The sequence below is a fragment of the Haliotis rufescens genome, unplaced genomic scaffold (genome assembly GCF_023055435.1).
Source record: "Haliotis rufescens isolate VD_foot unplaced genomic scaffold, xgHalRufe1.0.p SCAF_7, whole genome shotgun sequence".
In the NCBI taxonomy this organism is placed as follows: Eukaryota; Metazoa; Mollusca; class Gastropoda; order Lepetellida; family Haliotidae; genus Haliotis; species Haliotis rufescens.
In genome coordinates, this window is record NW_025964361.1 from 46,439,592 (window position 1) to 46,727,949 (window position 288,358).

The window sequence follows — 288,358 nt, forward strand, 5'->3', positions numbered from 1 at the left end:
TTACAGAATCAAACGCTTTTTTGAAATCAACAAAAATTGCATAAAATTTTCCACCTTTTCTCTGCATGTATTTGTGAATAATCGCATTAAGTACGAAAATATTATCCGTGGTTGATTACCCTTGTCTAAAACCTGCTTGTTCTTCCGAAATTTTATCTGATGAATCTGACCAAAAAGTGAGCCTTTTATTAATAATAGAAATAAATATTTTGCTAAAAACACTCAGAAGGGTAATTCCTCGATAATTGTTGGTATCGGTATGTGATCCTGATTTATGTAGTGGAACAATCACACCGATAGTCCACTCTTTTGGGAAATAAGACGTTTCTAAAATCATATTAAACAGTAATTCAAGGTATGGGAGTAGAATATTTACAGAATGTTTAAAAAATTCTGGAATTAAACCATCTATGCCGGAACTCTTGCTGTTTTTCAAATCGTAGATAGCTTTTTGAATTTCCTCTCTTGTGATTGGGGAGTCAAGAATTGTAGCAGTTATGTCATTATCACATGTTTCCTATCTGATATGGTATCATCCCCAACACCATTACCACTAAACATATTTTTGAAATAATCATACCATTTATCAATTTCAATATTATTTTTAAACTCATAATGTGGATTTAGCTTGTGGAGGGCTGTCCAAAATTCTTTCGACGACTTAATGTTATCTTCCAAATATTGTTTTTTCTTTTCAAGAAATATAATCTTCTTTTCCCTGCACGTGGTTTTGTAAAGATTTCTAATTCTTGTATATTCCCTTAATGACTGTAAATCTTTATCTCTTCTGAATTTGTTGAGGCATGTACATCTCTCTTTTTTTAGTAACTGACATTCCCAATCAAACCATTTTTGTGTTTTCTTGTCCACGTGAACCACTTTCTTCATTTCGTTCCCAGCATAGGAGAGTGCTTCTCTAATAAACTCAATACTTTCATCAATATTTGTGAATACGGTATCTACTGCTTTTTCAACCAGTGATACAAACTTGTCCGAAGCTAAGTTACAAAGAAATATTTCTTCTTTATCAATTCTCCACGTAAATCTAAATGTACTTGCATAATTAATATCATCATGACCCTCGATGACTGAGTGAAGCCTACACGTACGTAAAGCCATTGTTAATGGAAAATGTTGCGACTCGTACCGTGTGTCTATGTCGAATGTTTTACAGAGTTCAAACATATGTACGGTGGAGATAATATAGTCATTTACGCTTGCCCCTGTACTACTGATGAATGTATAGTCCCCAATACCAGCGTCACTGCCACAACGACCATTCATAATTTGAATATTTAAGACAGAGCATAGGTTCAACAAACATTTACCAAACTTATTCAAAATAGTGTCAGCAGAGTATCTCTGCAAATCAAAATGGTCTATCAAGAAATCCCAAGACGAGTTATCACGCCCTTCAAGATAATCCAAAATGTCGTCTTCCACAAAGTCGGGTTCTGTCCCTGTTCTGGAGTTAAAATCTCCCCCCAAAAAATACATGAAACGTCATCGATCTGATTTAAAATATCCAGGAGCTCGTCTTGAAACATCAGTACACCATTTCTAGAAGTAGCACATTTATCATAATAGGTTGAGCCTTCTGGGGTGTATATATACACAACAGTATAACACATCTGTTACAGTACCAAACAGTAATTTATCTAATAGAATGTAAATACCACTTTCTTTCACCCAATTCCGCTTAATATATTTTTTCAGCTGTTTTCTAACCATAACTATGATACCACCAGAGAGTCTCCCTGCTTTTGCTAACTTATCACCGGGTCTATTATAATATAAATAATCAGCAAACTTGTTCTGGAAGTCAAACTTCTGAATCCACGTCTCTGTGAGGCCTACAATGTCAAATGAATGTAAATATGAAACAAAGTCACAGTCATCTAGTTTAGATTTCAATCCAGATATATTCCAATATAAGAGTTTTATTGTAGGAGAGTCATCACTTTTTAAATCCTCTGAGTCTTGGTATGGGCCCCGGCCACACCCCTAGGTAGTGCGGTCCTGCTGGCTGCCCCTAGAGCTAGTAGCCTGACTGCGGGTAGTGGGCCCCGGCCACACCCCTAGGTAGTGCGGTCCTGCTGGCTGCCCCTAGAGCTGGTAGCCTGACTGCGGGTAGTGGGCCCCGGCCACACCCCTAGGTAGTGCGGTCCTGCTGGCTGCCCCTAGAGCTAGTAGCCTGACTGCGGGTAGTGGGGCCCGGCCACACCCCTAGGTAGTGAGGTCCTGCTGGCTGCCCCTAGAGCTGGTAGCCTGACTGCGGGTAGTGGGCCCCGGCCACACCCCTAGGTAATGCAGTCCTGCTGGCTGCCCCTAGAGCTAGTAGCCTGACTGCGGGTAGTGGGGCGCGAGCTCCCCTCGTTCCTGGGTGAATTGTTGATTCTGTCAGAGACCCCACATCTTCTCCCATCCGAGACATTGATTGAAGCATCCGTAACCTGTTTGGGTGCTGACACAATTTTACCACCTTTATAAAAATAATGTTTAGATTGGTCTTCATCTTTACATTTCTTTAATTCTTGTCTCTGTTTTAAAGTTAAGTCATTGGAAATTCCATATCCCTTTGACCGAAGGGAATCTCTCAAACTTAGAGACTTCATCTTATCCTCCCAGTGCACAAGTTTAGCGATCACAGGGCGTGGTCTATCAGTGTTACGTTGTCCTATTCTATGTGCCCTCTCAATGTTTCTTGGAACAAGCAGATCTATGTTATTGGCTTCCCTGGCATTGTTCAACACTTCCAAAGTTTTGTTTTTGCAGATTGCATAGGATTCGCTCGGTCCCTCTGGAACACCATACAAAATGATATTATTTCTTCGACCCCTTCTCTCTAGATTCTCTAGACGTGTATCAACATTGTCAAAGTCATAATATACATCGTCTAGTTTTTGACAGACCGCATCCACATCAAGCCGAATGATATCTTGTTCTCCCTTGTTCGTACTCACTTGATTTCGTAAATCTGTGACGTCACACCGTAATGTTTGTAGTTCTTCTTTCACTGAACCAATGTCCTTTAATAGTTTGTCTACGGATGCCTTGATTTGTTGAATAATTGCCGATTTCATATCATCCAGATCCTTACTAAATGGGCCAGGGTTCGATTCAACATCACCTGACAGGTGTATTAGCAATGATACACAAGGACAAAACAGTCGCACCCCACCTCGGTCCGGAATTCGATATGTAAACAAAGACAATGTGTTACAATCAGTGGGACAAAAGTTCGCATCCATCATACTGAGTGGTGGATTGGTCAGTATATCACATGTATACTTCATCTTATCTGCGATGATCGTACCTGAGGTATATATTGAGAGAAGAAGTACTGTGCACAAGAGTAGTCGATAGGCCATGTCAGTCCCGGCTGTCCATTCCGATGTCGTCGAATAGGGTCTGATTTTCTCTATCTCCCTGTGTCCTCGGGGCGGTACAAAACATCCGATCCTGGCTCTCCAGACATCTATAGAGACTCCCATTTTGTCCCAAAGTGCTTAATTAGATTGGCCTAGGCTCCGATGTCAATATTTTTCAATTTTTTTACGAGAGACAAAGCGGAATGAAACCACTCCCCAAGGGAGCTAACTATGTAATCACTTCATATATATCTGGCATTATTTATGGCCTGGTGACCGCATATGTGGCCTAGTATATACGTGTAGCGGCAATAAAATTTCCGAGTCCCGTGATGGGATTCGAACCACGGACCTTCTGATCAGAGGTCGGACGCCTTGTCCACATGACCAAAGAGGTTAACCCCGTCAGCAAGCTGACAAGGTAAGGGTGTCATCTGTGGGATAACTCCACGCCCTGCTACATACTCCCCCGTCAACAGAAGGCACGTCCCGGGCCGCATAGTAGGGTAATGAGGCTTATTTTGCTCAAATTTAATATGAACGTGCTCAGCCCCACGTTGGGCGCCAATGTAGCGGCCATAACATTTCCGAGTCCCGTGATGGGATTCGAACCACGGACCTTCTGATCAGAGGTCGGACGCCTTGTCCACATGACCAAAGAGGTTAACCGCGTCAGGAAACTGACAAGGTAAGGATGTCATCTGTGGGATAACTCCACGCCCTGCTACATACGGAGAGTAGAAGATCGGACGTCTGACCCCATGGTTGCATCGTAGTAAACGATGCGAAACGATGGTACTTGTTGTTACCCTGCATTACTCTCGACATTCAAGGGTTAACCAAGGACCGGTCTGCTCCGAGTCAGTATACTTATAGTACAGTTGATTTTGTACGTAGGAGCAGTCTATGTCGTTGGTGGCATTTACATAGTCGTATATTCATTACTACCTGTCATTCGACCGCTGTATAGTCTGGAAGGTAATTTAAGGTACCGACGTTTACTACAATATCTGAAAAACTATTGGACCTACTCCAGTCAAAGTTGGTATGAGATTATTAAACAGTCATACATAACTGGATATTACATTTAAAGACAATCGGTGCATGAATAAAAAATCCGTCTATTTAGCTATCACTATATTTCATCAACAACCACACCACGGGTGGAACGAGCATTCATTGAAACAGCCATCTGCATAATGCTACCCCTGCGTCACAGGGCCATATGACACAGTTGAACCAATCAACTCAACTCGAAAGGGTGCACGGGAATCACGCACGTTGAGACGCCCCACGCTAACACCGTATTCGTACGTGCGTGATTCCCGTGCCTTAACCTTAAATTACCTTCCAGACTTTTTATAGTAATAACTAGAAAAAATAACGAAAAATGTGTGTTCTGAATCATGAACCTAAAACATATCCTGTCTCTAAAACAATTCTAAGGCCCCCAGCACATTATTAGTGGGTCCCTTAGCAACAAGAGGATCAGCCGGCCCTGAGTGACATCTTTGGTGTGTCAGCTCTTGGGCTTTATCACAGTGTTAGGCTTCTAGTGATGGTCAGTGACCGCCTCCGTGGTCTAGTGGTAGGGCGTCCTCCGGGAGAGCGGAAGGTCCGGGTTCGTTCCCCAGCCGCGTCATACCAAAAGACGTTAAAAGATGGTACTTATTGTGACCCGGTCTGGCGCTCGGCATTAAGGGGCTAAACCAAGGACCGGTCGGCTCGGAGTCAGTATACTGTGTCCGAGTGAGATATCCACGTTAAACTGCGGCATGGTATCTCAGCAAGAACTGCATTCCAACTAGGATCTAACTATGATGTAGCAACCTTGCACGAGCTCGTTACTGTATGTTAGTCATGCTGAGAACTATTGTAGTTGTTTAGATATTAGAGTTTTTGTTTGAAGAAGCACAACCAATTATCATTAAAAAAAACTTTTCTATCCATTATAAGGTTCAAGAAATAGTCAAGAAAATCTGTTATTTCCAGTCGGCCCGTAAGTGATAAATCTATGAGTATGTCATCTCTCTTCATCTACAATACTGCAGAATTACCAAATGTAAATTAAATTATTTTGAAATAGCTTCTTGACAACTTAAAGCCTGTTATCAAAATCCATATTTTTTTATATTCCACTGATGTGCATAACGCAGAAACCGAACCGTACATTCCATTCGGGTCCACTCGGCTTACTCCGTTACTTTCATAATACCTCGGGCAGCCATGGCGGGGTGATATTAAAAACATTCTCTGTGGACAGCGCACGGACTATCACTCCGCATATAATTCATACAATACGAATTGGTGTTTTTAGAAATTAAGTTTGCAATTTTCACGGGTTCTGCGACAAAGCGTGTTTTGAATTAACTCAATCAAATTTGCTGGGACTGACAGCTTACCCGAGGGTTGTCTCCCTTTAACCAAAACAACCACTTGTGGTGAAGGTTTTGAAAAGTTCAAAAAGTTCAAAAGTCTGCCTCTAGCATCACTCATGACATGACACGGACGGATAAAACAGGACATTGTCACATAAAGGTGGCAACGTATTTATAATTACAAAAGTATTTGTATTTGTGATTAAAAAGCATACAGTTGTATTGCTTAAAAGGCAGAGGTTAGACTGGCGTATTGAATTTATGTTAAAAAACAGGGAACGTATTGCTACAACTGATTTATTAAGTGAGGTTACAGCAACGTCCACAATGCAATTAAGTCATGCATACACTGTGAACGCAATTGTCCCTAGGACAAGATATAACGTTATATGTATTTATAAAACTTGTCCTGACACCATGTGGAGCATCATCTGGAAAGATACAGGACAAGTCGAGCAACATGTGCAAAAGGTGAGTGAATTGAGTTTAACGCCGCTTTTAACATTATTCAAGTTATATCACGGCGTGTCAGCTTAATATGGGAGGAAAGCCCGAAGTGATGCAGGTCTCAGACGTTTACCACTTCGGTGAAACCCACGAGCACGGGTATGGTGCTGACAAACCTAGAAAGATAATCGGGGTGAACCGGGATTCGAACCCACACTCATAGGTTTCTGGCGTGTCCAGGGGATGCAACTCTGCACAGCGAATCGCGGCGCCTTAGACGACTGGGCCACCCGTGCCCCCAAGTGCAAAAGGACTCAGAAAGCCGTATAGAATAGCATGTGCATATGTACAGGCTTAATGTGAGGTGGGGTTTAGCGTCGCTTTGAAGATTACTGCGCGTTTATAGCGACGAGTGTGCGTGCGTGCGTGCGTGCGTGCGTGCGTGCGTGTGTGGTTGTTTCTACTAGTCCGGACTGATGCCGATTTTATAGCGTTAACCCACTGAGGTACCATACCGCAGCTTAACATGAATACAACACTCAGACACAGTATACTGACTCCGAGCTGACCAGTCCTTGTTTTAGTCGATTAATGTCGAGCGCAGGCATGGTAAAAACAGGTACCATATTTTAACGTCTTTTGGTATGACGCGGTCGGGGATTTACCCAAGACCTTCCGCTCTCTTGGCGGTCGCTCTAATTTAATAGCTGGTGTAATTGAAATGAAGTTTTCTTGCGTATTAATGCGTTGTCATTGTGTATAAATATGTAGCGTGCCATGTGTTCGAACCCTTCCCCATTGGCAATATTACCAAACAGTAAGATGTACGTACAATGTCGTGTGTAAAACTTGTTAATCAGATACATCACTCTGCAAAGACATAGCTTGTCATCGTTAGTGAGTGAGTGAGTTAAGATTTAACGTCACATCGGCAGTATTTCAGCCATATGGTGACGATTGTCATCGTTAAGGAGTGAGTGAGTGAGTATGGTTTTACGCCGCTTTTAGCAATATTCCAGCAATATCACGGCGGGGGACACCAGAAATGGGCTTCACACATTGTACCCATGTCGGGAATCGAACCCGGGTCTTCGGCGTGACGAGCGAACGCTTTAACCACTAGGCTACCCGACCGCCCCTCATCGTTAAGGAAGGTGTTGAAATATTGGTAATCATGTTAGCGTTTCATGTGAAAATGTACCTCCCGATTTGGATGTCGATAGCCACGTGTCGATAGAGATGCCATCTGTGAGTGAGGAAATGTCGTTTAAAGCCACAGTCAGCAATATTACCCTATCTCATGTAGGCTGTAAAACGGCGTTATATAACCTAATCCTGCACTTGGCATCTGCAAATTTTCAATGAACTTACAATGACATTCCAAAGGCATCATTACCGCATGTTGTCGCTAACTTGCAAATAGTCACCTCCCTTGAACGAGACAGCAGTATTTTCCGTATTTTATTAACTTCATCATTTCGGTTCTGTATTCCTTGGTTGGGGAACTAAAATTTCATAAATTTGAAGATGATAAATATTATATTGAGGGTATTTTCACTTCTCGTCCAGTCTGTTGATAGTAATACAAATCTCCAAAAGAATATCAATATGGGAAGGGAAGTAACTCTTGTCATCCTTTAAAACAATCCTAGATGCAACAATTCTTTCATTTCTTTTTAGTTCGCCCTAAGGACCATATTTCTCAGAGATCACTAGATGTAATAGGTGTGCTGGGGTATATAATCTTAAGTTATGACTTGTTTATTGTAGCTTTTAGCAGCCAGGAACATAGGACAGTGTCCCACGAAGGGCAATGTAACGATCCATTGCTACATGCTAGATATATTCCAAACCCAAGAACCCAAGACACTCCAAAGTCTCACCTCGAGGCAAGAGCGACCACTAGCCTTTTTATCAAAGACTTGTTTCCAGCATAGAAAGCTGGTGGATACACTTGTCTCGGGAAGATGCGTTCTCACTGACTACAAAGTGTTTTGCAAGCTTTCGGAGTAAAAGCCATTTGTACATTAGATTGATGGAAAAGCAACTACGGTATGAGTGTTCTTGAGTATAAATCTGCTTTTCAACAGGTTGAAGTCTTTTCGTTGGAATGTTCTGAACCAAACAACTAAGCAACTACGGTATGAGTGTTCTTGAGTATAAATCTGCTTTTCAACAGGTTGAAGTCTTTTCGTTGGAATGTTCTGAACCAATGACACTCCACTGGTCCTTCAGAAGATTCAGTTTCCTGGACTCTGCAGCCCGGAGTCTTCTCTTGTTGAGAATGTGTCTGTACAAATAGTGAATTCGTTCCGCCTCTCGCTCGGGAAAAAAGAACGCCACCATTTTGTGTCTTAGTCTCAGCCCATAAGCTTGAAGGAGGACGAAGACCAACACCAGGGAATAAAGGGAGATAATCAAGTAGAGAATCTTCCTCGGCTGCTCAGTGGGAGAAGGTAGACATCTTTTAAAGTTCAGAACATCCTCAAAGGATTTCGAAACACTGATCCCTTCAACAACAGTTCGAAAGATGTCAGCGAAAGGCCCGGACCCGCTAACATTAACCTGTAACCACACTCCACCCGTGACGAGAAAATCCACATCTCCGTTTCTCTGAAGGATTGTGAGGACATAATACAAGCCATAATCAACAAGAATCACCATAGCGGATAAAAAGATGTGCAGGATCACCTGGGTAAATCCCATCATCCATGTTAGAGATTCAGATCGGGAAAGTTTCATGGAAGTCGAATCAATGTATTTCTTCTTCTCTACATCTTTCAGTGGGAAAAGAGCTTTACTTTTGTCCTCAGCCCGAATATGCTTGTCCAGATATTTAATTTGATCTCGAAGATAGATGTTGTCAAATTTCAGGTAGCGAAGATAGCGCCTGACATAGAGGCATGCTTTGATGAAGGTCGAGAGGAGGAAGATGGCGAGGATCCGGTTGAGGATTTTGAAGATGAAGACAACAAGGTCTAGCTGTTCTTGTAGTCTCTTCTTCAGCTCCCGGACTCTTTGGATAGGGTCGCTGGAGATGTTGCCCCTGACGTCAATGACGCTTGAGCTGTTGATGCTGAAACTCAGGAGCTCGTCCATCTCGTCATACCGTTCTGTGACTGTCCTGGCACTAGACTTGATCACGGTGTCATTAGCCCACTTGCAGATACTGGATTCCTTTAGTGGGTCACAGATGGGCTTTGACTTCACAGAGTCACACAGTGAAGCGTCGCTGAAGATTCAAACAAATATTTATGTTACCAGACCATGGGACGGAAAAAGATATGCAGGTCTTGGAATAGAAGCATTTACAACTATGGAAACTTTTATACTTGAGACAAAATATATTTTCGATCTGATTGGTCCAGACTGATTTCTTTCTTGGAAAGAGTGAGTGAGTGAGTGAGTATGGTTTTACGCCGCTTTTAGCAATATTCCAGCAATATCACGGCGGGGGACACTAGAAATGGGCTTCACACATTGTACCCATGTCGGGAATCGAACCCGGGTCTTCGGCGTGACGAGCGAACTTTCTTGGAAAGAAGGATCCAAACAGTTTGTGGTTTGTTTGTTGTTTTGTTCTTTAACGCCGCACTCAGCAATATGCCACCTGTATGAGGGCGGTCTGTAAAAAAATCGAGTCTGGACCAGATAATCCTGTGACTGATATCATGAGCATCAATTTACGCAATTGGGATCGATGAAATGCATCAACCAAGTCGATCCAAATAGTAATTGGACCCACACAACATTATTTTTCACAACATTAAATATGTCTAGTGAACGAATTTTTTGTCTAGTGAACGTCGGTTCCTTATTGTCAGGCATGAAGTCTTTGTTTACCTGTAAAATCACTAATGTTTATTGACTTTGGACCTTTTTTCAGTTACACTCTGACATTAATAACGGTATATTATAGTCCAGATGTGTAACATTTATGCTCATAGGTTTTATATGTATGTACGGACATACGCGGACAGAGCGAATAAAATCAAATCACACCCTACTCCATGTATGTGAACATTTATTTAACGTGACATTAATGTATCCCAGTTGACATAAGTCACTGAAACGGACATAAAATATTCACAAAACGACAAATGTAAAATATAGAGTTTCGAAATGTTTCTTCAACATGATCTGCAAGTAAGCTGCATTGTTTATCAACTATATATCGAGTTTAACTTCGTAGACTGTGAATTAGTGTTCGTGGCTGCCATTTTTTTTCATATGAGAGAGAGAGAGAGAGAGAGAGAGAGAGAGAGACTTCCGAAGCCTAAAGCCGGTTCAGTTTGAGGAGATTTATATTTTCCTGCAAAAGTGTGTTAACTGTGCTAAACGCCACACTCACCAATATTCACGCTATGCAATATGGCGGCACAATGTAGATCATCGAACCAGTGAGTGATAATATGCGCAACGTCCCACGCCGTTGGGTACGATGACACGCCATCATCCAAGCGACAGCGTCATACCACACTCATGAATTTAGGTTGCAGGTTCCTCGGACCTATTCTAACCCGTAATAGCCAACATAACTCCTACGACTGCTGGGTTGCTGGGTGCCTATAACCCGGATTCCAAACATGCATTGTATCTTATGTCAGGGGGGCGGTCGGGTAGCCTAGTGGTTAAAAAGCGTTAGCTCGTCACGCCGAAGACCCGGGTTCGATTCCCGACATGGGTACAATGTGTGAAGCCCATTTCTGGTGTCCCCCGCCGTGATATTGCTGGAATATTGCTAAAAGTGGCATAAAACCTCACTCACTCACTCACTCACTCTTATGTCAGGAACAGGTTGTTGGGGATCTATTCTAACCCTGAATCTAAACATCGATCGCCTATTGCGAGAAATACAGGTTGTTGAGGGCCTACTCTCCAAACATGGATCCCCTTTAACGACAAGCACAGGTTGCAGGGGTGGGGGGGGGGGGGGGGGGGGGTGGTGGTGGAGGGGGGGTGGGGGGGGGGGTGGGGGGGGGTGGGGGGCTGTCTCACGGAACCACATTACCCAGCAGACAAGTTAAACTCATAATATCGTGATATCGCATCTCACCATTTTCTTCTCCCGAAGCTCAATGGCAATGGCTTGGGCTGCCCCTGGCCGTAGTTGGGGTCGTTGTAGGGCCCCGTTGGTGTGCCGCTGTTGCGTCGAGCCCGCGTTCCTGCCGAGGCCTTGCACACCTCGATGGAGTCCTGTACCGCGCTCTCACAGTCTGTGTGCATGAACTGCAGTTGACCAGCACAGCCCTGGGGACAGAGACCAATGTTGACATGGGATGTTGGGTGCACATACATGAAATCGGGTACCAAATGAAAAAATATTTTTTGTAGGGTCAGATACCACGCATGACCTATATCTTGATTCAACTATTTATATATACTCACACGCAAAAGAAACGCAAGTGGTTTTAAGCAAATAGGTAACAAACACGGAACCATAAATTGATACGAGTTTTAGCATGCAATGAAGCCTGATGGATTTATCAATATTTTTGGTTATATTTTGGAAGCCCCGAGTGAAAACGCAACATAAAAAACGAATCGCCAAAACGCACCATTTCAATGAATATGTGGGTATCATCGAACACTTGTGGGATTAGGTTCAAAGGCGTCTGTACAATGTGCGCCCAGTCCCTACAACTGCCGATGAACTACGCACAGCTGCTCTGGATGTGTGCAGGAGGATCCCTAGGCCCTTCATCAATCGTCTTATCCACTCAATGTACAGGAGATGTGTGGCAGTGATCAATGCTAATGGTGGTCACACCAGGTATTGACTGACATTTTGGGTATTAACCCGAAACTGTGTAAGCCCTTAACATTTGAAAAAAATATTATGTCATCTGCCTTTTAACCATTAAACTGTCTTCAGTAAAATTGTTGTCAATCTTGCCCTATTAGTATTTCTTGTCTTTACTGTTGAAAATAAATAACATGTATACTGCATACTCGACTTGCGTTTCTTTTGCGTGTGAGTATATATTATGGGATACAATAATACTGCACTCGGTGAGTGAACGAATGTTATTGAAGGCCGCTGACAGCTATATTCCAACTATATAACTGCGGCCTAATCCACGTGAGTGGGCGGCCTCGCCATTTGTTGAGTCGTCGTGCCAAAATCCTAGTTATTTGAAATAATTCTTGCCTTTGACGAGTTTGGATCGACTACAGTCTCTTCAATATCCTTGATTTCCGACCTGAAAGATGTCAAGGCCAATCTGACAGCGGATGTTTTCCTCTCAACCACTTCCGCCGCTTCATCTAGGCTCCTCTGTTGCTTAGCAATTGGTTCAAGTAGCTGATGATGAAGAGCTAGACTTTGATTGAGGACCACTTCCGCTATACATGCTACAGATGTTGCTGCCTGTAAATGTGAGAAATATCAATGTTTGTTTGTTATTTAACGCCGCACTCAGCAATATGAGAAATATTAAGGAAAATTCATGGACAAGAATACAAATATATACCATAAACATATTTCAAACCTACTGAAATAATGTTTGACATTTATTTGACCCCTTGATTGAAAATAGACCTCCATTCTCGTGGGAATTATGTTGGCCAAGCTGTGCTACTTGGCTGTTTGTGTGTCATCGTGCAACGACCGCATTGGGTATCATTGATCATGCCATCGACAAGTGGTTTGCCGGGTCAAGGCTTCATTTCCTCATCGCCGTGATATAGCTTGAATATTGCCGAAAGCGGTGTTAAACTTCCACCAATGGAATGCTGGGGACCAACTCCCAACAGAGTTTCAGATCCGTGTAGATCCCGATTAGAATTGATCTTCAGCAACCAATGGATCATTTGGATTATATTTAAAAGCGCACGTTGCAATTTTTGTCATTACTGTTAGTTATATTCCTGGCTTGTTTTCACTTTATAAGTATTAGCACAGTATATATCTTCATTAATTAATCGACCCGTGAAGATCCGGGTAGAATAGATCTTCGGCAACCAATGCTTACCGTAAAAGGCAACTATGCTTGTCATAAGAGGCGACTAAGGGTGTGGAGTGGTCAGGCTCGCTGACTTGGTTGATGCATGTCATCGTATCCCAATCACTAAGAGATCGATTCTCATGATGTCAATCTCTAGATTTATAGACACGATGGTTTATAGACCGCTGTCATATAGCTGTAATATTGTTGAGTGCGGCGTAAAACTACAAACACACTTTAGATCATCGAGCACAGCTCCAAAGAGAGTGAGTCAATTAGTTGGATTTTACGCCACTTTGGGCAGTATTCCATCAATATCGCAGTGGGAGTCACGAGCAATTGGCGTCACATATGGTGCCCATATGGGGAATCGGACGCTTTAACAGCTACGCAACCCAACCGCTCTTATCAACATTGAAATGACACTGGAGTGTAAAGTTATTATGGACCTCATTGAAGTTCCTGTGCATGTTCGTCACTGGTCCGGCGAGGAGAAGCCCTGGTATCAGAGAAAGGAAGGCAGTGCGACCTTGACCTGTAAACACGCTCACTGACATCAGTGCTGCCACGCAGCGGGCATGAGGGGAGATAACCAGGAAGACGCACATCACCAGAGTTATACCCCCTGATATTGCTGCACTTTCTACAAAGGAGTAGCGATAGGCAAGAGAAAGAGCTGCAAACATCACGCATCCAAGAAACAAGCCCACCAATATACCAATTACTGCTCGAGTGCACTTTTGACCATGGGTGTGGGTGTTAGGCAAGATATAGTTTTTAGAATTCGTCTTGGAGTCTTCTTTTGTGTTTTCTGGTGAAAGGACATCTGTAGGAGGCGGAGGAATGTGAAAATCGTAACTTCCTGAAGCATTTTGCTGTGTCAAGTTCACGTAGATAGTCGATACTCTACAATAAAGGAAATTATGCAATAATAATGTATGTAAAATTGAATAAACAAGAAGTACAGTTAGACAAAGACAACTGCCGGTGTCACGAAATATATTCGCCCCCAGAATAAAGTCTCCCCCCGGCGAATTTATACCGGTACAGTTCCGCCCCTCTCGAAATAAACTCTCCCCCACCCTACGAAATAAAGTCTCCCCCCAGAATATTTCCTCCCCCGGTCGTTTTATAAATACTTGCCATGCAGTTCAATTGTTGATGTTATTTTGGGTCAGGTAATGTTGTAATCTATTTTTAGCCATTGATTCCATTACTTTGCATAAGTTTGAAGTTGAGATTTTGGTCGATATGAGTTAGCTTGATTAGCTGGTTTATTAGGTTTAGGGATTGGTATGACTAGGGCCTGTTTCCAGGGAGTAGGATATAGTTTTAGGTTGTTGTTTTTAATTATTTGTTCAGAAGTTAGGTCTAATCCTGGGGCTGTGCCCTTTTTCCTGTTTTGGATTACGTAGAGGAGCTCCTCCATTTTGTAGGGTTGGTTTATTTCTAGATTGTTATTGTTTGGTTCTTTTGTGGGTTTGTTTTTTGTTTTAAGTTTATCTTGGAATTTTTGGCTGAAGTTGGTGCTACTGCTAACGGCCGAAAAGTGGTTGGCGAGATTATTTGCTTTTTGGGCGGGGTTGGTTGAGTTGTTAATGTTAGTTTTTTATGTCGTTTTAAGCCTCTAATGGCGTGGATTTTGCGCCAGACCGTTCTGGCATCTGTACGGTTATTTTTACATGCGCAGAATTTTTTCCAGTCTCTACTTTTGGCTATTTGGACTAGTTTTTGAACCTGGTGGTTTAGTTCGTGGGCTAAGTTTAGATGTGTGTAGTCACGTTTTGCTTTATTGAAGGCTGATTTACGTTTTCGTCTAGTCTGTTCTATTTCCTCATTCCACCATGGTACCGTGGGTTTGCCTGATGTTTTGAAGGGGATGGAGGTTTTGGCTGCCTTTATTATATATTAGTCTGTTAGGTTTTTACAATAGGTTTCTGGGTCATTATTTTCTATTTCGTTTCAGTTAGCTTCGTTGCAGATATCTTGATACAGGCTGGGGTGGGTTTTTTTTAAAATCTATTCTACATGCTTATCATTTCGGGAAGATGATACACATTTCTCTATATTTTGGGTTGCTTTGCTTATCTAAATTCCGATTATCATTCTTAGTTTTACTTTTTCTCTTCGGCTGCGGTGATATCCATCCGAATCCAGGACCTTTGCATAGTCCAGATTTAAAGATTATATATCTAAACGTACGCAGTCTTAAAGACAAAGTAGATTTTATCAGTGCTGAATTAGATAGTTATGATGTTGTATGTTTAACAGAAACCTGCTTGCACCATGATATTCTAGCCACTGATATTACACTGATACCATTTTCAAATCGTAGCCTGTATTAAGGAATATATTTTAGATCTTAAATCAGAGTATAACGGACAGCCTGAGCTGGAGGCGCGCGTGGATATGTTGACAGTTTTTACGTAGTTAGTGGTAAAACCGAATGTTTGCGAGGATTAATAAGATTTCTGAATTCTGTTACAACAGTAAGCGTACATGTATTTGTTACATTAAGTCATTTCATTCAAATTTGTTTGGTATGATTATGTCTTATAATTATTTTAGGATGGAAGGTACAGTTACCAAATAAAATATGCTGAAATATCAATTCATTATGACCATATTTCATAATCTATTTTTTAAAGTAACCCTCCTTACATTAAAGATAACTATTTAAAGAATATAGTACTGAAAGACATTGCAACAAACCGAATAATCAGGGGGGAGACTTTATACTGAGGGGGGCGCGAAACATATCCGCCCGGGGGAGATTTTATTTCAGAACAGATTCTCCGGGGGAAGCCGGAAGTACGTAGCTAGGTTTACAGTTATACAGTCTAAACTGAAGCCGGTAATACGTAGCTAGGTTTACAGTTATACAGTCTAAACTGAAGCCGGAAGTATGTAGCTAGGTTTACAGCTATACAGTCTAAACTGAAGCCGGAAGTATGTAGCTAGGTTTACAGTTATACAGTCTAAACTGAAGCCGGTAATACGTAGCTAGGTTTACAGTTATACAGTCTAAACTGAAGCCGGTAATACGCAGCTAGGTTTACAGTTATACAGTCTAAACTGAAGCCGGAAATACGTAGCTAGGTTTACAGTTATACAGTCTAAACTGAAGCCGGAAGAACGTAGCTAGTTTTACAGCTATACAGTCTAAACTGAAGCCGGAAATACGTACCTAGGTTTACAGTTATACAGTCTAAACTGAAGCCGGTAATACGTAGCTAGGTTTAGAGTTATACAGTCTTAACTGAAGCCGGAAGTACGTAGCTAGGTTAACAGTTATACAGTCTAAACTGAAGCCGGTAATACGTAGCTAGGTTTACAGTTATTCAGTCTAGACTTAGACCGGAAGTACGAAGCTAGGTTTACAGTTATACAGTCTAAACTGAAGCCGGGAGAACGTACCTAGGTTTACAGTTATACAGTCTAAACTGAAGCCGGAAGTACGTAGCTAGGTTTACAGTTATACAGTCTAAACTGAAGCCGGTAATACGTAGCTAGGTTTACAGTTATACAGTCTAAACTGAAGCCGGAAGAACGTACCTAGGTTTACAATTATACAGCCTAAACTGAAGCCGGTAATACGTAGCTAGTTTTACAGTTATACAGTCTAAACTGAAGCCGGTAATACGCAGCTAGGTTTACAGTTATACAGTCTAAACTGAAGCCGGAAATACGAAGCTAGGTTTACAGTTATACAGTCTAAACTGAAGCCGGAAGAACGTACCTAGGTTTACAGTTATACAGTCTAAACTGAAGCCGGTAATACGTAGCTAGGTTTACAGCTATACAGTCTAAACTGAAGCCGGAAGAACGTACCTAGGTTTACAGTTATACAGTCTAAACTGAAGCCGGAAGAACGTACCTAGGTTTACAGTTATACAGTCTAAACTGAAGCCGGTAATACGTAGCTAGGTTTACAGCTATACAGACTAAACTGAAGCCGGAAATACGTAGCTAGGTGTACAGCTATACAGTCTAAACTGAAGCCGGAAGAACGTACCTAGGTTTACAGTTATACAGTCCAGACTAAAACTGGAAACTGGCTGGAAACCGTGGATCATTGTCAGCCTTTAAAGGAAGCCATCGAGCGATACCAATATGGTGACACCTACAGTAACACGTGACCTGAATACGTCACATTGAAATTCTCTATCTGTATCCGACCCTAACTACCAGTAAGGCGTTCTGTTTCCGAAAAAAATGTTTTAAAAAGCAATATGATAAATAAGCAATATAATGTATGCCTCTTTGTTGGAATAAGCAGCGTTTGGAATAGACTCTCGATGACAACCTTTAATGCTACATCAGCCGACGCCCAAAGACATTGTATCTGCACAATCCGACAGGGAATAATCAAGGATAAAATAGGATAGGTTGTTGGAGAGGACCTCTCCACATCTACATGAATCACCTCACCTATTTCTGAATCGGTCAACTCTACTCTGGCCTCTTCCGGCGATTCCTTTCTGCAGGTAATCTTTCGGACATAGTCCAGTGTTCCCCGTGGTCTTGTTGTATCCGACCACCCAGCCGTTCCCGACGTCTTTGATGTCGGTGATCTCATCTCCGATTCCCAGTCGGAGCTCATCTTGGTTCGTGGGATTGTACTGGTGCTTCACTCGATACACGACCGCCCTTCCTGAATACAACAACAGTGCGCTTTTAGTGTTTGCCTTGTTTGTTGCACTCGGCAATATTTCAGCTATATGATATCAGTCTTCAGCTGTCAGATATGTAAATAATCAAGTTTTTGATGAGACAATCCAGTGATGGACATCATGAGCATCGATCTACGTAATTGGGATATGATGACATGAATCAACCAAATCAGCGAGCCTGACCAACCGATCCTGTTTGTCACATCTTTTGACAAGCATTGGTTGCTGCAAACCAATTTTAACCAGGATCTTTACGGGGGCAGTTGTAGTGAGTTAGTCAGTAAGTCGCATTGAACAATATTTTAGTTATATCACGGTGTGTGAGCTTGATGTGGGAGGAAAGACCGAAGTGACGCAGGTTTGATTGCAGACGTTTACCGCGTTGGGAAACCCATGAGCACGGGCATGGTGCTGACATACCTAGGAACGTAATCTGGGTGACTGTGAAATGTGAACCCACGATCATAGATTCTGAGAGTCTAAAGGGACGCAACTCTGTACAGGAAACTTTGCACCTTCGATCACACTGAGCAACCCGTAGTCATCTCAGTTTCCCCTTCAGTACTTTTGGGCATCAAAAGTTAAAATCATGTTATACGTATCCGGATATGGTTATATTTGGTTACAGCAACATGTAGATATGCCACAGCATTTCTTCTCCCGTTTGACACAGGCCTTAAAAGATATGTACATCCAAAAATGGCATGGTTCTTTGTCCAGTTCTAGAAAAGGAAATAACTACACTACATTTAAGACTACTATTATACTAGAAACTTATCTGTTAAGTGCAAATTTACATAAGTTAAGAACTGCTCTTTCTCGATTTCGTTGTGCCTCACATGATCTATTTCTTGAAAAAGGCAGATATGAAGGTATTGCAAGAGAACATAGACTTTGTAGGATTTGTAAAACTGATTGTATTGAAGATGAATATCACTTTTAATGTGTATGTCCAGTGTATAAAGATTTATAAGCAAAATATCTAAATAACTATTTCTACTGCAGCCCAAACGGTAACACATTTTGTAAAGTAATGACTTGTGATTGGACAGAAACTATTAGAAATTTATCCATGTTCATTTATCATGCTATGAAACTAAGAAAATGTATGAATTTGTAACACGCCCCACACAATGTACTGCAGGCCTTTGTCCCCATAAGAGGGGCGGTCGGGTAGCCTAGTGGTTAAAGCGTTCGCTCGTCACGCTGAAGACCCGGGTTCGATTCCCGACATGGGTACAATGTGTGAAGCCCATTTTCTGGTGTCCCCCGCCGTGATATTGCTGGAATATTGCTAAAAGCGGCGTAAAACCATACTCACTCACTCACGGTACTCATAAGTACCATGAATAAAGATTGATTGAATGAGTACTACAGTAAATAATTATATATTTTCAGCAAAAGCAATGAATGGACATACGAAACAACCACATGAGTGTCTTTTTACATTGATGGAAGCGAGGACATACTTGGTTAAGACCACATTAATTAATAATACCGTATTTGAGTTAATGATAGAATGAGTGAGTGAGTATGGTTTTACGCCGCTTTTAGCAATATTCCAGCAACATCACGGCGGGGACGCCAGAAATAGGCTTCACGCATTATACCCTTGTCGGGAATCGAACTCGGGTCTTCGGTGTCACAAGCGAACGCTTTAACCACTAGGCTACCCGGCCGTCCCGTAAACAATAGAAAAAAACACATGTCGCGATAGTGTAATATATATGTGCAAATGCACAGTAACATGACTCCTGAAATCGTATACTTGTATATGCCATCTTTCGCTGTTCGTACACATCTGGACACAGCTACAGTGTTTTGACGAAATCAAACCTTCAGAATTTGTTCGAACCGTCAAAAATAAATTTGTCATCTTTCCTGGGAACTCATCATAACGACTGCATTTGCAAAACATACTCATTATGTAAACATCAGATAGTATAAATTTTAGATATAATTCGTTTAAAAACATACTGAAACTGGTTAATATTTTGGCTTATCCTTATTTTGTTATCTATTTAAATATATGTAAATATCTACGATTTGGTACCTTCAGTTTTGCGACTAAATCTTCTCAGCCCGTTCATGGTGTCTCCTCTGCTGCCCTCGTTGGAGTGAGACTGGATACATGCGGTTGTCTTGTCTTACAGTGACAAGCTTTCCTTCCCCCGAGAGGATGCGCTGAGTTGATAACAACAGGGTCAATTGTGCTATACTGCTGACGCTTTGTCGGTGGGAAATGCGACATATCCATTTGCAGTGTTAGCAATAATTATTAAAATCTTTGAGCATTGTTCACTACAGTCCGCTTGACTCCAAATGAGAACGATGAATTGCAAAAAAAATCGAAATCCAGAAAAGTGTATGAAACATCAATACGGTACTTGACCATGAATACCCTGTACCCAACAAAATCTGAATTTGGTTATTTTAAGACCCATGACGGATGAAGTTCTTGAAGAAACTATCATGTACTTTTGTATAGAAATGTGTACATGACACGTAGGGGGACAAACCGTGGAAGCAACAGCGCAAGCACGGTCTGCACGTGCTACACAGTGACCGTGTTCATTCAATGACAAGATGCGCTACTCAGCAGATGTTAAACAGTTGATGTTGAATGTGTATGATTTCTTTAGAAGTGAAGCAGAAAGAGCAAAGCCTTTTTATGCAATTAATAAATGGTCAAGTACCGTATTGATGTTTCATACACTTTTCTGGATTTCGAGTTATTTTGCAATTCATCGTTCTCATTTGGAGTCAAACGGACTGTACATGCGACGCCCTGTTATTTATGCAGCATCAGTGATTGTGTTTAGTGAGTGAGTGGGTGTGTATGTACTGTACGCCGCAATATATATATATATATATGTGTGCGTGTGTGTGTGTGTGTGTGTGTGTGTGTGTGTGTGTGTGTGTGTGTGTGTGTGTGTGTGTGATGGTGGTCTATCAAAAATATTATCTGGACCAGACAATCCAGTGACTGACACGCGCATCATGTGCAACCACCCGATCCCGTTTGTCGCCTCTTACGGCAAGCATGGGCTGCTGAAGACCTATTCTACCCCGGATCTTCACGGGTCGGTACATCAAATAGCTTGAATATTGCGGCGTAAAACCCTAAACGAACAAAAGCATATTGTACCTATGTCGGGAATCGAACCCGGGTATTTGGTGTACACAAACTATCGCTTTAACCACTGGGCTAGCGCATCGACCCACGAACAAAGACAAACGAATTTTGATACTTTTATTTGTAGGAGATCCAGAAACAGCCAGACCCGTGTTCACAACATTACGAAAATGAAATATTATATGAAAATACATGAAAACATTTGTACATTGTCACACACATATCACATGAAGAAGTTTAAATGAAGTAGTCACGGTTTTCACGTTACATCGAGTGAGTACGGCTTACTGCCGCTTAGAACCGGATTTAGGTTGCATCACGTCGTCATCGTAATGTGGGGAGAAAGTGACGAACGTTTGGTTTCAAACAAAAGCATCCGTTCGGTGCTGCCAACCACTGATGATAATCTGTGCGAATATAGGATTGATTCAACGACCAGCCGATGCTGGCACCACCAAATGGCGCAACTCTGCACACTAGCTACATCGCCTCGATTATTTACAGACCGCCGAAAACTGCTGAGTGCGGCGTTACACAACAAACGATAAATCAATATTTCTATGAAAGAAGGTACTAAAAACACACAAAAATATTGAACAACATACAACTTAACATCATCAGTGTCGAGCTTACAACACAACAAATTGAGGCCAAAATTGTATATATATTAAATATAAACAGTAAAACGCCGTACATCATGGTACCAAAATGGTTAAGCTATTAAATCACTTCCGACTTAACCAATGACGCCATTCCTTGAGACTGGTTGTATTTCTCTCTGCCGATCTCATTTTTCTTTTCAGCAAGATATGGCGGCACAGAAAACTGACCCTTTCCATCTCACGTTCGGGAAAGAAGAAGGCGGCGATCTTGCGTCTCAGTCGAAGCCCATAGGACTGCAGCAGAACGAACAGGATGACCAGGGTGTAGAGTGTTAATATCATATACAGATTGCTCCTTGGAGCCTGTGAAGCTTCTGGCAGGCATTGTTCAAAGCTGAAAGTATTATTGAAAGTGTTTGAGGTGCTCAAGCTCTCTAGTATGGTCTTAAAGAAGACCGCAATAGGCTGCGAGCCCTCCACTTCAACCGCTAATGTTGCACCGCCAGAATAGGCAATATCAACACCACCGTTCTCCTTCACAAGTATTAGGATGTAGAAGATTCCGTAATCCAGAAGGATGATGATGGTGGCAATGATGATGTGAAGAACAACTTGAGACATGCCAACCTTCCACGCGAAAGATTCAGAGTCGACCAATCTCGGTGACGTTGAATTAATATACTTCCTCTTCTCCCGTTTCAGAAGAGGAAGGGCAGCATTCTCTTTGCCCGTTGCTCTCAGCTGCTTATCAAGGCTCTTGAGCTCGGAGGTGATATAAATGTTATCAAACTTAATCTTCCGGAGGAATCGTCTCAGGTACATCCCCGCACTGATAAAGGCAAGAAGGACAAAGATGATGAGGAGTTTGTTGATGATGCCGAATACGTGCACCACCTGGTCCATCTTCCTCTGCACTTCCTTCTTGATGTCTTCAATCTTTTGGACCAAGCTGAAGGAAGTGTTTCCTCTGACGTCTACGAGCTTGGTACTATTCAGTCTGACATTAAACATGTCAGAAAAGCCTTTAAACCTGTTCCTAATTGGTGAGATGCTTCTTCTGGGTCGGCTTGATGGGTAGCAGAGTTCCTCTATTCCTGTCAGAGATGCGCAGAGTGTGTTGGTCTTTAATGTTCCCGTCTCCACTTCTTTGCTGCCAACATAGAAGGATGGATTGAGTGTTTTGTTTCATAGGCATTACTTAGAAGTTGACGGATGACAAAGTAGACACAGTTAATGGATAACAACTACTTTAATACTGTATAGGCGACGTTTCGGTATCTATGCAGCATTAAAGAAGTTGTTATCCAGAAACTGTGTTTACTTTGGATTGAGAGTTGCTTTGGCTGAATACTTAATACAAACTAATTCTATTGTCACTAAGTTTTATTTTGTTTGTTTGTTTGTTTGTTTATTGTTAAAGGCCGCATTTAGCAAAATTCCAGCTATATGACGGCAGCCTATAAATAATCGAATCTGGACCACACAGTCCAATGATCGATATTGTGAGCAAAGACACACGACGTCGGGATACGAAGACACGATATTAACTGAGTCACCGAGCCTGGCCACCCGATCAGTTTGGTGGCTTCTTACGACCAGCATACGTTGCAGAACAATTCTAACCCGGAATCCCCGCGGGAGGCGTGGACTATTATTCTAAGACATACATTCAACTGCCTTTCTACTGCATTTCAATGAGTAATTGCGTCTAAATAAATCCAAAGATAATATTTACAGTATACAACTAATTCACTGTACCATTTCTTTCCTGGAAATTTGTGACATGGTAATTTGATGGCTGTTATATTTGGCTCTTTCTGCATCTTCGTCAGATTGGTGCATCTTTCTTTCATCTGTTCGATGCGGCTAAGGCACTCCTGCAAGAGAGACAAGTTGCTTTATGTGTCATGTCAGCGGGCTTTAAAATAAATTAGACTATCGATGATATAGACGTCAATAGAATTACTATGACTTTTGATGACTAACTCATAGCATTTAGCTGAATACATGCACTTATCTTGTACAAAGAAAAGAATGTGTAAAATGTGAGCATTAATAGTGTAAATTAATTCAAATTTAATTAAATGGACAAGGGACATGGAAGGTCATTTGGACCTAGGCACTTCAGTTCGCTTTGCATCGTTGCGTTCTTGAGCTTTAGTGGTTGGTTGGTTGTTTAACGCCACACTCAGCAATATTCCAGCTATATGACGGCGGCCTGTAAATAATCGAGTCTGGACCAGACAATCCAGTTATTGATATCATGGGCATCAATTCACGTAATTGGGATCGATGGCATGCATCAACCAAGTCACCGAGCCAGACCACCCGATCCCGTTAGTCGCCTCTTACGACAAGCATAGTCACCTTTTACGGTAAGCATGGGTTGCTGAAGACCTATGCTACCCTGGATCTTCACGGGTCTTGCGCTTTAGTGAGGATCGGCTCACAGATGGTTCGAATCCTATATCGTCATGAATATGAATTTTGAATATTATTCTGTCCTCACATACACGTGTTCTTGAGCTCCATCAAAGTGGTAAACGTCAAATATCACTAAGGAATGTCCCTCTTCGTTAAACAAATACTCTTGATTCAAAAAGAAAAGGTCTTAGCCGCCAAAACGCATTCACTCACGCAACTAGATAATATTACACTTACGACAACACTTTCGTTGCTGTGCGTGGGTGTGCTTTGGCCATCCGTAGTATTCAGATCTGGACCAGTCGAGGTGAAGGTCAGGTTCTCGGCTTCTTTGACGGCATTCTCCAAGTTTTCCCGTTGCAAAGTTACGGAGTCTAGGATTTGGTTATGGAGAGCTAGTGTTTGGTTCATAACAACCTCTGCTACACAGCCAATAGATGCTGAACCCTGAAGAAAATACCATCATGTTATAGTAGTAATAGAGCAATATATCCAACAAGCTTGCCGTAAAAGGCGAATATGCTTGTCGTCAAAGGCAAGAAACGGAATCGGGTGGTCAGGCTCGTTGACTTGGTTGATGCATGTCATCGTATCCCAATTGTGTAGATCGATGCTCATGATATCATTCACTGAATTGTCTGGCCCAGATTAGATTATTTACAGACCGCCGTCAAATAACTGGAATATTGCTGAGTGCGGCGTTAAACAAAAAACAAACAAACAAACAAAACCTAGTATATTTACCTCATTGATGTTTCTCTGCATGTTCATTATTGGTCCTGTAAGAAGAAGGCCTGGGATGAGAGTTAAGATGGCCGCTCGTCCTTGACTTGTGAAGACGCTTACTGACATCAGTGCTGCCACACAGCGGACGTAAGGGGAGAAAATCAGGAACATGCCCATGAGAAGGGTTATCCCCCCTGCTATTGCTCCAGACTGAATGAGTGTGAAGCTGTATATGTACAGCAGTGCTGCAAATATCAGGCATCCGAGGAACAGACTCGAGAGGATTCCACACATAACCCGGAAGAATACTTGAACGACAGACATTTTCTTTTCGGGTACATTGTTGCTGGACATTTCGATGTCAAGAGTGTCACTGCTTCCTCCAAGTGTCGTCAGTGTCATCTGGTCGCTTCTCTTTGGTGTCATGACGTTTTGTGTCATGTGCGTGTAAATGCTCGACACTCTGGAATAAAAAGGCGGACATTGATCACAATTTTGAAGGAGTTCCATTTTTTAAGAATATGTTTATTATGTTATGGCTTGTCAGCTTGGGGAGTTAATCTTTTAATGATTGTTGTAGTTATGATTTGCGGAGCATATTCGATTGATATCGTGGCAACATATTTGAGTACAGTAAACTACGGTTATAACGAACACGCTTATAACGAAATGACGGATATAACGAACTTACTTTTTGGTTCCGACTACTTGCTGTAGTTATGCTGTATATGTGCATATAACGAACTACGGTTATAACGAACTAAAAGTAGAAGTCCCTTTGAGTTCGTTATAACCGTAGTCTACTGTAATTGAATCTTGAACAGGCAAGACAAAATGAGAAACGATCCATGCTGTGGAAGTACGATTACATATCCTCAGGAAGGTGACACATCTCAGATATTAACTCTAGTGACGCTGTGAAACCCACAAGCCATGGAAGAATACAGAAACAAAACCAGGACGAATATAGGAATTGAACCCGATCAACGAATCCTCACACAACCAAGGGATTCAACTCTCGTCCACGAAAGCCATTTTTGACACAACAAAAGCTTCAAACATGAATTGATTAATAGAGCAGTCTTAGTATGTTATTGATGATTGTAAAAAAGCAATTCATAACCGTCAAAAAGAATACGAAAATATTTATTACCTATATCAGAATATATTTGTCATTTGTCATATGTATAGTATCTCTCACAGGAAGTGTATATCATCGTGAGGTCAAATTCATACAGTTTTGACGATCACAGAATAAGTAATATAAACGTCAAAATGTATGAAATGGAATAAACAATATTCATTGTCTTCTTAGTAGCAGATTTAATTATTCATAAATGATTGATCGATGCAGCGTACCCTTGACTTTAAACCGTATTGGGAAAAATATGTAAATAAATGCTATCGCTAATCGAGAATGGGAGCTCTAATCGTTAATGCGTCTATTTCAAACGAACATATCCTATCGACGTTGGTTTGTTTTAAGTTGGCTGCACCTCTCGTTTAGCATCGTTTGCCGACAATAATTATCTGTGTAACTAATATAAGGTTATTACGTTTTATTTGCCCAACCAAAGTCAGGATAATACAACAGTGATAACATAGAGTCCGCATGATACATTCAGATTACTTCATCACGATTCCGACGACCCAAAATTTCGAAACTGTGCAATGATAGAAATAGCCAAAAGTTTAAAAAATCGAAATATGAAACAAAGTAACCCTATTTCATTACAAAAAATACTTGTCATCCTTACTTCGAAGATTCGTTAAATAATTAAACATTCACTTGTTGTAAAATTTCTTTTTATTATTTATTGGCCACCGATCATACTTTCCTTTTATAATTCTCGGTAAACAAACTAACCTATGCATAATCTTGACCATCGTGCTCCTCCTGCAAGGGCTGTGAAGGTACTCTCTTGGACACAGTCCAGTATTCCCCGTGGTGTTGTTGTGGCCGACCACCCAGCCGTTACCGACGTCCTTGATATCGGTGATCTCATCGCCCACTGTCAGCGCCAGCTCGTCATGGTAACGGGGATTGTACGAGTGCTTCGCTCGTAATGCGCCCGAGTCTGGGGAGGGAATAGATAGGTTCGTTCAGTTCATGCTCGCTGCGCTTTATCATGGCGACTGGCAAACTACGTAGACAATGATGCATACTAATTTAAAATCTTTACACATTTTTTTTTTGTCTAACGCCGCACTAAACAATATTCAAGCTTTATGACGGCGGTCTGTAAATAATCGAGTCTGGACCAGACAATTCAGTGATTGACATCATGAGCATCGATCCACGCAATTGGGATTCGATGACTTGCATCATGAACCAAGTCACCGAGCCTGACCACCCGATCCCGTTAGTCGCCTCTTACGACAAGCATAGTCACCTTATACGGCAAGCAAGGGTTGCTGAAGACCTATTCTACCCTGGATCTTCACGGGTCTACACACTTGTACATGTACGTACATGACATATTGGACACTGGATGGCAGGATGTTAAGTGCGAGTATTGCTGGGAACCACAGATACAAAAAGAGGTGAAGTGAAAAGAGGTTTAACGTCCCGCAGTGCCAGCCCACTGAGATACCAAGCCTTAGTTTAACATGGATACCCCACTCAGACACCGTGTACTGACTCCGAGCCGACCAGTCCCCGTTTTATCCCCTTAATGCCAGGGTAATGCCACCGACGCTCCGCACTCCGGCCAGACACACTATCCACGATTAAACGGGAGCGCTAACGTACATAGAAATAAGTATATCGTAATGGTGGTATTATGAAAAGAAAATATCCATGGCTGGCATGAGGAAAACATGTGTAGAATTAAGTGAGTGAGTGAGTGAGTTTTACGCCGCTTTTAGCAATATTCCAGCAATATCACGGCGGGAGACACCAGAAATGGGCTTCACACATTGTACCCATGTCGGGAATCGAACCCGGGGCTTCGGCGTGACGAGCGAACGCTTTAACCACAAGGCTAATATGTTTCACGTGTTGGAAACAGTGCGCTGAAACATCTCACCATAGAGCCTTATTCAAATGACTCGAAATAACAGTTTTGTAATCTTTTTAATTTAGGATAACCAACAGATTTACTTTCGTTTCATTCGGAAGCGAAGCGTTAACAGAGAGTAGGTCACCACAACACAACATCCGTAGCTACTTCTCCAAATACGAAATTCTAAGAGGAAACACATGCACTTGTGTACACAATGCTAGGCTGCAAACATATGCCATACACCCCAAAGGTTTCATCTTCCTTTCCCAATCTGCATTCTCTAATTATGTAAGTCAAGTCGACCAAGTACATGTACTTTTAAGTAATATAAAGAATCACCACTGAAACAACCCATTTAAAGCTAGTCCCATGCATTCGAGTTTCACCAAACATTTAAAATAAAGCTTTTAACAGTATTCCAGTTATTTCACGGCTTGTCAGTTTGATGTGGAAGGAAAGCCTGAAGCGATGCAGGTCTCAGACGTTTACCACCTAGGTGAAACCCACGAGCACGGGTATGGTGCTGACAAACATAATCGGGATTCGAACCCATGACCATAGGTTTTTAGCGTGCCAACAGTACGCAACTGCACAGCGAATTGCGGCGCCTGAGACGACTCTGCCACCCGTTCCCCCTATTTCCAGTAAGGTAGTTGAAAAAGTCTTTCAGTAATTGATATTAAAGTGAATATTATGCCAGCTACATTTCCTAAATGTAGATTATTCATAAACTATTCACCATGGTTTCACTAATGCAAAGGAATATTTTTTTTATTTTTTTTTCAGAAAGGCAGTAGCACAAAACAGAAAAAAACATTGTTTAATTAAAGCATATATGAAAAGGATTATTCTAACCAGCTTATATTTCATAACATATTGTCATCATCGACATGAAATGAGTGTTTGAAGAAAACAGTCTTACCTTCGTTTTTAGTGATGGTTTCCATAGCGATGTCCTAATGACACGGTGACCCACTGATGTGATTCTAACTGTTCCTTACTTTGCAGCTGTTTATATAGCGGCTACTTAGGCCTGTCGCCGATTGGTCATCTGTTGCATGTCCGATGGGGTCATGAATATATTCCGGTACTGTACATGACTTATTAGGAATTATCATCACACAACAGCGTTTTGTAAACACAACCAGGACATATTTCATGAATCATTTAAATAATATATGGCCTGATATGTATGGAATAAAATTGATGAAAATATTAATGTACTTACTGGTTTAATTGTTATTATATTCCTATAGTAAACCTAAGATTTGATCTTTACCCTGATATAAACCTGTCATATTTTTTAGATAAAATCCCGATTTTCTCATGTAATTCTAATTTTCCTAAGGGATTTGTCCTCCTTAAAGGAAAGAATCCAAAGCCCCATTTTGACCCATGCGGTCTGCATGATGGGCATGAGAAGTCGTACGACTCCAACTATATGTTTATCATAAGCATGTGTTGATGAATCACAGTTGCAGTTCGCAAAACCTTTAGAATCATTATTCATATGGATGAGAATTAGATATCTCTTCATTTTAAAACTTGTGTACTTAGATTTATACCAGTAGTGTATGTGTAATTAGGCTGAATGTCTTCAAAAGCCGATTTATTTAGGTTTGAAGAAGAGAATATTTGGGATTTTGGCCTAGATATATTGTTTAAATAGTAATTTATTCCAGAGAAAAATATTTTTAAAATATATTGCTTGGTGGATATGATAGATGTCATGTAAAAAATGTGTTGTGAATTTTATTTTAATTTCTCGGCTACTCCTTCACAGAACAAAATGCGAGTTTCGAAGCAGTGACCAAAAATACTCTGTCTCTCATAAACAATATCTTAAAAATAAAACAAATTCAGAACACCACTTTATGTCCAATAAAGAAATATAATTCAGATACATTTAAATGGTAAAGCGTAGTATCTGTATTTTTAGACTATACTTCAGTGTGACATTGTTCAAAGAAGGAATCCATATATCCATACTGATTGAATATTGATGTAAAAAGCAGTAAAACTATATATTTTTGCCATAAGTCGACGAGAAAGTAATGTTATTTGGATAGAGATGCCTCAATGCCCCGCTCCATGTATGATATCAAGGTACTGTCATTTGTGTGAAAATACATATCTTTGTGGTTGTTCATTTGTTGAATATTTTCTCATAATAAATAAATATTTAATCACATAAACACGGGCAAAACGTTGGTTTTTTATTAACAAAAATTGGGGCTTTCAAACGAGGCATGTATATTCTTTTAAGTCGTTACGTAAACAGCAAATAAACTTGATGATTATTTTTTCTATCACGTAACGTATGGTATAATAAAGCGCTTAGTGCCTAGTGAAAAACCCACCCAAAACTTGTCGGAGTATGTGAAGACTACCCAACACTGCAGCCTTCTGCATTACCTAGATAGAGTGTGTGTGTGTGTGTGTGTGTGTGTGTGTGTGTGTGTGTGTGTGTGTGTGTGTGTGTGTGTGTGTGTGTGTGTGTGTGTGTGTGTGTGTGTGTGTGTGTGTGTTGGGGGGAGGGGGGGGGGGGGGGGGGTGGTGGTAATGAGAACAATGGTCGGACAACTTGGTACTTGGGATGCAAGCGTGACATTTCATAAGCGAGGTCCGCTTGCAATGTTTTTCCTGAATCTTGTCAATCACATTAGTGTCAAAGGGGACTGAAAATTCAATGATGTAAATGATTTCATTGGATTTATAAATAAGGACTAGATCAGGTTTGTTGGCCTGGATACGTCTGAGGCTGTAAACGGGCCTATTTCGAAGAATTCTATATTTATTACTTTCCATGCATGACGCCCTCTACATATGCTGGGTCGTAGCAGGGATGGACCTCTGTGTCAAAACCACAAGCATGACGAAGGCGGTAACCGTGACGCGCCATCATGTCACGTACTGTGTTTGTGGGGTTTTGTTTGTTTGTTTGATGCAGTGGTCCTTCAGATAGCCTCTCCTTGAAAAACCGAGTCTGCATATTATTGTTAGTAGTTTCAAGGCACTGGGCCAGACTTGTCAACACGCCAAACAGGAGAGTCACTAAGAAGATATTTTTATGGGCCAGTAAGTTCAAGTAAAACTGGAACTCCAGGGTGACGTCGTGTCTTGAGAGAATAGACCTTGGGCACTTAACATCTACTAGCTCACACATTGAGCCGAGGCCCCTTGCCGCGGCAGTAAGAGAAAGACTGATGTCAGTGTATAAAACAAAGTGGTGGGACAAGCTACAGTCAATACAAGGGGCGAGGGGAAGAAATAAACTGAGAACCTACAGGCGTGTCAAACACCATTACGATACGGAAGAATACGTGAAGAAACCACTGAGTCGTTGCCACAGAAGTGCGCTCGCTAAATTTAGATGCGGGGTAGCCCCATTAAAGTTAGAAACTGGCCGCTATTCTAATATTCCAGCAGAAGAGCGATTTTGTTTTAACTGTAGAGACTGTGTGGAGGACGAGATACACGTCTTACTTTTATGCCCATTATATAATGATGTGAGAACAGATCTTCTTAAACGATGTACTTTTACCGATCCGTATCTCCAAGGCTATTCCTACTGTGAGCAATTTACACTACTTTTATCCAGCTCCGATCTCACCTTTTACGTGGCCAAAACCTGCTATGATATTTTATTGAAGCGCCGATCTATTTTATATTCATGATGTATATATTGTATGTATACTCATTTTAGTATATAAGTTGGTTTTATGATCATATCGTCTCTCATCAGTCGTTTTACGACTGGCCGTAAGTTTTAAACATGTTTTGATTTATATGTATACTGTACAATGTACCTTATGGGTGAGACGCAAATAAATTATTGTCTTGTCTTGTCTTGTCTAGTAGTAGTAGTAGTAGTAGTAGTAGTAGTAGTAGTAGTAGTAGTAGTAGTAGTAGTAGTAGTAGTAGTAGTAGTAGTAGTAGCAGCAGCAGCAGTAGTAGTATTCAACTCGTTGTTGTGACCATCTCCACGTTATTTAATTAATAGCAAGAAACAAATATGTCTCATATATCTCAACGACTAATAATCCTACACACGTAGACAGGGACTCGGCACCTACACCGGCACCTACACCGGCACCTACAGCGGCACCTACACCGGCACCTACACCGACTTGGAATCCCAGGGTCTTAAGTAAGCTAACATTAACATACTTTTTCCTATCAGTAAACACGTGATTTGTTCATGTCATTATTTCATCCCGTCATACAAAATAGTGACTTTCCCGAAAATCGGTGACAGGTTTTATCCGTTATGCAGATGTATGAAGTCAGGAACATCCGCTCCAAACGGAACAACGGTCACTTAAGTTCCTTATATGGTACTGACCTAAATTCTCAAAACCAATAATGAAATAATCAAAAATACAGTCACGCTGATGAATCGTAAAGTAGGTTTATATAAATCAGAATGCAAGATGTGAATCACTTCTGCCCATTGGTATGAGTCATCGTGGAGACCACGCCCCTTCCCTCTCTCCGTCGGAGGTCATTGGCTAGAACGTTGTGTACGAGGAAGTGTTCTGTGACATACGTTATCTTCGCTCAAGTACAGTTGAACGGAAATAGATGCTTTTGTTCTAATACTTCCTATCGTAACGGTATGCTATGCAGTAATTGTATAACTCCGGTTATCAAGGATAGACTTGACGACGATGTTTAAATATCATGAAAATGTGTCGGATGGGAAAATATTCAAACTATATTTTATATAATATTTAAGTCTTTTCAGTTACAGTAAAGTACGGTTATAACGAACTCAAGGGGACTACTAATTTTAGTTCGCTATAACCATAGTTCGTTATAAGCATATATACAGCATAACTACAGCAAATAGTCGGGACCAAAAAGGTAAGTTCGTTATATCCGTCAGTTCGTTATATCCGTCAGTTCGTTACAACATTTTAATACAAATGAAATTTTCATCGACAGCAATAATGGGTTTCTGGAAGGATGAAAACAATTGGAGTGAAGTGAATGGGGTTTAACATCCCAGTCAAGGTTATTGCACTTATATAGCGAGGTGTGTGTGTGTGTGTGTGTGTGTGTGTGTGTGTGTGTGTGTGTGTGTGTGTGTGTGTGTGTGTGTGTGTGTGTGTGTGTGTGTGTGTGTGTGTGTGTGTGTGTGTGTGTGTGTGCACGCGCGCGCGTGCAGGTGTGTGCGTGCGTGCAAATGTGTGTCTGCGATGTGTGTGTGTGTGTGTGTGTGTGGTGTGTCTACTGTCTTGTGTGATGATGATGAATAAATATGTGTCCTCTACTGTTTTATGTCCCCTACCGTCGAACCCTCATCCTCACTTGCGAATGTATTATCTTTCTACATAAATGACAACAAACTCCACTTGAAATTTATATCAAATTTTATCGTGTCGAACATGTTGTGTCATTTTGTTCTGTGGTATGAAGGGAGGTTATTCAGCAGCCAGATGTCCTCATGATCATCAGACAACCTACACGTATCATCTACCCGTGAAGATCCGGGGTAGAATAGGTCTTCAGCAACCCATGCTTGCCGTGAAGATCCGGGATAGAATAGGTGTTCAGCAACCCATGCTTGCCGTAAAAGGCGATTATGCTTGTCGTTAAAGGCGACTAATGGGATCGGGTGGTCAGGCTCGCTGACTTGGTTGATGCATGTCATCGTATCCCAATTTGCATGGGTCGATACTCATGATGTCAATCACTGGATTGTCTTGTCCAGACTCGATTATTTATAGACCGCCATTATATAGCTGGAATATTGCTGAGTGTGGCGTTAAACAACAAACAAACAAATAAACATGTATCATCACCAGACCACCAAACTGAATGAGTGACCAAAGTAAAAAATACCTCATTATATCTATACACCTAAAAAGTTCATAAAATATATCTAGACCTACAGCAAAAAGCAACCAATGGCGTGAAAAGCATGATATCAATAAACAGACTCAAAATTAATTACGCATATATGTGGATGACAAATTCTCCCCTGATTATTGGTGGGTGTTGAGTTCACCGCTCTGGCGATGACTTAAATATTTCCAGCCTTGTCATTACATCTCAAAATGTAACTGAATGCATGTTGGTCTAGAACACACATTAAAACACCATATGGTATTAGGTGAGGTAAAGTGAAATGGGGTTTAACGTCGCGTCCAAGATTATTGCTTTTATATAGCGACGTGTATGTACGTGTGTGTGTTTGTGTGGCTGCTTGTACTAGTCCGGACTGATGCCGATTTATAGTGCTAGCTCACTGATATACCATGCCGCAGTTTAACATGAATACCCAACTCAGACACAGTATACTGACTCCGAGCCGACCAGTCCTTGTTTTAGCCCCTTAATGCCGAGCGCCAGACAGGGTAACAACAAGTACCATCTTTTAACGTCTTTTGGTATGACGTGGTCGGGGATCGAACCCCGGACCTTCCGCTCTCCGGGCAGACGCTCTACCACTAGACCACGGAGGCGGTCCCATATGGTATTAAGGTGGGGAAGACCATAGAAGGATATAATGATATGTATGCTACCCAGGGGGGGGGGGGGGGGGGGGGGGGGGGGGGGCAAATATTGCTGACGTTGGCATTATTTGGTTGCCACGTTCCTCACACTGTAAACATGTGTTCAGAATGTAAACACAAACATCCAAACACGTTTTGGGTCTAAACACGTGAAATGAGCTATCGTTTCACAGTCTAAACACAAGCTTACACAACACCCCATAATTTAGACAAAGTTAAACATGTTTATCATAGTGTATTATCCTCATGATTTATACAAATTAATGATCTTTAAACAAATAATGTTTAGAATTTAAACATGTTTAAAAAAGTGCATGTCATTGGGTATTAAGTCAAATATAGATACGGTGTATAAGGAATATTGAAATAGTCCACCAGGACTTACAAAAGACTTGGTACAATATTAACATAATAACGCACACATATACTAAGGTACAATGATTTAAAAACTAGAAACATCGACATGTGTGACTTCAACAGTCTGTAGCACAGGTGGATCGTAAATGACAACAATTCGTATCCCATGGAGGTATAAAAAGTGTTGTGTTTATAAATGCTCTATGACTAACATTATTTCATTCATATTTGAGACGGAAGCTGAAAATGATAGACCACCAACTTTTTAAAGTTCCCTCCATTAAACGCTAAAAACGCCGTTTTTATATTACCTAAATTAATTTTAAGGAAGGAACGCGCTAAGGTTTGTGTTTAGGACCTAAATACATTTTTCGGTGCTGAAATATCCATACTTAACAAGTACATTTACAACTGAGGTGTCAGCGACTATTCTAGAGGAGGAGCGACCTGGGATTTGTTAAATACAGATTATGTTTGCGGTCACTTCTTACATCTTCCAAAGACAATTTTGTAAAACCGAATATTTTAACCAGTAAGCAATAACAGTTTGAGATAGCTGTTTGCTATACATCACCTTAGTTTGATTATTAAACCTTCCCCAGGGTACAGTTCTAACTGATATAGATCTTTTTTATCACCAATGTGATATTTTCCGGATTTAAAGTTTTCTGTAGTGAGAGTTATCTCCCCAAGACGCACGCCGTTCAACGCGTTAGCGAAATTATCGATCGACACGTCATGTCCAAAATTGATCGTGACAAGATAGCTCTCTCCTGCTGGCGTGGAACGAGTGTACGAAAATATGTTGTCGTTAACGATGCCATATTCAAGTCCGCCATATTGAAAACACGGTTCGTTTCTGAGGACTGCCAATTTCCGATACAGATTCAGGGGAGACGACTGTGACGAAACTGTCTGATGCTGAAATAAGAATTAGAGAAATGATATTAAATATAAAACGTCAAAGTCAGAGAATAACCAGTCTCGATTATCCATCGAAACAGATTCATTCGGCGTAAACGGCAAAATAGCGATAAGATTCTCGCTAAAAATGGTTAGCATGTTCTGCCCTACCAAACACAAAAGATAAGATAAGATATAACTTTATTAACCGATTTAGGAATTCGGTTTACATTTACGAAAAGCTCGTAGATACATGTAACATAAATACAGACACAAAAAAGGAAAACATGAAATGTAACAACATATGAATGAACATACAACGACGATAGCACCACGCATTAAAAACGTATTATTTGAGCAATAAAAGATGAAAGTTACTTGTGGGTAATTGTATATGGCTTCTTTTGAAAATAGCGGGCCTGTGTACAAGATTTAAAGGTTAATACTAAGTTAACATGGCAATAAACCAATAGAAGATTGAAAGACATTTGATGGATAAAAGTGTATGACTCAAAAACGTAACCTCATGTAACAGAAGCATGCTTAAGATATTAACATGGCTTGTTTAAGAGACAAATACTGGTGGGAATAAAACATGGACGAGACCTTTTTGTTTTGAATTTTGGCACCGGAATCTGCGACCCGAATGGAGAAATGTGAAGTGATGGTTGAGATGGTCCTGGGTAAAATGTATTCTGCCGTCATTCCTATCAAGCTGGCCTAGATTAGATATGTGGCTTTATTTAATTGATGCGACATAATCATCTGAATATTTTTGACTATTATACGAAAATTGCGATATTACGGTAACCTTATCTCTTTTGCCGTCCTTTGACGACTGCTGGTCACAAAGTGGGTATTGTTGTAGGTCGCTTTTAGCAATATTCCAGCAATATCACGACGGGGAACACACCAGAAATGGGCTTCACACATTGTATGTGTGGGGAACCGAACCCGCGACGACCCCTTTGTCGACAGATTTTGATCATGAATCGCAGTATTTAATGTTAAAAGTGGCGGAGGCAGGTTTAAAAATTGGGTCAAATGGAGTAACAAACATCCATTACGTCAATATCTAATTTGGAATATATATATATATATATATATATATATATATATATATATATATATATATATATATATTGGCTATCCGTCCACAGATGTTCCTAGTGTCATTCCAAGTTCTTGCTCGACGAGCATCTTCTTAATGGTTAAATTTTGAAATAAATTGTAATATTTCAACCAAATTTATTGTCTTTAAATGAATGTCATCAAGTTATGTTCAGTTATGTTCTTTTGTACATGATTTGCCATTGAAAAAATCACATTTGCATGTTGATATGTATTGAAAATTATTTCCAATGAAATGAATGCCCTTCATATGTTGATGCAAGCTGGCGTACGTGAATCTAAAGGGGTGTTTTGTCCTCTCATCTGGTGCTTATGTCAAGTGGAGATCCACACTGGGTAGTGAAACCCCGTGTTATGTGCGAAACTGAGCCATACTATCTGTGTATTTTAGGTAATCAATAGCAGCTGGTCTGGTTGAAATATAACTAACAATATGAATTTAGAAACGAATGAAACTTGACAGGACCTGGATCTAGCGCCCCTTTAATACTCAGGATTTGAGTAAATTTCCAGGACTGCGTTTATAACATCACAAGCTCTCTCCTGAATAGATCATTTTACACATTGTACCCTGTGCCAATGTTTTTGTTTATCAGACATGCTACTGTTAGAGAGGTAAACTCAAGTGTCGAAGGTTATCAACAAACGTGTACACCAGTTTTTACAGTAAGTGATATTAGCTTCATCCACTGAGTCACACAGGCATCGGACTGACCTCGACATTCTCATATGATGACGTCTCGCTGACAGGTAGCCAGGGCACGCGACCGGATGTGAACCCGCCGTGTTTCTCTCCATTCCACTGCATAGGTGTCCGCGAGGGGTCGCGGCTGTACTTCCGGAAATACTCCTATGTTGAAAACAAACAAAACATCAAAAGTTTTGTTCGTTCACTTCACAACCATAGACCTTTAGGCAGTGTTTACATTTGAACAAGGCTAACAGTTGTATTAAATTAGCATTGATGTTTTACAAACTTCTGGTGAAGAACAGTCATCCTTCTCAAAGAAATATTCATTGACCTTCATGGTCGGTGATTGTTTATGGCACTGGTCTCAACACATTTTTGTTAATGTGGTAACAGGAAGACCTACAATGAAATGCATGTATGGCAGGGTGGTGGGTTCACCTACGGACATACATAACCCTTACTTAGGTCCGTGGTACGCCCCATTATGATACACGATATATCAACACCATGCCCATGTGGGTGCGTTGATGACCTTGGAACATTCCTCTTTATTTAGCTAACGCCCTGTGATATAATATAAATACTGCTTAAAGATGTGAGAAAATAGAACTTAAATAATGCATAAAGCTGTGAGTAAATAGAACTGCAATACTGCATATAGCTGTGAGTAAATAGAACTTAATTAATGCATAAAGCTGTGAGTAAATAGAACTTAACTGCTGCATAAAGCTGTAAGCAAACAGAACTTAATTAATGCATAAAGCTGTGAGTAAAAAGAACTTAACTGCATAAAGCTGTGAGTAAATAGAACTTAAATAATGCATAAAGCTGTAAGTAAATAGAACTTAAATAATGCATAAAGCTGTGAGTAAATAGAACTTAAATAATGCATAAAGCTGTGAGTAAATAGAACTTAAATACTGCATAAAGATGTAAGTAAATAGAAGTTAAATAATGCATAAAGCTGTGAGTAAATAGAACTTAAATACTGCATAAAGCTGTAAGTAAAAAGAACCTAAATAATGCATAAAGCTGTGAGTAAATAGAACTTAACTACTGCATAAAGCTTTGAGTAAATAGAACTTAAATACTGCATAAAGCTGAGAATAAATAGAAATAAATAGAGGCATAAAACGCCTGAATCGGTTACTTGACCACAAATGACAGCAAGCAAGACTTAATTGTCATATGGGCAAGATTTGGGAATGCACCATTCTGTCACCAAAGACATTAGCATTGGAGTGAGTCAGTGGTACTTGACAGTGCATACTGTAAGGTTCCTCGCATATCCATGGTGCTAACCTCGCCCTGGCCTTTAGCTTGAAGATCTTGACCCTGGTCAAAGGATACGTGGACATCCGACATCCCTAACTCTTCCCCATAGTATGTTGTGGGTGTTCCCGGCAACGTCAGTAACAACATGTTGACAGCGTTCACAAAGTCTTTACCCATCTTGCTGGCGACACGAGGGTTGTCATGGTTACCAACCTTGATGAAGATATTAAAGCACAAATTACACATATCATGATCGGATTTGATTCTTTGTACGCGACCGCCTTTCATAAACACACGCTTGTTTGAATGTGTTTGTTTGAATTTGACTGAAGCCGCCACCGTTTTGTCAACTACAATTTCAATTCCCATAAAATGATACTTTTCTTACACTGGCTAATCTTATTGGCATATGATTGGCTGATATTGAAGATCAAGTTCACAGTCTCTGCCTGTAAACACGATGTAAGTTGGATATGCTGCTGGAGAAGTTGAAGTGTAAATAAAAGAGATAAAAACCATATCATAAGCATGTGTTTATGAATCCTTTTCAAATAGTAATGACACCAGGTGTTCGCGAAATGTAAACCTATCAAGATTTACCGGTGGCACCCGTCACAAACACATGCAAAGGCAAGTCAACTGTTCACCTGAATAAACATTGGAACACATCGTACAAGTCAAAATAGAGAATTGCATCGAACATATATTTTATCATTGATGCGTCAAATGCCCTCTACATGTCTACCATAAACCCTTTTGAAAGCTCTACTTAGGCCTTAAATACTGTAACCCTGATCAACAACTTTTGAGTAAGTGTCGTATGATTCCCTAGGACATCTTCGGAAAAAACAAGCTTCATTGTACCTCAAAAGTTGTGAAATGTAGACACCTAAGACTGGAGCAGCTGTGTGCTCAATTTAAATCGAAAGTTGACTATTGGAAAGTCTTCCCTCTAGTAACATAGTCTTGTGGATACTTTTGTCACTCTATGCATAGATGCAAATAACAAAAGGATCAGGGCCCCGTTCCACAAAGTGATCTTAGCGCTACGATTGTCGTAAGTCAGTGTTAAGGAATGGGAGTTATGATCGAATTAGCGTTAAGATCACTTTGTGGAACGGGGCCCAGGCCGTTTCACTGGTCTCTGTCATTTCAAGTACAAATTACCGTGTGGGTAAATCAGAGGGAGGTTATTTCTGACCATTACCAAACGATATCAGATGATCGATTTACCTGAAACTTACGTTAACACGCTGCTCAAAATAGATAGAAATATAGAGCGTTTTAGTTAAATACTCAGTAGACACGTGAAGTCATTAATCTGGAATGACCTAGTAAGCAAACAGAAAGCTTTCTTAATAAGTTAGCTAGATGATCACTGATTGAAGTTGTAGTTGTGTGATCAAAAACATCATGATGCCGGAATTGCATTACAGTGAGTGAGTGAGTTGGGTTTAACGCTGCTTTTAACAGTATTCCAGTTGTATCGCGGCGTTTAGACGTTTACCACTTCGGTGAAACCCACGGGCACGGGTATGGTGCTGACAAACCTAGAAACATAATCGGGCAAACCGGGATTCGAACCCACAATAACAGGTTTCTGGCGTGCCCAAGGGACGCAACTCTGCACAGCGAATCGCGGCGCCTTAGACGACTGGGCCTCCCGTTGACATTGTCCTCGCGAGGATCTAATGGCGGGGAGTGTCGTTATAATATAAAACGTCAACGACAGAGGATAACCAGGATCGATTTTCGGACGAAACCAATTCCGTTGAGCGTAAAATGCCAAAACAGCAACGATAATCATATGAGTGAGTGAGTGAGTTGGGGTTAACGCCGTTTTTAACATTATTCCAGTTATATCACGGCGTGACAGCTTAATGTGGGAGGAAAGCCCAAAGAGATGCAGGTCTCAGACGTTTACAACTTCGGTGAAACCCACGGGTCTGGTGCTGGCAAACCTAGAAAGATAATTGGGGTTAACCGGGATTCGAACCCACAATCATAGGTTTCTGGCGTGTCCAAGGGACGCAGCTCTGCACAGCGAATCGCGGCGCATTAACGACTGGGCCACCCGTGCCCCCGATAATCATTTGAATGGACTATAAAAAAATTCATAGTTTCCGCACTGGGAGAAACACTTTATTGGTCATATTTCTATTCGTCACCACTGTTCCTGTCGCCTACTGGATTGTTGCTAATTGTAGGACCATGTGGATGTTAGATGTAAATGTGCACGTTCACTTGCATTAACATTTAGCTTACTGTCACATCATTACATCGAGTTATGACTAGGCTTGCCTTTCCAAAACTAGATTCAGTTTCAAATCCATTTTGATCATATACCAAGGGATGGTAATAAAAGTAATCAACAAATTTCAAAAGAATAATAACGTAAATATAAACCCGAATTATATGATATATGATATGTGTTGGGGACATTTAATTTCATTTGCGATTTTTTTTAAATCTATTTGCAACAGACCAAAATAGCTATTCTTTCATTAAAGATAAAAAAAAACCATGAAGTTATTTCCTATTCATTATTCAAATAAATGTTTACTGAAATATTAGAATGTGTAAGGTGGACGTGTATCTATTGAAAGAAGGAGTTGGCTAAATCTACTCAGGTTATTCATATATTTTCATGGTACTCGTGGATCAGATCACATTGCACAAGATGTTTGTCAGCTGAGCTTAGTTAAGATTTGTGTACCAAACGAGAGAATTTATTTATATTTTTAAAAGAGATATGAATCTGGCATGGGGTATTAATGTAATGTGTAGCATCAGTCACGACAATTGACACTGGCATATATAGAGAAAATCCACTTTTCCATAACAATGACTTTAACTGGTGATTTATTAGCGGGCGGCTTTGTGTGAGTGGACAAAAAATATCAAAATTAGGACAGTGTAGGTAAAATATACTTTATGTGGATTTAGTTGCTTCTCAGTGGGCTAGCACTATAAAATCGGCATTAGTCCGGACTAGTACAGCCAAACACACACACACACACGCACGCACGCACGCACGCACGCACGCACACACACACACACACATACATACACACGCCTCTGTGTTTTGTCAGACCTGTGTCTGATACCTTCATTACATTAACAAGTGACGACTGAACCAAAAATACAGATTGTTGAAAACAATTGATTACTCGATGAATATTCAGAACTATATGATGGTTGGTAGACCTCATTCAAGTATAAAAATTATGAAACTTAAAGTAATTCTTTCGAAATTTGTGAAATGAAAACTCTGACTCTAACATATATTACAATAAAAGAAAGCTGTTATATAAAGATAACCATTAAATACTTACTGAAACTTAATGTGATAAATATTAGGGGTTTCAAATGGCCTACCTGGGTGACGTACACATTGTCTTGCTTATTAGAACCTACAGTCCTCCTTGGGTATAATGCCACCCTGTATATAATGCCACCCTGGATATAATGCCACCCTGGTTATAATGCCACCTGTATATAATGCCACTCTGGTTATAATGCCACCCTGGTTATAATGCCACCCGGTTTATAATGCCACCCTAGTTATAATGCCATATTTTTCTCAGAACAGATTTCCGCAGTGCAAAATTCCCTGGTTAAAATACCAGCCACGTTATAATGCCAATGACGTTTTAGAACAAACGTTCCAATTCGCTGGTCATAATGCCATTTGTTTATTTAAATTTGACCAAAACTTGGCTATGTAGTTACAATGGAGATAATTCCCTCTTTCGAATTAAAAAATACTGATCTCAGTTGTTTTCACAGCTCACTAAGAGAATTATTCACCTTCTTAAAATAACAAACAAATTAGTATGATGATGATGATACTACCTATTAAAAAGCTTAAATAAATTGGCATTTAATCTTCCGGCAGAATACATACTTGAAATGATGGTAAGGGAGGGAGGGATGTTATGGAGTGATGCATGTAAATATTCCGCAGGTAAATATAAGCTTGTCACAACGATTCCCCTAGGACTAAATCCTTGACCAAACAACGATTCACGGAAGTCCCCATCTTCCCGGGGCAAGGGAGTTAACTGACTCCAGTTTCCACCCTTGCCGAACTAGGCTGGAATTTCTGAGCTCGATCGTCGAGCGTCACCGGTGGATATTCAGAGTTATGTCCCTTCCATATCCCTTCTATTGACCAATGAAATTCCACTTCTCATATCCCTTGTATTTGCTTCAAACGAAATGGCGGCGCCAAGTGAAGACGGTCTGATCGATAATCAAGATCAATATTGTAATAAAACGGGTTTTACTTCGCGAAGTGCATCAAATTACGTGACCACCTTGATTAAAAACATCTGGAAAATATCTGTTAATGCTAAGTTGAAGGTACACATGCTTTGCAAATCCTGCACAGTAGTTTACGAACCTGATTCCGTTACGCGATTTTGATTGGACTACGTATAGACTCGTAAGTCCAAACAAAATATAACTTCATAATTCCAGCCCAGTTCGGCAAGGGTGGAAACTGGACTGTTATCGTCAGGTAACTCCCTTGCCTCAGGAAGATGGGAAGTCCGACAAACTCACGACCGACATTTACTGAGACATGCCTACTGTAATGACGTCACATCTTGAGTTCTGCCAGTCTCTGTCGTAAAAGAATTTGTCACGCGTTAAGAGTCATTCTAAAGTCTTCTTCATGTTGTTTTGTTTCCAGCAATAAATTTATGACATATAGAGAAGGATTACATAAGCAGGGATTCATTTAAGATGGGGTTTGGAAAGGCATTTTGTTAAACGCCTCATGCATTGAACATTTTAGTAAAATAATTTATTATTGTGGCATTTCTTCGTGTGGTTAGCATATGAGACCAGACATCTTTTTATGTCATTGTTTCCCGATGGCGTTGACAGTCCTTCATGCACTCATCCAATGGATGGCTTGTCCGAAATTTGATTATTCACTGCTGTGATAAAGTTTGAATATTGATGAGTGAGTGAGTGAGTGAGTTGGGTTTAACGCCGCTTTTAACAGTATTCCAGTTATAACGCGGCGTGGGAGGAATGCCCCAAGTGATGCAGGTCTCAGACGTTTACCACTTGGGTGAAACCCACGAGCACCGCGGGTATGGTGCTGACAAACCTAGAAACATAATCGGGGCGAACCAGGATCCGACCACACAATCATAGGTTTCTGGCGTGCCCAAGGGACGCAACTCTGCACAGCGAATCGCGGCGCCTTAGACAACTGGGCCACCCGTGCCCCCTGAATATTGATGGGTGATTGTGGTGTTACATAATCTCATTCAGTCCACATCGTATAGAGCTAGGATAAAATATGTTTTAAATCGTGAACATTTTATCGTGTATCTTTAAAAGGTCGTGGATAATTATTGACATCGTCCATTTTTTTGGAAACAGAATTAAGGCATCAAGATGCATTACTAACCACAAAGTTCGGCCACTGGCCTTGCGAAAGATGGCCAAGCTCCCTGTTCACGTAATGCTGAATACAGTGACCTCCACATGATCTATTGACCCGCAAAAAGTCAAAGTTGAAGGGCATATCGGCACCGTAGTCGTAGTATTGGTTCCTTATTGATACGTCATTGTCGAAGAGTGTCTCCACAACCAGGTACCTGGAAGACACAGGACTAGATTAGCCTTTCCTTAAGGAATCTGTGTGACGACAAGTTCAGTTGCACATGGTAAATGTCTTACCATCACACTTAACGCTGCGTAATGGGCGTAAAGTTTTCTTCCCGAGGCAAGCGTGTCCACTAGCCCAAATCAAAGCCTAGTTTCTACTTTGTCACATCAAGGCCACTTTTCTTGCCTTGACCCTGGCACCACCTCGCGTTGATCACGAGTTGTGCCCCTTGTAATGGAAACGCGATATCCAATCAGATCACTGTTATCTCGTACAGCTTCTCAGATAACGAAAACATTCGCGATTTCATCACTGACACAAAAAACACAGGCAATGATTGGGGGGTTTAAAAGATAAATAAGACATATTCATGTCAACAAAGATAGGAAGCGGTAAATCACTTTCACACGAAGGTGTACCAGTCGTGGATGTTCTTTGATATGAGCGACAGTCCAATCATATTTAGCACAGGAAAGTGGGCTTGACGTGGCAAGGGTGGAAACAAGAAAAAGACCAGTGGACGCTCTTGCCTTGGTAAGATGGTGTAAAGTAAGTAACTCAAAATAGTTTTCAATTTATTATTACGTAAAAGAGAGCATGTTTTGAACAATGAAACCATTATGATGACGTCACGCCATTGATCTTGCATTTGCTTCTGAGCCAGGAATTCACTCGCTGTTGTGAACGTACATTTTAGCAAGAAACACTGACGGACCTATGGGCCATGATACAAATTTATAGAGAAATCATATATCAAACATAACACAGATAGTCGGAGAAAGCAATCAAAACTATTGATTTCGGAAATCAAGAATCAACAGATTCTACAGATTTCTCCCTTACGGTATTGGATGAGCGAGTGATTGGGTTTGGTTTAAAATCTCTTTTAACTCTCTGAATGCCGAGTTATTTTTCTCACGCACATTTTCATAGGATCTGAAAAGTAATAGTTGTGCGAGAGTTGCGCTCGCGCGGCACTTGATCTACCTCCAGCTATAAAATTACTGATGGTGTAAATCAAACTGTAAATATTAAAAAGGTTTTAAAAAGACACTGCTAAGTGCTATCCGAGATTTTGTTCTGTGTTGATAACCAGCAACTTTCTCCGCTATTTATCGTTCACCGATAAAAGTACTGTGCCACAATTTGTTTTATTTAGCAACTTTACGGAAACTGTGAGCGAACAAAATACTGCCTAATATCTGAACGACATAAATTTATATCAAATGGATACTTATGGATAACATTATATATTCTATACAAAACACAGCTGATTTTACTCAATGATATCAAAAGACGACAGAGAGGTTACACGCGTACAAAGAACAGGGGGCATAACTCCGCAATGCTTAGCACTAGTTGTAACACAGCTCACATGGTGAGAGTTTGCTGCGGATAAGGACAATATTTAGTCTCATTATATAGGAATCAAACTGTTCGAACACAAATATCGATATTTAACATGAAAAATGGTGAAATCGTTCTTCATTTAAAAAAGGAAGTAATAGCGAACTGGATAGCCTTATCTAACATTTAAATTAGTCCTTAGATTCCAACATTCTCCTGATTGAGCAAGTGAGATTGGACTAAAGTTGCACTATTAATAATGGAACACTTGCTTTATCATCAAATATACTCACACGCAAAAGCAACGCAAGTGGTTTTAAGCAAATAGGTAACAAACACGGAACCATAAATAGAAAAGAGTTGTAGCATGTAGTGAAGCCTGATGGTGTTATCAATATTTTTGGTTGCATTTTGGAAGCCCCGAGTAAAAACGCAACATAAAAAACGAATCGCCAAAACGCACCATTTCAATGAATATGTGGGTATCATGCACCCATTTCTCGCGAAATCGAAAATGCACGAACTGTCACGAACTGTAGTGGGTATAAAACTATGGCCGATTCTTGGACCTACCACTCCTTGGTCAAGAATGCCTCGCCTAACTCAAATTCAGAGAAACTAGGCTATCGGACGTTTGGAAGCTGGAGAGTCTGTCCAAGATGTTCCCCGTCATTTCAACGTTAACATAACCACAATTTACCGTCTCCTGCATCGATACAATGCTACACAGACCACAGATGACCTTCCTCGGAGCGGTCGTCCTAGGGTCACCACACCTCGACAAGATCGGCAGATTACCTGTCAACACCAGCGACATCCATTCCTAACTGCAAGTGAAAGTGCTCGACAGACCATAGGAACACATAATCGACACATTAGCCGGGAAAACTGTGACCCGACGTCTCCGTTCCAACAACCTCAGATGTCGTCGAAAAGCACGTCGTCCTGTTCTCCAACCACGGCATCGACAAGCACGACTTCAGTGGGCACAGGGTCATCACAATTGGCGTCATCTTGAGTGGAGGCAGGTCATCTTCTCTGCATCTTCCCGAGGCCAAGAGAGTTAACTGACTTTAAAAAGTCCAGTTTCCACCCTTGCCGAACTAGGCTGGACTTCCTGGGCTCGATCGTAGCGCCACCAGTGGCTAATGCGAGTTTTGTCCCGTCTAAGCCTCTCCTATGGACCAATCAGATTCCACCTCTCATATCACCTGCATTTGTTTCAAACAAAATGGCGGCGCCCAGTCAAGACGATCTTGTCGATAATCATTATCTATATTGTGATAAAACGGGTCTTACATCGCGAAGTGCACCAAATCACGTGAGCACCTTGATTAAAAACATGAAAAGACTTGGAAAATATCTGCTGACAACGAGTTTGCGGTGCACATGCTTTGCAAATCCTGCAATCGACCGAAATCTGCACGACAGTTTACGAACCGGATTTCGATTTCGGTACACGATTTTGATTGGACTATGCATAGCCTCGTTAGTCCAGCCAAATTCTAACTCCATAATACCAGCCAAGTTCGGCAAGGGTGGAAACTGGACTTTTATAGTCAGTTAACTCTCTTGCCTCGGGAAGATGTCTTCTCTGATGAAAGTCGCTTTTGTGTCTCACATGCAGACGGAAGAGTCAGAATTCGGCGGCGTCGAGGTGATCGTTTCGCTGACAGAAAGGGATCCATGGGGTGGACCTAGCGTCATGATATGGACAGGGATTGGACTTAATGCGAGACTTGGACCCATGTGCTTTCTGAATGTTGGTCAAGGTCGGGGACAAGGCGTCACTGCTCAGCGGTATATCGACCAAGTGATCAGACCCCACGTTGTTTCATTTTTTGCACGACATCAACAACACATTTTCCATCAGGACAAATCCCTAGGGCCTTCACAAATCGTCTGATCCACTCAATGTACAGGAGATGTGTGGCAGTGATCAATGCTTATGGTGGTCACACCAGGTATTGACTGACATTTTGGGTATTGACCCGAAACTGTGTAAGCCCTTAACATTTGAAAAAAACAATTATGCCTTTTAATCAATTAAACTGTCTTCAGTCAAATCTTTGTCAATCTTGCCTTATTAGTATTTCTTGTCTTTACTGTTAAAAATAAATAACGTGTATACTGCATACTCGACTTCCGTTTCTTTTGCGTGTGAGTATACATTGGATAGAAGTTCATGCGGGGAAACCCACAGGTACGGTTGTTGTAATGATAGACCAAGAATCACAATCGGAATTCTTGGATTTGAACCCTGGATATGTGTAATCTTGCATGGCACAACACATGGACCACTGGGCCACCCTTCCTTCAGTAACCGGATCTACATTGATTGAGTATCACATGCAGAGTACATGTGTTGCCCTGCATTTTGATGCGCCCTAATTCCCTGTGCAGAGTAGTGTCCCTTTGCCGCGCCAAGATCCGTTTATTATGGCTTCGAATCCCAGATTCTGACAGATTATGATCCTAGCTCCGTCGGAACCCTATCTAAGCTGATGGGTAAAGGCAGTGTGTCACTTTGGGCATTCCTTTCACAGTTGCCACGCCATGATAATACTAAAACATTGTTCAATAAGACTTTAAACCAAACTCACCCACTCGCCAACCAGAACAAATTAAAAAATATATTCCAGGGTATTCCATCTACACGAACATTGCACCAAACCTAAATTATACTCTTAAAATTTGTTCCTAAACACAAACCTAATCGCGCTCCTTGTTCCATCATTTTGACGTGTTTAGGGTCTAAACATGTTTAGGATTCTGTTTAACAGCTAAACATGTTAAGACCTGTGTCAACCCATATGTTTAGATTGAACACATCAAATTAAATCCGTTTAGGATTTAAAAACGTTCCCTAGCATGTTAGATCTAAACGTGTCTTTCTTAACATTCTAAATTTATTTTTACAGTGTAGAGTAGGACACTTATCATGACTGACCAACAAGAATGGCCACACATTACCTTGCTTTTCCATCCCGAGCCTCGTATTCATTCAAAACATCCCGCCATCGTCTCACAGCGCCACCTATTTCCGGCAAGTCAAATGTATAGTCGTGTCGCAATGAGTACCAGTTATCCTAAAACATGTATCACATACAAATTCACGCTCTAATCTAATGAAAATATCTGCATATATTATAATTGTTTATTAAAATAGAGAGGGGGAAAAGTTTACTATTTTGTTCTTTGTGTAATTGCAAATTGAAAGTTTTGTTAAATTTGATTATGTCTATTTAACCATCATTCAATCTGCAACAATTTGTAAAAAGTAATGTGTGGCTCGGTAATTTTGTATAAAAGTAACATTTTTTCAATGAAGACGAGGGGAAGAAATGAATTTGCAACCACATAATCCCTACTTCAGTAAACTACGATTATAACGGACTCAAAGGGATCACGAATTTTAGTTCGTTATAAGCATATATGCAGCATATATACAGCAAATGGTCCCGACAAACAAATAGGTTCGTTATATCCGTCAGTTCGTTATAAGCGTGATCGTTATAAACGTAGTTTACTGTATGTTTGAAATGTTGTAAAGTATTCTTTGAGTCCTGACTAAGCGCCAATACAGCTAATTGTTTGAATATAATAACGCTATTTTAAGATATGTTAAATTTAAAACCAAACATATGATAAAAACAACTGAGAGGTAAATGGTTTTTCCCTCCTCAATTTATATCAATTGTTCAAAGTTGCGTTAAGTAGACGTATTAAAGAAGCGCCAGTAAGTAGTCTGGGTCAAGCATCATGAAAATTGGGAACATGAACAACGTCAGGGCGGTCAAAGACCCGTGGGTAATCCGGTTAAGGATAATTGTCAGAATCAGTTTATTCTCAAAAACCACAAAAGGTGGTAAAAGACCATATTACATGTCCCCAGCAACCTTTGCTGGTAGTTGGAGACGCCTAATGGATCAGGTGGTCAGGCAAGGTAACTTGGTTGATTGCATATCATCCTGTCTCAGTTGCATAGATCGATGCTCATAATATTTATCACTAGAATGTCAGGGTGATACTCGATTAATAACAGACCGCCGTCGTACAGCTGGAATGTTGCTGCGTGCGGCCTTAAACAACAAACAGTCACGTCAAAAGGCCTGACCCCCCTATTCATTTTAGTCGTAATTGATTATTATCAATGATGCCAATGGCAAATCCAAAATATATCGCATAAACTCTGACACACCAAATTGTCTCATAATCAAGTGATAATGTCTTTTCTCGAGCTCCTTATTGACAGCACATCGTTGCACGAGAGAACCCTCGACTAGACGATATGATCTGATATGTCCACAGACTGAAGGCACGAACTAGGGTATGATGTGTTTGAGGTATTATATAATAAGCTTTTATCTGCCACCAGAGTTAATGGAGCTAAGCGTCTTTCAGATTGTATTTCTAGATCAATAATTAGGACCAGACGCCCACAAAGTATGGATCATATAAAAGATACCGAGGATAGATGAAGTATCAACTGTTTGACCGTGCTGAATAAAAAATCCATCATATCTCGATAACTCTTGATCATCAGCGGGAAACTCGTTCGGTAAGAAGTCTTTTGTCTCAAATATTCTGTATGTCTCTCACTTTATCACCTTTTCCGCGTCATTATTTCCGAAGGAGATTTGCTCATAAGGTCTCCACGTCTGAGTCTCCAGAACGAGCGTCATTTAAGTTGGGATTCCCAGTCTCATGTATGTTCTGCACGACATCCACCCACTTACCTCCTCTTAACCAGTATCTCCAGAACGAGGTCCCTTCAAGGGGAGATCGTCAGTCTCAAAGAAGTGTTGTATGACATCAACTCACCCACCTTCTCTACGTCAGAATCTCCAGAAGGAGGTTCGTTCAGAGAGAGAATCTCAGTCTCAAACATGTTCTGTATGGCATCAACTCACCCACCTTCTCTACGTAAGTATCTCAAGGAGGAGGTTCGTTCAGAGACAGATTCTCAGTCTCAAACAAGTTCTGCATGACATCAACTCACTCTCCTTCTCTACGTCAGTATCTCCAGAAAGGAGGTTCGTTCAGAGACAGATTCTCAGTCTCAAACAAGTTCTGCATGACATCAACTCACTCACCTTCTCTACGTCAGAATCTCCAGAAGGAGGTTCGTTCAGAGACAGATTCTCAGTCTCAAACAAGTTCTGCATGACATCAACTCACTCTCCTTCTCTATGTAAGTATCTCCAGAGGGAGGTTCGTTCAGAGAGAGAATCTCAGTCTCAAACATGTTCTGTATGGCATCAACTCACCCACCTTCTCTACGTAAGTATCTCAAGGAGGAGGTTCGTTCAGAGACAGATTCTCAGTCTCAAACAAGTTCTGCATGACATCAACTCACTCTCCTTCTCTACGTCAGTATCTCCAGAAAGGAGGATCGTTCAGAGACAGATTCTCAGTCTCAAACAAGTTCTGCATGACATCAACTCACCCACCTTCTCAACGTCAGTATCTCCAGAAGGAGGTTCGTTCAGAGAGAGATTCTCAGTCTCAAACAAGTTCTGTATGGCATCAACTCGGAACCCATCCACGCCTCGACTCATCCAGAACCTCAGCACATTCTGAAAGCATACCAAGCGAAGAAGGTATAGCATACCTTGATTTAACTACACCACTAATACATCTATTGCCCCTATCGAAATGTACAGGAACTGTTTCTTTCAAGAAATGGGAAATGAATTATTCACCTTCGTTACTGTATATCTAGACAATGACAGACAGTGGGGTTCAGTGTGATCACGCCTGAATATTTTTATCTTCCAAGAATGAAGGACCACCTCGTCTCTTTGTCTGAGTAATCCGTCGATCTCCTATCAAATGAACAGGCTAAGCGCCACTTTGAACAGTATTTCATACATCACGGCGTTTAAGCATGATTTAGAAGGAAAAACTTGTGATTTGACTAGTAAAACCATGACAATTTTGCAAATCGAAATGCGGAGGAAATTACAAAAAGGGCACCTTAGCTACGGTATGGTACGGGTGAGTGAGTGAGTGAGGTAGAACCCCGCTTTGAACAGTATCTCATTTATGTCACGCCGTGTCAGGTTTATGTGGGAGGAAAGCCCGACGTGATGCAGATCCTAGGTGTGTACGACTTTCGTGAATCCCGAAAGCATGGATATGGTACTGACAAACCAAGGAACAGAATAAGCCCGTACAGAAGTTGGAATTCGAACCCATGATCACAAGTTTCTGGGACTCTGAGACTTCACATTGAAATAAGTCATCGACCATTTCGCCAGCAGTTTCGATATAACATAAGGAGTGAGTGAGTGAGTATGGTTTTACGCCGCTTTTAGCAATATTCCAGCAATATCTAGGCGGGGGACACCAGACATGGGCTTCACACATTGTACCCATGTCGGGAATCAACCCGGGTCTTCGGCGTGACGAGCGAACGCTTTAACCACTAGACTACCCCACCGCCCCTATGACATAAGGACGTGAAAGGTTGATGATGATTGGATTAAGGGTCCTGTCATACATCCATCTCCTCCACCAGTTGAGCACATCTCCAGTTGAGGTCCGGCTGCTGCACCATGAAGGCGTGGTAGTACAGCTCACCTCGGACACTGTCCAGCGCCCATGCCGGACCACGGAATAGGCTCAACTGGAATAACCAAATGAATCTGATGTTTTTCATAACACAAAGGATGAAGTGGTGAGTGAGCGAGTGAGTGAGTGAGTGAGTGAGTGAGTGAGTGAGTGAGTGAGTGAGTGAGTGAGTGAGTGATATCACGGCGGGGCACACCAGATATGGGCTTCACTCATTGTCCCCAAGTGGGGAATAGAACCCGGGTCTTCGGGTTGACCAGCTAACGCTTTATACATTAGGCTACCTCACCGCCCGTATTACTGAAATAAGGTTGTATTATAAGATGATGTTGGTTGTTAAAAATACAGGCGAAAATAACAACAATCATTAAAAAACATAATATTTTACTTGAATGTGAAAAGAAGCATTGTCAAGTTGGAGCCATGGGAAGCGGTTAGAAAAAAATGCATAAAAGCATATGCAAAAATGACTCCATAAAAAAGATCACAGTAGTAATTGTTTGTTTGGTTGTTTGGTTGTTGTACGCATCAGTAAGAATATTCCAGGTACATGACGACGGACTTCATAATCGAATCTGGCCCAGGCAATCCAGTGATTGACATCATCCAAATGGAATCCGATGACAAGCATCAACCAAGTCAGCGAGCCTAACTACCCGATTCCGTTAGTCGCCTCTTATGGTGATCAATATTCTTACCCCGATTCCCACGCCTTCGGATGGCAGCTCAGCAGAAATTATGGGAACTGATCAGAAATTAATGAATATTTATCACTCGTTTTAATATGTTTGTATGAATATGGTTCAAAGATCAAACATCCACACAATATGGATAGATTTAAAAATTGTCTCTTACTTTTAACTCCCAATACAAACTCAATTATCAATACATTTGAATGGGGGGCACGGGTGGCCCAGTCATCTAAGGCGCCGCGATTCGCTGTTCAGAGTTGCGTCCCTTGGGCAAGCCAGAAACCTATGATTGTGGGTTTCACCGAACTGGTACACGTCTGATACCTGCATCACTTTCCTCCCACATTCAGCTGACACGCCGTGATATAACTGGAATACTGTATTTAAGTCTGTTAAAAGCGGCGTTAAACCCAACTCACTCACTCACTACACTCGAATGTTATTCTTCACGAGGATTTATAACGTTTTGTCTGTACCGTGTTTAATGCCGCTCAGTGCTAGCAGCAGTGATTAATATTATCATGCGGTGGGGTACCATGCCAGGCAGTCAAACAAGTCACCGAATCTGACCACCCAATCCATTCAGTCGTCTCTTTCGACAAGCACATGTTTCTGTGTGCCAGTTTGACCAGGAGTCACCATGGGGTATTATTATCAGCAACATGTTAGAGCTATCTTCCCGAGGCAAGGGCGTTAAGTGACTATAAGAGGTTCACCCTTGCTGAACTAGGCTGGAATTTCGGAGCTGGGCTAACGAGCCTGTGCATAGTCCAATCAAAATCGTGTTACGAACTAGACACCCGGTTCGTAAACAACGTGGATTTCGACGTGCAGATTTCGGTCGACTGAAGGATTTGCAAATCATGTGTACCGTCAACTCGGCGTCGAAAGATATTTGGCAAATCTTTTCAGGATTTTAATCAAGGTGCTCATGTTGTTTGATGCATTTCGCGAGGTGAGGCCCGTTTTATTATGATAAAGATTAGCCTAGGAGGGCAAGGGTGGAAACAGGACTTTTATAGTCAGTTAACGCTCTTGCGTTGGGAAGATGGTTAGAGCAGACAGTAAGAATGTGTACGTTTATATCCCGCTTTAAGCAATATTCGAGCTAAATCACGACGGGGACACGTGCCAAACTTCCTACATAGTACCCATGTGGATCGTGAATCGAACGAGGAGTTCCTGTCTGACGAGCTAACGCTTGTCCACTAGGCTACCCAACCCCCTTATGAATAGTGAGTGAGTGAGTATGGTTTTACGCCGCTTTTAGCAATATTCCAACAATATCACGGCGGGGGACACCAGAAATGGGCTTCACACACTGTACCCATGTCGGGAATCGAACCCGGGTCTTCGGCGTGACGAGCGAACGCTTTAACCACTAGGCTACCCGACCGCCCCCTTTATGAATAGTAACGTATATAGCACTATATATAACCACCTACCCAGTTGTTGGGCGGTTCTCCAGGGATTGTCCAAACGTAGTAGTCTTTGTATGGTGCCACGCCCTGTCGGCTCAGTTGAAACCATGGGTGAAGGACACTGGAGTGGTTTGGCACAAAATCCAAAATTACTTTGATCCCTACAACGTGAAACATTTAATTAATCTAATTTTTTTAAAAAGCAGCCGGCGAAAATAATTATAATAATTTTAAATAATTAATTTTGACTGTGATACGATTATGTTTGTTTGTGTCTTTGTTTAATTGGTGTCGACTGAAATAAGCAATATTTCAGCTATAGTGGCGGCCTGTAAATAATTGAGTCTGGGCCAGACAATCCGGTGATTGATATTGCGTGCGAGCAAAGTCGAGCGCAGTTGGGGTACGATGACGTTCAATCAACCAAGTCACCGAGTCTGGCCACCCGATCCATCTGGTCACCTCTTACGACCAGCATGGTTGCTGGGACCTGTTCCTACACGGAATCCCCACGAGGGTGATACGAATTTGAACACATTGATGTATTCACAACATGTAAAACATATTTACCCTTGAACTACTTTCGAGATAAAACTATGTTTAAGTTTGTTTGGGTCATTTTTCGTTTTGTTTGTTGTTTAACGCCGCACTCAGTAATATTCCAGCTATATGACGGCGGTCTGTAAAATAATTGAGTCTGGACCAGACAATCCAGTGATTGACATCGTGAGCATCGATCTACGAAATTGGGATACGATGACATGCATCAACCAAGTCAGCGAGTCTGACAACCCGATCCCGTCAGTCGCCTCTTACGACATGGATGGTCACGTTTTACGTCAAGCATGGATTGCTGAAGACCTTTTCTAACCCGGATCTTCACGGGTGAACTGTGTTAAAGTTTGCTCAGCCAACGGTTTATGTATTATTTCATAAAGTATCTTAGTGCTTGAACTTGCGATTTACGTTGGATTTGTGATGTTTATGCGAGTCGTATATTTTTTCAGAAATGACTTAATCTGTGATTTGGACACATGGCACCATTTACGATGGAAGTGAGCTTCAACTTTTGCAGTAATATTTGTTCTACATAATGACAAGGTTTATCCTTGTCCTGCTAGGTAATTGTAGCTAGGTGAGCTACAACAATTTCGCCTTTTCATTCGATGTAATCGGACACTGTGCATCCACGGCTGCACACAGTGTGTGCGTGGTTTCATCGCGTATTCCACCCCACCCCCACGATCAGTGATCTATGGTGACATTCTTGAAATATTAGCTGAGAAAACATACGTTAGGCCGATGTGAAATATATACCTTGTATATAGTGATTGTCACCAGACGACGTGAACATATAGTAGGACACCTGCCTTTGCATTTGACGAGAGGAGTGACACATTTCACCTGCACTCACTCATCATTTGAAATGAGTTAGGGGGGTTGGTTTTACAAATAACATCGTTCATGCTGGATGCCCTGAAAAAATAGGTGTTGTGGTTCGCAAATAAATGTGTTGGTTCCTACTTAGATGATAATTTGTCTCTTGATACATATAACACACTCAGACACTTACACTTGTAGATTCCGGGGTTGAATAGGTCTTCAGCAACCCCATCTCTCCATAAAAGACGACTAACGGGATCGGTGGTCAGGCTCGCTGACTTGGTTAAAGCATGTCATTGTATCCCAGTTGTGTGGATCGATGTTCGTGATGTCAATCACTGGATTGTCTGGTCCAGACTCGATTATTTACAGACCGCCGTCATATAGCTGGAATATTGCTGAGTGCGGCGTTAAACCACAAACAAACAAAACAAAACAAAGATGGTCGAACCTTAAGTATTTATGAACATTACATCGAGGATCAGTGAATGAGAACGATAGTGGTGACACTTTGGTGGCATAACTCTATTTTTCTTAAGTCGATTTTTGTATTTCAATTAGTTGCTAATGTTTTCGAAACTTCGAGTTGTTTGTCGTTATTTCAACAACAATATCTGACCGTAATAGTTCTTTGTAAACTGTACACTCATAATAATACATTTCTCATATTTATCTTTCAGTGTGGGTTAAGTCAGTGCTTGGTGGTGTCATTGGTAGAATGCACAAACTGAAAACGAGGACACAAATTTGGAATAAACCCAATCTGTCCAAGTCAGCTTTCCTCCCAGATCTGGCTGCCCTACATGGAATGTTTGTTGTTGTTCCCACTGACAAGAGTGAGTGAGTGTCTTGTGTTTAACGCCGCTTTGAACAGTATTCCAGTAACATCGCGACGTGTCAGCTTAATGTGGAAGGAAAGCTCGAAGTGAAAACCACGAGCACGGGTATGGTGCTGACAAACCTAGAAACACATCGGGGCGAACCGGGATTCGAACCCACAAACAAAGGTTTCTGGCGTGCCCAAGGGACGCAACTGTGCACAGCGAATTGCGGCGCCATAGACTGGGCCACCTGTGACTCTAAAAGTCCTTTCCTCCTGTGGACTGGATTCCAAAGTTCCATAAAGCAATACCCACAAACACAGATATAATGCTGGTTCAAGCAAATATAACACCAAAGCTATGTCTCGAATATAAACCATGATCCTGAATATAATCAATTAAATGTAAGTAATGTATATATGTTCACACAAGTTTTTGAGACAAGAGGAAATAATACCATGTGGAGTGTCAGAATCTCAAATGATTCAAATTTGCTTGAATTTTTGCAATCTCAGAAAAGAACCTAGTTCAATTATATCAAAAAAATTGATTTTTCAATTTTCGACAAACTCACGGAAAAACGTCATTCCTTGGTCTGTGGGGCATTTGTAACTAATCGTGGTGACTTAGGGTATTGATTCTCCTCTATCGTCAAAGGTTCCGGACAATTGGTCAAAAATAAAAGCAAATGAAATATGAACTCAATAAAGAAAACAATATGTGAAAAGCTGGAATTCCGCATAGATAACAGTGGCGGTGGGGTAGCCTAGTGGTTAAAGTGTTCGCTCGTCACGCCGAAGACCCGTGATCGATTCTCCACATGCGTCCAATGTGTGAAGCTCATTTCTGGTGTCCCCCGCCGTGATATTGCTGGAATATTGGTAAAAGCTGCGTAAAATCAAACTTACTCACTTATATTGTATGACATTTGTGCGAAATATCTCATACACGATAGCGCGTGTTATAAATCGATACACTATGGGACGAGGTGTCTAGTAATTAATGATAACAAGCGTGTCCTACAAGCGAGCAAACGAGGAACGAAATATCTACGCCATGATGATAAACACTGCTGCACTCGGGGATGATGATAAGATAAATATAGGTGGAGATATTAGATATTTACATACATGTCTTACAACTGGTGCAATGATATATGACTAAGTACATACTTGTGAGATTGGCCCAGGATGTTTAAATAAGGGGTGAGTGCACTTTACTTGAAATGTTTTTAGCACACGTGACTGCAAGACACTTCAGGTGCCTGGTTCGCCAGTGCACTGGGCGAAGGTGAGACGCTGAAGCAACGTATTGTATTCAATGTTTGCCTTCTGTATTCCTGGATCAGTCACACTGACCTCGGCTCCCTGAACGGCTCGAAGTACAACGATTACTGACAGTGGTATCCCTATCGGGGGAGGCAACGCAATTCGCTGTCCCACGGGCGGGCCAGAATTCACTCGTGTATTCCCCGATGTCTCAAAGGCCTGACAGGGTGCCATCGTACAGCAGTTGTTTATTCTATCAACCACATGATTTGTCGGGTTCAGACGCGATTTAATAATCGCGTCTGAACCCGACAAATCACGTGGTTATCAGAATGAGCAACGATTGTACGATTGCAACATGTCAGCCAGGTAGTACATAACCTACCGAGCCTATTTCTGGTCAACTGAAGTTTTGGTACTTGGATCTAACTGTACCCGGACATTGAAACGAAATTGTCCAAAGTGATGTAAATGTTTGTTGGTTTTCGTCGTAGTCAATGTTCCAGCATGTATCCAAGCGGCTTAGTAGAGTCAATGTGAGTCAAGTTGGTTGATATTGTGAGCACCGCCTCACGCCATAGTGCCTGACACGCAATCTACCAAGTCACTGGGTCTGACCACCCGATCCACAAAGTCGCGTCTTATGAGTGGAATGGGTTATTGGAACCTACCTATTCTAATTCCGGAATCCCATGGGGCTTTGCAGTCAGAGAAGTCTATAATGAGACATATTGGTTACACGTGGTCCAGCGTACAGCGTACAGGCAACACAATAAGGAACGTTTGTTGCGGAGAGTAGTTGGATGGATGACCGCGTGCAAGCCTCGCTTCTTAGAGGGCTCCGGTCTTGTTCCACACTAAAACACAGATTGCATGCTGTGTCTACGTAGGAAAGTGACTTATGTCCAACATATGCCTCTGTTCACCGAGCAGTGAAAGGGTACCCGGTAGGATGAGAGGAATATTCCTGTTTACCTTCTAGCGCCTGACAGACAGCTTGGATACTCCCCAGGAGCTGAGAATAAATTCAATTGCACCCAGATCCACTGACCATGGTAATGATGTGTAGTGTTTTGAGCATTCTTACATTGATGGGTTTGGCGCATATATATTATATTTATATTATATTATTGTGAGTGAGTGAGTTGGGTTTAACGCCGCATTTAACAGTATTCTAGTTATATCGCGGCGTGTGGGAGGAAAGCCCGAAGTAATGCAGGTCTCAGGGATTTACCACTTCGGGGAAACCCACGAGCACGGGTATGGTGCTGACAAACCTAGAAACATTATTGGGGCGAACCGGGATTCGAACCCATAATCATAGGTTTCTGGTGTGCCCAAGGGACGCAACACTGCACAGCGAATAGCGGCGCCTTAGACGGTTGGGCCACCCGTGCCCCCTTATATTATTGTGAACAGCACCAATGTTATCTGTTATAACATGTTATCATTTGGGTTGATTTGATAAGTTTTTGTTGGAGAGGATGAATGTCGTTCAACGCCAGCCAATCATTTCAATGACTGGCTTCACTGTGGAAGAAAAATAAAAAAAACATTGTTATCAAGATTGTATTCGCTCAGCTTATCCTACCCCTACAAGGGACGCAATTGGGATTATTGCACGTTACAAAGCCGCACATATCGTATAACCACGAGTGAGACTGGGTGACTTGCGGTCTAACATCGCGTTTACCATTGGTACATAGCAAGGTACTATTTCTATGTCAGTTCATGGACATTGATAGACTGGGTTCCTGTCTACACTAGCGAGTAAGATAGGTTGTGGCCGATTTCTTGTTGGCTGCGCTTGGAGGAATTTTAGGCACCATCCATTCTGACCTGCTTCTGAATTTATCTCTCTTGTTTGCCCAACTGATTTCTTTACTTTATATGCAACCGAGATTTTGTCTGGGAACTTCTCAGGTGTAAACAGACCTCTTTGAATTCTGCAATTCTTAATAGCAATGGAAAAGCACAATGGGAAATGGTCTTGATTTGTACCACTTATTTTGGTCGCCGCCAGTTGGCCAAACGCGCCAAGCTTGGTGCGCGATCCAAATGTGGAACCAGTTAAGGAAGTTTACCAACGTTGTGTGATGCACCAAGGTCATAATCGGTTTCGATTATGTTAAATCTATCCCTACCAACTACAGTGAGTGAGTGAGTTTGGTCTTACGCCGCTTTGTTTAATATCATGGCGTAGATATTTCGTTCCTCGTTTGCTCGCTTGTAGGACACGCTTGTTATCGTTGAATACTAGACACCTCGCCCCCGTTGTGTATCGATGCATAATGAACACGCTATCGTGTATGTCGCACAAATGTAATACAATATGAGTAAGTAAGTTTAATTTTACCACGCTTTTAGCAATATTCCAGCAATATCACGGCGGGGGACACCAGAAATGGGCTTCACACATTGTACCCATGTCGGGAATCGAACCCGGGTCTTCGGCATGACGGGCGAACACTTTAACCACTAGGCTACCCGACCGCCCCCTACCAACTACAGACATAATCCGTTCAATCCGTTACATCCGTACCATAGCTTATAATATGTGTGAACTGATGAGACGTCGGTGGCTCTTACTTATATAGATATTTCCTAATCCAACCACCGACCACCCCACCCAGAAGAAAGGAGAAATACAGTGGGTTGGTTGGCGGATTAGTGTCACGAGCATTGGTCAAGCTTTGGGGCCGATGGATTTATTATAAGGAAGAGTGAGTGAGGTTGATTAACATTGCTTTCAACAGTATTTCACTTTGATGTAGGGGGAAGCCCATTGTGATCCAGGGCGTTAACCGTTTTGGTGAAACCCACGTCACATTGATTGTAACATAGTCAGGGTTAACATGAATTATAACCTACGATCACAGGTTTAAGGCATGCTTAAGTGTACAGGTGCCTTAGACGACTGGGCCACCCTCATTATAAGGAATATTATACATCAAGTCTCGGATGACGAAGTGTCCAACGTTTACCTCTATCATGTGCTGCTGAAATCAGATTGTCGAAATCTTCCAGGTTTCCGAAAGTCGGGTCAATATCAGTGTAGTTTGAAATATCGTAGCCGAAGTCACGCATTGGAGACCGGAAGATAGGACTCAGCCATATTGCTCGTACGCTAAGAGACCGGATGTAGTCCAAACGTTGTATGATGCCTGTGGAGATAACAGTTGAAAGCTTACCTGTGACATTTAGGAAATATCACTCATTATATATAAAGGAAATGACATTCGTGGTGCAATACATGTGTGAGGTGAGGTGAAATGGGGTTTAACGTCGCGTCCAAGAATAGTGCACTTATATAGCGACGTGCATGCGACGTGTGTGTGGCTGCTTGTACTAGTCCGGACTGATGCCGATTTATAGTGCTAGCTCATTGAGATACCATGCCGCAGTTTAACATGAATACCCCACTCAGACACAGTATACTGACTCCGAGCCGACCAGTCCTTGTTTTAACCCCTTAATGCCGAGCGCCAGACAGGGTAACAACAAGTACCATCTTTTAACGTCTTTTGGTATGACGCGGCCGGGGATCGAACCACTAGACCACGGAGGCGGTCCCTGCAATACATGTAATAGGCTTACATTATCGTGTTATTTTTGGATACACGGGGGGGGGGGGGGGGGGGGGGCTTCTATGCACAAGTCTTAACAATAAGTTGTAACATTGGGGTACTGATAAGAATCTTAACACTAGTGTGGCGTAATTAGGTCACACGGGGGACACCACAAATGGGCTTCACACATTGTACCCACGTCGGGAATCGAACCCGCTTTAACCACTAGGCTACCCGACCGCCCCCTATGTAACGTGATGGGAGATGAAATAGGGTTAAACGCTGGGTTCAAGATTACTGCACTTACGTTGCGACCTATATTCTGACCGGGCTAGGCAAGTTCACCATATTGACATTCCAGATCAGTGGAAGGTCCTTGTGCAGCATGCTTAAGAGCCGGTGTATAAATGCACACCCATGAACTCCAGCCCTGGTGAATCGGGCCGGTACAGTGTCTTTACTTACAGTTGATAAAAAACATTATCAAAATCTATGTAAAACTAACTGACTTTATTTACCTCAAAAGATTAACATAAACATAGGGATTGCGGGACGCAATGGTAAATGTAAATAGGCTTTTGATCTCAACACTGATCTGGTTGTGTGATGTTGTCCCAAAGTTTGTTGCTTCTTGATTTCGCTTTATTGAGCCTCATGAAGAAGGAATTGCGTAATAGTCCAATGAGCAACAAATGAGTCAAAAGAGGCAATAAATAAGCCAGGTCTGCGACCTTTGGAAAATAGACAAAATTGGGAAGGATGACCCTTCCTACACCACTTTGTGGTGACCTTCAGAATTGAAGCGTGGCAGGGCGATCCTTGAAGACGACCGTTCTCGAAGACCAGTCACGTCAGCAACACCAGGATGATCCAGAGAATTCACAAGATGGTTATGACCGACCGGGCAATGACTGAGCGTCATATTGCTTCTTTAGTAGTTCAGCCAACAACGCTAAACTCATCAAGAGGTTCCACTGTATGGTGATGACCAGCCGGACAATGACTGGGCGTCATATTGCTAGTTCCCAAGACAGAGTACACTCCATTACCACAGAAACTTTGGCAACGAAGAAAGTATCAGCTCATAGGGCTCCAAATCTTCTGACATCTCATGAAAACGCACCATTCAAAACATCTTGTGATAATCTAGCTCTGTTTGAAGCTGGTCGCCTTTTGCATCAACGTGTAACTGTTCGTCACTTCCCGAAAAATCCAAACAGGGGAAGCACTTGGAATCACCACAACCAAAGAAGGAAAAGACTTCCCTCGAACTCGAACGCTTATAGCATCCTTGTTCTGGGAAGCCGAGGGTGTCACCATGGTGGGCTATCTTCCAAAAGGCTTGACAATAAACGGAACATATGTATGCTGCACTTTTTGAGTGGATTATTGAATGAAATTAAGAATACGAGACGTGACAAACTGGGAAACTTGCTACTCATCAGGGCAATGCACAAGTGCACAAATCAGTCGTTATGGTGGATACAATCCACCAATGTGGCTTTGAATTCCATAGGTACCCGCTTTATACTCCTGATCTGGCTTCGGTAGATTTTTATCTGTTCCCAACCATGAAAAAAACACAAGCCGGAACCCATTTCTACAGCAAAGAGAAGGGCTTCTGTGAAACTGGGATAAAAACCCTCCAACATCTTCGGCAAAAGTGTATCAATGTGGAAGATGATAAAGTTGAACAATAAATCGTTTTATTGTCTTAACGACGAGTATTTCCATGTGAGGCTCGTGACCGCCTCCGTGGTCTAGTGGTAGATCGGAAGTTCGATCACAGGTCGCGTTATAACAAAAGAGTGAGTGAGTGAGTTTAACGCCGCTTTGAACTATATCTCGGCGTGTCGGCTTAATGTGGGAGGTAAGCCCGAAGGACGTCTCAGACGTTTACCACTTCGGTGAAACCCGCGAGCACGGCGATTGTGCTGACAAACCTAGAAACATAATTGGGGCGAACCGGGATTCGAACCCACAATCATAGGTTTCTGGCGTGCCCAAGGGTCGCAACTCTACACAGCGAATCACGACGACTGGGCCACCCTTGCCCCCGTTATAACAAAAGACGTTAAAAGATGATACTTGTTGTTACTCGGCGTTAAGGAGCTACAAAAAGGAGTGGTCGGCTCGGAGTCAGTATGTCAGTCAGGGATGACCCCGCATCAATTAAATAATGCAAACTCACTAGTCTTGATTTAACAGCCTTTGTTTTATTGTCGCATCCTTAAAATCCTCATTGCGACAATCAAATCTGACAAATAGTTTTCGTACTATCATGGACTTCAATGTAATAAGACCGCCTCAGTGGTCTAGTGGCAGAGCGTCCGCCCGGAGAGAGGAAGGTCCGGGGTTCGATACCCGACCGCGTCATACCAAAAGACGTTAAAAGATGATACTTGTTGTTACCCTGTCTGGCGCTCGGCCTTAAGGGGCCAAAACAAGGACTGGTCGGTTCGGAGTCATTATACTGTGTCTGAGTGAGGTATTCATGTTAAACTGCGGCATGGTATCTCAATGAGCTAGCACTATAAATCGGCATCAGTCCGGACTTGTACAAGCAGCCACACAAACACACACACGTACATGCACGTCGCTATATAAGTGCAATAATCTTGGACGCGACGTTAAACCCCATTTCACCTCACCTCACCTCAATTTTATAAAGTCGGAGATAGGCCTACATTCACACTACACAGGCATCCTTTTCAACAGAGTTTTACCACGGATGTACAGTATAAGTTTTATACACCGGCGTCATTACCCAAAAGTGAAGAAGAGCAGAAGAGAGGTACAGAATGAAACAACCGATTTTAAATGTTACTCTTTATATATTTCAATATAATAAGACAATAATTACAAACATACCAAATGCAAATCTACCCAAATATATATGAATATACATACCATTCATCATAGTTTTGTGACCGCCCATTAATGAGGAAATGCTTTACATTGTTTTTATTAATACGTATGTACTAGTCAATATTTTGTATATATATATATGCCCTGTAATTCATTCGAAGCTGACGATATCTCACCTAGCAGGTTTTTGATAACACAATTATTTCTGGTAGATAGAAGACTGAATTTTTGGACAGATGGTTGCACATGGTAACATTTTGGAATTAAATTTTCTCTACTACTTTTATAAAAAGGACAAAATAACAAAAAAAATGGTATTCAGTTTCTATTTCATAGCGGTTACATTTCATACATAAACTGGACGATTTAGATCTGTACATTTAGATTATGGTTCAACAACGGAATTTTTCTGGTTCGAGTAGTGATTTAAAATTGGAATAAACATCAAGGGAAGAAGAATTTGTGATTTTGTAATGCCAGTTTTGGTATTCTATATCTTTACATCGTTGTTTGAATGTAACCATGAAAATCTAAACATACATATTTCTTTCTCTTGGCACATAAACATTCAGAGTCAAACCATGGAGGTTGTCTTACTCTATCAAATGATCTATTTATATTTATAGCTTTAAAGTGATCGCCAGCATATTGGAGTAATAGCAGTCGCTGCATTTATATTCGTATGTGCAACATCAAGAAAATCATTAACTATAAGTGATCGCCAGCATATTGGAGTAATAGCAGTCGCTGCATTTATATTCGTATGTGCAACATCAAGAAATCATTAACTATAAGTGATCGCCAGCATATTGGAGTAATAGCAGTCGCTGCATTTATATTCGTATGTGCAACATCAAGAAAATCATGAACTATATGACTGCCCATATGAGAGTTTAATCGACTTTTAAACTCTTCGTTACCGTTATCATGCCATTTGTTTCGGAATCAAGATCAGACTGCCTGTGCTATGGCGCACTATGGGAAATACATGGAAGTTTTAGCTGACATGAAACTGGTAGATGATCAGAATCCGGTCTAGAGTGAACAGCTAGATCTATGATATATTGGAACATGTTTGATGATGCGATAAAGTAGTCTACCAAGTGAGTACCCCTATTACTGACACATGTAAAACGTCCATCTTTGTAAGTAACTGATCTCCCATTGACAATATGTATACAGAAGCTGTTACATAATTCGAGAAGTAACAACCCATAGCTGTTTACAATACTGTCTTGTTGTAGACCTTTGTAGAAGGCTAATTAACATTACTTCCGAAAAAAACATGTATTGTTTTCCCTGCCTGTAAACTACCTTAGCGGCCATTGTATAGACATCCACACTATGTAATTAAGGAAGAGTCCACTAATGCCTACAGTGACAAATGCCTACAGTCTAAAACAAACATTTTATATGCTTCAGTGGTTTTACATGTGATACCCTACTACCTCTCTGCAGAGTTTAACTGGCCCATTTTAGTATACTATTGCCTACAGTGACAAATGACAAACACTAGCAAATGATATTTAGTGTTTTTTCTTTATTCATACATTTCTTCTGATATTTCATACATCATACATCATCCATAGTTTCATTTATCATATTTCATGTACATTATGATTCAAACATCACATTCACACTCCCATTTTATCACACATCTTACATTATCCATATATACATTTCATTCAGTTTCATTTATCATATTCCATGTACATTATATCTATATCAGACTTACATTCATCATGTATCATCTCATACATCATCCATATGTATCATTCATTTTCATTTATCATATTTCATGTGTCACAGAGTTGCACAAACTAGTTGCTTTGTTAGCCCAGTTTTACAACACATCCAGCTGCATCAAGGAACTGGGGGAGACTTGATACCCAGTCGAAGCTGCTCCTGTAGCCTTTCTAGTCTCTGGTTGATCTCTAGGTAGATTCTCTTGAGGGGTGGTGGACGGGCGCCATGGAGGTACTGAGCAAGCTTGTTTCTTTCCGTCTTCTCTAGTCTCTGGATCACTTTGATAATCACTTTGATGAAGGCAGCTGTAGAGTGTCTATCTCTTGGAGAAGGTGAAGGCGGTCACTGGTGACAAAACACAGAATCTTGTCTTCATCTCCGTCATCTATACAGAGAAAGGGCTCTCCATCGGTTGTCTGCTTGTAGATATCAGGAAGATCTACTTCACTCAGGGACTGTGGAAGTGGGGGAATCGTCTTTCTTCTCTGTTTGTATAGGCCACTCTTCTTGCTGTGGTAAGCCGGGAAGACAGCAACATCCTGAACGTCGAGTCGGGCAACTTCCTCGTCGTAAATCATCTGGATGGGAGTTGTCTCTGTTTGAACTCTCTGTCGAAGTGTGCTTACAGTCTGCAATGCTACAAGGTCGTCTGGTTGATGGTTATGAGGTGACTGATTCCTCACAAACTGGCCAACTGTTGTGCATTTCCCTAAGCACCCACGTTGTACACATTTCCAGTGCACACATGTTAGCCTACGGTTGTTAAATCTGTACCTGTAGCCATCTAGTAGGACTTGCTGACCACCTTTTTGTGACATATGATACTGGATCTAACATGCCAATCTTACTTACTTACTTACTTTGGAGATTTAACGTGCGCTTTCCGACTGATGCGTATATCGCACACGGGCCCGGCCAGGCCATTTAATGTGTTTCCGGAGGGGCGAAAGTGGTGTGTGCAACCCAAGAGGGGGCTTTAGGGGTTGCTTAATATATAGAATTTTGGAATTTTGAGATTTGGAATAGATGCCGATGGGGTTGGGGAGGAGAACTAAGGGAGCCTGGTATGGTGGATGTTTGTTTGTTTATGTGATTTTGATTTGGTAGATTATTGTGTTTTTAGATGCGTTTTATTAGTTCCGTTTTGATTAAGAATACGCCTAAGGCCTTGAAGTTTTCTAGTTTATTTTGTGGGTTTAGTATTGCTTCTAGAGTGAGAGCCTTGTTTAGATTGAGGTTGGTTTGTAATACGGTTCGATGTGTTAGGTAGTGTGTGCGGTGGATGAATGTCATCGCAATTGTGACTTCGAATGAGTTCACGTACTAATATCCCAGATGGCTTTAGTGAGGGATTTTTTCGAGCTAGGGCTTCATCTCGAGTGTTTTTGTCTTGCCATATCTTTTTAACCAAAGGGTTTGATGTTTTGAAGTCACTACAAAGGGTTACAACCTCCCTGGACTTTAAAAACTCCAAAAGTTGACACTGCTTTAACATCAGAAGTCAATAAAAGAGAAAACCCAACCCTTCTATGATCAGTAGCTATCACTAACATTCAAACTACCTGGGACAGTTGGGCCCATATATACATTGATGGATCCAAGAATCCTATCAACAACAGTGCTAGTTACGGCTTCAATATCCACAGCTCCAAACCCCAAGCACATTCAGTTCGATTGCCTGATGGTCAGTCAGTATTCACGGCTGAATTGGAGGCAGTTCATCATGCACTCACACTCATACCGGAACTTCCGGAAGCAAAGGCAGTCGTCCTATTCGACTCGCTAAGTGCACTTCAGGCCACCAGTGGCAGAAACTCCAGGCCAAACACAGTCAACAATATTCTATACGAATATACAAAACTATCGGACCAAGGGCAACAGGTGGAGCTGTGTTGGATCCCCTCTCACATAGATATTTATGGAAATGAAAAAGCAGACTCACTGGCGAAGCTAGCTCTAGACAAAGCGGATATACAGCCTATTCCCTTTATCAAACTAGAGTACAAAAGCAAAATCAAAGCCTCCATAGCAGAAAGATGGCAAGCCCAACGGGACGCAAGTAGGATCGGTAGATGGCTATACAAAATTCAACCCAAGGTCCAACAAAAGCCAAACTCATACTCAAATGAAAGGAAAATTGAAATTGCTATCTCACGCCTCAGACTCGGTCACAAAAAGCACTATGACAAGGTTTGTTCATCTTGCAATCAGGCTGAAACCATTGCTCACGTGTTACTAGAATGTCAAGACCATGCCCCAGCCCGGGCTAGGTTAAAACAAGAATTGCAGTTAGATCCGCTATCTGTCATAGATCTCCTAAAGCCAAGAGATGCAATGGCGAAGGCCAAACTAACTCTATTTCTGAGAGATGGACAGCTACTCGAACGAATATAAACAGAGCAACCAAGGATAAAAATGAAATCATATCAATATAAGAAAAAAGAAATCATATCAATACAAAAAACAGAAATTATGTGAATACCAAACTCACAATAGATACTAGTATGTGTACCCTACTCACACACAGGAGTCCAAAGAGGGACAGGTCAGCCGAAATTGCTTAGGCAGAAGGCGACCTCTTAAACACTTAATGCAACAACAACATCTATTTTTCTGATCACCGAGTCAAGGACCTCTACATGCTATTCAAGGTAAGCTTGTAAAACTCTTGTGAAATAATATCATGAAGAGAATTTATGGATGTCAACTTCTATTTATGAGAAACACAACGGTTCTGAGTACATGCTTACTCCTTCACGAGAGAAATCTACTATTTATGAGCAGAAAGTGGCAAATATCATGCATATACTAGTATTATATTTCTGGTTAATCTCGTGCATAATATCTATAGTCATGAATACTTGTGCATTTATAGCACTCATGCATGATTGATTATATGCTGATAGAGAGCTGATACATATAATTGGTTCAACTGCAAATGTCATGACTACCTTTGGTGTATATCTGAGATATGAATAAAGTAATTGTATGGATGGTTCCTGGATGATTTTAACCAACGTACTATGTTATACCCAAATAATTAGATATTATAATAATTGGTCCAGACTCGATTATTAACATACCGCCGTCATATAGCTGGAATATTGCTGGGTGCGGCGTTAAACAACAAACAAACAATCAAATCATAGAAACATCGAGAAACTCCAACCCAAACGTATTCAGAACGTTATGCATTAGTTTAAATAACTAGTTATGATAGCAATTATTGCTCCTAGCCTCTGTCGTATCAGGATTGAGTGATTGAATCTGTTGAGATGTACCCACCTCTTATGTCACCCACACCGTCTCCATCCGAGTCCTGGTAGGACCGTGGGTAGATCTGGTATATGATGGTTGTCTGCCACCATGACAGAGTAGGCGGGGGGTCTTCCGCAACCCTCCCGTCCCAGAGGAAGACCCGCACCAGGACAGCGAGGAGAACCAGCAGCAAGACAACTATCTTCTTTCGGTGGTAATACGCCATGTCACTCGGTGCTGGTTGTCTGGTAGAGCCTGCATCATGACTGCCAACGTAGAAAAAACAAATATCATTGGAATACATTTGTCTATTGTATGTTATCCTTCTAAAAATATATACCAACATGCAATTAGGTGATTCTTTCAAATATTTATTTTGGATCGTGTTTCTGTTTATTTCTCTGACGTGACATATGTGATGTCCTCATTTCTTTGAATTGTAGCTGCAGATGGCACTTTTAATGAGATCGTGCACAGCTGTTTCAATTATTGAATGTAAACTTCCTGTTTTTCGATGCCTGATGCGTTTCATTTACTATCAGCGCCTTTCATTTGCTGAAAGTCCCACGTGGTCCAGTCAGAATCAATTTACACATTTTTTAGTAGTAATATGGACGGTTTTTATCGGTTCTTTATCACCTCTAATCAATCATGGTCGCACAGAAAATCAGCCTGAAATGATCCAGATATAGATCAATTTTATATTTCTTTTCGTCATCGACCGCCTCCGTGGTCTAGTGGTAGAGCGTCCGCCCGGAGAGAGGAAGGTCCGGGGTTCGATCCCCGACCGTGTCATACCAAAAGACGTTAAAAGATGGTACTTGTTGTTACCCTGTCTGGCGCTCGGCATTAAAGGGCTAAAACAAGGACTGGTCGGCTCGGAGTCAGTATACTGTGTCTGAGTGGGGTTTTCATGTTACGGCATGGTATCTCAGTGTGCTAGCACTATAAATCGGCATCAGTCCGGACTAGTACAAGCAGCCACACACACGTACATGCACGTCGCTATATAAGACTTAGTGCAAAAATCTTGTACGCGACGTTAAACCCCATTTCACCTCACCTCTTTTCGTCATCACACATCCTAAAACGTCTTTTGATAACGCGAACGATGTTTTTGCCTCGAATGACCCCGAAACGCAGGTAACGTAAGCGAGACTCAGAATGTTTCGCATATGATAGTAACACTTCAAAATCGAAGACCGAAAATGGCAGACATTTTCTTGGTGATTACTCCTGAATGGTTTCAGCATAACTCAAAAACAAATTACATGCCAGCTTTGTATAAATCATGTGAAATCGATTTCAATGACAGAGTTAAATTCTAATTTGAGAACGAGTACCTTGAAGAGACGCGCTAACGGCAGTGATCACAAACAAGTTGTTTGGACTAAATATTTGAAGTCGGACGTCGTTGCGCAGTACATAACATTACATCTGAGAGAGATGCTATTCTACATCAATAGCCTGCGTATCGGGTTTTAAGTTTTATTTGATCTCTCGGAATGTGGCCCCAAATGGTTTGAGTGAGTGAGTTGGGTTTAACGCCCCTTTTAACAGTATTCCAGTTACATCACGGCGTGTCAGCTTTATGTGGGAGGAAAGTCCAAAGTGATGCAGGTATCAGACGTTTACCACTTCGGTGACACCCACGAGCACTGCATGGTGCCGATAAACCTAGAAACATAATCGGGACGAACTGGGATTCGAACCCACGATCATAAGTTTCTGGCGGTTCCAAGGGACGCAACTCTGCACAGCGAATCGCGGCGCCTTAGTTGACTGTGACACGCACACCCGGGGATACGGATGGCCTTGTCGTCTAAGACGCCGCAAATGCGTTATACAGAGTTGCGTCCCTTGGACAAATCAGAAACCTATGATCGTGGGTTCGAATCCCGGTTCGCCCTGTTTCGGCTTATCGGCACCATATTTGTGCTTGTGGGTTTCACGGAAGTGGTTAACCTGCATCACTTCGAGCGTTCCTCCCACATTAAGTTGACAAGTCCTGATATAACTGTTAGACACTGCATTAAACCAGAGTACAGAATACAAAGCCACATTCAAATATCCGCGTTAACAAACACGCCATGCCTCAGTTACTTCAGAGATTTTGTTGAAAATGATTAAAGAAAAAAACGTAGGTTTCAATTTAAAAGTTAATATGCTGCGAACACTTAGTAACCAGAGCTGACATAAAGAAAGAAGGCAGCCGTTCTTCAGTTGGGTGTTCGAGTGTGAAGGTGCTACGTCTGAATCTTGAGGTCATTCTTTCATAGTATAGGGGGAGTTCAGATGATAATAAGTATGTCCCAACATTGACTACGGAATTGAATTTTGTTTGTTTCTTTTGTTTTGTTTGTTGTTTAAAGCCGCACTCAGCAATATTCCAGCTATATGACGGCGGTCTGTAATTAATCGAGTCTGGACCACACAATCCAGTGATTGACATCATAAGCATCGATCCACGCAATTGGGATACGATGACATGAATCAACCAAGTCAGCGAGGCTGACAACCCGATCCCGTTAGTCGCCTCTTATGACAAGCACAGTCGCCATTTATTGCAAGAATGGGTTGCTGAAGACCTATTCTACCCCGAATCTTCACGGGTCCGATGTTTTATGAACACATAAGTTTGCAAATAAAATGGGTTGCTTTTTAAAATGCAACCCGCTAACCCGCCCCAAAATAACAGCTCGTGTGGTATGCGCCATACAATCGGCACGTGTTACTCAAACAGTCTTCACCCGCACCTTCTTTACCTGCGTCCATAGCCCATTGTCCGTAGCTTGAAGGTCGTTCAAAACAGGCGGTGGGAGCAGCTTTTTGTATCATGATATATGAGCATCGATCCACGCAATTGGGAATTGTATTATGAGTAGTATTGACATTGAGGTGAAGTTTCGAGGGATAGATGCCAGTTTTGATAGAGACAGTAGTATACTCAAAGCCAAGCCCTCATTGGAAGTCTTATGCCGGTTGTTGTTGTTTTATCACTGTCATCCAGTGACTTGAGCATAATATATGCACATATATTTAGAGAGAGAGGTATAGAGGAAATAACATATATTATAAAGCAGTATGGGGGTGGGGCGCTAGGGCTAAGCGTTCGCCCCCCCCCCCCCCCCCCCAAACCAGTCACTCCAGTGAACTAATTGAATTACAACCCATAAGGAATACAGGCGTGATTCGGCCGCATATACGTTCCACCAAATCAGAGCTAACACCACCCACCCTACCCCCTCTTGCCTTGGATATAAAGATAAACGCCCCAGCGTATACAGTGTACTGAATGAATTACAACGTACAAGAAATGCACGTGTGATTCAACACCATAGGGGCTGCAAATACGTGGCACCGATCAGAACCACCACAGGTAACGATCCTTCGACTGGGCGTTATGACAGCGCCCAAAGAAAACAATACATTAAACACTCAATATTCCTAACACACAGACAGTTCAACTGTGAATGAAATGAAATAACCACGAACACCACGTACTTACCTAGCGTTCTTCCCCCTTCCTCCTCTGTGCCTCATGGCCGTCCCCATCTATCCTATGACAAGTCACGTCGGGAGTCACCCACATTCGTAACACAAATCCTATATTACTTCTACCTTAAAGGAGGCCATGCTCAGAGAAGAGCCGTGGCTGGCTTTTCAAAAGGCGGTAACCGTTCATCTCCTACACAGATTGAATCAACACAAATTGTTAGCGCATGTAGGTTATGCAACTTAATTAATTGAACAAAATACTTGAAGCGGAAATACTGGCCGTGTCTCGGTACATCTGCCTTATTTGTGTCAGACTAACAGATAACGCAGTGATCATTGCTGATGTGGGTTTAACGTCGCGTCCAAGATAGTGCACTTATATAGCGACGTGCATGTGTGTGTGTGTGTGTGTGTGTGTGTGTGTGTGGCAGCTTGTACTTGTCCGGACTGATGTCGATTTATAGTGCTAGCACACTGAGATACCATGGCGCAGTTTAACATGAATAACCCACTCAGACACAGTATACTGACTTCGAGAAGACCAGTCCTTGTTTTAACCCCTTAATGACGAGCGCCAGACAGGGTAACAACTAGTACCATCTTTTAACGTCTTTTAATATGACGCGGCCAGGGATCGAGCCCGGACCTACCACTCTCCGGGCGGACGCTCTACCACTAGACCACGGAGGCGGTCAAATGTAATGAATATACGACTATGTAAATGTCATCGACCACAGTGACTACTCCTACGTACATAATCAACTGTTCTATCATAAAAGATCTCTGCTGGTATGATTTGCTTGTTTGTTTGTTTGTTTTTGTTGTTTAAAGCCGCAGTTAGCGACATTCTAGCTATATGACAGCGGTCTGTAAATAATCGGGTCTGATCATCACGGGTGTATGGTTTTGTAGCCACTGCACAGCTAGATTTGGGGGATGGTCTGATGATTGTTCGCATCAATCTCATTCCTCATGATATCAATCACTGGATTGTCTGGTCCAGACTCGATTATTTACAGACGGCCGTCATATAGCTGGAATATTGCTAAGTGCGGCATTAAACAACAAACAAATATATTGGACGTCTTGGGCTTTGCGTGTATTTTTAATTATATTATCATGTACAGGCTAAAATTGAAAATACAGCAAAGAGGGTTTGGGTGATCCTGTCACAGTCAGGCTGGTTAGGCTCGGGGCCCTTGCCCCCTCTACACGCAGCCCAGACAGCGAAAGGGACTTCTAGGGAAGCGCTGCCTGGTCAAACACACCCAGAACTTTTCGTAGAATGTGAAGACTCCTCAACACTGCAGCCTTCTGCATTACCCAGATTGTCAGAAGGCCTGTATCCCTCATAGCCAACCCGGGTACTATCCCAATGTCAGTCAATAGATTGGGAGGTGCCAAACCTAAGGCACCGAGAACAATAGGGAGTCGGAAAACTTGGTACTTGGGATGCATTTCGAAAGCGAGGTCCGCATATTTGCCATGTTTTTCCTGAATCTTGTCAATCACACTAGCGTCAAAAGGGACAGAAAATTCAACAATATAATGATTTCATTGTATTTATCAAAAAGGACAAGATCAGGTTTGTTGGCCTTGGTAGGTAGAATTTTGTAGTTATTATTTTCCATGACGCCCTCTACTTATTCTGGGTCTTACCGTGGATTTACATCTGTCTCAAGACCACAAGCATGGCGAAGACGGTAATTAAATTTTCGAGCCAATCCATTATGTCGCTTAAGATACTGTGTTTGTGCCAAAGCTGGGCATCCAATGACAATGTGTTGGACAGTCTCATTAAATTCATTACATAATCTACATTTCATATTTACATTTTGATGCAAAATCACACATTGACTTTTTAGATGGGAAGTGACTGGTCCTAGGCAGCAAACAGAAAGCCTTCTGTTTCATTTTTCATGCCAGCCCACCTCATCCAAGCGAAGGCCTCTGCGGGGTTGCCGATCCGCTCAACACACTGCACATAATGCAGTGGTCGTTCAGATGGCCTCTCCTTGAGTCCGGGCCGATTTGATACGGCACCTCGATTGGCTGACACTCATTTCTGTACCGTCCAGCAGTACAGAACCATCAACAAAATCAACACTCACATTGAGATGATGTCCCACATCCTTGGCTCGTTAAAGAAAATAGAATGCTTTGTTTTCATCATGAGTCTTGACATGCTTCACAAGGGGATCATCAGACAAATAAATGTGTGCAAAAGTGCACAATACAATTCTTTCATGAAGAGCCTCCACGTTAATTAAACCACGCCCTCCCATAATGATTTGTAAATATAATGGAGTAGTAGTAGTAGTAGTGGTAGTAGTAGTAGTAGTAGTAGTAGTAGTAGTAGTAGTAGTAGTAGTTCGTTTGTTTGTTGTTTAACGCCGCACTCAGCAATATTCCAGCTATATGACGGCGGTCTGTAAATAATCGAGTTAGAACCAGACAATCCAGTGATTTACATCATGAGCATCGATCCACGCAATTGGGATACGATGACATGCATCAACCAAGTCAGCGAGCCTGATCACCCGATCTCGTTAGTCGCTTCTTACGGCAAGCATGAGTTGCTGAAGAGATATTCTACCCCGGATCTTCACAGGTAAGTGGTGAGGTGAAATTGGGTTTAACGTCGCGTCCAAGATTATTGCACTTATATAGCGACGTGCATGCACGTGTGTGTGTGGCTGCTTGTACTAGTCCGGACTGATGCCGATTTATAGTGCTAGCACACTGAGATACCATGCCGCTGTTTAACATGAGCGTAGTAGTCGGCCGGACAACTCACCATCAATTTTGAAATGTTTAATATATACATGTGTTACAATGTTTCATAGAAGACATTAATTGTGGAGCATGGTCTCCTTTAAGACACTAAAAGACACACTGATTAATACATTTATTAGCTTCTTTGCTTCTTAAGTAAAGTAACTAATAGTTTTAAGAGTACTTTTGCACTTAAAGAATTTTACAAGTTCACTCTTCTCCTCACTAAATACTGTTTAACCATTTGACAAGCTCTTTGAACACGACCCCAGACCTCTTCATCTGCATGGGGTGACCAGGAACTTAGAGTGACATAGGTGCCGAGAAGTAGAGTAATAGAAGAATGGTTAGTCGGCAATAGGATTTGTATGCACTGCGTCCCCTATCTATCAACCGTGAATACATGCGAGAGCTTTGTGTTCATAATCCGCATTTTTAACAAACAAAGCACTGGATTGACTGCACCGACAGGGACGTTAGTGCGTGTTCAGGCCGATGAGAACGTTAGTAAAACATCCACCAAAAACATGTGCCAAGCCTTGCGGCAATCTGTTCTTTGTTTGTGAATTTATTGTTTAACGCCGCACCCGGCAATTTTCCAGCTATATGACGGCGGTCTGTAAATAATCGCGTCTGGACCAGACTATCAAGTGATTGATATCATGAACATCGATCTTCGCAGTTGGGATACGATGACATGCATCAACCAAGTCAGCGAGCCTGACAATCTCCTGGGTGCCGTTGTACAAAACGATCTTAGCGCTAAGGTGATCGTAACTCCCATACCTTAACATGTGTGACGACAGTTTTTGTGCTAAGGTTGCTTTCTACAACGGCACCCTGGATTGTGAGACGTTAAAACCACATTTCACCTCACCTCTTAATTCAGGTGAACTACATCTGGAGCCGTGGTTTTTTTATTATAAATTCTTTCTTCCTATGTTTGGGTATCTTAATCATTTCAAAAAATTACTTGCGGTTGAAGTGTTAGGTCTGTAACAATAGCTGACTATCGGTCAATGCCGTGGATGCCGTGTCAATACGGTCACAAGCTACATGGGTAATGTACGGTAGAGAGTTACTGTGTATGTGGTAAATGACACTAAAGATTTTACGATAGCCTACATAACATAACTAGATTCTCAACTCGCATTCCCATGTTTACGTCACGGTCAACAATCTCAATCCATGAGATAGGTCTTCAGCAACCCATGCTTGCCGTAAAAGGCGACTATGCTTGTCGTAAGAGGCGACTAACGGGATCGGGTGGTCAGGCTCGCTGACTTGGTTTGATGCATGTCAAAAGACGTTGAAGGAAGGTGCTGCGCACCGCTCGGCATTAAGGGTTTTATTCAGGTGTATACTGTGTACGAGTGGGGTGTTCTTGTTGAACTACGGCACGGTATTTTAGTGTGCTAGCACCATAAAACACACACACACAAATCACACACACAAATCACACACACCACACACACGCACAAATCACACACACACACAAATCACACACACACAAATCAGAGAATATACGCCCAATATCACTGTGAATGTTTAATGCAAGTCACAACACAAAAGCGGCCGTTGCAAAAGGTGATGGAATACTTGGTTATCCAGTGTGTTATGTCTGCATTGGTATCGAAGGTCGGTGTATCGATCCCAAGGCGAATCATACCAAAAGACGTTAAAGGAAGGTGCTTCCTGCCGCTCGGCATTAAGGTTTTTTCACACACACACACACACACACACACACACACACACACACACACACACACACACACACACACACACACACACACACACACACACACAAAAGCACACACGCACAAAAGCACACACACACAAGTACACACATATACATTCATGTTGCTTTTTAAATGAAATTTCTTTCGCGACGTTGAACTCCATTTCACTTCCCTCACTTATGAAAATTACTCCTTGAGCATGTGTGTAAACTGAGTTTACGAAATGACGGTGAGAGATTTGTTTTATGTTTCCAAACCTTTTAAAACGCGTTTGATTTCAATGACATCTACAGGTTCCAGGCCAAACCTCAAAATATTTAAAATGATTAAAACAATACACAGCATGGTAATCTCGTACCCAAATCAATAAAACATTCTGTTATACAACAATTTAAAAGGTAGTAGTAGTAGTAGTAGTAATAGTAGTAGTAGTAATAGTAGTAGTAGTAGTAGTAGTAGTAGTAGTAGTAGTAGTAGTAGTAGTAGTAGTAGTAGTAGTGACCCGTGAGGAATCCGGGGTAGAACAGGTCTTCAGCAACCCATGCTTGCCGTAAAAGGCAACTATGCTTGTCGTTGGAGGCAACTAACGGGATCGGGAGGTCAGGCTCGCTGACTTTGTTGATGCATGTCAGCGTGCCTCAATTGCGTGGATCGATGCTCATGATATCAATCACTTGATTGTCTGGGATGCGGAGTTAAACAAAAAAGTAGTAGTAGTTGTTGTTGTTGTAGTTTGTGTGTACATCGGTTCTGAAGTGCATGTTGTAATTCATTGTCATCATATCTACTGACGAGACTGGCATATTACTGCTTATACCTATATACTGGTAATACAATATGATTCGGCCTAGTTCAGTTTTCGAAATATCCATTACCGTGTACGTGAACAAACATGCGTTCTAGTATTATAAATGATAATACTATACAGCAAGTCACCAGCGTGCTTTGAACCTATAAACCCGGTAGGTGGCATGACAATAGAAATGCAGCCATGACCATCTGTCCAACTGGGCCGACGAGATCCTGTGATGACTATACAACGGATAATACACGCCTAGTCACAACAGTGTCGTTGTTATCCAAGTGTTTGGGCATCAGCGGGCGACTAATAGTGTAATAATGAATTGTCGGATAATACACATATTTCGCCAGTAACAGGATATATATATATATATATAATAAAATGATAAAGTCAACGTTAGTCCATATATATATATATATATATATATATATATATATATATATAATAATTATATATCCTGTTAATATATATATGGTAATTCAATTCAATTATTTTGTCGCAGCTGTTTAAAATTCAATCATCATTTTACCTTCGGTAACAGCCGACGTACTCAATTATGGTTATTGGTCTTTTCATGTTTAGCTCGGCTTTCAGAACTAGTTAATTATACATGTGTCAACTGTAAAATGGCAGGGATAACGTGACGCCGGTTGTAAACGTTTTACACTTTTCCTGAAACTGAATCTGTGCCGGATTCCGACAGGAGGCATTAGAAGTGGGCTAGGTAAGACTTCGTGTAGTTACCTTACATACTTCCACAAATATTCAGTAATATTCAAGGATTCAAGGGAGTCAGAGATTGAGGTGAAAGGTCATGATAAAGTCACGTGACTCACAAATGTACAGCATATGTAAGGCGTGACTGCGCTAATATATAATAATACCCACTTGTAACATTCAATACATCAATATACGTGTTAATCATAAACTACAATTCTTTTCTTATACAGAAATTGTAAAAGGGTACTTTGCTATATCAAAGATCATCTCATCATTATAAGAGTTTAACATGCTTACCATGTCATGACTAACAACATTGGTGAGATGCTAATATGCTGACAAATATTTGCTTCTTATCTGTGACAGACCCGTAAAGATTCCGGGGTAGAATAGGTCATCAGCAACCCATACTTGCTGTATATATACTATGCTTGTCGTGAAAGGCGACTAACGGGATCGGGTGGTCAGCTGCAGGCTCGCTGACTTGGTTGAAGCATGTCATCGATCCCAATTGCGTGGATCGATGCTCATGATATTAATCACTGGATTGTGTGGTCAAGGCTTGATTATTTACAGACCGCCGCCATTTAGCTGGAATATTGCTAAGTGCGGCGTTAAACAACAAACCAACCAATCTTATCTGTGAGTACAGAGGACAATTGTGAATTACGTGCGCTTCATCTTCAAATACTTTCTGGGCACACAAACTCGCCCTCAGTGGGCCTGCTTCTCCTCTATTTCTGAATGCCCAATCAATTATAACCGACTCTTGATATTAGCAGTCCATTTAAATACTTGGAGATATTAATATTTACTATATATTTTTCAAGTTGTTAGGATGGCTTTATACATGAATAAAATACGAAACAGGGAAGTTATTAGGTCCCCGAAAGGCATGTTTCAGACTATATGCTTACTTCTTCATCAGGTGAACATATACTCCGAAACGTTGTGTACCTCATGATAAAGAAGCTGACATCCATAAATTCTCTTCCTTCGGGATGTTATCGTTGAAGAGTGCCAATATTGAACGTTGCAATCTCTAATTCTTTGTTTAAATAATTAAATATACGAATCTGTGTTACCTACACCTGACGCTGTCCAGGCATATCCAATACTATAGCTATGATTGCACGTTACTCGCCTCTTACGACATGCACGTGTTGTTAAAGACTTATTCTAACTTCACTTAAATATGTTCGAGACAACAGACTTACCTGAGGTGAAAAAAAGATAAATCATGAAAGAATTCGTCGGAAACAGACAATCAGTTCGTCACAACCGAGACTTCGGTACATCAGAGTTCGACACAACTGTGTTTGACTGTATCTGTAAACTTTCGCTTCAGAAACCTTTGTGGTACTTTAATGAGTAACAAGTCTCTCATACTTAAGAAAGGCGGGTTTGTTTATTTCGTTGGTTTACATATACGCTGATACATAATGCATATATGTCGAATGAAATGTTTCCTTTTGACAATGAGATCCGTGAAGATCCGGGGTAGAATAGATCTTCAGCAACCCATGCTTGTCGTAAAAGGCGACTATGCTTGTCGTAAAAGGCGACTAACGGGATCGGGTGGTCAGGCTCGCTGACTTGGTTGATACATGTCATCGATCCCAATTGCGTGATGCTCATGATATTAATCACTGGATCGTGTGGTCCAGACTCGATTATTTACAGACCGCCGTCATATAGTTGGAATATTGCTGAGTGCGGCGTACAACAACAAACCAACCAACCAACCAACTTTTGACAATGACGTTAGTAAAAAACTATCAAAGAAGTCCAACTGTCATGTAACAAGGGAAGTAACCGTTTGACTTGTCATTCAAAACACAAACACAGTTACTCTTGTTTACTCCATCTACATTTTTTCAATGTTTTTCAACTCTCGGGCGACCTGGTCAGAGAAATGCACTGCTTAAGGAATAATTACACATTGCGATCAATGGTCGAGTAAAGGTCTTGTTTGCTTTTCCCGTTGCTAAATAAAGGTGAAATCATATTTTACGAGCGCTTCACTTTCCTTAACTGTTATCTCTTCCCTTTTTTCTGTGTTTGACATCCCCCAACCGGTTTTCATTCCTTTGAAGGTCGAGTGTTTTTATTCTCTAAATAACGCCCACTATCCAGTCACGTCACCGTGCTGCTTGTTAGCTATAACGATATATCTGAACGTAAATGTTGAACATATAATTTAATGAAATTTGTAGTCTTGTTAAAATCACATATTTCTCATGACTCGCCTGCCCCCAAATGTCCTTAAAAGCTATAATTTCTCTACACATATTTATAACGAAAGGTCGGTATATCTACGGTAAGTCTTACCAATATATAATTTATGCGATTACAAGGAATATTATTTCGAACCATGTCAAAGAAAACGTATCTGAAACATATATAACGCAGCTATCGGATACTACTGTCAAGCTTTGTATAGTCGTAGGGTTGAAGAAAGTATGAATGATATATAAATATAATCAAAATGACATTTTTTAAAAGTAATATTTCTTTAATGTGTATTGACACATGGCGAGGTTTGATGAACATTCTTGCATCCTGTAAAAGTTTTAGTAAAACTTTGAAATATTGTTACGATAAAAAAAAAACATTTATCGGACATGCCCACATGCCCAATTATCCTTTCTATATATTTCAAGCAGATATTTTTGATGATGTACATGTACATAAAATTCTACGAAAATCAGCTTGTGCCAAACCTTTCAAATCAACCTTTTCTAATGATGTAGCATACTTATATATTTTGCCATGTCCGGACCCTATACCTTGCATATAATAGTTCTGACTCACCATGTCAGAACAGGTTGGTTGCTTTTTTGTTTAACGCCGCACTCAGCAGTATTCCAGCTATATGACGGCGGTCTGTAAATAATCGAGTCTGGACCAGACAATCCAGGGATTGATATCATGAGCATCGATCCAAGCAATTGGGATCGATGACATGCATCAACCAAGTCAGCGAGCCTGACCACCCGATCCCGTTAGTCGCCTTTTACGACAAGCATAGTCACCTTTTTACGGCAAGCATGGGTTGCTGAAGACCTATTCTACCCCGAAATCTTCACGGGTCTCAGGTATTCTATTCTATCAAAATGCCTGTGTCTCCAGATCGCGAGAAGTCCTCATCGAAAGCTAATGCATGTAGTTTTTTGCCGCATAACCAGAGTACCGGGGCTTCAGTAGGGATATGCAGATTTGAACAGATAACGTACGTAAACTTTGCTAGAGATAAATATCATCATTGAGTTTTGGTCACGTGGTTACACAATACGATCGACAGTCTGATGACTGCGAGTGACACAATTTAGCAGCATGTGCAGGGTACGTATATCACCAGCACGAAATGGAAGAAAAATACATGCAAATGTATTTAATGCGCAATGAAGTGCTATATATAACCGCCTGCTGTTAACTGACTGTCAATTCTTACCCGGAATGTAACCACGTGATCAAAACTCAATGACGACGTTTGTCTCTAAGAAAATGGATTATTTGGATTATATTTAAAAGCGCACGTTGCAATTTTTGTCATTACTGTAAGTAATACTAGTATTCCTTATCGGCGGAATGGGTGTTTTCACTTTATAAGTATTAGCACAGTATATATCTTCATTAATTAATCGACCCGTGAAGATCCGGGGTAGAACAGGTCTTCAGCAACCCATGCTTGCCGTAAAAGGTGACTATGCTTGTCATAAGAGGCGACTAACGGGATCGGGTGGTCAGGCCCGCTGACTTGGTTGACTTGCATGTCATCGTATCCCAATCGATGCTCACGATGTCAATCACTGGATTGTCTGGTCCAGACTCGATTATAGACCGCCGTCATATATATGGGATATTGCCGAGCGCAGCGTTAAACAACAAACAAACAAACAAACAATCATTAATTAATTAATCATCGCGATATTTCGTGGTTCTATTTCATGTGGCGAGGACTATTGGTTCATCGAATGTTGTTGCCGTAAAAGGCGACTATGCTTATCGTAAAAGGCGACTAATGGGATCGGGTGGTCAGGCTCGATGACTTGGTTGATCCATGTCATCGATCCCAATTGCTTGGATCGATGCTCATGATATTAATCACTGGATTGTCTGGTCCAGATTCGATTATTTACAGACCGCCGCCATTTAGCTGGAATATTGCTGAGTGCGGCGTTAAACAACAAACCAACCAACCAACCAACCAACCATTGAATGATGGCGTGGTTTAGGTTTGGTTTGATCACTGAAACTGAATAGCATAAGAAACTATATCTTTCAGCTGATGTTATCATTATTGTAATGTTAATCTTTACGTCAGCGATATCATGTTTGAAACATGAACTGTACTGGCGTTCTCAAAGACTACTTCTACATGGTTTCATTTATAAAAATATAATTTAATTTTATACTATTAAAAATTAAAAAAGTTAATTCGCATGATGCACAACTGCCGAAGGGTATCTTTTTCCGACACAAATTTGCAAGATTTCAAATGTCATGTGGTTGCCAATTCATTTCTTACGCCAGTCTTCATTGAACCAATCTATTGTTACACAACATTATCCAGCTACAGATTACATTTTACAAAATGTTGCAGGAATGAGTGATGGTTAGATACTAGACATAATCAAATTTAACAACAGTTCTTTCAATTGCCAAGGGGCGGTGGGGGTAGCCTTGTGGTTAAAGCGTTCGCTCGTCACGTCGAAGAGGCGGGTTCGATTCCCGACATGGGTACAATGTGTGAAGCCCATTTCTGGTGTCCCCCGCCGTGATATTGCTGGAATATTGCTAAAAGCGGCGTGAAACCATACTCACTCACTTCAGTTTTGAATTACATTTAAAAAAAACTCGGTATACGTTCAAAGCTCCGTCGCTAGCAGTTAATATCTTAATATTGTCGGATATAAACCGTATAATGTACCCATAACCTTGATAAGTTTCTCTAATCAGGGTAGATAATCTAGCACAGTGTCATGTGTCATCGTCGCGCGGTCGCCACATGACCTATCGTCTGCTCCTTTCTGTCTAGCAGACGATATTTCAAGAGAGGCGGAAGGATACACCTCAAATGTCGGACATGGAAGAACCGAACGAACGAACGCCAATATTGAGAAAAAACAGGTAAGGTTTACTCAGTAGATATAGGCTATGTTTAACCACAGACTGATTCACGAAGCAAACTTGACGGACATTGCATCCCATTACGGTGGCTTAGATATCCCGTATCACCAAGATGTGAAGTGATCGCATGCTTACCGTAAACTCTCGTGGTAGGCTTTATAAGTATGGCTACTTGAAGTTTGATTTGACAAATAATTAATTTTCATGCTCTAACAGTTGACATAATAATATGTTCAGGATAAGGCTTGAATTAGTTTAAGAGAGAGGGTAGTGTTTTATTTAAATGTGATGTGTATTATAAACGGGTAAATGCGCAATTAATAAAACATCCCGCAAATCACTGGTCTGTGAGACAATATATCCTGGTCACTGCCATTCCTGACACACACTTGTATAATAGGTGTACAAACACACGTTTGTTTATTTGTTATATTTCGCACTCAGTAATATTCCAGCTATATGACGGCGGTCTGTAAATAATCGAGTCTGAACCAGACAATCCTGTGATTGACATCATGAGCATCGATCCACGCAGTTGGGATACGATGACATGCATCAACCAAGTCAGCGAGGCTGACCACCCGATCCCGTTAGTCGCCCCTTACGACAAGCATAGTCGCCTTTTAGGTCAAGTGGGTTGCTGAAGACCTATTCTACCCCTGATCTTTACGGGTCCGATGTTTTCATGAACATATAAGGTTGCAAATAAAATGGGTTGCTTCTTAACCCGCTAACCCGCCCCAAAATAACAGCTCATGTGGTAAGCGCCATACAATCGGCGTGTGTTACTCAAACAGTCTTCACCCATCCCTTCTTTACCCGCGTCCATAGCCCATAGTCCGTAGCTTGACGGTCGTTCAAAACGAGGCGGTGGGAGCAGCTGATAGTATCATGATATATGAGCATCGATCCACGCAATTGGGAATTGTATTATGAGTTGTATTGACATTTTGATGAAGTTTCGAGGGATAGATGCCAATTTTTGTAGAGGCAGTAGTATACTCTTAAAAAATCAACTCTTCGCGTAGCCATGCAAACCAAGCCCTCATTGAAAGTCTTATGACGGTTGTTGTTTTATCACTGTCATCCAGTGACTTGAGCATAACATATTCACACATATTTAGAGGGAGAAGTATAGAGGTAGTAATATATATTACAAAGCATGAGATTCAAAGAATGATTGACTCGGGTGTAAATAAGAGAGACATAACCCTTTCAATAACCATATCATTTGTTTGTTTGTTTGTTTGTTTGTTTGTTGTTTAACGCCTCACTGAGTAATATTCCAGCTATATGACGGAGGTCTGTATATGATCAAGTCTGGACCAGACAATCCAGTGATTGACATCATGTGCATCGATCCAGGCAAATGGGATACGATGACATGCATCAACCAAGTCAGCGAGGCTGACCACCCGATCCCGTTAGTCACCTCTTACGACAAGCATAGTCGCCTATTACGACAAGCATGGGTTGCTGAAGACCTATTCCACCCGGATCTTCACGGGTTACACACACACACACACACACACACACAGAGAGAGAGAGAGAGAGAGAGAGAGAGAGAGAGAGAGAGAGAGAGAGAGAGAGAGGACGGTGATCAATTGGTATTTGCTTAATCCGGATTAAAGTGGCGTCGTCTCCAAAGCAAAGAATAAATAATTCAAGGTTCACAAAATAAGATGTTTTATTACATAGCCTACATGAATGTGTAAGTCACAGTTTATTTTCATATTACCCTACACTACAGCTAACTCACTCATTTGGATATCGTTAGAGCACATTCCCAATTTGCCACTAAATAATAGGAGTTAGATAACCATTTTTTTATTTATTTATAACATAGCTTACACGATGACCCCCAACCACCGAATCCCAACCCCACCCAACTTCCAAACGGTTGGAGCTTCGAAAGATACTCCACTGGAACGTGCGCATATACCACACGCACGCACGCACGCACGCATACGCATACGCACACGCACACATAAATAAAGATGTTGAAGGGGATTAGCCATCAGTTGTGCTGATTATTTATAGCAGTGTAATACTTTCAATAATAAAAAATAGAAAACAGACCAAATATGTTAAGCATAATTACATTTTTATGATATGTTATCAAATATCAAAATTAACCTAATGGCAAATTCCTGATATAACGGGTTGTTGATACTTAATTTTACTGAAAGCATGTCTTGATGATGGTGAGATATGTTAAAACATAAAACCTTGATGACAAGTGAGTGAGTGAGTATGGTTTTACGCCGTTTTTAGCAATATTCCAGCAACATCACGGCGGGGGACACCAAAAATGGACTTCACACAATGTACCCATGTCGGGAATCGAAACCGGGTCTTCGGAGTGACGAGTGAACGCTTTAACCACTAAGCTACCCGACCGCCCCTGATGACAAGTGACTGTATCACACTTTGATGACAACCCCACACCTCCACTTTATGTTACATTTTTGTGCTGGTTTCTAGGTTTATTCTAGGTTTGCCACCACCCTGTAGGAGTTAACGAGTCCTGATCTAACAAGCATAATGAAACAAATAGTATATTTGGGATAACACTTTCTCAGTCATGTACATATTCTAGTTCTTTTGTGAGTGGGTGAGTGAGTGAGTATGGTTTTACGCCGCTTTTGGCAATATTTCAGCAATATCACGGCGGGGGACACCAGAAATGGGCTTCACACATTGTACCCATTTCGGGAATCGAACCCGGGTCTTCGGCGTGACGAGCAAACGCTGTAACCACTAGGCTACCCGACAGCCCCTACCGGCATTCGAACCCACACTGCCAGAGTTAGGCACAGCACACAAAGTCAGTGATCTAACCCACTCAGCCACCACAAAACGAAAGTGTGACAACTGGTAGTCTAGATCACGTACTTTGTGTACTCATCTGACGAGTGTAAATTGGCACGACTCCCATGGCCGAAAGTCAGTGAGGTACACAAAGTACGTGATCCAGGATACCAGTTGTCGGACTTTCATTTTGTGGTGGCTGAGTGGGTTAGATCGCTGACTTTGTGTGCTGGCGATGAGGTGCCTCACACTGGCAGTGTGGGTTCGAATCCCGGGTGTGACTCAACCCAAAAAAGGAATACAATCTGTACTTTACTAAGAAAGTGTTATGAAACATAATAATATTTGTTACATTTGACCATTTGATCTACATGGTATTGTGTGTTCAAAACATTATATATTAGATTCCCAGTGCGCATGCTCTAATGTTAAGACAACGCAGCCGTGACAATGCAGCATTGTAGGTATGTGTATGTCTGTAACAAAACTGGGTTTTTTAGCAGTTGTCCTATCTCAGTGTGACAACTGTAACTTTATATGAACACAAAACGTTGTTTCATTTGTGTTGTCTGTTTGCTATCAACAACTAACCCAACATAGCTCCTTTGTCCGTGGTCGTACTTACTGAATTGTTAGTTTAACACCACTTGGCGGCAATGACGGAACTTCTTTTATCCCTTATCATTTATCTTGATGATAGAATAGTTTCATAATAAACGTTTGTCGCCAGCGGGAATGGAACCCGCGATGTCCGCACTGAAGGCTAAAGAACGTAGTCTTCTGCCACAGCGACGTGGGAGAAATGGTATGAAATTAACAACTTAATATTTACTTACATCAGTACTAATTGCTTATCCGTTTATGAACTGCGAAATGTGTTTTATGCAATTTTTACACAGATTGTTACTCTAAGCATTCCAGTATTTTTCCAGTACTTGTGATTTTGTAGCTTTTCGTTCAACGAAACGAACAGATAGAAAAGAAATTACTATAATCTTGATCAGGGCTATATTTCCTCTTAAGTAATATTTAGATGATTGATAAAAGTGCTCGAGTTGGTCCAAAATGAATGGTATACTTGCTCCGGGACATGCTTTTCATAACCCAAATCGGCACAGTGTGTTCTCACAGTTGATCATAGAGTTCCTGAGTATCTTTCAAAATACCTTGAACAAAACAATGTTTTTTAGCATTTTAGGTGTCATAAATGTTGGACGTGGTCTAATCAATACATAAAACGTTGCTACATTTGTGCTGTTTAATGTCCGGCAACTAACCCAATAACAGTGGCGAGAGCATTGACACAGCTGTGGAGTGTATGTATACACAAGGAAAGACTCCAATACGGCTGCGACAAGCTATGCATACCGCTCCGTGTCAGAACCTAGACTTTGCCCGATTGTCTGTCAGTACATGCTATCTAAACATGTCAGTTAGATCATGCGGAGCACCCTCTGATAACGACATTGTATCTGTCAGATATATTTACATGGTCCACAACACCACATTGACATACATGGCTTTATAGTGAGTCTTGGCTTCTGGAGAGTGCGATTACCTTCCTCATTACATGTATATATATTTCATGTCTACCAAATACGGACATTGAAATTTGTTAGCGGTGAAATATGAATCCATTTTATCTTAATTTTCTTTAATTTTACATGTATTGTGGATGACATTTTTTGTTTTTGTTTTGGTTGTTTATCCACCTATTTATCTAATTATTTATTCATCGTCAGTATTTTCTTATTTATTATTCATTTAGGTATCACTCATTCATTAATTCGTCTTGTTTAATCGTCTTATCTATTATGTATTTCTCCTTGGATATATTTATGTTTTCTCATTTTCAGCCTTAAGAAAAAGGTCGTTCAACCTGGCGATTTCTCAGACCAGCAGCGATGGTGGTCCATCCGGGTGATGTATTTGACGATGTTTCTCAGCAGTGTGACCTTCACCTTGACCTTATCTTCAATATGGCCATTCCTGCAAGTGGTATGTACTCCAATTTCATAATGACGCGTTGTGTTTGTGAATACATCACCAGAATAGAAATACATCTTACCATTCTTAGCGCTTGGAACCGTTTCTATGCTGAGGCAGGGTAGACGAAGCATACAAGAAACCTTCTGTTGGCATTTTACGCCTTTTTTACTATTTAGCACTCTTCTCGGTCGTGAGAAAGAAATACAATCTCAGAAGAAAAAATACTCATGTATTTCAATGGGTAAAAGTAAACTGCCATCGATAATTATGTGATAATACGGTCTCTGTATTAATTCGACTTAAAAGCAACTTTAAACACTCAATATTTTGTATATTTCTTTACTGCGCGATGCGTTTCGCGATGAGATGAACATGTATGTATTTATAACACGATATGACATTATTTCTGTTTCTGAATAGGTGAATATTCTCTTTTAATATATACTTCAGTGTGAAACACTGAGTTTTTTAAAGTTGAGAAAAGTGATATTTTCATTGTAGTGAACATAACACTTGATATTTCACTGCAGTGAACATAACACTTTGACGGAACCATTGTATACTATTGTATACAAGAGTTCACTCGTAAGTGTCTGGCCCGCACACAAACTGTTGTCGTCCTTTTTACGTTAGTTCCACATAGGCAAGGCAAAATAATGACAAATGGTCATTTATGGAGTTAATATCACTTCTTGTCGTTTGTTATTCTCTCGAAAATGTTTCGTTTTAGGTTGCTGATTTCTCATTTAACTCGTCAATCGAGACTGTTCGTTTCGCAAAGCGCCATTTTTGTTACTTGAGCAGCATGTATTCTTTCGCTTCCACCAGCGGTCTCCTAGTTTTCAAGAATATTTTTTGTTAAAGTTGATTTTGTATATAATCATATCGAAATGTATGATAAAGAATTTTCGTGACCCTAAATATTTTTTATACTTTTGTTTACATTTTATGAAATTTTGCAAACACGAAACTACTTTTTTAGTCGCAAATACATGGGGTGGTGAGCCGTTACTGTGTGTTAGGTAGGGAGAATTTACGTTTCAAGGTTTTACATTTGTAATGAAATAATTTACAAATACACAAAAAGTATATACTAATATGTTTCTCTCATCGAGTGACGGGGGGAAATCCTCTATATTTACATTGTAAAGTTTTTTTACTGTTTTGTATTTAATGCTGACTGCTCTGAAAATGTGGGTCCCAAACCAGTTGTGTATCTTTAAGCGCTGACTGGACATTGTCAGTAAGATACGATACTTTATCGCTTAATGGAGGATGGGAGTGCAAAAAAAAATAATCCGACCCTGTCACGGACGCATCTCTCACCAGTTATCTTACCTCCTCATGTTCCGAGGTGTCATCGGCTGATCTATATGTCATTAACTGGCACAGGTGATCCGGTAGTTTATAGCTGCGTCCTTTGGGCGTGCTCTGATATTGGGTTCGAGTCCCAGACTTGCCTGGTTATCCTCCTGATTGTGGTTTGTCGGAACCATACCCGTGGTCATTCATGGGTTTCACCAAAGTGTAAATGTCCAAAATGTGCATAACTTTCCGCTCCCAGTTGACACGCGGGGATAGAACAGAAATAATCACCAAAGCGATTTTATGTTTCATTAGACCCGTGAAGATCCGGGGTGGAATAGGTCTTCAGCAACCCATGCTTGTCGTAAAAGGCGACTATGCTTGTGGTATACGTAAAAGGCGACTATCGGGATCGGGTGGTCAGGCTCGCTGACATGGTTGATGCATGTCATCGTATCCCAATTGCGTGGATCGATGCTTTTGATATTAATCACTGGATTGTCTGGTCCAGACTCGATTATTTACAGACCGCCGCCATGTAGCTTGAATATTGCTGAGTGCGGCGTTAAACAACAAACAAACATTATATTTCATCACTGGGGTCTACTGAGCACTGTAGGGTGTGCACCATTTCTACACCATCGAGTGTTAAATCCATATTCATTTACACATACACGGATCACAAATCGCTTTCCCGTGAGAATTCGAAGGTAGGGGCTATACTTGTTATGCGAGTCGACTAAGTGGATCAGGTGGTCAGGTTCTGTCACTTGGTTGATTACATATTGTCGTGCTTTCCATCACCAGTTTTTTGGTCCTGACTGGAGTATTTAAAGGCTGCCGTGATATAGCTTGGTCATAAGCAACCCATGCTTGTCGAAAGAGACGACTAACGGGATCGGGTGGTCAGGCTCGCAGACTTGGTTCATGTCATCGTATCCCAATTGTGTAGATCGATGCTCATTATGTCCATCAGACTCAATTATTTACAGGGGGGCACGGGTGGCCCAGTCGTCTAAGGCGCCGCGATTCGCTGTGCAGAGTTGCGTCCCTTGGGCACGCCAGAAACCTATGATTGTGGGTTCGAATCCCGGTTCGCCTCGATTATGTTTCTAGGTTTGTGAGCACCATACCCGTGCTCGTTGGTTTCACCGAAGTGGTAAACGTCTGAGGCCTGCATCACTTCTGGCTTTCCTCCCACATTAAGCTGACGCGCCGTGATATAACTGGAATACTGTTAAAAGCGGCGTTAAACCCAACTCACTCACTCACTCACTCACTCAATTATTTACAAGTGAAGCATTCTTGAACGCTACATTTGACCCCATTTTACCTCACTTCATTCAAGGTTATGGTTAGGTTAGGTTATTTGTTGTTTAACGCCGCACTCGGCAATATTGGACCAGACAACCGAGTGATTGACATCATGAACATGGAACACTTTATACAAGGATTTACGTGAATACTTGAACATGAATTCCAGTGAAGTATTGGTCCCAACCATACTATGCTTGAAGGAGGATCGGGTGGTGAGGTTCGGTGACTTGGTTGATTGCGTGTCATCGTACCCCGACGGCGAGGATCATTGCTCATAATATCAACCTCTGAATTGTCTGATCCAGATTCGATTATTTACGTCGGGCTTCATACAGCAGAATATTGCTCAGTGCGGCGTTAAACAACAACCAAAGTCACATTAAGCTAACATGCCATCAAATGACTTTAAAATGTTCAAGGCTGCATTAAACCCAACTATCATTGTCAAGTGCGGTGTTTAACAACAAACATACAAACATGCGGTAGCCGTTTAGGCCAACTTATTTTTATTTTTTTATTTATTTTTTTATTGACATTTCAAGATACTGACTTGAAATTTCAAGATACATAAGCTGAAAATTCAAGATGTTATGGTGAAATTTCAAGATACATACTAAGTTGAAATTTCAAATGATCTTGAAATTTCAAGATAATAAGTTTAAGTGTCAAGTTCATATCTTAGCATTACTTATGATATAACCTGGCATCTTGAAATTTCAACTTAGTATCTTAATATTTCAAGATACTAAATTGAAATTTCTAGTTATAATCTTAAAATTTTAACTTAGTGTCTTGCAATTTCAAGAAAAAACGAAAAAACAAATGACCCTAAAAGACATTTTACGTTGAAATACTACTCACTGAGATCAAAGGTAGCAAGAGCATGTGTTTATTCACAAGAAGGAAATGTCAAGGTATATTCAGGTTTCCATTACAGAGCCACTGAGCTCTTAATGAGAATTCCGAAGACAGCGGGGTAATTGCCGCATCTTTGTATCGTGTATCTTTGTGTTGCACTTTGTTCCGCGAGATCAATTAGATTTGCAACCCAACGTATGCAAGTGTTTCACGAATAGAATCAGATTGACTGAATGAAGTTTTACGTCGTTTTGCGGTATTCAATCCATGTGGGAGGATTACCAATGGTATCGGAATCGGGCCCGGGTCTTCATGACGAGCCAACGCTTTTACGAGTTTTAACGTTTTTACCACGAGCGTTTCCATAGTAACTCTGAAGCCTGTTAAGCCACACTCGCGTGTCCGGTCCAACCGAGACGTATCTCAGTGGGCTAGCACGATCACATCGACATTAGTCCGGACGCGTACAAGCAGCCAAACACCCACAAACACGTGCACATGCTGTACGTAGCGACAGACACGACGTTTAACCCCATACCAGTGTGTTCATTAGTCATGCCAGAATGTGACTAAACACATCCGCCCCGTACACCCTCGTCAGGGCAACAAAGGGTACTCCCAAGGGAGTACTCGTGTAACTACATTTACCGTGTGGTTTCTACGTGCCAGACAAAATTATTTTGGTCAGGTCTCCGCAAAATGTTCATTTCAACGCGCAACACAACCATTCCTATTTATCAACGGGCACTATTGTTGTGTTGGTGTTGTGAGTCACTGTTGTGCTCTCACAACTGCACACCGTGGTATTTGTTCCCAACAAAAGTATAGAACTTATAAAGCAACTCCGGGACATTATGTTTAACATGTAATGTACAGAGATAACCGTCATGTTTTATCCCAATTTAGAGACCCGTGAAGATTCCGGGGTAGAATAGGTCTTCAGCAACTCATGCTTGCCGTAAAAGGTGACTATGCTTGTCGTAAAAGGCGACTAACGGGATCGGATGGTCAGGCTCGCTGACTTGGTTGATGCATGTCATCGATCCCAATTGCGTGGATCGATGCTCATGATGTCAATCACTGGATTGTCTGGTCCAGACTCGATTATTTACAGACCGCCGTCATATAGCTGGAATATTGCTGAGTGCGGCGTTAAACAACAAACCAACCAACCAACCTTTCTGTTCAGCTGGACCCATCTGCTACTGCCGACTTCCTGGGATGGGTGGTGGCCGCCTATAGCGTGGGGCAGCTCGTGGCATCCCCATTTTTCGGGATGTGGGCCAACTATAGGGGACAGAGCAGAGAACCTCTGGTGGCCTCCATTGCACTGGGTATAGGAGCGAACATCATGTACGCCTATCTACAGTCCATCCCGGGGAACAAGGGGCTTCTCATGATCATTGCTCGTGGACTAATTGGCTTTGGCGCAGGTGGGTGCAATCAAATGACTATAAAACGTCAACACCAGAGAATAACTAATATCGATTATCCGACGAAACAGATTCTATTGGGCGTAAAAGGCAAATTAGCAAGAACATTATAGGATTGGATCACTGATAATCAGTGACACCAGGTGTTCGCGAAAAGGGTAAGCATACCCTTCCCTACCGGTAGCATTCATACAATTTGCATTAGAAACTATGTTTGTTGCCTGACACCGCGCAGCAGTACTGCCATGCCCCCTTGGAGTTAATTCCTTCAGACCCGTGAAGATTCCGGGGTAGAATAGGTCTTCAGCAACCCATACTTGCCGTAAAAGGTGACTCTGCTTGTCGTAAAAGGCGACTAACGGGATCGAGTGGTCAGGCTCGCTGACTTGGTTGATGCATGTCATCGATCCCAATTGCGTGGATCGATGCTCATGATGTCAATCCCTGGATTGTCTGGTCCAGACTCGATTATTTTACAGACCGCCGTCATATAGCTGGAATACTGCTGAGTGCGGCGTTAAACAACAAACAAACAAACTAATTCCTTCAGTTGAAACTGTGTTGCATGTGGTCAGGCTCGCTGAGTTGGTTGATACATGTCATCGATCCCAATTGCGTGGATCGATGCTCATGATGTCAATCACTGGATTGTCTGGTCCAGACTCGATTATTTTACAGACCGCCGTCATATAGCTGGAATATTGCTGAGTGCGGCGTTAAACAACAAACAAACTGGAAACTGGATGGCTTTTAGCAATATTCCAGCAATATCACAGCAGCGGACACCGGAAATGAGCATCACGCATGTACCAATGTTGGGAATCGAACCCAGGCCTTTGTGTGTCGAGCGAACGCTTACACTAGGCTGTCCCACCGCGTCTTGTGGATCAAGTGTTCTGTCAATTATTTGTTCGTTAATGATAATCAGTATAATTGGTTACCAGTCATACCCTTTTTGGCAATTGCTTCCGGTTTTCAAATCGTCCATTGTTTTTGGTTAGTATTACATAGTCTTCTACCCGTGGCAAGAGTGAGTGAGTGAGTGAGTTGGGTTTAACGCCGCTTTTAACACTATGCCAGTTATATCACGGCGTGTCAGCTTAAAGTGGGAGGAAAGCCAGAAGTGATGCAGGTCTCAGACGTTTACCACTTCGGTGAAACCCACGAGCACGGGTATGGTGCTGACAAACCTAGAAACATAATCGGGCGAAACGGGATTCGAACCCACAATCATAGGTTTCTGGCGTGCTCAAGGGCGCAACTCTGCACAGCGAATCGCGGCGCCTTAGACGACTTGGCCACCTGCCCGTGGCAAGAATGCCTGTAGGTACACAGTATGACTTGTCGATAGAGGGGCGTTCACGTAGTTGTTATGACCATGGCGATTTTGTGTCATTGTTACCGACGGCGTGGGCCATTAGGGTTAGGGTTCGATCATTAACGTGCCGCAGAGATAAAACTTGCTTACAATTGACTGTGATATAAAACCACATAAACGCACTTCTATCGCAGTGATAGGTGGCCCTTAACTCATTTTGGGTCATTATACCAATAATACAGTCTTATAAGTTTTACAAGTGTATACGAATGTACATTCTTTTAACCAACCGACCAATACATTTTCATTTTCTGTGGGGCCTGTGAATTTTGTTAGAAACAGAATCTTTTTTCAAAAGCATACACATTAATCGACCCGTAGCAACCCATGCTTGCCGTAAAAGGCAACTATGCTTGTCGTAAGAGGCGATTAGCGGGATCCGGTGGTCAGGCTCGCTGACTTGGTTGATGCATGGCATCGTATCCCAATTGCGTAGATCGATGCTCATGATGTCAATCACAAGGCTGTCTGGTCCAGGCTCGTTCATTTACAGACCGCCGTCCAATAGCTGGAATATTGCTGAATGCGGCGTAAAATAACAAACCAACCATACACACGAATCATGGATTTTGGGTTTTGTGACATCCAGCCTGATCTCACATTCTTGCCCGTATCGCGAACACCCGGTGTCACTGTAACTTTACATTGATTCGTCAATGTATTTGTTCCTATAATAACTTTATTACACTTTCAAACTACGGGAGAATCACATACAATCTTCTTAAACGATGTACTTTTACTGATCCGTATTTCAAAGGCTATTCCTACTGTGAGCAATTTACACTACTTCTATCCAGCTCCGATCTCACCTTTTACGTGGCCAAAACCTGCTATGATATTTTATTGAAGCGCCGATCTATTTTATATTCATGATGTATATATTGTATGTATCTCATTTTAGTATACATGTTTGTTTTATGATCATATCGTCTCTCATAAGTCGTTTTACGACTGGCCGTAAGTTTTACGCGTGTTTTGATTTATATGTATACTGTACAATGTACCTTATGGGTGAGACGCAAATAAATTATTGTCTTGTCTTGTCCTACAACCATGTTTTGATTAAAGTCAAGTCTCGTTAATCCGAAAACCGGCTTTATCCGACACCTATGATGGGAACAGATTAAATCAGTCCTGCTCTCCGACTCCGACACACCTAATTTACAACGAATTACCGAAATCACTCCTAAATCAGTCTCGTTAATCCGACACAGTGATCAGCGTACTCCGTGGTCATCTGTCCGAGAGTACACAGCCCGTGTTTTGATGCGAGACGAGTCGGCTGGTAGCTGCATATTACAACGGCTGCAGAGATAAACTTGCTTGACAAAAAAAACACGATTAATGCTTTAAATAAGCAAAACAGGATTAATCACATGCGTGACTGTAATCTGTTTCAGGGAACGTGGCTGTCGTGAGAGCTTATGTAGCAGGGGCCACAAACGTGTCTGAACGTACACCAGCAATGGCCAATGTCAGCATATTCCAGTCTGTTGGATTCATCCTTGGACCGGGTAATGTCAAATATGTACCTTGGAATAAAGGGACAACCTTTTAATTTTGGAGTGGTTCCAAGCTCCTCACAGTGATAGCCCGTTTGCGGAGCTCTCTATGCTATCACTGCCACCAGTGAAGGCTCCCCACTGTGATAGGTGGCTGCAACCATGCTTGGAGTTGAACTCACAACCAACTGTTTTATTTACAAACAAGCAGTTGGTTGTAAGGATTTTACAAATGTCAAATGTTTTTTTCAGCTATATATGTGTGTAATATGATTATTTGGGGATCAAATCTTGGATTTTACATTGTGAGAAATGTCAAATATTTGTTATCCATTTTGTATTATGTTCATATATTTAAGATAAACTACAAGCCTACTACAAGTCCACTACACGTCTAAGATTATTCCTTGTTTGTTGACAATGGAATTGCATGGATAAGTTCATTGCGGTAGAGGGATGAAGGTTTTGCTAGTGTGTGCTCTGAACCCTGAAGGGCGGTCGGGTAGCCTTGTGGTTGAAGCGTTCGCTCGTCTCGCCGAAGACCCGGGTTCGATTCTCGACATGGGTACAATGTGTGGAGCCCATTTCTGGTGTCCCCCGCCGTGATATTGCTGGAATATTGCTAAAAGCGGCGTAAAACCATACTCACTCACTCACTCTGAACCCTGAAGTTGTTTTGATAACTAACACTGTAGGCAAAGTGCATAGTCTGTCTTACAGACCCTGATACAAATATATATCAAATACAGCCCATGTAAGTCTATAATGTTTGACAAGTCTAGATTACTGCTATCTGAAAATGAAGAGAGTCACTGGGCTCCCTTTTATTATATTTTTATTAAGATAACTGAACAACTGTTTTTTCTGTATGATATGTTCATTTCAGAGACTAGATGTTAGTCTAGCAAAGTGCACTGTAGGCAATAAGAGAAGACATCTTCTGGGAGGGATGGGATTTGTTTGAAAAATAATACTAAAAGAAATATTGTGACATTTGGTTTTACCCCCAAAACTGTATCCTAACTGGACACGCAGGATGTCCTGAGAAAAGCAGCTTGGCATGTATACCTCCCAGGGAGTTGAGAATAATAACTGGAATGCAAACAGATCCTCTGGTTGGGGAACACATAACTGTAATAAACCGCATTTGAACAGATACTAGTACCTTGATAAGTGCGATATATAAAATGAATAAAAATAAAAATTGTAAAAAGCGAATTAATGAATGAAATAAACCCCAAATATGGAACACTCTTCACCCGCTCTGACAAGAGTTTCCGTTGCCTCTGACTTTGCATGGCTGTATACATGTTTCTACACTCGGTACTTTCCATGACAGTTATCCAGGCTGCCTTGGTGCCTATCTCCTACCCCGGGGCTGTCGAGGCTCCTGGGTTCCACCTCAACATGTACACGGCGCCCGCCATCTTGGGCGCCATATGTTGCACAGTCAACGTTGTGCTACTTTTTGCCGTCTTTCGAGAATTTAAAGTCCACGATGACGTCACCATTACAAACATTCAAAGCTGTAAGTGAATCTTTGTCAGTGTGTGTATGGTTGATTTTGGTTCGGGTTGGATTCTCATATCTATTGAAGATCGGGGGTGGTGTGTGTGTGTGTGTGTGTGGGGGGGGGGGGGGGGGGGGGGGGAGAGATTGGCGAGGATGGAGTGTATGTGTGTAGGAGGGGGTATTTGTGGTCTGCTCTGTGATTGTTTGTTGTTTGTTTAACGCCGCACTCAGCAATATTCCAAATATATGACGGCGGTATGTAAGTATTCGAGTATGCCCTAGACAATCCAGTGATTGACATCATGAGCACCCATTTACGCAATTAGGATACGATGACATGCATCAACCAAGTCAGCGAGCCTGACACCCTGATCCCGTTATTCGCCTCTTACGACAAGCATGGGTGCTGAAGACCAATTATAACCCAAATCTTCACGGGGGTTAGGCTCAGTGACTTGGCTGATTGTGTGTTATCGTACCCGTCGATTCTTATTGATACTATATATGTCATTATTTTAAATTGATAGAATTTGTTTATTTCAAAATTAGGAATGCTGATTTTAACATATTATCATTATTTTTGGTGTTTGAATTTCGATATTTTTTCGATATAACGAAGTTTGATGCTTTAGGGCGGTCGTGTAGAATAATAGTTCGTTACGCCGAAGGCCCGTTTGAAATTGCGTGTCATGATTAAAGCGACTAAAAACCCAGGTTAAAGTTAATGTTTCCGAAGTTTACTGTTCAATGTATTTCTGATAGCGTATGACGTTCCATCTTCCAGCGTATGAAGAATCGGTCAAGAACTACAAGCCTGATTACTTTGCGGTGATCTACTGCATCATCATATTCTTCGTCGTTCTCTTCATCTTCACGATTTTTGAAACGTGAGTATCCGTTTACTACCCCAAATATGCTGGATTCCTTTTAGGTCGCTGGGTATATATCGGGTCGAATAACGCTATATTGACAATGCATAAATCTTCCAGGCCGTTGTGCGTTCACCAAAGCCATATTAACCCAAGACGATCGTAAAGCCGGTGTCTTCCCAAATGTGCCCAGTCCCATTCTGCCCACAGTAAAATAATGAAATGATACGGTCTGATGCTCAGAAAGTGATGCATGAGTGAACATGTTACCTGCTTCACCTGTGATGGGAGATAGACTGGTCCATCCTGAAACAACGAAACAGTGTGGGAAACACTTGTGGAATGAAATAAAATCATAACACGTAATGAAAGTCACGGATATATTAAATTATAATATAAGACAGAAGAAAAATATAACAATAGTTTTGGCAATACTTTCACATTCAACCAATTAACCATTGGCAAATCATAGAAGGTTATTGTCCAGATTTGATAAGGTGACTAGCGGCATGTAGGAACTGCATGGGTGTTTCTTATTAACCTGTTGTCCATTTCCCGGTACACACGTTTTCGGATTTGGCAGAGTATGATGTAGGCACAATGGGATTGAACCGTAACGCCCATACTTTAACATTGACTTACGATAATCATAGCGCAAAGAATGTTTATGAGGAACGGGGTCATAATCTCAATAGGACTATCGTGATTTATTGTTCCCAATTGCAAGTATACAGTCCAAGAACATCGCTACATCTCTTGTTTTCTTTCTTGAATATAATACAGACCTACCTAGCATTTATGATTCAGCATCACGCCAATCGCATCCGTGGACAGTTAATGTTCAAAAATGTATACTGAGTCAAATTAAAAACTTCACATTTTTAAGGATTTCAATTAACGGTGGTAACAATAATTTGTTCCAAGCACCTACGGTATTCGGTAATAACATCAACAGTTTAAATCATAAGTCCCAAGCACGAGAATCTGATGGCACACAAGTTCAGTAGCGTGTATGGCCACCATGTGCGTTGACAACTGCCACACAGCGCCTCCGCATGGACCTTGTGATGCTTGTGAACACATGATTTGGAAGACGACGCCATTGTTGCTGCAAAATGGTGCCAAGATCGTGCAAATTCTGTGGTTGGTTCTGGAGAGTTCGCAGACTTCTGCCAAAAGCATACCAGACGTGTTCGATGGGATTGAGGTCGGGAGACCTTGACGGCCAGTCCATGACGTTGACTCCCGCATTCTGAAGGAAATTCCATGTCAAAATTGCTGTGTGGGGTCTGGCATTGTCGTGTTGGAAGATCAAACCGGGTCCATGTGCTGCCATAAAAGGCAGAAGTTCTGGTGCCAGTACCTGGTCGCGGTAAGCAGCAGCGTTGAGGTTGCCACGGATGACAAGAAGCCTGGAACGTGCATTGCCACCGAAAGCACCCAACACCATGACACTTCCGCCTCGAAATCTGTCAACTTCCAGTACACAACACTTGGCGTAACGTTCATGACGGCGCCTCCACACCCTCGCCCTACCATCAGCAAATCGAAGATTAAATCGGGATTCATCACTGAAGACGACTTAATACCAATTCCTCTGAGTCCATCGTAAGTGTCGCTGTGCCCACAATTGACGTTGACGTCTGTGTAATTGAGTCAGAATCGGCCCGCAGTATAGCCGTCGTGCTTGAAGGTGAGCAGTTCTCAGACGGTTTCGAACAGTTTGCGCACTCAGTCTACCCCTAAACAGTTCATTTCTGGTTGATGTAGCGGTCAAAACTCGGTTACGGTGGTGACGTAAGACATTCTGACGATCCTCTGCATGTGACGTCACACGTGGTCGACCTGGCCGAGGGCGATCAGCGGTGGTACCCGTTTGCTGTAGACGCGTCTGTAAATCTTATCAGTCCGTCGACTACAACCCATCGTCCTTGCGACTTCAGCTACGGACGTTCCCGTCTGCAACATGCCGATGGCACGTTCACGTTGCACATTTGAAAGGGGTGGCATGACAAATGGCCGTAAAGACTTTTGTTTTCTTGTGTTTTTCTCTTTTTGTTAATGACCGCTAACAAGTATGGCTGGAAACACGTGCGGCATTATGGCCACGTGACCAGTTGCACGTGAAAAAACACTTTTGCCACTATAGTGCTGTGCACATGATTTTTATTGATTCACCTGCACAAAAACGGGTGTTATCTGAAGACAATACGTGACCATTATTATTTAAATACCTAATAAGGGCCCACAATGATAACTGGTTAAAATTTTAGGATTGTGAAGTTTTTAATTTGGTTCAGTATATGATGGCCGAGTAGTGTCGCTGTATCGTTACATCGCATCGTCTCATCGTTTCGCAACTTAGTTTCATCGAATCGCTCCATAGTTTCATAACATCACTCCATCGTTTCATTGCATCACTCCATAGCATCATCGCATCACTCCATAGCATCGATCATCGCATCACGCCATAGCATCGATCATCGGATCACTCCATAGCATCGATCGTCGCATCACCCCATAGCATCGATCATCGCATCACGCCATAGCATCGATCATCGCATCACGCCATAGCATCGATCATCGCATCACTCCATAGCATCATCGCATCACTCCATAGCATCGACCATCGCATCACTCCATAGCATAGACCATCGCATCACTCCCTAGCATCGATCATCGCATCACTCCCTAGCATCATCGCATCACTCCATAGAATCATCGCATCACCCCATAGCATCATCGCATCACCCCATAGCATCATCGCATCAACTCATCGTTTCATCGCATTATTGCATTACTGCATCTTCACAGTCATCACACAGATACGTTGAACTGATTGTTTTTATCAAATTAGAATATATAGAAATAGAATTTTAAAATATTTAAAAATCTCTCACCTCACAATTTTATTTGATATAAATGACGTTGATGATATTAATAATGATTATTAATCCAAATATATGTTTGAATGTTGCTTACCTCCGAACTCCGAGCAATATTCCAACTATATGACGGCGGTCCGTAAATAATCGAGTCTCGATCAGACAATCCATGCGACTATGCTTGTCGAAAGAGGCGACTAACGGAATCGGGTGGTCAGGCTTGCTGACTTGGTTGAAGCATGTCATTGATCCCAATTGCGCGGATCGATGCTCATGATATCAATCACTGGATTGTCTGGTCAAGACTCGATTATTATTAACAGACCGTTTTCGAATAGCTGGAATGTTGCTGAATGCGGCGTCAAACAACAAACAAACATATTTTCCCACATTTAAATCTGCTCTAACGAAAGGTACATGAGGTAAAAGGAACCTGTTCTGTCCCTGAATCTCCCAAGGATTACGGAACTATAGAACTGATTCCACCTGTAATGACACATTTATGTACTACAGTCAGTGAGTGAGTATGGGTTTACGGCGCTTTTAGCAATATTCCAGCAATATCACGGCGGGGGACACCAGAAAGGGGCTTCACACATTGTACCCATGTCGGGAATCGATCCCGGGTCTTCGGCGTTACGAGGGAACGCTTTAACCACTAGGCTACCCGACTGCCCCTTATGTACTACAATTTCCAAGACGGTAGAACGACTCTTCCGAATTATCTGGACGAATCGACATTCTAAAAAGTTATCCTCGGATCCCATTGTTACGATGAATGTATATGGTTCCAGCATCGCGACGCCCCTGGGGATGAACATGTTCGCCTGGAGCAAGAAGCAGTCCACGCTGTATGTAGGGGTTATTCTGGCGTCGTGTGGAGTGGAAGCAATTGGAGTGTTCGTCGTTCTTAAGATACTCAGCCGAAGGTAATCCTCAGCATTGTCTCAAGAGAAAGTAGGCCTTGTTCCCCACTCTCAACAATCTGTCAACAGAAGGTAGGCCTTGTTCCCCACTCTCAACAATCTGTCAACAGAAGGTAGGCCTTGTTCCCCACTCTCAACAATCTGTCAACAGAAGGTAGGCCTTGTTCCCCACTCTCAGCAATCTGTCAACAGAAGGTAGGCCTTGTTCCCCACTCTCAACAATCTGTCAACAGAAGGAAGGCCTTGTTCCCCACTCTCAACAATCTGTCAACAGAAGGTAGGCCTTGTTCCCCACTCTCAACAATCTGTCAACAGAAGGTAGGCCTTGTTCCCCACTCTCAACAATCTGTCAACAGAAGGAAGGCCTTGTTCCCCACTCTCAACAATCTGTCAACAGAAGGTAGGCCTTGTTCCCCACTCTCATCAATCTGTCAACAGAAGGAAGGCCTTGTTCCCCACTCTCAACAATCTGTCAACAGAAGGTAGGCCTTGTTCCCCACTCTCAACAATCTGTCAACAGAAGGTAGGCCTTGTTCCCCGCTCTCAACAATCTGTCAACAGAAGGTAGGCCTTGTTCCCCACTCTCAACAATCTGTCAACAGAAGGTAGGCCTTGTTCCCCACTCTCAACAATCTGTCAACAGAAGGTAGGCCTTGTTCCCCACTCTCAACAATCTGTCAACAGAAGGTAGGCCTTGTTCCCCACTCTCAACAATCTGTCAACAGAAGGTAGGCCTTGTTCCCCGCTCTCAACAATCTGTCAACAGAAGGTAGGCCTTGTTCCCCACTCTCAACAATCTGTCAACAGAAGGTAGGCCTTGTTCCCCACTCTCAACAATCTGTCAACAGAAGGTAGGCCTTGTTCCCCACTCTCAACAATCTGTCAACAGAAGGTAGGCCTTGTTCCCCACTCTTAACAATCTGTCAACAGAAGGTAGGCATTGTTCCCCACTCTCAACAATCTGTCAACAGAAGGTAGGCCTTGTTCCCCACTCTCAACAATCTGTCAACAGAAGGAAGGCCTTGTTCCCCACTCTCAACAATCTGTCAACAGAAGGTAGGCATTGTTCCCCGCTCTTAACAATCTGTCAACAGAAGGTAGGCCTTGTTCCCCACTCTCAACAATCTGTCAACAGAAGGTAGGCCTTGTTCCCCACTCTCAACAATCTGTCAACAGAAGGTAGGCCTTGTTCCCCACTCTCAACAATCTGTCAACAGAAGGAAGGCCTTGTTCCCCACTCTCAACAATCTGTCAACAGAAGGTAGGCCTTGTTCCCCACTCTCAACAATCTGTCAACAGAAGGTAGGCCATGGTCCCCACTCTCAACAATCTGTCAACAAAAGGTAGGCCATGGTCCCCACTCTCAACAATCTGTCAACAGAAGGTAGGCCTTGTTCCCCACTCTCAACAATCTGTCAACAGAAGGTAGGCCTTGTTCCCCACTCTCAACAATCTGTCAACAGAAGGAAGGCCTTGTTCCCCACTCTCAACAATCTGTCAACAGAAGGTAGGCATTGTTCCCCGCTCTTAACAATCTGTCAACAGAAGGTAGGCCTTGTTCCCCACTCTCAACAATCTGTCAACAGAAGGTAGGCCTTGTTCCCCACTCTCAACAATCTGTCAACAGAAGGTAGGCATTGTTCCCCGCTCTTAACAATCTGTCAACAGAAGGTAGGCCTTGTTCCCCACTCTCAACAATCTGTCAACAGAAGGTAGGCCTTGTTCCCCACTCTCAACAATCTGTCAACAGAAGGTAGGCCTTGTTCCCCACTCTCAACAATCTGTCAACAGAAGGTAGGCATTGTTCCCCGCTCTTAACAATCTGTCAACAGAAGGTAGGCCTTGTTCCCCACTCTCAACAATCTGTCAACAGAAGGTAGGCCATGTTCCCCACTCTCAACAATCTGTCAACAGAAGGAAGGCCTTGTTCCCCACTCTCAACAATCTGTCAACAGAAGGTAGGCCTTGTTCCCCACTCTCAACAATCTGTCAACAGAAGGTAGGCATTGTTCCCCACTCTCAACAATCTGTCAACAGAAGGTAGGCATTGTTCCCCGCTCTTAACAATCTGTCAACAGAAGGTAGGCCTTGTTCCCCACTCTCAACAATCTGTCAACAGAAGGTAGGCCTTGTTCCCCACTCTCAACAATCTGTCAACAGAAGGTAGGCCTTGTTCCCCACTCTCAACAATCTGTCAACAGAAGGTAGGCCTTGTTCCCCGCTCTTAACAATCTGTCAACAGAAGGAAGGCCTTGTTCCCCACTCTCAACAATCTGTCAACAGAAGGTAGGCCTTGTTCCCCACTCTCAACAATCTGTCAACAGAAGGTAGGCCTTGTTCCCCACTCTCAACAATCTGTCAACAGAAGGTAGGCATTGTTCCCCGCTCTTAACAATCTGTCAACAGAAGGTAGGCCTTGTTCCCCACTCTCAACAATCTGTCAACAGAAGGTAGGCCATGTTCCCCACTCTCAACAATCTGTCAACAGAAGGAAGGCCTTGTTCCCCACTCTCAACAATCTGTCAACAGAAGGTAGGCCTTGTTCCCCACTCTCAACAATCTGTCAACAGAAGGTAGGCCTTGTTCCCCACTCTCAACAATCTGTCAACAAAAGGTAGGCCATGGTCCCCACTCTCAACAATCTGTCAACAGAAGGTAGGCCTTGTTCCCCACTCTCAACAATCTGTCAACAGAAGGTAGGCCTTGTTCCCCACTCTCAACAATCTGTCAACAGAAGGAAGGCCTTGTTCCCCGCTCTCAACAATCTGTCAACAGAAGGTAGGCATTGTTCCCCGCTCTTAACAATCTGTCAACAGAAGGTAGGCCATGGTCCCCACTCTCAACAATCTGTCAACAGAAGGTAGGCCTTGTTCCCCACTCTCAACAATCTGTCAACAGAAGGAAGGCCTTGTTCCCCACTCTCAACAATCTGTCAACAGAAGGAAGGCCTTGTTCCCCGCTCTCAACAATCTGTCAACAGAAGGTAGGCATTGTTCCCCGCTCTTAACAATCTGTCAACAGAAGGTAGGCCATGGTCCCCACTCTCAACAATCTGTCAACAGAAGGTAGGCCTTGTTCCCCACTCTCAACAATCTGTCAACAGAAGGAAGGCCTTGTTCCCCGCTCTCAACAATCTGTCAACAGAAGGTAGGCCTTGTTCCCCGCTCTTAACAATCTGTCAACAGAAGGTAGGCCATGGTCCCCACTCTCAACAATCTGTCAACAGAAGGAAGGCCTTGTTCCCCGCTCTCAACAATCTGTCAACAGAAGGAAGGCCTTGTTCCCCACTCTCAACAATCTGTCAACAGAAGGTAGGCCATGGTCCCCACTCTCAACAATCTGTCAACAGAAGGTAGGCCTTGTTCCCCACTCTCAACAATCTGTCAACAGAAGGAAGGCCTTGTTCCCCACTCTCAACAATCTGTCAACAGAAGGAAGGCCTTGTTCCCCACTCTCAACAATCTGTCAACAGAAGGTAGGCCTTGTTCCCCACTCTCAACAATCTGTCAACAGAAGGTAGGCCTTGTTCCCCACTCTCAACAATCTGTCAACAGAAGGTAGGCCTTGTTCCCCACTCTCAACAATCTGTCAACAGAAGGTAGGCCTTGTTCCCCACTCTCAACAATCTGTCAACAGAAGGAAGGCCTTGTTCCCCACTCTCAACAATCTGTCAACAGAAGGTAGGCCTTGTTCCCCACTCTCAACAATCTGTCAACAGAAGGTAGGCCATGGTCCCCACTCTCAACAATCTGTCAACAGAAGGAAGGCCTTGTTCCCCACTCTCAACAATCTGTCAACAGAAGGTAGGCCTTGTTCCCCGCTCTCAACAATCTGTCAACAGAAGGTAGGCCTTGTTCCCCGCTCTCAACAATCTGTCAACAGAAGGTAGGCCATGGTCCCCACTCTCAACAATCTGTCAACAGAAGGTAGGCATTGTTCCCCGCTCTCAACAATCTGTCAACAGAAGGAAGGCCTTGTTCCCCACTCTCAACAATCTGTCAACAGAAGGAAGGCCTTGTTCCCCACTCTCAACAATCTGTCAACAGAAGGTAGGCCTTGTTCCCCACTCTCAACAATCTGTCAACAGAAGGTAGGCCTTGTTCCCCACTCTCAACAATCTGTCAACAGAAGGTAGGCCTTGTTCCCCACTCTCAACAATCTGTCAACAGAAGGTAGGCATTGTTCCCCACTCTCAACAATCTGTCAACAGAAGGTAGGCCTTGTTCCCCACTCTCAACAATCTGTCAACAGAAGGAAGGCCTTGTTCCCCACTCTCAACAATCTGTCAACAGAAGGAAGGCCTTGTTCCCCACTCTCAACAATCTGTCAACAGAAGGAAGGCCTTGTTCCCCACTCTCAACAATCTGTCAACAGAAGGTAGGCCTTGTTCCCCACTCTCAACAATCTGTCAACAGAAGGAAGGCCTTGTTCCCCACTCTCAACAATCTGTCAACAGAAGGTAGGCCTTGTTCCCCACTCTCAACAATCTGTCAACAGAAGGTAGGCCATGGTCCCCACTCTCAACAATCTGTCAACAGAAGGTAGGCCTTGTTCCCCACTCTCAACAATCTGTCAACAGAAGGTAGGCCTTGTTCCCAACTCTCAACAATCTGTTAACAAAAGGAAAGCCTTGTTCCCCACTCTCAACAATCTGTCAATAGAAGGTAGGCCATTAAGTTCGCAGCTTCATCTGCCGGTTTCTATCCAGATTGTAACCACGTGATCAAAACTCAATGACGTGGTCTATCGCTAGCAAAATAGACATATTTTTTTAAAAGCGCACTTTGCATTTTTTGTCATTACTGTAAGTAATATTCCTTATCGGCGGAATGGCCTGTTTTCACATTAGAAGTATTGGCACACATGCAGCTATCTCCATTGATTAATCACCGCGACATGTCTTGATTCTATTTCAAATGGTGAGGACTTTAGGTAACCATGGCAACATCAGATATCATCAGCGATTCAATAAGGTGATCATGTATAGAATAGATGCTATTCACTTGAAGACTCATTGAAAGCCTGAATTTCCAGAAATAGTAACTTGAATAATATACTGCCTTTCTTTTTGTCAGGATAAACGAACGCTACCTTCTAATCATGGGATTTGTCCTGTGCTTCTTTGGATACTTTGTTCAACTTCCGTGGGGAGATGGGCTCCCGGTGAGAGCACCGGCAGGTGAGACTGACGGGGAACTTGGTAGTTCTTCCATTTATTACTCGTGACGCACATCTCATGTGTATCTTCATCTTAAGATGTAATGAGTGCATTTCCGAGACATAGCCCTTTCATGTGGCATTATAACTGGATCGCCATGCAGACACTGGGAAACAGTAAAATCTATCCAGTCTGTTTGATTCTGCGTTATTGCTAACCGATTTTGAAAACATGGTGCAGAGCTACTGATAAAAATATTCAAAACTCAATTGAAACATGATGGATGGGTGAGCATAATACCCAACACGAAGTTTTTTTTATATGTTTGTTGTTTAACGCCGCACTCAGCAGTATTCCAACTATATGACGGTGGTCTGGAAATAATCGAGTCTGGACCAGACAATCCAGTGATTGACATCTTGAGCATCGATCCACGCAATTGGGATAGTTGACATGCATCAACCAAGTCAGCGAGCCTGACCACCCGATCCCGTTACTCGCCTTTTACGACAAACATAGTCGCCTTTTACGGCAAGCATGGGTTGCTGAAGACCAATTCTATCCCGGATCTTCACGGGTCCCAACATGAAGTGACATAGTCGAGGGAGTAGTTAACATATAAGCCCCCTGAAAATAGGGATGGGGTGCGCACCTCCCCTGGATCCACCAGTTATCGGTTTTAGGGGCGTTGAGGGAGCCTAGTGGTAAAAGCACTCGCCGCCATACTCCAGACCAGGGTTCGATTCCAACATGTGTAAATTGTGTGAAGCCCATTTCTGGTGTCCCCCGTCGTGATATTGGTTTTTACGTCTGTTGTTTTGTTTCTTTGTATTCATTTTGATACCAATACACTAACATTTGCCTGATTTTGACCGATATTTTTCTTGGGCAATGTTTCACTTACGTGTCTGGACTGGACGATCGATGTACCTGTCCAGTATTATCGGCAGAATATATTTCAGCTGGTGTATTGCATTTTGTGACCACTAATCACAAATCCCATCCCTATTTCTTATGGTTATGGGTGGTGGTGGTGGTAGTGGGGGGCACGGGTGGCCCAGTCGTCTAAGGCGCCGCGATTCGCTGTGCAGAGTTGCGTCCCTTGGGCACGCCAGAAACCTATGACTGTGGGTTCGAATCCCCGTTCGCCCCGAGACTTGACTTTAATCAAATCATGGTTGTATGTGATTCTCCCGTAGTTTGAAAGTGTAATAAAGCTTATTATAGGAATAAATACATTCATTTGACGAATCAGTATGGTTGGTTTGTTATTTTACGCCGCATTCAGCAATATTCCAGCTATATGACGGCGGTCTGTAAATAAACGAGCCTGGACAAGACAGCCTTGTGATTGACATCATGAGCATCGATCTACGCAATTGGGATACGATGCCATGCATCAACCAAGTCAGCGAGCCTGACCACCGGATCCCGTTAGTCGCCTCTTACGACAAGCATAGTTGCCTTTCACGGCAAGCATGGGTTGCTACGGGTCGATTGTGTGTATGCAGTGGAAAAAAGATTCTGTTTCTAACAAAATTCACAGGCCCCACAGAAAATGAAAATGTATTGGTCGGTCGGTTAAAAGAATTTACATTCGTATACACTTGTAAAACTTATAAGACTGTATTATTGGTATAATGACCCAAAATGAGTTAATGGCCACCTATCACTGCGATAGAAGTGCGTTTATGTGGTTTTATATCACAGTCAACTGTAAGCAAGTTTTATCACTGCGGCACGTTAATGATCGAACCCTAACCCTAATGGCCCACGCCGTCGGTAACATTGACACAAAATCGCCATGGTCATAACAACTACGTGAACGCCACTCTATCGACAAGTCATACTGTGTACCTACAGGCATTCTTGCCACGGGCAGGTGGCCCAGTCGTCTAAGGCGCCGCGATTCGCTGTGCAGAGTTGCGTCCCTTGAGCACGCCAGAAACCTATGATTGTGGGTTCGAATCCCGGTTCGCCCCGATTATGTTTCTAGGTTTTGTCAGCAACATGCCCCTGCTCTTGGGTTTCACCGAAGTGGTAAACGTCTGAGACCTGCATAACTTCGGGCTTTCCTCAAACATTAGTGAGTGAGTGAGTTAATATTTAACGTCACATCGACAGTATTTCAGCCATATCGTGACGATCTCCCACATTAAGCTGACACGTCGTGATATAACTGGAACACTGTTAAAAGCGGCCTTAAACCCAACTCACTCACTCACTATGGTTATGGAAATGGTTATGTTGCTTTTATTTACACCCGGGGTGGTCGGGTAGCCTAGTGGTGAAAGCGTTCGCTCGCCACGCCGAAGACCCGGGTTCGAATTCCGACATGGGATATTGCTGGAATATCGCTAAAAGCTACGTAAAACCATACTCACTCACTCACTTATTTACACCCAAGTCAATCATTCTTTGAATTAGTTAGTACATGTACGCGGCACACTGACTAAAGTTTTATTTCCTTTGGTACAGTGATGATGACGAGTCACACAATCAAGCCGACAGGAGTGGGAAACCGTACGCTCGAAGGTATCATGTCTCAACTCAGTAACCATGCCGACAGCGGTATCCTGACCATGTTGGTAGATAATGTGACGACCGCATTGTCAGCAGTGAATACGACGATTGCACCGTTGACGATGAGGACGATGGGAGACGCATCGTCGCTAGTCACCGAAGCTTCGATAGGAACTGCAGCAACGTTAACGTCAAACATCGCAGACGCCGTCATTTCGACTGCGGAGACTACAACCAAAGCCACGACAACCATCACGGACGCTATCCTGTCTACTGCCGAGACGTTTACTACAACCAAAGCCACGACAACCATCACGGACGCTATCCTGTCTACTGCCGAGACGTTTACTACAACCAAAGCCACGACAACCATCACAGACGCTATCCTGTCTACTGCCGAGACGTTTACAACAACCGAAGCCACGACAACCATCACGGACGCTATCCTGTCTACTGCCGAGACGTTTACAACAACCGAAGCCACGACAACCATCACAGACGCTATCCTGTCTACTGCCGAGACGTTTACTACAACCGAAGCCACGACAACCATCACAGACGCTATCCTGTCAACAGCAGCAACAGCAGCAACAGCAACTACATCAACGCCGACACACACCACGGGACACATAGTATCAACGTATTCTACAACTGTAAGCAATATGACGTCGACGCCTCACAGCAACATTTCAACAACAGTAGAACCTGTTGGTTGCCCAGCAACCATGGACTGGTGTAACCACACGCCACCAGTGTATCTGGCCCAGTACATTGTTGGCTGTATCATAATCTCAGCTGGGTACCCGGCGGCAAACGTCATGTGTTATACGCTCTTCTCCAAAATACTTGGTCCTAAACCACAGGTGAGTCAAGGTTTGTTGTGTTATTTGTTTCGTTTATTCCAGTGAGTGAGTGAATGAGTGGGTGATAGGGGTTTTAGGTCGCGCTTAGGAATATGTCAGCAATATCACGGCGGGGGACACCAGAAATAGGCTTCACACATTGTACCTTGTGGGGAATCGAACCCGAGTCTTCGGCGTGACGAGCGAACGCTTTAACCACGAGGTTTAACGTTAATGACGTGAATATATATCCATGGTTGTGTCTCCCAAACCCACTGATGTTGACTGGCACTTTGCTGCAATCAGTGTAAATGTGATGTTTTATCATAATTTTCACTGCTGATAAAACGCATTACCAAAAAGGCATCAGCGACGCTGTTGTTGTCGCCATTAGTAGTAGTTGTAGTAGTAGTAGAAGTAGTAGTAGTAGTAGTTTTTGTTGTAGACGTAGTAGTAACCGTGGCTATCATCGTCCTTGTCACTTGTGTTAGGAGTAGTAGGAATAGTGGAAGTAGTAATCATTTCTATCATCGTCGTCGTCACTAGAAGTAGTAGACCTGGTAGTAGTAGTAGTAGTAGTAGTAGTAGTCAAGGATATCGTCGTCAGACTATCAGTTATAGTTGCTGTGGGAGGTGGGGTTGAAAAGAGATTTACTCACTCGTCTTCGGCATTATTATTTTTATTATCATTATTATTTTTATTATTACTTTTATCCAGGGTACGTGGATGGGCTGGTTGACAGCGTCTGGCAGCCTCGCCAGGACCTTGGGGCCAATATTCGTTTCCCAGATTTATTATTCATTTGGACCTCGCGTGACATTCGGCGCAGACTGCGGTATTATCCTTTTGACAATTATTGCCATTATTGCTGTGTTCAAAAGACTTGTGCCCTGTAAGTATACAACTGATTATCAACAGCAGAATGGAGATGCGGTCAACTAGAGAACCGTCCCTGGTTGCTCATCCAATAACCGACACTGATTGAGGCTGTGTGTTCCCAACAACTGCTGCATATCCACACTGGCCTACGGTGTGATTCAGCAACAACGAAACGTTTCCGTTTTGTAAAGTACCCAAACTGGTCAGTACAAAAACTGTACATACTTTTTCTCCACCGATCAAAGTCGATAAATTCAAGAACATCGTTGAAACAACAGAGGGAACTGTAGAGCGCACATGCGTATTCGTGAGTGCGTGTTTCCGATGATACAATGACAACACACGAATGACAACACCATTCCAGCCCAAAGGGGGCAGACAGATCACCATAATGTTTTATTTATGTATGTATGTATTTCTTTTACGTCAAAGTCATCATTTATCCAGCTGTATCACGGCATTCGTCGCCACTCGCCCATTTCCGTAACCTGCAAGACTCGTCTCCCTATCGATGAATGTTATGTGCGAAAAAAAGACAAACCAATCAAAATGCGCGTAGGATTTCAAGTACTTCGGTCAAAGAATCCCTCAGGAATATTTTTGACTTTACATATGTCTTTCATCTAAAGACATACCCAACATAAGTTAAATGTGTTCAGTCATGCTGTGTTATGCCGTAAGTCCCAATGCGTGTTTAGTAGCATCTGGAATATATATATATATATATATATATATATATATATATATATATGGGGGGGACGATTCTCTCACACGTATACGTTGTTCAAAACACTGATCAAGGGAGGATAACTCCTGTGGCATTGCTGAGCAAACGGAAGTGCAGGGAGTTATGGAAATGTGACATCTATAAACTTCATCGTCTTTTAAAACTATTGCCTGTTCTATTCTTTTGCCCGTCCTTCAAGTGAGTGCGTGAGTTTGATTTTACGACTCTTTTCACAATATCACAACACTATGATGGCTTGGGAACCCCAGAAATTGGCCAATATGGGAATCGAACCCCGGGTCTTCGGTGTCAAGCGAACGCTTTAAACACTTGGCTAACCACCTATACCCGAACAAGAAGTCGCTTGAGGATACCAACGTGGGTATGTACAGTCTGCACTATGGGTGCAACAAGTGATCAAGGCATCGATACATTGCAATGGGACTGTCTCCGTGGTATAGTGGATAGAGCGTCTGCCCGGTGGTTCGACTCCCAGCTGCGTCTTACCAACACAGCAAAGGTGGATCTGTCCCACTGCCATGTCACACACGATATAACTGACAGCAAAGGTTGAACTGTCCCACTGCCATGTTACACACGATATAACTGACAGCAAAGGTGGATCGGTCCCACTGCCATGTCACACACGATACAACTGACATCAAAGGTGGATCTGTCCCACTGCCATGTCACACACGATATAACTGACAGCAAAGGTGGATCTGTCCCACTGCCATGTCACACAAGATATAACTGACAGCAAAGGTGGATCTGTCCCGCTGCCATGTCATACGCGATACAACTGACAGCAAAGGTGGGTCTGTCCCACTGCCATGTTACACACGATACAACTGACAGCAAAGGTGGATCTGTCCCACTGCCATGTAACACACGTTACAACTGACATCAAAGGTGGATCTGTCCCACTGCCATGTCACACACGATATAACTGACAGCAAAGGTGGATCGGTCCCACTGCCATGTCACACACGATACAACTGACACAGCAAAGGTGGATATGTCCCACTGCCATGTCACACACGATATAACTGACAGCAAAGGTTGAACTGTCCCACTGCCATGTTACACACGATATAACTGACAGCAAAGGTGGATCGGTCCCACTGCCATGTCACACACGATACAACTGACATCAAAGGTGGATCTGTCCCACTGCCATGTCACACACGATACAACTGACAGCAAAGGTGGATCTGTCCCACTGCCATGTCACACAAGATACAACTGACAGAAAAGGTGGATCGGTCCCACTGCCATGTCACACACGATACAACTGACATCAAAGGTGGATCTGTCCCACTGCCATGTCACACACGATATAACTGACAGCAAAGGTGGATCTGTCCCACTGCCATGTTACACACGATACAACTGACAGCAAAGGTGGATCTGTCCCACTGCCATGTCACACACGATACAACTGACAGCAAAGGTGGATCTGTCCCACTGCCATGTTACACACGATACAACTGACAGCAAAGGTGGATCTGTCCCACTGCCATGTCATACGCGATACAACTGACAGCAAAGGTGGATCTGTCCCACTGCCATGTCACACACGATACAACTGACAGCAAAGGTGGATCTGTCCCGCTGCCATGTCACACACGATACAACTGACAGCAAAGGTGGATCTGTCCCACTGCCATGTTACACACGATACAACTGACAGCAAAGGTGGATCTGTCCCACTGCCATGTCACACACGATACAACTGACAGCAAAGGTGGATCTGTCCCACTGCCATGTTACACACGATACAACTGACAGCAAAGGTGGATCTGTCCCACTGCCATGTCATACGCGATACAACTGACAGCAAAGGTGGATCTGTCCCACTGCCATGTCACACACGATACAACTGACAGCAAAGGTGGATCTGTCCCACTGCCATGTCACACAAGATATAACTGACAGCAAAGGTGGATCTGTCCCACTGCCATGTCACACAAGATACAACTGACAGAAAAGGTGGATCTGTCCCACTGCCATGTCACACAAGATATAACTGACAGCAAAGGTGGATCTGTCCCACTGCCATGTCACACAAGATATAACTGACAGCAAAGGTGGATCTGTCCCGCTGCCATGTCATACGCGATACAACTGACAGCAAAGGTGGGTCTGTCCCACTGCCATGTTACACACGATACAACTGACAGCAAAGGTGGATCTGTCCCACTGCCATGTCACACAAGATATAACTGACAGCAAAGGTGGATCTGTCCCGCTGCCATGTCACACAAGATATAACTGACAGCAAAGGTGGATCTGTCCCGCTGCCATGTCACACACGATACAACTGACAGCAAAGGTGGGTCTGTCCCACTGCCATGTTACACACGATACAACTGACAGCAAAGGTGGGTCTGTCCCGCTGCCATGTCACACAAGATATAACTGACAGCAAAGGTGGGTCTGTCCCACTGCCATGTCACACACGATACAACTGACAGCAAAGGTGGATCGGTTCCAATGCCATGTAACACACGATACAACTGACATAACAAAGGTGGGTCTGACCCACGGCCTTGTCACACACGATAAAACGTCGCTTTAAGAAGTGGATCTGATTTTACTTATAGATATACTGGTATATTAAACATGGTCAACACACATATTTCAACATATATACACACTCTTTGAGCAGCACACAGGGGAGGTTTGTCTGCACGATAACTTCCTTTTGGCACGGGTGGCTCAGTCGTCTAAGGCGCCGCGATTCGCTGTGCAGAGTTGCGTCCCTTGGGCACGCCAGAAACCTATGATTGTGGGTTCGAATCCCGGTTCACCCCGATGATGTTTCTAGGTTTGTCAGCATCATACCCGTGCTCGTGGGTTTCTCTGAAGTGGTAAATGTCCATGACCTGCATCACTTCGGGCTTTCCTCCCACATTGATCTGACACGCAGCGATATAACTGGAATACTGTTAAAAGCGGCGTTAAACCCAACTCACTCACTCCTTATTGGCGAGTGCGTAATCAGCAACACAATCAACTCAGGCTTAATACTTTTGCTACATGATGAAGTGTATCTTAACATCGGCTTAATTTCCGGTAGGTTTAATGACAACGTTGGTTGAGACAGGTTTGCCCAGCGGGTTGCTCATCTGGGATTACATTGCAGAAACTCATGTTCTATTTCTGGTCAGAATAATTAAATAAGTGCGACAAAACCATTTCCACAATCATAACACATATCTGCTAAATGCCGAGTCCTGTGTATGATTCAAACTGTAGCATAATACATAAACTAAACATAAACGTTATAAACATTTCATTTTCATAAGAAATCTCTTTTAAAAACAGTAAATTGTCCGATTCCGACTATATCGTAAGCATATATTTATTAATCTCTATCAAACAGTGATGGTACCAGGTGTTCGCGAAAGGTTGAGAGTATACTGTCCCACAATGGCACCCGTCACAAACACATGCAAAGGCTAGTCAAATGTTCACCTGAACAAGCATGACATGGTACAAATCAAAATAGGGAATTCATCATTTTGAATTTAGGAACTGTGTACGGTTCTATTTCATAACATTATTATGATATATTTTAGTCACGAATGTGTCTTTCTCCGGCCCTGTTTCACAAAGGAATCTTAGCGACATTTTTTCAAAATATGTCGCGTTGTCTCATTGTCGTCCTTTGGTAAAAGTGAAAAATATTAATATTCAAAGCGCGACAATGCGACAAATGGTCAAAATGTCGCGGTGTCGCACTTTGATTAATTTTGACACTTGTTGCTTGGGGGTTTTTTTATTGACGACAACGGGACAATGTCACTGATAGTCCTTGGTAGGCATTTAGAAGTTGGGAGAACATGAATAAATGACACTGATTCACCTGATGAAGGAGCAAGAAGTAGCTCTGAAACATCGCGGCAAAGAATGAAAGGGCTTGCTATCCATAAACAGTGCCATTTGCTCATGTTCTCCCAACTTCTAGACCCGTGAAGATTCCCGGATAGAATAGGTCTTCAGCAACCCATGCTTGCCGTAAAGGTGACTATGCTTGTCGTAAAAGGCGACACACGGGATCGGGTGCTCAGGCTCGCTGACTTGGTTGATGCATGTCATCGATCCCAATTGCGTGGATCGATGATCATGATATTAATGACTGGAATGTCTGGTCCAGACTCGATTATTAACAGACCGCCGTCATATAGCTGGAATATTGCTGAGTGCGGCGTTAAACCAACCAACCAACCCAACTTCTAAATGCCTATCAAAGACTTCATTCGACATCAACATGGAGATGAGGCTATAAGTGAGAGCATTCACCTGACGAAGGAGCTCTGAAACGTCGTGACGAAGAATGAAAGAAGTTTCTATCCATACACAGTGTCATGTATTGATGTCTCTTCTGGGATTCCATAGTATGGGATGTTCTACGTCGTTGTTCTTTGAAAGATGTTAGTTTTTTATGAACTGCCTTATTGTGAAAGTTTCAAAAATCGTTTATCGTGAAACATATTATAGAAAACAATTATGAGCCACTTTTGTGTCGATCTCCACATGGTTTTGTTTATTGTTTGTTTATTTGTTGTTTGTTTAACGCCGCACAATATTGCAGCTATATGACGGCGGTCTGTAAATAACCTAGTCAGGACCAGACATTCCAGTGATTGGCATCATGAGCATCGATCCACGCAATTGGAATACGATGACATGCATCAACCAAGTCAGCAGGCCTGACCACCCGATCCCAAAGCATGGGTTGCTGAAGACCAATTTGTAACCCGGATCTTCACTGGTACAGATTCACTTGATACCTCTAATGATAAAAACAACGAAGATGAGTAAAATGTAAAACATTTATTCATGAACAATTCATTTATTTTCTTATCTAAAATGATGCAAACATTAATTCACTTGTCATGTTCTAATTAGCAAACATATTGTTAAATATACATGTACATCTTGTTTTGGAAATATATTTTTCACGTAACAACAAAAATATAGAATATATTTCAACAAAGTATCTCATGAAAAAATATTTTTGGCATGATGAATGTGTGTGCATGATTCAGGAACTAGAAATATAACATATGATGAATACAACAAATAAATATATGCAACAATATACATTGAGAACTTGGTCCCAAAATCACCGAGGAATTACTCAGATGAAGATTGAATACTGAAAACAAACTGTATACTGTCCCCCAAAAGAAACACAAAAGAAATAAAAACATATTGAAAGCATAAGTGAGAAAACTTTCATTGCGATAAAAACGTCTTTAGGAGTAATTTGGGGTTCAAGCCTGTGTGTACAGTATTTAAGTTATATCACTGCATGCCAGTCTGATGTTGGAGGAAAGACCGAAATGATGTAGGTCTAAGGCCTTATTAAGCACTTTGTTGAAAAGGATATGGTGCAGACAAACCAAGAAACATAATCTGGGCAAACCCGGATTTGAACTCACGATCACAGGTTTCTGGCACACTTAGAGGACACAAGTGAGTGAGTGAGTGAGTGAGTGAGTTGTGTTTAACGACTATTTAACAGTATTCAATTTATAACACAGCGTGTCAGCTTGATGTGGGGGGAAAGCCCGAAGTGATGAGGTCTTAGACGTTTACCACTTCGGTGAAACCCACGAGCACGGGTATGGTGCTGCCAAACCTAGAAACATAATCGGGTTGAACCGGGATTCGAACTCACAATCATAGGTTTCTGGCGTGCCCAAGGAACGCAACTGCACAGCGAATTGCGGAACCTTAGATTACTGGGCCACCCGTGCCCCCTTAGGGGACACAACTCTGTAAAACCAATTGCAGCACCTAACACCACTGGGCCAATCCATTTTAAACAATGTATGGTGTTTAATACCATTCCCCATCCCATGCTTATGTCCCCTTGGGGATTCCAGGCAGAACAGGCCACCAGTATCCCATGCTTATGTCCCCTTAGGGATTCCAGGCAGAACAGGCCACCAGTATCCCATGCTTATCTCCCCTTGGGGATTACAGGCAGAACAGGCCACCAGTATCCCATGCTTATCTCCCCTTGGGGATTCACGGCAGAACAGGCCACCAGTATCCCATGCTTATCTCCCCTTGGGGATTCCAGGCAGAACAGGTCATCACGATCCCATGCTTATCTCCCCTTGGGGATTCCAGGCAGAACAGGCCACCAGTATCCCATGCTTATCTCCCCTTGGGGATTCCAGGCAGAACAGGCCACCAGTATCCCATGCTTATCTCCCCTTGGGGATACCAGGCAGAACAGGCCACCAGTATCCCATGCTTATCTCCCCTTAGGGATTCCAGGCAGAACAGGCCACCAGTATCGCATGCTTATCTCCCCTTGGGGATTCCAGGCAGAACAGGCCACCAGTATCCCATGCTTATCTCCCCTTGGGGATTCCAGGCAGAACAGGCCACCAGTATCCCATGCTTATCTCCCCTTGGGGATTCCAGGCAGAACAGGCCACCAGTATCCCATGCTTATCTCCCCTTGGGGATTCCAGGCAGAACAGGCCACCAGTATCCCGTGCGATGATCAAGCAACATCAAAGGAATGGCCTTCACCCATACCCAAGTGTGGAATCAAACCCTGGTCTTGACAAGCGAAGACTATAACCATGAGGCCATCCAATCACCTAGGAGATGGGTCTGCACTGACATTTATAATTAATATCAAGTTATTTAATCTGGCAAGACAGGATGACTTTTAGGAAGCAGTTCAAGAGTATGATCGATATAGGATAAAAAGACTTTTTTATACTCCCCATTCCCCATGCAACTTAATTGTAAACATATTGACATTATCAGTCTCTTGAACTGTATAAAATTGTATTGGGTTTAAACTTAAAATAAAATGATTATGCTTTTCAACTTTATAATGGAGCATACATCTTGGGACAAGGACTAAAGAAAAATAAAAAATAAAAAATAAAGTGCATCAATGCATTAGTTAAACAAATGTGTCAATGACTATAGAGGAAATTATGCCGACTAAACTTAATAGGACTTCTTCACCCTTTCCTTCTGGGCCCACTTGCACAAAGCGATCTTAGCCCTAAGATGATCTTAACTCCCATGCTTTAACATAGGCTTACAATAGTCGTAGCGCTAAGATCGCTTTGTGCAAGTGGGCCCTGATCCAACTCCCACACTGCTTGCAAACGAATTGAATGAACTATAAAGGGCACTACTAAGCCTTTACATTACAAGTAAGTGAGTGAGGAGGGGTTTACGCCGCTTTGGGCAATATTCCAGCAATATGACAGCAGGGGACACCAGAAATGTACATTAAAAGTGAACTAATTCGTTCGTCATTGGAATCAGAACAAACAGATTGTCAGTTTTGAAAACCCTGGTATCAGTTAATGCTATGTAAGTCATTTGAACCCCATGCGATCCATGCAATTGGGATCGATGACATACTTCAAACAAGTCAGCAAGCCAATGTAAGTCAACTAAACCCTGTTATCAACTAATTGTATGTACGATAAGTCAACTAGACCCCAGTATCAGCTAATTCAATATAAGTCAACTAGACCCTGGTATGAGCTAATTCAATGTAAGTCAACTAGACCCTGGTATCAGCTAATTCAATGTAAGTCAACTAGACCCCAGTATCAGCTCATTCAATATAAGTCAACTAGACCCCAGTATCAGCTAATTCAATATAAGTCAACTAGACCCCAGTATCAGCTAATTCAATATAAGTCAACTAGACCCCAGTATCAGCTAATTCAATATAAGTCAACTAGACCCTGGTATGAGCTCATTCAATGTAAGTCAACTAGACCCTGGTATCAGCTAATTCAATGTAAGTCAACTAGACCCCAGTATCAGCTCATTCAATATAAGTCAACTAGACCCCAGTATCAGCTAATTCAATATAAGTCAACTAGACCCCAGTATCAGCTAATTCAATATAAGTCAACTAGACCCTGGTATCAGCTAATTCAATATAAGTCAACTAGACCCTGGTATCAGCTAATTCAATGTAAGTCAACTAGACCCTGGTATCAGCTAATTCAATATAAGTCAACTAGACCCTGGTATCAGCTCATTCAATATAAGTCAACTAGACCTCAGTATCAGCTAATTCAATATAAGTCAACTAGACCCTGGTATCAGCTAATTCAATGTAAGTCAACTAGACCCCAGTATCAGCTAATTCAATATGTCAACTAGACCCCAGTATCAGCTAATTCAATATAAGTCAACTAGACCCTGGTATCAGCTAATTCAATGTAAGTCAACTAGACCCTGGTATCAGCTAATTCAATGTAAGTCAACTAGACCCCAGTATCAGCTAATTCAATATAAGTCAACTGGACCCTGGTATCAGCTAATTCAATATAAGTCAACTAGACCCTGGTATCAGCTAATTCAATGTAAGTCAACTAGACCCCAGTATCAGCTAATTCAATATGTCAACTAGACCCCAGTATCAGCTAATTCAATATAAGTCAACTAGACCCTGGTATCAGCTAATTCAATGTAAGTCAACTAGACCCTGGTATCAGCTAATTCAATGTAAGTCAACTAGACCCCAGTATCAGCTAATTCAATATAAATAAACTTGACCCTGGTATCAGCTAATTCAATATAAGTCAACTAGACCCTGGTATCAGCTAATTCAATATAAGTCAACTAGACCCTGGTATCAGCTCATTCAATATAAGTCAACTAGACCTCAGTATCAGCTAATTCAATATAAGTCAACTAGACCCTGGTATCAGCTAATTCAATGTAAGTCAACTAGACCCCAGTATCAGCTAATTCAATATGTCAACTAGACCCCAGTATCAGCTAATTCAATATAAGTCAACTAGAGTCCCAGTATCAGCTCATTCAATATAAGTCAACTAGACCCTGGTATCAGCTAATTCAATATAAGTCAACTAGACCCTGGTATCAGCTTATTCAATATAAGTCAACTAGACCCTGGTATCAGCTCATTCAATATAAGTCAACTAGACCCCAGTATCAGCTAATTCAAAATAAGTCAACTGGACCCTGGTATCAGCTAATTCAATATAAGTCAACTAGACCCTGGTATCAGCTAATTCAATATAAGTCAACTAGACCTCAGTATCAGCTAATTCAATATAAGTCAACTAGACCCTGGTATCAGCTAATTCAATATAAGTCAACTAGACCCCAGTATCAGCTCATTCAATGTAAGTCAACTAGACCCTGGCATCAGCTAATTCAATATAAGTCAACTAGACCCCAGTATCAGCTAATTCAATATAAGTCAACTAGACCCTGGTATCAGCTCATTCAATATAAGTCAACTAGACCCTGGTATCAGCTCATTCAATATAAGTCAACTAGACCCTGGTATCAGCTCATTCAATATAAGTCAACTAGACCCTGGTATCAGCTCATTCAATATAAGTCAACTAGACCCTGGTATCAGCTAATTCAATATAAGTCAACTAGACGCTGGTATCAGCTCATTCCATGTAAGTCAACTAGACCCTGGTATCAGCTAATTCAATATAAGTCAACAAGACCCTGGTATCAGCTACTTCAATATAAGTCAACTAGACTCTGGTATCAGCTAATTCAAAATAAGTCAACTAGACCCTGGTATCAGCTGACACGATGTAAACACAACTTAACTCTGAGGACAGAGTTGTAAATATAAAATAAATTCTGATAATCTCCTAACAATAAACAACTGACATCAAAATACAAGGGTCTGACTCATACACCATCAACTGATTCATCATCACTTATCTCCCTCCAGCATTCCATCAAAGACACACTTGCCCCCGTGAGACATAGCATCGGGATGAGAAAAACATGGGACTGAAAGTTCTAAACATTGCCTTCATGCTTGTATTGAATACAGTTCTCATTTTTGACCTCGAGTATCCTTGTGGAATTGTGAGTGAAAGACATTAATCGTGTGACCACAGTAGCATCAGTGTGTCTGACATTGAAAGAGTGAGTGAGTGAGTGAGTGAGTTGGGTTTAATGCCACTTTTAACAGTATTCCAGTCATATCACAGCGTGTCAGCTTAATGTGGGAGGAAAGCCGAAGTGATGCAGGTCTCAGACGTTTACCACTTATGTGAAACCCACGAGCAAAGTATGTTGCTGACAAACCCAGAAACATAATCAGTGTTAAGCAGGATTCGAACCCATGAACATAACCACTCGCAATTTCCAGCATTCCCAAGGGATGCAACTCTGCACAGAAAATTGCAGCACCTTCGATGCCAGAGGTTTACCACTTATGTGAAACCCACGAGCACGGGTATGGTGCTGACAAACCTAGAAACATAATCGGGGCGAACCGACATTGAAAGAGGCATGTCAATCTTTAATCATCGCCAGATGAATAATATTACAAGAGTTAGTGACAAAATTCCATACAAAGTAACAAATGGATGACAGAATATGCCCTCATCATGTATAGGACCATCTTTCTGAGGCAAGAGCGTCCACTAGCCTTTTTATCAAAGTCCTGTTTCTATTCTTGCTACACCAAGCCCACTTTCCTGTGCTAAATATGACTGGACCATCGTACATATTGATAGTCCAATCAGAGAACATTCATAAAATCAACATCCACGACTGATACACCTTCGTATGAAAGTGATTTACTGCTGGAATATGGCTTTTTCATTTTCTAAACCCCCCAACGATGTTCTTGTGTTAGGAATGAAATCACGAACGTTTTGGTCGTCGCGTATGGTAGTTGCCATCTTTTGTGAAGCTATACGGGATAAGAACAGCGATTTGATTGGATATCGCCTTTTCACTTTACAAGGGGCACAACTCCTGATCTACGCAAGGTGGCGCCAGGATCGGGGCAAGAAAAGTGGCCTTGATGTGGCAAGGGTAGAAACTAGGCTTTGACAGGCTTGCCTCAGGAACATGGTACATGACAGAGATGGCAGGCTCTTGTCAACATATTAATTACTTTTTAAAAAAAGAATTGCTCCGTAAAGGGTGACAGATTGCCCCTTTTTTTTCATGACATGTTGATATTTTGGATTCATCAGAGATCTATCCAGGATCACTAAATGACTTTGGTGGGCAAATTTTGAAAAATACCTATTATCTTTTTTCTGATGTATCGTAACATTGTATTTTTACATTGTATTCTAACATCATATTATGACATTATATTTTAAAATGATAGTTTAACATTGTATTATGACATTGTATTATGACATTATATTCTAACATTGTATTCTAACATTTTCTTTTAACATTATATTCTAACATTGTATTCTAACATTGTATTTTAACGATGTATTATGACATTGTATTTTGACATTGTATTCTAACATTGTATTATGACATTGTATTTTAACATTGTATTATGACATTGTATTTTAACATTGTATTATGACATTGTATTTTAACATTGTATTTTGACATTGTCTTTTAACATTGTATAACAACATTGCATTTTGACATTGTTTTTAACATTGTATTACAACATTGTGTCATGAAATTGCTGTGGATTTGTGGCCGTTATCAGCCTCTGAGCAGCCTAGATGAATCACTGATACATTTATAAGATCATTTCAAAAATATGCTTTTGTAATTTTTGTCAATTTTTCTTAAGGATATTTAACAATTACTGTATATTAAGGATCTGATAGTACTGTTTCTTCTTGTACTTGTTTCCTGCATGTTTCCCCCAAACAATACAGCTGTGTGGTAAATATGACATATACAGTAAAAGCAGCAACTCAAATATCCCCAAACTTAGCTGTTTATATTTCTTCTACAGTAATATTTTCATATACTTCTTCTGATGTTGTGTTTTTCAACTGAATCCCCTGTAATCACAGGAGCACAACTGCATGTATAAATGATTGCTACTTCCAGCTTATCTTAAGAGACAATTACAGGCAAAGGTATTAATCTCTGCATCTGAAACAATATCTATCAGTACAGGAAATACAATTGAAATTGTAAATCATGATATCTGGGGATCTTACTCACTAAGTATACATTCATATTGACAAAGTTTGTTTTCTCCAGTTCATTCACCTAAGCGATACAATATAGTTTTGCTTTTTCACATTCTATGAGATTGCAATTTTTCCCAAGATAGGGAACTTTAACATTAAAGTGTAAAAGTTGGATATAAGTCTTTTGATATCAGAATTCATATTTCTATAACCGGGACAACAGAGGAATTAATTTACATCTTACTACCATCAATAAATCAACCATCACATGGACATTTTTATGGTAAGCAAACACTTAACAAATGCTAAAAACATTCCTGCAATATGATGACTATTGAATATACAATGGTCACAAAAGAAAACAAAACAATATCTGTTCATATTCAATGAAAACAAGACACCCTACTTATCAAAATCACACATTTCTTGATCTTCATGTACTTTAATCCAAAGGACAGAATAAGACATCTATCTGAAGTATAATTCACTGATCATTCAAACTCCCCACCTCCATACTTGCAAAACGTCATGAACTTAACCTTGACATCACAGTGACCCTTTTTATCAAGGTCACAAGAGGCACATGACCACTGGTTCACAACACAGTGTAAAGGCCATTTCAGAAGTTTCTCTCCAAAAATATCCGTATAATAATCCATATTTTGAAAGTCAGGTCCATTTGTATATTGGGGTCAATTCTTTGCAATGGAGTGGCATCATTTTCTCGAAAGGTCACAGGTTAAAGGTCACGGGTTAAAGGTCAAAGGTAACGCATGGTCACAAGTCAAGGGTCAAACGCCATGCATGGTCACAGGTCATAGGTAATATGACTATTCAGTGTGAACCTGAACAACACCAAATGAACTTGATTTCAAACACAGTATAGACACAGAAAATATATGCTCCATGGAATTTTTCAGCTTGTAAACAGGTTGTCCTGTAGTTGTGATTGGGGCACATTATTATAAGTTGGAAAAAAGCTGTGCAGCGGGAGTTTGGCATAGGCAGACTTTATGATCTTGATGCGCTCTGCCCGAGAAACTGTCCGATTGCCATCAATAATTCGTGTAGACAGGCTGTCATGGTCCATGGTGCCTACTGTTGGAGACGGCAGAGGCATCTGCTGATTGTGCGGCTGTGTTGAAGTGTGGCTCGACATGGCCGGAGGACTGGTGTCCCATGAAGGATTACTGACTAGGCTGTCCACTCTGTGCGAATAGTCTAACACAGGCTGGGAATACACATTGGATAAAGATGGGAGTGGTGACAGCTGCTGGTGATGGGGGGATGGAGGAACTGAGTCACGATTATGATGGTTTCTTTGAGCGATTGGCAATTGATGGGTGTGAGAAGTTGGTGAGAAGTTGGAGCCTGGATGAGGAACATTGCTCTGAAGAACAGACATAGACCTGCTTGATTGTGAGGGTGAATGTATCCTTGTGCTGGGGCTAGATGCTGTGAATGAAGCACTGTTCATTGATGACTGTGAGTATGTGCTGCTGGGGGAGGGGGCGAGACTTCCTTGGGGCGACGTCATCATGGAACTTTCCTGGATACTGTGATTGGGGGACTGACGTAGGCTGTTGGGAGATGAATCTGTGAAACTGGTGCGAGGAAACTGTCGGCTACCCTTGTCAGAGAATCGATAACTTGTTCCCGAAGAGTGGGAACCTTCACTTGAAGCATCCATCATTGTTGGGTAAAACGTGGGTTCAATCTCGCCTAGGTCAACCTGGGTCATGGTGGCACTAGCTGTCGACTGTGCCCTCGGGAACGTCATATGTCCAAGTGTGCACTGGGGCACATCTGTCTCTGGCACTGTCGTCTGCTGTGGAGTCCCTTCCGGGGAAGTCATCTGTGGGGTTGATGGACTGAATCTCTTCTGGTGGTTCAGCTTGTCCTGGAGGCACTGCAGTTCTGCTTGTTGCTTAGCCTTGCTGGCCTGGAAACAGAGTACATGGGTTTAATGCAGATTATTTTAGTCATATCACAGCATGTGATTTTGTCTTGTTTGTCTTGTTACTGTATTTTGTAGTTATTCTTGTGACACGTGCATGTGCAGAAGCAGATGAGGTTGTCATGTGGTTACATGAAGCTTGTGATCACGTGCATATTCCAACTAACTACACCTTCTTCAGTGAACGGGGGATGGGTGGCCCAGTCATCTAAGGTGCTTTGCAGAGTTGCATCCCTTAGACATGCCAGAAACCTATGATTGTGGGTTCACCCTGATCATGGTTCTAGGTCTGTCAGCACAATGCCCGTGCTCGTGGGTTTCACCAAAGTGGTAAACGTCTGATACCTGCATCACTTCGGGCTTTCCTCCCACATTAAGCTGACACGCCGCGATATAACTGGAATACTGTTAAAAGCAGCGTTAAACTGACTCCCTCAATCACTTCAGTGAACAAGTTATAGCACACGTTATGCCCTAGAATCTAATAAAACTTGAAAAGATGTGTGGGTGCCAGTAACTTCAATATTATTTCAATCTTTAGAACCAAATAAAATCAATATACAAAGAATAGTTTAAAAGACATCTGGTGTGGTGTGGTGTGGTGTGGTGCGTTGCGGTGCGGTGCGATGCGGTGCGGTACATGCATGTCACCAGTCCTTGCTTTAGCCCTTTAATGCCAAGCACCAGGCAGGGTAACAAGTACCAACTTTTAACGTGGTTTGGTATGACACAGCTAGGGATCTTACAACCCAAACGTGACATTCTCCAGACAGACACACTATCCACCATACCAGGGTCACCAGATGATGAGATCCAATACCTTTATTGAGTGAAGACGTTCACATATTTTCTGAAAAGTGGCAGAACAATGTCCGACTTCCTGCACCTTCTTCAGTTCCGACTCCAGCATCGCAATCACAGCTTCCTGCTCCAACAGACTCCGCTGCATCAGCATATGCTTCCGCTTCAGCTGTTCCGTGAAGTTCCGGACAAAGTTCGGCAGAGCTTTCATTGCAGCACTGCCTGGAGACTCTGGGGACATATTCTCCTGGAAACATCAAAGAAAGAACACTTCAGAATGATGCCATTCCCTTCCATTAGTGAATCTGGTTTAACATTGCTTTGAATTCTATAGTTACTAATCACGCATGTCAGCTTGATGTGGGAGGAAAGCCCGAAGTGATGCAGGTCTCTGATGTTTACCACTTCGGTGTAACCCACGAGCAAAGTATGGCGCTGACAAACCCAGAAACATAATCAGCGTTAGGCAGGATTCGAACCCATGAACATAACCACTTGCAATTTCCAGCATTCCCAAAGGATGCAACTCTGCACAGAAAATTGCAGCACCTTCGATGCCACCCATGCTCCTCCGACCTTGGGTTTAATACTGCAATGACCACATGTCACTTCTGTAAGGGCATGTAGGAGTGAGTGGTCATGAGAGATTTATGAGAGAGATTTGGGTTTAACATTGCTTTAAACATTTTAGTTCTATGACAGCATGTCAGCCTGAATAGGTGAGTGTGTATGGTGGGTGAGTATTTATGCGCTTTTACCAATATCACAGGAATATCACAACGGGGGACACCAGAAAAATGAACTTATGTGGGGAATCGAACCCAGACCTTTGGCATGTCAAGCAAACACTTCACTTCAAACATTCTAGTTCTATGACAGCATGTCAGCTTGAATAGGTGAGTGTGTATGGTGGGTGAGTATTTACGCTGCTTTTACCAATATTACAGCAATATCACAACGGGGGACACCAAAAAAATGAACTTATGTGGGGAATCGAACCCAGCCCTTTGGCATGTCGAGCGAACACTTCAACCATTTGGCCACACACACACCACCACCCCCCCACCTCCATCTACAGCAGCATTGACGTCACATACAACAGCATTAACGTGACCTACAACAGCACTCACATCACCTACAACAGCATTGACTTCACTACAACAGCACTGACATCATCTACAGCAGCATTGACTTCATCCACAACATACCTGGTCAGAAACAGTTGATGATTTACTTGGTGAGGCAATATCAGTACCCACAGACATCTCAGACACTGAAAGAAAACCAGAGTTATTACTCACAGGTGTGTTCTGTTAATAAAAATAATAATAATTGATTTGTAAAGCGCCTAACATCCATCGACAGTTGCTCACTGGCGCTGTGACAAAGTTAAAAAGTAATATCTATGTACATATGCCAACAATCAGGAGATCTATTGAAAAGCTGAAGTGAAGAAGTGGGTTTTGAGGAGAGACTTAAATTTTTCTTTAGAAGCAGAGTTTCTCAGATTCAAAGGCAAAGCGTTCCATAACTGTGGACTGCAAAAGGAGAGGGCACGGTCAGACATAGCAGAAGTAGACAGAGGCTGATACAGTAGAGTTCCACCAGAGTATCGGAGAGCACGCTCTGGAGTGTACAGAGATATAAGATCTTTGAGATAGTCTGGATAGTCGCTATTGTTGAGGCAGTCGTGAGTGATGATACATATCTTATAGTGTATACGAAAGGAGACTGGAAGCCAGTGTAGTAACAGTCTATTGAATTAATTCATCTAAACCATCATGTACGATGTACTAGGATGTAGGAGACACAACTGTTCACTGGTGTACATTTAGGTTGGTTGGTTGGTTGGTTGGTTGGTTGGTTGGTTGGTTGGTTTGTTGTTTAACGCCACACTCAGCAATATTCCAGCTATATGACGGCGGTCTGTAAATAATCGAGTCTGGACCAGACAATCCAGTCATTGACATCATGAGCATCGATCCAAGCAATTGGGATCCATGACATGCATCAACCAAGTCAGCGAGCCTGACCACCCGATCCCGTTTGTCGCCTTTTACGACAAGCATAGTCACCTTTTACGGCAAGCATGGGTTGCTGAAGACCTATTGAAGACCTACCCGGAATCTTCACAGGTCGTACATTTAGGAGATAAACAGTATATGATTTCAAATTTTTTCAATATAATAAAATTATTCAACATTTATGAAATTTGGGTCTGCGAACAATAAACCAAGAAATTAAAAACATGTTGAGTCAAAAAACAAAACAAATCCACAAGTGAACATACTTGGGCTTTCGTTGTTCTGGTGTCTTGGTGATGGCGTTACCCGTGGATCGGGAGTCGATGCCTCCATTGACGTACGAGGGGAGAGGCCACTCTCACAAACTGGTGCCAAAACTCGGGATGACTTCAAAACAGGCATCGGCGCCTTGTCAGCATGGTCTGTCAACAACAGTTTTAACATGGAGCCAGCAGGTCTTTCGCTGGAACAACATCCTTTTGGACTGGACATTTGCGAGTGGTTATCTCCCTTGGAAATGGTGTCCAAGCCCGGTGGCCGGCTTCCTCCTACCCTGGGACAACAGTTAACCTTACCATGTCCATCTGGTGACAAGGCAGTGACATTCACTCTACTCATGTCTGCTTCACTCATGATGCTTTCTTCAATGAGCCTAACAAAAGGATCAACAGCTCTTTTCCGAGAATTTTCAGGTTTCGTAGATGCAGATGGTGTGGCAGACATTGTTGTGTCGTTCTGGGGCTGCTTTTCCACTGATGATCGGATGACATTGCCAAAAGGTGTTGTATACTGTGACTGTTGCCAGTTGGCACTCTCACACGTGTCGTCATGCACTGTGTGGTCGTTGGAGCCAATCAGTGTGTCCGACATCATAGTCAAGATGTCATCTGTGAACATCTTTTCAGCCTTTGTGGAATCAATTTCTTCTTTCTGAAGGGCAAGTTTTCTCTGTCCTTCTTCTTGTCTGGAAAGTAACAGAGAAAATTAAGTGTGGGTGAGTAAATCTGCAGTCTTTAAGTCTTTTTTTAAGACTTGGATCAGACTGACAACAAAAACTTTGAGAACACTATCAACTTTCTCTAACACCTGGGTCAGACTGACAATGAACACTTGCATAACTCTATCAATTTTCTCTAAGACTTGGTTCAGCCTGACAATGAACACTAGGATAACACTATCAACTTCTCTAAGACTTGGTTCAGCCTGACAATGAACACTCGCATAACACTATCAACTTCTCTAAGATTTGGTTCAGACTGACAATGAACACTCGCATAACACTATCAACTTTCTCTAACACTTGGTTCAGACTGACAATGAACACTCGCATAACACTATCAACTTCTCTAAGACTTGGTTCAGACTGACTATGAACACTCGCATAACACTATCAACTTCTCTAAGACTTGGTTCAGCCTGACAACGAACACTCGCATAACACTATCAACTTTCTCTAACACTTGGTTCAGACTGACAATGAACACTCGCATAACACTATCAACTTTCTCTAAGATTTGGTTCAGACTGACAATGAACACCTGCATAACAAAATCAATTTTTCTCTAAGACTTGGTTCAGACTGACAATGAACACTAGAATAACACTATCAACTTTCTCTAACACCTGGGTCAGACTGACAATGAACACTTGCATAACTCTATCAATTTTCTCTAAGACTTGGTTCAGACTGACAATGAACACTAGGATAACACTATCAACTTTCTCTAACACCTGGTTCAGACTGACAATGAACACTTGCATAACTCTATCAACTTTCTCTAAGACTTGGTTCAGACTGACAATGAACACTAGGATAACACTATCAACTTACTCTAAGACTTGGTTCAGACTGACAATGAACTTTGCCTTTTTAGTCCACTGGTCCCGGGCAACACAGGAGGAAGATTGTACGAAAATGTAGGTCCCACTGGCAGTCTTCACACGGAATATTGTCTGTGGGACAAGGTCGTCTTTCATAACTGTAATGTACACGAGAACATTCATATAACTCCACTGTAGCACAACCTTGAAAACACAATGTGTTTTATCTTGATACACCATGTGCTACCATAACAGTTCAATCCTATTCCTCATGGGCAGTTCCTAAGTCAAAAGCAACACGCCACTTGTTTCAAGAGTTTCAAGATTCATTCATGAAACAAAGAAGATGACGATCCAGTGATTGACATCATGAGCATGGATCAATGCAATTGGGATACAATGACATGCATCAACCAAGTCACTGAGCCTCACCCAATCCATTTAGTCACCTCTTACGAGTGAGTGAGTGAGTGAATGAATTTGGTTTTACACCGCTTTTAGCAATATTCCAGCAATATCATGGCGGGGGACACCAGAAATGGGCTTCACACATTGTACCCATGTCGGGAATTGAACCCGGGTTTCGGCGTGACGAGTGAGTGCTTTAACCACTAGGCTACCCGACCGCTCCTGCCTCTGATGACAAGCATAGGGCAAGCATGGGTTGCTAAAGACCTATTCTACTCCGGATCTTCATGGGTAGGTAACAAGTACCATTACAACACACATTTGGAAAATGTTGACTGGTGTTAGAACTTGACCTACTGGACATAGGCCGTTTAATGCTGGCGTTATATGACGGAGGTCTGTAAATAATCCAGTGATTAACATCATGAGCATCAAACTATGCAATTGGGATACGATGACATGCATCAACCAAGTCAGCAAGCCTGACCACCCGATCCCGTTAGTCGCCTCTTATGACAAGCATAGTCACCTTTTACGGCAAGCATGGGTTGCTGAAGACCTATTCTACCCAGATCTTCACTGGTTGACACACTATCAACCAAGCCACCATGCCTCACCCGAATCATTTAGTAGCTTCTTACAACTAGCACATGTTGCTGGATACTTATAATGTTCTGAACAGTGATCCCCACAGGAAATAACAATACTAACAGACAGGCCATTTTAAAGGGAAGCTTCGGCTAGGACTGTTTTTTCAAGACATTTTGTCCTAGGGCATACTTGAAAAATAATTTGGCCACTGTGTTTAAAAAAGACAATAATTATTCACTGGCTGTCCTGATATAATTTAAGTAGTAGGTGATAATTTTGGGGTCCTTATTTCAGAGTGAGTGAGTGAGTTGGGTTTAATCCAAATTTTAACAGTATTCCAGTTATGTCACAGCATGTCAGTTTAATGTGGGAGGAAAGCCCAAAGTGATGCAGGGCTTAGATGTTGAGCAATTCGGTGAAACCCACGAGCACGGGTGTGGTGCGGACAAACCTTGAAACAAAATCGGGGCTAACCAGGATTCGAACCCACATCATGGATTTCTGATTTCACTTTGTTCATAGAAAAAAATGCATGTCTAAAAGTCTAAGCAAGTGACTAAATTTTGTTGTTGTATCTAACAAAACTATCCCGCTAGCATATTTCCCTGAGCAACTAACTGGTTTCATGTGTTCGATTTTGCTGCATTTAATCAGCCCCTTCCCACCATCTAGGGGAGGGAATTACTGGATTTGCTATTTCTGTGCACCGTGATACGATTGAGCCATTTCATGAGCAGCACACATGGATGAGAATTGTAATAAGTATACTGCACGCAACTGACTTCGCCTGGTGATTCTCAGAGAAGCTATTAATGGAGTGTGGTTGCGGGATTCTCAGAGAAGATAGAAGTGGGGTTGGGGTTTCTCAGAGAAGATAGAAGTGGGTTTTGGGTTATTTAGAGAAGATAGAGGTGGGTTTGGGGTTTCTCAGAGAAGATAGAGGTGGGTTTTGGGTTATTTAGAGAAGATAGAGGTGGGTTTGGGTTTTTCAGAGAAGATAGAAGTGGGTTTGGGGTTACTCAGAGAAGATACAGGTGGGTTTGGGGTTTCTCACAGAAGATAGAAGTGGGGTTGTGGGTTTCTAAGAGAAGATAGAAGTGGGGTTTGGGTTACTCAGAGAAGATAGAAGTGGGGTTGGGGTTTCTCAGAGAAGATAGAAGTGGGGTTTGGGTTACTCAGAAAAGATAGAAGTGGGGTTGGGGTTTCTCACAGAAGAAAGAAGTGGGGTTGAGGGTTTCTCAGAGAAGATAGAAGTGGGGTTGAGGGTTTCTCAGAGAAGATAGAAGTGGGTTTGGGCTTTATAAGAGTGAGTGAGTGAGTGAGTATGGTTTAGCACCGCTTTTAGCAATATTCCAGCAATATCACGGCGGGGGACACCAGAAATGGGCTTCACACATTGTACCCATGTCGGGAATCGAACCCGGGTCTTCGGCGTGACGAGCGAACGCTTTAACCACCAGGCTACCCGACCGCCCCCAGGGCTTTATAAGAAGATAGAAGCTGGACCAACCAAATGATCCCTTTGTTCTATTGATTCACCTGCCTTGCAAAAGTGTAGAAACAAGTTGTTTCCCTAATACAATGGCTTAGCCATAAATATGAACACCTTGATAATCAACGGTGATTTCAACATAATATCCGATGCCCTGAGTTGTCTGATGATTCTTGGTTAACAGAATTACAAGATTTCATCGATTAGTTGCCAGTATGTCTAGACAGTGCTGGGATCGCTTAGACAAATTATACTGACAACATCCCCCATGTTGCATGAGGTGCACTGTGATGTTGGGGTTGGTTTTTTGTTTGCTGTTTAATGCTACACTCAGCAATATTCCAGCAATATGATGGTGAATCTAGGCAGGTAATTCAGTGGTCGATATTATGAGCAACAGTCCATGTTGGTGAAATACAAAAATGCAGGTAGAAATATAATTTTCACACAAAAAAATAGTTCAACGGATATGCTGGAAAATGTAAACATTAGTCTGCTGTGGGTCCTAACGCAAATATTCGGTACCTCCTTTCGGAGAAACAAATTTTATGTCTTGACAGAGCTACAGATAAGCAGCATATTTGTGTAAAATACCCCCAAAATATATTCAAAACCCAATTACTTTTAATAAACTTGAGTACAGAAATGCATGCATTAAATGAAAAAGTCGAATGTATAAAAACTGCATGCGTATATATATAAATACCCAGTGAAGCTTTACAATTTACTTTCCGAGTCAAGCCTATATATTTAGAACAGTTACCGTATTTTCTGCGCATAATATTCAAATTTCTTTTTTTCCAAAATATTGAACCCGCTAGAGGGGGGTGCGCATTATACATGGGTGCGCACTATACTCAAGAAAATACGGTATATACATGTACATCTAAATCATTATTTCACTTTTTTTTAAATCTTAAAATCTTCACTAATTTTGGGAAAACCCAATAGAGTCATGAATAGATGAGTGAAGAAATATTGGTTACCCAATGAAAAATGTAATAACCCTATTAGAATAGAAACCCTAGAGTCAAAACTCAATTGCTCAAAAAGTTATCTGGAGCTCTGTCCTGAGTGCTGGCTTAAGTTACATTCAGTCTCAGGGGTGGTCGGGTAGCCTAGTGGTTAAAGCGCTCACTCGTCACACCAAAGACCCGGGTTCGATTCCCGACATGGGTACAATGTGTGAAGCCCATTTCTGGTGTACCCCGCCGTGATATTGCTGGAATATTGCTAAAAGAGGCGTAAAACCATACTCACTCACTCACTCACATTCGGTCTCAAACAAAGTTCCCAGTCCCCACTCCCCCATCCCATATCACACCCATGCATCCAACCCATGAGATACTCTCCCAAGTGTTAAATGTCCGGTCCGTAACAACTCACTCTTTAAGTGGCTTGTTGCAACTGCTTCCAAGTCATCATGATGAAGAAAGTTGTAGGGTGAGTACCCCAAGCGCTCGGAGGGAAGGAACCCGGTGATCCAACTAGATCTGGAACAATAATCATAGCTTATTGTTACACCTCTCTTTAGAATCTTGCAATCCCATCGGTTAACCATACCACATGACAATATACATTTCAATGTGGTCCCTGAAATCATGTGACTGACACTGACCTCGTCACATGATGAATATTGACTCGTCTGCTAGAAAACAAGAAAGAATTAAACTTTAAAGTGAATTTCAGTATACCGTAACAAATGGATCCTCTTGAAGAGGTGAAGAGGTGATAACAAGAACCCTCAGACCCGACCCCTTCCCCAGTCCTCATGCATTTATCACAATTATTTGTATAATATGGTCGCAGAGTGATGCGGGTAGTATACACTTTACCATCTTGTTTAAACCCACAAGCATGTTCATGGAGAGCAAGTTTGGTTTAAAGGAATGAGTATGCATGATTTAACACTGCTTTGAACGGTATTCAAGTTATATCATGACATTTGGTTTAATTAAGACTCGACTTCAATATTATAATGTTTATAACTCCAAAATGCAAAAACAAACTCAATTCTTATAAATATATAAGTCAACAACAATAATAAAATAAACTGCACAGACTGTTTATTTAATCAACACAAACAGACCTGTAGTAGGTAATATGAAATAAGTGACATTGTTCAGCAATAATGCAAGGCAAGCCTCGTTCTCTTGTCAGCCAATCAGGAAACAGTCGTCTGTTAGAGGTGAGGTGAAATGGGGTTTAACGTCACGTCCAAGATTATTGCACTCATATAGCGACGTGCATGCATGTGTGTGTGGCTGCTTGTACTAGTCCGGACTGATGCTGATTTTATTGTGCTAGCTCACTGAGATACCATGCCGCAGTTTAACATGAATACCCCACTCAGACACAGCATACTGACTCTGAGCCGACCAGCCCCTATTTTAGACCCTTAATGCCGAAGACCAGACAGTGTAACAACAAGTACCATCTTTTAATGTCTTTTGGTATGACGCGGCCGGGGATCAACCCCGGACCATCCGCACTCTGGGTGGATGCTCTACCTCTAGACCACCGAGGCGGTCCGTCTGTTGGAGGCCAAAACGAGGAATATCATGCTTGGTGAGCCAAATGCCACAGAATCACTTGCAATTTATTTATTGCCTTTTGAACAATATTTCAGTCATATCAAAGGGGTGAAGGTCATAGAAGTTTACAGTTTTTATGAGTAAGTGAGTTGGGTTTAACGCCGCTTGTAACAGTATTCCAGTTATATTGCTGCGTGTCAGCTTAACGTGGGAGGAAAGCCCGAAGTGATGTAGGTCTTAAGCACTTCGGTGAAACCTATGAGCATGGGTAACTCTGCATAGCGAATTGTGGCACCTTAGACGACTAGGCTACCCATGCCCCCCGTAATGAGAAGTACCATCTTTTAACGTCTTTTGGTATGACGCAGCCGGGGATCGAACCACCATTCTTTTGTAGGCAGACGCTCTATCCACCACCACTTTTGACACTGTCCGAAAGTCCTTGTATCAAAGTGGCGATGCCATGGCATAAATCATAACAACATGGTTGAAATAAGTTCCAAGGCCCCGTTCCACAAATCGATCGTAGCACTACGATTGTCATAACTCTATGTTAAAGTATGGGAATTACAATCATCTTAGCGCTACATTTCCTTATAGGAACAAGGGCCTAATTGTCATGCTGGGAATTACAATCATCTTAGCGCTACATTTCCTTATAGGAACAAGGGCCTAATTGTCATGCTTAGAAATACTTTTTTTACCACAAATATATTTCAATGATGCTTATTATATGAATCTAGTGATAAAAGTTCTTCCACACAGCAAACTGGAGATTGATAACTTTAAGACCTTAATGCACAGAGGGATTCATAGACTAAACCTGGGCTTTGGACATCAAAGCTCCATGAAGAGGAAGGGGCGAAATATCTAGAGTACAACTGCTTATTATCTAGCTCATGTTGAAATGACATTCATCAAGTATGAAAAGGATCGAAAGTATTATTCTTGGTGGCACACTTAAATTCCAAAGGGCACATCTAAAAATCTAAGACATCTCGGTGGCATACTTGAAAAAATGCATCTCTCCCATATTACAATGTATCCCAAAAACTCATGCTAAGCCAATTGTAAGTACCGTATTCGACATAATAAGCGCCCAGGGCGCTCTCAAAATTAGAAATAGGGGGCTCTTTATGGAATATTATTTTGGTGAAAAACAACAGGGTTAAAAGATCGTGGTTTATGCTGACAGCCTGAAATACGACGGATGTATTTTTCCAGAATCTAATTCACAATTAAGGATGCATATAACACACGTATTATACACGAATAAATAAGTCTTGTGTATATTGATCAATCGGAAGGGGTGCTAACTGGGATTGTTCACTAGCCAATATATTAGCAAATATCGCCGTGGGCGCTTATTACGTCGAATACGGTAATTTCAGCACAGACTTTTTTGTATTTCATGGTTATTGAATTTCTTGCCAAAAAAACAAGTCAGTAGCTGAGAAAAAATAGTTTATAAGAACCATTTCAATTATTTTGTTTTGTACTTCAAAAAGTTATCTGAATATACTATCATCCATGCAGTGTAGAATATACTATCATCCATGCAGTGTAATAATTTCTCACTGAGACACTGTCCCGCTGAATGCGGAGACAGGAAGTAACAGATTTCTCAAAGGCTGTGATTGGATGACACAAACATAGCATCAATTGGTCCTTGGTATGGAAATTAATAAATTGCATATGACATAAGATTTGTGAGGTAAAACTTACCAAAATTAGCATCAACAAGACAGACTGTTATCATTTTTCAAACAATCAGGAAGTAGATATGTCACTAGGTTTATTGCATTCCTAAAAAAGGACTCTACACACGTGCACCTACAGCCACAAACGGTACAGATTCGTACATCTGTTTGCCTGGCACCTGATGGCTAAAAGCAGAAAGTTTTGTTGCATCAACCACAAGTGGAACCACTTTAGGCCACACATTTTTTATTTTTCGTTTCACGTGCAAGCCACCCTTACTGAAAAGCAGCTGGAAAAGAAATAAATTAAACATAAGGATTTATTTTTATTATGTCTCCCGCTTGTAACATAGACCTCTGATACCAAATTATATAAAAAGTTAAATGTAAATTCCATGTCTACATCACTATCAGTGATTCAAGAGGCCAGCTGCAGTTTTAACTCCCTGGCAGAATGATTTTCACATAAATAAATAAATTATTGACATCACTATTTACTTTTGTGTGGAGAAGCAGGAATGAATCGGTGAAACATAATATTAAGAAAGTGTGGCCTTAGTGTTAGTGAAGCTTGTCTTGTCAGAATAACACCATTGAAGTCTAACCTATTTACTGGGCAAAGCAACAACCATTATGCATATTTCTTTTGCGAATAAGTCTGCATTTGTGACATGAAAAAAAAAAGCTTTCAGAAATGTTTTCACTTCTCATTTTTGTTAGGTCTGGAATCAATACCAACTTTAAAAAACTGCCTCGCCTTAACAAAATGAAACAGTTTTCCTTCTCTTATCACATTTGTAATGTAAACGAAGTAAACAGTTGTCAACGTTTGCGTGCAGAGGACTGAAATTGTCTCCAAGCCAACCTGGCACAGAGTACCACCTCACTGATCCGTACACTTGTGTTTGTCTGGGTAAAATTGTCTGGGTAAACAAGTTTCTGGATGTCTGAATCCCTTGTTAACTGACCAGAATTATGTCCTCTACCCAAATTCAACCGACGCATAAAAAATTCTATTATATACCCTGCTGACACTCGGTCACCATTTTGTAGTGCATGTTGATTGATCGGATCATCTCAAACCTCACATAAAATTCACGTGACAGTGACTGCCCAACTAGTGATCTATACGTTACTACCTGGGGTAATTAACGAGATCACATGATACCCGCCAATTTTATGTTTGAAGCCAGGTGATTTGCAAAACAAACATCATTAGAAAGAAGCATTGTATATAGTTTTGTTTTTGTTTTGTGAATATCGTCCAGTAGGCGAGGTTTCCGGGTGTGCGGGTCTGGGTAAGCAGGTTTCCATTGTACTTAAGAAATCAGTTATCTTCATTATGAATCCATTTGACAGAGAAAGGTGTTGCATCTGTTGTTTTTTGATTAATTGTTTGGGTTAATTTTATTTTTAGCGGGCTCCATTTAAGTTGTAAAGGGAATTAACTCTTTCTTGTTGTTGGTATCACTATATGCAGGAGACTGCTGTGAGCGGGTGACCGTAGAGGTTTAAAAACGGTAATTATTCAATTAAATACAAAACTTCAGTAACCGAGAAGTACAACATAATTAATGTGACCATTTATTTTAATATTTGTGTCTAAATATTAGTATATTTCATGTCGTTTCTGCATTGTATTGCAGTCAATCAAGCCTCAAGCGCAATCTCAGTATTTGTGGCAATGGCACCCTTTAACTAGAACAAGTGTTAGAATATGAGACTAAGAACTAGAATAAATTTGAAGTTGCAGAATGTTTTGGCTTCCTCAATCCTCGAAACCCACAGCATCATCTTGACCACACAGCTCGCCACTGACATTAAATACACTGTACATTGAGATTATAATACTTGCATGTGTGTCACACTGATTTTACGAAACCAGTGTCAGAATTCTTGTACTTCAAGAGGGTAATACATGAATTCTTTGAACAAAACAATGTCATTTAGAAAGTGGGATAACATTTTCTTAGTAAAACACAGATTCTAGTACTATTTGGAGATGAGTCCCATCAGGGATTCAAACCCACACTGCCAGAGTGAGGCACCTAATCGCCAGCACACAAAGTCTGTGATCTAACGCACCCAGCCACTGATGCTTCCACAAAATGGACGTCTAACAAGTGTGAAACAATTTTTCAACAGTACCAGCCAGTCGGCCAAGCTACATACCGTATTCAATGTAATAAGTGCCCTGCCCTAATTAGCGCCCACGGCGACATTTGCTGATATATTGGCTAGGGAACAATCCCAATTAGCACCCCTTCTGATTGATCAATGTACACAAGACTTACTTATTCGTGTATAATATGCACTCGTGTGTAATATGCACCTTTTATTATGGGCAATTAAATTCTGCAAAAATATATCTGTCGTACATAAACATTTCAGGCTTTCAGTATAAACCACAAAATTTATCTTTCAACTCGGGGGCACGGGTGGCCCAGTCGTCTAAGGCGCCGCGATTCACTGTGCAGAGTTGCGTCCCTTGGGCACGCCTGAAACCTATGCTTGTGAGTTCGAATCCCGGTTCGCCCCGATTATGTTTCTAGGTTTGTCAGCACCATACCCGTGCTCGTGGGTTTCACCGAAGTGGTAAACGTCTGAGACCTGCATCACTTCAGGCTTTCCTCCCACATTAAGCTGACATGCCGCGATATAACTGGAATACTGTTAAAAGCGGCGTTAAACCCAACTCACTCACTCACTCACTCTTTCAACTCTGTTCATTTCACCAAAAAAATATTCTAATAAGAGCCCCCTATTTCTAATTTTGAGAGCGCCCTGGGTGCTCATTACTTCAAATATGGTAATTGATTATTATCCAATTTTAGATTTCAGTTGCAAATCTTTTGATCCACCAAATTCCCCCTGATATCAGATAAAGATACTAAACATGTTTCAAGTTTCAGCAAGATTAGAATTTGTGTCTGAGTGAAAATAAATTAATATGGCAGAGCAATAGCCTGTGGAAACACAAGTTAATTAAGAAAATATTAACCAAAAAGTTGGCTTCTTCTAGTAAAGTTGTGACAAATGAATAACAAGGGATATTTCTGAATATGGATGTAACTTTTTTTCTAGTGAACAGTTGCCTTTTGAGATGAGCGAGTGAGTATGGTTTTACGTCACTTTTAGCAATATTCCAGCAATATCACAGCAGGGGGATACCAGAAATGGGCTTCACACATTGTACCCATGTCCGGAATCGAACCTGGGTCTTCGGCATGAGGAGCAAACGCTTTAACCACTAGGCTAACCGACCACCCCCTTCTGAGATGAGGGAAGAAGGATTATATATTGCAGCTCACAAGAAAATAAGCAGCCAGTCAGGCTATCTAGATTATTTTCACAAGTCAGAAAGTCACGAAAGTAGCCATGGGCTTGCAGCTGCTTATTTTGTACACTGGCTCCCAGTGTTGTGGAGTAGGACAGAGCGTGTGCTTGGCATGCCATTACCCAAATCAAATTCCTAGGTAAACCTATCTCTCTGGTCATTAATCAAGTTTCCTAAGTAATTTCTCGATATTTATCAGATGACAAAATCAAGGACACTTGTACAATTTACTACCTCAAGCTAGACCAATTTGATTACAGTATTAACAGGAAATAATCAAGACCAATAACATTTCATCTAAATATTTACACTTACTTTGATGGTCTGACCGCGTTGGTTCGCGCCCACTTGCAATGTCTTCACATGACCAAAATGATGGAGCATTTTCAAAATCTACCCCATATATGGATGTGCATTATACACAAGAACATAAGGTTAAAGGTTAGCGCAGTTCTAAATTTGGAGATTTATAGTTTAAAATTTATTTTTTTTATGTTTTTTACCACCTGCCTTCAGATACTCAGGGATAAATATCCTTAAAACAATTAATTAAACTGGCTTTAGGTTATAAAAAAGCTCTAGCATGCACACTCATGCACATTAATTTAGAGCTCTTAGAATTCTGTTGAGCCTTGGAAAGAGTGAGTGAGCGACTGAGAGAGGTTTGTTTAATGCCCCTTGAAACACTCCATCAGTTACTTACTGCCGACATGTGTCAAATCAGTCCAGGACAGAACGTCCAGCATGATGTACGTCTTATTGGCTTACGCTGTTGAAACCCATGAGTATTGGCACAGTGCACACTGATCAAAGTTCACAGTTCCGTCTGTGCCACTACTTCAACCTTTACGTTCTTTGTGAAAATAAAGCAATTTGTTGATATTTCGTTGATATCTCTCCTGTTAATACAGGGACCAAAGACTTATGTTAGTTTGAGACAGAATACTTTGTCTATCACTGTACCAAGACAATTTGTTTCTCAGACAGGGGCCATCACTTTTTGGTGAAAACCCAAACTGACATCATCATTTTAAATGAACAAAAAAAACTTTTTCGCAATATTTTTTAATATTGCACCCGCCAGCATTCCAGAATATCTAATGGGTTTGTCACTAAGAACAGTGTATTCCATTCCGCTACAATTGGAGTACACAAGGTTTGATAAAGCCAATCCCACATGCACGCCTACTGACACTGAGGGTCCTTAGAATTCAGTGATCTTCATGTTCAGCTTTACTTGATGGAGAGTATGTTTGATTAAACACTGCTTTATTTACATGGTATTAAGTAGAATCTCAGAATGTCAGTCTAATCACTGAAGGAAAGCCCTAAGTGACACAGACGGTAGACATTTTTCCAGTCTTTGGTAAAATCCACACACCTATCAGGGGGGTATGCTTGAGAGGCATGGCTTCCGAGTTGCATGCTTCCACAAAATGTATACATCTTTCCGTTAGTCGGTTAATGTAAAAGCCTAAAAGGACTAAAAAATAACACAGATGTATGATGAAATTGAAATGAAATGCAGGGATTTCCATTCGAAATAACCGTCAGTCAGACAGATGAATTATTCATTGTAGATAGCGCCTTTTCTTTCAATTGGGTTCTGTTACCGATCTTTGTTACCTTGGCACTTCCGTTAGACCAAACACATTTATGTCATCCCAAAATGCCGAAATTATTCGACTGGCCATAGGCCATGTTGGACAGAATTCAAGGGCAAAAAGCAGACACAGCTCCCAGACAACATTTCGGGAAAACATTTCTCATTTAAATAAGGATGTGAAACAGTGAAATGAAACTGACCAGCAAAGTTTAACAACGTTCTATTTACTTTTGAGGCCGGCTATGACACATGTATAAACCCATGAGGAAAAAATGTCAAGGCAACTACTTTGTAAGGGACACAACTCTGTCGAGCAAAGTGCAGCATCTTAGGGCCAAGAGCTTTCCCTACCTCTAAGTCTTGATAGGGTAGTTTGTTATATCACATCCATAGACCCGGGCAGTGGGATGATGTTTGCTTCAAATGAGTCGTAACATGAAGGCAACTGTTGATGAGTGCACATGAACCTCAAGCTTGTAAAATCAATGCACACCACGCTAGTGACACATGTCATGAATTTAACATTACAAATGAAAAAGTTTGTTTGACATTTAGACAGTTAATGCTCGCCATTGGTAACAATTGCAACTCTGAGTGCAAAGAGGGTCAATTGTGACAATCACTGATCATGAAGTGACTTTCGATGTTCTGTTCTGATATCTGCCCAGGTAACTTGTGTGTGTTTCTAAAAGACTGGCCAAGCAGAAACAAAGATTGTTTTATGAGAAATGATCAGAAAGAATCCAAACAGAGGTTTTCTAAATTCAATTAAAGGGTATGGTTTTTGTTTTATTTTGACATCCTTGACATTAGGGCTGGGCTGGGATGGGTAACTCAGGTACTCAGGTCCGGTGGGTCCCGAGTAGGACTCGGGTACCCACAGGACCACCAAGACCCGTGGTTTATAAGTCACATAATATATTGTTTAATAACAAAAATTATTTAAAACCCTATGGGTACACTACAAGTCACTAATGTTCCTATTTCTTTCTGACAATGTTACCATTCCTTCTGACTTTTATATGTTCGAATAAAGATAAAACTCCATGCATTAAACTTCAGCGTATGCATGACCAGATCGTTTTGCACGTTATCTAAATACATTTTGCCAGGGCTACGGTCAAACTTTTCCAAATCGAACAGTGTGTAACCATCTCTAAATATCTACAACGGGTACCCGGGTAAGGTCGGGTAATAGGGTGGATGGTACACAAGTAGTAAATTTGGACTCATCCCAGCCCTACTTGACATGAATGTGTCTGTGGAATCAAGGGCCACGTTTCTTAAATGACTGCCAACATATACGCCAAGTTCCTGTATAAGCAGCGCCATGAGCATCTTCCCGAGGCAAGAGATTTAACTGACTATAAAAGTCCAGTTTCCACCCTTGCTGAACTAGGCTGGTATTATGGAGTTACATTTTGGCTGGACTAATGAGTCTATGCATAATCCAATCAAAACCCCAATCCGAAATCGAAATCCGGTTCGTAAAGTGTCATGATTTCGGTCGACTGCAGGATTTGCAAAGCATGTGCACCGCTAACTCGTTGTCAACAGATATTTTCTAAATCTTTTCATGCTTTTAATCCAGGTGCTCACGTGATTTGATGCACTTCGCGATGTAAGACTCGTTTTATCAGATCGTCTTGACTGGGCGCCACCGTTTCGTTTGAAGCAAATGCAAGTGATACGAGAGGTTGAATCTGATTGGTCAGTAGGAGAGGCATAGAAAGGACATAACTCGTAATAGCCACTGGTGGCGCTACGATCGAGCCCAGGAATTCCAGCCTAGTTCGGCAAGGGTGGAAACTGGACTTTTAAAGTCAGTTAACTCTCTAGCCTCGGGAAGATGCGCCATGAGTGAGGGTTGTTTAATGTTCCTGCCAGGTATATGAGTGACAGGTTATGGACATCTGGGTCAGAGCAACCTACTTCACATTGTAATTTAACCCCCACACAAAGTACTCTCCTGGCCTACTGTTTAAACAATCAGATAGCTAGGGCCATGTACATCTGGGTCAGAGCAACCTACATCACATTGTAATTCAACCCACACACAAAGTACTCTCCTGCCTACTGTTAAACATTCAGATATCTAGGGCTATGTACATCTTTGTTTGTTTGTTGTTTAACGCCTCACTCAGAAATATTCCAGCAAAAGGACGGCGGTCTGTAAATAATTGAGTCTGGACAAGACAATCCAGTGATTGATATCATGAGCATCAATAATTGCAATTTGGATATGATGACATGCATCAACCAAGTCAGCGAACCTGACTATTCAATCCGGTTAGTTGTCTCTTGTGACAAGCGTAGTCACCTTTTCTGGCATGCATGGGTTGCTGAAGACCTATTGTACCCCGGATCTTCCCGGGTCCTCAATATTCCCAAAAAAAATATTTTTCAAGGTAACCTTAAATGACATTGCATATACATATGTCAAAGAAACTGTTTTCCTACTCGTCTACAGTAAATTATGTCTAGAAGGGACATCTAAAATTTTTTGTTTCAGTAATGAGATAAGATAAAATAAAATGTGACTAAATTCACAGTATTAAGTGCACAGCTCCAATAAGCCCCCAGTGGCTTACATAATAATTTTTCCTGATATATTGTATATATATATATGATATGAAAACACTCTTGGTTAACAATCTACTTTTATTACATGTCATCAAAGGACTCCCACGACAGTTCAAGTTTTGCAGCGATCTCAAGCACATAACAGCAGACATCCAGAAACATGACTTCACATAATATCTTTTGTGACATTTATACAAATTCATACATCTATATTGGGGAAGTCTTGGTCTAAATGAACAAAGGCTAAAAATGCTGTATCCATGACATGTATAGAGAAGTTGAACCATGTCACTGATTCATACTGTTGTTTATGTTTATGACTTAATCCATGTCAGGTGACCTTGGCTGTATAAGCCTTGTCCAGAGAGGACATTCAGAGAGTGAGTGAGTGAGTGAGTTGGGTTTAACACGGCTTTTAACAGTATTCCAGTTATATCGCGGCGTGTCAGCTTAATGTGGGAGGAAAGCCCGAAGTGATGCAGGTCTCAGACGTTTACCACTTTGGTGAAACCCACGAGCACGGGTATGGTGCTGACAAACCTAGAAACATAATCGGGGCGGACCGGGATTCGAACCCACAATCATAGGTTTCTGACGTGCCTAAGGGACGCAACTCTGCACAGCTAATCGCGGCGCCTTAGACAACTGGGCCACCCGTGCCCCCGAAATTCATAGAGTGAAGGTCTTACCCTTAGCCTAGCTAGAGTTATAGGCTAGATGACCCAGGGCACCAACACCAACACTACTATCACTATGTGCTGACCTGGCACATAGTGCTTCTTGGATATATATATCTACCTGTATAAAGTAAACCCAAATATACCCAAAGCCATCTACTCCATGTTGTCACTTCCTACCGAGAACCGTACACCGACCCCATGCAAATAGGACGATGAGGTAATCACTGGCAAGAGAGTATGCAACCAACGCACCCATGCATCACCCATTGTAACATCTCATAAAAACTCTTCCCTCGGACAGCAAAGGTTAGGAAAGAAAAAAAGACAATAAATACCCAATTGATGAATGAGTGAATGTTCATGAATCTCATTAAAATCAGATCTTAGTTTTCGCTACCGCTAAACAAAGATCTGAGGACATCCCACCACGGGTCACGTCAGAACGACCTTTCGCAAATTTTGACCGACGAAAGAAATGACTGACAAGAAATTGACATTAGCCAATCAGAAGGCAGCTATCTCGAGCTTTAGGACACTAGTTTCAAACTGGCGACTATGCTTCGAAACATATTTTGAGGTATTCTCGATTAAAAAAATTAAAACTGATAAGAAGAACATTCTGGAATGGCTTATAGATGGCCGAGATTGTATGGATATAATCATAAAACCCGTAACTGTCGTTCGGAATACCCTGTGTTAACTATTTCGTGGTTGCATGATTAGAAAACACATTCCGACTGTCACTTTCATGATCTGGTAAGCAACGCTCTGATTGGTTGGATGAAAGGTTGTTCTGACGTGACCCCTAATGGGATGTCCTCAGATCTTTGTTTAGCGGTAGCGAGAACTAAGATCTGATTTTAATGAGATTGTCTTTTATCACTTATTATAGTTTTCCAAGCACGCATTGAATGGGTTTCAGACAACATACCCATGCATACTCTTAGAACTTATTTTTACAACTAGTCCACAGGACTAGATGAAACTTTGTTTCACGAGTCTTCAGAGTTTGTAGTTAGTCTGACAGTTTAAATGGGATAGAAAAGTTTACGTTTTCTTTTAGTTTTAGTCAGTTCCAATTTGTAGAAAACTTGAGGTGAGGTGAAATGGGGTTTAAATTCGCGTCCAAGATTATTGCACTTATATAGCGACGTGCATGTACATGTGTGTTTGTGTGGCTGTTTGTACTAGTCCGGACTGATGCTGATTTATAGTGCTAGCTCACTGAGATACCATGCCACAGTATAACATGAATACCCCACTCAGACACAGTATAATGACGCCGAGCCGACCAGTCCTTGTTTTAGCACCTTAATGCCGAGCCCCAGACAGGGTAACAACAAGTACCATCTTCTAACGTCTTTTGGTACGAGGCGGCCGGGGAAGCATTGAGGACTGGTTCAGAACTATAGCCCTCAAATACTACTTTCATTAGTCAATGAGTGAGTGAGTTGGGTTTAATGCCGCTTTTAACAGTATTACAGTTATATCATGGCATGTCAGCTTAATATGGGAGGAAAGCCGAAATGATGCAGGTCACGGACGTTTAACAATTCGTTGAAACCCATGAGCATGGGTATGGTGCTGACAAACCTAGAAACATAATTGGGGCGAACCGGGATTCGAACCCACAATCATAGGTTCTGGCGTGCCCAAGGGACGCAACTCTGCACAGCGAATTGCGGCGCCTTAGACGACTGGGCCACCCGTGGCCCCAATTAGCCAATGAGGACTACCATCATTGGATTTCCTTGTCCTCAGCACCATCTGGTAAGTCTTGGGGTCAGTAGCAGACCTTAGGTAGTAAACTATCATTTTGGCACCTGGTTTTTCACAATTGTTTTTGATAAAACTCGTAACCATACGCCAAAAGTTGGCTATCATCAAATAATAAACATTGACCTAACTGGAAATACCAGTTTTGTAATATTTAATATATTTTCGAATAAAAATATGTTCTTAGTTGTTATGTAAGATTGTGACGGTTGATCTACCCCTGTTGTGGAGGGTTGATCTCACCCTGTAGTGGAGGGTTGATCTCACACTGTAGTGAAGGGTTGATTTCACCCTGTAGTGGAGGGTAAGATAGTTGTTTGATTGTTTGTTGTTTAACGCTGCAATCAGCAATATTCCAGCTATATGACGGCGGTCTTTAAATAATTGTGTCTGGATCAGACAATCCAGTGATTAACATCATGAGCATCGATCCACGCCATTGGGATACAATGACATGCATCAACCAAGTCAGCAAGCCTCACCACTCGATCCCGTTAGTCACTTCTTACGACAAGCATAGGCGCTTTTTACGGCAAGCATGGGATGCTGAAGACCTCTTCTACCCCGGATCTTCACGGGTCTGGAGGGTAAGAGGTGTAACGTTTCTCAACAATGACATAATGTGTGTCACATGTTTGCGTCCTGCATGTTGACAGACTATAGCAGGAATTTCAAAGGTTGCATCACAGTCAGGCTCCGAACCCTAGTCAATTCATTTATGACATTAGCAAACAAATAACTGCTTACTGTAGAAATGTGCTTGCCATTTATATGTTGGTTGCACAGATAAGTCTTTTGTAAGTAAATTACCTTCTTGAAGACAGTATTCTGTAAACAGTATAGTAAATTCAACCCATTTCATGTTTCAACACATTTAAATGCATAAAAACAGAATTTTTGAATTAACAACCACAAATCTTTGGTTATAATTCCTGTTCTAAACCCTAATCATGAAATCTTGCATCATGGCATGTTTAGTATGAACATCACTAAACAAAAGTAGCATCATTTAATCTGGCCCTGACAACAATGGAAAACTGAGGAAAAAGTATCAGAAAGAAAACAACCCGAGCCACCATAGAACAGCATTAGTTGTTTGCCATGCAACCGGATGATTCTTGGCTCCACAATGCCATGATGGTGCCGCCACACATTGGACAATCAATGCCACAGAGATGAGAGATGATTGATGCCAAACAACACCACAAACACACCTTGAGCAACACAGTACTTACTTGTGAGAAAGGTAACCTCCAATGTTTAACAGTAGCTATCTACTCCTACAAGCATGACAGTCACAAGGGTACCGAGTACTTGGAGAGCAGGTCAACACAAGACCAGTCCATCATGCTTTTCCTGATGAACAAACACTTAAATCTGGAGCAAGCATCATACTTACATTCAGAAAGTAGACTCCAGTTATAAACAGTGGGAATCACAATTAATGAGCCTCTCTGAACAAGCCAAGCTAAGGATGTTATCATGGAAGCACATGCCTGAATGTATATCTATAACACAACCAATCGTGTGGGAAGCTAGTCATATAATCAATACAAGGTGTCCTAGATACACTATTGAGTGTGTGTGTCCTTGAGGCCAATACCAGCACAAATGATTTACCCTTTGCCCTAGTAATTGTCCTCAGTGTAGCATCAGATGCACACATCTTATCTTAAACTTGGCTTTTCTTAATTCTGTATAATTCACACTAATTTTTTTGAATTCATGTTTCCATCATTGTTGAATTTCATCATAAGCTTTTGGGATTCTGGATTGGTAGATATAGGCAGATTAAGGATATACCTTGATTTGGGTAACATTGTTTTACAGGGCAACATTGTAATTAGGGCATACTGAATTAAGGGGATTAGGATATAGTTTTGTTTATGACATTTTGGGATTTAGGTCATATTTGGATTTGTTTAGTTGGTTTGTTTGTTGTTTAATGCCGCACTCAGTAATGTTCCAGATATATGACGGCAGTCTGTAAATAATCGAGTCTGGACCAGGCAAACCAATGATTGACATCATGAGCATCGATCTACGCAATTGGGATATGATGACAAAATTGCATCAGCCAAGTCAGTGAGCCTGACCACCCGATGCCATTAGTTGCCTCTTACGACAAGCAAAGTCGCCTCTTACGGCAAGCATGGGTTGCTGAAGGCCTATTCTAATTTGGTGCAATGTTCAGGATTTAGGGGATGTTAAACAGTGCAATAGGATTCAGACCATATTGTGGCTTTGGATGTATGGATGATTAGGGTATAATGGGACTCAGTAAGACAGATTGTTTTACACGAGACAGCAATATTCTAACTTCATCATGGCAGCCATTAAGTTGTGGATTCTGTGCAAGATAAGCCAGGGATGATAAGCCTGGTCACCTGATCCATTTTAGTCGCCTCTTATAACAAGCATACACTACTGATGACTTATTCTAACGCAAAATCCCACATAGACAGTGGGATTCAGGACACATCCTGATTTTGGCCATATTGGGATTAAGGCACCATTAGATTTTGGACACATTGAGATTTCTGGCACAGGTAGCATATTGGGATTGGAGGCACCATTAGATTTTGGACACATTGAGATTTTTGGCACAGGTAGCATATTAGGATTGGAGGTACCATTAGATTTTGGACACATTGAGATTTCTGGCACAGGTAGCATATTTGGATTGGAGGCACCATTAGATTTTGGACGTATTGAGATTTCTGGCACAGGTAGCCTTGGGCATATTGGGATTTAAGGCACCATTAGATTTCGGAAATACTGAGATTTCTGGCACAGGTAGACTTGGTAATATTGGGATTTAGGACACCACTAGATCTTGGACATATTGAGATTTCGAGCACCACTAGATTTTGGACATACTGAGATTCCTCGCACAGATAGATTTAGGGATACTGAGATTTCTGGCACCATTAGACTTTTGGACAGAGATTTCTGGCACAGCTGGGTTTGGGCATTTAGGGATTTAGGACATCGTTAGATTTTGGACATACTGACACTGGCACAGTAGGATTGAGGTCACAGTTCGCTTAGGGCAGATGAATTTTGGACACATTGGGATAAAGGATACAGTCAATCTTCAGGTTATGTATCAAATTTCTGAAGGAATTTATGCATATTTATAAGAAGACAAAATGACCAACAATCAATGCTGTAGCAATGACCAGGGTTATAATCTTTATATTGTCATCCTTAACTTAATCAAGGTTGAAGACAATACATTCAGGAATAGAACTTTATAGAAATTGCGTAGGAATACATTATGCTTGGGTGAACTGTCCACATTCATAAATAGTGCCAAATGATTGACAGTGTTTGTTCACATAAGTACTCACTCATCAGGAAACCTCGGTCAAACCTTTTGGACATTTGGAATGTTTTGTAGCTCTCCTTTAAGAACCATTGCAATTTTGGGTTCCTTTTTCTGTCTGAGTTAAACTAACACCACTTTGAACAGAATCTAGCCAGATCATGATATTTCAGCTTAACATTGGAAAGAAACATAAAGAGATGCAGGTTCTTGATATTTACCATTTGGGTGAGACACACACAAATATTATGGTGCTGAGTGGGTGGGTGAGTGAGTGAGTGAGTGAGTGAGTGGGTGGGTGGGTGGGTGGGTGGGTGAGTGAGTGAGTGAGTGAGTGAGTGAGTGAGTGAATGGGTGGGTGGGTGGGTGGGTGAGTGAGTGAGTGAGTGAGTGAGTGAGTGGGTGGGTGGGTGGGTGAGAGTGAGTGAGTGAGTGAGTGAGTGAGTGAGTGAGTGAGTGAGGGGACATTTATACAGGGTTTGGCATTGTTGTAGCAATGGTAGGGAACACCAGAAATAGGCTTCACACATTGTAAATAAACGCTTTACCCACTAGGCTACCCAACCATACCAGTCGCAGATAAATGAAACACCAGGTGTACATACTATTTCCATATATATCAAATCTCTACATAAATCTATATTCCAATGGTGATGAAATCTGAAAAACATTTAATTCAGATATAAATCCCGGAAATATTCTATGAATGTCCAATATCTGAATAATGGCATGAGAGAGAAATATTGCATAATATTTCACCAAATTCATATCTATGAGATAAATCATGATTAAATTGATTTGTCTCTGCATTCTGGTGAACGAGTGGGATCAACTGTCATGAAAGCATACGATGTAATGCATTGTTAGACGACCTGGTATACATGAGACTGATGCCATGTATGTTTGTTGAACAGCTGTCACAGGCAAAGAGAATGCTATGGAGATTTACTGATGCTCTTTCGCTTTAACAATTAACATAGACAAATATTTTGGGTTTTCAGATTTGAAGATGTTAAGTAAAAATTTGATGCATGGAAATTTAACGTTTGAATTAAATTTTGGGGCACTGATTACACAGTAACACTTCATAAAGTTTATCTCCTCATTGCAAATATAACAATTTTAGATGTAATGCTGGCTCCATCACTTTATAACAATAAAAAATGTTTTAGAAAACAGTATGCCTGCCATTTCCCGCGAAAATGCCGGGTTAGAATTGGTCTTCAGCAACCCATGCTTGTCGTAACAGGGGACTAATGGGATCGGGTGGTAAGACTTGCTAGCTTGGTTGATGCATGGCAGCTTATCCCAATTGAGTGGATCGATGCTCACGACGTCAATCACTGGATTGTTTGGTCCAGATTTGATTATTTACAGACCACCATCATATAGCTGGAATATTGCTGAGTGCAGCGTTAAAGGGGAAGTGTACACGCAAAAATCACTTTCTTTCTTTTTCTAAACAAAACGCAATTTTAGAATTAGTTAGTATCTGTGTTTGAAAATATACACTCATTTTGTTTCACAGTGAAAGTAGGAAGCTCACAATAGTGTGAAAATGATATGCCGTTATGAAGCCTTCGTTTTACGAGCGAAATAGGCCTGAGTTATCCCCCTTAGATTATGACGTAATTGGTGCCAATTCAACTGGGTCCCTGTCTATTCTCAACGCAAAAGATATCAACGACCAGTTTGCGGTAAAACAACATGGTCTACGACACACTCCGGCGCAGTGGTGACTCAGCATAACACAATTCTGGCTGGCATCTGAGACGCTAGAATCACAAAACTGTACCTACACCACGTGAAGCGGCTCTAACAAAGCATGATGACGTCATAATGTTTATCAACTGGCACCAATGACGTCATATTGCAAGGGGCATAAGCCATGGTGTTTTTGTTATGGAAATAGAACACTTGGTAAAAGTGAAAAATATAAATCGTTTTAATGCAAAAAATATGTTAATTAAATTGTCGACAATCGGCTTTATCCGACACTAATGATAGGAACCGATTAAATCAGTGCTATTTAGACAGTCTCGCACTCCGACTCCGACACACCTTATTTGCAACGAAATACCAAAATCACTCATTAATCAGTCTCGTTAATCCGACACAGTGATCAGCGTACTCCGTGGTCATCTGCCCGCTAGTACACAGCCCGTGTTTTGATGCAAGGCGAGTCGGCTGGTAGCTGCATATTACAAAGCTGCAGCGATAAACTTACTTAACAAACAATTAATGCTTTAAATAAAGAAAACAGGATAATTCACATGCTTAGATTACCTCAATCTTATTAAAATCAGATACAAGTTCTCGCTTTCGACGAGGACATCCCATTACAAGTCACGTCAGAACAACCTTTCGCGAACTATGACCTACCAATGAAATGAGCAACAGGAAGTCGACGTTAGCCACTTAGAAAGCAGCTTTCTTAAGCTTTGGGTACCAGTTTCAAAGTTGCGACTTCCATTCCAGACTATGCTTTTTAAAGTATTTTGTCAAACAGTCCGTAACAGTTGTTTTGTGTTAAACTTTAGAGGTTGAATGATTAGAAAACATATTCCGCCAACAATTTAACATAACAATATGAATATATATTTTATATTTTTTATAACGTGTTTGAATCCTTATCTATCGTGTAGTTGTCCGATTTTCGATCACGAACGTTGATACTACTAAATTTCGTTTATCCGACATACTCGTTAATCCGACACAATCATATGCAACCATCGATGTCGGATTAACGGGACTTGACTGTACTCAATGTGGTTTTGGGAAAAAGTGTTATCATTTATTTTTATGTCAATCAAAAAGACAATCTATTTCCATCAGTAGGACAATGTATCTCCAACACCAGGTCAATCGGTCTTGAATACCCGCTACAATCTATCACCATCACTAAGACAATGTATCTCCAACACCAGGTCAATCGGTCTTGAATACCCGCTACAATCCATCGCCATCACGAGGACAATCTATCTCCAACACCAGGTCAATCTATCTTGAATACCGGGACAATCTATCGCCATCACTAGGACAATCTATCTCCAACACCAGGTCAATCTATCTTGAATACCGGGACAATCTATCGCCATCCCTAGGACAATCTGTCTCAAACACCAGGACAATTTGTCTCAAACACCAGGACAATCTGTCTCAATAACCAGGACAATCTGTCTCAAACACCAGGACAATTTGTCTCAAACACCAGGACAATCTGTCTCAAACACCAGGACAATTTGTCTCAATAACCAGGACAATCTGTCTCAAACACCAGGACAATCTGTCTCAAACACCAGGACAATTTGTCTCAAACACCAGGACAATCTGTCTCAAACACCAGGACAATCTGTCTCAAACACCAGGACAATCTGTCTCAATAACCAGGACAATCTGTCTCAAACACCAGGACAATCTGTCTCAAACACCAGGACAATCTGTCTCAAACACCAGGACAATCTGTCTCAATAACCAGGACAATCTGTCTCAAACACCAGGACAATCTGTCTCAAACACCAGGACAATCTATCTCAATCACTAGGACAATCTATTTCAAACACCAGGACAATCTGTCTCAAACACCAGGACAATCTGTCTCAAACACCAGGACAATCTGTCTCAAACACCAGGACAATCTGTCTCAATAACCAGGACAATCTGTCTCAAACACCAGGACAATCTGTCTCAAACACCAGGACAATCTGTCTCAAACACCAGGACAATCTGTCTCAATAACCAGGACAATCTGTCTCAAACACCAGGACAATCTGTCTCAAACACCAGGACAATCTGTCTCAAACACCAGGACAATCTGTCTCAAACACCAGGACAATCTATCTCAATCACTAGGACAATCTATCTCAAACACCAGGACAATCTGTCTCAAACACCAGGACAATCTGTCTCAAACACCAGGACAATCTGTCTCAAACACCAGGACAATCTGTCTCAAATCTAGGACAATCTGTCTCAAACGCCAGGACAATCTATCTCAATCACTAGGACAATCTATCTCAAACACCAGGACAATCTGTCTCAAACACCAGGACAATCTGTCTCAAACACCAGGACAATCTGTCTCAAACACCAGGACAATCTGTTTCAAATCTAGGACAATCTGTCTCAAACGCCAGGTCAATCTATCTCAATCACTAGGACAATCTATCTCAATCACTAGGACAATCTATCTCAATCGCTAGGACAATCTGTCTCAAACACCAGGACAATCTGTCTCAAACACCAGGACAATCTGTCTCAAACACCAGGACAATCTGTCTCAAACGCCAGGACAATCTATCGCCATCACTAGGACAATCTATCTCCAACACCAGGTCAATCTATCTTGAATACCGGGACAATCTATCGCCATCCCTAGGACAATCTGTCTCAAACACCAGGACAATCTGTCTCAAACACCAGGACAATCTGTCTCAAACGCCAGGACAATCTATCTCAATCACTAGGACAATCTATCTCAAACACCAGGACAATCTGTCTCAAACACCAGGACAATCTGTCTCAAACACCAGGACAATCTGTCTCAAACACCAGGACAATCTGTTTCAAATCTAGGACAATCTGTCTCAAACGCCAGGTCAATCTATCTCAATCACTAGGACAATCTATCTCAATCACTAGGACAATCTATCTCAATCACTAGGACAATCTATCTCAATCGCTAGGACAATCTGTCTCAATCACGAGAACAATTTGTTTCCAACACCAGTACCATTAGTGACCCTACCTCAATCCAAGATTAAATAGATCTACATTCATTGGAATAAAAGGTTCCATGAATAGATCAATATCCGTATTTCCAGAAGAGAGCAACACTCTACAGTTCAATAAGGCTACCCTGAGGGCTGTCAGGCAATGAGAATTTATTGAACTATTAACTGCAGAAAGTCTGCACCAAGTATATATAGATAGCAGCACACATGTAACTGCAGGAATTCTGCACGAGTGAGTGTGTGAGTTGAGTTTATCGCTGCTTTTAACAGTATTACAGTTATATCACGGCGGGTAAGCTTAATGTGGGAGGAAAGCACGGGTATGGTGCTGACAAACATAGAAATCAGGGTGAACCGTGATTCAAACCCACAATCATAGGTTTCTGGCGTGCCCAAGGGACGCAACTTTGCACAGCAAATGAAATGTTCATTTAAAGTTTATGATTCATACACAGCTACGTCACCACTGAAGCCCAGGAAGTCGCTGTCTGTGTCATTATTGAAGATGCTGTCCATGACAATGTCATCGATATTGTCAGCATAATATTTTTCCTGGGTGTCTTCTTCGTCGTCTTCGTCATCTGCGGGTAACTGTCTAACTTCATCTTTGTAGGATATCATTCTCGGTTCCATCCAAAGCATTTGTGATACAGCACTTCTTGAATGAACGGCTGACCATTTCCTCTGGGATTTCAGACCAAGCTTCCAGTATCCATGTACACATTCGCCATGACTCGGGATGACAAATGCAGCCAGTTGTTGTTGTCTGCTGCCCTTCGGCCATCCACTGGTTCCCCTTCCATCATGGAAGGGACTAAAGGGTTTTTTCAGCAAGATGTCCAGTGGCTGTAGAAGACTTGTAAGCCCCCTAGGGATGATTGCTAAATCCGTCTTCATTGTTTTTAACTGTCTCTTCACTGGTGGCAGGCGATGACATCGGAATGCGTCTAACACAAGTAGACTTTTCTCTCTACGCAGGCCACCAGGTCTTCTCTCCCACGCTGTTCCGACCATTCCTTCCGTCATGTCTCCATCAAACCTGCCCTTCTCACGCATGCAGACTTCGACTCCTTTTGGAAAAGTCTCGGTCTTTGGTAGTGTCTTCCTCTTGAATACCACAACTTGTTGCCGTGTCATGTGACAGCCAGCATCACCATGAAGCGGTTATTTCGTTCCCCGTAGTTCTAATTGTGACGGTCTTTTCTCCTTTAAAGCTGACCGTCTGCTGCTATGGTATGTCGAAGATGACAGGTGTCTGGTCTGCGTTTCCGATCTGGGAGGCGCTGTAATTCTCTCTCTGGTGACTTAATAACAAACCACCGAAACTCTTGTAGCTTGTCTTCAAAGTCAGCTGGCAGTTTCTGTGCGAATTGTGTCTTTCTTCTGACGGACAGCTCATGAAGTTACAACCCAATGCTGGCCTTGAAATCACTTAGGGCGATGCCTAACTTCTTGGCAATGTCGAGGCCCTTGATGAGGATATTAGTCGTACTAATACCCACACCTGCCATCCAACGTTCCTTCACCTACTCTATCAGTTCTACCTCTACCACGGGAAAGGTGGCTGACTTTCCGCTGTCTGCTTTCTTACTTTTTGGCATGACCACCAACTTGGACTTGTTTTTTCTCCACAGTTTTATGATGGACTCAGAACACCCGTACGTTCGTCCAGCAGCTCGGTTTCCATTTTGCTCTGTGTATGCAACAATCTTTAATTTCTCTCCTCATGTGTAGGATGTTCTCTCCAACGCCATGATTAAGAATGATGAGAAATAAAACTTCAGTCTTAAATACCTGTATGTGTTTTTACAAATCTACTCATACTTTACCGGTAATCCGATTGTAAGTAAGCCGCCGAGAGGAATCCAATATTGGAGTAAGAACTTGTCATAGTACAATTGAAGGGATTGTTTAGGGCCTATTGTTCAAAAATACCTTCAAACAGTGCTTTTCTCAATTACCCGGTACTCTGTAATTGATATCAAACCAATTGACAGTCACTTCAATTAATGTGTTTATAAAGAGGGGTCATTTATTAATTGATCCCCATTTTTTAGCGGTGATTGCTGATCCCAAGTTATGGTCCATTGTGTATATGGGTGCGCATTATGCCCCGGTGCACACTTTACTCAAGAAAATACAGTAATGGTTGATAGAGTGGGCCCATATTCACTCGGTAGAGAAGCATCCAAGATACCAGATTCATCTGATTCTGAATCAGTGGATGCATGAGAAATACCGGGACAAGGGAAGGATGATGATGAGGTACATACAATTTGCATTTGGAATGACTTGAATCAACAATCACGTCCAATCTGCTATTGACGGTCAAATGGTCTCTAATTGTCCTTTTGGACAAGTGACAAATATTACCCACAGCCATCTATTGAAAGAGTGGCCTTTGCACCTCCACATGATACAAGTACGACCAACTCAGTAGAGATTCAGACCCATGAAGATTCCGGGGTAGAATAGGTCTTCAGCAACCCATGCTTGCTGTAAAAGGTGACTATGCTTGTTGTAAAAGGCGACTAACGGGATCGGGTGGTCAGGCTCGCTGACTTGGTTAAAGCATGTCATCGATCCCAATTGCGTGGATCGATGCTCATGATATCAATCACTGGATTGTCTGGTCCAGACTCGATTATTTACAGACCGCTGTCATATAGCTGGAATATTGCTGAGTGCGGCGTTAAACAACAAACAAACAAAACCAAACAGTAGAACTTCAGTTTCATATTTTTTAAGAAATTCTAATTATGAAACACTATACATTTTCTGGCATTTGATCTTCGGAACCGGAAACCATGATACTCTTGAGAATCTGGTAGTACATGATAAATAGGAACATAACACCCTATCTTCAGGCACTTGGGCGAAATACAGTCTATTGTCTTTGAGCTGAGGAACTTGTTGGCAAGTAGGTGGTTTACGGCACATCAAGATTGTGTAGACCTGCATCCCTTAGACACTGATCATTTGATATAAAGGGAGTGAGTGAGTGAGTGAGTTGGGTTTAACGCCGCTTTTAACAGTATTCCAGTTATATCATGGCGTGTCAGCTTAATGTGGAAGGAAAGCCCAGTGTGATGCAGGTCTCAGACGTTTACCACTTCAGTGAAACCCACGAGCACGGGTATGGTGCTGACAAACATAGAAACATATTCGGGGCAAACCGGGATTGGAACCCCCAATCATAGGTTTCCGGCGTGCCCAAGGGACGCAACTCTGCACAGCGAATCGCGGTGCCTGAGACGACTGGGCAACCCGTGCCCCCTGATATTAAGGGAGGGGGTTGATGTGGGGAGGGTGGGGAGGAAGGATTGAGCTGTTTTTAATGAAAGAAAATCATCATTTGAAGTACAGTAAACTACGGTTATAGCGACCTCAAAGGGACAACTAATTTTAGTTATAACCGCAGTTTGTTATAAAGATATATACAACATATATACAGCAAATGGGCGGGACCAAAAAACAGTTCCTTATATCCAATATTTCGTTACAAGTGTGTTCGTTTTTCAGTCTTATGACGTCGCTTCTAGCTATCTCTGGTCTATGACATCACTTCCGGTGACTTCCAGTTATGACATCACTTCATTGTGATGTCCCTCCTGGTTCTGACCTCACTTCTCACTTCTGGTCACCACAGACCATGACATTATTCTGATTCTGACATCAATATCAGTCTTAATCTACTGTGAGGGGCGGTCGGGGAGCCTAGTGGTTTAAGCGTTGGCTCGTCACGCCGAAGACCTGGTTCGATTCCTGACATGGCTACAATGTGTGAAGCCCATATCTGGTGTCCCAAGCTGTGATATTGCTGTAATATTGCTAAAAGCGGAGTAAAACCATACTCACTCACTCCCACTAATCTACTGTGACGCCATTTCTGGTTAATCTGCTTCTAAGCATCCTGTACAGAGGGGTTAAGAAAATCAAAAGGTCCACCAGCTTACAGAGTTAGTCTGTTATGTCTGTGCTAGCACAGATTCACAATATGTATGCTTTCTCCTCTTCCCTTTTAAGATGTCTGATATTTCTGATAAACTTCTCCATAAAAAGTTTTTCTATTCATAACTTACAAATTAATTTGACGGTCATCCTGACATGAAGCACTCCCGCAGATTGGAAGTCAAGACAGCGACAGATATCAAAGTCTTGCATAGAACCACTACGCTTGAGGAGAAATAAAACAATGTCACACTAATTACACTAACACTAAGCTTGAGTCTGACCTTTGGCTAATCTCATGCCTAGCTGATCAGCTTATTCCTTGATTAACCTTCCTTGGTCACCTGCACCAATCAAGCTAACATGAAATAGACATGGAAGTCTGCATGCTCTGCCTCTTTGACTAGGCAGAAAGGTTTGAACTACTGCCTGGGGACAATAAGTGTGAATATATTTCACATCCATGCAGATCATGTGTATAATTTGGGAGGAAAGATCAAAGATATTCTCACTTTCCCAGCAACACTATCAGATTACAGCTACTGACGCCTTGAAACGACCCTAAGTTGTCAGAGAATGGATATCATAAATATAGAATACTAAACGAGCTCCCGTGTAATACCAATTTTATGAAACGAGTGAATAGTTGTGGTATCTGACGAGCGAAAGCCAGTCAGATACCACAACTATTCACGAGTTTCATAAAATTGGTTTTACACGGGAGCGAGTTTAGTATTTTATTTATTACTTGCAATTTATAACTTTTTTTGAATTATACTGTTGAGTATGAATAGGCTGACACCTACATGATCCACGACATAGTCCAATTGAGTTTAACAGAATAATACTTCAAACACGTCAAAAGTTGAAACGTATGAATTTCATACCATACAACGGGTCTACCTTTAGAATTCACAAAATTATCGTAGGGCTAAGACTTTCGCATCTCACATACTTTAACTTAGACCAACGACTGTCGTTGGGCTACAATACGATTGCTTGTGGAACGGGCCTTGCACCTCAAAGTTTTCAATAACGTCACAATACCCGATGACGTAATTTGTGGAATTTTGATGCAAGATCCATCGGCGAAACAATGCCATGTGACGTCAGCCTAGCAACAAGGTTGCTGGGGTCATCGAGTGTGCATAAGCTCCTCTCAGTGATCTATCAACTCCACACGCAATGTCGTTGAATAAGCCAAGGGATGTTGAGAGCTTTCATTATTTGTTCGTGAAATGTGTTCCGAGAGTACATAAGCACGCGTTTTGGTATTACACAATGTGTAATAATGCTGTATGTTTATTAAACGGGTGATCTCTTCACGGGCAAGTAATAAATGCCATTCTTTAACTCGTCAAAAGTCATATTTGCGGCAGTTTAACTTTTATGTCAACATAACGTATTTGCAATGCAGTGCAGGAAGTCCCTACAGTGACATATTCGTTAATAGCAATCAGCTTTACCAAAGTGCTACGCTTATGGTTCTAATAAGTTGGAATATATTATTCCTGATAAAATAATATTTCAGATGCAATTTCTTCTGACCATTGCATCAAAATGTATCAGTCTAGATGACCTTGCTTTCAACACAAGAAGACAGTTGGTGTGTCTAGGCTAGAAGACCTTGCTCTCTACACAAGAAGACAGTTAGTGTGTCTAGGCTAGAAGACCTTGCTCTCTACACAAGGAGACAGTTAGTGTGTCTAAGCCAGAAGTCCTTGCTCTCTACACAAGAAGACAGTTAGTGTATCTAGGCTAGAAGACCTTGCTCTCTATACAAGGAGACAGTTAGTGTATCTAGGCTAGAAGACCTTGCTCTCTACACAAGAAGACAGTTAGTGTGTCTAGGCCAGAAGACCTTGCTCTCTACACAAGAAGACAGTTAGTGTGTCTAGGCCAGAAGTCCTTGCTCTCTACACAAGAAGACAGTTAGTGTATCTAGGCTAGAAGACCTTGCTCTCTATACAAGGAGACAGTTAGTGTATATAGGCTAGAAGACCTTGCTCTCTACACAAGAAGACAGTTAGTGTGTCTAGGCCAGAAGACCTTGCTCTCTATACAAGGAGACAGTTAGTGTGTCTAGGCTAGAAGACCTTGCTCTCTACACAAGAAGACAGTTAGTGTGTCTAGGCCAGAAGTCCTTGCTCTCTACACAAGAAGACAGTTAGTGTATCTAGGCTAGAAGACCTTACTCTCTATACAAGGAGACAGTTAGTGTATCTAGGCTAGAAGACCTTGCTCTCTACACAAGAAGACAGTTAGTGTGTCTAGGCTAGAAGACCTTGCTCTCTGCACAAGAAGACAGTTAGTGTGTCTAGGCTAGAAGACCTTGCTCTCTACACAAGAAGACAGTTAGTGTGTCTAGGCTAGAAGACCTTGCTCTCTACACAAGAAGACAGTTAGTGTGTCTAGGCCAGAAGACCTTGCTCTCTACACAAGAAGACAGTTTGTGTGTCTAGGCCAGAAGACCTTGCTCTCTACACAAGGAGACAGTTAGTGTATCTAGGCTAGAAGACCTTGCTCTCTACACAAGAAGACAGTTAGTGTGTCTAGGCCAGAAGACCTTGCTCTCTACACAAGAAGACAGTTAGTGTATCTAGGCTAGAAGACCTTGCTCTCTACACAAGAAGACAGTTAATGTATCTAAGCTAGAAGACCTTGCTCTCTACACAAGAAGACAGTTAATGTATCTAGGCTAGAAGTCCTTGCTCTCTACACAAGAAGACAGTTAGTGTGTCTAGGCCAGAAGACCTTGCTCTCTACACAAGAAGACAGTTAGTGTATCTAGGCCAGAAGACCTTGCTCGCTACACAGGGAGACAGTTAATGTATCTAGGCTAGAAGTCCTTGCTCTCTATACAAGGAGACAGTTAGTGTGTCTAGGCTAGAAGACCTTGCCCTCTATACAAGAAGACATCGAGTACCGGGATCTTATTTAGGATCGTGAATTTTCATCAACTAGACAGAGGAACAGCCATTATTTCCATCAATACATGATGTACAGGTGAAATTACAAACCAGTGCATTAATATATCTGTAACAGTAAAATCAAATGGCCACTGCGTGATAATTTCAAGTTCAATCTCATTAAAATCAGATCTAAGTTCTCGCTACCGCTAAACAAAGATCTGAGGACACCCCATTACGGGTCATGTCAGACCGACCTTGCGCGAACTTTGATCCACTGATGGAATGCCAGACGAGAAGTCGACATAAGCCAATCAGAAGGTAGCTTTCTCGTGTTTACAGCACTAATTTCAAATTGGTGACTACGCTTTGAAACATATTTTGACAAATTCTCAATGAAAAATTTGAAACCTAATAATTTGAAATGGCTAATAGATAGTCTAGATTGTATGGATTCAGTCGTTAAGCCCGTAACTATCATCGGAATACCCTGTATTAAAGTTTTTGAGGTTGCATGATTAGAAATCACATTCCGACTGTCACTTTCATTATCAGGTAAGCGACACTCTGATTGGTTGGATGATAGGTTGTTCTGATGTGACCCCTAATGGGATGTCCTCAGATCTTGGTTTAGCGATATCCAGAACTAAGATCTGAGTGATATATCTACCATGTGTATACATCAGTGACACAGCTACTATGTGTATATATCAGTGATACAGCTACTATGTGTATACATCAGTGACACAGCTACTATGTGTATATATCAGTGATACAGCTACTATGTGTATATATCGGTGATACAGCTACTATGTGTATAAATCAGTGATACAGCTACTATGTGTATATATCAGTGATACAGCTACTATGTGTATATATCAGTGATACAGCTACTATGTGTATATATCGGTGATACAGCTACTATGTGCATATATCAGTGACACAGCTACTATGTGTATATATCTATGATACACCTACTATGTGTACATATCAGTGATATAGCTACTATGTGTACAAATCAGTGATATAGCTACTGTGTGTATATATCAGTGATACAGCTACTATGTGTATATATCAGTGATATAGCTACTATGTATATAGCAGTGATATAGCTACTATGTATATAGCAGTGATATAGCTACTATGTATATAGCAGTGATATAGCTACTATGTATATAGCAGTGATATAGCTACTATGTGTATATATATATAAGTGATATAGCTACTATGTGTATATATCAGTGACAGATTTTGCGACCAGTAAAATAATGTTTAAACAGATGTCATTCTGTCACAGCTAGTCACTATACCGTCACTTGTCACTCCAGCAACGCATACAAAAAACATTATTTTTAGTATTTTTTACAATTATTAAGGGATAAAATCAAAGTAAACAAGACTTACCTGTTGAGAGTATATGCTCAAATAAATGTGTATAGGCTAATAACATTTTCAATTCAAAATAATACAAGTATTATTTTTAATTTGAAGAAGGGGCCGATTAAGTCTTTTTCCAAATATTTTCTAACTATTTGTTATTAACATGTAAATTTAATCATTCAGGTAGAATCTGTAGAGACTTTTTGTTCAAGTAAATGAATATGTTTGTATGTGGTTTACTGCATTGTCATACACGCAATTACATGGGAATTGTTATTTTTATTTTTGTAATGACAATAAACAACACACCTGTTTATTTTATCAGTAATCAACATATACAAAGTAAGATGTGTTCATTGTGCTTTTTAGACCAATTACACCTCACTCTGTCAATTCCCTAAGCAGAAAAAAAAATGACAGGGTGTTTGAAATTGAAACTTGATCAACCTGATTTTGCCAACCTAGTTTTAAAATTACCTAAATGTAATATGTGATATAACTACAATGTGTATATATCAAATATAACAAATTAATGTACTTGAGCTTTGTCTCCATGAATATATACATACCACATTACATGTTGTGGTGGTTATTAAATATGGGCAAGAGTTGATAAAATAGGCCACTATTAAAGAAAATCGCACCAAGCTTATTCACGTTGGTTTAAACAATGTAACTATGGCAACCCAAGTGATTATATCTGAGACCACCTTTTTAATAAAACAGCCAACACTGTGTTATTGTCAAAATTAATAATTGCTGGCTGTGAATAAAAACACATTCACAGGACTAGTTTGACACATACATAGAATAGGTCGTTTCCCTGCCTAGTTTACTGTATGTGAAATATCATAATTTCCCATGCAGAAATGGCTGCATGAGTAATGGACAACAATGACATTTCCAGTATGGCTACCCTGGTATCTAGTTGTTTATAATTAGACAGGCATTCTGCGAGCACATTATAAAGACATCATTTTCCCTGGTCTTTTTTTCAAATATGGCACTGTAGCTCACCTTGATGTGAAGTCAATAAGACAGAAATCTAAGTTTTAGACAAGTACATTTCACCCATGGTCTTAATCTGCAATTCGTCTTTTTCTCAAAGTAACCTATTCATTTTGCTGATCAAAACTCAACCTTGTAATGGAAATAGACATGTCTGCTAAGTTTCAGCAAATTTGGTCAAAAGATTCTAAGAAAAAAGAGAAAAACAAGTTTTGAAACAAATCTCTGTGTCTTATAGCCATTTCAGTGAATACATTGGGGTGTCATCACTTGTGGGAACAGCGGGATCCAAGGCCCAACAACGATGACACCCAAATGTATTCCTCATAATGGCAATAAGAAAGATTCAAGGCCCACAAACGTTGACACCCAAATGTGTTTATCATAAAGGCTATAATAAAGATTCAAGGCCCTTAAACGACGACACCCAAATGTGTTTATCATAATGGCTATAATAAAGATTCAAGGCCCACAAACGACGACACCCAAATGAGTTTATCATAACGGCTATAATAAAGATTCAAGGCCCACAAACGACGACACCCAAATGTGTTTATCATAACGGCTATAATAAAGATTCAAGGCCCACAAACGACGACACCCAAATGTGTTTATCATAATGGCTATAATAAAGATTCAAGGCCAACAAACGATGACACCCAAATGTATTCATCATAAACATTCAAAGCATCATGAATTGCATTCAACTCTGGCAGACACAGACAATATTCAATATGCAAACCATGTTCATCTTCATCAGCATTTAGGAGAAGAAAATATTTACAACAGACGACAAACAACAAACGACCTGCCCACAGATACATGACAAACAGGCCGAAACATTAGCCCACTATACATGTTTCGACTCAGTATTTCACTGGCGGCCAATGTGAGCATAATAACAATTTCTGCCACACTGCCTGCCAAGGTCACTTGGTTCCAAATACTGTTTTCCCACAACATCCTTGTCTACATGAAATTCTGACTTGTTTTAAAGTTGATAACAACATTAAATAATAGTTGAGTCCATATATCAGGAAAAACAAGAGTCATTAAATCTATAAACTGTAATTTGATATCATAAATTGTTCAGCATGATGTGAATTTATTAACCTAAATAACACCTGCAAGGTTTCGTTTGATTATCACAAATAGTTTTCCTGTTTTTTTACTAATAGCTGACGGAGAACAACGGACAGAAGGACAAACGGAAAGTCAGATGAATGAGTGAATGATAGCACCCATTCCAATATCCCCCTCACACTCCATTGCGGGGGATAAAAAGTCATGTTGAAACTCATGTTGAAAGCAATTAACAAAAACATCTTAAAGACAACAGCTTGAGCATTTACAGTGGTGACATCGTTTGATGTTCAACATCAAAGGATAGAAAATAACATGTTCAACAAAAAACACTCAAAAAGACTACTGTCAGTGCTATACAGTGTCAGTGATAGCTGTACATATACTCAGCCATTTAAGAAAGTATACACAGAATTGAACCATAGTCTATTTCATATAAAATACCGGACAAAGAAATCACTCACGTATACAGATACACTACATTACAAAGGGTTGCGTTAAATTTATGTATGACACCAACAGTTCATATATCGTGACCAAAAAGTCATGCACCCTAAATTAAAGACAAGAAATGTCAAAACTTCACCCATATCACATAGTTTGTCGTTGAATGAGTGAGTGAGTGAGTGAGTATGTTTATTACGCCGCTTTTAGCAATATTCCAGCAATATCACATCGGGGGACACCAGAAATGGGCTTCACACATTGTACCCATGTCGGGAATCGAACCCGGGTCTTCGGTGTGACGAGCGAACCCTTTAGCCAGTAGGCTACCCGACACTTTGTCGTTTATTGTCGCACTCAACGATGTGACAGTAGTCTGTAAATAATCAATCTCTGGACCAGACTATCCAGAGATTGATAATCAGAGTTCATGTGCATCGATTGAATTTTGACATGTTTTCGAACCCAGGAATGAGTGAGTGAGTGAGTGAGTGAGTGAGTGAGTGAGTGAGTGAGTGAGTGAGTGAGTGAGTGAGTGAGTGAGTGAGTGAGTGAGGTTATACGCCCCTTTTAGCAATATTCCAGCAATATCATGGCGGGGGACACCAGAAATGGGCTTCACACATTGTGCCCATGTCAGGAATCGAACCCGGGTATTCAGCGTGACGAGCGAACGCTTTAACCATTAGGCTACCCGACCGCCCCCTCCACCCCAGGGGCAGACAACTACAGGGAATACATACATATACACATGATTACCATGCGTATGGGGAAATGATGTGTTCTGGGTAATGGGTTCAAGGTTCAAGGTTCAAGGAATGTATACGTTTTTGGGGCTGAGTATATATACAAATATACTACTCAAAAACAGTCAAAGCATGCCCAATTATTTCATATTACTATCCTTAATCTGTCATGCCGCAACAGATTAACAGTAACATGAAAGAATCAGGTGTTCTTTTATTTATTTAGAGTAGTATACATCGAGACAATCTTTTTCTTGCTTACAGATGTTCTTATCTAACATACCAAGATGAAAGATGATACATAAATATAATCAAAAGAACATTATTATCATGGCTGACTTGAGATTAATTTTTGACAAAAACTCTAAAAAACTGTTTTACAGTAAAGTTCGATTATAACGAACTGAAAGGGACTAGTAATTTTAGTTTGTTATAACCGTAGTTTGTTATAAGCATATATACAGCATAACTACAGCAAATAGTCGGGACCAAAAAGTAAGTTTGTTATATCCGTTATAAGCGTATTCGTTATAACCGTAGTTTACTGTATAACAAACATATAAATCTTTGTGACAATAAAACATGTGACATCAAAGTATGCTTATTGGTAAAACAAGAAAAAGAGGTCGAGTGGAGGTATTATACCTAGGATCTTGGTAAAATATTTCTCCCGTCATATGATGCTGGGATATCCACTCAGTCTTGTTGATGTCAATCAGGGAGATTTCTCGGATACTGCGTGTTCTGTGGATGCGACATACCGACACTAGCCACTTCTCATTGAGATTGTCTGAAAGACAAGATGCAAATAAATAGGACTGCAGTCTCCACTGATGCCACTCCTGTGGTTCTTCGCATATAATTGATAATAACGAATGTGTACTTGCTCACCTCATTGTGTGTGGGCGACTGATTGATGATTTATTTATAAATCTTTCTAACGCAGCCAACTAGTTCCTTATGTCCTCTCTATCATCCCACACTTCCATCTGTCTGCTAACCCATCCATCAGTTCAATAATCCATCAGATAATCTAATCTTCGATCAGTCAATTCACGCATCAATCTATGCACATATCATTCTATCTGTCTTTCATCCCATCAACTCATCATTCTATCTGTCCTCAAACCCCTCCTCGCACAAGTCCATCCACACATCCGTCAATCCACACACCGGTCCATCCACACACCCGTCCATCCACACACCAGTCCATCCGCACACCCGTTCATCCGCACACCCGTCCGTCCGCACACCAGTCCATCCACACACCAGTCCATCAACACACCAGTCCATCCACACAACAGTCCATCCGCACACACATCCATCCACGCACCCATCCATCCACACACCCGTCCATCCACGCACCAGTCCATCCACGCACCCGTCCATCCACGCACCCGTCCATCAACACACCCGTCCATCAACACACCCGTCCATCCGCACACCAGTCCATCCGCACACCCGTCCATCCGCACACCCGTCCATCCGCACACCAGTCCATCCGCACACCCGTCCATCCGCACACCAGTCCATCCGCACACCCGTCCATCCGCACACCCGTCCATCCGCACACCAGTCCATCCGCACACCCGTCCATCAACACACTAGTCCATCCACACACCCGTCCATCCACACACCCGTCCATCCACACACCAGTCCATCAACACACCCGTCCATCCACACACCCATCCATCAACACACCAGTCCATCCACACACCCGTCCATCCACACACCAGTCCATCAACACACCCGTCCATCCACACACCAGTCCATCCACACACCAGTCCATCCACACACCAGTCCATCAACACACCCGTCCATCCACACACCCATCCATCCACACACCCGTCCATCCACACACCAGTCCATCAACACACCAGTCCATCAACACACCAGTCCATCCACACACCCGTCCATCCACACACCAGTCCATCCACACACCAGTCCATCCACACACCCGTCCATCCACACACCAGTCCATCCACACACCATCCACACACCAGTCCATCCACACACCTGTCCATCCACACACCCGTCCATCCACACACCAGTCCATCCACACACCAGTCCATCCACACACCAGTCCATCAACACACCAGTCCATCCACACACCAGTCCATCAACACACCAGTCCATCCACACACCCGTCCATCCACACACCATCCACACACCAGTCCATCAACACACCAGTCCATCAACACACCAGTCCATCCACACACCAGTCCATCCACACACCAGTCCATCCACACACCAGTCCATCAACACACCAGTCCATCCACACACCAGTCCATCCACACACCATCCACACACCAGTCCATCCACACACACGTCCATCCACACACCAGTCCATCAACACACCAGTCCATCCACACACCCATCCATCAACACACCCGTCCATCCACACCAGTCCATCCACACACCATCCACACACCAGTCCATCCACACACCCGTCCATCAACACACCAGTCCATCAACACACCAGTCCATCCACACACCAGTCCATCCACACACCAGTCCATCCACACACCATCCACACACCAGTCCATCAACACACCAGTCCATCCACACACCCGTCCATCCACACACCAGTCCATCCACACACCCGTCCATCAACACACCGGTCCATCCACACACCAGTCCATCAACACACCAGTCCATCCACACACCAGTCCATCCACACACCATCCACACACCAGTCCATCCACACACCCGTCCATCCACACACCAGTCCATCAACACACCAGTCCATCCACACACCCATCCATCAACACACCCGTCCATCCACACCAGTCCATCCACACACCATCCACACACCAGTCCATCCACACACCCGTCCATCAACACACCAGTCCATCAACACACCAGTCCATCCACACACCAGTCCATCAACACACCAGTCTATCCACACACCATCCACACACCAGTCCATCCACACACCCGTCCATCCACACACCCATCCATCAACACACCCGTCCATCCACACAACCATCCATCCACACACCCATCCATCCACACACCCGTCCATCAACACACCAGTCCATCCACACACCCATCCATCCACACACCCGTCTACCACACACCCCTCCATCAACACACCCGTCCATCCACACAACAGTCCATCCACACATCAGTCCATCCACACACCCGTCCATCAACACACCAGTCCATCCACACACCCATCCATCCACACACCTGTCCATCCACACACCCGTCCATCCACACACCCGTCCATCAACACACCAGTCCATCCACACACCCATCCATCCACACACCCGTCCATCCACACACCCCTCCATCCACACACCAGTCCATCAACACACCCGTCCATCCACACACCCCTCCATCCGCACACCAGTCCATCCACACACCCATCCATCCACACACCCGTCCATCAACACACCAGTCCATCAACACACCAGTCCATCCACACACCCGTCAATCAACACACCAGTCCATCCACACACCAGTCCATCCACACACCCATCAATCAACACACCAGTCCATCAACACACCATCCACACACCAGTCCATCCACACACCCGTCAATCAACACATCAGTCCATCCACACACCAGTCAATCCACATACCCGTCAATCAACACACCAGTCAATCAACACACCAGTCCATCCACACACCCGTCCATCCACACACCTGTCCATCCACACAACCATCCATCCGCACACCCGTCAATCAACACACCAGTCCATCCACACACCAGTCCATCCACACACCAGTCCATCCACACACCAGTCCATCAACACACTAGTCCATCAACACACCAGTCCATCAACACACTAGTCCATCAACACACCAGTCCATCAACACACCAGTCCATCAACACACTAGTCCATCAACACACCAGTCCATCAACACACTAGTCCATCAACACACCAGTCCATCCGCACACCCATCCATCCACACACCAGTCCATCAACACACTAGTCCATCCACACACCAGTCCATCCACACACCAGTCAATCAACACAGCAGTCCATCCACACACCCGTCCATCCACACACCCGTCCATCCACACAACCATCCATCTGCACACCCGTCAATCAACACACCAGTCCATCCACACACCCATCCATCCACACACCTGTCCATCAACACACCATCCACACACCAGTCCATCCACACACCCGTCCATCCACACACCAGTCCATCAACACACCAGTCCATCAGCACACCAGTCCATCAACACACCCGTCCATCCACACACCCATCCATCAACACACCCATCCATCCACACACCCGTCCATCCACACACCCATCCATCCACACACCCGTCCATCCACACACCCGTCCATCAACACACCAGTCCATCCACACACCCATCCATCCACACACCCGTCTACCACACACCCCTCCATCCACACACCCCTCCATCAACACACCCGTCCATCCACACAACAGTCCATCCACACACCCATCCATCCACACACCCGTCTACCACACACCCCTCCATCCACACACCCCTCCATCAACACACCCGTCCATCCACACACCAGTCCATCCACACACCCGTCAATCAACACACCAGTCCATCCACACACCATCCACACACCAGTCCATCAACACACCCGTCCATCCACACACCCATCCATCAACACACCCGTCCATCCACACACCCATCCATCCACACACCCATCCATCCACACACCCGTCCATCAACACACCAGTCCATCCACACACCCATCCATCCACACACCCGTCTACCACACACCCCTCCATCCACACACCCCTCCATCAACACACCCGTCCATCCACACAACAGTCCATCCACACATCAGTCCATCCACACACCCGTCCATCAGCACACCAGTCCATCCACACACCCATCCATCCACACACCTGTCCATCCACACACTCGTCCATCCACACACCCCTCCATCCACACACCCCTCCATCAACACACCAGTCCATCAACACACCAGTCCATCCACACACCCGTCAATCAACACACCAGTCCATCCACACACCAGTCCATCCACACACCCATCAATCAACACACCAGTCCATCAACACACCATCCACACACCAGTCCATCCACACCCCCGTCAATCAACACATCAGTCCATCCACACACCAGTCAATCCACACACCCGTCAATCAACACACCAGTCAATCAACACACCAGTCCATCCACACACCAGTCCATCCACACACCTGTCCATCCACACAACCATCCATCCGCACACCCGTCAATCAACACACCAGTCCATCCACACACCCATCCATCCACACACCTGTCCATCCACACACCAGTCCATCAACACACTAGTCCATCAACACACCAGTCCATCAACACACCAGTCCATCAACACACCAGTCCATCAACACACTAGTCCATCAACACACCAGTCCATCAACACACTAGTCCATCAACACACCAGTCCATCCGCACACCCATCCATCCACACACCAGTCCATCAACACACCCGTCCATCCACACACCAGTCCATCCACACACCAGTCAATCAACACAGCAGTCCATCCACACACCCGTCCATCCACACACCCGTCCATCCACACAACCATCCATCCGCACACCCGTCAATCAACACACCAGTCCATCCACACACCCATCGATCCACACACCTGTCCATCAACACACCATCCACACACCAGTCCATCCACACACCCGTCCATCCACACACCAGTCCATCAACACACTAGTCCATCAGCACACCAGTCCATCAACACACCCGTCCATCCACACACCCATCCATCAATACACCCGTGCATCAACACACCAGTCCATCAACACACTAGTCCATCAACACACTAGTCCATCAACACACTAGTCCATCAACACACTAGTCCATCAACACACCCATCCATCAACACACTAGTCCATCAACACACCAGTCCATCAACACACCAGTCCATCAACACACCAGTCCATCAACACACCATCCACACACCAGTCCATCAACACACTAGTCCATCAACACACCAGTCCATCAACACACCAGTCCATCAACACACCAGTCCATCAACACACCATCCACACACCAGTCCATCAACACACCCGTCCATCAACACACCAGTCCATCAACACACTAGTCCATCAACACACCAGTCCATCAACACACTAGTCCATCAACACACCAGTCCATCAACACACCAGTCCATCAACACACCATCCACACACCAGTCCATCAACACACTAGTCCATCAACACACCAGTCCATCAACACACCCGTCCATCCACACACCCATCCATCAACACACCCGTCCATCCACACACCAGTCCATCAACACACTAATCCATCAACACACCAGTCCATCAACACACTAGTCCATCAACACACTAGTCCATCCACACACCAGTCAATCAACACACTAGTCCATCAACACACCAGTCCATCAACACACCAGTCCATCCACACACCCATCCATCAACACACCAGTCCATCCACACACCAGTCCATCAACACACTAGTCCATCAACACACCATCCACACACCAGTCCATCAACACACCAGTCCATCAACACACCAGTCAATCCATCCTTAACCCAATCCATAAATAACTTTATCCAACTATCAAACAGCTCATCCACACAACAGTCCATCCACCCTCAAGCCATTTGTACAGAATCCTCCTATCAATCCAACAATCAGTCCATCTAGTCAACCCACCTGATAACCTTGACTTTGAAAGTAAGGAGAACTGTTGCAAGTTCCCGATCAACTGGACGTAAGAATATTCTGATTTGGCAGCATTAGCTGTATGCAGATTCAGCATGCGGAGATACGCTGAACGATGGCCTGATTGACCATATCTATCTGGAAAACAACAATATGACAATTCAGTTCATGACATGCTTGTTACTGAAATCGGAATAGTATGGAGATTTGTGCTGACACTCATGTTTTCACATCTTTGGCCTTATCTATGGAAACTAGAAGGGGGTTTGGGGGTTTAACTGCCACTAAGAAGGCAGCTTTCTTGAGCTTTGCAGAACTAGTTTCAAACAGACAACGTCCATTCCAGACTATGCTTTTAAAATTATTTTTAGTCATACAGCCCGTAACAGTAGGTTTGTGTTCAGCTTTAGAGGTTGCATGATTAGAAATCATATTTTGTTATCAATGTAAAGTGTTAAAAAGGACACACCAGATATAATATGTGAGTGAGTGAGTGAGTGAGTTGGGTTTAACAACTATTTAACAGTATTCCAGTTATATCACAGTGTGTCAGCTTAATGTGGGAGGAAAGCCCAAAGTGACGCAGGTCTCAGACATTTACCACTTCGGTGAAACCCACAAGCATGGGTATGGTGCTGACAAACCTAGAAACATAATTGGGGCCAACCGGGATTCGAACCCACAATCATAGGTTTCTGGCATGCCAAAGGGATGCAACTCTGCACAGCAAATCGCGGTGCTATAGACGACTGGGCCACCCGTGCCCCCTATAATATGTTAAGAAGGGCATGCTAGGTACAACACAAGGATTGGCACACTCAGTATAACATTCACTACAATTGTTTTCGGGTCGCTGAAATCGCTGTACTGTGGTACTGGTACCTGTTCTTTTAAGAATAATAATCTCAGAACATTTCCCCATGCTTGGATCAAAATCATGACGATAATAAGAATTGAAATTCTGACATTTGCCTTGAAATAACAATGCTTGGATGTCCTTAGCACTGTGCATCAAAGAAAACGCAATGGTAATTCTAAGCGTGATCAAAGTCGGAGAAAAAAATGCTTCTTGCTTCTAATGAAAGTACTCCAGCATTATCCATTGAATCTATATCTTCACTTGATACTCGGTTAATAACAAAACAGAGAAGATGCAGCTGATACGTATCATATTCAACAAACCAAGATCTATCAGTTTCTGATAATTATCTTTGTGAAGTTCTGGCAACAGTACCGGTAATTCAGTCATGGACTACTGATCCCTGCCTTATTAGGAATTCATTTCAAAGGAATAATATGGAACCCATTCTTGGTCTTGGAACTGAGTGAAATAAAACAAATCAGCAAAATGTCTGCGCTCCCCTTTCATCAACCAGAACCCTCTCACTCTCAGCCTCTGCCATCCTCTATACCAACACCCCCTCCTCTATCAGACCACTCTCTATACCAACACCCCTTCTCTATCAGACTACTCTCTATACAACACCCCCTTCCTCTATCAGACCACTCTCTTTATCAACAATCCCTCCCTCTATCAGGGCATTCTCTATACCAACACCCCCTCCTCTATCAGGCCACTCTCTATACCAACACCCCCTCCTCTATCAGACCACTCTCTATACAACACCCCCTTCCTCTATCAGACCACTCTCTTTATCAACACCCCCTCCTCTATCAGACCACTCTCTATACCAACACCCCTCCTCTATTAGACCACTCTCTATACAACACCCCCTTCCTCTATCAGACCACTCTCTATACCAATACCCCCTCCTCTATCAGACCACTCTCTATACAAGGTGAGGTGAGGTGACATGGGGTTTAACGTCGCGTCCAAGATAATTGCACTTATATAGCGACCTCTCTATACAACACCCCCTTCCTTTATCAGACCACTATCTAATCCAACACCCCTCCTCTATCAGACCACTTTCTATACCAACACCCCTTCCTCTATCAGACCATTCTCTATACAACACCCCCTTCCTTTATCAGACCACTCTCTATTCCAACACCTCCTCCTCTATCAGACCACTCTCTATACTAACACCCCCTCCTTTATCAGACCACTCTCTAATCCAACACCCCTCCTCTATCAGACCACTCTCTATACCAACACCCCCTCCTCTATCAGACCACTCTCTATACCAACACCCCTTCCTCTCCCTACCTTCCTATAACAAGAGTCATCATCCCATTTCAAGAAGAAATATTTAATGGTTACGGAGTTCTGGTCCAGAAACAGAAAACTGACGGCTGACGGACGCACAGGACCAGGATATGGTGATCGCTACATGAAAACTGAGGGGTCAAAAATGTAATCTGATTAAAAATATGACTTACTTGAAAATGGCAGGAACTGTGCACTGAACACTTTGTGGTCTTGTGGGTGAAGGATTTGATACACCGACTTCCCAATGAGCTGGAACTGTGGGCAGAATGAAGAAGAATATTTTCAATAAGTGGCATGTCAGATGACTGCAGGAGAGTGAGTGAGTGAGTGAGTTGGGTTTAACACGGCTTTTAACAGTATTCCAGTTATATCACAGCGTGTCAGCTTAATGTCGGAGGAAAGCCCGAAGTGATGCAGGTCTCAGACGTTTACCACTTTGGTGAAACCCATGGTGAAACATAATCGGGGCGAACCGGGATTCGAACCCACAATCATAGGTTTCTGGCGTGCCCAAGGGACGCACCTCTGCACAGCAAATCGCGGCGCCTTAGACGACTTGGCCACCCGTGCCCCCTTGACTGCAGGAGAACAGGGCAGGGCACAGTTAATGGATGTTGACCACTTTGGTGGAACCCACTACCATGGGTATGGTGCTGATAAGTCAACAACAAATCAGTGACTCAAATCTGATGACCAGTGAATCTCATAGAGCTCTCTATTTCATTAAAATCAGATCCTTTACTCTGACGAGATACCTCCCTGCATAAATATCTGACGACACCTCCATAACAGTGTGTGTCAGGTGAGTTTTCTAATCAGACAATCAGGCATTCTAAATTACTCTAGATGCATGAGCAAATCTTTCCAACCAGCATAACCCATTTCTGTATCTCAAAGACTAAGCTAATCAGCCTGTTCTGAATGAAAATGATAAAGGCTGTGCCATTATCAAGTTGTTGATAATTTATATACCCTGTTATTTCTGAGCACATTAGGATTGACTTTGGCTGCGATTCCTCAATATTCTAAAATAGCTGTCAAAGATATTCCATCAACATTCATTCAGCATGATTGAAAATCAACAATATTTTCTTCAATAGGGTACACACTACAGACTGAAATAGACAGCGAAACTGATGATAACGGCAGATTGTTGTCTCCTGCACTCCAAAGAAATGAACAGCTGATTGTGGTAAACATGTCTGCTAAATAATCTATAATTCTACTTGTGGATTATTCCTCCTAAAGTCAACAATGAACAGAAATACATCAATATTAATGTACTTAGTATTTTATTTCAGTTGACAATGCTCTTTTTCCAATAACATCCGCTTATTTATAAATATTTGCAGAGGACTAATTAAGTGTTCGCACATGGGATCCGTGAGAATATATCTACATAATCTAGTAACATTAATTGCATCATAAGTCGAGTCCCAAATAATGAAAATAAAATAAAATTTCCAGTTTGAAGAAGAAATATCTCTCTTAATCAGTAAAATTTCATTGCTTTTGGACCAGGGGAGATTTTTCTGTCATAGGTAAATTTTTGCAGGATAATCTCTGTGAGTGCCATGTGTCTTTCTGGAGTACCATGGAAGAAATATTTGTATTCTGAGTTTGTTGTTTTAAGTAAAGGTTTGATCAGTCCCCTTTCACCAGAATCTGGGAAAGTAAGTGGTCGAACCAAGACCTCTTTTGTTTCCTTTTTCACTAGCTGTTTGTTTTCTTTGTTTGGGATAACGTTTTTTAAGGGTTAGTGTTAGTTAAGGGTGGGAGATAAATAGACTAGGAATTGAATAGGTTTGTTTGGGGACATTTTATTTTAGGGAGTTAAGTCAGATGGGTGGTTATCAGATCTTGTGGGTTTGAATTGAATTACATAGGTAGGGAAAGGAGGGGAAGGTAGCAAAGATATTGTGGATGAGGGTTTGACGGATGTTGTTTTTGTTAAAATAAACTTTACATTAAACTTCATTCCTGTTTGTTTTTTTCTTATAATTAGAAGCCTTACAGAACATATAAGAAAAATATACTTCATAGAGAGGAGAGAAGACAACGCAAACCACTGCAGTAAACATTGACCTTTGCCCTAAATCTATATTGTACTTCTGTCACTGGGCGCCAAATAGACGCCTACTACATTAGTAAAGAAATTAAGCCAAATTGTTTCAGAATGCTGATTGAATAAGCTGAAGAACCCAAGCACCCATTATTTAGATTTTGTAAGTTAAACTTCGCTCATGGCTCCCCTTACTCGACCTTCTATGGAGATCTCAGTCTCACATACAGAGGTATCGTATTGGAGAAAAAGAGCCAAGTACACCAACGGCTGTGAGATGCTTTTATCTTACAACAATTTGCAGCTGAATCATGTATGACAGACACAAGTGCAGTTATCTGTTTCACACACCCTAATATCTCACTGTTTTAGCATCAAATTGATGCATGTTATCTATTCTCATGATCGCAGTTGCCGATAATATGTAACATAAAGATGATGAGTGACGTCATCAGGCTTACTAATTCATACTAAGCGCGACCCTCCACACAAAAAATCCCCATATCTGTAGCGATGATGACGCAACTAGATAAGAGCAAAGAACATCTATTAACACTCTCAAAAACTAACGTCCAATAACAGACGTAGGTGAATAGGAATGAAACACGATTAACTTCATTGAATAACAATCAGGAACGTAATCCGTCATAATCTGACCTTAGGTCATCACCATGGAGTAGCCAATCACAGACCTGGCATTCGATCATACATATATACCGTATTAGACGTAATAAGCGCCCAGGGTGCTCTCAAAATTAGAAATAGGGGGCTCTTATTTGAATATTATTTTGGTGAAAAAAGGAGTTAAAGGATAAATTTCGTATTTCGTGGTTTATGCTGACAGCCTGAAATGTTTATATACGACAGATATATTTTTCCAGAATTTATTTGCCCATAACTAAGAGTGCATATAACACACGAGTGCATATTATACGCGAATAAGTCTTGTGTACATTGATCAATCGGAAAGGGTGCTAATTGGGATTGTTCACTAGCCAATATATTAGCAAATATCGCCGTGGGAGCTTATTAGAGCGAGGTGCTTATTACGACGAATACGGTATTTGATACCTGGAGTTATCTCATATGGGTTTTTCATCCACACGTGTATAAAAATTGTGATCTTCCCTGATAAAGCCATACTTCATGGCATTATGGTCAAATCCCTGTATTATAGGATTTCCTTCTACTTAACAACGATAATGTCGCATTATTATTTTCATAAGTGTGGATCATCAGCCACATCTGAGGAGCAATTTTATCTACGACTTGTTCAAGAGACGAGGGGGGACAGGACTGGCCAGACCTCTAAGGTGCTGCTGTTCAATGTGCTCAGCCCCTGTGAAGACCCAAGAGAGAATTGTTCTTCCGCAACCCATGCTTGTCATAAAAGACATATCTGTGAAGATCCGGGTTAGAATTGTTCTTCAGCAACCCATGCTTGCCGTAAAAGGGAACTATGCTTGTCGTGAGAGGCGACTAACGGGATCGGGTGGTCAGGCTGGCTGACTTGGTTGATGCATGTCATTGTATCCCAATTGCGAGGTTCGATACTCATGATGTCAATCACTGGATTGTCTGGTCCAGACTCTATTATTTATAGCTAGAATATCCCTGAGTGCAGCATTAAACAAAGAACAAACCGAATCCTTATCATTGAAATTATAATTGTGAGCAGCCATATCAAATCAAGAACTAAACCTACATAAACAGGCATGATTTTTCAAAAATAAAAATCAGCTACCATCATGAAGTCTTTGAAAGGCATTTAGAAGTGATACACATAAGGAAGAGAATTTATGGATGTCAACTTTTTTATTATGAGGAACACAACGATCCGGAGTATATGCTTACCCCCTCATCAGGTGAATGTAACTATCATTCTAATGTCACCTAATATCTTCATCTAAGGCGCCGCGATTTGCTGTGCAGAGTTGCGTCCCTTGGGCACGCCAGAAACCTATCTTTTGATACCCAGATACAACCAATTGTATTGTATGGTTCTGAAGTGTGGGGATTTCAATGACTGTTTAGAGTAGGTTTTCTGATTAGCATGTAAAAAGTTTCTTTGTGTCGGATCTGCTACACCAAATTGTATGGTTTATACCGCCGTCGTATAGCTGGAATATTGCCGAGTGCGGCGTTAAACAACAAACAAAAACAAACTGTATGGTTTATGGTGAATGTGGTATATACCCACTATATATTAACTCTCAGTTGAGATGTTTAAATTCTTTTATATGCATGAACTACGTCTAATATATTAGCTTATAACATGCTTCTACGTTCAGATTACATGGAAGAGAATACATGGACATCGCATATAAGAAATCTTTTATTTTATCATGATTTTGGTTTTATATGTCAGCCAGTTGGAAATGTAACTATATTTCTTAATGAATTTCGAAATCGGTCTATAAATATGTTCTCCCAAGAATGGCATTCCACTTTAAAGGATAGTTCACGTTTTGAATATTACAAAACTTTCAAGACTTTACTTAAACCAGAAATATATTTATCAGTAGTCACTACGAAAAACTTAAGAAAACATTTCATTAAATATCAACTTGGTTTACTAGAATTATTTGTAAATGAAGGAAGAAAACTGTCCATTGAAAACTGAAAAGAATTTGTCCATTATGTAATCTAGAGAAAGAAAAGGAAATTCATTTTAGTTAGTTTGTCCATTTTACAATGATCTTCAAAAGAAATATATAAAAGATAATTTAATAGTAATGTCACGATAAACGCCTTTGTGGTTATTCTGACGACAAAGAACGAATCTAATATATGAAATCTTTCTCTTTATATTAAGCATGCATTAGCCAAAAGAAATGAATTAATCAAACAACGTGTATATCCCAATGTGTAACATTTATGATTGCATCTACATGCGTAACTTTCTCTTGTATATGGAGTGGCGGTCGGGCAGCCTAGTGGTTTAAGCGTTAGCTCGTCACGCCGAAGACCCGTGTTCGATTCCCGACAAGGGTACAATGTGTGAAGCCCATTTCTGGTGTCCCCTACCGTGATATTGCTGGAATATTGCGAAAACCACACTCACACACACACACTGGTATATGGGTCAGAGGCCTTTTGTACAATAAACCTTTTTTGACTTGGACATAATAAAGAAGTTGACATCCATAAATTCTCTTCCTTACCATCAAAAAGTTAATATATCATGGTATGATGATATTTAACATTATGCACTTTTCCAAGTATTCACCAGATGAAGGAGCAAGAAGTAGCTCTGAAATGTCATTCAAAGAATAAAAGAAGTGTATAACTTAAAAGTGTCATGTATCCATGTTCTAAATGCCTATCAAAGACTTGAGGCAACTGCCATCAATAACAAGGAAATTATTACTCCAACAAATGTAAGGTAAACTGCTCAAACTTTATCAGAACAGAGTGTTGAATATTTCTTGAGAGGGGAGTTAGTCTTGGCAGTCCCTGCCAATTAGGTTTAAGTCTCTAAAGTGTCATAGCTTGTGACTGCTAGTTCAAATATAATTATTTATCTATCAATTAAGGTGAGGTGAAATGGGGTTTGACGTCACGTCCAAAATTATTGCACTTATATAGCGACGTGCATACACATGTGTGTGTGTGTGGCTGCTTGTACTAGTCCGGACTGACGCCGATTTATAGTGCTAGCCCACTGAGATACCATGCCGCAGTTTAACATGAATACCATATTCAGACACAGTTTACTGACTCTGAGCCGACCAGTCCTTGTTTTAGCCCCTTAATGCCGACCGCCAGACAGGGTAACAACAAGTACCATCTTTAAACGTCTTTTGGCATGACACGGCCTGGGATCGAACCCCAGACCTTCCGCTCTCCGGGCGGACACTCTATCACTAGACCATGGAGGTGGTCCTATCAATTAAGTAGTTTAATTACAAAATGTTCCATACTAGGTATTAATAACAGCACACATCCACACATCTTCAGCATCCATGTTTGTCCTAACAGGTGGTCAAACGGGTGGTCAAAGCGTGGTCAAACGGGTGGTCAAACATGTGGTCAAACGGGTGGTCAAACAGTGGTCAAACGGGTGGTCAAACGGTGGTCAAACAGGTGATCATACGGGTGGTCAAACAGGTGGTCAAACGGGTGATAAGGCTCGTTGACTTAGTTGATACATGTCATAGTATTGGTATTCATTATGTCAATCACTGGCATGTCTGGTACAGATTTGATTATTTTACAGACCGCTGTAATATAACTGAAACATTGCTGAGTGCCGCGTTAAACACAAACAACAACAAAACAAAACACAAACAAACAAACTCAAGACAGGAAAGGTTACATGTATGCAATACGGTGGAAATGATGATATTATTAACTGATTGTACAAACAACTCGATACCAGATGACAACAATCATGGGGAATAATTACCCTTACAGTCCTCAAGCCTGCAGTTACTGAACATGTGGTACTGTCTGTTCCCTGTGTTGTGGGCGTCAGACCTGAGCACAACACAGCACTCAGACAACCAACAGTCCCCTTGGGCAAGCATGTGCCACTGCTGGTCTACAGATGTTTTTACACAGTTGCAATTAGGAGCTATTAATAGCAATGTCTTTGAGCTGCAGGTAGGGCATTATGGCCTAAGGAATATGTTGTATATCCAGGGGATGACCATTGTGAGAACAAAGTGTGACAAACAATCTTGCCTTGTCATGTAGCATGAGGTGGTTTCAAAAAAAGATCAAAGCATAATATCAGACGCCATCAGCTATCTGCGTACATGTCAATTATTTCAAAATGGTTGTTTTTCAACAGGATTATTTGTTGTTTGTTTGTTGTTTAATGCCGCAGTCAGCAATATTCCAGCTAAATGATGGCGGTCTGTAAATAATCGAGTCTGGACCAGACAATCCAGTGATTGACATCATGAGCATCGATCAACCCCATTGGGATACAATGACATGCATCAACCAAGTCAGTGAGGCTTAGTCGGACCACCAGATCCGTTAGTCGCCTCTTACGACGAGCATTAGTGGCCTCTTACAGCAAGCACGGGTTGCTGAAGACCTATTCTACCCGAGATCTTCCGGTTCTTTGGAGGAAGTAATGTATGTTTTCATTTATTCACTGCATCATGGTTTCCAGACTTTAAAGAAACAAGTTAAGATTTTCATCTTAAAGGGATACAGCACTCCAACTTTGAAAGTATCGAAATATGGATCAGCTTTTTCTTGTCAACATTTGCTTATTATTGACTAATATTTAGACTGGTTTGACTTGTGTTTGGCGCTATTCTCGCTGCGCGAAGTTGTTGTTGTTTGTTGTTTTGCTGTTTAACGCTGCACTCAACAATATTCCAGCTATATGATGGCAGTCTGTAAATAATCAAGTCTGGACCAGACAATCCAGTGATTAATATCATGAGCATCGATCCACGCAATTACATTGACATGCATCAACCAAGTCAGCAAGCCTGACCACCTGATCCTGTTAGTCACCTTTTACGACAAGCATAGTCGCCTTTTATGGCAAGCATGGGTTGCTGAAGACCTATTCTACCCCAGAAGTTACACCTATCGGAGGATCAAAGAATGAGAAGTCGTATATCATAAGAAGGGATATATACTACTCAAAAGAAGTTAAGGATCACCCGATTCTTTCATAATGGTAAAGTTAATCAGTCATGACATGAGAGATTAACTATAGAAATATGAAAGAATCAGGTGATCCTTAACTTCTTTTGATTAGTATACAATAAAGAGCTGCAGCCAAACTGACATGTGTTTTTGTTGGTGATTAATGCACTTGAAGGGGTGAAGCTATCGGTCAACATTATGCACAATAAAAAAACTACATTGTATCCCTTCAGAGAATTCAGGTCAACGAACAGGTGATAACAAACTTGGCCAATAAAAATGTGAAATTTGCGATAAATTCTCACTAGACATGATACACCATTTAAGTTGTATTTCTGTTCTGCTTTAACGCCGCTTTTAACAGTATTCTAGTTATATCACAGCGTGTCAGCTTAATGTGGGAGGAAAGCCCGAAGTGATGCAGGTCTCAGACGTTTACCACTTCGGTGAAACCCACGAGCATGGGTATGGTGCTGACAAACCTAGAAACATAATCGGGGCGAACCGGAATTCGAACCCCCAATCATAGGTTTCTGGCGTGCCCAAGGGACGCAACTCTGCACAGCGAATCGCAGCTCCTTAGACAACTGGGCCACCCGTGCCCCCTATTTCTGTTCTGCTTGGCATTGTTTTATATGCAGAAATAAAGACTACAGTGTGTACTTGCTCGTAAACTAAGCCAGAAATAGCAATCAACTGTATGCACATCTTGTACAATTACATCGGTGAATTGGTTAGAAAATCCCAGTAATATAACTTCAAAGAACCTCCATGCAATGGTTGGATAAATCCTATCTGAAACTATTATTTATCAGAAATAATATTTTCCGATATTGAGTTGTTTCAGTTGCAGCTAGATAATAACCATTTTTCACTTGACAAAGCATCTGAGGATTGGGATTGGGATGTGTAATTGCATTTTTTTCAATACGTCAAAATTGGAAATGTCCTCCCTAAAATATTTTGAAAGTTTTACTGAGGCCTTGAATGGTTTACAGGAGAGAAAGCCCCAGCTGGAGCGGGTCTGAGATTTCAACCACCTTAGTGAAACCTACAAGCACAAGTGAGCAGCTGACAAACCACGCATTATTCACGATAACAAGCTGACAAACCACTCATTATTCACAATGACTAGCTGACAAACCACTCATTATTCACAATGACTAGCTGACAAACCACTCATTATTCACAATGACTAGCTGACAAACCATGCATTATTCACAATGACTAGCTGACAAACCACACATTATTCACAATGACTAGCTGACAAACCACACATTATTCACAATGACTAGCTGACAAACCACACATTATTCACAATGACTAGCTCACAAACCACTCATTATTCACAATGACTAGCTGACAAACCACGCATTATTCACAATGACTAGCTGACAAACCACGCATTATTCACAATGACTAACTGACAAACCACACATTATTCACAATGACTAGCTGACAAACCACACATTATTCACAATGACTAGCTGATAAACCATGTATTCTCCACAGTGACAAGCTGACAAAATATGCATATTTTACCATGACTTGCTGACAAACTATGCATTATTCACAATGACTAGTTGACGAACTATGCATTATTCACAATGACAAGCTGACAAACTATGTATTATTCACAATGACAAGTTGACAAATTATGCATTATTCACAATGACTAGCTGTCAAATTATGCATTTTTCAGTAACTAGCTGACAAATTATGCATTATTCACAATGACTAGCTGACGAACTATGCATTATTCACAATGACTAGCTGAAAAACTGCATTATCTCAATTACTAGCTGACAAACCACGCATTATTAACATGATTAATACACAGCGACTAGCTGACAAACCACGCATTATTCAGTGACAAGCTGACAAACCACACATTATTCACAATGACTAGCTGACAAACCACACATTATTAACATGATTAATACACAGCGACTAGCTGACAAACCACGCATTATTCAGTGACAAGCTGACAAACCACACATTATTCACAATGACTAGCTGACAAACCACTCATTATTCACAATGACTAGCTGACAAACCACGCATTATTCAGTGACAAGCTGACAAACCACACATTATTCACAATGACTAGCTGACAAACCACGCATTATTCACAATGACTGGCTGACAAACCACCCATTATTCACAATGACAATCAGAAATATCAAAACTCTCTTCAAGTAAAAATAAAACCAACCTGGTTGTGACCAAGGACAGTTGTGATCTCCGTTGATATGAAAACAATCGTGCCATTTTGTGAGACAACAAGAAAAAATCCATCCACAATCTGAAAGGCAAATGAAAACACAAATCAATACCTACATGGTTGCCATGGATATCTTGTGGCATGCAATAACCTTCTCAAAGATAAACTGGAACCATTAAACTTCACAAGGTCTTAAGTGTTCTTAAGTGTCAAATAAGTATGGTATGTAATATGAATGATTAGAAATATTGCTGATATGACAGCTCTCTCTCTCTCTCTCTCTCTCTCTCTCTCTCTCTCTCTCTCTCTCTCAACAAATTATTTTCACAAGGAGAATTTGGCTCCACCCCGTTCACCCAATATATATATATATATGACTCTCGTGCTGATTTAGAAATGCCTGATCTAAAATAGCATGATCTTCCACAATACCATAGTATATTTTTGGTACAACTATTCAAAAAGGTTAAGTTTTATGTGGCACTCACATTTTTAGAAAATAATCCTTTGCCTAAAAATACATCGGAAGTCCTGTACTTTTATGTAATATGTACTCCTAGCTTATGGTATAAATACAGAATGAGCACAGGTGAGGAGATTGTAACCATGGTGATGTAAGCAGCCCTCTTGTCTAAATCAAGACTGCAACACTTGATGTCAAACAATCAGAGGTGAGTGAGTCTGGTTTAACGCCGCTTGAATAGTAGTATATCAGTTATATCACAGCTTGTCAGCATGTGGAAGGAAAGCCCCAAGTGGTGTAGGTGTTTGACATTAAAAAATACCACTTGACTTAACCAATGAGTGAATGGCGGTGACAAATATCAAGGATTTATCAAGGATACCTAACTATATTAGTGAGTGAGTATGGTTTTACGCTGCTTTTAGCAATATTCCAGCAATATCATGGCGGGGACACCAGAAATGGGCTTCACACATTGTACCCATGTCGGGAATCGAACCCAGGTATTCAGCGTGACGAGCAAACGCTTTAACCACTAGGCTACTCTATTAGTGCCCTTGACAGGCAAATTAGTGAAAATTATTATTTCATTGAAAATTGGGATCTTAAATAAAAATCGTACCTAATAATTGAAATAGTAAGAATCAAAGCCTCTTCCTTATTGTCCCTGTAATCAGTGAAAAGTCACCTCTATGCGCCTCAACATTAGTTGAGCAACATTTCGGAATGTTCACTAACATTTGCTACAGACTCTTGGCCGAATATCACCCTCTGAGCATGTCTAGATAAGTCATAAATGAACATAAAAACATCACATGACTTTTTTAACCACAATCACAGCATTCCATACCTAAGAGATTAAACTATTCACAGTAAATTGCAGATAAGACATATGGGCCTCCACCTATGGCAATTACTGTTTATATACCAGAAAGAGCAATGTGTCCACAGGTCTTACACACAAAGAAAATCACTGCTGGAATAGAAGTGTGGACCCCCCAAAAATGCTTTGCTTCTTTTGTAGAACCCCCAAATATTAAAAAGTTTGTCACTGAGCATTTTAATTTTCATTGAATAATTTACTTATTTTTAATCCGGGCACAGTTGCTAGTTTTGTAACGAATGAACGTGATAAATATAATCAGCATACCTCATGGAGTAGTCTCCCTCGGTTTTCCCGACTGAAGAAAGATGGACACCAGTCATTCAGGTGTGACTTCATCTTCTTCAAACCTAAATTAGAAACAGGGCAGGTGATCAGATGAGCCAAGTTATCAATGAATGCACAATATCCTATCAGTTTGGAGGTACTGTAAAGCGATACAAAACCAAGAGGTTCCGCAGCTCACCTTCTCCAGGATTTATGTTTAGGTACTTCCACATCAAATACTAAGGTGTATGATATTATGGACAAACCATTTGATTTTAATGCTCTCAATGCTACTGTCGAACCAGTTCGACAGAGTTTGTCACTACCCGTGTTGCTACTGTCGAACCAGTTCGACAGGCGAATAGCATAACGACACCCACAAACAAACCTCGCCATATCTATTTACCAAGAAGGCTTTGCGTTACATTTAAATTACGTATGGCATGCATAAATGCTCAGCTTGCTCAATATCAAAACTTTCAGTAGTGTATTTACCTCAAAAAGAAAATATCGCGAGTTTAAAATGTTTCAGCCAAACTTCGCGGCACACAACTACCAGAAACGGCCATTGTTGACTTTTGGCACTTCACGTTGAGCGGCATGCAGTCCGATATTTTCTTTATAATGTTATTATTTTTCACATTCGATCATAATTTATTGTTTGCTGACGAAGGGAAATCACTCAAGTTTCTTAATTTCTAAAAATTAGCAATTTTCGAAGTAATTAATTATAAACAAAAACAATCTGAATCGTAACATCATCGATTGGATGAAACTTGTACGATCATGGCAACGGCGGTAAACAAACAACTCCACATGCATAGTGATCCCGTAAGACTATTACAATAATTTTGTTACATCTAACTTAATTTTCTAGAATTATTGACACGCATGTATAAATCTGTGTAAAAAAATATCATTTTTATAGAGTTTTCAAATGATTTCGTTTGATAAACTTTCGGACACATTGACAAGCCGACAAACGTCAGTGATACGTTTGGGCGTGGCCTAACTCGCTTTTTGTTTAGTTGAACAAAGTCAACAAACACTGAAAATAATGACAAATATTGGATGATACGCAAAACCTGAACTGATATACATTCTAGGTAAATCATACAATAGCAATACAATGCAGTTTACGGAAAATAATCGAAAATACTTGCAATTTTAGCTATTATTTCTGAAACCGGAAGCACCGTACCGCATGACACATCGAAGCAAAATATGCAAAAGTTGGTAAGCGATCATAAAACAAATTCCGAAATAGATTCAAATTCAAAAGAAAATACATAGGTTACTTTTTTTCTACAACTGTTTACTATTTATTCATCTGGATAGCAGTCTTCACTCCTATTTGTTTCATATTTATTCGTGATTGCCGCCGGTGCGTAACATCAAATTTGTAAGTCTAAATCCGAAACCGTAAAGGTTTCCACGCTCGATGATTTGAAAATTATTTTCTGAAAACGACGGCAGCGGAGAGCGATATAACATATTGATAAGCCATAATAATAACAACAGAATATTGTTATTGGTCTGTCATTGAAAGAAGGACAATTTAGAATATTAAGGATTGTTTTTAAAACGTTTACTCCCCCTCCCTAATCTTCAGAACGGATGAAAGTAGATACACACGTCGACTGGATGAATGTAGGGCCTATGTGATTTTGTACATAAAACAAAACTGTACCCAAAGCACTTGATGATTTTGTACCCTAAAAAACTAAACTAAATCTGTTTGATCATATTTATTTTTTCATGTTTAATGCAAACAATGAGCTGAACATTATGGTAAAACATTTCATCAAGTTCATAATATGACTAACCTAAATGTACGTGGTCCTTGAGTGTAGTCAGTCCACATTGGCACAACCCAAATTGACTGATTGTGATAGGAAAGTAATAAATTCTTGTCACTGGAGAAGAGGCCAGTAAATTGATGAACCATAAGGTAATTGTAGATCTTTTGTTTTGACAGAAAAGTGATAATAAATTAACTTTTTTTCATACAAAAAGCAATGTGTAAGTTTGAAACTACAAAACTGTAATACAAAAATATTCTTGGCACAAAAACACATACCTGTTTGGGTGCAAACACTCAAGACATTTTACGTACAAAAAAACACATTTCAAATGGATTTCGTAGAACAATGGGATAACAAAAAGATATCTAATCAGTTAGAGGGGGGGGTTAGGGATGATAATCAATGATAAAGACTGTCTTAGAAATGTGAATCAATGATAAAGACTGTCTGAGAAATATGAATCAAAGAAAAAGACTGTCTTAGAAATATGAATCAATGATAAAGACTGTCTTAGAAATGTGAATCAAAGAGAAAGACGGTCTTAGAAATCTGATTCAAAGAGAAAGACTGTCTTAGAAATCTGAATCAAAGAGAAAGACTGTCTTAGAAATATGAATCAAAGAAAAAGACTGTCTTAGAAATCTGAATCAATGATAAAGACTGTCTTAGAAATATGAATCAATGATAAAGACAGTCTTAGAAATGTGAATCAAAGAGAAAGACTGTCTTAGAAATATGAATCAATGAGAAAGACTGTCTTAGAAATCTGAATCAAAGAGAAAGACTGTCTTAGAAATCTGAATCAAAGAGAAAGACTGTCTTAGAAATATGAATCAATGATAAAGACAGTCTTAGAAATGTGAATCAAAGAGAAAGACTGTCTTAGAAATGTGAATCAATGATAAAGACTGTCTTAGAAATCTGAATCAAAGAGAAAGACTGTCTTAGAAATCTGAATCAATGATAAAGACAGTCTTAGAAATGTGAATCAAAGAGAAAGACAGTCTTAGAAATGTGAATCAATGATAAAAACTTTCTTAGAAATCTGAATCAATGATAAAGACTGTCTTAGAAATATGAATCAAAGAAAAAGACTGTCTTAGAAATCTGAATCAATGATAAAGACTGTCTTAGAAATGTGAATCAAAGAGAAAGACGGTCTTAGAAATATGAATCAATGATAAAGACAGTCTTAGAAATGTGAATCAAAGAGAAAGACTGTCTTAGAAATCTGAATCAAAGAGAAAGATTGTCTTGGAAATATGAATCAATGATAAAGACGGTCTTAGAAATATGAATCAAAGAGAAAGACTGTCTTAGAAATATGAATCAATGATAAAAACTGCCTCAGAAAAGTGAATCAATGATAAAGACTGCCTTAGAAATGTGAATCATAGAGAAAAACTGACTTAGAAATGTGAATCAATGATAAAGACTGCCTCAGAAAAGTGAATCAATGATAAAGACTGCCTTAGAAAAGTGAATCAATGATAAAGACAGTCTTAGAAATGTGAATCATAGAGAAAAACTGTCTTAGAAATGTGAATCAATGATAAAGACTGTCCAAAATAAATACTAAGATAGAAATTTATTCTCAGAAAGTTCAGTTTCCATTAAATCTGTTTCTAATTTCAGTTGTCCTTTAAAACTCAACGCTGTAGTCTACTTTCATAAACCCTGTTACCATGGTTACGATGACAAGGTTTGAGGCAGCATGTGTTACAAGGACAGGAGTAGTCATAGACCGAGATTTTCACACATCCATTGGAGAAGGGATAGATTAAACAGTTAAAAAGTGGGAGCAACACTAAAACCAGGCACTTTATAAGATTAGTGCCACAAAAAGGACTTGGACATTGTTACACACAAAAACTCAATTAAAAATGACATACACATAAATATTATGTTAAGGACAACGCACAATTGAGTAATGTTGATCTGAAAATATCCCCAAACATGAAAAACTATTTCCAGTTGCTTATTTATCCTTTGTTCATGTTAGTTGTACAGCTCCATTTTCTGTCCTGGAAGCCCTATGGAGAGCTAGCGATTCAGTCACTTTGATCTATAAACCATGAAATTAACGCGAGAGTGAATAAAAAATGACTAAACTTCACATTTATGTCTCCAAAATGACTATCAACAATAAGACGGCCTCACTGCACACCTTGGATAGCGGAAATACCAACTTGAATATAAACACAGACAAATACTGTAAATCTTGTAATTAATATCTGCTGATCCTAAGCCAAAAATGTGACTCAATATTTATGCAATATTAATCCCCCCCACCTCCCCACCAATCCTCAGTGGAATGATGCATATCCTTACCTTAATCCAACCTGACCTTAATCAAATCAAACAACAAATACAACCGCTTAGTAGAGCACTTCCGTAAAAACAATAAATAGAGTTATCCTAAAAGCAACACACAGTTTATATGTTTATTCTGTTGACTACATTAGGGAAGTTCAAAGACAATAGCATAACTGAACTAACAATAGTTGACTGATTGGTCCGCGGGGAAGGACTGTCAACAAACTTGAAGGCAGATGACAAGACAAAGGCTCTAGATCTGTCTAAGGATATGTGTGATGGTTGGTTGTTTTGTTGTTTAAAGCCACACTCAGCAATATTCCAGCTATATGACGGCGGTATGTAAATAATTGAGTCTGGACCAGACAATCCAGTGATTAATATCATGAGCACCGATCCACACAAATGGGACCGATGACATGCATCAACCAAGTCAGCGAGCCTGACCACCCGATACCATTAGTCGCCTCTTACGACAAGCATGGGATGCTGAAGACCTATTCTACCCCGGATCTTCACGGGTTCAAGCCTATCATGGGTCATGTCGGCTTTTGATGAAGTGTTGCATAGGCGGCAGCTGTCTAGGCTGCTGGAGTGGTCAATGTTGCCTAGTTTGACACGAGTGAGTGGAACTCTTGACCCCAGCAGTGATAACTCAAGGATGCCCGTTGTGTAATTTCTATTCTTTGAATGTCATTGTAATATACTTGTTACAACTGCTGCACAATAAACCATGATGCGGAAGCGGACACCCGGTGTTAGCCTAGCCTTAGCTAAGTTACGAGTGAGGCCTTCCTTTCCGTTCCCTGACCAAGACTTACACAGCCTTGGTCACCTGACAGGAAAGGGGTGTGGTACTACATACTGGTATACTACAACTTGAAATGCTAATGAATTTTAGATCACAATACGTTTGGAAAATACCTGTACATTTTGTTTTTCAAAATTATGCGAATATTTATCTTGCTGGCAAAGTTTACATACGTGACAATTAAAATTATGAATTTCAGAAATTAATAACTGCTTCAGCAACTGCAAAATGGCGGCTGACAACAAAGTTGTACAAAATGTGTTGGGGAAGTGTGTCTGCTTGTACTTTTACTGACTAATGCCTGTTTTAGAGTGCTTTAGCCCACTGAGACACCATGTTACAGTGTAACATTGATACCTCACACTGTTTTATCCCCTTAATGCTGAGCGGCAGGCAGGGAAACAACAAGCACAATGTTTTAAGTGTTTTGGTATGATGAGGCCGGGGATCAAACCCAACCAAGCAGTCCTCCATCATGATACAGGGAAGTGACTCTGGCTGATATTGCTAATAATGGAATAGTCCAATTATCATCATAGGATTTGTATATTTCGTTCCTAACCATTCCCCTTCCCATGAAACCCTATAAACTTTATCTTATATTTCAAGCGCCAGTGAGTAATTAGCAGACTGTCATTAGGTGCTATACAATTATTTTTTAAAATTTTAATTTAATTTTTATAACAGATAAAACAAGAAAAAAAAGTGAGCGTGGCTCACTAATACCCCCGACCCGCCTAGTGTGTCAGTAGTATCAAATTAAATAGCGAGGATAGGTTTAGGGTTTGAAAAATTCATAAACAATTTTTTTCTTTAGACTGCACCCCTCCATATGACACAGATTATATGTACTAAGTTTGAGATGAATCCACTGAATAGTTTAAGAGAAATCACGCGGACAAAGTTTTCGGACGGACGGACGGAAACTTGGTATAACTATATACCCCCGACTTTTAAAAGTCAGGGGTATAATAAAAAATGCAGCAAAGAGGGTTTGGATGATCCTAGTCCTGATTTGGTCAGGCTGGTAAGGCTCATCATCAGCTCAGGGCCCTTGCACCCTCTACACGCAGCCCAGACAGCGAATAGGACTGCTCCCAGGAAGCGCTGCCTAGTCAAACCCACCCAGAACTTTTCGGAGAATGTGAAGACTCCACAACACTGCAGCCTTCTGCATTACCCTGATTGTCAGAAGGGTTGTATTCCTGGTAGCAAACCCGGGTACTCTCCCAATGTATGTCAAGAGATCGGGAGGTACCAAACCTATGGCACCAAGAACAATTGGAAGTCGGACAACTTGGTACTTGGGATGTGAGCGTGATGTTTCATAAGCAAGGTCTGCAAATGTGCCATGTTTTTCCTGAATCTTGTCAATCACATCAGTGTCAAAAGGGACAGAAAATTCCAAGTCATTGGAAAGGACAAGATCAGGTTTGTTGGCCTGGATACCTCTGAGATGTACATCAAGTCACTCCATCATGTCACTTAAGATACTGCATTTGTGCTAAAGCTGGGCATCAACTGATAAGGTGTTGGATAACCTCATTAAATTCATTGCATGATCTACATTTCATATTTTACATTTTGATGCAAAATCACACATTGACGGTTTTGCGTGGGAAGTGATTCGTCCTGAATAGTAAACAGAAAGCCTTCTGTTTCACCTTTCAGGTCAGCCGACTTCATCCAGGTGTAGCAGGGCGTGGAGTCATCCTACAGATGACATCCTTACCTTGTCAGATTGCTGATGGGGTTAACCTCTTTGGTCATGTGGACAAGGCGTCCGACCTCGGATCAGAAGGTCTGTGGTTCGAATCCCATCTCGGGACTCGGAATTTTTATGGCCGCTACATTGGCGCCCAACGTGGGGCTGAGCACGTTCATATTAAATTAACATGAATACCAAACTCAGACACAGTATACTCCAAGCCAAACAGTCTTTGTTAAAGCCCCTTAATGCCGACCGCCAGGCAGGATAACAACACGTATCATCTTTTAACGTCTTTTGGTATGATGCAGCCAGGGATGGAACCCCAGACCTTCCGCTCTCCGGGCAGACACTCTACCACGGGACCACGGAGACGGTAAACATGTCTGAGATAAATTGCTGAAGATGTTTAGAACATTTTAGCTGCACAAAGCATGAGTGAGTGAGGGAGTAAGTTGGGTTTAATGCCGCTTTTAACAGTATTCCAGTTATATTGCGGCGTGTCAGCTTAATGTGGGAGGAAATCCCGAAGTGATGCATGCCTCACACGTTTGTCTGATGTGTCAAATCAGCATCTGGTGTGTGATTTCACAGTGTATACTGTTTGCTATCAGTGTATAAATGGTCATATCAGTATCTGATGTGAGATATCACTGCCCTATCTATGACATGACACTCTCTGATATGTGTCATCTGTTACTGTTATGCAGTATGTATGTTTTGTCAGAATGTTTATGTTATCTAACGTATCTCATGTCCTAGTGGTACAACCACGACTGCTAAACATTCACTTCGGTGAAACCCACGAGTGAGTGAGTTGCGTTAACGCCACTTTTAACAGTATTCCAGTTATATCGCGGTGTGTCACCTTAATGTGGGAGGAAAGCCCGAAGTGATGCAGGCCTCAGACGTTTACCACTTCAGTGGAACCCACGAGCACGGGTATGGTGCTGAAAAACCTAGAAACATAATCGGGACGTACCGGGATTTCGAACCCACAATCATAGGTTTCTGGTGTGCCCAAGGGACGCAACTCTGCACACAAATCAGGCACCTAAGACGACTGGGCCACCCGTGCCACCATACAAAGAATGAAAACCATGACTGAATCACTTCCTTATAGACACAAAGAGATTACCATGTGAAATGCTCCACATGTTACAAGCTTTGTCCTGATATGTTATCTACTGAATTCCTAAGATTTCTATTGTCAAGCGAAAGGTTATTCAGTTATTGCCCGTAGTTAGAATTACTAGTATCTATTACTTAGAACCATTTACTGTTTGAAAACATATTGAAGGTACCTTTCTCAAAGATTACGGCTCTCAGTTTACTCCCATTACTTGTGAATATAGGGCTTTTCTTTGACAAGACAAATATACGTTGACAGGCGCAATGGTGGTTTGTTGTCTGAAGTGTAGTTAAACTGGTCATATTCCTGTATTTCATTGGTGAAGCAGGGGCCCAGTTCTAGACAACTGCTCTGGAGACAATCCATGGAGAGAAAGCACACATTTTATGGCTTCCTGGTTGCTAAGGATGGCTACATCAGCAAAATGAAATCATGTCTCGACATTGCAGAGGCCTTGCCAAGTGCAATCTTTGTGTATGGATGAGCCTCAAATTGGGCAAAATGTTGTGAGTCCAAGCCACCTGAAAAAGTATCCTTAAGGAAACACTACTGTATTCGACGTAATAAGCGCCCAGGGTGCTCTCAAAATTATAAACAAGGGGCTCTTATTAGAATATTAATTTTGTGGAAAAAAGAGTTAAAAGATAAATTTCGTGGTTTATGCTGACAGCCTGAAATGTTTTTACACGACAGATTTATTTTTCCAGAATTTAATTGCCCATAATGAGGAGTGCATATAACACACGAGTGCGTATTTTACACGAATATATATAAGTCTTTTGTACATTGATCAATCGGAAAGGATGATAATTAGGATTGTGCACTAGACAATATATTAGGAAATATCACCGTGGGTGCTTATTAGAGCGGGGCGCTTATTACATCGAATATGGTATTCTAAATTTAATACATTATTTCGGGGTTCTTTTAGTATTATTTGCCTGTCTGTTCAATTCTCGATTATTAGAGCAATTAAGAGAAAAAACAATCAAAATGCATTCATGTGGTCTGTGTCCAGTGTAATTTACACAATACAGAGCTTCCAGTGTCAAGAGTTGGATACAAATAGAAATACTGGTTTCAAAAAGCATTACAGTAGACCAACACAGAACATATGGTGCACATTAAACCAATTAACAATTAGTTATCTCAGAGGAACATCAAATGCAAACCAATTGATGACAACAACAAAAATATAAAGCATTGCACCTTGACCTAAATTTGTAATTGGACCTATTTGTTTAGTATGAGTTATATTGATGTTAATGGAAAGAGATAAGACAAAACATTTTTACCTGTTTGATTTGAGGTTAATTGACACAATTTTGCACATCACAGAAACAATACTTTAACTCCTCAATGACAAGACTTGTGAGTCATCAAACTTTGGCAAAAGTCGTGAAATGTAAACATGTTTTCAATTATTTCTGAAAAAAGTGTTTGAAAGACTCTTTAAATACAAAGACTTCCTTCACAATAACAGTGGTGATCTCGCTAGAAGAACTCCGAAATGTCCCCAAACATGGTGTGAAACTCATTGGTGTGACTCAATTGTATTCTTTTGCCTTTTCATAAAACGCCTCGTGTACAACCATTAACATGGCTTATTGCTCTGAAAATTCCATAATATACATAAAATATCGCGGAAGTGCCGAGACAGGGAGACCACTTAGTCTAAAGTTCTAAAGTTGGATGCTGATGTGGAATAGGTACCTAGTAGAGATGTTCGGATAGAACAGGTCCCTAGTATCTCTCTGTGGCGATTTTGAGGAGAATAGGTCCCATTAGTCCCCACTGCTTGTCTCCCTGTGGGGATACAGGGGCAGAGTTGTTTCAGGGTAGACAGGGGACCAGGTCGTTATCATGGCTACAAGTTACCCTCTGTCTAGTTCTGTCATCATTCCAGTAACCCTCTGTCTAGTTCTGTGTCATCATTCCAGTTACCCACTGTCTAGTTCTGTGTCATCATTCCAGTTACCCTCTGTCTAGTTCTGTGTCCTCACTCCAGTAACCCTCTGTCTAGTTCTGTGTCATCACTCCAGTTACCCTCTGTCTAGTTCTGTGTCCTCACTCCAGTTACCCTCTGTCTAGTTCTGTGTCATCACTCCAGTTACCCTCTGTCTAGTTCTGTGTCATCATTCCAGTAACCCTCTGACTAGTTCTGTGTCCTCACTCCAGTTACCCTCTGTCAAGTTCTGTGTCATCATTCCAGTCACCCTCTGTCTAGTTCTGTGTCATCATTCCAGTTACCCTCTGTCTAGTTCTGTGTCATCATTCCAGTTACCCTCTGTCTAGTTCTGTGTCATCATTCCAGTAACCCTCTGTCTAGTTCTGTGTCATCACTCCAGTTACCCTCTGTCTAGTTCTGTGTCATCATTCCAGTTACCCTCTGACTAGTTCTGTGTCATCATTCCAGTTACCCTCTGTCTAGTTCTGTGTCATCATTCCAGTCACCCTCTGTCTAGTTCTGTGTCCTCACTCCAGTCACCCTCTGTCTAGTTCTGTCATCACTCCAGTCACCCTCTGTCTAGTTCTGTGTCATCACTCCAGTTACCCTCTGTCTAGTTCTGTGTCCTTACTCCAGTCACCTGCTGTCTAGTTCTGTGTCATCATTCCAGTTACCCGCTGTCTAGTTCTGTGTCATCATTCCAGTTACCCGCTGTCTAGTTCTGTGTCATCATTCCAGTTACCCTCTGTCTAGTTCTGTGTCCTCACTCCAGTCACCCTCTGTCTAGTTCTGTCATCACTCCAGTCACCCTCTGTCTAGTTCTGTGTCATCATTCCAGTTACCCTCTGTCTAGTTCTGTGTCATCATTCCAGTTACCCTCTGTCTAGTTCTGTGTCATCATTCCAGTTACCCTCTGACTAGTTCTGTGTCATCATTCCAGTTACCCTCTGACTAGTTCTGTGTCATCATTCCAGTTACCCTCTGTCTAGTTCTGTGTCATCATTCCAGTTACCCTCTGTCTAGTTCTGTGTCCTCACTCCAGTCACCCTCTGTCTAGTTCTGTGTCATCACTCCAGTTACCCTCTGTCTAGTTCTGTGTCATCACTCCAGTCACCCTCTGTCTAGTTCTGTGTCCTCACTCCAGTCACCTGCTGTCTAGTTCTGTGTCATCATTCCAGTTACCCGCTGTCTAGTTCTGTGTCATCATTCCAGTTACCCGCTGTCTAGTTCTGTGTCATCATTCCAGTTACCCTCTGTCTAGTTCTGTGTCCTCACTCCAGTCACCCTCTGTCTAGTTCTGTGTCATCACTCCAGTAACCCTCTGTCTAGTTCTGTGTCATCATTCCAGTTACCCTCTGTCTAGTTCTGTGTCCTCACTCCAGTTACCCTCTGTCTAGTTCTGTGTCATCATTCCAGTTACCCTCTGTCTAGTTCTGTGTCCTCACTCCAGTCACCCTCTGTCTAGTTCTGTGTCATCACTCCAGTTACCCTCTGTCTAGTTCTGTGTCATCACTCCAGTCACCCTCTGTCTAGTTCTGTGTCCTCACTCCAGTCACCTGCTGTCTAGTTCTGTGTCATCATTCCAGTTACCCGCTGTCTAGTTCTGTGTCATCATTCCAGTTACCCGCTGTCTAGTTCTGTGTCATCATTCCAGTTACCCTCTGTCTAGTTCTGTGTCCTCACTCCAGTCACCCTCTGTCTAGTTCTGTGTCATCACTCCAGTAACCCTCTGTCTAGTTCTGTGTCATCATTCCAGTTACCCTCTGTCTAGTTCTGTGTCATCACTCCAGTCACCCTCTGTCTAGTTCTGTGTCCTCACTCCAGTCACCCTATGTCTAGTTCTGTGTCATCATTCCAGTCACCCTCTGTCTAGTTCTGTCATCACTCCAGTCACCCTCTGTCTAGTTCTGTGTCATCACTCCAGTTACCCTCTGTCTAGTTCTGTGTCATCATTCCAGTTACCCTCTGTCTAGTTCTGTGTCATCATTCCAGTTACCCTCTGTCTAGTTCTGCGTCATCATTCCAGTTACCCTCTGTCTAGTTCTGTGTCCTCACTCCAGTCACCCTCTGTCTAGTTCTGTGTCCTCACTCCAGTCACCCTCTGTCTAGTTCTGTCATCACTCCAGTCACCCTCTGTCTAGTTCTGTGTCATCACTCCAGTTACCCTCTGTCTAGTTCTGTGTCATCATTCCAGTTACCCTCTGTCTAGTTCTGTGTCCTCACTCCAGTCACCCTCTGTCTAGTTCTGTGTCATCATTCCAGTAACCCTCTGTCTAGTTCTGTGCCATCATTCCAGTAACCCTCTGTCTAGTTCTGTGCCATCATTCCAGATACCCTCTGTCTAGTTCTGTGTCCTCACTCCAGTTACCCTCTGTCTAGTTCTGTGTCATCATTCCAGTTACCCTCTGTCTAGTTCTGTGTCATCATTCCAGTTACCCTCTGTCAAGTTCTGTGTCCTCACTCCAGTCACCCTCTGTCTAGTTCTGTGCCATCATTCCAGTAACCCTCTGTCTAGTTCTGTGCCATCATTCCAGATACCCTCTGTCTAGTTCTGTGTCCTCACTCCAGTTACCCTCTGTCTAGTTCTGTGTCATCATTCCAGTCACCCTCTGTCTAGTTCTGTGTCATCATTCCAGTTACCCTCTGTCAAGTTCTGTGTCCTCACTCCAGTCACCCTCTGTCTAGTTCTGTGTCATCATTCCAGTTACCCTCTGTCTAGTTCTGTGTCATCATTCCAGTTACCCTCTGTCTAGTTCTGTGTCCTCACTCCAGTCACCCTCTGTCTAGTTCTGTGTCATCATTCCAGTTACCCTCTGTCTAGTTATGTGTCATCATTCCAGTTACCCTCTGTCTAGTTCTGTGTCATCATTCCAGTTACCCTCTGTCTAGTTCTGTGTCATCATTCCAGTCACCCTCTGTCTAGTTCTGTGTCATCACTCCAGTCACCCTCTGTCTAGTTCTGTGTCCTCACTCCAGTCACCCTCTGTCTAGTTCTGTGTCCTCACTCCAGTTACCCTCTGTCTAGTTCTGTGTCATCATTCCAGTCACCCTCTGTCTAGTTCTGTCATCACTCCAGTCACCCTCTGTCTAGTTCTGTGTCATCACTCCAGTTACCCTCTGTCTAGTTCTGTGTCATCATTCCAGTTACCCTCTGTCTAGTTCTGTGTCCTCACTCCAGTCACCCTCTGTCTAGTTCTGTGTCATCATTCCAGTAACCCTCTGTCTAGTTCTGTGTCATCATTCCAGTTACCCTCTGTCTAGTTCTGTGTCCTCACTCCAGTCACCCTCTGTCTAGTTCTGTCATCACTCCAGTCACCCTCTGTCTAGTTCTGTGTCATCATTCCAGTTACCCTCTGTCTAGTTCTGTGTCATCACTCCAGTCACCCTCTGTCTAGTTCTGTCATCACTCCAGTCACCCTCTGTCTAGTTCTGTGTCATCATTCCAGTTACCCTCTGTCTAGTTCTGTGTCATCATTCCAGTTACCCTCTGTCTAGTTCTGTGTCCTCACTCCAGTCACCCTCTGTCTAGTTCTGTGTCATCACTCCAGTTACCCTCTGTCTAGTTCTGTGTCATCACTCCAGTCACCCTCTGTCTAGTTCTGTGTCCTCACTCCAGTCACCTGCTGTCTAGTTCTGTGTCATCATTCCAGTTACCCGCTGTCTAGTTCTGTGTCATCATTCCAGTTACCCGCTGTCTAGTTCTGTGTCATCATTCCAGTTACCCTCTGTCTAGTTCTGTGTCCTCACTCCAGTCACCCTCTGTCTAGTTCTGTGTCATCACTCCAGTAACCCTCTGTCTAGTTCTGTGTCATCATTCCAGTTACCCTCTGTCTAGTTCTGTGTCCTCACTCCAGTTACCCTCTGTCTAGTTCTGTGTCATCATTCCAGTTACCCTCTGTCTAGTTCTGTGTCCTCACTCCAGTCACCCTCTGTCTAGTTCTGTGTCATCACTCCAGTTACCCTCTGTCTAGTTCTGTGTCATCACTCCAGTCACCCTCTGTCTAGTTCTGTGTCCTCACTCCAGTCACCTGCTGTCTAGTTCTGTGTCATCATTCCAGTTACCCGCTGTCTAGTTCTGTGTCATCATTCCAGTTACCCGCTGTCTAGTTCTGTGTCATCATTCCAGTTACCCTCTGTCTAGTTCTGTGTCCTCACTCCAGTCACCCTCTGTCTAGTTCTGTGTCATCACTCCAGTAACCCTCTGTCTAGTTCTGTGTCATCATTCCAGTTACCCTCTGTCTAGTTCTGTGTCATCACTCCAGTCACCCTCTGTCTAGTTCTGTGTCCTCACTCCAGTCACCCTATGTCTAGTTCTGTGTCATCATTCCAGTCACCCTCTGTCTAGTTCTGTCATCACTCCAGTCACCCTCTGTCTAGTTCTGTGTCATCACTCCAGTTACCCTCTGTCTAGTTCTGTGTCATCATTCCAGTTACCCTCTGTCTAGTTCTGTGTCATCATTCCAGTTACCCTCTGTCTAGTTCTGCGTCATCATTCCAGTTACCCTCTGTCTAGTTCTGTGTCCTCACTCCAGTCACCCTCTGTCTAGTTCTGTGTCCTCACTCCAGTCACCCTCTGTCTAGTTCTGTCATCACTCCAGTCACCCTCTGTCTAGTTCTGTGTCATCACTCCAGTTACCCTCTGTCTAGTTCTGTGTCATCATTCCAGTTACCCTCTGTCTAGTTCTGTGTCCTCACTCCAGTCACCCTCTGTCTAGTTCTGTGTCATCATTCCAGTAACCCTCTGTCTAGTTCTGTGCCATCATTCCAGTAACCCTCTGTCTAGTTCTGTGCCATCATTCCAGATACCCTCTGTCTAGTTCTGTGTCCTCACTCCAGTTACCCTCTGTCTAGTTCTGTGTCATCATTCCAGTTACCCTCTGTCTAGTTCTGTGTCATCATTCCAGTTACCCTCTGTCAAGTTCTGTGTCCTCACTCCAGTCACCCTCTGTCTAGTTCTGTGCCATCATTCCAGTAACCCTCTGTCTAGTTCTGTGCCATCATTCCAGATACCCTCTGTCTAGTTCTGTGTCCTCACTCCAGTTACCCTCTGTCTAGTTCTGTGTCATCATTCCAGTCACCCTCTGTCTAGTTCTGTGTCATCATTCCAGTTACCCTCTGTCAAGTTCTGTGTCCTCACTCCAGTCACCCTCTGTCTAGTTCTGTGTCATCATTCCAGTTACCCTCTGTCTAGTTCTGTGTCATCATTCCAGTTACCCTCTGTCTAGTTCTTTGTCCTCACTCCAGTCACCCTCTGTCTAGTTCTGTGTCATCATTCCAGTAACCCTCTGTCTAGTTCTGTGCCATCATTCCAGTTACCCTCTGTCTAGTTCTGTGTCCTCACTCCAGTTACCCTCTGTCTAGTTCTGTGTCATCATTCCAGTTACCCTCTGTCTAGTTATGTGTCATCATTCCAGTTACCCTCTGTCTAGTTCTGTGTCATCATTCCAGTTACCCTCTGTCTAGTTCTGTGTCATCATTCCAGTCACCCTCTGTCTAGTTCTGTGTCATCACTCCAGTCACCCTCTGTCTAGTTCTGTGTCCTCACTCCAGTCACCCTCTGTCTAGTTCTGTGTCCTCACTCCAGTTACCCTCTGTCTAGTTCTGTGTCATCATTCCAGTCACCCTCTGTCTAGTTCTGTCATCACTCCAGTCACCCTCTGTCTAGTTCTGTGTCATCACTCCAGTTACCCTCTGTCTAGTTCTGTGTCATCATTCCAGTTACCCTCTGTCTAGTTCTGTGTCCTCACTCCAGTCACCCTCTGTCTAGTTCTGTGTCATCATTCCAGTAACCCTCTGTCTAGTTCTGTGTCATCATTCCAGTTACCCTCTGTCTAGTTCTGTGTCCTCACTCCAGTCACCCTCTGTCTAGTTCTGTCATCACTCCAGTCACCCTCTGTCTAGTTCTGTGTCATCATTCCAGTTACCCTCTGTCTAGTTCTGTGTCATCACTCCAGTCACCCTCTGTCTAGTTCTGTCATCACTCCAGTCACCCTCTGTCTAGTTCTGTGTCATCATTCCAGTTACCCTCTGTCTAGTTCTGTGTCATCATTCCAGTTACCCTCTGTCTAGTTCTGTGTCATCATTCCAGTTACCCTCTGACTAGTTCTGTGTCATCATTCCAGTTACCCTCTGACTAGTTCTGTGTCATCATTCCAGTTACCCTCTGTCTAGTTCTGTGTCATCATTCCAGTTACCCTCTGTCTAGTTCTGTGTCCTCACTCCAGTCACCCTCTGTCTAGTTCTGTCATCACTCCAGTCACCCTCTGTCTAGTTCTGTGTCATCACTCCAGTCACCCTCTGTCTAGTTCTGTCATCACTCCAGTCACCCTCTGTCTAGTTCTGTGTCATCATTCCAGTTACCCTCTGTCTAGTTCTGTGTCATCATTCCAGTTACCCTCTGTCTAGTTCTGTGTCATCATTCCAGTTACCCTCTGACTAGTTCTGTGTCATCATTCCAGTTACCCTCTGACTAGTTCTGTGTCATCATTCCAGTTACCCTCTGTCTAGTTCTGTGTCATCATTCCAGTTACCCTCTGTCTAGTTCTGTGTCCTCACTCCAGTCACCCTCTGTCTAGTTCTGTCATCACTCCAGTCACCCTCTGTCTAGTTCTGTGTCCTCACTCCAGTCACCTGCTGTCTAGTTCTGTGTCATCATTCCAGTTACCCGCTGTCTAGTTCTGTGTCATCATTCCAGTTACCCGCTGTCTAGTTCTGTGTCATCATTCCAGTCACCCTCTGTCTAGTTCTGTGTCCTCACTCCAGTCACCCTCTGTCTAGTTCTGTGTCATCACTCCAGTCACCCTCTGTCTAGTTCTGTCATCACTCCAGTCACCCTCTGTCTAGTTCTGTGTCATCACTCCAGTTACCCTCTGTCTAGTTCTGTGTCATCATTCCAGTTACCCTCTGTCTAGTTCTGTGTCCTCACTCCAGTCACCCTCTGTCTAGTTCTGTCATCACTCCAGTCACCCTCTGTCTAGTTCTGTGTCATCACTCCAGATACCCTCTGTCTAGTTCTGTGTCCTCACTCCAGTTACCCTCTGTCTAGTTCTGTGTCATCATTCCAGTTACCCTCTGTCTAGTTCTGTGTCCTCACTCCAGTCACCCTCTGTCTAGTTCTGTGTCATCATTCCAGTAACCCTCTGTCTAGTTCTGTGCCATCATTCCAGTTACCCTCTGTCTAGTTCTGTGTCCTCACTCCAGTTACCCTCTGTCTAGTTCTGTGTCATCATTCCAGTTACCCTCTGTCTAGTAATGTGTCATCATTCCAGTTACCCTCTGTCTAGTTCTGTGTCATCACTCCAGTTACCCTCTGTCTAGTTCTGTGTCATCATTCCAGTAACCCTCTGTCTAGTTCTGTGTCATCATTCCAGTTACCCTCTGTCTAGTTCTGTGTCATCATTCCAGTTACCCTCTGTCTAGTTCTGTGTCATCATTCCAGTAACCCTCTGTCTAGTTCTGTGTCATCATTCCAGTTACCCTCTGTCTAGTTCTGTGTCATCATTCCAGTAACCCTCTGTCTAGTTCTGTGTCCTCACTCCAGTCACCTGCTGTCTAGTTCTGTGTCATCATTCCAGTTACCCGCTGTCTAGTTCTGTGTCATCATTCCAGTTACCCGCTGTCTAGTTCTGTGTCATCATTCCAGTCACCCTCTGTCTAGTTCTGTGTCCTCACTCCAGTCACCCTCTGTCTAGTTCTGTGTCATCACTCCAGTCACCCTCTGTCTAGTTCTGTCATCACTCCAGTCACCCTCTGTCTAGTTCTGTGTCATCACTCCAGTTACCCTCTGTCTAGTTCTGTGTCATCATTCCAGTTACCCTCTGTCTAGTTCTGTGTCCTCACTCCAGTCACCCTCTGTCTAGTTCTGTCATCACTCCAGTCACCCTCTGTCTAGTTCTGTGTCATCACTCCAGATACCCTCTGTCTAGTTCTGTGTCCTCACTCCAGTTACCCTCTGTCTAGTTCTGTGTCATCATTCCAGTTACCCTCTGTCTAGTTCTGTGTCCTCACTCCAGTCACCCTCTGTCTAGTTCTGTGTCATCATTCCAGTAACCCTCTGTCTAGTTCTGTGCCATCATTCCAGTTACCCTCTGTCTAGTTCTGTGTCCTCACTCCAGTTACCCTCTGTCTAGTTCTGTGTCATCATTCCAGTTACCCTCTGTCTAGTTATGTGTCATCATTCCAGTTACCCTCTGTCTAGTTCTGTGTCATCACTCCAGTTACCCTCTGTCTAGTTCTGTGTCATCATTCCAGTAACCCTCTGTCTAGTTCTGTGTCATCATTCCAGTTACCCTCTGTCTAGTTCTGTGTCATCATTCCAGTTACCCTCTGTCTAGTTCTGTGTCATCATTCCAGTAACCCTCTGTCTAGTTCTGTGTCATCATTCCAGTTACCCTCTGTCTAGTTCTGTGTCATCATTCCAGTAACCCTCTGTCTAGTTCTGTGTCATCATTCCAGTAACCCTCTGTCTAGTTCTGTGTCCTCACTCCAGTCACCCGCTGTCTAGTTCTGTGTCATCATTCCAGTTACCCTCTGTCTAGTTCTGTGTCATCATTCCAGTTACCCTCTGTCTAGTTCTGTGTCATCATTCCAGTAACCCTCTGTCTAGTTCTGTGTCATCACTCCAGTTACCCTCTGTCTAGTTCTGTGTCATCATTCCAGTTACCCTCTGTCTAGTTCTGTGTCATCATTCCAGTTACCCTCTGTCTAGTTCTGTGTCATCATTACAGTTACCCTCTGTCTAGTTCTGTGTCCTCACTCCAGTTACCCTCTGTCTAGTTCTGTGTCATCATTCCAGTAACCCTCTGTCTAGTTCTGTGTCATCATTCCAGTAACCCTCTGTCTAGTTCTGTGTCCTCACTCCAGTCACCCGCTGTCTAGTTCTGTGTCATCATTCCAGTTACCCTCTGTCTAGTTCTGTGTCATCATTCCAGTTACCCTCTGTCTAGTTCTGTGTCATCATTCCAGTAACCCTCTGTCTAGTTCTGTGTCATCACTCCAGTTACCCTCTGTCTAGTTCTGTGTCATCATTCCAGTTACCCTCTGTCTAGTTCTGTGTCATCATTCCAGTTACCCTCTGTCTAGTTCTGTGTCATCATTCCAGTTACCCTCTGTCTAGTTCTGTGTACTCACTCCAGTTACCCTCTGTCTAGTTCTGTGTCATCATTCCAGTTACCCTCTGTCTAGTTCTGTGTCATCATTCCAGTTACCCTCTGTCTAGTTCTGTGTACTCACTCCAGTTACCCTCTGTCTAGTTCTGTGTCATCATTCCAGTTACCCTCTGTCTAGTTCTGTGTCATCATTCCAGTTACCCTCTGTCTAGTTCTGTGTCCTCACTCCAGATACCCTCTGTCTAGTTCTGTGTCATCATTCCAGTTACCCTCTGTCTAGTTCTGTGTCATCATTCCAGTAACCCTCTGTCTAGTTCTGTGTCCTCACTCCAGTTACCCTCTGTCAAGTTCTGTGTCATCACTCCAGTTACCCTCTGTCTAGTTCTGTGTCATCATTCCAGTTACCCTCTGTCTAGTTCTGTGTCATCATTCCAGTTACCCTCTGTCTAGTTCTGTGTCATCATTCCAGTTACCCTCTGTCTAGTTCTGTGTCATCATTCCAGTAACCCTCTGTCTAGTTCTGTGTCATCATTCCAGTCACCCTCTGTCTAGTTCTGTGTCATCACTCCAGTTACCCTCTGTCTAGTTCTGTGTCATCATTCCAGTTACCCTCTGTCTAGTTCTGTGTCATCATTCCAGTTACCCTCTGTTTAGTTCTGTGTCATCACTCCAGTTACCCTCTGTCTAGTTCTGTGTCATCACTCCAGTTACCCTCTGTCTAGTTCTGTGTCCTCACTCCAGTCACCCTCTGTCTAGTTCTGTGTCATCATTCCAGTTACCTCTTGTCGAGTTGTACGTCATAATTCCAGTTACGCTCCATCAATACATCATAGCCTCTGCTTTCAAACACAGATTTGCCTGACGTGATAAATGGACACATGTATCCTCCCTCGTTCTTAAAATCCTACATATTTGCACAAAATCTAGTCCTGAAATGTTGGTTTCAATCTAACTTTCACCATGATCATGCTTCTTGGGTTTCATTAAAGCAAAGCCGTAAACATCTAAGACTTGCATCACCTTGGACTTCTCCTCCCACATACAGCTGATTCACCTGAGACTGGGTTCCCCACAGGGAGAAAATGTATCCTTCATATATTAGTGTCCCCTGACTTCACAATTTCAATTTCACAGGTGCTTCAATTCATCAAAACGTTTGGAACATGAAAACTGGGAGACCATCAACACTACCAAGTATTTATGACCAAAGTATGAGGCCAGTGGCGCCATCTGCTACAAGACAATGAGTAGTGTAGCCTCTGGCTTGAGTGACACTGTATATAAATAAAAAATATCTGTACCATCCAAGGCCATTTACAACAACAATCCCACACACGCCTGCTTCTAGCTGCAGAAAAATCAATAACACGACTCATCCTTTGCAACCTTATCATAAACATCAATCTCTTTGTACCTTGAACAAGCAGCATCATAGTGTCAAAGCACCACTGCTCCAGATGTATGTATGTCATGCTGCATATAGCTGGAATATTGCTGAGTACAGTGTCCAACAACAAACAAATAAAACATCCAAATTGGTACATGTCAAAGCTGTTTACCACTTTGGTGAAACACAAGGTGAAGACCACCAGGTGTCTTTGGGCAAAGGGCTTACACCAGAATAGGTTGCTGGGGATCTATCTAACCCGGAATCCCAAAGGGTTTACACCAGAATAGGTTGCTGGGGATCTATGTAACCCAGAATGCCAAAGGGTTTACACCAGAATAGGTTGCTGGGGATCTATCTAACCCGGAATCCCAAAGGGTTTATGCCAGAATAGGTTGCTGGGGACCTATCTAACCCGGAATCCCAAAGGGTTTACACCAGAATAGGTTGCTGGGGATCTATCTAACCCGGAATCCCAAAGGGTTTACACCAGAATAGGTTGCTGGGGATCTATCTAACCCAGAATGCCAAAGGGTTTACACCAGAATAGGTTGCTGGGGATCTATCTAACCCAGAATGCCAAAGGGTTTACACCAGAATAGGTTGCTGGGGATCTATCTAACCCGGAATCCCAAAGGGTTTACACCAGAATAGGTTGCTTGGGACCTATCTAACCCGGAATGCCAAAGGGTTTACACCAGAATAGGTTGCTGGGGATCTATCTAACCCGGAATCCCAAAGGGTTTACACCAGAATAGGTTGCTGGGGATCTATCTAACCTGGAATCCCTAAGGGTTTACACCAGAATAGGTTGCTGGGGATCTATCTAACCCGGAATCCCAAAGGGTTTACACCAGAATAGGTTGCTGGGGATCTATCTAACCTGGAATCCCAAAGGGTTTACACCAGAATAGGTTGCTGGGGATCTATCTAACCTGGAATCCCTAAGGGCTTACACCAGAATAGGTTGCTGGGGACCTATCTAACCTGGAATCCCAAAGGGTTTACACCAAAATAGGTTGCTGGGGATCTATCTAACCCGGAATCCCAAAGGGTTTACACCAGAATAGGTTGCTGGGGATCTATCTAACCTGGAATCCCTAAGGGCTTACACCAGAATAGGTTGCTGGGGACCTATCTAACCCGGAATCCCAAAGGGTTTACACCAGAATAGGTTGCTGGGGATCTATCTAACCTGGAATCCCAAAGGGTTTACACCAAAATAGGTTGCTGAGGACCTATCTAACCCGGAATGCCAAAGGGTTTACACCAAAATAGGTTGCTGAGGACCTATCTAACCCGGAATGCCAAAGGGTTTACACCAAAATAGGTTGCTGAGGACCTATCTTACCCGGAATCCCAAAGGGTTTACACCAGAATAGGTTGCTGGGGACCTATCTCACCCCGAATCCCAAAGGGGTTACACCAGAATAGGTTGCTGGGGACCTATCTAACCCCGAATCCCAAAGGGGTTCTGTCTTTCATCTGTGTTTCTCAAATTACATATACAAAAGACAAAGGTGGAAATTCAGATTTGAAATAAAATCTTCAAAGAACCACAACTTGGTGATAAGTGTAGTGTTAATATGTGAACAAATAATCAAGGAATATGAATCAATATGGAGCAAATATTGATGAAAAACAAATTAACTTGGTAGAGGTGATAATATGGAATGGTCTGACTTAAGAAGATGATCACATTTCGCTGCCATCTCCCACACAATCAGGGAAAAGTAAGAAGCAGTACACGAAGATCAACGAATAAATCGGCCATAATGGTACCACCTTTCACAATGTGTGATGTGATGAAGCGAAAGTCCACAAATATCTTTATCAGTTTTATTACAATTGAATATTGGAACTGCCGAACTCCAGCCTCGAAATGAATCACTGATACAGGAGATAATGTCTCAAGGAATACAGATCATTTGAAGATATGTGGGTGGCTAAATCATGTTTCAATATCTCACAATTTTCTAACAAGATTCTTCAGAATTTTTGTGCTCAAATTCCCAATTACTGGAATAAAACATGCTAAAGATAAATAACATTATGCTATACGACAAAAACAAGCCTTGCTGTTATGCTTCAAATTTGTCTGTCTGTGTAATGAGGCGAGTGTGCAAGGACAGCCAGCGTGGCACCAATAAGATTTGATAAGTGGGTCATCTTATGAGTCACAGAAGGCCATGAGGAAGAATTGTTTTTTCGTTGTTTAACGCCGCACTCAGCAATATTCCAGCTATATGACGGCGGTCTGCAAATAATTGTGTTTCGACCAGACAATCCAGTGATTAATATCATGAGCATCGATCCACACAAATGGGATCGATGACATGTATCAACCAAGTCAGCCAGCCTGACCACCGGATCCCCTTAGTCGCCTCTTACAAGAAGCATAGTCGCCTTTTACAGCAAGCATGGGTTGCTGAAGACCAATTCTAACCCGGATCTTCATGGGTTGAACCAGTAAGCACAAGGATGATAATCTGCATCAATGTCATCCAATACTGGGTTCATGGAAGATGTATACATGTGTACTGCATGTTGTCTGTCCCCTGCATCTTTCAAATATACCCTTTCATTTAAAATCTCACAAAACGAGCCAGAAAAGTTGCTATCTTTTTATTACACTTTCATGCCAAAATGCCAAGGGAGATAATTTCCATGGGATTGTTTTGCCACATGTAGTAGTGTCCCCTTGCATACATAAGGGTCAAGGTCCTTCCCAGCTCGTGACACCTTCGTTACACTCTCGGTAACATCGCTGCCACCAGTGTGGGCGCGGCCATTACTAATCTTGAAATTTGCCCTTTAACCCCTCTAACCCTAATATGTAGTAACGATTATACTTTTTTTATGTCTTTGGAAATGCAATCATATTTCATTTTGAAAAGGTTTACGACTGACCATGTTTTCCAGATGAATTTACTTTGTTGTTTTAAAAATCAGATTGGTTCGAGATTGCAGACTAAGAGATTGCAATGTCTTTAAAACTGCACATTTTATACTTAGAAAGGGGCGGTCGGGTAGCCTAGTGGTTAAAGCGTTCGCTCGTCACACCGAAGACCCGGGTTCGATTCCCCACATGGGTACAATGTGTGAAGTCCATTTCTGGTGACCCCCGCCGTGATATTGCTGGAATATTGCTAAAAGCAGCGTAAAACCATACTCACTCAATCACTATACTTAGAAACTGATAGCATTTGCCAATCTTTTAACCAATTTGCTACCAACAAGCTTGTTTACTAAACTAATTATTTCATGGGCTAACACCATCATACAGTTAAGTATTAATATTGTTTTACTTTAAAAAACCTCCTGCAAGACAACCTAAAACTAGCAGCAAGTAGGGTTATGAATATTAGCACATGTTCAACAGTATACAAATATTGGTATTAAAGACGTTGGATACAATAGTTCGTCCTCACCTCTGTTCACACATATTTTATTTTTTATTTCACTGGCCTAAAGCCCTTACTGAAATGCAGCTGGAAAAGAAATAATGAAACAAAAAAAATATGTTTTTTCATTATGTCCCCCACTAGTAATATAGTCCCCCTTATACAAAAAAAAATGTCATATATAAATTCCATGTCTACATCACAATCAGTGATTCAAGAGGCTAGCTGCAATTTAAACTTAACGGCAGAATGAATGAACGGCAGAATGAATGAATGAATGAATGAATGAATGAATGAATGAATGACATAGCTTTTCATATTATTTTTATTTTGACCGACCATAAAATAAAAAATGTGTGGCCTTAGCAACATTTGTGGCTTTATAGAAGTCATGATTAATATAAATATTGCATTCAAAATCATCCGGATTAATGGGAGTGAAGGTAGTTAATCATATGACAATAAGCGAAGGCAAGTCAACTTGACACAAGGTAACCATAGAAACAAGAAATTAGTTACACATAAAGTCCTCTACAAACATCTAAGGGCTTAAGCCTTTTGGCATTTTGTACTGTGTGAGCGAAGATGATGAAAAATAGAATTGGAATAACAAACAATATTAGGTACAAGGCTATCATGGAATCAGAAAACCCCAGTAACACCAGAAGCCCTTGAAAGAAAACAAAAGCATTTACATTCACATCCCTGGTCAATCCCATTAACTTTCTTATTAGCAGTAATTTGCTGTGAGTTGCATCCCTTAGGCATGTCAATACCTAGTATCGTGGGTTCAAATCCCTCTTCATTTGATTATGTTTCTAGGTTTGTCGGCACCATACTTGTGACTGTAGGATTCACAGAGTTTTAAACGTCTAAAACCTACTACTTTTTGGTTTTCTTCCAACATCACACTGTGATATACTGAAATATTGGAATCAGCATAATGTCGTAGGACCCGTGAAGACCCGGGGTAGAGTAGGTCTTCAGCAACCCATGCTTGCCGACCCGTGAAGACCCGGGGTAGAATAGGTCTTCAGCAACCCATGCTTGCTGACCCGTGAAGACCCGGGGTAGAATAGGTCTTCAGCAACCCATGCTTGCCGACCCGTGAAGACCCGGGGTAGAATAGGTCTTCAGCAACCCATGCTTGCCGTAAAAAGCGACAATGCTTGTCGTAAGCCGACTAACGGGATCAGGTGGTCAGGCTCGCTGACTTTATTGATCCATTTCATCGTATCCAATTGCATGGATCGATGCTCATGACATCAACCACTGGATTGTCTGGTCCAGACTCGATTATATACAGACTGCGGTCATATAGCTGGAATTTTGCTGACAAAGAAACAAACATAATGTCTTTTGGGACAGCCTCTGTCTGAATGAACATTTCATTCCAAAGGCAAATTACCCTGCAGCCATGACATGTATATGCCCTGAATCACACAGCTGCCATTACTTGTAAGACGCTAATCCCAATAATTAATCATCATTGTATTGTGCATTGACTGTCTGCCATCCCGAACAAGCAGTGCAACTATGACACTGATTAATTGCTGTTGTTCATATCAATTATTAATCCATGTCAGGTGACCTAAACTATATATACGCCTTGGTTCAGAGATGAAAATGTGCATGGCATATATTAGCATGGCTTATTGGAAAATTTTAAATTTCCTCCAAAATTAACTAAGCGACCATAAAGTCCCTCCAGGTTACCTTACCTTTCGGACATACCCTTCTCGACCACATCACAAAATGGCCTGTTGGCCCGTGCACAAAATACACCTATGTCACAAAGTGAACCTTAAAACCCAAACTAAGATAGTAAGTATGAAAATGTGAAGAGAAGGTCTTACCCTTAGCCAAGCTGGGCACCATCACAACCATCACTATGTGCTGCCCTGGCACATAGAATACCACAGTACCAATAGTAGAATACCACAGTACCAATAGTACAATACCACAGTACCAATAGCAGAATACCACAGTACCAATAGTACAATACCACAATTCCAATAGTACAATACCACAATACCACAGTGCCAATAGTAGAATACCACAGTGCCAATAGTAGAATACCACAGTGCCAATAGCAGAATACCACAGTGCCAATAGTAGAATACCACAGTGCCAATAGCAGAATACCATAGTACCATTAGTAGAATACCACAGTACCAATAGTAGAATACCACAGTGCCAATAGTAGAATACCTTAGTACCAATAGTTGAATACCACAGGACCAATAGTTAAATACCACAGTACCAATAGTACAATACCACAGTACTAATAGTAGAATACCACAGTGCCAATAGTACAATACCACAGTACCAATAGTAGAATACCACAGTGCCAATAGTAGAATACCACAGTACCAATAGTTGAATACCACAGGACCAATAGTTAAATACCACAGTACCAATAGTAGAATACCACAGTGCCAATAGTTAAATACCACAGTACTAATAGTAGAATACCACAGTGCCAATAGTACAATACCACAGTACCAATAGTAGAATACCACAGTGCCAACAGCAGAATACCACAGTGCCAATAGTAGAATACCACAGTACCAATAGTACAATACCACAGTACTAATAGTAGAATACCACAGTGCCAATAGCAGAATACCACAGTGCCAATAGTAGAATACCACAGTACCAATAGTACAATACCAGAGTACCAATAGTACAATACCACAGTACTAATAGTAGAATACCACAGTACCAATAGTAGAATACCACAGTGCCAATAGTAGAATACCACAGTACAAATAGCAGAGTTCCCATTTCCTGGTAATGAGCAGCTTTTTACTTGCAATATTAGGCCTGGACTGGTAATTCTTGTGAGCCTTGTGTGGACCGGCAAATAAAGTACATCATAAATCTTTGCTGTTGAACAAAACATCTGCAGTAATCAATGAAATATATATTTCAAACCAAGTCAGCTTGTCTTTGATCATGAGAGCTTGCCGTTGTCTATTTTCAGTGCAAGAAAATAAAATTTCGCTTTCCTTTGAGGTTAAACATCTATTTTTAGAGACTTCATCTCAAACCAAAATGGAGGTTGAAAATAATGTTGAAAGAATTGAAACTAGGTCAATTAAAGTATTTTTATTTCTTCTTCTTATTTGGGACCGACATACCATGGAGGGGACTATTACTTTTAAGAGTTGTCAGTCCACCGGGGCCTGCAGTATCAATAGCCAGCAGTATCAATAGCCAGCAGTATCAATAGCCTGCAGTGTCAATAGCCTGCAGTATCAATAGCCAGCAGAAACACTGCAATACTTTAACACAACAAACCAATAGAATGCCAAGGCACCACTTTTAGAACCCCACAGCACTAACATCAGATCCCCACAGTACAACACAACAAACCAATAGAATGCCAAGGCACCACTTTTAGAACCCCACAGCACTAACATCAGATCCCACAGTACAAATAGTAGAACACCACAGTACTAATAATAGAACACTACAGTACTAATCACTAGTACTAATAGTATAACAACTGTATGAAAGATGAAAACACCACAGTACCAACAATCAAACACCACAGTATTGCAGTACCGTATATAGCCATCTATAAGACGACCCCCCTGTACAAGCCTTTAAAATCGATGCTAATTTATATACCCCATCTATAAAGCGAATCGGAATGAAGCACGTCACCAGCGCATACACAATCCCTACATTTGCAATAAAAATGTGTTCGTCTTCCGCAGACAAAAATTACATCGTTTCCCTTCAGCGAATACAGGGAAGCAAACAGATCATAACAATTAAACTTGGCCAAGACAAAATTAAAAGTTGAGATAAAAAAAACACTAGACATAATGATTTACTGATTAAATTGTATTTCCTGTTCTGATAGGCATTGTCTTATATGGAGAGATTAAGATTACCGTCTGTATTTTCTCGTAAACAAATCGGAAGTAGCAATCAGCTGTACACAAATTTCTCAGAATCTACCGGTGATTCTGTTTAAAATTACCCACTAATATAACTTTAAAGAATTTTAATACAATGATTGGAAGAATTGTATCTGAAACCATTATTTTATCAGGAATAATTTATTCCAATATCATGTTAGTTTAGTTGCAGCCTTACTACATATACCGTATTTGACGTAATAAGCACCCCGCTCTAATAAGCGCCCACGACGATATTTGCTAATATGTTGGCTTGTGAACAATTCCAATTAGCACCCCTTCCGATTGATCAATGTACACAAGACTTATTCATTCGTGTATAATGTGCACTCGTGTGTTATATGCACCCTTAATTACGGGCAATTAAATCCTGGAAAATATATCTGTTGTGTATAATACGAACAGACTTTTCTTTTGTATCATTTCCGGCTGTCAGCATAAACCACAAAATTTACGATCTTTCAACCCTTTCACAAAAATTATATTCTAATAAGAGCCCCCTATTTCTAATTTTGTAAGCGCCCTGGGCGCTTATTACGTCGAATACGGTACTTGAAATAAATTAATAAGCATAGCACTCTGGTACAGCTGGTATTGCCAGATATTTTGTTGTATGGTACAATTTGACCAATCACAATCGATGCTCCCGCGCTCGCGATAGTAAAAACTTTATGTTGACCTATATCAGTCAAACTACAATAAATATGACTTTCAGCGAGTCAATGTATGGCATTTATAATTATATATATATATATATATATATATATATATATATATATATATATACACATTCTCTATCCACTAAAGTTAGTTTCAAGGCGTCAATAGCGGTAATATGACCGTGGTTGCTGTAAATAACGGTGGGTTGTGCGATCTTCCGATCACTTCAGATACAATTTCGCCGAAATGAATATACAATATCAAATGAAATATTGAACAAAATTAATAAAATAGATTACAAACATCAGTCCATACATACAAATAGCATACATGATGGCTAATATATGAAGAATTACTCATATTCAAGAGACATTAGATTGGTTCGATGCACAAGCATACTGTCATGTTGTGTTAACTGACACTTGTGAACGCATCATATGTGACATCTTAGATCCATGACTCGAGATGCACCATTTGTCTCATGCAGTATTAGCGTGTTAAGTTTGGAAATCATGTGCAGCATATTGTGATAAGAATAAAGACAGTCTGTGGCAATACTTGAATGATTGTTAGTTTTGTCATTAAGTGGTACACATTGGAAACATCTCTCCTCAATGTACATTCTTCCCTATATATTCTTATGGTTCGCGTTTCTTTTGGCAGTGAGTATATATATATATATATAGGTCCTGTAAGTTTGGTTTGTTGTTTAACGCCGCACTCAGCAATATTCCAGCTAACTGACGGCGGTCTGTAAAGAATCGAGTCTGGACCAGACATTCCAGTGATTGACATCATGAACATCGATCCACACAATTGGGATACGATGACATGCATCAACCAAGACAGCGAGCCTGACCACCCAATCCCATTAGTCGCCTCTTACAACCAGCATAATAGCCTTTTGCAGCGAGCGTGGGTTGCTGAAGACCTATTAAAGTAAATATCATATCTTACAGTACAATACACTACCCATTTTATTACTTCAAAGGACACTCATATTTCCTGTCAGGACCCTTGAAATTAATGTTTAGGGTCCTTTTTTCTGCTTGAAATCATTGACAGTTGTTTTGTCATCAGGAATAACAAGGACTTAACTATGTGCAAACAAGACTTACCTATGTGCATTCTAAGATATGCAACGGTGAGACGCAGAATATTGCACTTGTCAAGTTTTTTGTCGTACATCGCCACCAGGGGGACTTTACAGGCCAGTTGTTGGATGCAGGCTTGAAGTCTGTCGCGACGCATCTTTTCACATTTATTTCGGGACAACCTGTAGAATAACAACAATAACGGATAACACAGTGGGGAATAACAGATAACATAGTGGGGAATAACAGGTAACATAGTAGGAATAACAGATAACATAGTGGGGAATAACAGATAACATAGCGGGGAATAACAGGTAACATAGTAGGAATAACAGATAACATAGTGGGGAATAACAGATAACATAGTGGGGAATAACAGATAACATAGTGGGGAATAACAGATAACATAGCAGGGAATAACAGATAACAGCAGGGAATGGGATAACAACAACTGGCTGAAGATTGAGTGAGTGAGTGAGTGAGTGAGTGAGTGTAATCTGGTCGGATATTGGACAGGTGGACTTGTTGGTGTGTTTTGGACAGTGAAGTTAGCCTGGATTTTAAACTTGTAAATATTCCAGCAAACAGGCTTTAAACAAGATATATTGTTGACAGCTGCCACACTTTTATGACCCTACTGGTGTCATACATTTACCATGTGTCATGCCATTAACAAGATTATTTAGATATCTGAATGGCTGTTCTGCATACTGAAAGGAACCGTAGGTGATAATGCAGCTCTACAACACTATGTTACCATGGAAACAAATGTACATGATGTAAGTACTAAATTCATTTGATGATTTTAATTTAACCTTTAGGTCTGTTGAATTTCTAGCACACTTCATATTTTCATCACTAACAGGTAAGGAACAAAGCATGCATAATGTTTTTACATTGTCTTAAATTTACCTGAAAGATGTGACTAGTGAATACAATTCAGATGAGGAACCTGTTTAAACCATTACACTTGCATATCTGGATTCATGTAAAATATTTGCTATACCTGAAATAAAATGGGGTTTCAATTTGTTATGGAAGCCTTTTAGGGACATTTGGGTTTTTGGGGGGTATTTTCTTGAAATTTCAAGATTCTAAGTTGACATTTTAAGATACTAAGATGAAATTTCAAGATATTATGTTGTAATTTCAAGATACATACTAAGTTGAAATTACAAGATAATGATCTTGAAATTTCAAGATACTAAGTTGAAATTTCAAGATACATAATAAGTTGAAATTACAAGATAATGATCTTGAAAAATTGAAGACACATAGTTAAAAATTTCAACTTAGTATCTTGAAATTTCAAGAAAAAAAAATATTTAAAAAATGACCCTAAACCCATTTCAGGAAAACAGTATTCACAAACGCGTCAGACCCTTATCGTGGGAAGTAAACCTCCGGTGACACAGTTCTCAGACATCTATCACTTAGGTAAAATCCACGAGTACGGGATGGGGTTGAATAAAAAGGTCATATGTACGTAACTGGATAATCCATCAGTTTTATGCAAGACCTATTTGGGTACGGTACATGCATGTTGATATATGTATGTCTTATGCATGATTCAGATTTGAATATGTCATATGCATTCATTCCTTGTAACAGGTGAATCATTAGAAGCAATTTAATCACATCACATCTAGTTGTATGCAAAACTTCATGATGTGACATATTATCATTTCATATGCTATACGGGGGCACTGGTGGCCCAGTCGTCTAAGGCGCTGCGATTCGCTGTGCAGAGTTGCGTCCCTTGGGCACACCAGAAACCTATGATTGTGGGTTCGAATCCTGGTTCGCCCTGATTATGTTTCTAGGTTAGTCAGCACCATACCCTTGCTCGTGGGTTTCACCGAAGTGGTAAACGTCACAGACCTGCATCAATTCGGGCTTTCCTCCCACATTAAGCTGACACGTTGTGATATTACTGGAATACTGTTAAAAGCAGCATTAAACCCAACTCACTCACTCACTCACTCACTCACTCACTCACTCACTCACTCACTCACTCACTAATAAGCTATACCCTAATATTGTACAAAGTTATTAACACACATAAAAAAAATACTGGTAATCTAACTCAAACTCTAATCTTACTTTATATGACAATTATCATATGAATGTGTGTTATATGACATGCATAATTTATCAGGCATTAATATCAGTTTATAATCACATATCCTCAATAAATAAACATTACACAATGTATATATATGGCATAACTCAAAATCTGATGAAATATGAAAATACATTGATCATTATCATAATCTTGATAAAAAGATTAAAAATAATACTATTAAAAAAATCTAAGACCTTTACATCTGTTGTCGCTCATATTCAATAGCAATTGATATCCTTAGAAAATAGATCATTTGACATTTGTCAGAACTCCAAACTAAAGGCCCTTAGGAGGCAAATTGGTGTAAAAAGTGCATATTTTTGTCATTCTTATTTTTCAGTATTTTTTTACATTGCATTCTAAGCAAGATAACTAAACACTGAACATATCAAACCATTATTTCTTTATTTTGTTTCTCTATCAGTGAATGTCACCTCTACAAACACATGCCATCAGTTCTAACTGAGATTATATAATTTGGGAAAAACAATTAATTCCATTTTGCAAGTGCATGTACCGGTAAGATATATCACTTTCTTGATACTGACAACACTGACATAATATGGCGTTCATATTGAAAATCCGATTCAAACCTCTAGAATAATTTCAGATGCCATCATTGTTGGAACAAGCATGTGAAGTTTCAGCTACATTGACTGTGGGGCAGTGGGGTAGCCTAGCGGTTAAAGCGTTGGCTCGTCAGTCCAAAGACCCGGGTTCGATTCTTCATATGAGTACAATGTGTAAGCCCATTTTTCTTTGTCCCCCGCTGGGATATCGCTGGAATATTGCTAACAACAGGGTGTAACCATACTCACTCACTCACTCACTCACTCACTCACTGGTCAAGTGGTTTCAGAAGGAAAAGTGTTTATGATACAAAACTGATGATGACTGAAGACTGACAAACAGGACATTTTTAGTCAGGTGAGCTAAAAGCCACAGATCTGAAAAGGGTACAAGGTTCAGATGGATATAGGGGCGGTCGGGTAGCCGAGTGGTTAAAGCGTACGCTCGTCACGCCGAAGACCCGGGTTCGATTCCCGACATGGGTACAATTTGTGAAGCCCATTTCTGGTGTCCCCCGCCGTGATATTGATGGAATATTGCTAAAAGCGGAGTAAAACCATACTCACTCACTCTCTCACTCAGACGGATATGAGACAGTAAAATTCAAGGCTTTTTCAAGGCTTCCAACTGTCGTTTTCAAGGTTTTTTATTTTGGTAATTAGCCAACATACCATAATATTAGTCATACCGGGAATCAGTATAAACATAAAACATTTTCCAACAGGGTTAATTTTCACACCAAATAAAATATATTAAGCCATAAATTTTGATCATTTCAAAAACAAGAATATGTCATTTTGTACAAATTCAAGGCTATTTAAGCTATTCTGGTGATTTTCAAGGTTTTTCACACTAAAAATCAAGGCTTTTCAAGAGGGACCTTAAAATTAAAGGCCTTTTCAAGCCTGTACGAACCTTGATCCTTTATATCTGAGAACCAGCCATGACTCTGTGTTTAGTATGTGCAACTATTCAAGGAAACCATGCAGGTGTATTTGTTCATCAACTTATAAGGATGCCGAGTGGTAAAAAAATCAATTTTGTGTTGTGGTCTTGACTCAGTTCAGTGTAAGCCTAATTGGTAAACACTTCGATAACACAGCCAGCCAGGTTATATAAGTGATGTCAGCTTTCATTCTATTTCATTCAGACATGGCCGACTTATTGGTTTCAAGGTCTTTATTAATTATTATTTCAGTCAAGTCTGCCATGGTCCCACCTAGACAAGAGACAGGTTTGTCTTATCAATTGTTTCATTTCTTTGCATCTTCCTGAGGCAAGGGCGTTAAATGACTATTAAAGTCCAGTTTCCACCCTTGCCGAACTAGGCTGGAGTTACATTTTGGCTGGACTAATGAGTCTATGCACAGTCAAATCAAAATCGCGTAATCAACTAGACATCTGGTTCATAAACAACATGGGTTTAAACGTGTATATTTCGGTCAACTGAAGGATTTGCAAAGCATGTGTACCGCCAAATGGGCGTTGACAGATATTTTGCAAATATTTTCATGTTTTTAGTCAAGGTACTCAACTCGTAATAGCCACTGGTGGAGCCACAAACGAGCCTGGAAGTTCCAGCCTATTTCAGCAAGGGTGGAAACTGGACTTTTATAGTCGGTTAACGCCCTTGCCTCAGGAGGATGATTCCTTGTTGTTTCAATGCAATATTCAGTACAGGTGCAAGTGCATGATAAACACACTGTACCTGTACCAAAAAAGGTTGCTTTGCAAGAATACAAACATCAAAATCCCCAAGTCAACCCTGTCTTCATTCTGGACTAATTGAGTGAGTTTAACGCTACTTCGAACAGTCAGATTTATTTGTTTGTTGTTTAACGCCACACTCTGCAATTTTCCAGCTATATGACAGCCTTTTGTAAATAATCATGTCTCGACCATGCAGACAATCATGAGCAGTGATCTAAGCAACTGGGAAACAATGACATACATCAACCAAGTCAGCAACTGTGACCACCTGATCCTGTTACTCGCCTTTTACAACAAGCATGGGTTGCTGAAGACCAATTCTTATCTAGATCTTCTCGGAAACCTGATGAAAAAAGCTATGGTGCAACTGGTGAAGAAAGGGTCAGGGCAGATAAGGGTCAGTCTGTAAAACCGAAAACACACATAATGTTTTGGCCTCCGTGCTCATTACAGGGTCACAGACTGTAGCATCCAGCTTGCCAGTTTCAATTCTAGCCATTTGAAATTTTCAGAGTCAAAATGGCAAAATAGTTTCACCCATAATGATACAAGTATAATGCCTACACTAAAATTGATCCTTCATCAAAATGAGTTATTAGGAATATTCATATAAATCTCTAACCATTGCTTCATATATATATATATAAAATAAAATAATAAAGTCCACATTAGTCAAGCATCTTCTTTATATCAGTTTAAATCAGTCTGAAACTGATATAAAGAAGATGTTGGACTAACTATTACATGTACACTGAGTGAACATTCGTTTGCCTCATTTTTGTATATATATATATAATTATTAATATTATTAATATTATATATAATACATGAAGTTCTATATGGTTTTTGTTTTCTCATTGTTAGCTCTGTGGTTGCCTTGGTTACAGAGATATATATCTAACAGGGATACAGGAACAGAAATATCAATTGAAAAAAATAAAAAAGTATATGATTATACACATGGGATCATTCTATTTCTAATAATAATATATTTCTGACATCAACTGTGTAACGCATTAAATAATGTGTTATACATCCCATCTTTATCATACAGCGCTGCATGTATACATCATGAATTAGTCATAGGTTACCATAACAACCACCTGATGTCATTCTTTTTCAATGGTAGTGTTTGCTCAGCGCTGTTCGGCTTTAGGAAATCAAATAGTAAACAAGTCATAAATTTGGGAACAAAACTGCAGAATTGTGTGCCTAAATTTTAGGTTTTCTAGCCCAAATTGGATAAGGAATCTATTGATACAATTACATAGAATAATGTTGTAATTATTCTTAAGTGAATGTTAGTTTCTTGATGAGAAATGTTTATAAATAGAAGCTGTCATATCACATTGGCATTGGGAAAATTCTTTTAGTAGTCCTATAGGTTAAACAGTGTTAATGACAACGTAGTAGTTAATTAACACGTTACATTCATGTTCTCATACAATTTCATTTACAATTCACACATTAGAACACACCAACACACAATTCATTGTTATGGTTATTTAAGAGACAATCAAACTATTTGTTTGGGTCTAAGCAGAAAATGTAAATTTAGCTCAAAAAGCTCTTCAAGTTTGACAAAAGTAGCTGAACTCGTTTTCATTCTAAAATATTCACAACAAAGACGTTTCTATTTATATTATCAAATTAGACCTTAGCATGATTAATTGAGATGCTCATGTGTTTGTGATTATTTGCATACCGTATTTACGGTATCGAGCACCCCTGACCAACTTCTATTTCAATCATATGATCACTGGTACTAAGCAATGAAATGTACATGACAGTCCTCATTTTCTTGTGTATATTTTTTACAGAAAACACAACAGTGTAGGAGGATATAATTGTCTGTTAACTACATGTATATTATAAAATTGTTTGAATTTCATGACCATTAGCACTAAGCTTGTTCTCTACAGCTCAATCTCCGACAACAAATTTAACTGTGTAAGGTTTTAATAAACGCCCCTTTGCTAATTTTCATAACGTTGACATTGTAGAATTGTTTACCAAGTCATTTCTCACCTGACGACCTACATAAAATACTTATCTACGATTATCAGATACCATATTCAACGTAATAAGTGCCCTGCTCTAATAAGTGCCCAAGGCGATATTTGCTAATATATTGGCTAGTGAACAATCTCAATTAACACCCCTTCCAATTGATCAATGTACACAAGACTTATTTATTCATCTATAATACGCACTCATTTGTTATATGCACCCTTAATTATGGGCCATTATATTCTGGAAAATATATCTGTTGTGTATATTACGAACAGACTTTTCTTTTGTATCATTTTAGGCATTTATGTCAATTACGGTACATCAGAAGTGGTATCTAAAGATCAGCATTCCATACTATTAATAGCCATATGCATGTGTAACAATGAACCACTTAATGTCGCATTCAAGATTATAAGGATTATTGCAGTATATAGCATAGTGCTTGCATGCATGCATGCGTGCGTGCAAGTGTGCGTGCGTTAGCGTGCATGTGCATGTGTGCTCGCATGTGTGTGTGTGTGCTTGTGTGCTCGCATGTGTGCTTGTACTAGTTCAGACTGAAGCTGGTTTATCACTGGTCTAGACTCGATTATTTACAGACCATCTTCATATAGCTGAAACATTGCTGAGTGCTGCTTTAAACAACACACAATCTGGCTTGACTATGTACTAAAACTTGTTTTGTTTTGTTTCAATTTTTGCATAGTATTCACTTTTTAGACCGTGTACTAAAACTGATTTATGTCTTAAATATTGATTAACCTACTCATACCAGAGACCCATGATCATGGGTTCGAATCCTGGTTCACTGTGATTGTTTCTAGTTTTGTCAGCTTTCCCCACACATCAAACTCAGGCAATGATCTAACTAAAAATCTTTTCAAAGCGTTGTTAACCCCAAACCACTCCCTCACTTATGAATGAACGTGTTGTCAGATCATTGGTTTTCGGACATCATACATTTTCGGACGAGCATGTTTTTTGTGATTACACACACTATAACAAGGGGTGTAAGATCACACAGACATTGTAAATACTCAAATGATGGCTGGTTTTTATGAGACAGTTGTCTTTTATAAGTGAATGAGGTGTTTTACAGTTGTAAAGCGATTAGAGAGAAAATGATGAATGTTTCTTTAGCGTCCTAAAACCCATAACACAGGGATATATTAAAGGCTTAAGTATAGAGTGAGTGAGTGGGTATGGTTTTACGCCACTTTTAGCAATATTCCAACAATATTCCTGCAATATCACAGTGGGGGACACCAGAATTGGACTTCACGCATTGTATCCATGTGGGGAATCAAACCCGGGTCTTCAGCGTGACGAGCGAACGCTTTAACCACTAGACTACCCGACCGCCATTAACCATATAGAAACATTTGTGTGGACAAAACAGAATGTTAAAAAGTTGGATAATTTTTATAGTCTTGAGTCAAAATATTGTACTGTTAGTCAACTGTCACTTCCTATTTGTCTGACAGCTGCTCTTCAATGTAAATATTGTGGTTGAGGAAGGCATCTTGCCATCTTGGGTGTGTATTCAAACAGAAACTGAATAAAATACCAAAAGTTTTCTTACCTCTTTTGAGTACCGGAACACGCTGCTTGGTCATTTTCGCTGTTTGCGTTTTCGATCGAGCAGGCTTCCATGCGACCTTTGACCTGGACAGGTAGGTCGCCGAGTTGGGCATCACACTGCATGGGCGTGATAATGTCGCGCGTTGTTCACTTGATAATTTAACTTAAATGTCATTCATCTGACTCCCATCAAATTTTCAATGTTTAATATCCCTGCTTGTAAAAATGACGGGAAAACGGTAGTCGACAAGCTTGTGGTGACATATTCTCTCTCTGATTGGGGCACCTGTTGAAATCGGCGGCACGCTTCATCACCGTCTGTTTCATGTCCATGTGAAACGTTTCAATCCACATGATCGTCAACTGCCAATGGCATTATAAATCTGTAACTGAATTTAGCTTGTTCCGGTGAGAGAACACGTTTCAGACTGAAACGTATTTCACACATTGTAGCTTTCCTCGCTGCGTGCCATTGACATTGGCCTTGAAAGTGAAGAGGTGACCCAATTATGTGGGCGCAGTGTGCTTCTCGTCGCTGCGATACTGAAAGCCGCACGCTGAGTTTAAAAGAAGTAGGCAAGTGGGAGAATAAATATCATACATTTTAATAGACCAAGACTTACATGGAATTTAGAATTCTGTTAGAGATGTCATGAAAACTGGTCAAAATTCGGACGTGGTTTGAAATTGATTTCTACGGTGAAAAACAGAATAAAAGCAATTATCGATCTGTATTATGTGAGATTGATTTCTACTTATATAGGAAAGTGTCTCCGCTGATTCAAATACACAGTAAATAAACCGAATTGATTTTTTTTTCTCATTTGCAGTTCTATCAAAGCTCGAACACATACCACCACGCCATAAACAAATTGTGTGAATGGCGAGTGCAACCGGTACGGCAGGGCATGCTGACCCTTTTATCGGACACCTGGCGTCGTCGCTGATTTTCAGCATTCCATTCATATAAATTTCAACACTATTTTGCCTTTTTCGCCCAATAGAATTTCTGTTGGTGGATGATTTAAACTGATTATTTTTCTGGAGTTTGGCGTTTTCTAATATAAATTTATACACTGCACAGGCCTTTGTGACAAAACCGGTCCAAAGTACGCCGGTCTGTGTCACTGTGTTTGTTAGTTGTTTAACGCCGCACTCAGCAATATTCCAGCTATATGACGGCGGTCTGTAAATAAAAAGATGTGAAACCTGTAAATAGCCGTGCCGGAGTCGGGCAAATTAGTGGTCGACGGCATGAGCAACAACAGTTCTGTGACAGTGGGTCACGATGACACGCAAGCAGTCAATGTGTTTTGACGATTCGATTCCCGACATGGGTACAATGAGTTAAGCCCATTTCTGGTGTCCCCCGCCGTGATATTGCTGGAATATTGCTAAAAGCGGCGTAAAACCATACTCACTGTTTTGACGATATACAGAGAATCTCACCCCAGTACCTTTTGATATCAAATACATTTCAACAGGAGTCGATAACAATTTAAAAGTGTGTGGCTTGCAGAGTACCTTTCAACTTTTATTGACGAGTGTTGATATATTTGATGGCTTTCGGCACAAGGGGTATTCTATTCATATTTATAATAACCGGTGTCTTGGGTGTAAACAAGTACATTAACCAACAGAGAGGTTATTGATGTCATGGTAACCTATGGCGTCACAATATTAATGGCCCGCAGAGGATTGTGGTGCAATTTCAATGAAGCCATATAGACATTGCTTGATCTTTAACCTAGAGTGATATCTCCCGTGGAAGGCAGTTTTGGCGGATATTAATTGAACTAAACTAAACAGTGAAACGAGGACTTTACCTTGATTAAATATGCCTGATATGCTCTATGTTGAAATAGTGTGAGTGATCATGCAAGTTATGTTATCAACTAGACATCGCTCTTTTCATACTTCAGGTGTCGATGGGTAACGACCCGTGATGATCCGGGTTTGAATAGGTCTTCAGCAACCCATGCTTGCTGTAAAAAGCGACTCTGCTTGTCGTAAGAGGCGACTAACGGGATCGGGTGGTCAGGCTCGCTGACTTGGTTGATGCATGTCATCGTGTCCCAATTGCGTGGATCGATGCTCATGATGTCAATCGCTGGATTGTCTGGTCCAGACTCAATTACTTACAGACCGCCGTCATATAGCTGGAATATTGCTGAGTGCGGCGTTAAACAACCAACAAACAAACACTATAGCTCAGTGGTTACACTGCAAGTCGTTAATGGTCGCATTTCTTTCTGACGATGCGATGCACACATTTCTTTTGACTTCAGTGCACGCATGATCTGATTGTGTGATACATGTATCTAAATAGTTTTTGCGAGGGCTGCGGTAAAACATTTCCCAATCAGACATTTTCTTGAGACCTACAGTGGGTAGCCGGGTAGGGTTGGGTAATAGTGGGCCGGGTACCCGGGTAGTAACTTTGGACTCGTCCCAGCCCTATCATGTAGTCATTAGTCTATAATCTAGTGGTTAATGTGTACACTCGTCTCGCCCAAGTCCCGATTCGATTCTCCACATGGATAGAGTGTGTGAACATCATTTCTGCCCCCCAACCGTATTGTTGAGGGAATATTGCTAAAACCGGCGTGAAATCATAGTCACTTCTTCACTAGTGGTAATAGTGGTTGCTCGTCACCCTATCTAGCGGTTCAAAATTGCTCGGGTTCTACGTTCCGCATGGGTACGGAAATTTGTGAAGACCATTTCTGGTGTCCCCCACGGTGTTGTTGCGGGAATATTGCTAAAAGCGGCATAACACCACACCCCTCACTCCCATGCTCGTTGTTCCATAAAGACGGTAACCTTTTACGACCTTAGTCACTTTGAACATTCCTCTCACAATGACCTTGCACAGCGAGGAATGATTGAAATGCGGTTCCGCGTGACGTCAAATCCACCTCACTCACTCATTTGAATAAACCAATTTCGGACGTGACGAAATTATTTTATTCTTTATATGGGGATCATTTACGAGCCTTTTTTAGGTATCTCGTGGCCGGTGAAAAGTGGCCATGTGAACTGCGGTAATATTAAACCGTGTGTAACAATTTGTTACAAGTGCATATCCACAGCGGGGCCCGAGGGCAGAGTTGCGTCCCTTGGACATGCCAGACACCTTTGATCCTGAGTTTGAATTCCGGTTCGCCCTCATGGGCGGATACAGCTTTTTTTAAAAGAGGGGGTGCATAATTAAGATCTTTTTACTGTCTTTGGTGGTAATTTATACAGAAATAGAGATTTTTTTCGAAATAAAAAGCCCCCCCCCCCCCCCCCCCCCCCTCTTTATCCGCCCATGGCCGATTATGTTTTTGGGTTTATCAGCACCATACCTGTGCTCGTGGGTTTCATCAAAGTGGTAAACGTCTGAGACCTGCATCACTACGGACTTTCCTCCCACATTAAGCTGGCACGCCGCGATATAACTGGATACTGTTCTCTCACATACGCAAAATGGTCAAAGAAACAAGGCGCAGCCAAACCCGCCCGGGAATCATACCAAGGGCACCCGTGGGGAAAGTCACGCCATGGCGTGCAGAATAAATATATAGTTTATACCATTAAAAATGTGTTAGGTGTCTATGCCAGGTATATGACGCATACTAGATATTGATCAGAACAAACAAAAACAACAAATATTGCCGAAGGTTAAATTGATTTTCTATTCCCGACATCTACTGTCGCTATGCATGGCTCGCAAACATGAAGGCGCCCGTCTCTACGTGTATAGAAAACGATTGTTGATCAAGCCAGGGGAAATACAATTACTGTAAATGCTTTGGAATCCTAGAAGTCTCGTTGTTGCCCTTACAAAACCAAGTAAAAGGGGACAAAATTAAACAAAGAACGGCATTTTGTCTAATTGTCGCTTTGTCGCGGGTTGAATAATATATTTGTTTTTTTCAACAAAGATCGAAAACGCGACAATGTTCCTTCTGGGGTTCCATAACATATTCTAATAACGATGAATTCCTGCATACAAATATTTGTGTTCAATAACATTACACTAACACGCACGTACACAGACAAAGCACACACACGCTACACACACCTTCACAACCACACACATGCAGACCTTTGTTACACACACGCACGCACGCAAACACGCACGCACGCGCGCAAACCTACATTACGCACGCACGCACGCACGCACGCACGCAGCCACCCTCAACATACCCACAGCCATCTTCGAAACACACACACACGCACACTTTCGTTTCACACATGCACACCTACATTGTACACACACGTACACGCACACCTACATTGTACACACACGTACACGCACACCTACGTTGCACACGCGCGCGCGCGCGCGCGCACGCACACACACACATACAGCCATCCTCGAAACACACACACACCTTCGTTTCACACACACACGCACACCTACGTTCCACGCGCGCGCACACACACACAGCTGTCTTGGTTAAGCTACGGCAACTCAGCATGATCGTCATCCATGAATAGGGGGCACGGTTGGCCCAGTCGTCTAAGGCGCCGCGATTCGCTGTGCAGAGTTGCGTCCCTTGGGCACGCCAGAAACCTATGATTGTGGGTTCGAATCCCGGTTCGTCCCGATTATGTTTCTAGGTTAGTCAGCACCATACCCGTGCTCGTGGATTTCACCGAAGTGGTAAACGTCTGAGACCTGCATCACTTCGGGCTTTCCTCCTACATTAAGCACGCAGTGATATAACTGGGATTCTGTTAAAAGCGGCGTTAAACCCAACTAACTCACTCACACAACCAAGTATCACATACAGTCCGTCGTTAACATTATACCAGCTATAGGATTACTGTACTGGATATCACTGATACTGGAGATAGTGTCTCAAGAACATATTTGAAGATATGTGGGTGGCTAAATCATGTTTTCAATATCTCAACTTTTCTAACAAGATTCTTAAGAATTCTTGCGCTCAAATTCCCAATTACTGGAATAAAACATGCTACAGATAAATAACATTATGCTATACGACAAAAACAAGCCTTGCTGTTATGCTTCAAATCTGTCTGTCTGTGTAATGAGGCGAGTGTGCAAGGACAGCCAGCATGGCACCAATAAGATTTGGTTAAGTGAGTCAAAGAAGACCTGATCATGAGGAAGATTTGTTTGTTTGTTGTTTAACGCCGCACTCAGCAATATTCCAGCTATATGACGGCGGTCTGTAAATAATCGAGTCTGGACCAGACAACCCAGTGATTGACATCATGAGCATCGATCTAAGCAATTATATTTTGATACACTCATTCCTGCCACAGTTTGGTCACACCTCATTTGTCAGATCCCTAATAATCACAAATGCCAGGGTTGACTTTTCCCACATCATCCCGAGACAAAGGTGTTAACTGACTACAACAGTCCAGTTTCCACTTTCATAGTCAGTTAACTCCCTTGCCTCCGGCAGATGATTCTCCCACGATCCAATGCTTGTTACCAAAGAGGTAAAATGGTCATATCCCATTTGTCAGATACCTCATATTGAATCATAAACACTCATTTCTTTTATGCTGATTCTATTTCTAATTTTCGATGTTATTAGTTCAAAGTTTGTTTTGCTTTAAACACATTTTCTATTAATTTTATACAAACCCTAACTCCTTAGAAATATATTATTTATATAATTTGAGACGTTTATAGTCACCTTGGGGTACACTTTGGTACTGAGTATATATTCAAGCTTGGTACTAGCAAACTTTAGATAACCAGGCTGCAACTTACAGCAGAACCAATTCTGAGATTAATTCTAACTAATTATATTAATTAGATTTAAACTTAAGTCTATTGGGGGCGCGGGTGGCCCAGTCGTCTAAGGCGCCGCGATTTGCTGTGCAGAGTTGCGTCCCTTGGGCACGCCAGAAACCTATGATTGTGGGTTCGAATCCCGGTTCGCCCCGATTATGTTTCTAGGTTTGTCAGCACCGTGCTGGTGGATTTCACCGAAGTCGTAAACGTCTGAGACCTGCACCACTTCGGGCTTTCCTCCCACATTAAGCTGACACGCCGCGATATAACTGGGATATTGTTAAAAGCGGCGTTAAACCCAACTCACTCACTCACTCACTTAAGTCTATTAGGACTGGCCCATTACCACTACAGGTAAATCTCATATGTTTTGACAAGCCATCTCTACTCCACTCTCTAAACACTGGGGTTTCTGACAAATGGGCTGTGACCAACAGCTTGTACTAAGTAATCTGTGGCTGGGTAATTTTGTGTAAAAATAAATAGCTTCAATGACGACTTATGTAAGAAATGAATTTGCAGCCAAGTGCCCCCTACCATGTTTGAAATGTTGTTATTCTGTGCAGACAAAAAAACAAATGAAGATGTCTAAGATGCCCATCAGCAACAGTGTTTTTTGTATTTTTTTTAATTAATTTCTAAAAATATAATCATGTAAAAGAATTCTTTGAAGGCTAAGCTCTTGTACATTCCATTTTTTTAATTTTTGTTGTTGTTGCTGTTTAAAGTGTGTGCTGCAAACATTTATAACTGATGAAAGATAGCAGACTAGGGCAAATACCGTAAAACGTATATGTAGGTACCGAGTTTGTTAAAGGGTGAGCATTTCCACCCAGTATGTGTCAGTGTGTTTTAAGACGGATCTGAATATTCCCACAGTCAGGGTTAGAATCGGTCGCCAGCAATCTATACTGTTCGTAACAGGCGACCTATTGGATCAGGTGGTCAGGCTTGGTGACTTGGTTGATAGCGTGCCATCGTACCCCGACAGCGAGGATCGTTGCTCATAATATCAATCACTGGATTGTCTGGTTCAGACACGATTATTTACGGACCGGAGGCATATGGATGGAATATTGCTTAGTGTACATGCCCACGCCCACGCCCACGCCCACGCCCACGCCCTCGCACGCACACGCACGCGCACATGCACGTCAGCTTAAAATGAAACAGATCCGAGACGTTTAAAACTTTGATTGAACCAGCGAGCCCTAGTACGCTGCGGACAGACCAAGAGTCATAATCGACGAGGTTTCTGGTTTTCCTATCCGGGAAGAGCAAATTTGGTACTACCATGGATGGCAACTTTGGGCTATTGAACTCTCATTCCACGAGCGTCCCATACCCTTTAACGAGGTTACACATATGAAAACGTGTGCGGAAGTGTATTCCACTGGGACGCATTTACGTCACGTGTCAATTAAGGTCTTCCAGCTTTTGAGTCACGTTCGATGGCTTCCTCTATGTTTTCAAGTCATCGTTTTCACTTTTGAAGAAATGTAAACCTCTCAGATCAACAACGTGACGTTTTGAAAGATTGGCGTTCCAACCAGTTTAATTCAAGTATTCTATAGGGTGTGTATAAAATTTATGACTCAGAATGTCTCATATTCACACAAGGCACTAATTAAAACGTCTAGACAGACACTGACGAGAACTGGGCACCTGTCCTTGGATTCATGCAACTGTCTTATATTTATGCAAAAGAATTCTTGCCTCAGTCGATCGAAAGACATTCAGTCTGACATTTTGTTTAGCCCACTTACGAGTTCAAACGGTTGAAACAGTTGCAGCCAAATATCGCTTTGTGAAACAAGCCTGGGAGAATCGTACGTCTACGGACAGGTGGGATTCACGGTTGGAATAGATCACATAGCGATCTTCGCGCTTACGACTTGCGACATACGATTTACGACAGTTGCAGCGCAAAGATCTTGGACAGCGCCAGAGTGAGTGAGTGAGTATGGTTTTACGCCGCTTTTAGCAATATTCCAGCAATATCACGGCGGGGGACACCAGAAATGGGCTTCATACATTGTACCCATGTCGGGAATCGAACCCGGGTCTTCGGCGTGACGAGCGAACGCTTTAACCACTAGGCTACCCGACCGCCCCGGACAGCGCCAGACCAACGATTCACAAACAAATGCTTACGAAGAAAAAATTAAAAAAACAGCTGAACTTTATCAAACGTACATGGATATATCTGCAAACCCAACTTTTAAATTTGCGTATGTGACATAGCCAAAGGAGAAAAAACATGCATCTCATGACGTTGAAAAGAATCGTGGCGCGAATAGTAACGAGACCAGCCCCCTGGCTACAGGTATAATTGTAGAAGTCGGTGAGTTGTGTAAGACAAGGAGCGAATGAATCTTATCACTAGTAGGAGGGAGATTTGAAGGAACCACGCCCCCAGGCTTCACGTAGACATTCTGTAACCTTGAGCTGCCAAAGTACTGCTCCCTATTTGTATTGCGAAATGTCAGTAGGATCTTTGGCTTTATGCGTCGTGAGATTGTGTCTTGAACACTTGTATTAACCTGCGAGACAAAGAGGGAATTGTCACGATCGGTTCTACAGTGCAGACTGAAATATGTGCCGCTAGCGCTCAATTGGGTGATTGAAATCATTTGTAAGTTGATACGAAGTCTGGGGTTTTGTTGTTTCTTGTTTAAACGCCGCACTCGCAAAATGCGAGCTAAATGACGGCAGCCTGTGAACTATCGAGGCCAGTGTTTGGTATTATGATCATCGATAAACACTGTCAGGCTTAGGTGATACCAGCGAGTGAGTGAGTGTGGTTTTACGCCGCTTTTAGCAATATCACGGTGCGCTTGCGCTATATTGAGTAGCTCGGGCGCAGCTTACCCCGGTGGAGCAGACTTATGAGTGAGTGAGTGAGTGAGTATTGCTTTACGCCGCTTTTAGCAATATTCCAGCAATATCACGACAGGGGACACCAGAAATGGGCTTCCCACATTGTACCCATGTCGGGAATCGAATCCGCGTTTTCGGCGTGACGAGCGAACGCTTTAACCACTAGGCTACCCGACTGTCACGTGATATCACGGAACCACGCCGCTGAGCCTTACCACCCGCTCTATTAAATCGCCCACTACGTCCAGCAGAGGTTGCTCGGGACCAATAAAAAATATCCCGGAGTTCCCAAGGGGACTGATAAAGTGCTAAGACTGTTGTAAATGTGGTTATAAGTAAATGTGAGGTGAGGCAAAGTAGGGTCGCGTCCAATATTATTGCACTTACATAGATACGTGCATGCACGTGTGTGTGTGTGTCTGCTTGTACTTGTCCGTACTGATGCCGATTTATAGTGCTAGCTCACTGAGATACCATGCCGCAGTTTAACATGAATACCTCACTCAGACACAGTATACTGACTCCGAGCCGACCAGTCCTTGTTTTAGCCACTTAATGCCGAGCGCCAGACAGGGTAACAACAAGTACATCTTTAAACGTCTTTTGGTATGACGCGGCCGGGGATCGAACCCCTGACCTTCCCCTCTACGGGCGGACGCTCTACCACTAGACCACGGAGACGGTCGTAAGTAAATATGACCGCCGTAGAGATATATTGTAAATAAAACCTGATTCCATTTGTGTTCCAATCATTCAGGTAGTTAGGTCGAAATTTTTAAAAATAAAATTTCAAACATTTTGTTTGTTTGTATATTTCCTCAAAATGTTAAGTTAGTAGGGGAGAAAAGGTGTGTTGATACGGCGAGGCGAGTTTAGAGTTACCTCCCTTCCGTTATAGACACTGATCTGCCCGGATGTGCCATGATTCATTGTGTTTTGAAGTTTTTAACATACATTATCAGAGGGTTTTAATTCTAATACTTTAAATAATGTATTTATATTGATATATTGATAGCGACAATAAATGAGTTTTATTAACATTTTACTTATTCCTGGTTAGCAGAATAAAAGAAAAACACCCGTTAAATTATATACATTTTTTCACATTTCAATGTTTTGGGAGGCGGCGGATTTGCAAACCAAGTTATTAAAATTGTCTGGTCTAAGAAGGACTATGCTACGGCTTTGTTGTGAATAGATGTTGCAATAAGCTCCTTCTGTGAAACTGATACATACAGAATTTCACATGAGTTTAAAAGTCTATGAATAACCCCGAGGTTTGCTGAGGAAATTTAAACCTTTATCGAAGCGTGTTGATATATTTCTTATCAGTTGACACGATGGTGTAGCTATTTATCCTCCAACCTTTTCAGTTTGTAGTCATACCGTAATGAAGTGATTCCGTTGCATTTGATTTTCCAGAGGCCATAACATGTATTTATGGTCTCTGGATTGGCTAACCAATCAAATGGTTTTTTTTGGGGGGTGTCATTTGTGTCATTAGTGATGCCATTTTTCATTGTAGCGATAGTTCTTAGAAAATATCGCTTGACCTCACCCATGCGAGATCCCCCCGTGGAAGCGAAGAAATTGTCTTTATGCGTCGTTTGATGTTCTTAAGCGCTGCACTTGCAAATACTGCAGCACTATGACGACGGCATGTTAATAATCAAGCCTCGACCAGACACATTAGTGATTCATATAGGCGACGATCCACGCCAACTGGTACGTCCACACCCAGCCACCCTTGTTACCACCCAAACCTCTTTAAGTGCGTGGGGTGACGCATGCGGGATTATCCAGCTATTGTCTCAACTCTGTTATATACCCTTGTCCCACGCGACCGCCTCCGTGGTCTAGTGGTAGAGCGTCCATCCGGAGAGCGGAAGGTCCGGGGTTCGATTCCCGGCCGCGTCATACCAAAATACGTTAAAAGATGGCACTTGTTGTTACCCTGGTCGGCTTGGAGTCGGTATACTGTGTCTGAGTGGGGTCCGGACTAGTCCAACCAGCCACACACACACACGCGCGCGCGCGCGCGCATGCACGTCGCTATATAAGTGCAATAATCTTGGACGCGACATTAAACCCAATTTCACCTCACCTCACCTCACCTCACCTCACCTCACCCCCATTTGACTTTGCTATAGGCTAGTGGACACGCTTGCCTCGGGAAGATGTCACCTAGGCAATAGGGATGACTATATGCTTGAATAGCAAGATGCTCAGAATATACCCTTCAAAAGAAGTAAAGACCACCAGTTCTTTCAAATTATTATAGTTAATCTGTCATATTATGGCTTATAAACTAAAGTAATATGAAAGTATCGGGTGGTCTTTAACTTCTTTTCAGCAGTATATATAGTTTCCTCATATTGATAGTGTTGACTCTGCAAGTCAAACATGCTGTTAGCTTCAGTTACTTTATCCCATCATTGCTATACGTTATGGTTTTACCGACCTCTTCACCAATCCTCAATGTTTAACCAGGATGACGCACAAATGTTTGGTGTTTTTTTACATAAAATATGAAAAAAAATCGCGATGACAAATTGTTCTATTCCTTGATTTTTCTCTTTCCGTTTCATTTCAGGTTCGTCGTTCACACACAACTGTCTCCACTACCCAGAGGGAGAGACACAATTCGAGTTCCGTGCTCGTGTTAATTACACGGTGTCTCTGTGGAGAAAACATATGTATCGGATAACTGATTGAATCGATCGTGAGATGCAAGCCAATAGCCTTGCCATGTCGTGAAAAGATTAAACCGTGTCAGGGCCCAATACCGAAGCAGTAGCGTTAGAACCATGGGTTCTCAAACCCAGTTTTCTGGAGTGGTAATTGATCTGTTCTAGGTTAGGGACCAAGGTTCAAGGACTGGCATGCTGTCTTTTAGCGTCCTCAGCCGCCCTCATAGATTTCCATCAGGTAGTAGACTTGGGGTTTTCGTATGGAATAATGCAAAGTCCTTTTGATTGATATCTTCGTGGATATTTTCGGAACAAGAAAGTGATACTTATTTCACGACAGCTCTTTGAGGGCGTAGTTTGTGTAATGATTCCTAACTTAGTCGCGTCTATGTTTAGATTTCTAATGATCCTTGGTAAATAAATGTGTACTCCGAAAACCATATATAAAACTATTTGTAGAGTTTCAAACTATTAATAGTTTTGGTTGTGTAATCTAGTCTTACATATTTAGAAAGATATTCCTCCTTGACCTTCATGGAGTTATTTATCTTGATAAATTACGCTTTAAAGGTTTCGCGGTTTATCTCGGCTGAAAAAAAGTCCACCAAAACAAGATCAGCATTGTTCAGACAATGACTTAAACGTTTCTGGCACCGGTCTTTATGGTAGAGTGAGTGAGTTGGGTTTAATGTGGCTTTGGGCAGTGTTTCAGTTATAGCACGGCGTGTCAGCTTCGTGATTGAGGAGGGGGGCACGGGTGGTCCAGTCGTCTAAGGCGCCGCGATTCGCTGTACAGAGTTGCGTCCCTTGGGCACACCAGAAACCTATGATTGTGGGTTCGAATCCCGGTTCGCCCCGATTATGTTTCTAGGTTTGTCAGCACCATACCCGTGCTCGTGGGTTTCACCGAAGTGGTAAACGTCTGAGACCTGCATCACTTCGGGCTTTCCTCCCGCATTAAGGTGACACGCCGTGATATAACTGGAATAATGTTAAAAGCGGCGTTAAACCCAACTCACTCACTCATGAGTGAGTGAGTGAGGAAAGAGTGAGTGAGCGAGTTGGGTTTAAGGCCGCTTTGAGTACTGTTTCAGTTATATCACTTCGTGTTAGTTTAATGTGGGTTGAAAGTCTGAAGTTGATCAGACCTAAGACATGTACCACTTTGATTCAAACATATTTTATTGACAATCAATATAATTGGAACAAAGCTCCTGGACCTTAATCGATAACTTTCCTTTTCAAAAGTTCAAAATGATTAAAATGTCAATACATAGAGAATCTCACCCTCGTGTCTTTTGATATCAAATATATCAGCACGCGTCGATAACAGTTTAAAAGTATGAGGCTTGCCGAGTACCTTTCCACTGTTATCAACGAGTGATGATATATTTGATATCAAAAGACACGAGGGTGAGATTTTATTTATCATCCAACATCATTCTTCCAACCTTTCCAGTTTGTAGACAGTGTTAAGCAGTGCCTTGGTGTAAAAAGAACTGCTAACAGATTCAGTAGCAGAGCCATTAGTGATGTCATTTGATTGTGACGTCATGGTAACAATGACGTCACAATGGTCTGCAAAGCAATGTGAAGCAATGTAGATATCGCTTGTTCTCACCAACATGTTCACTACTTAGGTGAAACCCGCGAGCACGGGTCGGTGATGACCAAGCAAAGATAATCTGGGCGAATTTGGGGTTAAAACCCAATATGTTAGTTTATCTGGCACAGCTGTAGCCCCTGGCAACACATAAACGTCTAACGTTCTTGATACATTCTACTTCAAACATACACTTTACGATGTCAATAGTTGGCAATCTATAAAAAAAGCACTCTTTTGATATTTGTTTGTTTGTTTGTTGTTTAACGCCGCACTCAGCAATATTCCAGCTATATGACGGCGGTGTGTAAATAATTGAGTCTGGACCAGACAATCCAGTCATTGACATCATGAGCAACGATCCACGCAATTGGGATCGATGACATGTATCAACCAAGTCAGCGAGCCTGACCACCCGATCCCGTTAGTCGCCTTTTACGACAAGCATAGTCGCCTTTTACGGCAAGTATGGGTTGCTGAAGACCTATTCTACCCCGGAATCTTCAAGGGTCCTTTTTGATATTTGTCCTGCCTTGAATCAATTACTTGTTACGAGAACATAGACCCCTGCAGTCTGGCGTGTCTGTATAAGAACTTGCGTATTTGTAACTGATGGATTTTTTAGAACAATCAACTGATCTTCATCAAACACAATATATCAATTGCGTGATCTATAAAAAATATTTATTATTGATATTAATATGAATTATGTATATAATTAAATACGGAACAGGCTGTGTAACAATCGAAATTGTCACTGAATTGATTGCAACCGGCTTTTCAGAGAACTCTCTCCTGTTAACCGGGCCACACCCAATAGCTGCAATAGCTACATACACACATAAAAGTCCGTGCTGTATATATCATACCTTGATATAGATTCCCAAGCACGAGAAATCCGTGTATGCATGTCACAGGAATCAATCTGTTAGAAATACTTACGAAGCACGACATTATACATCATAAGATAGGTATTGTCTTCGTCGAGAGTGGAGAAACATTTAAACCCATATCTCAGACACTAGCCATCCTATTTCCATTGTATTATATAAAGCAGAAGCTAGAGCAGTAATCAAGCTGAATTTAGATATGTTGGTGGAGTGGTTTTAATGTATCTTTTGTTTTAATACTACATGAGTATATTTGCCTTTCATACCAGAATTATAGATGACAAAACGTAGGCTCAGCAAGGTACCAACAACAGAGAGCAAACAACAGGCTACACACAACAGAGTACACACAAATGGGTACACACAACAGGACACATAGCAGACTACACACCACAGGGAGCACACAACAGAACACACACAACAGGCTTCACACAACAGGCTACACACAACAGAGTACACACAACAGAGTACACACAACAGGCTTCACACAACAGGCTACACACAACAGGCTACACACAACAGAGTACACACAACAGGCTTCACACAACAGGCTACACACAACAGAGTACACACAACAGGACACATAGCAGACTACACACCACAGGGAGCACACAACAGGACACACTAAACAGGCTACACACAAAAGGACATACACAACAGGATGCACACAACAGGATGCACACAAATGGACACACACAAATGGACACACACAAATGGGTACACGCAACAGGACACATAACAGACTGCACACAACAGGGTGCACACAACAGAACACACACAACAGGCTTCAAACAACAGGGTACACACAAATGGACACACACAACAGGACACAAACAAATGGGTACACGCAACAGGACACATAACAGACTACACACAACAGGATGCACACAAATGGACACACACAACAGGATGCACACAATAGGGTACACACAACAGGATGCACACAACAGGATGCACACAAATGGACACACACAACAGGATGCACACAATAGGGTACACACAACAGGATGCACACAAGAGGATGCACACAAATGGACACACACAAATGGGTACACACAACAGGACACACACACAAATGGGTACACACATCAGGCTTCACACAACATGACACATAACAGGCTTCACACAACAGGATGCACACAACAGGACACACTAAACAGGCTACACACAACAGGGTACACACATCAGGCTTCACACAACAGGGTACACACATCAGGCTTCACACAACAGGACACACTAAACAGACTACACACAACAGGATGCACACAAATAGGTACGCACAACTGGCTACACACAGCAGGACACACAACAAAGTGCACACAATAGGACACACAACAGGGTACACACAACAGGATGCACACAACAGGGTATAAACCAGGGTACACACCAGGATACACACAACAGGCTACACACCAGGGTAAATATCAGCATACACACAACAGGCTACACACCAGGGTAAACATCGGGATACACACAACAGGCTACACACCAGGGTAAACATCAGCATACACACAACAGGCTACACACAACAGGCTACACACAACAAGGAGGACTGTCTCTTAAAGACGTTTTCTACTTATTCCTTGTATTTCATCCTTTCTCGTCTACAACTCCATCGGCATTCCTGTTAAATGTCGTATAACCATGACAACCTCATCCAAGTGAATATTTACGTTGATTTAATAGGGGAAAGAGCCGAGAAAGAATAGAGAGTATTCAAATGGTTAACGGCGTACTTCACACCTCAACAAACATTCAGGCTCATCCTAACCCATGTCAGGTCGACCAGCGTTCATATTGGCATTCATGACCAGGTTGCAAATATGGAAAGCGTGGCCAGCCTGTTTCTTCAAAATCAAAGTGTTTACTTCAATGCTGTTAAACAAAATCAGCCGTCGTAATGCGAACTTGATGCGGAGGAATCTGGCGGCTGACAAATCACAGTGAAATCCTACATTATCACTACGCCAACGGATTCCCCTCGACCATGAAATATACAATATAGAACCTCCCGCACTACTACCTACAGATACATTTACAGGTAGACATCGAGCGTATAGGACGTGGAATTTTAAATGGAGACTAGATATGTTTTTCAGCTCATCTGCAAAACCAGATATCTTTTTAATAAAAGGGGATCCAAGGTACTTTTTTTTTAAATCATCTTACAATAATGTATATTTGTGACGGACTATTTGTATATTTTTCTAAAGTCTGAAGCAGAATTATTTCTTTCAAGCTTTTTCTGGGACAATTTACATTTTTCGATAAAACATCAACCCAAACACCCGAAAAATAAAATTGTCTGCCCCTAACCTGTTTTTTGTGGAGAATCGAACCCGGATCTTCGGCATAAGGAGCGAACACTTCCGCCACAATGCTAGTCCACTGGATATTACATATGTAAGGTAGATTTATTATTCGTCACCACTCGCCCCTTTCCGTAACCTGCAAGAAGACTCGTCCCCCTATCGATGAATGTTATGTGCGAAAATACGACAAACCAATCAGAATGCGCGTTTGATTTCAAGTTCTTTGTCAAAGAATCCCTCAGAAATAATATTTGATTTTACATGTGTCTTGCATCTAAAAATATACCCAAGACACAGTTAAATGTGTTCAAACATACTGTATAAATCCGCATGTCCTGATGTGCTTTAAATTGTATCTAAAATATAGATAATATACGGGGAAATATGTGTGAACCATTACACAACGAGTTGACAATTGTTTTAGGTATGCCCGTTTGCGCAAAGACCCGGTTGCAAAAATGGCCACGAGAGGGGCACGAGTCGCTATTCGGCTTGTCCCTGAATAACACGAGTTGGTCACGAATGGTAGATTTATGTCAATAGCGGGTGTATTAAACGGCAAAGCGAGTACGGTTGAAGTCATCAAAGACCCTCTCTGCCAATTTGTATGCTGACAAACATGTAAACATAATCGGGGCGAACTGGGATTCGAACCCACAATCAAATCCCGCCACCTTAGACTGGGTCACCCGTGCCCCCTTTTAGCTGTCAATATATTTAAAAGTGTAGAGTAATTTTTAGTAGTTGCAGTTACTTTCAGAGTATATTTAGGGTAACAATGTGAATCACGTTTGTCTCCCGCCAGCAGACACACAATAGATTTAATTTTTACATACACTGGGTCATGAGAAAAAATCTTGAAATGAAACCGTTGCTAACAACTTGGTACCGCAGCGCAAATACAGCCAGTAACCAGTGTCATTTATCACATCTACACACTATGGGGAGGCTTAAGTATATATATTGCTTCCACCTCTTCAGCAATTTTACGTTAATGAATGAAAGTGGATTTTGTCACGTAGAAACATAAAAACTTTTAATGCATACACTTGTACAAAACAAATCCTGACAGAAACGTATTGCCAAGAATTACCCAATATGGCTTCATGGTAAAGCTGCGCTTGCGCTATATTGAGTAGCTCGGGCGCAGCTTACCCCGGTGGAGCAGACTTATGAGTGAGTGAGTATTGCTTTACGCCGCTTTTAGCAATATTCCAGCAATATCACGACAGGGGACACCAGAAATGGGCTTCACACATTGTACCCATGTCGGGAATCGAAACCGGGTCTGCGGCGTGACGAGCGAACACTTTACCCACTACGCTACCCCACCGTCCCGGCAGGCTTATGGTTTACCTGAACGGTTCGCCTCAAGCTGTTCACGAGACAGGAACCACATGATTGACAACAAAAAAAACACCTATCAGTAATTTGATATAAAAAAATACCACCTAACTATCTTTTAAAAAACATTCTGGGTCTGAGTTCTTGCATAGTATGCTCTTACGAGCCTAATGACGTCATCGGCGACGAAGAGTCGCAAACCGACGTCACACTCTGTCATGTAACTTCATCATCCATCACATAATAACTATTTTTACTCGACATTCTACTTCAATGAACCCGAACTAGCAAAATAACTGTTATTTTCGGATAAACTCTCTGCACAATATTTATTAAGGGAGCACACTTTCCACATCTAGGCTTTTTCTAGCTATTTTTTGGGCAAAAGCGTTTTAAGCGTTGTTCATATGGCGACAGTTCGCCGGTTAATGAAGTATGTTGAGGACGTGTTTGCCGAAAGCCGAAGTAGCGTTACTGTAAATCTCCTTGACCTGTTTTTGAGATACAAAATCGATAGCTACGGTTATGAAACGATGGAAAGTTTACTTCCTTTTGGACTATAAATGTTGTAAACCGTATCACTTGTGCTGTTAAAAACAGAATGCCAAGATGTGTAAAATAATGTAAAATTAAATTAGCAAGTTGCAATTTAAAAAGAAACGTACATTGTATCTGGTTAGAGACGTCACAGAATGGGATGTGTTACCATGAATTGTGAATAATAAATATTTCACATACATATCTTATATTTATTTGTCTATTATGGACATCGTTCCATAAAGGATGTTAACCGTCTTAATCGTGTCAAGTTTAAATTGTAGTCATTTCAAAGCAAATTTGACTTTAATCTAAAACGAAATTTCAACTTTGCTGGCTACATCATTCTAAACTTGTTTTTATTTTTCACAAATTCAGTTTTTCAAATGTATTTTTATTACAGTTCAACACTCTACAATACAATTATCCTATACGTAATGTATCATACTGACAGTAGTAGCTTGTTAAGTTTACTAATTATATAATGACTTCGTAGGGGTTTTTTTTACTCGTGGATTTCCGGTGAACGTGCCGAGCGAGCGAACAGAGGTCATTCTTTAACTTAAGCTCTTGTTGGCCCCCTTTACCCGAATTACAAAAAAATGTTATTCAGTAACTCTATTTGGCCCCCTCCTGTCGTAATTTATGAGGTATCAATGTTGATTAATTGGCATTAAAATTAAGACTTAACTAAAACTAACTAATCGTACCTAATAGTCAATAATGTTTTCCCTGGGAACGACACTTCAGTCTACGGACTCAAAACTGGAGACGACACCCGTGAAGGTCCGGGTTTGAACTGATCTTCAGCAACCCATGCTTGTCGTAAAAGGCGATTGGCGGGACTTGGTGACTTGTATTTCATCGCATCCCAATTGCGTGGATCGATGCTCATGATGTAATATCTTATTGTCTGGCCCAGACTCGGTTATTTACAGACCGCCGTCATATAGCTGAAATATTGCTGAGAGTGGCGTTAAACAAAAAACAAACAAACAAACAAACAAACAAACAAACAAACCAAACTGCATATTTCAACAACTATCACGGCATCTTGACGTCATCACGACCGGCACGCTTATCACAAAGCGATTGGCGTTAAACAACAAACAAACAAACAAAACTGCATATTGCAACAACTATCACCGCATCTTGACGTAATCACGGCCGGCACGCTTATCACAAAGCGATTGGCGTTAAACAACAAACAAAGTAAATAAACAAAGGGAAACGTTCCACCCGAGGTCGAATACAGTGACAACAACAAGATCATGCCGAACTGGTTCCATTGAACTTAACCAAGGAAACTACACATGCATATCACAGCATAACATTCATATTAGCAAAGAGTGACGGTCAAAATGACATTCGAAAGAGGTCCACTTTCGGCGAAACTTTTGCAGTCGCTCATGGTAGTGATTATTAACTTTTATCATCAAAGATTGACCCCCACGGGATATATCGTGTGGGTGAGATCAAGAAATTGTATGACATAGAGATTACTACACGAGTGTCTGTCAGATACCATTGATCTTACAACGAGTTGTTTCAAAACGTATCTAACGAGCGAATAACCATGGAGTAGCCAATCACGGGCCTGGAATTCGATCTCACACATATATTTGATACCAGTTATCTCAAATGGGTTTCTCACCCACAGGTGTGTAAGAAAATGTTTTTCGGACCATTGTGACGTCATCGTTACCATGACGTCACAATTAAATAAATATAGAATACTAAACGAGCTCCCGTGTAATACCAATTTTATGAAACGAGCGAATAGTTGTGGTATCTGACGAGCGAAAGCGAGTCAGATACCACAACTATTCACGAGTTTCATAAAATTGGTTTTTCACGGGAGCGAGTTTAGTATTTTATTTATTACTTGCCATTTATAACGTTTTTTAAATTATACTGTTGAGTATGAATAGGCTGACACCTACGCGATCCACGGCATATTCCAATTGAGTTTAACAGAACAATACTTCAAACACGTCAAAAGTTGAAACGTATGAATTTAATACCATACACCAGTCCACCTTTAGAATTCACAAAATTATCGTAGGGCTAAGACTATTGCAACTCACATACTTTAACTAAGACTAACGACTGTCGTTGCGCTACAATACGATCGCCTTGTGGAACGGGCCTTGCACCTCAAAGTTTACAATAACGTCACAATGCCCGATGACGTAATTTGTGGAATTTTGTTGCAAGATCCATCGGCGAAACAATGCCATGTGACGTCAGCCTAGCATCAAGGTTGCTGGGGTCATCGCGTGTGCATAAGCTCCTCTCAGCCATCTATTAACTCCACACGCAATATCGTTGAATAAGCCAAGGGATGTTGAGAGCTTTCAATATTTGTTCGTGAAACGTGTTCGGAGAGTACATAAGCACGCGTTTTGGTATTACACAATGTGTAATACAGCTGTATGTTTATTAAACGGGTGATCTCTTCACGGGCAAGTAATAATATCATTAGTCTCTCTGACACTGAAGCTGTTCGGCTGTACTTTTTACACTCAAGACACTGGTTATTACAACCTGGAAAATTTGGAAGAATGAAGTTGGATGATAAATATAATGTCACCATAGTGTCTTTTAATATCAAATATATCGATACAAGTTAAACTTTTATCTGTTCGTTATGATATTTTTTTATATCCAGAGACACGAGGGTGAGATGTTCTACCCAGCAAGCACATGACATTGTTTCAAAGTTGAAATTTGGTTGATCTGATGTTGATACATTGAAAAACATTGTATCGACATTGTTTCAAAATTATCCCTTCGATATTGAAAATATACTGAAATCTGACATTGTTATTAACATTTATTCAACTCTGGCATTATCTAACACTGAATCAACACTTGTCTTTCAACAATAAAAACTATGTAGAAATTTGACATTGTTTTCAACATTGACTCAAAAGTGGACTTTCGATATTGAAAATATGTTGAAATCTGTCATTGTTTTCATCATTGTTTGCCGCACCCAGCAATATTCCAGCTATATGAAGGCGGTCTGTAAATAGTCGAGTCTGGACCAGACAATCCAGTGATTTACATCATGAACATCGATCCACGCAATTTGGATCGATGACATACATCAACCAAGTCAGCGAGCCTGACCACCCGATCCCGTTAGTCGCCTTTTACGACAAGCATAGTCGCCTTTTACGGCAAGCATGGGTTGACATTGATTCAACACTGACTGTTCGGTGCTGAAAATCTCGGATTTCAGATTTCAACATACATGTGTATGTTGAAATCTGAAATCCGAGATCTTTCTGGAAAAACCTGTTGACGTTGAGAACGGAATACGGGTCACTTCCTTGTCTTTAATGTGAAGAAAATGGCATGCCCTCGGCACGCGATAAACCATGGACCGCTGCGAGCGCCATCTAGTGTCTAAGAAGGTGCACCTCAGACTAGAGTAGAGTCCATATCAACTGAATATATAATACTGCTATATGTATCAATGCAACCGATAGTCAACCAAAATTCAACATTGATATCTGATGTCGATTAAATGTCGACATGGAACTTTCAAATCCAGAACTGCTGCAGCATTGATATGTTGATTCAACGTCGACGTTTCAACATGAACACAACTTTTAAATCCAACCAATCATTAATGTCATTTCATCGTTGAACTATGACGTCTAGTCAACACTGATTCAACATTGTCTCGCCTGTTGGATATGTCACCAGGGGTATGTCACCAGGGGTATATCACCAGCTCCCCGTCGTTGTGCACGTGGTAGCGCGTGGTCGTGTAATTTATTTACCTGAAGTACTCCGTGAATCGTCGCTAAAGGGGACCTGTCAGATTGTAAATTATGATAAAGTGACAATTTAGCCTTTTTCGAACGAGAAACATGAACGTGATTTTGTATTCCCCTTCATCATGTTCGATCCCCGGCCGCATCTTACCAAAAGACGTTAAAAGATGGTACTTGTTGTTACCCTGTCTGGCGCTGGCATTAAGGGGCTAAAACAAGGACTGGTCGGCTCGGAATCAGTATTCTGTGTCTGAGTGGGGTATTCATGTTAAACCGCGCCATGGTATCTCAGTGAGACAGCACTATAAATCGGTCCGGACTAGTACAAGTTTGTTCCAAGTTTGAAACCTTATTTTGCCCGGACTAATATGGCACCGGTGTAATAACAAAATGTTTAAGTAAAATTAAAAACCCTTTCAAGCGTTAACCGAACCCTTCTTGCACAATGGCACGCACGCACGCACGCACACACACACACATACACGCACGTCGCTATATAAGTGCAATTATCTTGGACGCGACGTTAAACCCAATTTCACCTCACCTCATCTCATCATGTTCGTCAAAAGGCCATCGGAATACCAGAGCTAAGTTCGGGGGGGGGCCTAACATAACCTTGACAAACTGTAATATATTACGGCGCTTCAACCAGTCAACACTCCGCGCTTGATACAAGCGACAGCCAGGGGACCGATCAGGAGGGGGTCGGACTGGGAGGAGATATTTAAAGTAAAATAATCTGTTCCATACAATAAAACTGGCTATCTCGGTTTTATATAAATACAGTAAACTACGTTTATAACGAATACGCTTATAACGAACTGACCGCTATAACGAACTTATGTTTTAGTCCCGGTCATTTGTTGTATATATGCTGTAGATATACTTTTAACGAACTACGGTTATTACGAACTAAAATAAGAGATTCCTTTGAATTCGTTATAACCGTAGTTTACTGTTTGAATGAATTGTTCGCTGTTCACATGTTTTAGATGTCCCGATTTTCTTTAGAATATAAGCAATTATATACTCCTCTTTTAAAAGACAATTGTTTTTATAAATATTTATCATCCAAAACTGGCTCCTTTAAGACAGATAAGACAGACTCAAAACAGTGTTTTTTGTAAGTTATGACGCTTTCATTGTTGAATCACCAACAGTAGCTTGGACGTACACGCCTAAAACATCGAGCAGTGTAAATAAAGAAAATGTCATGCACGCAGTTATTTATTACAAATAGTAAACTTATTTCAAATATTTTTCATTATTGAATAGTAGTATTGAATAAAATAGTTTAGAGTAACGATGTGAAAAACCTTTTTAATGTGATGCTGTTTGTGTGCTGTTGGTATGGAGCCGCCTCCGTGATCTGGTGGTAGAGCATCTGACCGGAAAGAGAGGGTCTGGGGTTCGATCCCCGGCCGCGTCATACAACGTTATACCAAGACGTTAAACATTGTACTTTTTGTTACCCTGCCCGGTGCTCGACATTATTCAGTATTCATGTTAAACTGCGGCATGGTATCTCAGTAGGCTAGCACTATAAATCGGCATCAGTACGGACTAGTACAAGCAGCCACACACACACACACACACACACACACACACACACACACACACACAGAGGTGCATGCACGTCGCTATATAAGTGCAATAATCTTGGACGCGACGTTAAACCCCATTTCACCTCACCTGTTGGTTTGGCGGGCCCTTTAACCAAGAATATATTTGTAAGAACTAACATGGAAAAATGCCAGAAACGACATTCTAGATACATGTATAAGAATTTTAGAATTTAATGTTTAAGATTTCTTTTAAGTTATTTAATAGATATAACAGGCTGTACAATGATGACTTTACCAGTCATATTTAACAATATATTTTACCTCTAATTTTGAAATTTGGACTGATTCGCTAAAATAATTATCTTTCATATCCCACAAGACACACACAATACATGCCCGTTCCCGTACCATCAACATTACTGATTCACGAGTGACAGGTCAAAAGACAAAACTAAATAGCATAGTATTGGGTAGCGTGTGCATGCATGCGTGCGCACGTTTTGGGGTCAATGGGTTGATTGAGTTGAGCACAGCTCTCCTTGTGAAAGAGTATTGATAAGTTCGGGCCTCGCCTATGAAATGACATAACGTTCTTGCTGTGCAATAGATTTTTGCAATCCCCGTTTGAAACAACCATCCATATTTCAACAGAACACTGACATTTCATCGAATGAATGACTATGGCTCCCTTACCATACATGACCATTTGTCAGGGTAACGGGGACACTGTAACCTGACCAACCAAACCACGGGGACACTGTAACCTGGCCACAAAGCTTATTCAAGCTTTCCCGGAAAACCCGAGGCCTTCCTGGAACAAACCCATTGACGTTGAGAATGGAATACGAAAATGACTTCCTTGTCCCCAGTGCTGAGAAAAAACAACAACATTCTCATTCTCTAAGAGCCCCGAACAAATATGTAATAGCTCATTCATTCTCGAGGTATTTGAAAAGCTTGTCAAGAGCTGTAGCTGAGGAGCAAAAGACACCATTTTTTCAGTTGATTATATGTAATATTTGATTTGCAATTGGAAATAACTTAAGTTAGCGATATCATATCCAAAACATGAACTGTATACGTACTGACGGTTAGCACTCAAAGAATACGTCTACATGGTTTTATATTTATAAATAGAATTTGATTTAAATGATTTAGAAATTTAAACAAGAAATCGCATAATAATATTGAAAATCAATAAATCGGCTTTATGTGGCACAAATTTACAACATTTCAAACATGGTAGGCGGCAATTCTTATCTAACCATAGACCAACCATAGATTACTTTGTACAAACTGTTGCAGGAATAGGTGAGGTGAGGTGAAATTGGGTTTAACGTCGCGTCCAAGATTATTGCACTTATATAGTGACGTGCATGCACGTGTGTGTGTGTGTGTGTGTGTGTGTGTGTGGCTGCTTGTACTAGTCCGGACAGATGCCGATTTATAGTGCTAGCTCACTGAGATACCATGCCACAGTTTAACATGAATACCCCACTCAGACACAGTATACTGACTCCGAGCCGACTGATCCCCGGACCTTCCGCTCTCCGGGCGGACGCTCTACCACTAGACCACGGAGGCGGTCCTCACGGCGTATCAACGTATATGGGACGTCTCAAGCGTTTGGCACGGATATGGTGCTGACACACCCAAGGACAATGGTAAGGGTGCATCTCGGATTAGAACCGTCATGAGATGAGGTGAAGTGAAGTGAAATTGGGTTTAACGTCGCGTCCAAGATTATTGCATTTATTTAGCGACATGCATGCATGGCGTGACGACGAACGCTTTAACCACTTGGCTACCCCACCGTACCCGTGAATTAGAACTTGTCGTTTTAAACTCATATTTATTTTTAGATTCTTACCAAGATAAAACTTAACATATCAACTGTGTATAGAACGTGTGCTGTCAACACCAGTTTCCCTGCATGATAATCACATGGGTACAATGTGTGAGGCCCATTCCTTGTGTCCCCCGCCGTGATATTGCTAGAATATTGCTAAAAGTGGCGTGAAATAAGCCTGCCGGGGCGATGGGGTAGCCTTCTGGTTAAAGCGTTCGCTCTTAACGCCGTAGACCCAGGTTCGATTCCCCACATGGGTACAATATGTGAAACCCATTTCTGGTGTCCCCCGCCGTGATATTGCAGGAATAATGCTAAAAGCGGCGTAAAGCAACACTCACTCACTCACCATGACACGGCTTTGCTCATTGTTTGTGTTTCTCAAGACGTTTGTAAAATCAATCATTTTCATGCATTCCTTGTCGGATCGTCGTACTTCCTGGTCTTATACATCTACAGTGTATAACTTCATAAAACACTCTTTTTTAAATGATGGGACAGTGGGCTGAGAAGTATTCTTTTCATACCCCTATTCAATCTCATCCAAGGTTGTTGTTTTTTCTTTATAGGAAATAACATATTGAGTACGAATAATCTACCGTGTATACCCGGATATGATTAGCCAGCTTGTTTTATCGTGGACAGGTGGGTGTACATATGGAAACTGAGTTAATCAGCTGCTGTCGTGATGTCGGAGTTAATATTTATTCACTACAGGCCCTGAGGCTTGTATTGCCGTTCTTTTCACTTATGCTCTACCTGTGGCGACGTCATTAAGGCTCAAGTCACGGGCAAATATGTTTCAGAGTTTCGCCTAGTTTCTGAGAACAGTGATACAGACATATATACAACAGATATTAATGCAGTAACATCCTTTACAGGATTTCGGGGAAGAAACTGATAAGATTTACGTATAATTTTATTACGGCCATTAGTTTTCGTTTGTTGATACAGGCCACGATAAAACAAACCCATCAGCGGTGACAATACATTCGTGATGTCGTTAGAGAGCTTTCGACGTTATCTTGACGTGTTTTCAAAAGGCATCGACATTTACAGCCCTGTTAACGTGACTGCGGTTATTTCTTACACACCTGTGAGTGAGAAACCCATTTGAGATAACTGGTATCAGACATATGCGTGAGATCGAATTCCAGGTCCGTGATTGGCTACTCAGATGATGACGGACTACTTTTCTGATTGCAAGTCATAAGTTGCTCGTGCTTCAGTCGAATGTTCACCTACGTCTGTGTTGAACCACAGGACCGTGTAATTAATAATAATAATAAACAAACTCGTCCTCTTCTGCGAGTTTGTTTGTTATTATTATCAGTTACATTATCTGTTGTTCAGAGTGTGAACCACCTGGATGCCACAGCGACACATATGTACCTCCTCTTCAACCCTCCCTCCGAAATCGAATAAAATTCAAAATACACCACGCACACTAATACACATCACAGTTTTGAATTCCCCCTTCTGTTTATCATTTACTGTCATTTTAGGCAGAGGAAAATTAATGAAAGTGACTTCTGAAAACTAGGTACATCGCAAATCTCGCCAAATCACAATTCACGGCGTTATTTACTGTGTGTTTAGAAATTATCGGATATTTACTAAAATAATTAACGTAGAAAAATTGCATATTAGTGATCACGGGTATCAAATCAATAATGATAATTCCGAAACGTCGCTGATAGCCTAGAATCGTTTGGAATGTTTTGGAAAATACGCATACACGTACGCTGAAGTGTACGTTCCGCCATATTTGGCTTGTGTTTACAAAATGCCGGTTATGAGACGCCTATTCGATCAGGTATATTTCAAACTCATGCTATACATGCATCCCTGAATTCCTCGTACATTTTTGAAACAAATGACAAATGGTCTTTGTCACCAATGCTTATTATCTAGATGAAATCATGCGAAATAAATTAGGTGTTGAAACGAACACTGTGCTGGTAAAACTGTACTTGTTGAAATGTAAACAAAGAAAAATTCAGATGTTACGCTGTGTAGCATTATCTCCTATCCATCGTCTAACATTGCATACATTGGCTCACGCATTTGAGACCATTCATGGGAAGAGTATCGTAGCACGAATTATGGAATTAAAAAAATATAGATCTACATTACAATGATCAAGTAAATTCAACAGAAATCGTAAACGTTTCCTTCGCTAGTGACGCCATGACTGACGGAAAGTCACGCACAACGACGATGGTAGTTATCTGCATTTCTGACTAATTCTCTTAGTTACATTGGAAAACATAAAACAAATAACAGAACGCAGATTGTCAGAATGTTCCTGATTACTTACATGACACATTTATGTACATACCATCCCTCAATCAACGAAAATCCTCCTCTGGAAATCCCGCGTACTGTCGTCAGGGAACACGCCAATATTTGTAAAGGTCGGTCACCGGTAGTGATGTCTTACGGAAGTAAACATTGTTGAACATATTTGGTCATTTCATGGAGGTGAAAACCTTTAACTCGGCATCCAGCGTGTTTTTTGTTTTTTTTATGTAGTTTGCATCATCAACATCGCCTTGAAAATCCACAGATATGGCGGAAACCTTTTTGTGTAGGGTCACATTATTTATGCGTAGTAAGCAGTACGTCGGATGCCGTCACTTATGACCGTGGTGTTATGTATTAATGCGCCACTGCCATCATAAGAATAAACAAAATGCATCCATTCGATGCTAAAAAGGTGCGATTTTAGGGTTTGTTAGAAACAGATTATTGCACTCGTGCCTGTCAGATACCATTTATCTTCGCTTTCTCTCGTTAGATACGTTTTGAAACAACTCGTTGTAAGATCAATGGTATCTGACAGACACTCGTGTAGTAATCTCTATTTATCATCCAAAACAGGCTCCTATAGGAGATATCGCTTGTGTGATTGTAGATATTGCTGCAAAGAAATTGCACCACAATGCTTTGCAGACCATTGTGACGTTATTGGTTACATGACGTCACAATCAAATGACATCACTTATGGCTCTGCTACTGAAGCTGTTAGCAGTACTTTTTACACTTACGACACTGCTTAGTACTGTCTACAAACTGAAAATAGCTGGAAGAATGATGCTGGATGATAAATACAATCCCACCCTTGTTATGTGTCTTTCATATTAAATATATCAACACTCATCGATAACAGTTTAAAACTCCAAGTAGACTCTTACTGACAGCATGGGTTGCAGTGGACCAATCCAAACTCAGAATCCCCACAAGGGATTGAGAATGAACGATCCCCAGTGGGTATAGGGACCTATTCTTACCTGTCTTCCACGGGGCTGGGCGACTATGCTTGTCGTAAAAGGCGACTAACGGGATCGGGTGGTCAGGCTCGCTGACTTGGTTGATGCATGTCATCGATCCAAATTGCGTGGATCGATGCTCGTGATATCAATCACTGGATTGTCTGCCCAGACTTGATTATTTACAGACCGCCGTCATAAAGCTGGAATACTGCTGAGTGCGGCGTTAAACAACAAACCAAACCAAAAATCCACGGGGCTTGGTCCTATAGATATACAACTGACTTATATTACGAAGAAAGTAGGCATTGTATACCAAGCCTAGGCTTTATTCCGTGTAGCTAAACATTCCTGATATGTGTGCTTAATATACACTGCAAATCCTTATGCATTTTAAGGCGACCTTACTTAGTTTAAGAACTTTTTCCAACAACAGCCATTTCACTTCCCCATTCAAATGATATATATATATTTAAGAAATAAACGACGAGTGTGAGTTGTGTATCGTACAACAAAACACTGCAGGGAGAATAAACCATGATGAGATATCAACATTTTGTACAGCCTTTTTAAGGATGTCAATAAATTGTACAAGCCTTAAAACATTTACCCGTATTTAAATAACGATGACTCCCCGAATAGAATCCGACCTCGGCAATGTCGGACAACTCCATTTTATGTTCAGGGAGTTAAGTTTGGTATTCTCACAATTTTCACGTAGACTATCTGCACCTTTTCTCCCAACACCGATTGTCACATCTCTCCCACTTTTGAGTGCGATCGTTCGGCCATTGCGTTCATCCGCACTGAGGAACAGCTCAATAGACACCTCCCTCTCAAAAGTAACGTCGTCCACTTAACGACGTCACCAAGTTGCTAGCGCATGTTCGAATCTCCAGAAATGACGTCATGATAGAACAATGTTTTATCGTGAAATAAACCATGCTTCGTTTTTCTTTGTTCTTTATCACATAGCCATATATATTTTACCCTTTCACCTCACCTCATCATACAATTCATATTCTCGTAATTACCAAAATGGCAATTCGTCACCAGTCGTTTCCGTAACCCATGTCTTGTCCCGGAATGGCACAAGTTGATCACGAATGCAAAATGGCCGCACCGTAAACCATTCGGGTCCATTCGGCTTATTCCGTTACTCATATGACCTATTGGACTGAAAGGTGACCCATTCGTGACCAACTCGTGTTATTCAGGGACAAGCCGAATAGCGACTCGTGCCCCTCTCGTGGCCATTTTTGCAACTGGGTTCCGTCTTTGCGCAAACGGGCATACCTAAAACAATTGTCAACTCGTTGTGTAATGGTTCACACATATTTCCCCGTATATTATCTATATTTTAGATACAATTTAAAGCACATCAGGACATGCGGATTTATACAGTATGTCTGAACACATTTAACTGTGTCTTGGGTATATTTTTAGATGCAAGACACATGTTAAATCAAATATTATTTCTGAGGGATTCTTTGACAAAGAACTTGAAATCAAACGAGCATTCTGATTGGTTTGTCGTATTTTCGCACATAACATTCATCGATAGGGGAACGAGTCTTCTTGCAGGTTACGGAAAGGGGTGAGTGGTGACGAATGAAAGGTGACCCTGAACTTATAACCTGTGTACGGCAGCTCTTCCCGGTGCTTTTGTCCGTCCCCTTATTTGCCATATGGTAATTAGGCTTTCCCGACCCTCGAAGCTTCCTAGAAATTGTCCTCCACATGTGATTCGGCGGTGTGGGGATTCCCCTAGCTGAACAAGGACAAGGAAGTGATTCATTCCAGAAGCATTCAAGCTGCGTTTTGCTTTATAAATATCCACATTTTCTCTCGAAGTGATTAGCTCCATCACGAAATGTTTTCTTTTTCCTTTCTTAATTGAAAACGTCTGGTTGAAAAGTTTTATCAATTTAGCGGTTATAGATAGGAAGCAAAGGCGTGCAAATTGGCCATCCTGAAACGTACTGATAACCAACTTTGTTTGCCAACTCAAATTTATATTGCTTATTAATCAAGTGGTAAATAATTACTATGATTCCACAGAAACCAAGTCACATTTCAGACATGAAAATAATATCATCATGTTGACAAAAAATTGAATTGGATACCAGTCCTGAGGAAAGATTCCTCTTTGGTGAAAAGGAAAGCTGGGAGAGAATAAATAGTGTGGGACATTCTGGCATAGCAGATCCTCTCAATATAAAACGTCAAGACCAGAGACTAATCGGTCTGGATTATCTGCCGAAACGGACCCCATTGAGCTTAAAAGGCAAAACAGGGATGAAAATTATGTGTATGGATAATTGAAAATCAGCGATGACACCAGGTGTTCACAAAAAAAACAACGCTACAAAATAGCCTTTGCCCTTGAAGTGACACTTGGCAAAAATAATCCCAACTGTTGAATACTAATGACAAGAAGTAATAATCTTGCTGCTATCCAATTGTTTCCTATATTTCTTATATAGATTTTTATGGTTTCTTTTAACGCGTGACCTTGACCTTGACGGGTGCTTCCGGTAGGGAAAAAATATGAGATAAACCTACTTTTGTCTTTTCTGTGTAGAGTTAGGTTACCTAAGATTTAGATTTAACCGCGTCTAAATTGAATTTGGAACCGAACGAGCAGCTAGAGGTTCCAAATGTTAAATTTAGGGTGGTTAAGTGTACAGGTGACCTCGCTCTACATTAAAAAAACAGTATGTTTATCTCCATTCTAAAATGACAAAATAGAACGCGAACTCTTTGGTGTGAGCAAATATATTGAGTGAAGCGGCCGTGGTCCAATGTTTTGATTGAGTTGCGATTAAAATTTACGGAATCACCGACAACATCCTTTAAACAAAATATTACGCTCTATATGCTCAAGCAGATTGTTTACACCGCCATACTTCACTCGAACATAAGACAGGCACTTAAAGCATGTCGCACGCCAATTTGAATTTAGCTCGACATTTAAAATACAACAATGTGTAGTATATTTATCTCTTAATTGATTGAGCTGATGTCTTTCCTTCGTATTTTAGAAAATGACAAAGGGTAACACATAACAAATAACACACTTACAAAATTACCGGCGAGCTACGGAATTTCCGACCCTTGTGAATAAATCACCCTGGCTCCAGAGCAATAGACAATCCGCATCCTGCCATTCGTGTGTGTGTGTGTGCGTGTGCGCGTGCGAGTGTGTGTTTGTGTGTGAGTGCGTGTGTGTGTGCGTGCATGCGAGTATTTTCGTGCGTGCGTGCGTATATGCGTACGCGTGCGTGCGTGCGTGTGTGTGTGTGGAGAGGGAGAGAATTTGGTGGAGACTGTGCGTGCGTGTGTGCGTGCGCGTGCGTGCGTGTGTGTGTGGTGAGGGGGAGAGAATTTGGTGGAGACTGTTTGCGTGCGTGCGTTTGCGTGCGTGCGCGTGCGTGTGTGCGCGTGCGTGCGTGCGTGCTTGTGTGTGTGTGGAGAGAGGGGGAGAGAATTTGGTGGAGACTGTTTGCGTGCGTGCGTGTGTGTGCGCGCGTGCGTGCGTGCTTTTGTGTGTGTGGAGAGAGGGGGAGAGAATTTGGTGGAGACTGATAGGGGAAGTCGGCAAGGGAGGTTGACGGGCGGTGTGGGCGGATGCAGGCAATAGTGTTCCTATTATTAACAATTTGAACCTGCTCAGCATTGCAAATGTTGAAATTGTTGACGTGTGTCGTGACGTGGTTGTATGTCGATAAAGGAAGAGGAAATCCTTTTTTTATAATGTCACGAGCTGCGGACTCGAATAATAAATTTGGGCAGAACATATACACCAATCAGCATAAAGCCAAGCCTGGGCATAATACCAGACAAGTTGTCACGACCAACTCGCGAAAACTCTCCATCAAATAACCAAATAATTTCATTCTGCTGGACTCTCTGAGGGGGGCTTTGAAGCAACATTCATTCTATACAATATCCCATGATAAATAAGGCACTCCATATAATCTTGAACGCGGCGTCAACCCCCATTTCACCCCACTCTAGCTATAAGGGCCCATCACCGGATGCACACTGACCTGGGCTCAGTCCCACAAAGCGATCGTAGCACTAAGATGATGGTAACTCCCACACTTTAACATAGACTTACGACAGTCTTAGAACTACGATCGCTTTGTGATACGCGTGCCGGCCGTGATCACGTCAAGATGATGTGATAGTTGTTGCAATATGCAGTTTTGTTTGTTTGTTTGTTTGTTTGTTTGCTTGTTTGTTGTTTGTTGTTTTACGCGGCACTCAGCAATATTCCAGCTATATGACGGCGGTGTGTAAATACTCGAGTCTGGAAAAGACAATCCAGTGAAAGACATCATAATCATCGATCTACGCAATTGGGATACGATGACATGCATCAACCAAGTCAGCGAGCCTGACTACCCGATCTCGTTAGTCGCCTCTTACGTATACTACAGTTCAATACGACGTAAAGCTAATTTCACTCACCCACTCTATAAACATGTTTGAAGCCGGTAATGGGAGTTCATCTTATTTCAGGGGCGGTCGGGTAGCCTAGTGGTTAAAGCGTTCGCTCGTCACGCCGAAGACCCGGGTTCGATTCCCGACATGGGTACAATGTGTGAAGCCCATTTCTGGTGTCCCCCGCCGTGATATTGCTGGAATATTGCTAAAAGTGGCGCAAAAACCATACTCACTCACTCACTCACTCATCTTGTTTCAGTATATCTATTGCGAAATGTATTGAATCCACGAATTAAGTCCTGTATTTATCATAGACGGGAACAGTTTACCGGCATGTATTTCTCGCTCGTGGGGATTCCCAAGTTAGAATTGGTTCCCAGCAACCTATGCCGGCCGTGAGACGAGACTTAATAGATAGACGGGGTATGGGTGGCCAAGGCGTCTAAGGCGCCGCAATTCGCTGTGTAGAGTTGCATCCCTTGGACACGCCAAATAAAACTATGATTGTTGGCTCGAGTCCCGGTTCGCTCTGATTATGTTTCTAGGTTTGTCAACACAATACCCGTGCTCGTGGATTTCACCAATTTGTAAACGTCTGAGACCTGCATCACTTAAGGCTTTCCTGCCACATCAAGCTGACACGACGTGATATAACTGTCATACTGTTCAAAAAGATGTTGGGCCCAACTCACAATGGGCAGACAGACAGAAATAGTTTATAAAAAAAGTCAGTTACAATAAGTTATACAGTGAGCAATGTACATTTGGTTACAAAAACTGACATCCTGACATAATTTCGCTTGCGAGACATTAAGTCAGTTAATACGAAAGAGTAAAACATTAAATGTGACATATTTGCACATATGACAATTGGCATACTTTGTATCGGTTGGTCACGCTCAATGACTTCTTTGATGGAGTGGATCGCTGCTCACGGTATTAATAACTGGGTTGTCTGGTCAAGACATGCCGCTTACGGTGAACATGTGAATCTTGAACAGACAGGACCGCCAGTAGATGGGGAACGGTAGGTTACAGTGAATGCTAAGTGTGAATCACCATTATAGCTAAAATGGATAGAATTATCATTAAACCGCCCGCATGTTATCAAACATGAGCGGGCCAGTACTGTAACTTGATAATGCCTCGGTATTTTCAACTGCCCTCCTTCGTCGGGCAGTTAATGGAAGACCTCGGGCTTCTGCAAATGATAATGCCCTGAAAAATAGCGTTACTCATATATTATAGAGTACCAGCTCTGACCATGCCCACGTACCCCGACGACCCTTATCGATGCTCACACTATCAACCCCTGGTTTTATTACGCATAATATATATAAGCAAATAGTATGAATTATCTCAATAACCCTACACCATTAATCTGTATATAGTTTCTGCAATACTCTCCTGTGTTGAAAAATGACGCAACAGCAGATCCGATTGAAGCCCTCGATTATCCAGTGTTCCATGTCACCATGGTATATCATACACTGGATACTCGAGGTTGGCTGGGGGTGAGAATGGGATGCCGGCCGAGAAAGGGGATGAGAATGGGATGAGATGGGATTATATCATAACATATGCGCTGTGGGGTCTATAAGAATTAATACTAACAACTGTAAAGCTTATATTATATTTTAATTGCAAAAAAATGCCATACATGTACACTTGATACGTGTCAATATGCAGTGTGACGTACATGTACGTTTTAGATGGTGTATGTCATTCGCTAAATTAAGAGCTCATGCAAGCAACCGATAACAGCTACGTTAGTGCTCACGTACCCAATCAACGATACAGATACAGGAAGGTACCGCGCTTCGCCGAGAATCAAACGCGTCACGAACACGACATTGTTGACATTGTTCCACAAAGGCATAACGGTAATTGCACAAAGAAAAGAACGACGTTCAATACTAGAGTGACAGGGTTAGGTAATCAAACGAACATCTAACTACCTCCACTTACTATAGCTGACAGACACACTACATACATGTACACCACTTCCTGATTGACAAACTCATATTATCCATACATTAAAACAGTAAACTACGGTTATAACGAACTCAAAGGGGCCACTAATTTTAGTTCGTTATAACCGTAGTTTGTTATAAGCATATCAAAAGCATATCACAGAAAACTTCCGAGGCCAAAAATATAAGTTCGTCATATCCGTCAGTTCGTTATAAACGTTTTCGTTATAAACGTAGTTTACTGTATTGCATATACGTATGCTTATGTAGTTGTCATACATATATGTATAAATGCACTTGCACAGTAGTACTACTAACGGGATATTTTCATATAAAAATGGCCATTTTTTATAATCGTATTCTGTATTACTTTCCGGTCGAAATACATTTTTTTCGTTACGTCTTGAAACATTTATTGAAATACTGAATTCAAAATCGATGTTTGTAATGACATGTTTTTCAACTGTTCCATGGTAACAGTTATTTGTCTTCCCTTTATTCTCCCCTCAGCATCTCCGCATCCTGTGACATGAGTGAGTGAGTGAGCTGGGTTTAACGCCGCTTTTAACAGTATTCCAGTTATATCACGGCGTGTCAGCTTAATATTGGAGGAAAGCCCGAAGTGATGCAGGTCTCAGACGTTTACCACTTCGGTGAAACCTACGAGCACGGGTATGGTGCTGACAAACCTAGAAACATAATCAGGGCGAACCGGGTTTCGAACCCACAATCATAGGTTTCTTGCGTGCCCAAGGGACGCAACTCTGCACAGCGAATCGCGGCGCCTTAGACGACTGGGAGACCCGTGCCCCCTCCTGTGACATGACCTTGCACTTGTAAACATGCGGCGACCACGCACTTGCACCCATTGTGCAGGAGTCGGTGGGATCGTAGACATTCATAAAAATTAGGCCAATATCGTATGGATATATTTCCCAAATACAGTACACTACGTTCATAACGAACACGCTTATCCCGAACTGACGGATATTACGAATTGTTTTTCGGTCCCGCCCATTTGCTGTATATAGGCTGTATATGTGCCTATGGCGAACTACGGTTATATAGAACTAAGATTGGTGGTCCCTTAAGTTCGTTATAACCGTAGTTTATTTTATACATGGAAATACGGGTAACGTGAACAAAGTGGACCTAATTTATTGACAAAAACCTCTTTGTGCTGTTAAAGCACCGTTATCAAGCACGACTCAGCACAAGTATAATGACCTGTACCGATAGTCGCTGTACAGTAAACTACGGTTATAACGAACACGCTTATAACGAACTAACGGATATAACAAACTAACATTTTAGTCCCGACTATTAGCTGTAGTTATACTGTATATATGCTTATAACGAATTACGGTTATAGCGAACTAAAATTAGTAGTCCCTTTGAGTTCGTTATAACCGTAGTTTACTGTACTAGTACTTTAAAGAAGATGTTATCCATAAATTGCGTCCACTTTGGCATCCTTAAGCTTCTAAAATATGTCTGTCAAACAAAACAGTTCGGTATACATTAAACTAGAGAAATGATGCGGTTGTTTTTTTAAGGCTCGTTTATAAAAGGAGGGGTGGGGCTTAAGATCAATTCACAACTTACAAGTACGACGACTACATAAGGCATTCCACTGCTACACCACCCAGATACCTGTCACTTGCTATCTTGACGCTACAAGTATTTGATACCAGGAACTCTCCGATTATCTATACCCTGTTTGATGTCAGGACCGCTATGGTGCTATCTCTCAATGACGCATATTTGTATTTTTCCGACTCCACTCGGGTGTCAGTATTATTACTTTTGAACCCCTCGTCAGCATATTTACTACTTTTTCTTATATAGACAAAAAACAAACTACCGTTTCTTTAATCGGTTTATTTCTTCCTTGTTTATGTGAAATATACACTGTAAAACACCATTGACATACAGTGGTGGGTAATATAGCCACCGAATTGATACATTATTATTTTTTTATATTTAAGATGCCCAAGCTGTTGTAAAATGTTTGAACTTTAAATTTAAACTTCAAGTCTATTTTATCAATGTTTGTTATACACATTGATTATAATTTGTCTCTTGGCATAAGTCTTACAAACGAAAACTGCAAAGTTTGTGAGATTATAATGTTCCTGAAATGTAAGGCATTAATAAAATAATCAAACGGCAACATAATTTTGAATATGAATATAAAAGCACCTACCCCGGGTCCTCGTTATTGCTGTCTTCGGCAGTTTTCAAGTCACCCATATTTAACCTGTTCCCGGTTATATCTTTTCGAAAATGGTCCAGTTCCGGATTTTACAAATGTTTATCCCTTGTGCGAATGTGTCATCCCATTGGCCAATGGGCCGGTGTAATGTCACGTGATCGTCACGGCAAATCTTCATCCCAGGAGAGAAACCGTGAGCGAGTCTTTGAGTTATTGAAAGTCTAGTGACGCCGCCCACTGCATTACTTCGAATGACGTTATGTATAAATTCTGTGTTGCTGGCAAACCGGTTGTTACATGCAGCTCGAGTTTCACGCCCTATGTGCTGTGAAGTTACACGTGGAGTTGAGCAATAGAGAGTGTCGTTCACAATGCAAGTACATACATGCGTACATGTGTATTTGTACATATTTGTGGCTGTAAATGTCTGGCTTACGGACAAACAGCGTGTGTTAAGGTCTGGGTCGGCGAATATATGACAGAGAGTGGGGGTGGTGGGGGAGTGTGTGTGTGTGTGTGTGGAGGGAGGGGGGGGGGGGGGGGGGGGGGGGGGGGGTCCATACCAAGCGATATTTATCTATTTTTTAAATAAATGGACCGTGAAAGACCTACCGGCAATAGAATAGATTCACCTTCAAATTCCCACTTTACTCTTTCACATATCTCATTAATGTGCACTGTGAAATTGCGACTCCCGATTTTCTTGAGTCGTCATGTGCACGTACGTCACCTGTTGTGAGATGCGCATTGATATGATGTATATAATATCGCCTATGATACCTGTATCAAATACATCACCATCGAATAACCATTTCTGGCTTGTTTTATTTTTTAGCCACCAACAAACATGGGTGTTTACTTTCATTTGCCCGGCAGTTTATTTTTCAGAGATGAAAAAAAAATGTGAGAGGGTTATGTTTTTAGTACACTACAAATACAGTAAACTACGGTTATAACGAACACGCTTATAACGAACTGACCGATATAACGAAATGATTTTGTAGCTCCGTCCATGTGTTGTATATATGCTGTATATATGCTTATAACGAACTACGGTTATAACTAACTAAAATAAGTGGTCCCATGGAGTTCGTTATAACCGTAGTTTACTGTACTTATATTATTACCTCTAACCGTATCTATCGTTAATGGTTACGTACTGCACTATGTTACTTATCAAACTATACACACCCAGAGTTGACTTAGTACTTTGGAAGCTTACTATTGTATTTAAAGAGTGACATGAGAAAAGATAACGAAATAATGCTGATGTCATCAAATTTCAATATAAACAAGATTGCTGGAAGGGGATTCATTCATTCATTCATTCATTCATTCATTCATTCATTCGTGTAGTTGTAGAGTGTCCACGCAGAGATCGGAAGGTCTGGGGTTCGATCCCCGGCCGCGTCATACCAAAAGACGTCAAAAGATGGTACTTGTTGTTTCCCTGTCTTGCGCTCGGCATAAAGGGTCTAAAACAAAGGACTGGTCGGCTCGGAGTCAGTATACTGTGTCTGAGTTGGATATATTTATGTTAAACTTGTATCTCAGTGGGCAAGGAATAATTTTAAAAATCGGCATTAGTCCGGACTAATACAAGCACGCACATATATAAATGGGAAAGGAATAATTTTAAAAATCGGCATAAGTCCGAACTAATATAATCACGCACATATATAAGTGCTATATTCTCACCTCATTCATTCAGTCTGGCTTTTTTTATTTTGTTGACGTATGGCGTATTTACATTCATCGTCTGGTATTCATTCTCTCATTGTAGTCAGTTACCCACCCAGTTCCGTGAAATACTCGCTCATTTCCGCAACTTATACATTAAACGTGACCCGTTAAGATCCGGGGTAGAATATAGGTCTTCAGCAACCCATGCTTGCCGTGAGAGGCGACTAACGGGATCGGGTGGTCAAGCCTCGCTGAATTGGTTGATGCATGTCATCGATCCAAATTGCGTGGATCGATGCTCATGGTGTCAATCACTGGATTGTCTGGTCCAGACTTGATTGTTTACAGACCGTATTGGTTGTATAGTTCCCTTCTATTATAAATACAGGACTTAATTCATGGATTCAAAACATTTCGCGCGACATATAGTGAAACACGATGAACTCCTATTACCGGTTTCAAACATGTTAATAGAGTGGGTGAGTGAAATTAGCTTTACGTCGTATTGAACTGTAGTATACGTAAGAGGCGACTAACGGGATCGGGTGCTCAATCTCTCTGACTTGGTTGATGCATGTCATCGATCCCAATTGCGTGGATCGATGCTCATGATATCAATCACTGGATTGTCTGGTCCAGACTCGATTATTTACAGACCGCCGTCATATAGCTGGAATATTGCTGAGTGCGGCGTTAAACAACAAACCAACCAACCAACAAACTGTTGCAGGAATGAGTGATGGTTAAATAGACTTAATTGAAATAAACAGCTCTTTCAATTTTTATTAACATGAAGAACAAATTCGGTACACTTTATTTTGCCCCTCAGTTTATAACAAAAACATAAAACTGAGACACTAGTGACGTGTTTTCCACAGAAATATTAATTAATTAACTGAGGTTTTGGCTTGCAAAATGAAATAAGATCTATTTCCATGAATAGAGTTAGTAGCATCACTTTTGATTTAATCAACACGTGACGTAAATATATGTAAAATCTATCTCGAAACCATGACAACACACCAGAATAGCCGGATGTCCGTAGACTCAACATTCAAGGGCAAGTACACAGTCACTATGCAAATAGTTTTCCTTGGGAATTGTGTTTAAATTTCAGGAAAAATGACAAACTTGCGTTATTCTCGCCATTTAAATATTACCACATGCTACGTCAGCTATTTGCTGTGGGGTTTCCACAATGCCAAACCTGCATGCGTAAAGGAAAAAAGTCCGAAAGTGCGTATATGTATACCTGCGCATTTTTCCTCGGGAAAGATTTAAAAACTATGGAACCATATTACTGCCACATTATATAGATGCTAATTTCATCTTCCTTGATGACAATTACACCTACGTAGATGGTAATTATCCCAGGGGTTATATAAAACCGACCAAGTACCATTATCGATTACTCGAGAAAATAGTGTTACCAAAGTCGATAATTCGTAGGTTTAGTAAGACGAGTTCTATGGATGAACAACTTCTTTATTACAATTAGTGCGACGTTTCCGTGTTGATCCTAACACCTTTATCAAGCAATCACTTGCTTGATAAAGGTGTTAGGATCTACACCGAAACGTCGCACTAATTGTAATAAAGAAGTTGTTCATCACTTGCTTGATAAAGGTGTTAGGATCTACACCGAAACGTCGCACTAATTGTAATAAAGAAGTTGTTCATCACTTGCTTGATAAAGGTGTTAGGATCTACACCGAAACGTCGCACTAATTGTAATAAAGAAGTTGTTCATCACTTGCTTGATAAAGGTGTTAGGATCTACACCGAAACGTCGCACTAATTGTAATAAAGAAGTTGTTCATCACTTGCTTGATAAAGATGTTAGGATCTACACCGAAACGTCGCACTAATTGTAATAAAGAAGTTGTTCATCCATAGAACTCGTCTTACTTCATCACTCCAACTTCTAAATGCCACTCAAAGAAGTTATTCGTAGGTTTGTTTGTTTGTTGTTTAACGCCGCTCTCAGCAATATTCCAGCTACATGACGGCAGTCTGTAAATAATCGAGTCTGAACCAGATAATCCAATGATTGACATCATGAGCATCGATCCACGCAATTGGAATACGATGACATGCATCAACCAAGTCAGCGAGCCTGACCACCCGATCCCGTTAGTCGCCTTTTACGGCAAGCATGGGTTGCTGAAGACCTATTCTACCCCGGATCTTCACGGGTCGGCAAGCATAGGTTGCTGAAGACCTATTCTACCTCGGATCTTCACGGGTCAATTCGTAGGTAGATGTCATACCTTTATCTACGTAACACATCATATCATAAACGTGCATATCGTTACTCGGTGATATTATCTTGTGAGGTTGAGACCCCGAATTGGATAAAGTTTATACAAACATTTCTATTCTAAATAAAGGTGATTATTTCATTACTATATGGGTAAGGCTATTTTTCAGGGCATTATCATTTGCAGTAGCCTGAGGTCTTCCATTAACTGCCCGACGAATATGGAAATGTCATAGAACAAACCAGATGACCTCACTATTGAACGAGACGTCACCTACCCCTATCCTATGACGTCACCTAACAACGGGCGTGATAATAGCCCGTCGTCAATAAATATGAGGACATTATCAAGTTACAGGGGCCCGCTCATTTTTGATTACATGCGGGCGGTTTAATGATAATTCTATCCATTTTAGCTATAATAATACTATATTTAAATGTTTGGGTGTATGTTGGTCCTTTATTTTCATTTGGGCTTTTCGTATTTTTACGCCGCAGATGTAAGTATCATCTACGTAGATGAAACTAAAGTATTATCAGATATTATAGCTAAAACGGATATAATTATCATTAAACCGCCCGCAAGTTATCAGAAATGAGCGGGCCACTGTAACTTGATAATGCCCTCATATTACTTGACGACGGGCCATTATCACGCCCGTTGTTAGGTGACATCATAGGATAGGGGTAGGTGACGTCACGTTCAATCGTGAAGTCATCTGTTTTGTTCTATGACGTTTCCATATTTGTAAAAGTGGGTCAGTGACATTCGTGTTGTTTGCAGTAAATGTTTCAAAACCGATATTGTTGTTTCTTTTTATTTGATAACAAATTCCATCCATTTTAGCTATAATAACGGTAACGCTATTTTTCAGGGCATTATCATTTGCAGAAGCCCTCGGTATTTTCAACTGCCCTCCTTCGTCGGGCAATCAATGGAAGACCTCGGGCTTCTGCAAATGATAATGTCCTGACAAATAGCGTTACCCTTATAATATAATTATCAGAGTTTTTAAGAATGTGGCATTAATACTCTTCCATAGAAAACTATTAAATTTAAAAAGTTCCTATCGCAATAACTATCACCTTCCCTCGTTTGTATTTTTGCGTTCCCAAGTTTCCGGACTAAGTCAAAATTTGCAAAATAATTAGATGCGACTTTAAGGAGGTTGACAACCGTGAAGATCCGGGGTAGAATAGGTCTTCAGCACCCCATGCTTGTCGTAAGAGGCGACTAACAGAATCGGGTGGTCAGGCTCGCTGACTTGGTTGATACATGTCATTGTATCCCAATTGCGTGGATCGATGCTCATGACGTCAATCACTGGATTGTCTGGTCAATCGCCTTCAAATAGCTGGAATATTGCTTAGTGCGGCGTTAAACAACAAACAAACAAATCAAAGAGGTTGGTCCTTTATCTGGAAATATTGACATCCGATGGATGGTGATATTCAGGGTGTTAGATTGATGTTTTGTTTGTTTGTTCTTTTGTTTGTTTTTAGGGATCGCTTCTTTTGTTTTTGTGACATTTATTGTATTGTACGAATTCATTAATTTTATAAATTTTTTATTATATGTTTTGAATTTTAATGAAATATGTTCATCTTGGCTGTGTATTGATTGGCGGTTTTAGGGCTTTTTGGTTTTGTTTTCTCTTCTTATTCTTTGCATGAGAATCCTCAGTGCCCATATTACTGTCACAGCCTTCAGAGTGCGTGAGTTGGGTTTAACGCCGCTTTTAACAGTATTCCATTCATATCACGGCGTGTCAGCTTAATGTGGGAGGAAAGCCCGAAGTGATGCAGGTCTCAGACGTTTACCACTATGGTGAAACCCACGAGCACGGGTATGGTGCTGACAAACCTAGAAACATAATCAGGGCGAACCGGGATTCGAACCCACAATCATAGGTTTCTGGCGTGCCTAAGGGACGCAACTCTGCACAGCGAATCGCGGCGCCTTAGACGACTGGGCCACCCGTGCCCCCTTCATCATGTTCAGAAGAATCGGCATCTGAAGCATTGTAACAATCGTTGAAACAGTTGTTTTTTCTTGACAGATTGGAAATGAGTGCCTGTTTATACCATACCAATAAGGGGCGGTAGGGTAGCCTAGTTAGTGGTTAAAGCGTTCGCTTGTCAGGCCAAAGGCCCGGGTTCGAACCCATCCCACTTACTCAATCACCTAATTAAGGCAAGGTAAGAGGTGAGGTGAAATTGGGTTTAACGTCGCGTCCAAGATTATTGCGCTTATATAGCGACGTGCATGCACGTGTATGTGTGTGTATGGCTGCTTGTTCTAGTCCGGACTGATGCCGATTTATAGTGCTAGCACACTGAGATATCATGCCGCAGTTTAACATGGATACCCCACTCAGACACAATATACTGACTCCGCGCCGATCAGTCCTTGTTTTAGCCCCTTAATGCCGAGCGCCAGACAGGGTAACAACAAGTACCATCTTTTAACGTCTTTTGGTATGACGCGGCCGGGGATCGAACCTCGGACCTTCCGCTCTCCGGGCGGACGCTCTACCACTAGACCACGGAGGCGGTCAGGCAAGGTAAGAAGACATGGCAGTGACACTACAAAGATAGATATTATAACTTGCAGCAGGACCACTCGTGGTACATGGGGTTTTATGCGCCCCGCGTTAGGTTTTAAACCACGAGCCTAACGAGAGACGTGTAAAACCCCATGTACCCCGAGTGATCCTGATACAACGTATTTATCTTACCGACATGTTTTAATATGACATTATAAAATAATTGAAACGAATTCAAACTTGATAGAAAAAAGCTGTTCGATTGAGCTTGGGTATGCTTGCGCTATGTCACATGACTTCCATTGACCCGGAAAAAAGCGTGCGACTTTCTACTTTGAAGTGGAGTATAGAGAATTTATTCTGCCTCTCAGAAATCCACGTGCAGCCCGTCTTGCTCGTGGCGGGGTATAAGAGATTATTTCCCCGCTGAGAAATGTATTCCCCTTCAAGGCGGGATACACAGTATTTTATGAAGATCACGTGGACCAATAAGATCTCATCATTCTGACATGGAGGTATGGTAATTATTGTGTCATTATTCACTACGTTGCATGATTGCCACGAATATCTACTGTCCAGGTAAACTATGTTTGAGGATTCCACAGGTCTGTACCAAGAGTATTTAACTCTTTCTCAATATCATTTTCCAGGTAGTTTACACCGATACGATACATCTGCATGAACATCCGCAGGGATTCTGGTAAGAAAATAGGTCCCCAAGAACTATACTCGCTGAGAGGGCACTAAATGGATCGGGTGGTCAGGCTTGGTTGATTGTACATCATCGTATCTCAATCGATGCTCATGCTGTCGATCAATGGATCAGCTGGTCCACACTCGATTACTTGCAGACAGCCGTCATACAGATGGAATATTGCCGTGTGCGCCATTAAACAAAAAAATTTTTTTTTAAATATATAGATCTGAGGATACCTTTTTCGAAGGTAGCGTCTGGTTAACCCCGGATGCTCAGAAACGACTGAAACGGAGCTCAGAATCGACAGGATGTGTAAAATATCCAATACAAAACAATATTATGGCGCGGCAATCATTATATGCACTCCGGAAAGGTCGTTAAAGCTCGTTTTCGAGATATGGAAATCAGTTATGCTGGTCTGAATGCTTCGCTGATTCGTAGTGAGATTTTAGAAGCCTCTGTGTTGCTTGGCTGATCACAAAGTTCACCTGAAGTTACCTCCTATGGATGTGTAGTCAGATCTTCACGCAGATGTATAGTATAGGAGTAATACATTTATTTTAAAATCTTAAATAAATCTCAAATAACCGTCCAAGCGGAAATAGGAGGTAAATATGCACTTGTTTTTTCTCGGCAATCTAATCGGTTCGCTGTCGTACCACATTCAGACTTTACGTAGAGGGGAATGTCCAAGTAACTCTCCATTCCTTAAAAATAATGGAGCAGAGGCCCCGCAGGGGCCAAGGCCCATTATTTCTAAGAAATGGAGAGTTACGAGGATATTGCCCTACTTAAAACTCATCTCTACTTTTACACTTTGACAAGCAACTCTCCACCCTGAATCACGGAGCGTTCAAACAATAGAATGGCGTCACAGATGTGTTTTAATTGAAGGTAATCATTCACCTGCTCCCTTCCGCAAAAAAGGTTAAAAAAAAAAAAAATCATTTTAGCTCACCTGAGCATATTTTATGACGCTTTGACCTTTGTCAGTTGGTTGCCCTTCGTTTTACATTTGCGACATTTCATCTAATAGCCATTTTGACGTATGATATTGTTATGGTGTTTGACATGGAGCAAAAATATGTTTTGTTTATTTTGATTTTTTAAACCCAGCTACGACCTTTGACTTTAATGTCGCGCCCTTTTTTACATCGAAACTGTCAGTTTGGCCCATTGCTTATTCATTTCGTCATACGTCATACTGAAACTAACTATATTTGTTTGTTTGTTTGTTGTTTAACGCCGCACTCAGCAATATCCCAGCTATATGACGGCGGTCTTTAAATAATCGAGTCTGGACCAGACAATCCAGTGATCGACACCATGAACATCGATCCACGAAATTGGGATACGATGACATGCATCTACCAAGTCAGCGAGCCTGACACCCGATCCCGTTAGTCGCCTCTTACGACAAGCATTGTCGCCATTTACGGCAAGCATGGGTTGCTGAAGACCTATTCTACCCGGATCTTCACGGGTATGAAACAAACCATTACACATATTACATTTTGCTGTATTGTTATACTTGTCACAGCCTCTACGTACTGATAGTTAAAAAAACGCCATGCTCGTCACGTTTAACATACAAATCTTTTCCCTTGCACAGCAAGTTTACGAGATTTATAGAACAGGCCTACCAATAAAAACTGCCAGACTGCAACAGAAATCTGTCGTATGTTTACATTAAAAAATGAATCGGTAACATAAAACATTAAGAATGTCAACAAAAGGTAAGAACCAGCATCATAAATCTGAGAGCACGCATCCGAATCCTTCGCAAGTCAGTGTTTGTTTTTGTCTGTATGTTGTTTCACGCCGCACTCGCCAATATTCCTGCCATATGACGGCGGTCTGTAAATAATCGAATCAGGACCAGACAACCCAGTGCTTGACACCATGAGCGTCGATTTACGCAATTGGGATACCATGATACGCATTAACTGAGTGATCGCCCTCATCGTCTCATGGGTTGCTGAAGACCATTTCTTATCCAGATCTTCACGGGCGCCGATTTTAGCAAAACCCCACGGGAGACACCGGAAATGGGCTTCACACATTTGAGGATTTGAACCCGCGTTTTCGGTGAGACAAGCGAACGCTTTAACCCCTCGGCTACCCACCGTTCCCCATGTGTCGATGCCCTCAAGTCGCCATCACCAGTCTCGTGGCTGCAGTGTCAAATATTACAGTGTGTTATTATTTACGTAAACGTGACGGATGTTGAGACCTCCATTTCCATAACTTTGATTATAATATGCAGTATGCACACGTGTATATTTGCATAACGGCAACTGAAAGCCCATCCCGCACAGATTCATACAACATGCACAGGTGCGCATAACTTATGTGATGATGTTAATGTTCGCATGGTGATTTCAACAAATAGACTGCTACGTTAAATGTATGACCAGGACTTTTCGCATTAAAGGGTCCAGAGTCCAGGGCCCACTTGCACAAAGCGATCTTAGCGCTAAGACTATTGTAAGCCTATGCTAAAGTATGGGAGTTACGATCATCCTCGCGCTAAGATCGCTTTGTGCAAGTGGGCCCAGTTGTGTATGGGAGACAAACAATGTACGTTATTTTTCATGCTCGATATTCGTTCGTTCGTTCGTTCGTTCGTTCGTTCGTTCGTTACATAAGTGTGTCATTAGCTAAATGGAGTAAGTGAACGCCAAATTGATTACAAAATCACGGTTTGATAAAAAACAGGATCCGCTTTAAACACTGCATGGAGTCACGAAGGAGACACTCTCCATTTAAACAGAGGCACTCCACTGACATTGATCCAGGGGATAGTCCTCACATTAAAATTCCAACGGCAACCCTTGAACTATCATTCACAAGGTAAAAAGAAATATTTAAAGAAAGAGCATCCTAGGTTACATCCTGATCTTTCTTATCCCCAGGATGAGTTGATCGGTGAAAAACGCGTGTGTGCATTCCATCCTGACGGCCGCTTGGGATCTTCTTATTTATTTTGTGGGAGTGTAAGTTGGTTTCTTTGTGTGTTTGTTGTTTAACGCCACACTCAGCAATATTCAAGCTATATGACGGCGATCTGTCAATAATCGAGTCTAGACCAGACAATCCAATGATTGACATCATGAGCATCGATCCACGCAATTGGGATACAATGACATGCATCAACCAAGTCAGCGAGCCTGACAACCCGATCCCGTTAGTCGCCTCTCACGACAAGCATTGTCGCCATTTACGGCAAGCATGGGTTGCTGAACACCTATTCTACCCCGAATCTTCAAGGGTCTTAAGTAAAGTCAGAAGAAGCATGAAGCTCTTGGAAGCTTACCTCTTTCAAACCCACGAACAAGCACACTCACATACCACGACTCCTAATCTGATGAATCTGAAATTACAACCTATCATTGGATCATCAGACAGCGGATCGTATAAGTCGACTGACCCTAAAAGTGACTCTTAAAAATATAATCAGACACCCGCATCCCCTCAGTAAAACACGCCGTGTCTCGTGTGATGAAGACGAGATTGTAAACCCAGTATCCCAGTCGGTATCACACTGGGTAGGTCTATGGGTCAGTAGCGAACAATGCCCATTATGTTAAAACTGCTCAGATACACACTGGGAAATTAGACAAACCTAGACAGTCTTGATAATAGTCTGAAATATTCGCAGAGTAATATTAAACAGCCTCCTCGTTAATCAAACCACTCCTTGCCTTTATAACTGGTAAATATACGTGACTGGGGGAAGAGCGAGGGTGTCAATTCCCTGAATTTCTTTTTTCGTCAAATCAACAACACCAACAGAATACGAAAGGGCGGGTACAGCACAATATGGCACAAATAGTGTCGGCTTTCATAGGGAGCGTTCAGCTCTGAACTCCAGATTATCTTAAGTCTACATTTGTATTCTACCCGAAGTCTTTCCTTGATATGGGCATCCTGGAGTTTGTCCCTAACCTGCATCCCTAAGTACGTATAGGCCTGACCTTCCACGAGACGGTCAATAATTCCTCCTCCGAGTAAACTGACTGATCCTCCCTCTTCTACCTTGCCACGTTTCAGATGAAGAATGTTGCATTTATCGAGTCCAAAGGACATACCAGTATCATTAGAAAAAGGACTCGACAAGGAGAATGTTTTTAGAGTGGAATCTCCTTTGGCAAGAAGTTCAAGGTCAACCAAGTAAATGGAGCCTGTGCTGCTTTGATATGGCACTTGGCATGGTTGACACTCGTTGCTGTACGGCCCAGCAGTACAGAACCATCAACACAATCAAAAATAACATAGACATTGTGGCCCACATCCTTGGCTCGTTTAAGAAAACTGTGGAATGCCTTGTTCATGAAGAGTCTTGACATGCTTGACATCCGACATATTATGTGTGCAAAAGTGCATAATACAATTCTTAATATACTTGTCCAGATATTAATATTCTTTTATATACTTCGGTTCACATGCAGTCTGCGATATTTGTCTTCCTGTTTTATTCTACTTCTTTGTTTATGATCTCCGTATTGCCAATGTAACTTACTCATGATACCCCCTCACCATTCCGTCCGGATTATATATGCTCCTCATTACAGAGAGATCGGATTAGAGGCAGTACGGATAAGGTAGTGTGAACTAGATAGCAATAGGGTCATAAGATGTCAGGATGATTAATGCTCCTTATTATAGAGAGTCCGGGTTAGAGGTAGTACGGATAAGGCAGTGTGAGCTAGATAGCATAAGAGTTATTAAGTGCCCGGATCATACATGCTCCTTATTATAGAGAGTCCGAGTTAGAGGTAGTACGGATAAGGCAGTGTGAGCTAGATAGCATTAGAGTTTAACAGTGCCCGGATCATACATGCTCCTTATTATAGAGAGTCCGAGTTAGAGGTAGTACGGATCATATGGTGTGAGCTAGAAAGCATTAGGGTCATAACGTGTCCGGATTATAAAGGCTCCTCATTATAGTGAGTCCGGATTCGTGGCAGTACGGATAAGGCAGTGTGAGCCAGATAGCATAAGAGTTATTAAGTGCCCGGATCATACATGTTCCTTATTATAGAGAGTCCGGATTAGAGGGAGACTAGTTTATAAAGTCGGATGTAATTTCTAGTTTCATGTTTGAGAGATTTAAACGGTTATCAATCCACATCCTCTTGATGCATAGAAACATACACTTTCTGACATATTGTTGTAACAGACACCGTGACGGATACTATTATGATTTCTTCAAAGTCTGGGGAGTTCTGAGAAACGACGTGACAATTATTTGACCGCTTTTTCATCTGAGCAGTGCACATATGTCAGCAGCTACTGATACACCTGCACATTGTGTGCACAATTCATGCATCGCTGAGTTCAGTCGACTTTTTTTCTCATGTCTATTCATGAACAGAATCACCGGATGAGTTTCTCCCGAACAACACATGACCTCTGCATGTTCAAACCGGGTTCAAAAGTAATTTCCGAACATGACGCATTAGGGGCCGATCATGTGTAGTTTCTTTCGCAATTATAAAGCTGTACTCCCCAGCTTGACAAAGGTCACCGTGTAAGGATCTTCTTCGAAACGTCCCAAATGCAATAAACCAGATATTATCCATAATATTTATGTTTGATATTTACTTACCAACTTCTGGAATGCCAATCAAACAGTAGGTCTTGTAATTTTCTATAAAAAACATTTACGGGATTTTTATTTTTTTTAATCAGCAGGCAAAGTATTATGGAAATTGGTGTCAGGGTAGATATCAGGTTAAATTCCCAAACTTTCTATGTTGAAATAAGGTCTAATAAAACTTAAAACGTTAAAAAATGTTAAAACTAATTTCGTTTCTGTATTGTTTAACGAACCGTTAACTAAATGACCGATGTGAACTGTTAAGTAAATGACCGATATGAACCACTGACTAAATGACACATGTGAACTGTTAACTAAATGACCGATATGAACCATTGACTAAATGACACATGTGAACTGTTAACTAAATGACCGATATGAACCATTGACTAAATGACACATGTGAACTGTTAACTAAATGACCGATATGAACCATTGACTAAATGACACATGTGAACTGTTAACTAAATGACCGATATGAACCATTGACTAAATGACACAGGTGAACTGTTAACTAAATGACCGATATGAACCATTGACTAAATGACACAGGTGAACTATTAACTAAATGACCGATATGAACCATTGACTCTATGACCCATGTGAACTGTTAACTAAATGACCGATATGAACCATTGACTAAATGACACATATGAACTGTTAACTAAATGACCGATATGAACCATTGACTAAATGACACATGCGAACTGTTAACTAAATGACCGATATGAACCATGGACTAAATGACCCATGTGAACCTCTGACTAAATGACCGATATGAACCGTTGCTCGTGTTATCAACCGTTGACTTGTATGAATGACTCAATTAATGACGAGCTGTCGTTATATAATATCCCTCATCGTGGCGTAATACACCATTCAATCGCTATCTGAACCTACTCGTTTATCCATTAATGTCAATAAGAAGGATGAACGTTAGTACAGAAACCTTGCAGTCAGATAAAAACTAGTACGGTCGAACTTGGTAAAATGTATCCGGTTTCACACAATGGGAACTGTTTGTCCGGGTATTAAGTAACGATGATCGTTTGTCAAGGCACACGTTGTGATGAAGATTTAATCAAGTAACTTCATGTCTGACTTCTGCCACGTCATCACGGCAGGTTTACGGAAAAATACGAATTCCGGTATTTATCATACACAAAATGACACGTACCGTACATTAATGATATTTTTATGTTCAATTCATACATATTGTTCTCGTTAGTTTAAAGCCAGGATTTACGTCACAGATCGTTATCGAGCGTTGCTGTGTCATCCCCCAACAAAGCAGAGATATTTGAATATCTGCAACCTCATGCCTCTTGAGGATATCATAAAGTTTTATGTACATTGTAGTTATTATATATATATATGGTAGTGCATAATTATTAACTGAGATTGTCTGTGACTGCGGGTTGAGTAGCAGGGATGGGAAAGGTTCAGAGCCTAACTAGACCCTTGAAGATCCGGGGTAGAATAGGTCTTCAGCAACCCATACTTGCCGTCAAAGGCGACCATGCTCGTCGTAAGAGGCGTCTAACGGGATCGGTTGGTCATGCTCGCTGGCTTGGTTGATGCATGTCATCGTATCCCAATTGCGTGGATCGATGCTCATGGTGTAAATCACTGGATTGTCTGTCCCAGACTCGATTATTAACAGACCGCCGTCATATATCTGGAATATTGCTGAGTGCGGCGTTAAACAACAAACAAACAAACATTATAACGAACTACAGATATTACAAACAAACTACAGTTATTACGAACGGAATTTAGTGGTCATGAAATTCAGGCATGTATCAGTGATGAAGACTTCCTTCTGTACAAACCTGTCATATTGCTGAGTGCGGCGTTAAACAACAAACAAACAAACAAGCTGAGCCTAACTACGAAGGATGCACGGTACACCATTAAAAGTTTGCATGTATTACGTAAATACAAACTGTTATGGGTGCGCTTCACATGCTGAGTTTGAATGTATTTAGTGGGGGCACGGGTGGCCCAGCCGTCGTAGGAGTCGCAGTTCGCATAATAAGTTGTGGCGCCTCAGACGACTGGGCCACCCGTGCCCCGATTGAAGGAAAACAGACTAGTTGTCAGTATGTACATGTTAAAAGAATTTTAAACCTCATACACGTCACTGTCCATTGCATGCATTGGGCATGCTGTATTGCCCAGTGCACGCAATGGACAGTTGCACAGATTGGATGTAACATATTCATACACATGACCAATATAACATTAAGATTTGACCTACTTACATTCCATCATTACCATGGCGGAGTGAGTGAGTGAGTGAGTTGGGTTTAACGCCACTTTTAACATTATTCCAGTTATATCACGGCGTGTCAGCCTAATGTGGGAGGAAAGCCCGAAGTGATGCAGGTCTCAGACGTTTACCACTTCGGTGAAACCCACGAGCACGGGTATGGTGCTGACAAACCTAGAAACATAATTGGGGTGAACCAGGATTCGAACCCACAATCATAGGTTTCTGGCGTGCCTAAGGGACGCAACTCTGCACAGCGAATCGCGGCGCCTCAGACGACTGGGCCACCCGTGCCCCCACCATGGCGGAGAAACGCAGAAACGTGTGCGGGGTTCAGAGTTACTTCCCTTTGGTGTGCCCTAAACCTATGATATTTGGTTCGAATCCCTGATAATATTTCTAGGTTTCTCAGCACTTTTGCAAGGTCAAAGACGTGCATCAATTCACGTTTTCTTCCAAATAAAGCTGACACGATGATTAACCGAAATACTGTTCAAAGCCGCGTTTAACCCAGACTCACTCACCAGAAATGGGCTTCAATCCCGGGCCATCGGCGTGTCGAGCCAACGCTTTAACACAAAGGCTACCCCACCGCCCTAACTGCTGACCCACATCCGGGGTAGAATAGGTCTTCAGCAACCAATGCTTGCCGTACAAGGCTACTATGCTTGTCGTAAGAGGCGCCTAGCGGTATCGGATGGCCCGGCTCGCTGACTTGGTTGACGCATGTCATCGTATCTCCAGTTGCATAGATCGAAGCTCATGATATCAATCACTGGATTGTCTCGATTATTTACAGGCCGCCGTCATATAGCTGGAATATAGCTGAGTGCGGCGTTTAAAGGCAAACAAACAAAACTGCTGACACAGGCTAATCAACTAGGCATGACACAGCAGTACTCTCCCACAGTTGAAAAAAATGTCTAACACATATCTAATGCAAAGTGGTCATGCCCCATCCCAGTTAAACTAGGGGCGGTCGGGTAGCCTAGTGGTTAAAGCGTTCGCTCGTCACGCCAAAGATCCGGGTTCGATTCCCGACATGGGTACAATGTGTGAAGCCCATATCTGGTGTCCTCCGCCGTGATATTGATGGAATATTGCTAAAAGCGGCGTAAAACCATACTCACTCATACACCAGTTAAACTATATTAAAAATGTATGTGTTGTTTTGACTTATTTTATATGTGTATATTTGATGGAATGAGGTATGTTCTCCGTCTCACTATGTGTTTTTTTTTAGTATAAACGTCTGTTCTGTACGTCATCAAAGAACGGATGGACACTTAAAATCTACCCGAACCGTCTATTTATCGTGTATGTGTGCACTCTGCCACAACGGTGCAACTCCCGTGCTGCTTGAAGCCCTCTGTTTACCGCTTACCGCAAACTTCTTTAAACTATAGATAACGCCGATAGAAGGAGAACTGGGATTTACCAAAAGAAGCTCCATCTATCATCAGTAATTGGCAACAGATGCGGGTGAGGATGTTGCAAAGATTGTGAATAAAAGGATATTTTTAAAATAATAGATCACGGCGGGTGTAAATAAACGAGTGTGGGACAGGATCCGCGATCTACGTTGGGTTACGATGAACAAAATCAGCAAAAGTCACAGGGTCCGACTACCTATTCCCAACCCGCACTTACTACAACCTCTGCGAGGATTCCAGGTCAGAGTTCGGCCCATGTTTGTCGGATGAGGGCAGCAGGCTGAATCGATGCTTATACGAGTATCAAATCACTGGATAGTCTGGTCCAGACTCGATTATTTTCAGGCCGCCGTCAAGAGTTCGACAGACAAACAAATTTTGTTTGGGGAATGGTCATTTAAGATTATCGTACGGAAGCCTTTAAGGGCCATTTGTAATTTTCTTGAAATTTCAAGATACTATCTTGAAATTTCAAGATACTTAGTTAAAATTTCGAGATACTAACATGAAATTTGAAGTTATTATCTTGAAATTTCAACTTAGTATGTATCTTGAAATTTCAACATAACATCTTGAAATTTCAACTTTGTATCTTGAAATTTCGAGATCATTATCTTGAAATTTCAAGTTAGCATCTTGAAATTTCAATTTAGCATATTGAAATTTCAAGATGATTATCTTGAAATTTCAACTTACTATCTTGAAATTTCAACATAACATTTGAAATTTTGAAAAAAGAAAAAGAACAAATGGCCCTAAAAGGCTTCCGTATTATCGCATACAAATCGTTTCAATTTAAATTATCAATAGGAATGTATTCATTAAAAGCAAACTACAAATCGGAGGTGTTTTTTTTCAATGATGATAACCGCATGAAAAGAGTAACACATTTCAACCACTTTTCAATTGTTCAAATTATTCTGTAACAGTCGCTAGTTCATATTTTAACCGATTTGTCAATATATGGGCACTCATTAGGACCCCTTCCGGTACTACACGAAATGGTTCTTGAGCTAAACGTTGCAACATTGAGAGAAAAATCCTACATTTTCATTAAGAAAGGTTCAAGGTTTGCATGCACACCATGAAAACAGCAACAGAGTAGATAAGAACATCTTTCAGAATCATAAGTTGCGCCATTTTATATTGTTATGTGGCACTTTATTTAATTGTTTAACAGTGATTGTGGTAACGTATCTCTCACGCATTTTCATCACATCGGAACCAGCTTTCATGTGAGGATCGTTCATCATCCCTGATTCCCTGCCTAACCCATCCCGGATTTTTTACCACTGTCGCCGCTAGGTGTAAAAATATTATTATCACTGACTTGTGCTATCACCACCGTATTTGTGTAATTGATACTGATCACTGCCATCATATTATATATTGCCATTGAATACTGTACTACCATTCATTTGTTAACTGCTCTTGTAAGTGTTGTAATTTGTATTGATTTGTAAACTTAGTGAATTTAGTTATATATTTGTTGATTGTATACCACTTGTTGGTTGTTTGTAGGTTTCACAATCTGCTTTATGCATAGATTTCTGGGTTAACATATTGTTTCAATTTAGGAATCGACACGTAACAATCTGAAACTGAAGTGTTCGCATGTCATCATACCATCATTGGAAATGTCCACTTCCCAAGGCCCCCTACGTAGTACCCCCAATTTTCATTTATCTAAAATGTTTCGTAACTGTCTCTTGTATAACTGTTCCGGACATGTAAATGAATAGGCGTCCACGGGGGCCCTCTTCTGTGTTACATACACTGGCTATTTCATCACCAAATGATGTAGGTGAGGTGAGATTGGGTTTAACGTCACGTCCAAGATTATTTCACTTATATAGCGACCTGCGTGTGTGTGTGTGTGTGTGTGTGTGTGTGTGTGTGTGTGTGTGTTTGTACTAGACCGGACTGATGCCGATTTATAGAGCTAGCTCACTGAGATACAATACCGCAGTTTAACATGAATACCCCACTCAGACACAGAATACTGACTCCGAGCCGACCAGTCCTTGTTTTCGCCCCTTAATGCCGAGCGCCAGGCAGGGTAACAACAAGTGCCATCTTTTAACGTCTTTCTGTATGACGCGGCCGGGGATCGAACCCCGGACCTTCCGCTCTCCGGGCAGACGCTCTACCACTAGAACACGGAGGCGGTCTCCAAATGTTGTAACAGACAAAGAAGTATAAAGGTTTCAAGTAAATATCAAGGTTATTTGTAACGTTTCATGTGTGTACTCTCAAGCCCAGAAAACTGTAAATTAGAAGATCTTTAAGAATCGCAAAGTGTAACACGGACCCGAAATGTTCGTATGTTTTTTAATTGTGAACGGAAAGGAAATGAGATATTTTTCAACTGCAGCTACAAAAGCAGATATTTTTGTTATTTAAACAAAAAAAAAATATGAGCCGGAATTTTGTTTTAAGGAAAACTCCTTACGAAAATGTCATTTTCTTTTTCTCTCAACAGTATGAAGTACAAGGTTTAACCTTTTTCCCCTTTTTACATGTCAATTGTTGTGAGAAAACATACGCCAAAGAAGTGTATGCGTACACTGCCAGTCAAAACCCTTTCCATATACAAAAGAAATCCCCGCTAAAAGCAGTCGATTATACGTTTCCGACTATATCATGAGCGACTTAATCATCTGTCGGACTGTATTGACAATAAACTGCCACCAATGAAGATGATTGGATGACTGCCCCCATCAACAACGTCTACTGCAAAGACTACAGTCATGGAGGTGACGAGGAGTCTTGACGCGCAAGCTGATCTACAGGCTAGGGCATTGGAGCAGCGCTCATACTTGATGACACACTGACACAATGATCAGCTGGCTCATGGCAGACTTATGTCAAAGACTTTTTTAACAAGTTAAAATTGTCCACATTTGACTCCAGTGTGGTCAATGTATATGATGCAGTCAGGTGTGAACACAATGCTATTTAGAAAGTGGTCAAATTTAACAAATGGTATATTTGCGATAACACTTTCTTAATAAAGTACAGATTCTAGTACTTTTTTTTGGTTGAGTGCCATCCGGGCACACCAAGTCAGCGATCTAACCCACTCAGCCACCGAGGCTTCCACAAAAACTGAACGTCCGACAACTGTGAAGAATACCTAGAATTGAATGGAAGTGTCTTGGTTCTTAGTTGAGGTTCCATATATTATGTCAATAAGGCCTGCTTCCTCCCAACCCCAACCCAGGTTATAATGCCACCCTTGTTATAATGCCACTCTTGTTATAATGCCACCGTGGTTATAATGCCACCCTTGTTATAATGCCACCGTGGTTATAATGCCACGCTGGTTATAATGCCACCATGGTTATAATGCCACGCTGGTTATAATGCCACCCTTGTTATAATGCCATCCTCGTTATAATACCACGCTTGTTATAATGCCACCGTGGTTATGATGCCACACTGGTTATAATGCCACCCTTGTTTTAATGCCACCCTTGTTATAATGCCACCGTGGTTATAATGCCACCCTTGTTATAATGCCACCAGGTTTATAATGCCACGCTGGTTATAATGCCACCCTTGTTATAATGCCATCCTTGTTATAATACCACCCTTGTTATAATGCCACCGGGTTTATAATGCCACGCTGGTTATAATGCCACCCTTGTTATAATGCCACCCTTGTTATAATGCCATATTTCCTGCTGGACAAAAGGTGCAAGGGAGGACTGTAGTTGGAGTCCTTCAATCGACTATCCTTTTGGCAGAGAACTCTTGTTTTGTGGCTTTCATTTTCAACGTCATTAACCAATCTGATAAACTTGATATCACCAACTGATAAATAAACAAATAATGTCACTTATCAGGGACTACGCTCAAGCTCCATGCATCGATACAATGCCTGTTTGCTAAATAAACCGTTGCCTAACGTTCAAAATAAGTATTAATATGCGTTACTCGACGTGTAGGCGTTCCTGTAGCCAAACATGGCGACAAACCATCTGGCGCCAAATGGATCGGTTCACTCAAACTTTGTGTTCATAATGCTCCCTCCATGAGTGACTATGTCTTCGACATCGATTATTTTTAGAATAACATTATTTGATAAAAAGAATAGAACCCTCATGTGTTTCCGTATCGTAAATATATCTTTGGAATACAAAATATGTATAATATGGATTATGCTCCCCGACAAAATGAAAATAATACGTCTTTTATTCCCAATATATGATATGTACGATACACGGTCGGCTAATACTCTCAATGCTCAGGAATGAACAGTGTCAAGCTTCAACTGTTGCTGGGGGATGCGGGTGGCCTAGTCGTCTAAGGCGCCGCAATTCGTTGTGCAGAGTTGCGTCCCTTGGGCACGCCAGAAACCTATGATTGTGGGTTCGAATCCCGGTTCGACCCGATTATGTTTCTAGGTTTGTCAGCACCATACCCGTGCTCGTGGGTTTCACCGAAGTGGTAAACGTCTGACACCTGCATCACTTCGGGCTTTCCTCCCACATTAAGCTGACACACCGTGATACAACTGGAATACTGTTAAAAGCGGCGTTAAACCCAACTCACTCACTCACTCACTCACAATCACAAATGTTTTAAGTATCAAGTAACACATTTTTAAAATCATCGATATCAACTAAACTGAAATATGTATTCATTACTTCCGACTTTTCCTAATCTGAAAAAGAGGATAGCTTTGTGACCAAGATCGATGCTTTGTCACCTCAAATACATGTCCATCTTAATGTAAAGGCAGATCGCTTTATACAATATAAATGATCACTAAGCTGAAATTCAAAAACTAATACAATAATACCATTATTAGCTTATTAGACGATAATCATACGTAATGAATAGAATACATTCCTTTTATTCCTAATATATTATACTAACAATGCGGAAACAGACGAGGGTAATATTGTTGTTATGATTTCAGGTGATTCTTGAAATAATGGCTATTTAAGTCGTAATTTCACTCCATAAAGTATCGCTAGATACAGTAAATGACTACAAGTTTGAGTGAACCGCCCAACCATGAAATTGCCAAATGACTTGCATATATAAATACCCCACGAGAACAAAGAAAATGTAACATGTGTAACTTAAATGAAATAGAAGACGAGTATCACTTCCTTATCAGATGTCAATTATATATAGAACTAAGAATAAAATACCTACCAAAAAACTATTACAGTGAACCAAACATATGTTAATTTATAAGTTTATTAAAATGTGAGAGAACAGAGGTTGTCAAGAATTTATCGATGTTTATTTACCATGCTTTTGCCCATAGAAATGAAATTGTTAACTGTTAATTAAATACTATCTATGCCAGAATAAAATGAGCATATTTATGGTTGTCATGATGTATATATGTGGGAGATAATTTATTTCAATTTGATGTTCTATTGTAATGATTAATTATGTTGAATTGTATTATGTACTAAAGGCCTGTGGCCTCTTGAGCACGAAATAAAGATTGATTGACTGGCAGCCATGTTTGATGCAGTGTTTCAGTGACACGTTGGGGAACGCCTATCTAAGCATATTGGAACGTTAGTCAATAGTTTATAGAGAGAAAAAAGTATTCCCTGATGTATGGAGCTTGAAAGTAGTTCCCACGAGGTGACCTCATTTGCATATTTATCGGACCATGATACAAAGTTTATCGAATTGGTTTGTCGCGTCGATAACATAAACTTTTGTTTGATCAAATCTTATCGAAAAAATCGTCTTAAAGAATGTCACCCTTGCTATAACCATATTTATCCCACTGGCAGTTTTAAGTGGAAATTTATACCTGCAGGAAGTTGAGCAGGCGTCATCATTTACTGCATCTCCCTGGGCAAACACGTCTCCATCAGAACCAGATGTGAAAACGTGTGTAAACGTGTGGAAGGAGGAAGTATACGACTTTACCAACCACAGACAGAAATACGCAGATGCGGTTACAGCAACTGAGATGACGTTCATCTGAAAAAAACGGAAATCTAAATTCAGGATCTTGTGCATTTATAGAACATCCGCCTGCGGGGATCTTCTGCACTGACCAGGAACACCAGGAACACCGGCCAGCTATTGGAAAGGACACGTGGTAAATTTGCCGACCAGACATGGCACTTTCTAAAGTTACGGAAAACTTTGAAATATTGAATTTTAGGACAGTCTGATCAAGTACACAAATACTTATGTCTAAAATGAGTGAAAGGGGTCGAGTTTCGAAGGAGAATAATTGAATAAAACGATAAAACCCTTCCAATATCCAATATAAACTGCGGGTCCGTCCCTGATCCTAAATGAATTGTTTACTCAGTCTGACCTTACCTACACCTCTAAGAAAACAAAGACTAGTAGGCAACAAACTACCGTATTCGACGTAATAAGCGCCCAGGGCGCTCTCAAAATTAGAAATAACTCTTATTAGAATATTATTTTGGTGGAAAAAACAGAGTTGAAAGATACATTTCGTGGTTGATGTTGACAGCCTGAAATGTTTATATACGACAGATATATTTTTCCAGAATTTAATTGCCCATAATTAAGGGTGCATATAACACACGAGTTCGTATTATAAGCGAATAAATAAGTCTTGTGTACATTGATCAATCGGAGGGGGTGCTAATCTGAATTGTTCACTAGCCAATATAGGAGCAAGTATCGCCGTGGGCGCTTATTAGAGCGGAACGCTTATTACGTCGAATACGGTAACCGTGTTTTGAAATTTGAGGTAGTTTAACTGACGATTAGATACCTCTTATTCGGAGCCGACTGAAGATATTAGAGACCTCTTGTTACACTAGTATTTTGGAACCGAGCGCTTTAGCGTATTATTTCACACAAACAAAACTGTATAAATGATGACTTAGTTGATTTCCAGGTGTGGAGGGGTGACTCAGTTTAAAAGTTAAATGCTTGGTCTGGCTGGGCTACTCAGTTGATTCATGGTCTGTCTGGGCTACTCAGCTGATTCATGGTCTGGCTGGGCTACTCAGTTGATTCATGGTCTGGCTGGGTGACTCAGTTAAATGGTCTGGCTGGGCTACTCGATTGAATGCATTGTCTGGCTTGGCTACTCAGTTGATTCATGGTCTGGCTGGGTGACTCAGTTGATTCATGGTCTGGCTGGGTGACTCAGTTGATTCATGGTCTGGCTTGGCTACTCGGTTGAATGTATGGTCTGCGTGGGTGACTCAGTTGATTGCATGGTCTGGCTGGGCTACTCGGTTGAATGCATTGTCTGGCTGGGCTACTCGGTTTAATGCATGGTCTGGCTGGGCTACTCGGTTAAATGCATTGCCTGGCTTGGCTACTCAGTTGATTGCATTGTCTGGCTTGGCTACTCAGTTGATTGCAGGGTCTGGTCTCTACTGACACTTGCGATGTGTGGTCCGGCGCATTGTCCTGAAGCAGGTTTTCACGCTTTTTTCTCTCATGTGACGTGGCGCGTTGTCCTGAAGCATGTTTTTCACGTTTTTCTCTCTCATGTGACGTGGCGCATTGACCTGAAGCAGGTTTTCACGTTTTTCTCTCTCATATGACGTGACGCATTGTCCTGAAGCAGGTTTTCACGTTTTTCTCTCTCATATGACGTGGCGCATTGTCCTGAAGCAGGTTTTCACGTTTTTCTATCTCATGTGACGTTGCGCATTGTCCTGAAGCAGTTTTTCACGTTTTTCTCTCTCATATGACGTGGCGCATTGTCCCGAAGCAGGTTTTCACGTTTTTCTCTCTCATATGACGTTGCGCATTGTCCTGAAGCAGGTTTTCACGTTTTTCTATCTCATGTGACGTTGCGCATTGTCCTGAAGCAGTTTTTCACGTTTTTCTCTCTCATATGACGTGGCGCATTGTCCCGAAGCAGGTTTTCACGTTTTTCTCTCTCATATGACGTTGCGCATTGTCCTGAAGCAGGTTTTCACGCTTTTCTCTCTCATATGACGTGGCGCATTGTCCTGAAGCAGGTTTTCACGTTTTTCTCTCTCATGTGACGTGGCGCATTGTCCTGAAGCAGGTTTTCACGTTTTTCTCTCTCATATGACGTGGCGCGTTGTCCTGAAGCAGGTTTTCGCGTTTTTCTCTCTCAAATGACGTGGCGCATTGTCCTGAAGCAGGTTTTCACGTTTTTCTCTCTCATATGACGAGGATCTGTGGTATATTATTGTCCATTGATAGTCTGACATATTGCAGATAGTCAATCATGATTATCCCCTTACCCCCCAGAAAGCCGAAGCCACGACTTTGCCAACAGAAGCTACCCCAAACTCCTTTGGTTGGGATGAGGAGTCCACTGTTTGCTAAGATGTTTCCATTCTGGGTCGCATTAAAAATATAACTGATAACAACTGATAATTGGTTGAAAGGTCCCTGGACATGTTCGGGTCAGCATATGAGTTGGTGTCAACACTCTGGGTACCCACTCTCCTACGTGGAGTGTTTCAGTCAGTTCTTTGAAATAGCTTGAATAAAGTGGATAAGTGGTGGATCTCAGGACTTTATACTTGATTGTGTAACCATCGCATCGGATGTAGAGCAGCGAATTGCAACGCCCCCGTGAGGCAGTATGAGCATACATTTTGGTTAACACCGGTGTCATCACTATTTGATAGTGATTCATAAAGACATGCTCATGATATAGTCGGAATCCACAATCGAACCGAATTTATTATAAAAAAACAGGGCTTTGTCGCTTTAATTTGGACGACTAGGCCAGTAGTATAGGTAATAGGGGTTCTGGACCACTTCCACTGAAGCAGGATTTGTATACCTATACTGCTACTACAGGAGGAATTTTTTATGCCAAAATGATGATGCGATTTAATGATAGTCATGAGATTAAGTTAAATTGGCTCTAGCTCACCAATACCTGGGGCCAATCATTGCTTCTATTAGTGATGTGATTCAGCGAAAGTCGTTTTAAAAGAAATATCAATATTAATTAATAATGGATAAAATTTACTATAGCCCACGAGGATATTGGAAAGGTGTAGGAGCAATAAAAAAATTAGCCACCGCGGCTGAGGTATCTAAAGATGTGGCCAAGGATTGGTTAAAGAAACAAGCGATGTGGCAGATATATTTACCGGCACCGCGTTATATACCGAGGAAGAAGTTTGATATTTTTACGACGAATCAAGTTCATCAGGCTGACCTCTTGTTTCTTCCCCACGATAAGGTAAAACGCAAAACGTACAAATACGCTTTAACGGTAGTGGATGTGGCTAGTCGATACAAAGAGGCTGAGCCATTAACATCGAAAGAATCAACAGAGGTAGCTAATGCACTGAGTCGAATATATAAACGCGGACCGCTAAAATGGCCTAAGCTATTTCAAGTAGATCCCGGTCGCGAGTTTATGGGATCGGTAACTAAACTGTTAACAAAGAACGATGTCAAAATCGTCCGTGGTGAAAGAGAGGCCCACCGCAGTCAAGCTATCGTCGAAAGATTTAACAGGACATTAGCAGAACGTTTGTTTGGCTATCAGTATGGGATCGAAATGAAATCCGAGCGATTGAGAT

General features: G+C 41.5%; 5 protein-coding genes across 8 annotated transcripts; 1 reads left to right on the top strand and 4 right to left on the bottom strand.

Annotated features, from left to right (window-relative positions):
• Positions 1–7,643: 7,643 nt before the first annotated feature.
• On the bottom strand, positions 7,644–19,988 carry LOC124143670 (protein sneaky-like). 2 transcript variants are annotated; one of them, XM_048387927.1, is made up of 7 exons: positions 19,870–19,988; positions 17,575–17,797; positions 13,593–14,049; positions 12,348–12,566; positions 11,253–11,446; positions 8,398–9,428; positions 7,644–8,308 (listed from the first exon to the last, which is right to left on the bottom strand). In XM_048387927.1, the coding sequence occupies exons 1-7, from the start codon at positions 19,904–19,906 to the stop codon at positions 8,280–8,282; spliced, it is 2,190 nt and encodes a 729-aa protein (XP_048243884.1). In that variant the 5' UTR covers positions 19,907–19,988; the 3' UTR covers positions 7,644–8,279. The 2 variants fall into 2 exon arrangements, with proteins under 2 accessions (XP_048243884.1, XP_046368652.2); XM_046512696.2 differs by having other exon boundaries at positions 7,644–9,428.
• Positions 19,989–21,054: 1,066 nt separating this feature from the next.
• LOC124143671 (E3 ubiquitin-protein ligase DCST1-like) lies at positions 21,055–28,720 on the bottom strand. The gene is made up of 6 exons (XM_046512697.2): positions 28,632–28,720; positions 26,572–26,782; positions 24,723–25,167; positions 24,216–24,425; positions 23,313–23,431; positions 21,055–22,704 (listed from the first exon to the last, which is right to left on the bottom strand). Exons 1-6 carry the CDS (start codon positions 28,654–28,656, stop codon positions 21,678–21,680), a joined length of 2,037 nt encoding a protein of 678 aa, XP_046368653.2. The 5' UTR covers positions 28,657–28,720; the 3' UTR covers positions 21,055–21,677.
• Positions 28,721–34,272: 5,552 nt separating this feature from the next.
• On the bottom strand, positions 34,273–72,924 carry LOC124143707 (alpha-glucosidase-like). 2 transcript variants are annotated; one of them, XM_046512766.2, is made up of 11 exons: positions 72,674–72,924; positions 69,193–69,431; positions 60,709–60,888; positions 54,277–54,413; positions 52,069–52,194; positions 51,017–51,142; positions 48,537–48,652; positions 44,016–44,205; positions 38,615–38,800; positions 37,337–37,471; positions 34,273–35,508 (listed from the first exon to the last, which is right to left on the bottom strand). In XM_046512766.2, the coding sequence occupies exons 1-11, from the start codon at positions 72,718–72,720 to the stop codon at positions 35,158–35,160; spliced, it is 1,833 nt and encodes a 610-aa protein (XP_046368722.2). In that variant the 5' UTR covers positions 72,721–72,924; the 3' UTR covers positions 34,273–35,157. The 2 variants fall into 2 exon arrangements, with proteins under 2 accessions (XP_046368722.2, XP_048244309.1); XM_048388352.1 differs by lacking the exon at positions 52,069–52,194.
• A 10,770-nt stretch (positions 72,925–83,694) lies between these two features.
• On the top strand, positions 83,695–112,914 carry LOC124143672 (major facilitator superfamily domain-containing protein 8-like). Of its 2 annotated transcripts, none has more exons than XM_046512698.2 (10): positions 83,695–83,832; positions 88,500–88,641; positions 93,302–93,545; positions 96,324–96,437; positions 97,765–97,953; positions 98,722–98,824; positions 102,486–102,620; positions 107,693–107,796; positions 110,254–111,161; positions 111,859–112,914. In XM_046512698.2, the coding sequence occupies exons 1-10, from the start codon at positions 83,780–83,782 to the stop codon at positions 112,081–112,083; spliced, it is 2,217 nt and encodes a 738-aa protein (XP_046368654.2). In that variant the 5' UTR covers positions 83,695–83,779; the 3' UTR covers positions 112,084–112,914. The 2 variants fall into 2 exon arrangements, with proteins under 2 accessions (XP_046368654.2, XP_046368655.2); XM_046512699.2 differs by lacking the exon at positions 83,695–83,832 and adding an exon at positions 88,147–88,170.
• Positions 112,915–119,014: 6,100 nt separating this feature from the next.
• LOC124143674 (hypoxia-inducible factor 1-alpha-like) lies at positions 119,015–225,759 on the bottom strand. Its single transcript, XM_048387430.1, has 13 exons — positions 225,221–225,759; positions 217,245–217,402; positions 187,917–187,999; positions 186,295–186,384; positions 176,572–176,656; positions 174,220–174,366; positions 168,218–168,362; positions 135,161–135,267; positions 131,294–131,441; positions 129,729–130,426; positions 128,647–128,711; positions 127,458–127,685; positions 119,015–126,622 (listed from the first exon to the last, which is right to left on the bottom strand). Exons 1-13 carry the CDS (start codon positions 225,340–225,342, stop codon positions 125,597–125,599), a joined length of 3,102 nt encoding a protein of 1,033 aa, XP_048243387.1. The 5' UTR covers positions 225,343–225,759; the 3' UTR covers positions 119,015–125,596.
• Positions 225,760–288,358: the final 62,599 nt, after the last annotated feature.

Excerpts from the sequence above, each read along its gene's own strand:
- LOC124143672 (XM_046512698.2), top strand. The coding sequence starts at position 83,780 with ATGTCGGACATGGAAGAACCGAACGAACGAACGCCAATATTGAGAAAA. Across the intron at positions 93,546-96,323 it reads ACTAATTGGCTTTGGCGCAG|GGAACGTGGCTGTCGTGAGA; the intron begins GTGGGTGCAATC and ends AATCTGTTTCAG. Across the intron at positions 102,621-107,692 it reads CTTAAGATACTCAGCCGAAG|GATAAACGAACGCTACCTTC; the intron begins GTAATCCTCAGC and ends TCTTTTTGTCAG.
- LOC124143670 (XM_048387927.1), bottom strand. The coding sequence starts at position 19,906 with ATGAACGGGCTGAGAAGATTTAGTCGCAAAACTGAAG. Across the intron at positions 17,798-19,869 it reads ATTTAGTCGCAAAACTGAAG|GAAGGGCGGTCGTGTATCGA; the intron begins GTACCAAATCGT and ends TGTTGTATTCAG. Across the intron at positions 12,567-13,592 it reads TGCACAGGAACTTCAATGAG|GCAGCAACATCTGTAGCATG; the intron begins GTCCATAATAAC and ends TCACATTTACAG.
- LOC124143674 (XM_048387430.1), bottom strand. The coding sequence starts at position 225,342 with ATGCAGTGTGATGCCCAACTCGGCGACCTACCTGTCCAGGTCAAAGGT. Across the intron at positions 168,363-174,219 it reads TTCAAAGTCAAGGTTATCAG|ACAATCTCAATGAGAAGTGG; the intron begins GTGGGTTGACTA and ends CTTGTCTTTCAG. Across the intron at positions 126,623-127,457 it reads AACGTCTTCACTCAATAAAG|GCCAGCAAGGCTAAGCAACA; the intron begins GTATTGGATCTC and ends CTCTGTTTCCAG.
- LOC124143707 (XM_046512766.2), bottom strand. The coding sequence starts at position 72,720 with ATGGGGACGGCCATGAGGCACAGAGGAGGAAGGGGGAAGAACGCTAG. Across the intron at positions 60,889-69,192 it reads CGGTGTGGGTGACATAAGAG|GCATCATACAACGTTTGGAC; the intron begins GTGGGTACATCT and ends TTATCTCCACAG. Across the intron at positions 37,472-38,614 it reads AAGCTAAAGGCCAGGGCGAG|GAGTATTTCCGGAAGTACAG; the intron begins GTTAGCACCATG and ends TTTTCAACATAG.
- LOC124143671 (XM_046512697.2), bottom strand. The coding sequence starts at position 28,656 with ATGGAAACCATCACTAAAAACGAAG. Across the intron at positions 24,426-24,722 it reads TGCAGAGAAACATCAATGAG|GGTTCAGCATCTATTGGCTG; the intron begins GTAAATATACTA and ends TATTTTCTTCAG. Across the intron at positions 22,705-23,312 it reads AAATTTCCAGGAAAGAAATG|CAAAGAAGTGGAGACGGGAA; the intron begins GTACAGTGAATT and ends CTATGTTGGCAG.